Below are 288,358 nucleotides of genomic sequence, written 5' to 3' on the forward strand. Positions count from 1 at the left end.
GGGTCGTGCTCTATTTCCCTTCACCACCTGAGATGGTCAAGGGTGCCAAGGACCGAGGTGTGTGCCAAAACTTAGCTCTTGCCTTTCAAGCAAATACTATCTTTCAGGCATTTGTTGAAGGTCATCCTTGACTTAAGCCACCCAACAAAAAGCTGGGCTTAGTAACACTTCTAGACCCACACTCTCTGGGGGCATGAGTTGCAAATATCATCATATTGAACTTGATCTCTTCTTCTTGGACACATGCTTATTAGGTTCATTCAGATGATCCTGGGTCTTCGAGCTGAAAAATCAGAGAATATGGTGAAAGTTGGGGGCCCTAAAAGAATAAGAAAGCCTTGGATCTCCTTTATCTGTCCCTCTCTCCCACCCAAGTTTATAAATCTTTGTAAAGATCCACTTTTCAAAGCAACTATGGAAGGCCGATGCAGAAGTAGAATTGGGATATTTAAGGTGTGCATTTTCCTTCCATTTCTAATTTTGGGGTTTCGGCATAATTTTGCATTTTTTAATGCAAGAAGACCTTGGAGCTCCTGGAAGAAAGGGAATTTAAGTATAAAGGCCATTATAATAGTATTGCTATTAGCCTTAGTGAGTTTGGCATGAAGCCTGACCCACCCGGACTCCAAAGGCCTAAGTGACTAAATGGGAGGCTTGGTGTGACTCAGATAGATCAGATCTTTTAACCAGGGAGGTTCTGGGAAATCTCCCCTAAACACAAAAGGAATTTAGGTAGGAGCAAGGGAGTGAGGCAGTCATGGAGGGTATAACCAGATTCATGGGTCTGTGAAGAGCCCAGAGCAGGTGAAACTTAGGAAGAGAGATTCCTGGGCAGGAAGCCCTCCTACCCACTGGTTACTGTGTCACTCCTCCCAGCTCTGGAATACCTGGATTCCCCCAAGGCAGAGATTTTATTCCTTTGCCTTCCAGACTTGATAGGCTGCAAAAAATTCTGCCACATCCTCCACCGGAGGAGGTCAGATTGGCTGGTCATGGGTGTCTCTGAAATCGTCTTTGCATAAAGGCACTTGGGCATATGGAGGAAGAGAGCATGGGAGCAGTACACAGAGAGGAGAGGGGATGGTTGGGTGGCAAAAATACTTTGCTGGGTCGCCATGTTGGATCTTGGTGGCACCCAGCTGCTCAGCACCTTCCTCCTCCCAAGAATAGCTTGGACAGCCTCCTGTCATGGTGGCTGATGTGCAAAGGCAAGTTTGCATGTGGAGAACCTGTTTGAACTAGAGCACCTGGGGAGAATTCCTAAGATGCTCTGGCTGACCCTTGGGAACCAGGGATTCAGACTTGGTCAGCACTCACTCCTGGGCACATTGGAAGTGGATTCAAGACATGTCATGAATTTCTCATAATGAATCTTGGAATCTGGTTACTTTTGAAACAACACTATCACTTATTGACCTGAGAATGATGTGTGAAGCCAGAAATAAAAAGAGTAGGGAGAAGCATTTTAAGAACACACAATGGCCTAAATTTGTTCTTCCCAACTCCCAGTCCTTCCAGTCAGAGGTCGCTGCTGACTTAGAGCCACAGCTGTCACCCACATGAGTGAGTGCCACAGCCCTGTGTCTCACTTCTGTTGCCAAGCCCTGTGGCACTGTGTGAAAGAGGCTGACAAAGACATGTGGCAAGATTTTCACAACAAACCCTCCCCCTCGCCTGTCACAGCTGACGGAGCCTGTGTGGCACAGTGGTGAAGAGAGGAGGCTTTGCAGTCAGACTGAGATTTGAATTCTGCCTCCACCACTTCCTAGCTGTGTGACCAAGAAAAAGCGTCTGGATCTCAGTGGGCCTCATTTTTCTTACCTGTAAAATGGGCCTAATGGTTGTAACTTAGAGGCTTAAGAAAATGAAGTGAGATATCAAAAGCACAGCACTTGGGACAATGCCAGCACACAGGACTTGATCTACACAGAGGCAACACTTTTCCTCGCTCAAGAAGAAAGTATTGAGGCGAGGCACTGCACCTGAAGGCTCAGCTGCCCTCTGCTATCTCTTTCTCCTTAGAGTTTGTGGAAGGAAGCTTATTGGCACTACCAAGCTAGAAGAGGTCAGCGCTGAGTTCCCTGGAAGCCCCTAGAGCTATGAACTAAGCCTAAATTGGGGCCCCTAATTCAAGGAAAAATGTGCAGATGAAATTTGTGAGCAACAGATGGGAATTTCTGTGTAAGCCACAACTAGAAGACTCCACATGTGACCACAGACTTTGACTCTCAGCTGGGACATACTGCCAATGAGGACAGCAGCAAGGATTTCCAAAGAGCCACAGGTATCCCACATTATGCCAATCCACAGTCCCACACATATTGCCAAGACAGGTCAAGGAGTTCTCTGGCTATTAAATACATTGCAGTAAACTATTAGGCATGACCGGTGAACATCAGACCCAAACCCAGCACAGGAAAGGTCCAGATGTCATGTGCTTACTCTGGGTATCTGTTCTTGGACTTCCCATCCTTTCTAGGTATTAGTAGCCATTCTGAATTCCATCCTCCATGTCTTCTCTCTCTCTCTCTCTCTTTTTTTTTGTACTGGGGATTGAACCCAGGGGCGCTTAGCCACTGAGCCACATTCCAGTCCTTTTTTATGGGGGGCAGGTACTGGGGATTGAACTCAGAGGCACTCAACCACTAACTCACATCCCCAGCTCTTTTTTTAAATTTTAAGACAGGGTCTCACTAAGTTGCTGAGGCTGACCTAGAACTTGTAATCCTCCTGCCTAGACTTCTAAGTAGCTGGGATTATGAGCATGCACCATTATGCCCAGGGACCTTTTTCTTCTTATGGACTTGCTTTCCTCTTCCCCAAAAGATGTTTCAGAAAGGAATTAGCAAGGATGGAGTATGTAAGATAGACTATAGTTCATGAGGAAGCCCATTGTAGAAAACATGATATTGGAGCCAGACAGATCTGGGTTCAAATTCTAGCTCATCACCTCTGGTAGGAAAGGCCTTAGCTACTCAAGCCGAGAGGCTAAACTAGGCTTGTCACTGCATCTGTAAACTGTTCTGGTCCAGTGGTCCTGGAACCTTAACATGGGTCGGAACCACCTGGAGTGCTTGTTAACACGGATCACTGGGCCTATTTCGAAGGTCTGGAGGGTAAAACTCATTTCAGCGTGTTCCCAGGTGATGCCAATGGCATTGGTCTAGAGACGTGAGTACAGTGTAAGAACCGCTGCAGTGTTGAGTCTGTGGCAAGCCTTGTTCACTTTGAGAAAGGCAGATAGCAGAAGGGCATCAGGGCTGGGATTAGGAGTCACCTTCCACTTTGTAGCTGTGCCAGTTTCAATGGTAAAATAAGAACCATAATATCCACCTTCCACGTGAGAATCTAACCAAGAAGATAATGTGAAAGTGCCTCCTAAAGTTAGGAAGTTCTGAACACTTGTAAAGGATTAAACATGAGCATTAAAGGTCATAGCTCATGTGCAGAGTCTGTAGTGGAGTTCCTAGCATATAGTAAGGGGCTCAATAAATATGATAAAAAAGCAATAGCCACCCACCAGTAACTAAAAATAGCCACTAACTCCATGCTGGATATTTAGAGTTCAGTCTTTGTTGTATATTAAAACAAAGAATGGTAATAAAGTTGTAACACATGAAATTCATATTCCAATCGTGGGTGGCAGGGACCTCCTTCTTGGCTTCTGATTCAATTCATTATTCAAATCCTTTTACCATAGAGTGCTCCACTGCTTAATGTGGAACCAACTGCGGATCTTGATAAGAGGAGAAGGCTGGGCTCTGTTTCCACTTTGCTCTTGGCAGTCTTCAGGCCTCCAGGATCACTTTCTTACAAAATGAATAGTTGGCTCCCAGAGAGACCAATCTAATTTCATCTTGTCCACTCGGAAGATCTGTATCAAACATTACAGACTGTCTGACTGTGGGACCACAGCAGGAAGGGGCATCTAATTCCATCTGGATTTGGATCCGTGTTTAAATGATCAAGTAAGGAGCCATTAGTATGGTATTAGAAATAGAGAAGCGAAATAAAACTGGCCAAATTTTAAAACATTGTTCTTGTCTAAAGGTGCTATTTAAAGAGCCACTGTATGAAACCAAGAAACAGAACAAGAATGTGAGACAGAGGAGGGCGGCCTCCACAGCCTGCTTTAAACATGCACGCGAATGAATCAACATCCTGCATTTCACTGTTTATGGGCATGACAGTCTGATCAGATTACCATGCTATGCCAAGAGACCTAATTTATTAATCCTCTGGACAATTTTAAATTACTTTTAAAGGGGATAAAAAATAAGTCTCTGGTTACTCTTGTTTGAATAAAATGCTTATTCCTGTTCAGCCATTTTTAGGAAGGCTCGGCCCACTTTAATGGAAGGAACTACTTGTGAGCTTGGTTACCCAAAAAAGATGTATTTCAGCTAGTCTCTTTTGAGAGATGCTTAAAATCACGGGACAGTATCAAATACGTAAGACTAACAACTCTGTACATTGATTTTTTATGTCCAACCTGGCTGCATTATCAAGGGGGCACCAAGAATCAATCAAATGGATACTAATTAAAAGCCACAAACACTAAATAAATTCTAGGCAAGCTACATGAAATACCAAGGTTTAGGTCAATTGGTTCACATTTGTGAAAGTAAACCAAAGTTCAGAAGCCAGATCACTTGGGAACTGTTAAGTCTAATCTACCAGATTTCAACATTTTTTAGATGCATGTTAAAGCTTTAACTTGGTCCTTTAGGAGGCATGCACTTTAAAAAATCTCAAATTAGGAGTTTAAAGAAGAGTTTCTGTGATGTCAATTTTCTACTAAGAGAGATGGAGTAATTTAAATTGGGGATAAGGAAGGAAGGAGATGGAGAAAGAACTAAACTGAGACCTGGAATCCCAGGATAATCTTTTTGATCTGCTACTCAGGGAGAGAAATTTCTTACCTCTTTTTTTGGGAGGAGTGGGATTTAACCCTGGGGTGCTTTACTTCTGAGCCACATCCCGAGTCCTAATTTTTTATTTTGAAACAGGATCTTAGTAAGTTGCTTAGGGCCTTGCTCAATTGCCAAGGTTGGCCTCCAACTTGCAATCCTGCCCCAGCCTCCTGAGTCACTGGGATAATAGGCATGTGCCACCACACCTGGTTGGCTTAATTTACAGTTCAAAATACTTCTGCTGCCTGTTTCATGGGGACAAGTGTGTTTTGCCACCAAACCTGACCAGGTCAGTTGCCATACTTACAGCTCATCCTGCTCCTTTGCCAGCATCACTTGATAAGACAGGTGAAGACTGGTAATCTAGTGCTCAAACTCTTGACAAGAACCCTGAAATGAAAATTGATCCAACAACTTTCTCTCTGCGTTGCTGTAATCACTTTCAGTGCTCATGATGTCCAACATTTCCAGGCACGACTCTGGTTTTTAAGCTTCAGCTCAGAGAAGTCACAGTGATAGGCAGAGGCCGAGGCTGGTGTTTCATTAGATGCCTCCATCGTCAAACCATGGGGTGGCAGGGGCGTTTCTGGGAGTTTCTCTTAAACCCTATGCCAGATGACAAAACCTGAATGAGCAAAAGAGGCAAAGGAATTAAACATTTGATAGATAGATGTGGAATTGCCTTTGTGATATTAGGTTCTTTGTGTAAACACTAGTCTTTTTGATAAAGTTCGATTTTAAAAATAATCATCATTTCGCAATTGACACAAAGACAAGGTTGTTGAGAATTTGCACTGATGTTGTTACAACCCACATTATCACCTCCACTGCCTATTTACTGGTCATACCCACCTGTTACCAAACATTGAAGTTTCTAGCCCTCAAGTTCATCTTCTTTTCCCCCAGTCTTATTACTCCTCTGGACAAATGCATTTGCCTCCTCAGAGGTTTTGTATTCCTTCCATTTAGCCGGAGGGCCCATTCTTGGTACTGTTGCAAATATCCTTCAGAACTTCAAAAATGACCTCACCCTTTGCCATACAATCTCTGTCACTCACACATTAAAATCCATACTACTCAGCTTGGGATTCAAGACTGAAAAAACCTCCTTTGGGAAAATGGCAACAAACCCACAAGCAGCCCCAGGAAAGAGAGAGCCTTTAGGAAGCTCTGCTCTAGTGAAGGGGTAAATCTATGAATGTCTAAATGGACTGTTGTGTATTTGGCCCACAGGTATAATACTGGTTCTACATAGATTCCAAACAACCAGTTTATAATGAATTCTGAGAACATAAGCCATTTGTAAGATCGGGACTGTGTATATTGCTTTATTTATATTTCTTATTGCTTAAATTACTTTGGAATTGAAATAAAACTAAAAATTCCATCTGTATGTTAGCCGTACCCATTGCAGTAAAGTCTTGCTGTTTAACCCATGAACCCAATTGGGCGTCTGAAGTGAGAGGACAGATATGTTATGAAATTAAGCCTATCACATAGGTGAATATGGAGGTCTACACTTCAGAGCAAATTATTGGGTATGGGAAGTCTACAACTTGATCACCTGGGATAGGCTAATGTTCCTGCTATTTCCAGGTTAAAACTAAAAATTAAATGCATTAAACTAAAAGGTCTAGGGTTTTAGAAAACTTGAACAACAGAAAAGGGAGAAAACTTATGAATAAGAAAGGAATTTGTGTGTGTGGTGTGCTGGGGATGGAACCCAGGGTCCCAGGCATGAGAAGTACATATTCTATCACTGAGTTCCCCAGACCAACAGGGAATTTTGCATGGTGGCTTCTTCTTTACCCATCTCTTCCTGACAAATAGAGGCCATGCCTCTTGTTCACCCTTCATATTCCTCACCCGAGGCAAATGTTAATGAGTGGATATATACCTCAACGGTATGTTCAAATAGATGATTCCTCATTTTTCACATTAAGATAATGCTAACATTTCTTTAGAGCTTACTATGTAAAAGGAACTAAGAACCAAGTCGACACATGTACAACAGTACACTTAATTCTCTTGACATTGATGTTTCTACTTTACAGACCAGAAAACAGCCTTGGGGAGTTAATTTCTTCAAGATCAGATACCAAGTGCCGGAGCTCCAGCGCTCACCTGAAACTTCTGCAAACCGCCTTTTTCTTTCATTGTAGATCTTAACACCTTCCAACTGCACCTTTAAAATGTCACTTCAGTTGCCAAGCTATGAGAATATCCAGAAGCAATAATGCACATGGTAAAGGGCTATAGAGAAAGGGAAGAGGCAAGTACCAAATGCTATGGGAATATTAGAAATCAAATGAAACCTGAGGCTTCAGTTTTCAAGGTAAAAAGTAAGGATATCAAGATTTATCAAGGAATGGGGTACGGCTCAGTGGTAGAGGGTGCTTGCTTAGCATGCTGGCGGCCCTGGTTTAGACCTAAATTGGTCATCTGACTTTGAATAAGTACATGGCCAAAGGGTAGAAAGAAAAAAATAACTAGTTAGCTCTTAGGGATAATCTTTTCATGAATCCCCATTGTTTCAAACAAAAAAATAATCTATCAAGGAACTTTTCTTTTTTTGGAGAATGAAATAAGTGAAAGCAAAAAACATAAAAAAGAAAAGAAAAAGGTCTTCACATTTCCCTGTTGTTTCCCCTCACAAGTCTCCAGTGCTAGAAGGATGCTGTACACTAAATAGGCCCTTGAAATATTTTAAAACTTTCTTATCTGAATAGTCAGTCTCATGCTACTAGAAGAAATACAGTAAACCACAAAGAGAACAGTGGGTTTATAAAATCTTTCCTTGTTTGCTTAGCTGGTTATCCCTGAAACGTAAGGAAGGGGTGAGTGGGGACTTGCATTTTGAAGTGAGTTACTGATGCTGTTTTGTGCCAAGGTGCCACACCTGTGCTCTGTGGCAACAAAGGTGGAAGATTGTAATGAAGACAAAGTACAGGAAGGGCCAAGGGGCTTCCTTCAGAGAAAGAAAACAGGTGGACAGTGATTTGGGATTTGCCTTTCTGTACTCATTACTACCAGAAAAATATTTGGAAAGTTCAACTCCTGTTTTAGAAAGTAGCTGGCAACCAACCATAAGAATACCATTAAAATATGCAAGTTAGGCAAAAATCACTGCATACTAAGTTTGTTTTCCAGTATTCTCAGAACTTGGGAGTTCTAATGTGATCAGTTATTTACAATTATAAGGCAATGTTCTCTTTCTTTGCAGAGATAAAGTGTCCTTTCTGTTAAAAGGGTTCAAATTATTTTACTTAAGGTATTGAGTATTGTATGTGTACTACTTGGTGGTTCATATGTTCAAATACAATAAATTATGGGACAAAGCCACTTCTGGAATAAAGCAAGTTGTGGTCTCCTTTAGAACAATCAGCATTTCCCACCCCAACCCACCCCTACTTTCTCATGAGACTGGGACGTGGAAAGACAGCCAGTGTCAGAATCAAGAATATCTATGCTGCAGGTATATAACTGAGAAGGCATTAAGATGATAGGTTTTAAGAGTTAAAAAATGTATTCAGTTGTATCAAAAAATATTTATGAAACCCTCCTTTATAAAGTGACACAACTAAGATTCTTCAGGGTGAGAAGGGAGGTTGGCTTCCTAACATATTGTAGCACAGCATAGAAATGTTAGTAAGTCTACCCCAGTCAGCACTTTGCATCAATTATGCCCAACCTTTACAACAATCCTGTTATCTCCACTTACTAATGTCACACTGCTAAATGCATTTGTCCAATCCATGCTTTCTGCCCTGCCTCTGTGGTACAGACCAAATTGTTTACAAAATTTACCACTGAATGGTTATTTTATTCACCCTAATGATATAATATTTAAAAAATCAAGCAAATATTTCTTAGAATAATAAGCCAGTGACTAGGAATTGAGATTTTTCAACTTTTGGAGTGAAAAAATAATAATCAGAAATGTTTCTCAAACATTATGCATATGCTCAAACTCTACAATAAATATAACTTTTTTCTTTCAAATTTCATTTTTATCTTAATACCCCTTTTCCATTTTTCTTTTTTCATCTAGTTAAATATATACCCTAAGTATGTCTTGTAAACTATCTATCTGAAATTTCAGTTCTAGTGATTAAAACACAAGCAAAAGCAGCAGAGGCATGTCAGTCTGGATAAAATAGCCACAAAGGAGCCATGAAATCATTACAAATCAACCATGATGCATGCCTTTCTGATGGCAACAATATCTGGGAGTGAACACTGAGTCAGCTTAGAAATGTCGGTTAACATCAAAGCCACAAAAGAAAATATTAAGACAGGACACCAAGTCATGTTCCCCTTCCCATTGAGTGTTTATTTTATAGCTTTTGCATCAGGTAGTCAACTGAAACACTTCAACAACAGAAAGCTGGCAGAGTGTTAAGGAAAAGGAGTGATTATCTCTCCAACAGATGTGACAAAATGGTTTCAAGTTGGAAACGGCTGCATAAATGAATCAACTGGCAGGTGGGGAGGGCAGGAAAAGAAGTAATGAGCATCTTCCAAGAAGACTGCATGTGGTGGGGGGAAGGCACTGCTTAGCTATTTATAAAAGAAAAGTCAAAACAGACAATATGTGTTTCTCTAAATTACATTCAAAACAGTTTTAGAGATGCTCACATACCTGACTCTCAAAAGAAAGCTACAAAAGCGGTCTAAATAAAAAACCAGATGGACAGCACCAGTGTGTCTGTCACAGGTTTATCAAGAATATGTTTTAAAGAGGTCATTATCATCAGAGGCCATTTTATAAATAGTACTGCAAAGGTCGAAAAGCTGTATGAATTTAAATTATAGGATAAATCTGACTAAATGGTCACTCATTTCAATTTCTAAAATTCCCCCTCCAGGGAATCAAAGCAAGCTCTACTCCAGAGGAGCTGAATTGGCAGTGCATTTGAAACAGGGTTGCTTTCTCTTCAGGAGACTGCCTGGAGAGCAGTTCACAAAAACTTTGCGCTGGGTGCATGGATGCAAAAACTTAATGGCAACTGCCCCACTTCCTCTCAGAGTAAATAGCACTAAATTTAAAAAGAGGCAAACATTCAAATCATAAAGCAGAAGCACTTGGGCCTCTTAAAGACAAACTTCATAAAAGGTTACAGTTCCAGGTGCTCCTCATAATAAAGGATTCTGAGACCATAGGTGTGTTTGACAATGACCAATGGGAAAATCCAGCTAGATGATTTACACAGATGTTCTCTGTAGAATTTAAATATAAATTAAAATACCAGCTATGCATTTGGGAACCAGTCTTTAGTTAAATTCTCTAGTGCTTTTAGGATTTTATTTCATTTTATTAAAAAAAGAGAATGTCTACAAACTATTTTCTTTCTAACTATGTAAATACAATGAGCAAATCATCTGCAATATCAAAATACTGTTTGGGAAATTACTCACAGCACTAACAATTTTAGGAATTTCCAATAGGACATATAAAGAGCAAGAACAATGATTTCAAATTATAGGCATTAACTGAATTTTAAGAATAGGGAATAAAATTAAAAATTTAAAAGTCAGCAAGTTTAAGTTCTCTGATTTTCAATAGTTTAAATCCAATCATCAAGAATTCAGATGCACCCAATATATTAGAAGTTGCACAAATGCATATGGATGATAAAAAAGTAATTCCCATGCAATATTTTAAGTGTTGCTATCAGATATATTTAAGTGATACTTTACAGATTAAAGCTGGGTAAAATCAAAATATATCCTCCCCAGTACATTTTAAAACAATCACAATAATTTATCAAGTTGTCATTTCACAGCAATTAGAAAACAAGAGTTGATACAAGTTGAACAAAAAGGTACTTTTAAGGAAATAAACATAGATATAGATATATATACACATACACATATAACATTTTCTTTAAAGTTCAAAGTGGTTAATTTACTTTTGCATTATAAAAAAAATATCTCCCTATGGTCAAAAAGCACGAAGGCTGAAAAAAGAAAACCACGGTTGCCACTTTAAAAAAATACATATTGTCTCAGTGATTCTATTTGTTTGATTATAAAGTTATGTATTATAAGGACTCAGACTCCTAGGACTGTACTGGACCAGATGGAATTCAATCCATCCCTTTCTCAATCTACAGAAAGGACACTCCTAACCCTCTCTAAAAGATGCTAAAATATATGTCCCTATTCTGAACTGTTAACCTGGGAAAGAAAACATGCCCACTAGGAAGCAATATACATAAAAGTTTATGAATCTGTGGGAGAGACTGCATGAATCGAAAGTTATTCTTTGGATATAAACCAGGAGCTTTTGGAAGTATATAAACTTTTAGGCCTCTAGGGTACAGATACAAAAATGGTTTCTCCATAAATATGATTTTTCTAGTGCAGGGGCTAATAGTCCATGGTCCATATCTAGTATGTCATCTGTTTTTGTAAATAAAGTTTTCTCAGAACATAACCATGCTTGTTTGTTTCTGTACTACAGCTGCTTTTTCTTTTTCTTTTGTTCAGCAATGACAGAATCTAATGGCTGTGACAGAGACCTAAATTATTTACTCTCTGGTCCTTCACAGTAAGTAGTTTTCTGACCTCCTGATCTGTGTACTACTAAGTGCTACTCTAGTTATCTAAAAGAGTTAAAGCACCTCAAGAAGACTTTAGCATGTACTCCAAGAACAACTTGGGGTTTGTTCATGAGTGGGAGAACGTCAAACACCCCACCAGAAGTGGTATTTTACTTTTGGGCAAGGGAACAATCTGTGTTTTCAGCAAGTATCTGTAAAGTTAAATTTAAAACAAGAACAAAAAATCCCCCAAACATATGCCTGGCTATGTTCTCTCAATATTTCTCTTTAGTTGGGGGAAAGGGTACTAAAAATGATTCTGTCACTCCGTTAGTGTTTCTTGAGTTGTTTATAACTGTTTGCTGCTAAGTAGTGCTCCTTCCTCCCCTACCACCATTAAGGGAATCTGCCTAAAATGCCGAGTTGGGAGAAGACTTGATCAGCAATATTCTCTTAAACTAAACATATTAAAGATTATTCTTTTAGAATATGTTTCTAATTTCTTCATCTCTGTTACTCCAAGAGGAGGAAGGTAAAAAATGCACAGGGAAATTAAACTCTGCAAAATATATTTTAAAAACCATAAGTATAAAATAGCTACCATTTTTGAATGGTAATATAAAATACAAGCAAAAAAAAAAAAATCTTTGAACTCTGAAGAGCAAGGTTTCCCTATCTCTAGTGAATGAACCAAGTCTATTCCAAAAGGGAATCTCCTGAACTCAAGCAGCTGCTCATGAATCTTCAAGAATTCACAGATGTTTCATATTTCAATAGTTGTTGAAACATGGAAGATAAAACACTGGGAAGATATTTATCAAACACAAATTTATACCAAGATAAACTTCTTTTTTTTCACAAAGCTTAAAAGTGGACTTTTCTTTGTTAAAAAATGAATGGTATGAAACTATATGTTAAAGATGTTTCTATAATAATACCTTACATTTATATATCGCTTTACAGTTTTCAAAGTGCTTTCAGCATGCCATCTCATTTAGTCCTCACAACAGCCCTGTGAGGTAGGTACAGCAGGTATTATTACCCTCATTTCAAGGTGAGGAAATTGAGGCAAAGAGAGGCTGAGTGACTTCTCAAGATCACACAGCTGGAAATTGCAGAGCAAGGACCAGAAATCAAAAAATTTTGACTCCTCGCCTAGTACTCTTTCCACTATTCTGCCTCCTATTATGAATAATGTACTCTATCAAAATTGAAAGGTTATTGAAATTCATTTCAGTGATGTCTTAACAGTAAAGTTAAATGAGAATACAAGAACAGTAGACCTGATGATTTTTACTTGACATAATAAAATTGGTGCAAAATCACTTTGTCTAATTACTTGTAACCTTTTGGTCCAAATACATAAAATATGCAATATTTACAGCATTTTCCTTTTTTTTTGTAAATGCAATGCTTTAAAACACATTATAAAGCACCTTAGTAAAAATAGTCTACAGGAAAAAGTACAGAAGTAGTAGGAAAATCCTACCCATACCACAGCTCACTAATGGAGTCATAATATGGAGTCACTGATATTTCAGTTTACAGCTGTACAAACAACCCATGGAGAAACAAATACTAAACCTGCTTTTTAAAATATTAATGTGCTGAAGTCTTAACTAAAACTTCAGACAATGCCAACATTCTTAGAAGCATCTTCCCAATAATAGATACTGGGGAGACAGGAATGAGAAATACTGCTTTGACTCTAACTTTTTATAGCATCATTCATGGTTTAACTTGGGATTTAACACTAATGATCACCAAAAAAAAAAAAAAAAAATTAAAGCCACCTACATAAATATGAGCAATTCCAACTTCAGCAGTAATATTTCTTAGCAAACATGATCAAACATTCCAATAAATTTCATGAGACATGGTTCACAAAAACAAAGCACACACTGCCAAACAGTTATTAACACTATTCAGTAGAGGTGAAGTGGCAAATAGATTTATCTTCAGTCATGGTTAGGTGAAAAAAATGCTTTATCAAAACAAAAGAATCAGAACCTTTTCTGAAATTGTATTTAGTCTTTTGATTAGACCTGCCATGTGTTTATTTTAGGTGATGCAAGTTTTTCCCCCCAGGTAGGAGGTTATAACTCTCACCAAATTTAAACAGAAAAAAAAAAAATGCCTGAAACTTAAAACTTCTCAGAACTCTGACATAGCAGCCAGTATCTACTTCCTTGACGTTACTGTCTTTTTCCTAACTCAGCTCAATACGAATTGTCTTATACATATGATCAGCGCTCTAGGTTATGAAGCTGGGATCTAAGGTGAAGGCAGGATCAAAGTTCTAATTCAAGAATTTAACAGTCACACCTGTACTCAGTTCGATTTAGGGTAAATCTTTTCATAGAAAAAGTTCTGTGCAAGGATGTAGAGGTCTCCATCTTTTTCTCGAACAGCATGGGCTCTGATGAATTGGAACTGCTCTAGCGCAAATTCATAGAACTCATTCTCCATTTTCCAAATGTCAGACTGCTGCAGTTTTGCAATGGTTTGTTTGGTGGGAAGTTTCTTCTCTGTGGTTTTCCTAAGATGAGATTTCTTTCCTACTTATAAAGGAAAAAAAAAAAAAAAAAAGGAAAGGTAAACAATTAAGAGAACACACAAAAGATCAATGCTTCTTTATCTGAAGAGATGGTTTAAATTAGTATGACACACTGAAGGACAGGCAACCAAATTTACATTAATATAATCCAGTAAAAAATGAAGCCCTGATCATACTAGAACTGTGATTTATTCTTTTAGAATGTAAATCCTTAACACATTGAAGATTTAATGAAATGTCAAACAGTAAGTGTAAGGATTACCATTCAGTAATCTGTAGGCTGTCAACTCATACACTGTATTTTCAAGTGCTTTCACTGTATTTCAAGTGCCTCTAAGACTAGTTTATTTTAAAAAATGATAAAATATCTATTGCCAAACTTAATTCTGCTTTCTCATAACCTATATTTGTTAATAAGACCGTAGAAGCTAGGGCATATGCACACTCTAGGATAGGAGTTCCAATGACTACATCTTATCAAACAGCCAAAAGAAATTTAAAAAAAAATCAGAATTAGATTGGATCTGCATACTTACTTTCAGATATGCCATAGTATCAAGGCTGCTGAAGCAGACTTTTGGCAAACTATAACAGAAGCAGCATATTACATTTGTATTAGCATGTCTCAGTCCCACCATCTTAACCTTCTTTAAAATGGTAGTAAGTAGGTCCCAATGGTTGTTATCTGGCCTTACTGCATGTGACACATTTCTAAGCTAGTTCTGAAGTTTGAAATATTTCACTATTCCTTCAATGCCTTCTAATTTTACCTGATACATGTTCATTCATTTAAAAAATTATTTAATGAACACTGTGTGCCAGGCACTGTTTTGTATTGAAAATAGTGAACAGAAAAAAAAAAACAATATACCGCCTTTCTGGAGCTATTTGTTGTGTTTTACTGAAGTAACTTCAAATAACATATTTTTCAGGTTGCAGACAAACAAACAAAAAAGTTAGGGACAGCTTTACAAAGAAACCCATCATTTATATACCTGTACGATAGAGCTCTGTAGCACCCCTGAAAAACCGGGGCAAAGCTGCCTCCAATAACATGATAAAATCTTCAAGTTCTTCAGTAACTCCCACCAGGAAGTATTCATTAATTAGGTTATATTTGGCTTGATCCATAGCCCACCTGCTTCCCACATTCCTGAAACCAAAGAAAAGGGAGTTAAAAAACTGGCTGTGAAATCTGCTTAAGTATCTGATGCCTCTGATACTGTATATTATGGAAAAAACAGATAAACACATGTATATACAAAGCTTTAATGCCCTTTTATTAACATCCTTTGGGAGGAACACCTGTTTTTCATTTCCTTTGCCTCCATCCAGTTTCTGCTCAAAATGCAGTGCTAATTCAGACTTCACTAGAGAATTCCTAATATGAACAAAGTCTACTTTGAGGTCAATTTTCAAAATGCACATATATAATATATATATTTCTTCCATCTGATTTAGTGTGTCAATATAATTTTTTTAAACCACTGTAAACTTTGTTCAAGAGTTTTTTAGGACAGTCTAAGCAATTTGTGTTTAGTGCTTATCTTTTTTTTTTTTTTAGGTACTGAACATTGAACCCAGGGCCTCATGCATGCTGGGCAAGGGCTCTGCCACAGAGCCACACCCCAGACTTTTTGAAATTTTTATTTTGAGACAGGGCCTCCCTATGTGACCCAGGCAGACCAACTTGTGATCCTCCTGCCTCAGTTTCCTGAGGAGCTGGGATAATGAGTGTGTGCCACCATGCCTGATTTAGCACTCATCTTAATTTGAGTTTAGTATTTTTGGTTTGTGCTGAGCATAGTGTTTCTTTGGGGAAAAAAAATTTCCAGAGATTAAACCAGAGGTACTACATCCCCAGTCCTTTTTAAATTTTTATTTTGAGACAGCATCTGGCTAAGTTAAGTTGCTGAGGCTGGTCTCAAACTTGCAATCCTCCTGCCTCAGTCTCCTGAGTTGCTGGGATTACAGGTGTGTTCCCCTGCACCCAGCTGTGTTTCCTGAAATATTTGAGAAACAGAAAATAGTTAAGAAAAGGCTAAAACTCTTTTATTTTTATTTATATTGTCAGTCAGAGCTGTTAACAGATTTTGCCCTAAAAAGATGGCAGTTTGTGGTTTGTTTTAGCACAAACATTCTTTAATCCTAGTTCCAGCTTTGCTTTTAAGCAACAGTGTGATCGATCTTGAACTGGTGGCTTCCACCTTTGTGATTTTCTTTTCTTGCTTTTATTTTATTAAAAAGCAGGAGAGGGGCAGAAAGGAATTGAATCAGTTATTTCCAAGGTTCCCCCAATTCTGAATATGGAAATTCAATTACAATCTTAGTAATGCCCAGTAGAGCAATAACTGCTTACAGTTTGAAGGCAGAGCTTGGCAAACTTTTTCTAGGTTCAGAGAGCAAATATTTTAGGCTTTGCAGGCTACATGGTTTAGGTCACAATTACTCAACTCTGCTATTGCAACTTGAAAGTAGTCATAGACAATAAATAAACAGTATATGACTGTTCCAATAAAGTTTTATTTATTAAAAAAAACTAGGTGATGTGCTAAATGTGGTCTGTAGGTTTTAATTTGACAATCTGAATTTTAAGGAAATGGTTAAAAATTGAGATGACATTCTTCCTATGCTTCCAAGTATTGTGTTATTATGATGTTTTGAAATAATCTACTGAGTAGGACCTTCGACTTCACAGAAATCAAATAATACACCTCAAATAGTGAAGAAATTTCTTGCATTTTTCAGTATGGTTTTAGGAACTATACTAACTTTGAATATGTTCCTATTTTTTCCCCCTACTTTTGCAATTAAAATGACTGAGTAGAACAAACAAATAATGTACAATTATTCTTAAAAACTGAACACTCAGCATACTCTGAAGAAACAAATTCTTTATTCGAGATAAAATATATTGTCTATATTTTGTTTATTAGTACGCTACACCACAGCTATACCACAACCATAACCTCGGCTCCTCTTAAAGTGAAAATCAGTTTAACAATAAAACTAGGTAAATAATTTGCCCCGTTGATCTAACTCAAATAACTAAAACTGTAAGCTTAGGACAAAATAAGGTTTATGAAGTGACCTGTGATCTCTAAGAATTTTGCTGGAATAGAGCAAAACATCAAAAACAAATAAATAAAATCTAGCTTCTGAGAAAAAGAGTACAAGGATATTTATGTGAGCAATCTTTTAAATGCATTTAAAAATAAACAACAAAGTCAGTTATTATTTAATTACATATTATTTTTAGTCAGTCTTTTACTGACTTCCCCTAAAGCTAGTCCTTGACTAACACATTTACTTGTGAAATGCAGATTAATAGAGATAATAAGGAAGATAATTTAAGCTAACTATTTCCCTACCAGCATTCGGAGCTATGTCCACAGAAGAATGGAATTTGAAGCCAGAGCTTCTCTGGAGCACAGTCTGAGCCGCCCTCAGCTACACATTCATCAAAGGTCTGAAACAAAGACAAAGTGAACACTGGTAAGACATAAATTCAAGTTTCACCTATCAAATTTCTTAATGTGCTAAGTTATTAAATAAATGAATGGGAATAGGTGAGATGAGACAATAAAATGAAAGGAATGGGCAGGTTATAAGAACATACTCAAGATACTGAGGAAAGTTAAACATCGATTTTTTTTCTACAACTTTGTTTTATGCCAATGCTAAGAATTCTTTGCTGCATGAAAGGAAACTCTCCCAGATAATACTTTATTTTTAAAAAGTAAGCACTGATTTATGTTACTTTCTTTGTTAAAGGAAATTATGTATTTGAGGTACCAGAGAACAAACTTGGGAAATTTGGTTGTTACAGTGAAGGATTTACAAATACCATCTGTTATTTCTGGAAAGAAGTTTGAAAGAGTAGTAAGAATATCTGTTTTGAGAGAAGCTTTCAAGGTTCTAGAATCAGGTTTGACCCTACTTTAAGTAACTCTTCAAGGTCTTCAGGTTGCACTTTTCTAACCCATACAATTTAATGAGGGTTCATTTAATCAAAAAATCTATGAGAATAAGGCCCCAAATTTCTTAAACCTGGCAAATCACAACCCACAATTCTCTTACAGGTGACCTTTGCCATGACATAGTGAAACGATCCACAACTTGGTTTAGAAAGCTGAACCCAGAAAACTTAAGTTTTGTGTTAGTTTTCTCACCTAAAAACTGAGCGCATAATCTTACCTTGAGGAATGAATCTACCACAATGACTGGTTCATAGCAGGCATTTAATAAATGAGAGGTCATTATGCCTGTGTCCTGTCTCTCTCCCCACATCTCCTTCCTAGGTCAAACACAATGTTTTGTTGGTTCTTTCCTCCTTGACCTTGGTCCCACCTACTCTTTTCTGAAATAGTTCTTGATCTCTCCTGGCACTAATATAGTCTTTTCTATTTCTTTGAACACCTTTTTTTGGCTTCTTTTGGTGGTTCTTGGTGTCTTTCTAAATGTACTATCATCTTCTTTGAAGGTGTATTTTGGTCCTTCCACTAGGTATTCACCAATTCATCTCAGCTATCTTCTCTCTGCCCACTCCCTCCCTCAGCATAGTTATCAATACTTTCTTGGCTTGATAGATAATTTCTAGACAGAAGACTTCCGAACGAATACCTCCAAATCACCTCTTATCTATCCTCTAATACTTACTGTGCATTTAATTTTTTTCTAGTATTACTTCATATTTACTATTTCTGGAATAGGGTTATATTGTCCTTTACAACTCAGACTCGAGATTTCAGAACACTTCTTATCCTTCTCCATCGCCTCACATCATCTTCACCTTTTCCATCCTTACTTCCATCAGGATCTTACAATATTGTGTATACTGATTCTTGCAACAGTTCTTTTTTTTTTTTTTTTAAGTGGTCAATGGACCTTTATTTATTTATTTTTTTATTTATGTGAGGTGCTGAGAATCAAACCCAGTGCCTCACACGTGCTAGGCAAGTGCTCCATCACTGAGTCACAATCCCAGCCTGCAACAGTCTCTAACTAGGCTCCTTTCCCATCCTTCTTTCTAATCTGCTCTGTACAATAACTAGATTAGGTTAATAGTCATTTCTAACATCTTCTACTTGGAGACCTCATAGCTTCCCTCTACCAACAGAGTCCACATGAAGACTATGTTTCCAGAACAACTTTAACATAAAGCCAATCTTATTTTCTTTCACATTGTATAAATTAGCTAATATTACCTTGTAACAGCCTGCTTAGGATCTAGGTATCTATATGTGTATATATGTACGTCTATATATGTACATCTTGCTTTATGTGCAAGATGTTTTTTTGTTTTAATGTGTGTTATATTCTGTCTCCCCAAAGATCATGAAAACTTGAAAGGAACATCACTATGCATGTCCTTCATAGCATATAACATAATGCTATAAAAACTGCATAATTAGTATTTGTAAGCTACTACTGGAAAGATGGCACTTTGGGGGGCTTATGCTGAGTATTAAAGTGGAGCTAAAGACAAAATAACATTTTTTCATGAAGCATTCTGACAGTCCTTTAGAGTTCTCCTAAATTCTCTGTAATTCTTTTTAAAGTGAAAACGTTTACATTTAAGATCCAATAAACTCATTTCAGTGAAGGTGGTCTGATTTGGATTTACTACCTTAAGCCATTTTTTAAAAAGTGCTTTTTATCATTTATGTCAACTTAGTTCATAAAAAAGTATGTATCTAACAATCACTACCATGTCTCAATTTCCATGAAATCTTTGGCTCAATGAACTGAGTGATGACAGGTTGGAAAAAGTTTTTAATTCCATTTCTATCCAATTTCTAATAGGCTTTGCTTATAATATGTTGTCTCTGAAACTTAACAGAGGTACTCTGCTTCCTTATGGTGTATCTAACTAGAGTACAAGAGAGAAAAGGAGTAAGTTACTAAAGTGATTATGGATGAACTCACATTTACCACTATTTTGTGTGTGTGATTCAAAGGCATTAAAAAGATTTTCCTTAAATACAAGAAAATGGTGTATCCAAAGAGGCTGCAATATGAAGTTTCCATAGAATCACTATGTAGACACTTTGTGAATTTAAAAGTACACTATTAAAATTAAAACTGAATAGGCATGCAGGATGGCTATTTTAAATTAGCCAACTCCTGGTTTCTGTACTTCAAGTTTGTTAGTACGTTAAACAAACAAAATATTTAGAAAATCTTGAAATCTCTTTTTGGTCAGTAGTTTAAAATCTGCTAACCTACTTTAATAGACTAAGAGTTCCATGCCACTAGCAAGAAAGGCAGAAGTGATGTACACAACTTCTGGGTTACTTGCTTATTAACACTTCCTTTCTTTCCATGGGCTAGAAAGCAGATGCAGTAGTGACCCAAATTCAAAAAAGCATGTAACAACCACCCTAAATAATGGCAGAACAACAACATGGTAGGAACCTAGGTCTTTGAAGGACAGTGTAGAGCAAAGCTGCCCAAGAACCTGCACCTCTCACTCTAGGCTTCTATGTGTGAAAGACAGAATCTTATTTTAACCATCTGGGCTTCTTTGTTTTAGCAGGTTGACAGCATCTGCTTAACTCATCTACCAAATATTTAATTACATAATATAAAAGTGAAATAATAGTTTGGGCTTTGTCTTCTTTATTGATCACGATCTTTTGAGGAAGATGTTTCTTTCCTGTCAAATAAAAGAACCCAAAGATGGTCGGTAGAAAGGAAGATGTGAAGAAAAACAGTAACAAAATTTTTAAAAAATTATGAATAATCAAAAATTGTTCATACATGCAGATGTTCCAGATCTTAGCCTATATCAGAACTTATTCCTTTTCTATTTAAATATTTGATGAATAAAGTAAGCCTAAAATTTCCTAGTGAAAGAGATCAAATTAAGGCACATCTTTACTATATGCAGTTTTATGAGTCAATCCTCTGAAATCTCAATCGAGATGAACTGCCTCACTGATTCCAACAATCACATTAGCTCTTGGGCTTCTCTACTCATGCCACAAAAGACTGTCACACAGTGCGTGATCACCAAAGTTTTCTTGGTTACTTGCTAATTCCCATTAACCATCTCTTTAATATTATAGTCATATTTCAGAAATAGGATTTTCTATAAATGAGTAATTTTCTCTTGTTAAACTTCAAGTCCTTAAATAAAAAGGAAAACGATCAGACAAATGCAATGAACAGAAACACTCCAGACTCTTTCAAAAAACCCAGATCGGCATAAAAAGTAACTGAAAAGTTTTTAAGATATGATCAGCTGCTCTTATGCAGATTCATATGAACTCCCGAAAACACACCAGTGTTCATTTTTTAATTATATTTTCCAAACTTCAAAAAAGATTATACACCCCAATTAGAATGGTGATTATCAAGAATATAAGCAACAACAGGTGTTGGAGAGGATGTGGGGAGAAAGGTACACTCATACATTGCTGGTGGGGCTGCAAATTAGTGCAGCCACTCTGGAAAGCAGTGGGGAGATTCCTTAGAAAACTTGGAATGGAACCACCATTTGACCCAGCTATCCCACTCCTTGGCCTATACCCAAAGGACTTAAAATCAGCATACTACAGAGATACAGCCACATCAATGTTCATAGCTGCTCAATTCACAATAGTCAGACTGTGGAACCAACCTAGATGTCCTTCAATTGATGAATGGATAAAGAAACTTTGGTATATATATACAATGGAATATTACTCAGCTATAAAGAATAATAAAATTATGGCATTTGCAGGCAAATGGATGAAATTGGAGAATATCACACTAAGTGAGATAAGCCAATCTCAAAAATCCAAAAGACGAATGATCTCACTGATAAGCGGATGATGGCATATAATGGGGGGTGGGAGGGGGGCAAGAATGGAGGAAGGAGGGACTGTATAGAGAGAAAAGAGGGGTGGGAAGGGTGGGGGGAAGGAAAAAATAAGAGAATGAATCAAACATCATTACCCTATGTAAATGTATGATTACACAAATGGTATGCTGTTACTCCATGTACAAACAGAAACAACCATGTATCCCATTTGTTTACAATAAAAATAAATTAAAAAAAAAAAAACCAAAGATTATAGGGGTAAGAGTTGGGAACAAAATCCATAATCTTATTTAATGGAGTCACCTGGATTGGGACTAAGCCTTTTGTATTTTATGAAATGAAGGAACTGAAAGCTAGACTGGACCTGGAGTCAAAAAAGAATTGAATTCATGGGCTGGGGAGATAGTCAGTTGGTAGAGTGCTTGCCTTGCATGCAGAAGGCCCTGGATTCAATCCCCAGCACCGCAAAAAAAAGAAAATAAGAATTGAATTCAGTCCCAAATCCTACCACCTTCCTAATTGTGTGAGCTGTGGCAACATGCTGGAGGTCTACATGCTGGAGGTCTTGGGGTCTAGAGTGTACAGTAGGAATAACCCTGACCTCGCAGGATTGTTGTGAGGTGTAATATGACTGCAAGCACCCCCACACAGTGCCTGCTCAGCAGTTGACAATAAATGCTAAAACTGGGGGTGAGGGTGAGGAGGTGGTTTTTTATGAACCAGGTACAAATGATTTTTTTAAAGCCATAAAACATTAAATTGTTCTTTAGACCATTTAGATTACTCATTTAGGTATCTAACTCCTAAAATTAAAGTTGAAAAATTAAAGTTTGATGTTTGACAATGATGAACACTATATTTACATTCTAATTCCTTTCTGCAAATGATCTGCTTCATATTTTACATAGACAATGGAAGCTAAGCGTGAGCTCTCTTGATTTTCTGCTTAGATAAAAGCTTACTACCACCTATAGCCTCTGACTGCTCCCATCTTTAACATGGGAATACCATCCTCTCCCCTTCTGAGACCCTGTTCTATCAGTTTTTCTAGTTTCTTAATTATTCATTTTGCTTTCTTTAGATGTATGAATACATACGTCCAAATGCCTGTCACGTAAGAAATATTTCCGATGTTTTCTGTTCCTTTCAAAGCCAAACTTCTATTTCCAGAGTAGTTTTACCTCTCAGTTCCAACTTCTTCATTTCTTAGTTACTCCTTAACCTTTTGGATTCCATTTAAACTCCTTCCTCTGAAGTCCCTAATAATTTCCCAATTGACGAATCTAAGGGTCAGTTTTCAATTGTCATTTCACTGACCTCTTTGAAATCAAACTCTTTCCTATCCATTTCAGGACCTCATTTGTCTTCTGATTCCCTTCTCTTAGCTTCCTTGACATGCTCTACTCTCTCTGCCTACTCCTTAAGTGTTAGTTTTCCCCAGACATACGTACTCGCCCTTCTGGCTTTTCCTTCTTTTTTCATTTGGTCCTTTTTTATACTATATTTTCCAAGTGCAATCTCATTCAGTCTCATGGTTTCAACTTCTATTTAATGTTGACATCTCCCAATTTAGTGTGAGAACTATTTCTTTTTCAATTAGTGTATTATAGTTATTCATAATTGTGGGGTTAGTTTTGACATTCTTAAATGCACATATTTGTTTTGTTTCAATCATCCGTTGTTATGGTTTAGATATAAGGTGTCCCCCAAAAGCTCATGTGTGAGACAATGCAAGAGAGTTTAGAGGTAAAGTGATGGAGTTATGAGCACCTTAACCTAATCAGTGAATCAATCCTCTGATAGGGATTAACTGAGTGGTAACTATAGGCAGGTAGGGTGTGGGAGGAGGAGGTAGGTCACTGGGGTCCTGTCTTTGGGGTATATATTTGTCTGGGGTGAAGGGAGTTCTCTGTTTCGTGGTGCCACATCCCTGGCTGTTCTCCTTCTCCTTTGCCATATACTTTCGCCATGATGTTCTGCTTCACTTCTGGCCCTAAGGAATGGAGTTGGCTATCTATGGCCTGAGACTTCTGAAATCAAGAGCCCCAAAACAAACTTTTCCTCTTTAAAATTGTTCTTTCCAGGTCTGGTCACAGCAGCAAAAAAGCTGACTAAAGCACCAGTACTATCTCCTTCCCTACCTCCTCCCTCCCTCAATCCCTTTCTCCTCTACTGATTTGCCTTTCTTCTATAAATATATTTTTAATTAGTACATTATAGACATACATAAAAGTGTAATTCATTGTTATACTTATACATGCACATGATGAAGTTTGGTCAACTTCATTCATAGTTCTCCCCCTTTCCTATCCTTCCTTCTTCCCCCTGAATTCCCTTTCTCTACCTCACTGTTCCACTGTTCTCCCTTCTATTTTCATGAGAACCCCCGCTATCACCATTTTAAATTCTTGTTTCTCTCTAGCTTCTGCAAATGAAAGAAAACATCTGACTCTTGACTTTCTGAGTCTAGCTTATTTCACTCAGCATGATGTTCTCCAATTTCATCCATTTAACAGCAAATGGCATAATTTGATTCTTCTTTATTGCTGACTAAACCTCTGATGTATATATTTACCACATTTTCTTTATTCAGTCTTATATTGAGGGATACCTAGGCTGGTTCCATAACTTGTCTATTGTGAATTGCACTGCTATGAACACTGGTATTCACATATCTCTACAATGTGCTGATTTTAGTTCTTTTGGATAAACACCAAGAACATTAAAGGGATACAAATAGGAAAAGTCTGTTTGTTGATGACATGATCCTATACTTAATAAACCCAAAATACTCTACCAGAAGACTTCTGTAGCTGATAAAAAAAATTCAATAAAGTATCAGGATACAAAATCAACATAAAAATTCAATAGCTTTCCTATTCCAATAATGAATCTCCTGGGGAAAAAAATCAGGAAAACAATTCCATTCACAGTAAAATAAAAAAATAAAAAATAAAATAATTGGAAATAATTCTAATCAAGGAGGTGAAAGACTTCTATAGTGAAAATTATAGAATACTGAAGAAAGAAACTGAAGAAGACCTTAGAAGATGGAAAGACCTATCCATCTTATTTTTGGATAGGCAGAATTAACATGGTCAAAATGGCCATATTACTAAAGCAATATACAGATTCTTCATAGAACTAAAAAAAAAAAAAAAAATCCTAAAACTCATGGAAAACTGAAAGAACCAGAATAACCAAAGCAATATTGAGCAATAAGTGATGCTGAAGGCACCATGATACCTGATCTCAAATGATACTACACAGCTATCCTATCAAAATCAGCATCATGGCATTGGCATTGGAATAAACATGCATTCTTGATCTATGTCTGAGGTCAAGAGATTTCTAGTGAATATCTCTCCCAATTTATGGATGACTCAAAGCCAAGTCCAAACAGAACTCATCATCTCTTCCTTAACTCCCTTATAATTTACTCTTCTTGTTTTTCTCTTTCATGAAAAGAACTACCTTAGTCCAATCAGAAACCTAGGAAGAAGAGATGTCACGTTTGACTCTTGAGATGTACATTGTGTGGATACTGGTACCTCTGACTGAGATGAACAGTAATTCACAAAGAGAAGTTATAAAACCTTTAAATATGCCACCTACTAAGCTATTATATTGATTTTTCTGTGGTGTTTTACACATAAAATACTTTCTAAACAGCAATAACATATTTCTTTTTCTCTTTTCTCCACTGAAGGTACAGGGGGTTGATCCCAGAGGTGCTCTACCACAGAACTATATCCACAGTCCTTTTTAATTTTTAAATTCGGAGACAGGATTTCCCTAAACTGGCCAAGCTTAACCTCACTTATGATCTTCCTGCCTCAGTTTCCCAAATTCCCAAAGATGTGTGCCACTGTGCCCAGGAATAATGATTTTCAAATGCTTCTGTGACACAAAATAGTAAAATTCACATTCCATAAGCAAAACATATTCAGAGAATAGGGCATTGCTAAGTACTACGGAGACAACATTTTGTAAGCCCATGGTTAGGATCAGGTAGGACTAAGTCTGGACTTCTAACCTTGTTATCTTTTGCAAATTAATATCTATTTTTAAGTAGAATATACTAAATTCACTATAATTCCTAGCTATCTTAATTTACTTTAGATAATTTAAATAAAGAAATAGAAAAGGTTTATTGGGGGAGAAATTGTGATCTCTGGAGCTGTTAAATACTTCCTTTTTTTTCTTTTTTTTTTCTTTTTCTTTTTTTTTTTTTGTGGTGCTGGGGATCGAACCCAGGGCCTTGTGTTTGTGAGGCAAGCACTCTACCAACTGAGCTACATCCCCAGCCCTAATACTTCCTAATACACAAACTAATTCTCTTTGGATTTCTATTTAAAGCACATACATGTTTACTCTTTCTATAAGTATAAACTCCTTTTGGTTAAAAAAAAAAGTTAACAAAAATATTTAATAATCTACTAGGAAGCTAAAATTATAACAAGCTGTTATGCTATACAGATGGCATCTGGCAATGTCTGGAGACATATTTGGTTCTTAGAATTGAGGTACGGGAGCCTAAAGTAGAGGCCAGAGGATTTGTGTGTGTGTGTGTGTGTGTGTGAGAGAGAGAGAGAGAGAGAGAGAGAGACAGAGTGTGTGTGTGTGTGTGTGTGTGTGTGTGTGTGTGTTTGTGTGTGTGTGTGTGTGTACTGGAGATTGAATGTACGGCTGTTTTACTACCAAGCTACATCCCCAGTCTTTTAAAATAATTTTTATTTTGAAACAGAGTTCTGCAAAGTTGCTTGGGTCCTCATCAAGTTGCTGAGACTAGCTTCAAACTTACTATCCTCCTGCCTCAGCCTCTCCAACTGCTGAGATCACAGATGTGTGCCATTGCACTTAAAGCCACAGATGCTTTCAAACATCCTCTAATAAATAGGAAGTCCCTCATGACAAAAATGATCTGGCTTGAAAGAATACCAGTGTCCAGATTGAGAAATTCTTGCATATTCAGTGATATAAAAGATATAGCCAAAGCAATACTGAACAACAAGAGTGATGCTGAAGGTACCATAATAGCTTTTATCTAAGTATAGTGGCACATGCCTATAATCCCAGCAGTTTGGGAGGCTGAGGCAGGAGGATTGCAAGTTTGAAGCCAGCCTGAGTAACTTAGCAAGAACCTGTCTCAAAGAAAAAGAAAAGGAAAGAAAAGAGAAAAGGAGGGCTGGAGATGTAGTTTAGTGGTACAGCACCCTGGATTCAATCCCTTGTGTACACACACACACATACACACAGAGTTAACTTTTAAGCAAAGAAATAAAATTTTGGAAAATTCACATTTACCAACATACGCCTAACAATTTCTCAATACTTAGACTTTTCTAGTTGGGTGCAGTGGTGCATGACCATAATTCCAGCTACCTGGGAGGCTAACGCAGGAGGACTGCAAGTTCAAGTCCAGCTTGGGTACTTAGTTAAGACCCTGTCTCAAAATAAAATTTTAAAAAGGGCTGGTACTATATTTAAGCAGTAGAGCACTTGCCTAGTATGCACAAGGCTCTGGCTTCACCCCCACTGCTCTCACACACACAATGTTTTTGATGGTAACTGTAGTGATAAATACTGCTCCCCTACACACATTCATTTTTTGCAGTGCTGGGGACTGAGCCCAGGTACTTGTACGTGCTAAGGAAGTACTCTACAACTGAAGTATATCCCCAGTCACACTATGATATTAATGAATGAGAATTTCTGATACTGTATAATAAAATGCTAACATTTGAAAGGTTCACATAACTCAGTAAATCAACGTATTCCAAATGACCAACGTGTGATGTCTCAAAATTGTGCTCGGTTAATAATTCAAAGTGTAACATATATCACTGAATATTAATGTAGCAGAATATAAAAAGTTCATTGATGTGGTTTCAGATTTCACAACTACCACTTAAGTTTTTTGTATTAAAATATTAAAAATAGCCACAATTTTCTGAAAAGGTTATTAAAATTCTTTTCCAATGACACCTGTATGAAGAAAAGAATGTAACAACAGACTGAATTCAGAAACATAAAAATCAGGCTGGTTAAGCCAGATACTAAAAGATTTGTAAATGTAAAATGATACTAGTCTTTTTACTTTTTTAAGGTGGGATATGGTTATTTGAATTGAAATTATTTATGTTAACATAAGATGGGTTTCCCATTGTTATTTTAAAATTAACATCTAAAAATTTCTCAAAAAAATGGGAAATTTATTGCTATTGGAAAATTACAATAGATTTAGCCCACACAAACCAAAGTTCTTTGTGTTTCATCATACTTTTATTCGAGAGTATAAAAGGAATTCTGAATTTAAAAAGTTTGAGAACTACCAATTTAATCTATATGGTTATTCAATAAAAACCTTCAAATCTCTCTATATATCTACTTTCCAGGTAATTAAGTAAAAATCTAGATCTAAAATATAGAACACAGAGCATTTAAAATCTTCCAAATAAAACAAAAAGATTTTGGGGGGATTGGCAGTACTGGGAATTGAACTTAGAGGTGCTCTATCCCTGAACTATATCCCAGCCCTTTTTACTTTTTAGTTTTAAGACAGGGTCTGGCTAAGTTGCTGGGGCTGGGCTTCAACTTGTAATCCTTCTGCCTCAGCCTCCCAAGTAGCTGGAAGTACAGGCGTGCACCACTTTGCGCAGCAAAACAAATCTGTTCCTTGTAAGACCAACTGAAACCTATCCTAAGTATAAATAGATCTGAAATGTGTTTCAAATTACTGTTTGACAGTACAACCAGAGAGCAGTTCAGATTATTAGAGTGCTAGTTTATAACATAATAATTGCTATGAGTAATGAATTGAATATTGCCTAACAGTGCTTTGAATATCATTTGAGGTGCAAATATACAATTTCATGGGAATGAAGCAATCCAAACTTTTTTGAAAATAGGGTCTTTGTATTTTCAATGTAATTATGGCCACAGTTTAATCTCCATTATCTTCAAGTATGTCTCCATTTTCAGAAATGTTTTATATATATGCAGTCTCATCAACTTTTTAGTTTCATGAAAACTCTTGCTGGTTAAAGATATTAAAAAAAAATATTGTTTAACTCTATAGGTCACAGAACATTACCAATATTTATATCATGAGAAACAAGATGAATTATTTAAAATACCTAACTATAAATATGTTTCAAAACTTAACAAATTCATTCTATCACAAAACAAGTAATATTATCCTTTAATAAAGTACTGGTCCTATCCTCAATAGACTTCAGACAATGAGATAGTATATTGCTCATGTTACTAATACTGCATCTAAACTAACAGGTGTAATATATAGTTTTATAACAAAATATTAAAAAAAACTAAGTCCTATCATCAGATGCAAAATGGTTCCACAGGATGGCATATCTACCTAAAAGTTCATATATACAAAAGGAAGATGATGTTAAAATATCTTCCTGGACATTTCCATGAGTATTAAAAGTATTTCTGGCACATCTCACATAAAAATGTTTTTAAGGACAAAAAGAGGGGTTACAACTATGGGCTATGGAATTAGAGTGGTTGGATTTAAATTGTAGCTTATGACACTAGGCAAGGTATAAAACTTTTCTGTATCAAAGCTTCCTTACTGTAACATGAGGACAATAACAGCAATTACCTCATAGAATTGTGCAAGTTACGTGAAAACCCAATAACCTAAAATAGTACTTGGTATACAATAAACAATAAATGTGAGTTAATTGTTAATTTCATTAAGCATTGTTATTGTTCAATCCCCTAACCTACATAGGATAGCAACCACAAAACCATGCTATCCAGGGCTGATAGTGACAAATGGGGCATATGGGAACTACATGTCTTACTCCTTTCATCAATGGAGATAGATGGGTACTAACGTTTATTGAGTAATAGACTGAACGGTAACAACTAAAATGAGCAAAATCAATAATTTCTAAAAAGTGAATTTAGAAATAAATACCAAAATAATTCTATAAAGCATTAGGCCACAAAATAATTATATTAATAGATTTCACAAAATTCTGTAGAAAATAGTAATAATATTTTTATAAATTAATGCTAAAATATTGGTGTACTCTGGAAAAAGATTTGGTTAGTTATTTATGTTTGAATCAGTACATTCTGCCTAATGTTTTGAGACTAAGCAAAGAATAGCAATTTCTAGAAAATATAATAAAAGAAACAAAAAATTACTGCCCCATCATGTGACAAAGAAGAAACACCTAACTTCAAAAAATTATTGCATATTTATTACTATTATTTACCACATATCTAGCATCACTCCTGTATAACACTTTAAAGTTTAAAATTTGCAAAATTTACACATTTATTTATTAATAAGCACTTACAGATAAAGTAGGTACCATGTTAAGTACTAGGGATTCAAAGATAAATGCATGCTTCAGGAGGTTCACTATATTTTGGGAAAGACAATATGTAAACATAATCCAAATATCACAAAATAAATGTTTAAAAGCAGAAATGGCATGCTCTGGGAACTTTAAAAGAGATATGACTAATTCTGCTTGGGTACAATAGAAGAGACTCTGGAAGAGGGAACATGAAGGAATCTGAAAGGTAAATAAGAGTTTTCGGAGTAAAGGAAAGGCAAACTGAATATGAGGAATAGCATGTGCAAAGAGTATGAATCAATAGTAAGTTTGGAGGATGGTGATATTTCATGAGGTTGAAACAGCTGGCTGGGTATCTGGTGCAAAAACAGACAGGAGAGGTAGGTCTCAGATCCTGTCAGACTGTGTTTCCCATGCCTTGGGTAATTCTGTGAGCACTGAGTTCCCCAAAAAGGTGCTCCACCAGAAAAGGGAAAAATGACTATAGTTCATAGAAATATAAATCTGGTGATATTCTATAGGATATACTGAAATGAAAGACAACTCGAATTTGAACCTGATACAAACATTGTCCAGCCATTATTCTCTCTTTGCCTGAAAAAAACAAAAATAGCTGCTTTAGCAGATCAGTAGCCCTAACTGATGATTACAAGTAAATATAAATTGCCATAATTAAGACTAAGAGAACCCAAATATATATGAAGATACATCTTATTAATCAATAATTATAAAAGTCTTAATGGTCTCCTGGTTTTTTTTTTTTTTTCAGTGCTGGGCATCAAGACAAGGACCTCACACATTCACACATCCTAGGTAAGAACTCTAGCACTGAGCTATATCCCAACCCTGAAAAATTAATAGGACAAGTAAAATGGATATTCAGTCCTACAACAAGAAAAATATTTTTAAAAATCACAAAAGTTATGGATATTTCAAGGGATTAGCTACACAGTTTACTTTCTATATACTTCAGAGTTCCTTCCAAAATTTCCAAAATAGCAAGCAGTACATTTATTATTAGTAACAACAACAAATTTAAAAAGAGGATTAGTCATTGCATTTAATAAACAATTATCTGTATGACAATATCTTAAAAACTAAAGTATTACCTTTTTGTCTCCTTGTTTTCGTCTCCTTAATCCTGGTCTATAATCATCTCCAAATCTCAGAAAGTAATAGTAAGAAACAAGCCTCTCAATAGGATCCCTAATGACATTAATATAAATTGGCTTCTTCTTCACACCAAATCTGAAATAGAACAAAATTAAAAGTGTTGAAATCAACATTTTATTCTCTTTAATAAAGTCCAGAAATTGTACATAGTATTTTTAAGTATTGATCCTATATGAAAAGAAGAAAATGAATTTAAGGAAAATAGAATTATGTAAAGATTGGGAAATATTTCATCATTATTTACATCATGAGAAAGCAAATGTGAAATAAGAATTTACAAAATCATGGGGCAACAACTGGGCAATCCTCCCAGAGGTTTGGCCTGTAGATGCCTAGGTAGAAACACTCATATGTGTCTTGCCAACCCACCCACTACCCAGGAAGCAGTCAAGTATCCTGCCTTGAGTAGTTCAGCAGGTCAAGGAACCTGGGAAGCAGCTGAGTAGGCTGTTCCCAGAAGCTTGCACAGTGACTCTGAGAAGCAGACCCCAGAGACCTTGTGAGGTGGCCTGATTAGTACCTCATCTGGCCTACTGGTGTGGCTTGGCCTCCAAGTGGCCCTCAGACACTGAAAGGCCACTCCTGGATACACTGTGTCACAACCACCTGGGTACACTATAGCACCCTTAACCTCCCAGAGCCCTTGGAAACTGATGGATAGCATGCCTCTGCTGCCACACCAGTTGTGCCTCACTTGCGCAGGCCTGGCAAAGTGGTTCCCCCATGAAACACTTGAAAACTGGTGTTCTATACCTGCAGCTGTGTGTGCTACACCCAGAACTGCCAGTAAACCAACCACATCTATGAAAGTTGCATCCCAGCTGATAGTACAATTCTACAACCTCTGTAGCCTAGGCCATTGAGGTACAGATATCACCAATGTTGATTATAACTGGAGCAGAAACATAGACCTACACTAAAGCAGTCACCTAGAACCAAAGATAACACAGTTTATCAAACCAACAACCCAGAACACATAACCAGGAGAAAGTTTCTTACTATGAAAGCCACCCTGTAAAATTGGTAGAGGCAAATGATTGCCAACGGACAAGTTATCAACATAGGGATACAAGAAGTCTGAACCAAACTCTTCGGCAACAAACCCCAAAAAAAGGAAACTGAAGAACTGCCTGACCAAGAATTAGAGCAAACCAAAAAAAAAAAAAAAAAAAAAAAAAATGAAGAAAGCCTGAGACTGATGAGACTCTATTAAGCCAGTAAATTTTGCTTTTGGGGTGCTCCAGGAAAGAGTACAAAAGGGGAAAGGCAAATAAAATCTATTCAATAATGTAACTCCTAAAAACTTGCAAAATCTTGGGAAAGATATTAACATCCAGGTCCAGGAAGATCCAAAAACCCTTATAAGTTCAATCAACAAAAATTTTCTCTGAGGCATATTATAGTTAAACTGTTGGAAGCATTAGATAAAGAGAAACACTCTTAAAAACAAAAAAAGTATCAAGTCACATATAAGGGAATCCCCATGAAAACTAATAGCAGACTTCTCAATAGAAATCTTAAGGGCCAGGAGAAAATGGGATGAAATAAATATTCAAATTCCTGTAAGGAAAACAAAACAAAACAAAACCTGCCAACCAAGAATACTATGACCAGAAAAGCTATCATAAAGAAATTAATAAGAAATAAAGTGTTTCCAAGACAAGCAAAAACTGAGGAAATTCATCACCACTAGACATAAAATATTTGAGTCCTATCCTAGAAGCAAAAGGATGATAACTACCATCATAATAACATAAGAAAACAACAAAAATCACTAGTAGAGCAGATAAATGAAGGAAAATCAAAACTTATCACTACAGAAAACCACCAAACAGAAAGATGAAGAAAAGAGGAAAGAAGAAAGGAACAAACAACATTCACAATCAGAAAAAAAAAAAAAATTGGCAAAATGATAGGAGTATGTCTTTACTTATCAGTAATAACCTTGAATGGAAATGGGTTCCTTGAAAAATTAGAAACATAACTATCATATGATTCAGCAATCCAACTAACTACTGGGTCAATAGCCAAGGGAAATGAAATAAGTATGCTGAAGAGATATCTGTGCTGATGTGTTTACTGCAACATTATTCACAACAGCCAAGATATGGATTCAACCTAGGTGTCCATATGAATGGATTAAAAAAAAAAACAACATCAGTATGTGCATATGTTTGTGTGTGCATGTGCATGCAAACAGGAATATTATTCAGTCATACCAAAAGAGAAATTCTGTCATTTACAACAACATGAAGAGAACATTCAGGCATGGAAAGACAAATACTGCTTGCTCTCACATATACGTGAATCTCAAAAACAGAACAGTGGTTACCAGAATGTAGGAAGGGTGTTGGAGTAGGAGATGAAGAGAGGTTGGTTAACAGGTACAGGAGTTGGACAGCAGGAAGAACATTTAACAAAACAGGATAACTATGGTTGATAATAATTAATCAAATATTTCAAAATAGCTAGTAAAGAGGATTTAAGTGTTCCCAATCCAAACAAATGATAAATGTCTGAGGTGATAGTCCTGTCAATTATTCTGATCTGATCATTATACATTGTATACATGTATTGAAATATCACAGTATACCCCATAACTATATAGAATTACTACGTCAATTTAAAATAAGCATATATTTAAAATTATGGCTGAAGATAAAGAAGGGAAAATGAATGAAAAATAATTTTAAACTTTACTGGAAAGAATTATACAGAAAGTGTGAATGCCATAGCCTTCTGGAGTTCCAAGTTCAAGTAGACAAGTCCCTCATGAATTAGCACATACCTATGCAGCAAGGAGTTTTCATTTCTAGTTCATTAAATGAGGTAAACATTATCCAGTGCTACAGCATTAGTTAACTCAAGGGTGACTATTTGAATCTACTTTCTACTTTTGCTGATTTTAAAGACATTAATTCCTTAAAGAATGAAAAAGTTAACAGATTACAGATGATTTTTACTGTAGCAACACCTGCAGACCCTAGAATTAATTGGCTCCTTGTCCTAACATCCTGCTCTGTTCCAGTCTTGAAATGTTGTCTTGACTCTTCCCTTTCCTTCATTTTTTATTTAATACAGTTACCAAGGCATTTTGATTTGTCCTTTGTAGGTTTTCTCACAGGTTTGACCTATCTTCATCATTCTTTTTCTCTTCACCACCGCCCTCTTGATGGGCCTTTTGCTTAGATTACTGAAATAATCTAGTTGGTTTTCTTATATGCAGTCTCTTTCCCTTTCAATTTACCTTCCACACCAATTTCCAACTAATGGTCTTAAAACATCATTTGCTAGATTACTCTTCTTAGGAATCTGAAACAGTTTTGCTGATTAGATAACATTAAACCTAAACTCCTGGAGCTTGGGGGTGTAACTCAGTGGTAGAACAACTTGCCTCACATGTGTGAGGCAGTGGGATTGATCCCCGCCGCCCCCAACAATAATGAAAAACCCACCTAAACTCCTTTGCTTGGTTATCTTACATTTGTTTTGACTTGTCTCAATTACTGCCTTCTTGGTCCTTTTCTTTAACTCAGGGCTGCTTCTTTTACCTCCTCCCATGTATCATACTTATTTATTCCTCCTTATATGCCTTTGTTCATCCTGTCTTCCTTAACGAGAATGCTACTCTCATTTTTCCATTCTTTCTTCCTCTATAGTAATTCACTCAAAAACCTTATGTGTACCCAATGTATGCCAAACTGTATCCTAAATACTAGGGAAATAGAAGTGTGGGTGTGTGTGCAGGAGGTGGGGGGAGACAAAATTCCTCGCCTCTTTGGAGCTAACATTTTACCTGGAGGAGACAGACAATAAACACATAAATAAGTGAATATGTCTCAGATGGTAAAACATACTAAGGAGAAAAAAAATGCAACAAAAGGGAATATGAGGGCAGGTAAAGGAGAACACCATTCAAATGGTGTGTTTTTAGGAAGACATCATAGATTTATGTAATGAGGAGGAAGCCATGCAGATATCTGGGATCCCTGGGAGAAATCATGTAGGGAAGAGGGAAGTATGAAGGCTCTAAAGCTTCTCAGTGCCAGGCATTCTGAGGAACAGCAAAATCAATCTGGTTGCAAAATCAGAGGGGCTAGTAACCGAGGATGAAAGAAAAGAGGCAGAAATGGAAGTGAAGTAATGCAGATTGTGCATGCAGATTGTGTTCGTCTTGTAGACCATTATAACCATAACTTTTGCAGAGTTGGATGAGGGCACTGGAAGATTTAAGCAGACAAATGTGATGATATGATTTATTTTAAAAGGCTGAAGGAATAAATAGAGGAGTTATAAGAAAATCTTGTGACCTTTCTTCCTGATGTCTATACACATAATGCTATCTGCTTTCATTGGATACCTCCGTTACTTGGAGCTGGTGCCATTAAGCAATTTAACTCAGCTTGTCCTACTAGTGTTTCTCCTGCTCCTCTTTTCTCCCCAACAGCATTATAAATCAGTAGAGACTATTAATAATGTTGTGAAAGTTTATTTCACAAATTTTTAGAACAAACTGTACTGTTGCAGATCGGCAGCACTGGTATACAAGGTTATTAGACTAGTAGCTCCATGAGGGTAAAGTCTGTTTTCCTCTTATTCATGGCTTTATCTAGTGCTTAGCACCACATCCAACAAATGGGTGAAGAACAGATTGTTATGAATTTGCCACTTACAAAGACCTTTCTGTGGGAGAGTGTACCCAGCAGTGAGAAGAGTAGGGAGGCATTGAAAAACATTCTTGTTACCTTAGCTGACAAAGCTGAGAGTCTTGTGATAGGAAGCTACAAGAAGGGAAGAACACTGAATAATGGAATAATGATTTCATTCTTAAAACTGCGGGATTCCGTGGGAACCCTTTCTATACTCTCCATTGGTCACTGCTCCACTCATTCCCTTGGGAATAACCTCTCCTAGAACACAAATGCTTCCTTTTTTCCCTTTCCCCTTATCCCTGACATGTAGAGTAGGTAGCAGTTCTTACCAGGCACTAGTGAAAAGGGGGTATGACACATTACAAAACCTTCCTTACTGTCTAGCAAATGGTATCTGTGGATTGGCTTTGTGGAGCATTTATTATGTATGAAGTATGATTTTAATGAGATCATCAGTGAATTCATTCTGAAAATGGATAAGAATTATTTGTAAGTTATGAAGTGGTTATATTGGCATGAAGGGATGTGAGCAAGGAATTATAACACAAGGTGGGCATGATAAAAATGGCATCTGAAAAAAAAATCTGGGCTGCACAGCTTCGCTGGTTAGAAAACAAAGCTAACATGATTTGTTGATTTAAAATTTTTTCCAAGTAGGTAGTTTACATATTGGAAAAGGTAAGTTCTGCAGTCATGGATTTCACCTTTAAACCTGACCAGTGATTTGAACTGTAGATGACTCAGGTGGAAGAATTTTTTAAAAATTATTTATTTAAGGAAAATAAACTATTTCACGCTAGTTGCCTATTAGAATGTTCTACATGGAAAGAAGAGTATATATTTGGCAGAATTCTGCAGATAGCTATCAAAAAAGAAGAAAAAAAAAAGTCCATAATATTATCAGCAGGTTGGTTAAAAGATGGTTTAAGAAACTCATTCTTGCCCTGTCAACATAAGTGGTATTTAAAAGAGAAACTAAAACTAGGATCATTTCTTTATAATTATGTTCTGTAGATAGCATGGCCAGGAGAGTGAACAACAGTAGAGAGAACAAGTGCAGACTCAGAACATTTGTAATGAACCTTGTCTACTGGCCAAAGTCTGAAAGGGAGATGATGAAGCTGTAAGAGGGCTAAATAGCCTTTGGAAAGGGCTATGATTTGAGATTTCTGCTTCACACCAGATTTAACATCTCTATTTATGCATCAGTCTCAACAGGGACATTTATGCCTTGTATTGTACACATTTATTCTGAACTCTCTAAGCCCTAAAGGGTCACAGAAGCTTTTAAATTCTAGTGGGAAGTTCCCATTGTCTTATTTTTTTTAAAAGTGAATGATTTATTGGTATTTGTTTTTTATTTACATATTTTAAAAGGGGCATCTACTACATATTTATTAGAATGGCAGAAATCTAAAATTTTCACTGTTTATAATGAAACATTATAAACTAGTAAATCTAGAAAAAAGTTGGGTTTCAATGGTTCATTAGAGTCAAGAATTGCAACTTTACTATATTTTCTACATAACAGGAAATTTTGAAAATGTCCAACCTACACAGTTTTTAAACTATAAAATACCTCAATTTATGGCATTAATTTATTATCTCTACATTATTTTTAAATTGTCCAGTACTAAAAACAAAACAAAGTGAGCACTTGAGGGAAAAATGGGAAGAACTAGGAAATATGCTAAAAAAGAACAGGATTAAAATAAAAAGGAAGCAAGACAGGACAGGAATGTAAAATGTGAAAAACAAATATATACATTTTTGTTATTATCCTAAAGAACTGGGGGGAAAAATCTGGCCTATGGCTTGAGCAGACATAAGCTTGCAAATAGAATGTGTGTTCTTAGTAATGAGTATAACTAAAGATGACTTTTTTTTTTTTTTTTGGCCTATCTTATTTCCTGGGGTTCACACTCTTCAATGTCTCTGCTAAAGCAACTGAAAAATTACATGACTAAATAGTTCTTTTACCAAATTCATTATTTTCATCAGAAAGCAAATATTTTAATGGACTCTACAAAGTACCATGTCAGTCAAGAAAATATCCTGAAGAATAAAGCATTTTAAAAATTTTAAGTGATGCTTCTTTCTTTTTCCTTATACATTCATGGAGTGTATGGCTATGAAGCTAAAAGATAATGAAAAAAGATATAGTTAGCTCTAGAATAGTTCTTTACCATTAAAATACATTAAATACATTTCCTCTAATTTTTTTTAGATTTTCAAATTTTGTAAAAGTCTATTAAAATTTTCACAGTATTTTTTTACTTCCAGTAACATCAGACCCATTATGAAAATATTCAAACTCTTAAACATTTATGTCAGTATTTAATAAATAAGATTATTCCTTTCAAAAAGCTTTATAGACTTTTCAAATACAAGAACCTCAGCATATACCAGAGTTTTGTTCTAAGTACAAGACTTTGCCCAAAGCAAAAGCACTCAATACATAATTTTAATAATGAAAACCTGAAGTATTAGAAACCAAGCTGTGTGTGGAAAAAATAAATCATTTAGGTGAAAGGGTAACAAACATTCAATTCAAGGATAATGCAGCCCTAAGGGAAAATATGCATATGAATGAAGTTTATGAAATTGGTTCAATGCCTCTGCAAAGAAAAAATAATTAGTTTATTTTAAAGCTGCCTATAAAATGTTTTCAATATTGCAGTATGAATTATTTATAGAAAAATGTACATCTAACTTTAAAGTCACCATTTTATTGAAAGATCTTGAGTACTATGTGAACAAATTAGAAATACAAATTTATCATTTATGTATGTACTATTTGGGTGATTCCTTTTTTTAAAATTATATAATTTCCAAGAAAGTTAAGATTTATTATTTATCTGAATCAGTAATATTTCATTCTTTTCAAATTTAAGGAGAGCAAGATACCATTTTCATTTCAAATTTTATACAGAATGCCTTTTAAAGCTGACAAACACATAAAGGTGTATTACTTTATATTTTAAAACAATATTCAAGTTTATTAAAAATATTTTTTAAAGTATTATAAAATATTTAACTTTCATTAACTTCAAAGTTTATGTCGCTGCCAAAATTTGCATATAATTGAACTTTCAAATGGGCTAACAACCACTGAATTGATTCCACTCTGGATTCTATGGTGACAATTTCTTCTTGCAAATTTTTCTTTGTTTCCTCTAACATTTCCTATATTTCTTCTAGACAATGACTAATGATAACATCTCCAATATGATAATGTATCACTGAGAGTCATCATCTGCAAGCATGATGTCATCGCAAGTATCTATTAAATTTTGGAGTTGTTTCTTGCTTACTTCTATTTCTTCCTTTAGTTCTGTCATTGTACTTGTATTCCATGCAAATCTGTCTATCTTGTTAATCTTCAAAAGTGATAGTGACATCTCCTGCAGCTGCATTCTTCATGGTGGCTACCATCTTGGGTGAAGGTATATTTCTTTATTATGATTACTAAATTAAAAACCTGAACAGGTCTAAGATTAAATAAAACTTTTTTTGGTGTTTCTGAAGGTAATGCGGAATATTATTAGGGGAAACATTTGAATTTGAGGCTTTACTCTAATGGCACTATGTGCACAATATAAAAAGTTGAAATGGATCCATGAGACTCCATATGTTTAGATCATTCCCTTTAACCCAGTTTCTGATTAGAACTTATTGTGGCACAAATTCTAGAGAAGGCCACATAATGCTTTAATATTTTAAGCAGGTCTGTAGTTTTTTGAACTTATCCTTGAAAGAATCATGACAGAAATATTCTGACCTCATTCCTCCCAAAAATATGGGATATGAGACTTTATCTCCAATCACATCTTAATTTAAAAATAAAAGAAAATCATTATTTTTTAAAAGTAATTCTTATAGTTTTGAAACTAAAGCAAGGTAGTCAACGTAAAGTGTATCTGGATAAGAAGCAGAATCCCTGGGACATTAATAACAAAGTGAGTTTCTTTGCTTTTGCCATTCTCAATGTGTTAAGTCATAATCTGATTGATTAGGTTAGATGCTATTCTTCTGGAATAGCTTCATCCTGTCTGGACAAGAAACATACACATAAAAATAATGACAAATAACTTTAAAGATCATTACCTAAATTTAACTTAAATTTCTATAATTAACATGAGAACTGCCAATTTACGAACACTAGAGGGCAGTAAAACACTAGAAGGAATATTTATAATCTGAAAGTGGCCAAGTTGTGAATATATTCCTTTTTTGGCGGGGAAGGGAATGATACTCAGAATAATTTAATAAGGTTATTTCTTTTTAGGTTGCTGAATTACATAACATTCTTTGGTTTGTCACTTTAGGTACAACTTACTTGGCAAAATCCAAATAAGAAATGTGTCCATGATAAAAACCTGGTTTCATCTCTTTCCAGGAAGTTATATTCTTCACAAAGCGTACCTAAAAAGGGAAAACATACTCATTACTGAAGTAAAATTTAAGGAAAATGAAATTTGATGGAAGTAAATTTGAAACCAGTCACACTGACAATTACAGAGCTAGAAACATAGGTTTGACCTAAATTGTAATCTGTAACGATTAATTCATCATAGGGTTACTTTCACCATACTCAGAAAAAAGTGATGATTCTGGAAACAAAATTGTACAGTGCAACAATATACAACACTGACTAGGGTGTACATTCACATGGGATGAAAGAAGTGTATTCAATCCTTAAATACATATGGAAGCAAGCAACACTAGCAGCACAGGAACATTCTATCAAATAGTTTGTTATTAAAAAATAATTTTTATTTGCAATTCATCAAGTAAGAAGTAATTCTTAAGCCAACCATTAAAGAAAATATAATTGAGGTTTTAAGAGTTAAGAGCAGGTATCACAAGCTTGTCAATAAAAAAGATTAATAAAATTAGAGATATAACTTAGGTCAAATAAAAAAATTTAAAACATCTAAATATTTCCTAATTTACTAGAATTGAAAGTATGCAATGGTAATTATGAAAAATTGGATAAGTGTAAATACATTAATATTTTTAAAGAATTAATATAGAATTTGATAAAACTAAGTATCACCAGTCACCAAGCAATGATATATAATTTCTCAAAGAAAAATGGCAGATTTTTATAAGCAAATATCTGTATGATGAACACCAAATAGTTGAGATATTTTAAGACTAGATACAGTACAGAGAACTGGGGTGGTGAGGCCCACCTTTCCATACTACACGAAAGGCATCTGCAAAAGCTATGACATCAGCCTGGAAAGAATAGGTCTGTCAATCACATACTTATGATGATTTAGCAATCCTTCATTTATATTTTAGTATAGTGTTAGTCACATGAAAAGATTCTGGAGCACTTTATACTGGATTAGTGTCATCGAGTTAATAACAATGAATGAAAATGGCTGCTTTTAGATAAGGACTATTGGTAGGATAAGGAGGGGAAAATGCAGATGTAATCATACGTCAGAGAATGTGAACTGGGGAAAACGGAGGGTTCTGCAAGAATTTGTTTTTTACACGAAGTATTAATAACCCCTATACTAAAAGAAATAATGAGGCTTTTAGGATGGAAATGAAGTAAGCCTTACTTAATATCTTCTCCATATACATACATACTCTTAAAATAAAATATGAAAATCAAATGTATATAAATTTAGGTTCCATTAGAAAATACACAATTTCATTTTGGCACATATTTTTAACTTTTTATGCACTGAAACAAAGAGCCACATAAATGTGTGATTTGAGGTTGTCATGTTCTTTCCTATTCATTCTTCAAATAAGAAACCAAGTAGAATGAAAATACCAAATGGCAAATGAAAAAAAATATTAAATTAATTAATCTAAAACCTGCATCCTTCAAAACAATTACACGTTGAACATGAAAAGTCCCACCACTTAATGGTCAGTTACTTCATATAAACTTCTGGTTCTATGAAAATGAGTTTCAGTATTTCAAACAAAAATGAAAAAAATAGAGAAGGCAAAAAGAATAAGAAATTGGAAGTGGTGATTAAAGAAAGTTTAAGACATATTTAGTAACTCAGCTCTGTTTTCTAGAAGCTGAGATTTAATATGGACATTGTGGTGTGGGAGGGAAATGAAAGGAGAAGTGAGACTGAAGTCTGAGAAAATGTTATTATATAAGCCAAATGTTAGAGAAGACCATAGTACAAACTTGGAGTATACTGTGATGAAAGATTCTGGCAGAAATAAGATGGATATAAACTTCAAGTATTTTTTTCCTCCAAACTTCTTAACCTTAAATTTAACTTCTCAGGATGAATGACACCTCATCCAATGTGTGTCCTTCAATTTGAGGTAAAGAGTCCAGAAAGCTGTGGAATACCTGGACTACAGTCAGGTATCTCAGTTTGAATGTAAAATCACTTGGGACTCTTGTTAAAATGCAGATTCTGATGCTGAAAGTTTAATGTAGAACATTCTGTACTTCTAACAAGTTCCCAGGGGATGGCTTTGCAGCTAGTCCATTGGCCACATTGAGAAGCAAGGCTTTAGCATGTGTGAGAACTAACTCTTGATTTTATTCATATGAGACATGGTTTTTTTTCCTTTTTTTTAAAAAATTTTGATTCACTGTACACAAATGGGGTACAACTATCATTTCTCTGATTGTATACAAAGTAGAGTCATACCACTTGTGTAATCATACATGTACATAGGGTAATGATGTTTGTCTCATTCTATTATATTTCCTTCCCCCCGGCCCCTCCCCACCCCTCATTTCCCTCTACACAATCCATCCTTACTCCATTCTTCCCTTACCTCCCCTCCCCACTGCCCATTATGTATCATTATTCACTTATCAGAGAAATCATTCAGCCTTTGGTTTTTTGGGATTGGCTTATTTCACTTAGCATGATATTCTCCAACTCCATCCATTTACCTGTAAATGCCAAAATTTTATTCTTCTTTACAGTTGAATAATATTCCATTGTGCATATATACCACAGTTTCTTTATCCATTCATCTACTGAAGGGCAGCTAGGTTGTTTTCACAATCTAGCTATTGTGAATTGAGCAGCTATGAACACTGATGTGGCTGCGTCACTGTAGTATGCTGATTTTAAGTCCTTTGGGTACAGGCCAAGGAATGGGATAGCTGGGTCAAATGGTGGTTCCATTCCAAGATTTCTAAGGAATCTCCATACTGCTTTCCAGAATGGTTGTACCAATTTGCAACTCCACCAACGATGTGCGAGTGTACCTTTTTCCTCACATCCTCGCCAACACCTAGTGTTGCTCATATTCTTTGATAACGGACATTCTAATTGGGGTAAGATGAAATTTTAGGGTAGTTTTGATTTGCATTTCTCTTATTACTAGAGATGTTAAACATTTAGTTTGAATCTATCCCAATTATGGATTCCTGCTTTTATTTCTTATGCTCTGGGAAGCATGTTAAGGAAGTCTGTCTAAGTCAACATGATGAAGATCTGGACCTACTTTTTGTACCCAACTAGGTGCAGGGTATCTGGTTTAATTCCTAGGTCCTTGATCTATTTTGAGTTGAGTTTTGAGCAGGATGAGAGTTAGGGCTTTGGTTTCATTTTATTGCATATGGATTTCCAGTTTTTTCAGCACCATTTGTTGAAGAAGCTATCTTTTCTCCATTGTATGCTTTTGGCACCTTTGTCTAGTATGAGATAACTTTATTTATGTGGGTTTGTCTCTGTGTCCTCCATTCTGTACCACTGGTCTACCTGTCTATTTTAGTGCCAATACCATACAAGGCATGTTTTTATTGTGCTTGCAAGGAAGGCCTGAGGCCTATAGAAGCGTCTGAATAAGGTTACCCTTATTATACTGTTTCAATAAAAATATACTAAAATTCATCAGATGTTTTTGATAATCTTATAAACCACCACGATAAATAAAACAGAAAGGGGAGGACAGAAGCAGAGTGAATCCTGTGTGACTGGTCTCATCTTCCTAAATTCCCACTCCTCCAGTGATGCCTAAAGCATACTGGAACCAAATACTCTAAGAAACATAGTTCAAATGTTAATAAAATAAGAAAAAGGTCTGTGAAAGAGGTCTGTGCTTCCATTTGGAGTCAGGGAAGAATTTACTGAAAGCGGAGAACAGAAGAGGGCATGAATTGTCCAGTGTAATAACCAATCTCAAACTCTTGTTTACAGAATCAGAAATTAAAAGGATAAAAGGATATTGAAGCCCAATAACTATATACCTTAGATTATGTTCTAATCCAAAAAAAGTGTTTAAAAAAGTTCTCTTTTTAGTTTTTTTATTCACTTTTTTATTTTTTACTTATTTATTTTTTTTTTGTGGTGCTGGGGATTGAACGCAGGGCCTTGTGCTTGCGTTGCAAGCACTCGGTTACCAACTGAGCTATCTCCCCAGCACTTTTTAAACACTTTTTAACACTTTTTAAAGTGTTAATTTAGTTACTTCCCCTATTAGCCATGTTTAATATAGTTCTCTAAAATTTTCCCTGTCTTTACTCTTGCACCTACATTTCTCCCTTTCCTCATCTCAGTCCCAGTTCCTCCTCCATTTTCTGCCCCCTCACTTCCCTTGCACCACTTGCTTTGTCTTTCAGTTTGTGTTCTTCTGGTGTTCCTCTACAATTGGGGCATTCTGCTAAGACCACAAGCCTGTGGAATGCAGAGGGGTAAGAGGAGGCTACAGAAGATTAGGTGAGCACACTTCAGTTTATTTTACGGATTCTTGCTGAATTTGGTACTAATGAAGTGGCAGGCAAAATGGTAACATAGAACAAAAAATAATAGTTATCAAGTGAAGTTTGGGGGATTGAAACAATGAGACCCTTTGATATGGGGACAAGAAATAAAGTCACCAGAGTTACTTTATTCAGAAAGAATTCTCAGTTTGATTGAAATAATCTACCAATAAGAGGTTTTCAGAGGTAGTAGACAAAGTACATTAAAAAAAAAAAAAAAAGGTTTTATGGCTAGCCTGGAGCAGATGCTAAACTCTGATTTTTGTCAGATTTTATAACTTCAGCAAAGTCAGGCTAGCAAGTAATCAAAAGATACCTTTAGGGAAAACACAAGCAATGTAGGTAGTGGTGTTATAATTTATTTGCTTGTTAAGATCTGAAACAATACTACAAGAAAATACTATAACACTAACAACAGTATCTAGACATACATTCTTTTTTAAAAAAAATTTTTAGTTGTAGATGGACACAATACCTTTATTTATTTATATTTATGTGGAACAAAGGATTGAACTCAGTGCCTCACACATGCTAGGAAAGCGCTCTACTACTGAGCTACAAGCCCAGCTAGACATACATTCTTAATAGGTTAACCTCAACATTATGATTATCTGTGATCACAAAAGAACCTGTTTTTACTATATAAAAGAACAGGAATGTCATCCTGAACACTTGGGCCAAATTCCAACTTTGCAATTACTACCTACTGAATGAATACTACTACTAATTTGAGTAATTATTATATCCCCAAATCCTACTGAGGCATTTACTTAAACATTTCTTGCATACTTTTATGCAACAAAGCCAGAAGTTTTCTACACTAAAGGGAAAATTGAGTGGTGGGTGGATAAAAATACAAGAAAAGTTGCACCGTAACAGATTATTGTCCCAAGTTCAGAGCTGTGTTGCTCAACTCCCCCACACCCCATGGAGGAGGTGGAGGTTTCCAAATCACACACCTGTGTCAATTACAGTGGTTCAACTCTCCCAGTAAATACCATCATGATGTCATGCTTAGTAAAAAACTACTATCAGAAGCTAAGTTGGCTTATTCAGAATCATTCATAATGCGAAAACATTTATGGAGTATCTACTATGACTGGGGTACTATTCTAAGTACAAGGGACAGAGTGCTGAAGAAGACAAAGTTCCTGCCCTTAAAGAGCTTATAACAGAGAAAAAGCAGACAGCAAACAAACCAAAACATAAGATAATTTTATAAGCTGACTTGCTACTAGGAAAGGGTGAGTGACACGGTACTCAGTAACTTAGAAGACAAATTTAATATATAGGATGGTCAGGTGAAGTTTTTCTAGGAGAATGGCATTTAATTTGTTTGAAACTTTAAACGGATAATATAAAGGCAACTAAGGAAGAAGACAGGAAAAGTATAATCTAAAAGAAAATTCTAAGTGCAGAGGACTTGAAAGTGGGAAAGGTCAATGAACCAAGAGGCTAAGGTGGTTAGTAGATAACAGGTTGGAGCAATGGACAAGGGCCAGATTTAATAGGGCCTCTGGGCCTAGGTAAGAAATTTGGTTTTTGTAGAGAAGGAGGTGTATGAATTTAAAGGCAAGTAAAGTTTTTTGGGAAAATTATAATGTGCATCTCTTCACAGTTTCACTGAAAACTGTGTTCTAGATCATTGCTACTTAAATTGTTGTTTAATGACCAGCACCATCAATTTTGGGAATCAAGTAGAAGCATTTTAGAATTTCAGAATATTAGGCTCCATCCTGGTCCTTCCGAACCAAAAATTGCATTTTAGTCAGTGATTAGCATGCATTTTATAGGTTTTGCTCTGAAAAGGATCTGCAACTCATAGCAAACTGTGGACTCTAACTCAAATGACTGGAAATTACCTTGGGAGTGAATTAAAGGAATGTGTGTGTATGTGTATGTTACTGTATTGTTCCATAGGAAGTACAAATCCTAGATATTTCCAATGTTTTAATAGAAAGGGGCTAAATATGGCCTAAACAAATGAGAGAATAGATTTAAGAAAAATCATAAAAGATGCTACCAATCAAACCTATTTAGCATATCTACTTTAAAAATAAGATGCTTTCTATGTAAAAGATATTTTCATAATAACAGAGCAAATTGAACTTTCAACTAGAAAGCTGATTGATGACTTGTCTCTCATCAATTTCTGTTAAATGAGTAAAGCCCAACTCAAAAATGTAACTCTCAACCTGGCATGGTGATGCACATCTGAAATCCCAGCAATGTGGGAGGCTGAGGCAGGAGGATTTCAAGCCTGAGGCCAGCCTGCGCAACTTAGTGAGACTCTGCCTCAAAATAAAAAATAAAAATGGTTGGGGGCTATCACTCAGTGGTAGAATACCCCGAGGTTAAATCACCAGTACTGGAGGTGGGGCTGGGTGAGTGGATGGATAGATGTGGATGGGTGGGTGGATGGATGGATACACACACACACACACACACATGCATGCAAACTCTGATAGAGTGTACTCTTTCTTATATTATGCCTTATATTCTCAAATGTTTATCTTTTAATCTCATTTTTACTTCTCCTTTTTTTAAAATCAACTTTTAATTTAAAAAATTTCTGAACTACAGAAAAGTAGAAAGAATTGTGTGGTCAATATCCATATACTCTTTACCTAGATACATTACTTGTTGACATTTTGCTACTCTTTTTCCTCCTTCAAAAACAGAAGACAGTAATACTTCACCCTTAGCCTCAGCATCTATTATTTATGAACAAGGACATTATCATTTTCTTTTTTATACTAGTACATTGTAGTTGTACATAATTTTTTTTTCGGGCTGTGGATTAAACCCAGGGCCTTGTACTTGCGAGGCAAGTACTCTACCAACTGAGCTAACTCCCAGTCCTAGTTGTACATAACTGTGGGATTTGTTATTACATGGTTTTACATGAACATAAAATAACAATATAATTTGGCAAATAATCCTTCCCCAGTGTTTCTCTATTCCTCCCATTTTCCCTCCCTAGTGCCCTTTCCTGGTTTCCACTGATTGCCCTTAAGTTTTCATGAGATTCTTGCCCCCTACTTTCTTTTCCTTTATCCTCTCTAGCTTTCAGATGAAAGAAAACAGACCCTTGACTTTCTGAGTTTGTCATCTTTTGCTTAACATCGTGTTCTCAAGTTCCATCCACTCCTGCAAATGACATAATTTTATTCTTCTTTATGGTGGAATAAAACTCTGTTGTGTGTATCTACATTTTCTTTACCCATTTACCCAGTGATGGACACCTATGCTTGTTCCATGGTTTGGCTATTGTGAATTGTGCTGCTGTACACACAGGTATGCACATATCATTATAGTATGGTGATTTTAAGTCTTTAGAATAAATAGCAAGGAGTGGTATAGCTGGGTCATATATGTGGTGGTTCTATTCCTTGTCTTTTTGAGAAACCTCCATACTGATTTCCACAGTAGTTACACTAATCTACAATCTTACCAACAGTGTAAAAGTGTTACTTTTTCTCCACATCCCCTTCAGCACTTAATATTTTTATTCCTTACTTATTTATTTTTTTTAACCACAGATTGAACCCAGGGGCAATTTACCACTGAGCTACATCCCCAGCCCTTTTTATTTTTTATTTTGAGACGAGGTCTCACTAAGTTGCTTAGGGCCTCACTAAATTGCTAACACTGGCCTTGACTCCCAAGTCACTGAGATTACAGGTAATATGGACACAGTAAATTTTAAAGTAAATTATATATAAGCTCCTTGAATGATGTGCGCTTGCATTTTCTTTCTTTGGTATTTCCCCAAAGAATGTAGTACAATCTCTCTATATATTACATACTGAATAAATAAATGAAAAACTTGACAGCAAATATGACAACTATTTTCAAGGATAGCAGAATATGTATTGCTATATACACTGAAAATATTTGGGCTTTGCTTCTAAGATTTTTGAAAGAAAAAAATCAAGCATGGGTAAACAATTTTGCAGTGTCTAGTAGAGCATGTACAAAATATGTCTAGGAAAGAGTTGGGGCTGAAGCAAATACTGAGCAGACTGTACTTCTAAGATTGATATATGAGGATCTGAATAGGGTATAGTCAACTATTAAATCCCAAAGTATTTTTATGAGTAAACTTGGTCTTTAAAAGGAGCTTTGCACAATAGCAGATTTAATTAAAAATAAAACTTTCTCCTTTAAGTCTCACTTGCATCAGATAATATTTCTCAAGAAGAGGGGCAAATAAATAATTTAATTCTTATATAAGCTGCTGAGGATAGTATACAAGCACAACAAAAATATGGTCATAAAATAAAGTACAGTATATAAAATATGGTTTAGAAAATATTTTTAAAAATACTTTCAAGGAGCACAGTATAATTTTAAAGGTTCACATTCAGATGAAGGTTAGATTGAAACTGAAATAAAAATGCTATCTAATGTGTTATATGAAGGAAAGGGAAGCAGTAAATATGACTTGTTTTGAAAAATTGCTGCTATACAGAACAAAAGACCAGTAGATTTTGTATTTTAGAAAATATTTGTCACAAGTCATTCTAATCAAGACCATGCTTTGAACTACCAGCTGACATTTAGAAGTCAGCTAATGATTAAGACTATTCTTCTACTCTCCCCTACAAAACATGTTTTAAGTGTCACTTATCATGTAATTCAATTGCTGAAGATACCATTAATGCTTCTTCTTTTCCCCTATATATATCTAACAAGCTACTGAAAGAAAAACAGAAGCTTTATCTCATCCAAATGCAACTAGGAGGGCTAGGGTTGTGGCTCAGTGGTAGAGTGCTTGCTTAGCATGTGGGAGGCACTGGGTTCGATTCTCAGCACTGCATATAAATAAATAAAATAAAGGTCCATTGACAACTAAAAAAGTATTTTTAAAAAAATGCAGCTGGGAGAATGTACTACTACATCAGGTCATAAATGTCATATACGATAAGCTTCTCCAGATTTCTATTTAATGAAAAAAATGGTTCATGTCATTGCCAGATATCTTGTAGCTATAGGACATGAAATAACTAACAACCAAATAAACAAGTTATCATTACTTTTCGAAAAAATTTTACTGAGAGTTGGGCATGGTGGTACATGCCTGTATGCCTGTAAACCCAGCGACTTAGGATTCTAAGGTAGGACAATCTAAAGTTTGAGGTCAGTGTCAGCAACTTAGTAAGAACCTGTTTCAAAATAAAAAATAAAAAGAACTGGGGATGTAGCTCAGTGTTAGTACTACAAAAAAAAAAAAAAAAAAAAAAAAAAGGTGGGGGTGAGGGGATGTATTTATTACTACGGAAATCAAATTATTATGTATTAAGACATGTTCCTTTTAAATGAAGGTATAGTCTAAGAAGCAGTAAACAGATTTAAAACCTACTACATGCTGTATAAAAACTGAATATTTAAAATCATTGCCCTTGAGATATACATTATTACATAATGAACAGTTTTTATGACCCACTTAGCTGAAAAAAAATCTTGTTTCTTCTCAGAAGGATTATTTGGTTTGGCTGACAGGTGTATATTTTTGGTTCCATAAAAAAGAGTAATCAAAGATCCTGCAGACAGTCAAGAATGATATGGACAGATGATATTACCTATACCATAAGCCTTTACAAATAACTCTCTAGCAGGAAGGCCAACCTTAACTTCATACATCAATGTCATTCTCTGGTTTCAGTATAAAAATTATAATTATGCTTAATAGCGGGAAAACAGTCAATTCTGTAACAATAAAACAAGTTCAGCTGAGTACAGTGGTGCGTGCCTGCAATTCCAGTGACTTAGGAGGATGAGGCAATAGGATAGTAAGTTGAAGGACAGCCAGAGCAGCTCAGAGAAATAAAAACAAAAAATAAAACAAAACAAAAAATAAAAAGGGCTGGGGATGTAGTTCAGTGGCAGAGTGCCCCTGGGCTCAATTCCTGGTGCTGCAAAACAAACAACTTAGGTTGCTTTCAGATAAATATTTAACTATAATAGGATTATAACAAATACCCTGTTAATAGTCTAATAAGGTCACTCCAATATGGCAGTTGATCCTAAACCATATTCTCAAATTTTCTTTTCTTTTCTCCTTATGGGCCAAACTCCCATCCTCTTCAATATTTATATAGAGAACATTATTTATAATTATAGTCAAAGCTCCAGGTGTGAGGAATTGTGTGCTATTGTTGCTAAAGAGATAAGTAAACATGATTTCATAACTTCCTCTATTTTGCTTAAAATAATTTCATAAAATTTTTTCCTTTATTTATTTTTGTACTGAGGATGGAGTGCAGGGTCTTTACCACTGAGCTAAATCCCTATCCCTTTTAATTATTTGTTAATTAAAAGAAAATTTTTAGTTATAGACAGACAGAATACCTTTATTTATTTGTTTTATGCAGTGCTAAGAATGGAGCCCAGTGTCTCACATGTGCTAGGCAAGTACTCTGCCACCAAGTTATAGCCCTAGTATCTCCCTTTTTACTTCGATACAGGGTCTTGCTAAGTTGCTGAGGCTTCTCTTTAATTTGCATTCCTCCCATCTCAGTCTCCCGTTTCTGGTTATTATAGGAGTACACCAGTGCACCTAGCTCATTTCACAACATTATTTATCCAAGTGTTTATCTAAAATTTATTGAGAATTTAAAGGTAAAATTACGTTAAAGATATAAGCTACGATCCCCATCCTCCAGGAGTTTATAATTAATATTTATATAAATTATTAAAGATAAGATGAAATTCAGGAGGCTAATCATAAAATCAAGTACAAGTACTCAACAAATATTTCTCAATAAGTTGAAACAATACAATAATTTTTATTGCAGGGTATCTTGCCAAAAATATTTCATATTTTTAAAATGATGTTATACTGAAGATTATCAATATTTTCTTCAAAAATTCAAATTATTCATTAATTCATCTATATCACAAATATATTACTACGTACTGTAGGCAAGGAAGTGTGCAAAACACTATGAAGATGTAAAAGTATAGAGAAGTTGATAAAAGGCTTACGATTCATTGATATTAGTACACACAGCTCTTTAATAAAATACTTTATCTTCTTGAAATACAAATTTGTGGATGTACCAGAAAACACTAGTATAATGCTTAAGTGTTAATTACCTGATCTTGCAATGACATCACTGGGTTATTTTTGGTAGTATTGATGTGAAGAACATGGTATTTATTCTTTGCACACAGGTCATAGGCGATATTGGTAAATGAGGTACTTGCTGTTTTGGGAACTCTGTTATAAATTATCACCATGTCCTCTTCCTCATCTAGAGATGCATCTTGTCGAGGTCCATCCATTGTATGTCGTTGCTCAATTTCTCGAACTTCATGTCTTGCAATAGCTCTTTCTAAAAAAAAGAAATATAAACTAAGTTTTTAATGATACAATAGGAAGTTATGAACAGTGAACTCTAGACCATAATAAGGAAAGACAAAAATGTAAATAAACACAAGAAAAATACAAGTAAAGGACCAAGGTATATGGGAAATATGGGAAAACTGCTTGGGTTTTTAGGAGAATCAATCCAGTTGAGTCTAAAAGTGCTTTAGCTTAGAACATAATTTTCCTATTAAAAAACAGGGTAAGAGCAGTTAAATGTATGTTAAGAGGACCAATTCTTCAGAATTACTTTGTAAGGTTAATACATATGCATATCAAAAAGAGAATAATAAACCATCATTAACATTAAAATAGCATAGCTTAGAGAGTATTGCAGGGTAGTTCAAAAGTTACTTTACATTCTAACAGTACTATAGTCTGAATGAATTTTCAAACACACAAAAACAGATTCCCAGTGAAAAACACTTAGAAATCACTTATAATGTAAGTAAAGATTTTCAAATTTATTACTTAGGATCTAGTTACACTCCTGGGTTTATCAAAATTTATCAGAGCAGTGATTATAAATGCTAATACGACTTAAGGTAACCAGATTAGAAATACCACCATTGCAAAACTTTCTGCAGTATGGGGGATTGAACCCAGGGACCTTCTACCACTGAGCTATATCCCTGGCCCTTGTCTTTTCTTTGAAGACAGGGTCTCCCTAAGTTAGCAATCTTTCCAAGTCTGGCAATCTTTCTATGTGGCAGAATCAAAAAAATCAAGTCTTTTAAAAGATCATTACTAACAGCAATATTTACCTATTTCTGCATTAGCAGGGCCTTAAGAGCCTTCTCTAGTATACAAACCTATGGCCTAGGTAAGTATAAAATATTGCATTAAAAACACCAAACTAGCCAGGCGTGGTGGTGCAAGTCTGTAATCCCAGCAGCTCAGGAGGCTGAGGCAGGAGGATCACAAGTTCAAAACCAGCCTCAGCAAAAGCAAGGTACTAAGCAACTCAGTGAGACACTGTCTTTAAATAAAATACAAAAAATTGGGCTGGGGATGTGACTCAATGGTCAAGTGGCAGTGAGTTCAATCCCCAGTACCAGAAAGAAAAAACAAAACAAAACAAAAACAAAAAAACCTAAATTCTGTATAGCATTTTGTTCACAAAAATGTATACATCAGACTACAGAGAACTGAAAATGTGTAATATTTCTGTATTGTGAGTATATGTTTTAGGATTAAAGGAATAAAAAAGACAGCAAAGGAAAAGAGCAATAAATTGCTTTGCCTTCAAATACTGAAACATATCCATTGCCAAGTAAACAAAAACAAAAATAGTGATAGGTAAATAATAAAAACCAAAGAACATTAAGAAAAATGTGTATTTTTAATATCTTTGTTGGAAAAAATACAGAAACTGGAAATAACAATATTAAGATTCCAGTAGATAAAAAGCTAAAGTGGTTACTGGAGATTAAACCATATACATATAACCGACCAGAGCAAAAATATACAATAGAGGCTCATAATTTTTTGGGTCATGGATCCTTTAAAGATAATAATGAGAAACTATAAATGGCTCTAGAAAGGTTGCCTTATGCATTTTATGCTTCCTCTTAGAGACCAACTAACTATCCCTAAAATGAAAATGGCTTTTATGACTCTGAGGCCTGTTAGTAACTTCTCTAAAGGTATTGGAAGTACAGAGAATAAAAGGTTAGTCACAAGTAAAGATTAAAGGCAAAGAGAAATTAAAGAGAAAACCAGCAGTCCTTATCCAAGAAATGTTTATGGTTGAAGGTGCCTTGGGACATTGACTTGACTTGTCAGGACGTCTCTGCAAGTATGTATTAGATAAGCTAGCTCTAAAGGCTGGTGCCATTAAATATTAGAAATAAAGTGGATCCTTTGCATTTTCTAGGGATAAATCTTGAACTGTGTGCATCTCCATGCTGCTCTGAAGTGCAAATTTCTTCCTGGTAAAACGTATGTGCAATGCCAACTAGGAAGCAACAAAGCTGCAGTACAAGAAAACTGTTCTGAGGCTATTTAATTGGATGTCTGATTGTATACATGATTTTAAGAGTTGTTTTTCTAAATCAAGTTCTTTGAATTCTGACATATTATACCTACATGGAGTATAACATACTCTAATTAGGATCCCATTCTTGTGGTTATACATGATATGGAGTTTCACTGGTCATGTTTTCATATACAAACATAGGAAAGTTATGTCCAATTCATTCTATTGTCTTTCCTATTCCCATTCCCCTGCCTTCCCTTCATTCCCCTTTGTGTAATCCAGTGAACTTCTATTCTTCCTTTCTCCTCCATTATTATGTCTGAGCATCCACATATCAGAGAGAACTTTCTGCCTTTGGTGTTTTGGGATTTCACTTAACATGATAGTATCCAGTTCCATACATTTACTGGCAAATGCCATAATATACTCTATTGTCATACATATCTAAAAAGAACAAATAAAAAATTTTTAAATGATTATCTTATAAAAGTTTTAACCTAATCATCACATTAATCCCCTGACAGGGATTAATTTGATGGTAACTGTAGGCAGGGAAATTTTTTTTTCCTTGAATTCTATCACTATGGGGGACACAGAAAATATCTTTATAAATGTAAGGTGGAGGGATAGAACTTGAACATTGGTAAGTGCTTCCTTTTGTGGTTTCCAGAGAGTCAACAAGAGATATAAGTATTATTATTAAAACTTGTAGGTTACTGCTGTGGGAATCATCCTATATAAAACAGTTGATGATGATTTTTTAAAAAAATTATTGAATTATATTTATACGTTAACAGTGGAATTCACTGTGACATATTCACACGTGCTCATAATTTGGTCACTTTGATTGCCTAGTACTCCCTCTTCTCCTCATCCTAATCCTCATTCCCTACTAGTCTCCCTTCTGTTTTCATGAGATTACTATCTTTACATTTTTCTCTCTACCTTCCACATATGAGAGAAAATATCTGAGCCTTGATTTTTTTGAGTCTGGTTTATTTTACTTAATATGATGTTCCACATTTCCATCCATTTTCCTGCAAATGACAGAATTTCATTCTTCTTTATGGTTGAATGAAACTCCATTGTGTATACATCACATTTTTCTTATCCATTCATCTACTGACAGATACCTAGGTTGGTACCTTAACTTGGCTATTGTGCATTGTGCTACATGGATGTACATGTATTGCTATAGTGTGCTTTTATTTTCTTTTCCATAAATAAAGATGAATGGAATTGCTAGGTCATAGGATGGTTCCATTTTTAATTTTTAAATGAACCTCCATATCAGTTCTCATTTTGGTTGTATTTACAATCCCACCAACTGTCTTAAGTGTTCCTTTTTCCATACACCCTTGGAGTATTTACTTATTTGAATTCTTAATGACTGCCATGCTAAAGGAATATGACACTCAGTATAGTTTTGATTTGCATTTGCATGATTGCTAAATATGTTGAACATTTTTTCATTTATTTGTTGGCCATCTGTATTTCTTCTTTTGTGAAAAATCTGTTTAGTTCACTTGCCCATTTACTGACTGGGTGTTTTCTTTTTGTTTTGGTGGTAAATATTTTTGAGTTCTTTGTATTTTTGGAATATTAATAGTCTGTTGGAAGAGTAGCTGGCAAAGATTTTCTTCCATTCTGTAGGATCTCTGCTCACACTCTGTTGCTATGCAGAAGCTTTCTCATTTGATGTTGTCCCATTTATTAATTCTTGGTACCATTTCCTAAGCTTTAGGAATCCTACTGAGGAAGTCATTGCCTGTACTTATATCTTGGATTGTTGATCCTATGGTGTCTTCTAGCAATTGCAGTTTGATTTAATTCCAAGCTGACTTTTGTAGAGGGTGAGAGACAGGGATCTGGTTTCATTCTTTTAGAGACATTTTTCCCAGCACCATTGGTCAAGAATCATCTGTGTTTGTGGGTTTGTCTCAGTGATCTCTATATCATTGATCTATGTGTCTGTCTTTATGCCAGTACCATGCAGTTTTTGTTACTAGAGCTTTGTAGTATAATGTGAATTTGGTATTATCTCTAGCATTGCTCTTATGCTTAGGATTGCTTTGGCTATTCTAGGTCTTTTATTCTTCCAGATGAATTTGAGGACTTTTTTTCCCCCCTAGTTCTGTGAAGAATGTCATTTGTATTTTGAGGTGACTGCATTGATTGCTTTTGGTACTATGATCATTTTAACAATATGAATTCTGCCTATCCATGGACATAGGCGGTCTTTCCATATTCTAGTGTTTTCTTTTTTTTTTTTTTTTTCAGTACTCTGATTTTCATTGTAGAGGTCCTTCACCTCTTTAATTAGATTTATTTATTCCTAGGGCTTGTTTTTGAGGCTATTGTGAATGGAAACTTCTTTCCTGCTTTCTTTTTCAGTAGATTCATTACTGGTGTATAGGAAAGCTACTGAGTTTCGTATGTTGATTTTGTATTCTGCTACTTTGCTGCATTTCTTTTTCAGCTCTAGAAGTATTCAGGTAGAACATTTTGGATCTTCTAAGAATAGGATCATATTACCTGAGTGATACTTTGACTTCTTCTTATTTGTATCCCTTTTATTTCCTTCTCTTACCTCATTGTTCTGGCTAAAATTTCAAGTACTATATTGAATAGGAGTGGTAAGAGTAGGCATCATTGAGTCGTTCCTAACCTTTGAGGATATGTTTTCAGTTTTTCCCCAATCAGTATGATGTTGTCTTTGGGTTTGTCATATATAGCCCTTATGATGTTGAAGATCCTTCTATCCCTAGTTTCTTCAGTGTTTTTAACATTAATGGATGCTAACTTTTGTTGAAGGCTATTTCTGCATCAATTGAGATGATCATATTTTGTCTTTTATTCTACTTATGTAGTCAATTTTATATATTGATTGGTGCATGCTGAACCATCCTTAAATCCCTAAAATGAAACCAACTGGATCGTGATGTAAAATTTTGTTAATATGTTGTTGAATATAGTATGCTAATATTTTATTAAGGATTTCTGTATCTATATTCATCAAAGATATTTGTCTGCAGTTTCCCTTGACATGTCTTTATCTGGTTTAGGAAGCAGGGTGATATTGGTTTCATAGAATGAATTTGGAATTTCTCCTGCCTTTCTATTTCATGGAATAATCTGAAAAGCACTGACATCAGTTCTTTAAAGGTCTTCTATAATTCAGCTGAGGATCCATCTGGTTCTAGGCTTTTCTTTGTTAAGAGTCTTTATTACTTCTTCAATCTCATTGCATGTTATTGGTCTGTTAAAGTTTTCTATATCCTCTTGGTTCAATTTTGGTAACATATATATCTCTGGAAATTTGTTAATTTCTTCTACATTTCCCAACTTATTAAAATAAAAGTTTTAAAAATAATTTTTTGAATTTTAGTGATGTTTATGGAGATACTTCCTTCTTCATCTCTAATTTTATTAATTTGGGCCTTTTCTTTCTTTTGGTTTGGCTAAGGGTTTACTCAATCTTCTTTGCATTTTCAAAGAACCAACTCTTTGTTACATTAGTTCTTCATTTTAAAAATTATTCTGTATATTTCATTAATTCTGGCTCTGATTTTAATTATTTCCTTTCTCCTATTGGTTCTAGAATTGATTTGTTCTTATTTTTCTAGGGTCTTAAGATGCATCATTAGGTTGTTTCTTTGGGATCTTCTTGATTTTACAATGTTAGCACTTGTAGCTTTCCCTAGATCTTCCTTTATATTGCCCCAGAGATTGTGGTTATCCATTCTTAGATTCTAAGAATTCTTAAATTTCTCCCCTGAATTCTTCTATGATCTGTTCATCATTCAAAAGTATGTCATTCAGTTTTCATGTGTTCATATAGTTTTTGTTGTCTTACTTCCTATTGGTTTCTAATTTCATTATGATGTAATAAGATGCAAAAAATTATACTGAATTTTTTCTATTTGCTGAGACTTGCTTTGTGGTCTAAAATATAATGTATTTTGAAGAGGGTTCCATGAACATCTAAGAAGAAAATGTATTTAGCTGTTATTGTTGCTTCTGTAGATGTCCATTAGGTTCATTTGATCTACAATAATTTTAGGTCTAAGGTGTCTTTGCTGATTTTATGTCTGGATAAGCCTATTTATCAGTGAGAGAGATGTGTTGAAATCACTCAATATTACTGCACTGGGATTTAACTGAGGCTTTATGTCAAGAAGTGTTTGTTTTATGAAATTTGGTATGTTGACATTTGGGACATATTATTTTTGCTATATTATCTTGCTGAATTATTCCCTTTACCAGGATGTAATGACCTTCTTTGTCCCTTCTGATTAATTCTGGTTTGAAATCTGCTTTGTCAAAAAAGAGAGTAGCTATCTCTGCTTGCTTTCAGGTTTAATGTGCATGAAGCATCACTTTGCATCCTTTCACTTTCAGCCTGTGGGTTTCTTCACCTGTGAGGCGTACCTCTGGCAAGCAACATATAGTTGGGTGTTGCTTTTTGAGCCAATCTGCCAGGCTATGTCTTTTTATTGGAGAGTTGAGACCATTTACATTAAGTGTTATTATACAGACATGTTTATTTTCCCTGCCATTTTGATTTATTTATAATGTTTAATTCAACTCTAATTCTCATTTGCTTAACTATTCTAATGAAATTCATTCTTTCGTGAGCCTTGGTGTTTGTTTTTATCTTCTGTGTATAGAATTTCTTTAAGTATCTTTTGCAGTGCTGGCTTAGATAACTCTTATTTTATGCTTATCTTGGAAGGTTTACATTTCCTCTTTGATCGGAAGGATAATGTTGTGGAGTAAAATAAAAAAAACTGGTGGGGAGGCGTACTAGGGATTTGACTCAGAAGTGCTTTACCACTGAGCTACATCCTCAGCCCTTTATTTACTTATTTATTTAATTACTTACTTACTTACTTGAAACAGGGGCTCACTAAGTTGCTGAGGCTGGTCTCAGGCTTGCAATAGTCTTGCCTCAGTCTCCTGAGTTGTAACTTTGAACTTGAGATCCTACTGCCTTAGCCTCCTGAGCTGCTAGGATTACAGGCATGCATCACTGTACCTGGCCTAAATTTTCTTTATGTCTCATATATTCCAGACATGAACATATAGTAACTGGCAACCTAGAAACAGGCACAAAAATCTGCTCTTTCTAGCCAAAGGGTCGGAAGAGGAACAGCATAAGAAGATAGAGAACTTTTAGATAATAACCACTGTACTTTAGCCAAATACCTAAATTTGAGAAACTGGCTCCACCTCCACTGCTATAGGCAAGTGGGGAAGCAAAACTCACAAAGCTATAACAAGGTACTCAACACTCCTGGTAGAGTGGTGTCAGAGAAGGACGTTCAACACAGGAAGCCAGTAATGAGGTAGTTCCACAGTGTCAGTGAAGAACAATTAAGGAGTCTGGACTTCTACTTTCACATGACAGTAGTAAGAGGACTCTTCCCTTCTCCATTTGGTGGTATCAGAAGAGGCTTATGAGATTCTGGATTTTCGCCATCATCCAGTTAACAGGTCACCTATTCCCTGGTCTAGTAGTAAGAATGAATCCACCAGGTGTTGACTGAGGCCAAATGGAGAACTTGAACTCCACTTGGCAGTAATAAAGCAGTACCACCTTTCCTTGCAAGAGTAGAATCAGACAAAATAATAATAATAATAATAATTAAAGTAGAAGACTTAAATAATAAACTCAGAATAAAATGTTCAGGTTACAATCAAATACTATTTATCAAGAACCAGGAAGATTTCATATTCAGTGAATAAAGAAAATTAAGAAAGACAACACTAAGATGACATCTCAAAGGATTATTGATGATTTAAAAGAGCCATAAAAATGCTTTAATGAGCAATTATCAACATGATTGAACCAAATGAAAAGACGGCCTCAGCAAATGAAGTTTCAGTAAAGAAATAGAACACATAAGAACCAAATGCAAATTTTAGAACTCAAAAACATAATCAGTAAAATAAAGAGTTCAGTGAATGTTCTATAGCAGAATGAAAAGGATGAAGAATGGTTTAGTGAACTAGAAGACAAAAACAAAAGGAATTACCAATCTGAACAGCAGCAGTAGGAATATAAGCTGAGAAAAGGAAAGCAGTAGCAGTAACAACAGCAAGTACTAAGACATTCTCAAGGAACTTGTGGGCTGCAATGGAAGATTCTACTTTGGTGTTAAGGGTCTTAGAAGGAGAGGAGAAAGAAGACAGAGCTAAAAATGGTTTCAAATGAATTATGGCTGAAAACTACATATTTTGCAAGAGATATAACATACAATTCAGAAAACTGAATGAACTCCAAATAAGATAAAATCTTAAGATATCTATGTAGGTTAAGATACATAATTAACATATGAAAAAGAATCATGAAAGCAATGAGAGAAAACAAAGTTTCATCTATAGAAATCTGGAATAACAACATATTTCTCATTAGAAACCATGGAGTCAGAGGATGTAGCATGTTTTTCAAGTGCTGAAGTAAAAGAATCCTACACCTACAGAAAAATAATCATCAGGAATTAAGAGAAAATAACCCTCATCTGCAAGAAAATTAAGAAAATGTATTGCCAGTAGAACAACCCTAAAAGACTAACTAGAGAAAGTTCTCTAAACAGAAAATAAAGAATAAAAGATGGAAACTTACAACACCAGAAAGAACAAAAAACTTGAAGGGTAAAAATATGGATAAACTCAATGAAATTTCTTTCCCATTTGAGTTTTTAAAAAATATGTCTACAAGGAAAGCAAAACTATAACCCTGTGTGTTATGGTTCTAAATGTATGTAGAACAAATATTTAGGGTAATTATAAGTGGAAGAGAATAAAAGGACATACATAAAAAACTGTTAAATAAGATCCCCAATTAAAAATATATATATATATATATATATAGAGAGAGAGAGAGAGAGGAGGCCTGACTCCAAGGAACTGGCAGCCCTGAGACTGTTCCAGATGGCGGGGAGTAGGTGGCCCTGTATGGGAGTGGCTTAGCGCCTGATATAGTTCCCTAAGCAAATGGCTTCCCTAACTCCAACCCATCCTGTTCGTCACAGAAGCAGCCCCCACTGGTCTTGGCCCCCTTTACCTATGCAAATATAAATAAAAGGGAGGTGGGCTACTCCATTTGTTGGAGTATCTGGTATGGCCCAATATGAACGCCCCCTCCCATTTGAAAAGAGTATTGGCTCTTGTATTTATTGACTAGATAAGTTTATTGATAATTGATTTATAGCCAGCATAGTGCTCCAACAGTTAATCCTTCCCTCATCCACGCTGGACATGGCTGAACCCCCACATATATACACAATGCAATATTACTCAGTCATTAAAAAAGAATGACTAAGAGTTTTGGCAATAAATGGATGGATCTGGAGTCGATCATGCGGAACAAAATAAGTCAATTCCCAAAAACCAAAGGTCAAATGTTCTCTATGATAGGCAGATGCTAACTCACAACAGGAGGAGATGGAAGAATAGAAAAGTTCAGTGGATTCAACAATGGGGAATGAAGGGAAGGGAGGGGGGATGAGACTAGCAAAGAGAGTAGAGTGAATTGGACATAACTTTCCTATGTTTACTTATGAATACACAATCAGTGTAACTCCACATCATAAAAAAATGAACATAAATGGAGGTAAGGTTTCTATACTTTACTTGACTTTGTAAAATAATGCTAGTTAACTGACAAATTATATTTACATAATGAAATACATAAAATAACCATGGAAAAGATTGCTGGTGGGATGGTACATTGTTGAAGGAAAACAGTTTAGAGGTTTATCAAAAAGATATAGAATTGTCAGCAATTTCACTCCTAGGTATATATCCCCAAAACTGAAAATAGTTACTTAAACAAGTACTCATAAATGTTCATAGCATATTATAGTCAAAAGGTGAGAATAATCCAAATGTCCATCAACTTATAAATGAATAAAGAAACTGTGGTACATAAACACAGTGAAATACTAGTCAGCCTTAAAAAGGAATAAAGTAGTAATGTCTGTTAATGATAACAATGAATCTCAAAAATAAATATGCTAAGTGAAAGAAACAAGATACTAATTAATCACATATTATATGAAATATCCATAATAGGTAAATCCATAGAAACAGAACATGGATTGGTGGTTGTCAGGGGATGATGAAGGAAGCACCTGTTTCATGGTTATAGGGTTTCCTTCAGTGATGAAACTTTGGAACTAGATAGAGGTGGTGGTTGTACAATACCATGAAATAACAGCAAACAGTTCACATTTTTTATTTTTTGTGGTACTGGAAATTGAATTCAGAGGTACTCTACCACTGACCTACAGCCCTTTCCCATCCATTTTTTTTGGAGATAGGTTCTCCCTGGGTTGTCAAGGAAGGCCTCAAACTTGCAATCCTCCTGCCTCAGCTTCCTGAATCACTGATTTCACAGCCATGCACCATGCCCAGTTTTGAACTTTAAAATGGCTTATGCTGATAAATTTTGCTTCAAAGAATTATCAAAAACAAGAAAGTACTAAAAAAATAGTTCTTATAATATGGGTTCACTTTAATAACTATTAAAAACAAAAATGCTTATAAAACATTCAATAGTTTATAAAATTCAAATATTAATTGAACACCTCCATGTTAAGGACTTTTTCTAGACCCTTGTACATACATATTTTATACATACTTCATGCTTTCACATTAACTATACATTGATCTTAACATTTATGAAAACCTATTACAAAATAGAAACCAAATTTTCCTTCCAAACTGCATCTGACATCATTAAAAACACATTGATTAATGTTCCTAAGATGATCTACAAATATTAAAATAGTCGTTAAATATCCTATCAATCCAAGAACCACCAGTTCTTTCTGTTGCTAAGGTTACTAAGTTACAGAAAGAGTAATATTTTATTTTATTTTATATACTTGCCAAACTTGATTACAAATTTTGTTTTGCTTTGATGGTATTGAAGATTGAATGCAAGACCTGGTACATGTTAGGCAAGTACTCTACCACTGAGTTACATCTCCAGCCTTTAATTATTTTATTTTAAAGACAAAATTTTACTAAGTTGCCCAGGCTGGCCTCAAATTTGTGTCCTTTAGCCTTAGCCTCCCAAAGTAGCTGGAATTACAGGCATGCCACCACACCCAGTCCTTGATTACAGATTTTTAATTACTTCTAGTTTAGAAATGTGAGATTCTTATACCATTTACAAATTTATTATCAATTTGAAAATATACTAATAATCTATATGAATAATACCAGAAATAGGTAAAAAGTGAACTCTATGTTTTGTGTTTTATATGCATCATATGTCACAGGCATATTCTATTCAAGTGTTTTATCTGCATCATCTCAGGGGTTTTTTTTTTGTGTGTGGTAATGGAGATTGAACTCAGGGGTATTTTATTTACATCTCCAGGCCTTTTGTTTTTTATTTTGAGAATGGGTCTTAAGTTGCCCAAGCTGGCCTTAAACTTGTGATCCTCCTTTCAGCCTCCTGAGTTTTATTATAGACACTGCACCAGGCTTAGGCACTGATTTCTAAAACAACTAACGCTAAGAGGCACTAGTTATTATCTTCATTTAGATTAGCAAAGTGAGTGTCAAAGAAGTTGTGATCACTATCTGATTACTAATGTCAGTATACCATTCAGTCAATATGACTCCAGGGTCTGTCCTCTACATTATATTAATTGTCTGAGATTTAGTATTTTTCTATGCTGTATTAGGAAGGAGTAGAGCCTCACACTTACATATCCTATGATAATATTATAGAAGTACCTAATTTTCTGTAAGCATCTTTGAAAAAAATTTAAGTATTTTATTTTGGAATTGCAAAAGCATTTTGCAGCTTGTTCCTGTAATGTTCCTATGCAAAAGGCATGGTAAATAATATGCTATAGTTAGTAAAGAGAAGGACAGAAGATGACTGCCTTGTAGGTGTTAAAAAACAAAACGTGCTATATTATCTTTGCAACTTTCTGAGAACATGTAGTTCAAAATTTAAAAGGTTAATAAAACCAAAACAATTCTTGAAATCATCATCCCCACAATTCATAGTTATATGGTAGTCTTAAGTGTCATTCATGAACAACAGGGAAAAAATTCAAGTTTTCTTCAATTGTGGGTTACTATGTGGATAAAAAGAAAGTCTGAAGTGGGTCCATTTAGTTTTTCTCTAAATGTACCAGTAGAGATATGGGACCTACTATTAAAATTATAAAATGAAACCTCTCCCAAATAATATTTCAGAAAAAATGCCAATCTGCCTTCAGTTATTGTATCAATGGAACACAGGTGGACAGACCAGAGCCAGACTGACAACATCCATGTTTTGGGGACAGCATTCCTGGGAAAAGAGTCTTCACATTCACCTGGTCATTTACCTTTGTCTCTTAGCTGTCAATAATGTTTGGACCAAATACCTGTTTTTGAAATACAAAATATTATTAAAAGTTACAGGTGCTAACTTTGAGGTTTCAACCTTCACATCTCTCAATCACTTGAAATGAATACTATGATACAAAATGGGGAGTCCAACTAATTTGTTATTTCTTTTTCTTTTTCCTTTTGTTTTATTGAGACATTGTATCTCAAATTACCATTCATCTTTATATAAATTTTTCAAGTACACCATTTCTATTTTCAATTTCCATTTTGTACAAAATTGAAAAACTGCCATTGAAACAAATGTCATGAGAACAAAATACTTCTTGATCCAAGAACTGTGCAAAAAATTTCTGGAAAATATACTGGATAACTAAGCCTTGAATGAATGGGGCTGACTTTCAAAATGTGGAAATGATGGGGGAAGACATAAAAGCCTAAGTAGTAGCACAAGTTGGTAAATAATAAATATACTAGTATAATGATTATAAAATTATTTAACAGTAATGTGAAGCAGCTGCAACCTATTTCATTTTAGGCTACACTGATAAACCTAATAATCAGAATAGCAAATGCCCACTATTGACCTTTAACATGAACCAGGGACAATCCTACTGTTTAAATGTATATTAATTATTTAATTATTAGAATAATCCTATATATGGTAATGGAGTCTAAAGTTAGACTCAGAGAGATTAATTACAGAGTTGTCAGGAATAAGGTCTGAATTCAAACCTTCATCTGATACCAAAGCGTACATTACTAACTAAAATGCAAATTATTGTCTTAAATCACAGAAACGAGTTTCTAAAAACAATTTTATTCCAACACACAGAATATTATGTGTCATTTTAGGCACACACTAAAAACCACAGCACATCCAGAATGCAAATGAATTGGATGAATCTATCCATCCATGCCATACAAAAAACTGTTTAGAAAATCCATAAAAGGACCAAATATCTTAGGATATCTAAAAAGTTATTCTGAAAAGTAAGAAGTATCCTTTCTGAAGTATTACTCTAGAAGGCGAAGTAGACGGTGGCTCAAAATAAAATGGGCTTTCAAATAATTATAGAGGCATAAGCAGTTTAGGAGGTGACAGTAAGTTATGAGTCCCTGAGGTTATTCACAGAGAGGCAGTATGAGGACTTGCCATAGGATGAAAAAAACAAAAGGACTTCTGCATCGATGAAATTTGAAACCAGGGAACCTCTGAGGTACATTACCATTAAATTCCATAAAGCTATGATATTAACTTCTCCTTTAATATAACAGATGTGTTTTTGGAGGATTCCCTTTGCTCACTTACTTCCAAGCTCAAAGCAGGAAGAAGCAGAAATACAGACAGAAGCAATTCAATGACAACTGAGCAAGAAGAAAGGAATGGAATTACTATCCCCCAATCTTTTTTCTTTTTAAAATGCCATTGGAATTCTCTTTTTTAAATATTTTTTTCTAGTTGTTGATGGACCTTTATTTTATTTTTATGTGGTGCTGAGGATCAAACCCAGTGCCTTATGTATGCTAGGCAAGCACTCTACCACTGAGCTACAACTCTAGCCCCCTATCCCCCGATCTTATTTAGTAATACCCAGATATATTTTTGTCTATCTTGAGAAAGATAAAGAATTTATCTTTAATGATTGCTGTTGTGATTTAAATATTAGGTGTCCCCCAAAAAGCTCACGTGTGAAACAATGCAAGAAAGATATGAGGTAAAATGACTGGTTTAGGAGAACCTTAATCTGGTCAATAATTAGTCCAATTGAATGGATTAACTGGGCGGTTAACTATGGCAGGTAGGGTGTGGCTGGAGGAGGTGGGTCCATGGCGGTGTGCCTTTGGGGTTTATATTTTGTCTGTGGTGAGGGGAGTTTGCTCTTTCTCTGTGCTTCCTGATGTCATGTTCCCAGGTGCGTTCCTACACCACACACTTCCACCTGACCTTCTGCCTCACCTAAGGCACCAAGTAATGGAGTAGGTCACCTATGGACTGAGACCTCTAAGCTGTGAGCCCCAAATAAACTTTTCTTTATTAAAGTTGTTCTTGTCAGGGCCTTTGGTCACAGCAGCAAAAAAACTGACTAAAATAATTACTATAAGAATTCAAGTAACTGAGTATTGTCATACTATACTATATAGCTTTGATTAATAATGTGAATATTGAGATCATTTATGACCAAGTTTTTGTACTGGATTCATTAATTCCACAAACATTTGCTGAGAATTATTAATTTTGGGTACTGCATCCATCAGGTTCTAAAGATAAACCTACTCTTGGGAAGTTTGATAGTACAGTGTCAAAATAAAAATTTACACAAACTGGGTGTGGTTGTGCACATCTATTATCCCAGCATGTTGGAGGCTGAGGCAAGAGGTTCATTTGAGCCCCAGAGTTTGGTTCCTGTCTAAGAAACATAGTGACAACCTGTTCCCCCTCTCCAAAAAATTTACACAAAAATTTTATTTAAAATTTAAAAAGTTTAAAAAGTTTAAGAAATTTAAAGTTTACACAAGATACAACAGAGATTCCAAAAATAGGATGGTTCTTAAAGGATTCATAGGAAGTGACTGAGAAAGGTAAGAAAGCATTTCCTGAATAGATCAAAAAGAAAAAAAGGGGGAAAAAATTCTGAGCATAGGGGAAATCATGCCTAGGAAGCACATCACTGAATGGTATAGTTAGGCCCTAAAACTGGTTCTTAAGAAGCTTAGAAAATGGATAAGGAGACAAGTAAAGGTAAAACATGAGGTAGACAAATGGGCAGAGGCTAACACATGATATCTTAATCACCGTATTGGGAAACTGATACATATCCTATAAACTAGTAATTTTCAAACACTGTTCTCAGAACATCTTTATATTCATAAAATTTATTAAGGCCCTCCCAACAGATTTTGTTCATGTGGGTTATATTTATCAATATCACTTTAGAAATCAAAACTGAGAATCTTAGAAAATAATAACTTATTAAAAAATAAGACAGCATAAATGTTGTTTCGTGAAAAAAAATTCCCAAAAAACATAATTAGCAACATATTTTTACAAATCTTTGTAAATGTCTAGCTTGACAGAAAACAGAGTCTCAAACCTGCCTCTCCATTCAAAATAATAACATTTATTATTTGGGTTGAAGTCTATGAAGAATATTGGACTCACACAGATACAATTGGAAAAATCAGTATTTTAGTAGCCTTTTCAGATAATTGAAAATATTCTTTTTTGATGCTACTATAAAATTTGAAATGTGTTAATTTCTTAAAGGTTAGCTACAATGTGATACTGCCATATTAATGAATACTCATTTTCATAATCATGTTAATGAACATACACTAAATACTAGTTCTTGGAGTTATGCAGATCCTCCAAATGTTAACATAGTTACTGAAAGAATTAACTATCCTACAGGGATAGGAACATAGCTTAGTGGTAAAGCACTTGCCTAGCATGTATTTGATACCACACATGAATAAAACCACAATTATTATGTCACCATCAAGCTCATGAGAAAAAAAAATTTTAGTGCTGGGAAGCTATAATGCTTATGGTGGCAGGTACAAGTTTGTTTGTTTTTTAAATAACTGGAAACTAATAATGTTTTTTTCTATTTAAAGTAATAATTTCGCTTTGTTCATTTTTGAGAAAATATCTGCCACCTATCCAAAAGAGTCTGAATAAACAGTCTTTTTGTTGGTTGTTCTTTCAAGTTAAAAATAGTGCTTTATGAAAAAAGTGACTTGGTGAGTTTGCAACTCAATCACAAAAGGGCTTTATCTCAAGATGACCATCATACTTTGGTATGAATAAGTACCTAATATGCTTCCCATTTTGTGACAATATTAAGAACATATACTCAATACTCAAGATTTAATAAAGTTCATTACTTTTACTCTTTATGAAGGACACTTAAAAAAATGGCTTGGTGGGAGGACTGTGAGAGGTGGGCCATTAAGAACAGAATTGTTACAGGAAACAGACTGGTTGAAAAGCAGCAAGCAGCACTGGAAGAGAACTTTATTTTGGAGGACCTAGAGGAAAACGAAAACCCCAAATTCTGAGCCCTGATTCACAGGTTCTCATGATATTTATAGGTTATTTGACATCATCTTAGACCCATTCTATCATTGGGGCTTTTACTTCTTCTTCTTTTTTTTTTTTTTTTTAAATCCCTAGTCTATGTGGCTGAAGGCCTTGTGCAAGGTCTCTAACATAAAGCATGCTCACAGAATAGTTAAGAAGAAACAGCTCTTAACAGGCATCTATTAACATTTCAGGAGGAAGTAGTCAGATGCTTAGAGCAGTTAGAGCAGTTATTGACAATGCAAAAGGTAGGAACCAATGGTCAATTGGGCTTCCTGGAGAAAGGCGGGGGGGGGGGGGGGGGGGGGGGGGGGAATTGACCCGCCTTCCCTAGCCACTGGTCTCTTACCATAACATTTTCGTAATTTCACTTCACAACCAGGTTTGGTTTTGCCATCACACCATGATTATTAATACAGTTTGGTACCACTGTTACCTCAGTACCATGAAAACAAATGCTAACAACCAGTGAAAAGTGCAAAACTAAAATCTCAGATTTATTATGAAAACAGCTGTGAATTGTTTTAGTCAGGTTTTTTGTTTTGTTTTGTTTTGTTTTGTTTTTTCTGCTGTGATCAAAAGACCTAAGAAGAACAATCAGAGGAGGACAAGTTTATTTGGGGGCTCACAGATTCAGAGATCTCAATCCATATATAGCTGGCTCCATTCCTTGAGGTTCAAGATAAGGCAGAACACCATGGTGGAAGATGTGGTAGAGGAAAGCAGGTCAGGACAAGGCCACCACCTTGCTCAACAAGGACAAAATATAATACCCTCAGGGACCACGCCCCACCTGCCTACAATTACAAAGTTAATCCCTATTAAGGGATTAATGCACTGATTTGGTTAAGGCTCTCAGAACCCAATCATTTCACCCAATCATTGTAGCACTGTTTCAAACATGAGCTTCTGAGGGATACCTAGTATCTAAACCATAACATGAATTATTTTGTGAACCCCCTGAAAAAGTACTGAGGACACCTGGGGTTGTGGGACTACACTTTGAGAACTTTTTCTATAAGCAATAAAGAACCCTTTTTCAAGAGTTTTAAGTAACAGTTCATGTTAGGACTTCCATGATGAAAGACTCTGTAAGGCACCACTTCATAGAGTGATAACTCTTAGGAACTGAGTATCAATGGCCCGAAGACATTAGGATCAAGACCCGAAAGAAGGCAACTATGATAAGGAAGCAGATGGGTTCATAGGACAGAGGTTTAGGTGAAAAGAGTAGATGAAAAAAACTGGAAGAGGTTGTCTCTAAGCTTCTTTACTAAGGAGGAGAATAGTGCTATTCACTGAGTTTGAGAATTGGGGAAAGATTAGGGCAAGAGAAGAAAAATTCAGGGTAGTTGGTACTCTAAAGTTCAAATACATAGATGGTCTGTTGAAGAGTCTATTTTTATAATGGCTTTTATTGTTAGTTTGTTTGAGAGTGGTATTCAGGAAGTTCTGGAAGATTAAGTACAGAAAGCATAATCACAGAACAAGTCTAGATTAGACAGTAAAATATGGCATTTGTTCCTTCCCAGCTCCATGGATATTCAGATACCAATGTATTTTAATTTTTAGAGAAAAGGAAAGCAGGGAGATGATGATTTAACAAAGGGCTCTATAATACACAGGGGCACCATATTAACTAGGAAAACATCAGCTGCCATAAGAAACAAAATTTCAATCGTTTACTACAAAGGTGGTTTAGTTCTTGTTCAGGTACCAATGTGAGTGTTCTTGGCTGGCAGATGGCTTTTATGCAATGAGTCAGGAAATAGGGCTCCTTCTCTTTTGACTTTGCCATTTACCCCAGGACTTCATTGGGCAAATAGAGGAGAACAGAGTAGAAAAAGCATACTAGTTTATTAGTGTTGGCAAATACCAGTCTGCTGGACCTATCTAGATACAGGGTTCATGATGAGAAATTTAATTCTTGGTTGGGCAGCTGTTTCCTAGCAATAAATACATAGTATGAGAAGGAATGCATTAATAGTAGGTATATGGTCAGCCATCTCTTCACAAAACAAAGGCACACAAAACAGATTCACAAGTGATAAGAGTATTATTATATCATCTCTTTCTACATGGATTCTTGTAGAATCATCTCTATTCCTACATCAATCTCGGTACCATGAGGGCTATAATATTTACTGGCTTTTCCTCTTGGGGCAGCAGCAGAGATGATGATGCTTGATTAGAAATGGTTACCCTTGTGGAAAAACAGGTGACCAAGAAGATGTGTAGAGGTAGAGGGAATTCTGCTTTTCCTTTTTTAAAAACACATATGAGGTATCTCTGAAAGATTTCCATAAATATTAGACATTTTAATGGATAATGAGGTCCTATACAAATATCTGGGCTGGAGATCAAATGAAAAATAGGCTGTTAATGTAATTCTGACTCTGTACATCACAGGGCTAGTGAGAGGGAAACTTGGATTATCAATTTTAGGAACCCATGGAATATCCAGATTATGTGTAGATTGCTGAAAATATACATCTCAGTAAAATTCTGAACTAAAGATAGAAATTTAGTAGTCACAAATAGTTGATGTCAAAAGAATGAATTCAAAAAGGTATAAAGTTAAAAACAAAGAGTTTAAAAGCAGGACTTTGAGACCACCAGTTTTTGATCTAAAGATGTTTATTACTAACAGTCTCTATGACATATGTAATATAATCAAAAACAACCCTGCAATATTGACCATGCATTTATCTACTAATGAATATTGTGGGGTTTTGTTTTTGTATTTTGATACCAGGGATTGAACTCAAGAGTGCTTAACCTCTAAGCCACATCCCAAGTCCTTTTTGATATTTTATTTAGAGACAGGGTCTTGTTGAGTTGCTCAGGACCTTGCTAAGTTGCTGAGGGTGGCTTTGAACTCACCATCCTCCTGCCTCAGCCTCCTGGCCATTGGGATTATAGGTGTGTGCCACAGCACTCAAAATGAATGTTTTTTTGAAGGTTTGATGAGTTTTGTAACTCACATAGCACATAGTTGGGCCTTATTTTTTTTTTTTTTTAACTGCCATTCTCACCCCTAGGTTTTACTATTATAAAATGTATTTAACTAAAATAAATCTCTACTGGCACTATTTCCCAAGGTAAAAACAAAGATGTGATAAAGTGGAAGATGTGAAGAGAGTGAAGAGTAAATTATTCTGGGAAGACATTTAAAATTGTTCTTGAAATGAAAACACTGGCAGAAAAGCACAATTGAAAGGATTCAATTACATGTAAGCTTTGTAAGACAGCTAAAATATTAATTTTGATGTTAAACAGGCAGGAATATTCAAAGATTTCTTCAATTCTTAGCAGAGGTCCAAACTACCATTAAAATATATGTGCTTTGATTGTTGAAATAAATACCATACCAAGAAGATTAAAGCATTTTCAAAATCAAGAAAGAAATGCCAGCAGTGTCTACAAAGCCGAATTATTTTCACACTTCGACAACTGCACCTGGTGCTCCATTCACTAGTAAGTAAAAGGAATAATGAGTAACTAGGACTCAGCTCCAGCTGGATTTAGAGATCATTATCTAAAACCTAATGCAGCAGCTGTCTGAAAATTAGAATTAGCGATGCTGAAAGCTTGCTGTTATTTTACTAGAGTTTGATGTGCATCATATTCTAGAGCAGGGGTACTCAATATAAGTGTGCATTAGAATCACTTGGAGAGTTTGTCAAAAAACAGATACCTGCCTTCCTACTGTCAATAGATACTAATTCAGGTCTAAGAATTTGCATATCAAGTTCCTAGGTGACACTGATATGATGGCCCAGGAATACTTTGAAAATCAATGTTCTAGAAAGTATTTCTGTTGGCTAATTAAGAAGACAGATGCAGAATATGCTTTCTTCCATATAACTAATTGATACTCCCATTAACTTGGCATTTGTGATAAATTTAAATCTAGCTTACATCAGTGAAAAACAAGGCTATTCCACTTAATGGTATAAACTAGTTGTGAGAATATTCTCCTGAGGTGATACAAGAGTGAGCTAAAACCTATGCCAAATAGAAGCCATTACAAAGGACACAAGAGCAACACTGGAACCTGTTTTACACATTTCTGCTGACTAGTTTGTGACTCTCTGGTTATAACTCTCCATTTCACCCATTCATACCTAATGTATTAAGTAAGAACTCTCTGCAGCATAACTTCTCATCTTTAGAAGCCATATGATTTTTAATATAGCCCCTGATTATTTCTTTTAATTTTTTTTGGTGGGGGGGGTGACCTAGATAGCCTAGATAATCTTCTACATAACCTAGAAACAGTGTAAATAAAACAAATTGGTTTTAAAGAAAAGTAAATGTTAGGAGTGAGGTTTTTTGATGGAAACCATCAAGTTACACAGACTCTTAAACCCTTATTAATAACTACTAAACTTGATATTTGTAAGTTAAAATAAATGATCCATATACCCCAAAGAAAAGGTAGAGACTGTTGGACTGGATGAAAAAAATAAGGATTGTTAAAAAGAATGGAAAATGATACATTATGATACCACAAATCAAAAGAAGGCTAGAGAGGTCACATTAATAACAAAACGAATTTCAGAGCAAAATATACTGACAGGGAAAAGAGGGCTAAATTCATAATGCTAAAGGGGTAAATTTATCACAAGGACACAACAACCTTAAATAAATGTACATTGTGGTAAGCGACTCTTAAAACATCAGTGAAAAACTAGGAGGAAAAAGACAAGTTCATAAGTATAATAAGAGATTTCACCATGATTTCATCAATAATTTTAAAAAATTGATAGAAATCCCATAAAGATGTATGGAACTTGAATAATACTATCAACTAATTGGAATTTATGAAAAACTCCAATCAGGATACAGATACTTTTTTTTTTTGCACATGGAACATTTAATAAGATAAACCATATTGTGAATCATAAAATGGGTTCAATAAACTCAAAAGGATTCAAGTCATACAAAGCAAGTTATCTGACTTTGACAGAATAAAACTAAAAATTAGCAGCAGAAAAAAATTTGATATCATATATATTTTGTCTATAAAACAGGCTTCAAGGGCTGGGGTTATAACTCAGTGGTAGAGCACTTGCCTAGCATGTACGAGGCACTGGTTTCAATTCTCAGCACCACATAAGAATAAATAAAAATAAAACAACTTAAAAAATGTATATTAGAAAAAGAACATACTTCAAGTAACCCAGGAGCTATAGAAAGGAAAAAAATTTAAAAAGTATTTTGAATATAACAAAACTGATAACACATCAAAATTGTGAAATGTAATGAAAGCAGTGCTTATAGGGAAACTTGCAGCTCTACATAATCATAACAGATAAGAACACAGGTCTACGAATGATCTAAGTGTCACCCTCAGAAAACAGAAAAAGGAAAGCAAATAAAAGCACAAATCAATGAAATGGAAAAACAGAAAACCAATACAGAAAACTCAGTAAAACTGAATTCTTTTCTGTATGTTAAAACAATACCAAAATGAATTAACATAAAACCAATAACCCCCTTGCCAGACTAGGAAGGAAGTACACAAATTAGATGAGGCAGGGCACTACAGATAATAAGGGAATATTATGATTCTATAACAATAAACTTGATAACAAATGAAACTGATAAATTCCTTAAAAAGCAAAAATTAACAGAGCTCAATTAATGATAGCTAAATAGAACAAACTTATCTATTAAGGAAAATGAATTTATTGATAAAAATCATCCCACATAAACAAACAAAAAAACCAACAAACAAAACCTTCCCACAGCTACAGATAGTTTTACCAGAAAAACCTACCAAATGCTTAAGAAAAATATCAATTCAAGGGCTGGGGAGATAGCTCAGTTGGTAAAGTGCTTGCCTTATAAGCACAGGCCCTGGGTTCCATCCCTAGCACCGCAAAAAAAAAAAAGAAAAAAAAAATCAATTCAAAACAAATTCTTGAAAACTGAATAAGAAAGAATACTTGTCTTCTAATTATTTGAACTTAGCACTACTCTGATGCTCAAATCAGACAGACATTACAGGAAACTGGAAAACAAATTCCACATGAACACAAAGGCAAAATCATCAAAAATTTAGTGAAGTAAATACAACAATGTATGCAAGGCTAATGATCATACTACAAATAGTTTATTTACACCAGGAGTACAAGCCTGCTTTAACATGTAGATGAACAAAATCTGAATCCCATTCACAATTTAAAAAAAAATCACAGAAAACTAGGAATAGAAGAGAAAGTCCTCAAAGACATTCTCCTCAAAGAATATTTTTTGAAAATGTACAAATAACATCGTATTTTACTTAAAAATTGGATGTTTTTACCCTAAAACTGTGAATAAGCTAAGGATATCCATCTCACCATTTTCATGCAACCTTGTCATGGAGGTTCTAGCCCATGAAAATAGGCAAGAAAAAGTAGGAAAGAGAGGCACACAGATTTAGACAGCAAGAAATAAAACTGTTTTCTGTCCAAGGACAGCATGACTATGTAAAAATTCTTAAGAAATCTACCAAAAAAAAAAAAAAAAAAAAAAAGAGAGATGGTAATTTATAAGAGAGTTAATGTCCCTCATGGGACACAAAAATCAATACACATAGGTCTACTGTATTTTTATATATTAAAAACAGCAGATAATAGTAATTAACATTTAAAATACCATAAAAAATAATATGAAGATATATAATATAGTAAAAATGATGAAAGTACTGAAAAATCTAAGACATAGACAAAGAAGTCATGTTCATGGTTAAATACTATTATTAAGATGTTAATTCTTTCCAAACTTACACATAAATGCTAATCTCTATGAAAATCCCAATAAGCTTTCTGGTATAAATTGACGATCTGAGTCTAAAGTTTAACACTGACATACGCAAAAGATCTAGAATAGGCAAAACATTTTCGAAGTAAAAAGACAAAATTGGAAGACTTACTCCACGTTATCTCAAGACATTATTAAGATATAGTACTCAAGATAATGCGATACTGGCAATAAAGACCACCTAGACCCAATGGAAACACACTAGTGAATACAGAAACACACTACACACGTGATCAATTTAGACAGTGCTGATAAGACCATCAATGGAAGACATGATAGTCCTTTCAACAAAAGTGTAGAAACTAGATAGCCATGTTTTTTTTTTCTTAATCTTTAAGAGGAATTTTCAGTCTTAATTCCCACTACATAAAAAAAAAACACCTGAATTCAAAATTAATTATGGACATAAATTTAGGGCTAAAATTTTAAACTTTTAGAAGAAACGATCTTGGTAACCTTGAGTTTGGCAAAGGCATCATGAACACAATAAAACAATTACGATAAAAGTAAACATCACAGACTTCCCTGCCAGGGAAGTAGCACCGAGAGCAAGGACCAGACCACTGGACCCAGCGACCAGTGTAGTGTCCCTGCGCTGATCATGTCAAATACATTGAAGTGCCTCTGCCCACTAGCATGGGAATATACCCCACCCGGAGTCCACCATTCCTCGAGGGCAGCATACTTTGGGGTCACTGCATTATCAAGTTCCTCCAAGACTTCAGGCTACTGAAGACTAGGAGAGGGAAGATACATGAGGCAGTATGAGAAAACAAGGGAAGAAAGTGTCCCAACAACAAACCTAGATGCTACATCAATAAAATCCAATGACAGTATGACAGGAAGAAATGTCTGAAAGGGAGTTCAGAATGTCATAGTTAAAATCATCAGAGAAGCAAACGATGAGATAATACACAAATGCACGCATTGAATAATCACACAATCAACAGTTAAAAGAGCAAATGCAGGAAGCAAAGGATTATTCAATAGAGATAGAGATTCTGAAAAAAAAAAAATTCCTGAAATGAAGGAAACAATAAACCAAATTAAAACTCCATAGAAAGCATGACCAATAGGACAGAACACCTGGAAGACAGAACCATTGACATTTAAGGCAAAATATTTAATCTTGAAACAAAGTTGACCAAATAGAGAAGATGGAAAGAATCATGAACAGAATCTACAAGAATTATGGATATCACGAAAAGACCAAACTTAAGAATTATTGGGATTGAGGAAGGCACAGAGAAACAACCAAAGGAATGAACAATCTATTCAATGAAATAATATCAGAAAATTTCCCAAATCTGAAGAATGAAATGGAAAAACAACTACAAGAGGCATATAGGACACCAAATGTACAAAATTACAACAGATCCACACTAAGGCACATTATAATGAAATACCTCACATACAAAATAAAGATAGAATTTTAAAGGCTATGAGAGAACAAAATCAAATTACATTCAGGGGGGAACCAATACGGATATCAGCACATTCTCAACCCAATATAGCACATTTCTCAACTGAGACCCTAAAAGATAAAAGGGCGTGAAACAGTATTTTTCAAACTCTGAAAGAAAATGGATGCCAACCAAGAATCTAATACCCAGCAAAACTTACATTCAGATTTGACAACAAAATAAATCCTTCCATGATAAACAAAAGCTAAAGAATTTACAAATAGAAAGCCGGCACTACAGAATATTCTCAGCAAAATATTCCATGAGGAAGAGAAGAAAAACAATGATGTAAATCAGCACAGAGAGGAACTACCATAAAGGAATAGCCAAATAAAGGAGAAACCAAGTCATGTTAAAAAACAAAAATAAGCTAAAATGATGGGAATATAACCGTATCTCAATAATAACCCTGACTGTTAATGGCCTGACTCATCAATCAAAAGACACAGACTGGCAGATTGGATTAAAAAGAAAGATCCAACAATATGCTGCCTTCAAGAGACTCATCTCATAGAAAGAGATGCCCACAGACTAAAGGTGAAAGGATGGGAAAAAACATACCAGGCACATGGACTCAGCAAAAAAGTTGGGATATCCATCCTCATATCAGAAAATGTGGACTTCAAGCCAAAGTTAGTCAGAAGGGATAAAGAAGGACATTTCATACTGCTTAAGGGAAGCATAAAACAGCAGGACATAACAATCATAAATATCCATGCCCCAAACAGTAACTCATTCGTGTATGTCAAACAAATCCTTCTCAATTCCAGAAACCAAACAGACCACAACCAACAACAATACTAGGTGACTTGTAACCACAACCTCTCCTCACCACACTGGACAGATCTTCCAAACAAAATCGACAAAGAAACCACAGATCTCAATACACAAATTGTAAATTTAGACTTAATCAGACATATATAGAATATTCCATCCAACAATAAGCGAATCAACCTTTCCTTCCTCAGCAGCACATGAATCCCTTCTCTAAATAGACCATGTTATGCCACCAAAGCAAAAACAAAAAGACAGAGATAACTACCTTGTATTCTATCAGATCATAATGGAATGAAATTAGAAATCAATGACAAAATAAAAAGCAGAAACTACTCCAACACCTGAGATTAAATAATACGCTGCTGAATGAGGCATGGATAACAGATGACATCAGGGAGGAATAAAAAAAATTCTTAGAGGTAAACAAGAACAAAGATTCAACACATCAAAATCTCTGGGACACTAAGAAAGCAGTAGTAAGAGGAAACTTCATTTCATGGAGCACATTCAATAAAGAAGAAAAGGTCAACAAATAAACGACCTAACATTACAGCTAAAGGTCCTAGAAAAAGAAGAAGAGAGCAACACCAAAAGTAGTAGAAGACAGGAAAATAGTCAAAATCAGAGTTGAAATCAATGAAATTGAAACAAAAAGGAAAAAATTGAAAAAAACAGAATAAAAAGGTGGTTCTTTGAAAAAAAAAAAACAAAATTGATAAACCCTTAGCCACACTAACAAAGAAAAGGAGAGAGAACTTGGATTACTAAAATTCGTGATGAAAAAAGAAATATCACAACAGACAGGATTGAAATACAAACATAATTAGAAGCTATTTTGAAAATCTGTACTCCAACAAAATAGAAAATCTCGAAGACATCAACAGATTTCTAGAGACATATAATCCACACAAATTGAATCAGGAGGACATATACAACTTAAATAGATCAATTTCAAGCAATGAAAGAGAAGTCATCAAAACCCCACCAACAAAGAAAAGTCTGGAACCAGATGGGTTCTCAGCCGAGTTCTACAAGACCTTCAAATAAGAGCTCATTCCAATACTCCTCAAACTATTTCATGAAATAGAAGAGGAGGGAACCCTTCCAAACTCATTCTATGAAGCTAATATCACCCTGACACCTAAACCAGACAGAGACACATCAAGAAAGAAAATTTCAGACCAATATCCCTAATGAACATAGATGCAAAAATTCTCAACAAAATTTTAGCAAATCGCATACAAAAACATATTTAAAAGATAGTGCACCACAATCAAGTGGGTTTCATCCCAGGGATGCAAGGTTGGTTCAATATCTGGAAAACAATAATGTAATTTACCATATCAACAGACTTAAAGTTAAGAATCACAAGATTATTTCAATAGATGCAGAAAAAGCATTTGATAAAATACAGCACCCCTTCATGCTCAAAACTCTAGAAAAAATAGGGATTGTAGGAACATTCCTCAACATTGGAAAGGCTATCTATGCTAAGCTTACGGCCAATATCATTCTAAATGGAGAAAAACTAAAAGCATTCCCCCTAAAAACTGAACAAGGCAGGGATGCCCTGTTTCCCCACTTCTATTCAACATTGTCCTTGAAATTCTAGCCAGAGCAATTAGATAGACCAAGACCAAAGAAATTAAAGGAATATGAATAGGAAAAGAAGAACTTGAACTATTCCTATTGCCAAATGACATGACTCTATATTTAGAGAAGCCAAAAATTCCACCAGAAAACTACTAGAACTCATAAATGAATTCGGTAAAGTAGCAGGATATAAAATCAATGCTCATAAATCTAATGTATTTTTATTCATAAGTTATGAATCCTCTGAAAGAGAATTTAGGAAAACTACCCCATTCACAATAGCCTCAAAAAAAAAATAAATAAAATACTTGGGAATCAATGTAACAAAAGAGGTGAAAGACCTTTACAATGAGAACTACAGAAAACTAAAGAAAGAAATTAAAGAAAATCTTAGAAGATGGAAAGATCTCCCATGTTCTTGGATAGACAGAATTAATATTCTCAAAATGACCACACTATCAAAATGCTATACAAATTCAATGCAATTCCAATTAAAATCCCAATGACGTACCTCACAGAAATAAGCAAGCAATCATGAAATTCATTGGAAAATAAGAGACCCAGAATAACTAAAGTAATCTTTAGCAGGAAGAGTGAAGCAGGGGGTATCACAATACCAGAACTCCAACTATACTAGAGCAATAGTAACAAAAACAGCATTGTATTAGCACCAAAATAGACAGGCAGACCAATGGTGCAGAATAGAAGACACAGAGACAAAACCACATAAATGTAGTCATCTCATACTAGACAAAGGAGCCAAAAACATACAATGGAGAAAAGATAGCCTGTTCAACAAATGGTGCTGGTAAAACTGGAAATCCATATGCAGTAAAGTGAAATTAAACCCCTATCTCTCACCCTGCACAAAACTCAACTCAAAATGGATCAAGGACCCTGGAATCAGACCAGAGACCCTGCACCTTATAGATTAAAAAGTAGGTCCAAATCTTCAACATGTCAGCTTATGATCAGACTTCCTTAACAGGACTCCCAAAGCTCAAGAAATAAAAGCAGAAATCAATAATTGGGATAGATTCAAACTAAAAAGCTTTTCCTCAGCAAAGGAAACTATCAGGAACGTGAAGAGAGAGCCTACAGAGTAGGAGAAAATATTTGCCACACATACTTAGAGCGCCAATCTCCAGAATCTATAAAGAACTCAAAAAACTTTACAACCAACAATACAAATAACCCAATCACAAAATGGGCTAAGGAAATGAGCAGACACTTCACAGAGAAGATCTACAAGCATCAAACAGATATATGAAAAAATGTTCAACATCTCTAGTAATAAGGAGAAATGCAAATCAAAACTACCCTAAGATTTCATCTCACCCCAATTAGAATGGCCATTATCAAAAATACAAGCAACAATAGGTGTTGACAAGGAGGTGGGGAAAAATGTATACTCATACATTGCTGGTGGGGTTGCAAATTAGTGCAGCCACTCTGGAAAGCAGTGTGAGATTCCTTAGAAAATTTAGAATGGAACCACCATTTAACCCAGCTATTCCACTCCTTGGCCTATACCCAAAGGATTTAATATCAGCATACTACCGTGATGCAGCCACATCAATGTTCATAGCTGCTCAATTCACAATAGCCAGATTGTGGAACCAACCTAGATGCCCTTCAACTGATGAATGGATAAAAAAAACTGTGGAATATTACTCAGCCATAAAGAATAAAATTATGGCATTTGCAGGCAAATGGATGAAATTGGAGAATATCATGCTAAGTGAGATAAGCCAATCTCAGAAAACCAAAGGATGAATGATCTCTCTGATAAGCGGATGATGATATATAATGGGGGGTGGGAGGGTGGCAAGAATGGAGGAAGGATGAATTGTATAGAGGAAAGAGGGGTGGGAGGGGTGAGGGAAGGTAAAATAACAGATTGAGACAAACATCATTACCCTATGTGCATGTGTGATTACACAAATGGTATGACTCTTCTTCATGTACAACCAGAGAAAGTTGTACCCCATTTGTTTACAATGAATCAAAATAAATAATTTTTTTTAAAAAAGTAAACATTAGTACACTGCAGTGCACCAAAATTAAAAGATAAAAATGAAAAGAAAATCCCAGACTGGGAGAAAATTTGCAAAATGTATAATCAACAAAAGATTTGTATAACATCAAAAGAACATTTGTATTTTACAATTAAATAATAAGAAAACCACCAATTCAATTTTTTTTTCTTTTTTAAGAGGATGAAAGTTTATTTTGGCTCATAGTTCAGAGTCAGCCTACAGTCAGTCAACTCTATTGCTCTGGGTACAAAGTGAAGAAGAACATCATGACAGAAGGGCATGGTGGAAGAAAACAGCTCAGAATATGGCAACCAAGAAGGAGAAAGCTCAGCTCACCAAAGACAAAATACAAGCCCCAAAGTGAGACCATCAATGATCTACTTCCTCCAGCTACATCCTACCTACCTACCTACAGTTACTGCCCACTTAATCCATGTAAGTTGATTAATCTACTGATTAACTTACACCTCTCCTAATCTAAGCATTTCACCTCTGAAAATTTTTGCATTATCTCACACATTAACTTCTGGGAGACACCTCACATCTAAACCATAACATTCTTCCTCTTGCCCCCTATATCTCATATGCATCTCACAATGCAAAACACATTTTCAAGAATACTCTTAACATTTCCAGGAATTCCCAGAAGTCCGAATCCAAAATCTCATCTAAGACTCAAGGCAAACTTTTAGCTATGAGAGTAAAGATCAAAAGCAAGTTACATATATCAAAAATATAATGGCACAGAGTAAACATTCCATTCCAAGAGGGAGAGATAGGGGCATAGAAAGAAGGGATGAGACCAAAGCAAGATGGAAATCCAGCTGGGCAAACAAGTCCTATAGCTCCACATCCAGCATCTGGGTACAGGGCATTGTGATTTTCTCTCTAAAGGGTTTGTTTAGCTCTGCTCCTATGGCCTTGCTCGGTGCAGTACACATGGTCTCTTCTCTTGACTTGTTTTGGCTTGATTCCATAGCTTTCCAAAGAAGATGCCCCACTTTCTTGGCATCTCTTAACCTCACGGTTCACCACTGCAGCTTTAGCTTCCTTCTCACATCTTCATGTATCACCTCCTCAGAAGCAGCTTACAGGGACTCTGACCCTGCTATACTTGGCCTGGTTTCACCCAGGCCTTCCTTTGAAATCTCTGTGGAAGCCTCCATGACCCCTTAACTCTAGCTTCCTACATTCCTGTAGAACCACCATTAAAGAATTGATGTCAAGGTCTGCTACTATCTCAAACCAAGCCTCCTGGGACCTCAGCTGCAGCAGCTCTAAGTGCCTGGGTGGCTGAGCATGCTGAAAAACTTCCTAGGTTCCACTGGCAATCACGGTGCTCCCATGGCCTCTCTCAAAGGAATTTTTTTACATCCTTGACCCTGAGGTGTGTGTGTTCTGCTGGTCCCTGAGATGCCCTCAAACTATCTCTCCTTGCCCAGAGCCAGCCCCAGCACCAGCAACTCGTGGGTTCCCCAAGGATAGGTGAAGTCGGCGCACAGGAACCCCTAGAGAAATTTGAAGCAAGTGCTGCTCAGAATTATTTTATAGTATTATAGTATTAAGTAAAGCAGGATTAAACAAGATAGATGTTATAGAGAAATTACCACAAGATTTGTCATTAACCACACTTTCCAGTAGTTGTCTAACACATAGCGGTTACATTAAGGCCAACTTTTTATTTTTACTTAAAGTTACTCACAAAAGCATATTACAGTGAAAGAGTTTCCTCTTTTCATCCTACTGGACTTTGTTTACCCTTTGGTGTCAGACCTGTTGTCAGCATAATGACTCTATTTTGTTTTAAGCTAATTTTACTGAACTGCTAAGCAAAACATGCACTAATCTTTAGCTCAAATCATTATATTTTTTATTTAACCTTAAGGTCTGCTACTTTATTACCTAAACAAGCTCAGTTAAAACTAAGTTAGGGAGGGTTTTCAAGATGGCGGACTAGAGGGCGGCTGCATTTCATGTTGCTCCAGGACTCAGGATTCAAAAGAAGAGATAGTGAGTGACTTGGGACCAACTCAAAGCCGCCAGGTAAGTCTCTCCCGTTGGGGAGGCAACCCAGATGGGGCTGTAGCCCCTGAACGCAGGGAACTTTGTGAAGTAGAGTTGCCCGGCGAGACACCCCTCCCCCGCTGGAGCGGTAAACACGGACCACTGGGAACTTTGCAGAGGAAGATGCTCAGCACAGCGCTTGGAGTAAACCGCTGGCTTCGGCGGCTGCCCAGAGGACGGCCTGCATAGGCAGGTGATTAGGTGCAGAACAGGGTCCCAGGTCCTAGGCGGCTTTTCGGTGGAAGAGCTGCAGAGTCAAGCTGAGGGGCGGAGCGAAGGTTCCAGGACTGGGGGCAGATTCTCTGGGAGAGGCAGCCTAAGGAGACTCATCTGCGAAGGGTGAGGCTCCCAGGCCCAGGAGGTAGGTCCGGGCCGCTGGGAACGTTGCCTGGGAAGGTTGCCCTGCCCAGGCAGCAAGATACCCTTCTCCCCGCTGGAGCAGTGAACACAGACAGTGGGGAACTTTGCAGAGGAGGCCGCGCAGCACAAGCTTGGTTTCAGAGCAACCCGCCGGGGCTCCGGCAGCTGCCAGAGGAAGAGCTGGGCGGCGAGGTGTTTGGACCCAGAGCAACCTCCTGAACAACGGGGGGAGGAGGTGGAGGTGCGCAGTGAGTTGCTTGATCTCCAAGTGCCCACACAGAACACCGGGTGGCTGCCTGGAGGAAGAGGCGAGCGGCGGGTCACTGGAGCTCGGCGCATATGTATGAGGCTCCAGGTGGCTGCTCAGAGGAGGGATCACATCCTTTTTATCTGACTCTCCGGCCTCCCTCTTAAAAAGACCCCATATGATTACACTGAGATTGCCTACATAATCCAGGACAATCTCCGCATCTCAACGTATTTAATTTAATTACATCTGCAAAATTTCTTTTGCCATGTAAAGTAACATACTCACATGTTTTGGAAATTAGGATGTGGACATATTTGGAGACATATTTGGAATTCAGTCTATCACAATGGGTATATCTGCGTTGTTAAGTAAGAATCACTGACCCTTTTACTTTTTGATCCAATTTTCAATAGTCTTTTAAAAGGATGCTGAGTACATACACATATTAATACTGCAAAAGTTTTTCAACTGACAAAATTTGAAGGATTTTGAAACCTTAAGATTCTTTCAAAATGTGATTCCGACTTCTAAGAGATTCATTTCTACCAGGTGACAAAGTACATTTGCATTTTTGAAAATGTACCATTTATTAGCACATTTCTAACAGAATTTTAGTGAATAATTTAAATCTAATGAAAAGAGTCACTATAGCCTGAACGATAAATTATCAATCCATTGTTAATTTTCTCCCCTTTGGAATTTAGGAAAATCATTCATAGTTGTTATTCTAGTGGCCACCAGCAATAAATAAATAAATATATAAACAAGCAAACACAAAAAACCTCAGGTGCTGTAGAATAAAAATTCTCCAAGTATTTACTGCATATTTACTATTCTCTTATAATATTAGCATTTTCAACATAAAAGTTTACCTTTTCATTTATTATGGAATAATTTACTGTGCCCTTCCTCATTGGTGTCTCAAAGCCATTCTGAACACTAATTCATTTTTGTTTAATACACTTCAACAAATTTAAGGGGCAAATGGTCTACTCATTTTTAAGATACACCTAAAATTCATAACTACTACTTCTTTATGGTTGAAAATTAATAATCTTTGCATATTTGCCAACCATCTCTATTAGATAATACAATCTGTTACAGGTTGTGTCTCAACTGATAAACCCATAAAACTTATTTTTTTTCCATTTGTCTCTTATTATTAAGTTCATAACACACTTAACACAAATCAAAGCATTATACAAGCTAAACAATTAACATTTAAATAAGAATTTGCATTGTAGAGTAAGAGAAACGATACTTTCAGAGTCTTACTATGGAGCTGCCATGAGGGCATTCATATACTGCACAGAATACTAGTAATATAGTTACCATATGATATAATCTTTGTATTCCAACAGAAATTCTGAACTCCTTTTTAGCAAAGATTTTCCATTACCCAGAATCCCATGGGGTTCTTTGACATCATCCATTCTAGTTATCAACTATGTTCACTGTTTTATTTTTTAAAAAGTTGTAAAAGGAAAAGAAAAATGCATTCTTATTAACAAGAACTCAATGAAGATAAGCAAGCAGGAACGTGGATAAAAAGAATTCAGATGACTTTGAGTAAACCTCTGATACTAAAGAGCTGTCACTACCAATCCAGAATAATCTATAAATACTTGCCCTGAGATAAATAATTTCTTATAATAATCTACAAACTAATCATAATAACCAAAGAAGAAAGTTTCAAGATGACCTTGAATTTATTCTAAAAGTTAGTGGGAGGTTTAGAATGAACTTTCATTAAATTAGCATTTTAATATTCAAGTCCATTTCGACCTTTAACAAATAAAATTACAGTTTTGGAAAAGAGTTAACATATTACAATTTCAAAATAGATCATTTTTCACCCAATACTACTTTTGATACTACTAATTTCAAATATAAAGAGTTTACAAACTAAAACTTTCACGATATATTACCAATTTAAAATTTTTTCTATCACAGGCAAAACTTCTCATGAGCTTGGTATTCTCTGTCTGTTCATGTATAATCCTTTTGCCAAGAATTACTTGCAGTATAATGTCTGTTGATAATATATTTGAGAACAATTATTTTCGTAATTGTCTTCAGCTATCATTATTGAAATTGTATTAAATATCAGAGTATTCTACATTTAAAAACTACTTTGCAATCATTGTTAATAATTAATGATGTGCAATTCAAGTATCTCCTTCAACAATGAAGAAAAAGTGATAACACTGGTCAGTAAATTAGACCATAAAATACTACTCATAATTTGGTGGTAGCATGGAATATGCTCCATATTAGAAACTATTCATTTGTTCATTAAAAAATAATCATCCCGCAGGTTCTCTTACATTGACCGCTTAAGAGTTGTTCTGTAAGAAGCAAAAACCTCTCCTCTCCACCCATCTACTCTGCAGCCTTGAAGCAGCAACAATGTGTGAGTGTCTCTATCCACATGGGCCAGGCTGATATCCAGATTGGCAACACCTGCTGGGAGTTCTACTGTTTTACTTGACCATGACATCCAGCATGATGGCCAGATGTCAAGTGACAAGATCATTTGGAGAAGAGATGACTTCCTCAACACCTTCTTTAGTGAGACAGGCACTGGCAAGCACACGCCCAGGGCAGTGTTTGTAGACCTGGAACCCATAGTAATTGATGAAGTTCACACTGGGACCTACTGTCAGCTTTTCCAAACTGAGCAGCTCATCACAGGCAAGGAAGATGCTGCCAATAACTCTGCCCAAGGTCACTACACCATTGGTAAGGAGATCACTGACCTTGTCTTGGACTGAATTCATAAACTGGCTGACCAGTGCACAGGTCTTCAGGGTATCTTGGTTTTCCACAGCTTTGGTGGGGGAACCAGCTCTGGGTTTAACTCTTTGCTGATTACAACAAGAAGTCCAAGCTGGTTTCCACAGATGTAGGTGAGTCCTACAACTCCATCCTCACGACTCACTCTACCCTGGAGCACTCTGATTGTGCCTTCATGGTAAATAATGAGGCCATCTATGGTATCTATCACAGGAACCGTGACATAGAGTGCCCAATCTACACTAACCTGAATAGGATGATAGATCAAACCACGTCATCCCTCACTGCTTCCCTCAGATTTCATGGAGCCCTGAACGCTGACCTGATAGAATTCCACACCAACCTCGTGCCCTATCCCTGCATTCACTTCCCTTGGCCACATATGCCCATCATCTCTGCTGAGAAAGCCTATCATGAACAGCTTTCTGTAGCAGAGATCAACAATGCTTGCTTTGAGCCAGTCAATAAGACGGTAAAGTATGACCCCCGCCATGATAAATACATGACTTGCAGCCTATTGTACCGTGGTGATGTACCAAAGATGTTAATGCTGCCATTACCACCAGCAAGACCAAGTGTACTATCCAGTTTGTGGATTACTGTCCCACTAGTTTCAAGACTGGCATTAATTACCAGCTTCCCACTGTGGTGCCTGGTAGAGACTTGGCCAAGGTATAGCATGCTGAGTGCATGCTGAGTGACACCCCAGTTGGTATAGATTCCGTTGAAGGAGAGGGTAAGGAAGGAGAGGAATACTAAAGTTAAAATGTCACAAAGGTGCTGCTTTTACAGGGAAGCTTATTCTGATTTGAACACTGAAAAGTTTTGGTCTGATCAGTTAATCTGTATATAGCACTGTATGCTCTCACATACAATTACTGACCTATGCTTTAAAATATGAATGCTTTGTCACAGACCCAAGTTGTCCATTTCTTTGATAGGTTTTGAAAAGGTACTCCCTGTCTTAAAAAACAGAAATCAACCACCATTTTTAACCTTTCATTTTCTTTTTTTTGCCAATTTCATTACCTAAACAACATTCTTTCATTGTAATGCTAATTACTACTGCAAGAGTGCTCTAGATCATCAAGTTTTAAACAACCATATATTAAGTATCCACACATAGAATTTAAGAATTTAAAATCCAGGAAATAATCTTAAAGAAGTACTACTCCAAGTTCTGGTCTGAAACCAACTAAAGATTTTGCCAGAATGTAAGTTAAATTCATCACTTCCTTAACCCATTATGTCCCAGCATCTCATATATAGGACACTTGCAAAACTTAAAACCTAAATTGAGTTGGACGTGGTGGCATCCCAGTGACATGTGAGGCTGAGGCAGGATGATCACAGGTTTGAGGCCAGTCTCAGCAACTTAGCGTGATCCTGTCTCAAAATAAAAAGGATGAGGAATGGGAATTTGGCTCAATAGTTAAGTGCCCATGGGTTCAATCCCCATTAACAAAACAAAACAAAAACAAATTAAGCAACGATGATGGGACACAATTAATCAATGGTCTTACTAAGAGTGGGGGGAGTCATCCAAATTAATTAGTACACTAGTGCTTCGATTTACATTCTGCCACAATATACACATGTACTTGTGGTCTAATAATAAGCAGTTTTTGTAGACTGGCAGGGAGTTCATAGTCAACACTCTGGGTAGCACTATTTTTAGATCCTATAATTTAGTGGTTCCAACCTTTGCTTCCCACATGAGAACCACCTGTAAAACTTTAGAATATATGAACATCTGGACTTCACCTCCAGAAAATCAGGTTTAATTGGTTTGGGGTTGGATTGGGACATAAGTATTTCCACTGATCTTGTCCTATCTCATTTCATAAGTAGGAACACTGAGTCTTAGGGAACCAAACAATTTATTTTCAGTTTACAGGGTCTAAGAATAAAATAACAGACTCAATTCACTTTCAATTATACTGTTTACATAAGATTAGTTTCCTTCTTCATGATTTCAGACAGAAAACTGTTCTTAGTGTAGATCTTGGCAATCTTAGCATACAGGTTTTCTTTTTCTCTTTTTCTTTCCTTATTGAGAACTTTCAGCTTTTTATTTAAAATAAATATTTTAGGGCTTCTCTCTGGCATATCTGAACCACCAGAATCACTAATGTTGAACTTTGGGGTCATTATTAAGTAAAATATGGGTTACTTGAACACAAGTATTTCAATATCAAGACAGCTGATGCCATAATCAAGATGGCTGCCAAATGACTGATGGCTAGGTAGCATATACCACACAGATCAGTCACACCTGAGTGGGATGGGATGGAACAATGTGAGATTTTGTAATGCTACTCTGAACAATTTGAAAATCAAAATTTATAAAATGTCTATTCCTGGAATTTTCTATTAACATTTTGGACAGAGGCAGAGGGTAACTGAAACCTAAGAAAGCAAAACCTTAGATAAGGGGAGAGTACTGTATTAGCAAATTAATTTCAGTGTTTTAATTCCAAGTGGAAAGCAATTTTTTTCCATTTGAAAAGATTCTGCAAACATAAATGCCAAATGGACTTTTATATCTTTCTCTCGTAATTTAATGCTCACCATCAAACAATTTATCAGAACACCCTGGTCAGTGACAATGATGCATTGGTTATATAAGGACCTCTGCTAGGGCTTTGTAATTTTGTTCTGCAAGCCTTAAAAACCAGCAAAAACATAGATGGAGCAAGTTGAAATGATTTCTTGTAACAGCTTAAGTGCACTGCTTCTTATTCTTATGCATCTGAAAGGAAAACTGCACTAATTTGCTTTCATTTTTACTGAAATGCTTTTCTTCTTGGGCATGAAACCAAAAAAGTAGTATGCCCCCAACACAGAGTCTAACTCAATTCTACTTAGAAGACCATTACCTTTAAACCTTGTCTTTAACCATTAGTGTATGTATATAGTTATTTATTTTTATTTTATTATTACTTTTTTTTTTTTTTTTTTTTTTGGTACCAGAGACTGAACTCGGGGCATTTGACCACTGAGTCACATCCCCAGCACTTTTTGATATTTTATTTAGAGACAGAGTTTCACTGAGTTGCCTAGGGCCTAAGAAGCTGAGGCTGGCTTTGAACTCACAATCCTCCTGGCTCAGTCTCTCAGGTCACTGGGATTACAGGTCTATGCACCACTTTAGTATATGTTCTTGAATATTTTCTTCATCATTTGGAGCTTCAGCTTCCTTCACTGGAATAAATCTCTAGTCACTTTCCCAAATATCATTTTCCTGTCCTGCCCCAGCTGAATTAGGGGCTGATACCCCCTTACCCTGCCTTTTTCGTAGTTAAGACCACTGACTATGTTCCAAAGTTGTTACTCAACTAAGTTTTTACAGGTGTTATATATATGGGATGCCAGGACATAATGAGTTCACAAAGTGGTATGTTTAATTGGAGGGATGTTCTTTTACGCTCTAATATACAGGAGAATGTCTCATTTTAATAAACATTTGTTTCTGAAGTTCTTACGTTAGTAAACATTCAATGTTGAATATTAATTTTCCCATAAGAAATAGAAAGTCTAGGTGACATAGTGTGGGAGCCCATAAATCTACAATCACTGAAACATTTTTGCGTTCATGCTGCTTTTTGTTTTTTTAGTCTTATCGCTAATACTTTGGAAAGTTTTCTCTCTGAAGTGAATAGCATATTGATCAGATCTTCATGCATTTTACCATACAAATAACTTATTTCTCAAAGTTCCTAGTTTCTGGGAGTGTGCTTTTCAGTTGTACTACTGACAACAGTACTAGATGGTCTTGTTAAAAGATAAAAAAGATTTTTAAAAATGAAGTTAAAAAAAAAAGAAAAAAGAAAAAGACTTTAAAAAATCATAACATGTTTTAAAAGTATGTTTAAAATAATAACAGCAAAGATCAGTGCAGAAATTCTAATGCAAAAATAATAAGTTATATGACACTGTCAAAGAAGACAACTGTTTCTATTTAACTGTTAAAACACTGTAACTGTGTGGCTAAACCGCCCAAACAAGCTTTATGATTCACATGACAATATTTTCTTTAATCTTCTTCAATACACTGAATTACTTTGAGTAGAATTCCTAATGCTAAACCATCCCTGCCTTCCAGGGATAAGTGCTACTTGGTCCTGATTTATTCTTTACAAATACTACTAGATTTGGTTTGCTAATACTTTCAATATTTTAGCATTTATTTTCATAAGTGACTTCTGAAGTAACAGGAGTTCTGTAAGGCAAATTATAGCAAATATTTTAAAGCAAAATATTTTCTTTAAGAAAAAAGTTCCATACTCAATCCAATTTGTTTTTCAAAGGACCATCTGGCCATTGTGTGGTAAATGAATGTAGGAGAAAGAAGGGAAATACATAGTATCACACTGCAGCAAATTAAGTAAAAGACAATAGTGACTTGGATTAGGGTTATGTCCTTACTATTTCTCAAACCTGAGTAATATATGATGAACCTACTTTTAAGGAAAATATATTTTTTTAAAACTTCCAGTGTTGACTTATACTATTCTGTTTCTTAAACACACAAAAAGTTATAAAAACACATAAAAAGTAAGTATAGGATTTCTTACACACTGTTAAAACAAAAATTTTTAATTCAAATACTGATCTGCCTATAACATTAGTATGTTTTAAAGCAAAATTATTTAATGCTATATTCTTTCATTTTACTGAAAAAATTTGGTGCTCAAAATACAAATGTGGTACTTAAATATATAGTACAGGAGTCTAGCCTGTATTCTATGTAATAATAATTCTCTTAACACTATTTGAACTTCTGTACAACCTGAATAACATGCCATTGTAAAAGCAAATTTTTAATAACTTTCAAATAAATACAGATACTGAACTCATGAACAAGTTCATGTTAGGTAAATTGAGAGCAAATTTATACATATTTTTAAGATTATCACAAAAATTAAAACACAAAATTATTTTGGAGAGAACTCTCAGATTATTAAATTCAAGATCTGACCTGAAATATTTGCTTCCCTGATCAGTAATACATGAGCTTTGAAATGGATTGGCAGTATTAATAAAGGATTTTTTTCCTGGTTTTCTTTTTGATGGATGTTATCTATGTAAGACACAGTTAAGGTTAAAAATTCATTACTTCAGAAGAAGAAATAAAATGATCTGCATGAGAACTGATTCATGGTCTTGGCCTTGTTTAATTAACTAAATCAATTAGCCAATGGAAGTAAACACTCATCTTGCAATTTTTTTTTTTTTTTAAAGCTGTGGAGGTATTACAGATTGTTGCTGAGAATCCAAACAGTAAAATATGTAGTTGAATGAAATTTTAGAGGTTATTACATTTTCTTCATCACAATACAGATAAAAAATCAAAACTATGACTCAATGAAGTTGAATAAGTTTGCCAAGTTCACACAACAAATCACTGACTGGCACAACCAAAAAAAAAAAAAAAGAATCTATCCTATACGTTCTTACCAACATTACACGTAGCAATTCCTTAAAAACAGCAAAATTCAGCTAGGACACTTGGAACCACTAAAGAAAAATACAGTGTAGCATACATAACTAATTACTCAACTGTGTGGCTCAGATAATTACGGGAAATAAATGAGACCTGAGATTGCTTTATAAAAGAGATGGGATCTGAGCTGAACTTTGAAAAACAAGTAAAATTTTAAGACAAAGGTAAACAAGCAGGGTTTATTAGTCTAGTTGGGTTGTTATAACAAAATAGCATAGATGGGTGACTTAAACAATCTAACAGTGTCAGAAGTTGAAAACACAAGTTAAAGGTACCAACCAATCCAATTCCTGATAAAGGTTCCCTTTCTTGGTTTACAGATGGCTACATTCTCACTGTGTCCTCATATGATAGATGGAGAGCTGTCTGTAGTCTCCTTCCTTTAAGGGCTCCAATGCCTTCAGGAGGACCCCACCATCAAGACATATCTAAGCTTAATTATTTCCCCAAAGCCCCATATTTCCAAATACCATCATATTGGGGGTTAAGGTCTCAAGATATACATTTTGGGGAACACAGTACAGTCTATGTACATGGTATTCCTGGAGAGAGATAACAATAGCAAAAACACTGAGGTGGTAAAGAATATGGCCTGTTAATGGAACTGGTGAAAGACCTACTTTTTTAGCTTCAATGAGTCTTCAAGTACAGTAGAAAATGCCAGTGGATAAAAAGAAAGGGTAAGATCATAGAAGATCTAGAAAGCTAGCTTAAGATTTAATTAGACAGAAATTAAGACAACAAATGAAAGAAGCAGTGCGATGACAAAAAGAATATTCTTTAAGACTAGTGTGGCAGAACAGCAGCATGGTTTGCAGGAAGAGTGATGAAAGAAACTCCCCAAATAACAAACAACTTTTAAACCAACGCAAGCCCATAACTAACTCTCTACACAGGGATAATAAAGAAAAAGCTTAAAGGACCTTCTGGCAGGTATGAACAGAAATCTGAAGCACACTGTAATGCACATTTCTGTGTCAAATGTCTAGAAAGGCATATAACTTCAAAGCAGAAAATCTGAGTCATGAACTCCTTGAATGATTTATCATTTCAGAATGGAGCTTTGATTTTAATGGATTCCTCTATCATCATCATCATCTCATCACTAAGAGAATAAAACTCAAATAAAAATAATCAAGTATCCTCAATTCTGCCTCCCACCCCTGATGACACATTAATCTCCTTTATCTGCAGGGGACATGTTCTAAGACCTTCCATGGATGCCTGCAGCTACAGACAGTACGTTACCCTATATAGTCTCCATTATTTTTACCTTTACACACATACCTATGATAAAGTTTAGTCTAATTTACAAGTCAGGCACAGTAAGAGATTAACAACAACTAAAATGTAATAAAATAGAACAATAATACTTTAATAAGTTATTTAGAAACTTATTAATTATTTATTTCTGGAATCTTCCATTTATTATTTGGTCCAAGGTTGACTAAAGGTTACTGAAGCTGTGGGTAAGGGAACTATTATAAATTCAATATAAAAAACACTCGTGAAAGTTTCTTCCTCATGTCCAAACTAAGGACATGCAGTTATAGGGCAGTAGGACAAACTTTGTTTTGCTACTTCTGTATGAAACAGGATCACACTTCAGTAGAGGTTAAAACCAAACCGACAAAACCACAAACTATACCTTTTAGAGAAAACCTATTTTCAGTACAAAAATTTTAAAAATGGTGACAGTAAACTTAAGAAATACCACATTTCCTGATTTATACTGGTCTTTTCATATAATCCTTTTCAACTATCCTGTCTGAAAATGATGGGCCAATATTACCTTTACCTCTGGGGAAAGAATGGCAACATCTCAGTCATGTTCTGTGTCACTTAAACAGATGCAGTATATATTCTTCAGAAACTCCTTTAAGAATATGTTGCTGCTCTCTCAAAATCAAGAGTTGCAAGTGTGTGCAGGTATTTATGTATCCAATATTTGGTATATATTCACTGTTAAAATATCCAAAATGAGGTTTTACTACAATTTTGCAATTTTCCACAATTTAGTCATAGCATGGTAAATACGGTTGTCAGTTTCATGTGAAAAAATTACAAAGAAAGTTCTTTAGAAAAATAAAAATTTCACATTGGTTATGCCAACCATAACAGAGAAAATGGTGTTATCTGTGAGCATGCTCATCAATGGTTATCTACATAATTTTTGAAAAATTACTTTCTTCTCCCAGTGAAGTCTTTTGCAAATAAACGAATTAAACAAAAATGTGGAAGCACTCTGATTTGAAGGGTAATAGTATCCCAGGAAGCTTCTCCCTTGACTCTCAGAATTTCTTTGTAGGGCTCTGAGGTCCTGTGCAAAAAATAGAAAGTTTGGTGGTCCATTTCCAGAATATAGTATTTAGCCTTAATTGAGATATATGATCCAATCGTAGCCATTTTGAGGTCAAATTATAGTCCTTTTTACTATAGCCCTTCCATTGGCCTTCCCCGATTTTACAATTAGACAATTGCACAGACTGTAACCCTGAGCTATTCCTATCAGAGCAAGGGGCACTGCTGTGTTAGGGATAAAAATAGGTGGACAAGCCACTGAAGTATGCTTGCTTGCCAAACTTTGTTCGATAGCACACCCTTCCACAGAAGTAAGATTTGCCTTTCCTTGCCAAGCTACTTCTGGAGGTCATAGTTGATTCCGTGAGGCATCCTGGCATTTCTAACACCTAGTACACTGTTGAGTAATTAGGACCAAAATGGACCTAAGATGGTATTTTCAATATTGAGTTCTTCTGACATGAAAATTTCTTGCCTGGTAAAAAGCATGTGAATGGTCTACTTACTGTTACCCTCTATTGTTAGCCTAGAACTTGGTTTGGCCTTCAAAAGAATCTTACTAGACCTGGGGAGCATGGAAACAAGGTAACAGTTAATTCCAGAAGACATACAGATTAAATTAAAGGCAGTACTTTTTAAGATTTTTAAAGCCTATGTCTTATTTTGATAAACACGAAAAGCTTTATTTTTGCCATCCTTCTCAGTTGAGAATCTATAATGGCTCATCCCACCAGTTATCAAAACTCTTATTGTTCACTATATTCTCAAATTATATTTTAAATTTTCATTTTCCCAGTATAAAATTATGCTACAGAGTTAAATATGCTTTTTCAAATCTATCATCACCTATTTTGATCTACCTCCAGGACATGCCTCCAGCTGGGAAAGAATGACCTGAGTTCTAAATGCTGAGTTCTCATTCACATAACTCAAATTATGCCTCTTTCCTAACATTTTCAAGCATGTCCCCTGTATGCTTCCCTCCGACCAACAGGTGGTAAAATGACTTAATTGTAGTGCTTATCTTATGACTCTCCAGCACATTAAGCTAGGGCATAAATCAAAATAGTTTACACAAATGATAGAAGAATGTGGACACTAAACTAAGGATGTAGAAGCAACTAACAAGAATAAATACAACTGGACAGAAGAAAGGGTTAACAAAGGGAGCTGTAGTGTTTGAAAACTGACACTGGTATACCATCTTTTTTCCAAAACAAAAAACCTACACCGCTCTCAAATAGTGTTAGGTAACTGACCAATTACCATCTTCATGGCTGGTTAAAAAAGATGAAGAAAATTACTTCTACACGTTGAGCTCTGTTTCAGATATTTATATAATAAATACATATATTATATAAAATGTAAATACAAATATAAATATGAAGGGTTCATGGTTAATATAAATCAGAAAAACAAGATGACTTTAAATTTTACTAACATTTACTTAACAATTCTATAAATTGCTGCAGTGTTTGTGTGACATAATTCACCAAAGTATGGTCCTACCATACTTGTACAAAAGTTACATGCATGCTTTGTGAACAAATTCAAGAGTTCCTTGTTAGAACACACAAACATAACTCAGTGAAAGCAAGAACCAAATAAGCAATGTATGTTCACTGGAAACTGTGTAATTAACAGTCGTAACAGAGTTGTGGGTCTGTCTTAGTTAACATTAGTACATTTGCTGTGAATACCAGTATTTGAAAAAAAAAATTACTTCCTTCGAAAAGACCAAACTATTTCTAATCAAAAAAATGTGATTGCAATCTATTGACTCACTTTCACAGGAAAACACGAACATATCTTTTTTAACACATTATCTTTTAAATCACAGATAAAGCCTTATCTCTACAAGTCCACCCTGCTCTAAATTCAAGAAACTAAAAATCACACTAGTAATTTTACTCAGATGATAAACTTGTGATTGCAAAACTGACGTCATATTTCAGGTTTAATTTTTAATTCACATTATATTGTATAAATCATAATTCCTGGAAGAATCACATACAATAGAGAAGGAAAGGGATTCCTAGAGATTCATGAAGCTTTAAAACAAATTTTTAAGTTTCAGCATGGGGAGCAAATTATGTGGAATTCTTAATGAATTCAGTCATCCTTTATAAAAGGAATGCATCTTAAATCATTAATAGAAAGTATATGTACAGGTAAGTTCCTCCTAGAGAAAGAAGGATTTCAAAACAAACTGTCTACATGAAAAAATATATATAAATTAGGTCTTGAAAATGCAATATATTCCATACAAAGGTCTCTATTCCATTTCTTAAACAATTATGTCTTAATTTCAAACTCACCTTTCCATACTCTACTTTGTGATCCTGGGGCTGGGTATCTGCAAACTAGATTTCTTGTCACCTAACTTTATGTTAGATTCTGCCAGCAAGGAATAGTAGGTGGAGACTAGAAAGCATGACAAACTCCCTGTTGCTTCCTATCAAAGCAAAACAATGCACTAGGTTCGGTTGTGCAGGTCTGTAACCCCAGCAGCTCGGGAGGCTGAGACAGGAGGATCACAAGTTCAAAGTCAGCCTCAGCAACCATGAGGCACTAAGCAACTCAGTGAGACCCTGTCTCTAAATAAAATACAAAATAGGGCTGGGGATGTGGCTCAGTGGTTGAACACCCCTGAGTTCAATTCCTGGTACCAGCCCCTCGCCCCCACAAAAAAAGCAAGACAATGCTTTGCTGGTAGCAGCAAATGTTGGTTCATCCCAAATTTTTACACATAGCAACAGCAGCCAGATAGCACCATCCCCTCAGTTCACTGGGCCCTAGTTCTGTAGTCCCTGCTCCTCTTTGTTTCTCCAGTTCAGAAGGGGTAGCTGCTTTCAGCAATTATTATCACTCAATTACCTTAGTGCTCCCACTTTGCTAATTCACCTCTCCAACATTTATGCAACCAACTCTCTATATAATATTCCCTTGATGAAACACATAGTAAATTTGTTTTACTGACTTAAACCTGGTCATCTCTCCTGTGACACTGGTAGTTATTTAACCTTAGATAATTAGCTACAAAATACATCTTTAATTACTAAAATATACATTAGGTTTGATTAGTACATTGTAGGGGCACTTACTAAATAATTTCTCACAATTCACAATTACATTTTAATTACAATCCAGTTCAAACATGGTCACATATAAGTGCATCTTACTGAAAAAACTAGGTAAAATAAAACATAAGCAATATCAGCTTTAGAATGGATCTTAGAAATCAAATACTATAAACTTCTATCTAAATATCTCAAAAGCAATTGTCACCATTTATTGAGGGCCTGCTATAATATGGTGTTGGTAAGAAAAGGTACTTCACCTTTTTTAAATCCTTGCAGCAATCCTGTAAGATACATTTAATTATTCCTATTTCTCGGTTAAAAAAATTAAAAAGGCTAAGTTTCTTGTCAAAGTTTACAATAGTTTCCAAGAGACACAACTTAAAAATTGAGATGTTTGATTCTAAAAATAAAAAAAAGACTACTAATCTCTCCATTATGCCAAGTTTCTTCCTTTGATTAATCTGATATACAAATGCTATCAAGTTTTTATGACACTGCTCTTTCAATTAATAGCTACTAACATGTCCTTATATTAAGCCGAAATCTATCTCCTTGTAATTTTTATATTCATTAGTTCTATTTTTGCCCTTTAATGCTTCCTAATGACAACTCTTCAACTGTTAAAAACTTAACATGTCTATTCATTGTCCTGTTTACTCCTTTTTCCATTTATTCAATGGCTTTTTATCGTTACTTGTTATGCATATGTTCCAGTAGCACAACTCAAGAAAAGTTTAAATCAAAATCCAGAGAATATAATCAAGTGCTAAATAGGGGGAAAATTGGGAAAAAACAAACACAGATGAATACCTTACTGACTCAGTTATTCTCCAAAGCCCTTTTGGCTTGAAGACTGTTTTCTCACTCTGTCTTCAAATGGTCTGTGGTCTCAGTAGATATGATATTACGTTATCATAATATAATATAGTGATACCATGGGTTCATCAACTCTGTATATTTCAACCAAAGTCTTGTTATTTTGCATCAAATTAGAAAGAAGTGTCCTGCTTCTTAAGTGGCATGAAATTATCACAGAATAGGAAGGTAACAGATTTTTACTTTGAGATAATTTATATGTATGGAGGGAACAGGTATACTATTTTGTCACAAGATTCTCAAAATTCTTTTGAGAGTTTAGAAAGACAAATTAGTAGAATGGTTCAAGTCAGTAGGTCTATATTTTAATCCAAAAAAACAACTGGTTGGTTTTGTTAAGTAGGAAGAATGTAGATACTTTCTTTTTTTAAAGATAATGTTCTTCATGTTAAAATTACAATTAAAATTCAAGGTGATCTTAATAAGTTACTTTCCTTACCTATCATACTAATAAAATTTTTAAAATTGCCAACACACTGTTTTCATGGTTAAGAGAAAACAGACATTCTCATTGTTTTGAGAGAGTACAGCTAGTTCTGCCATCAGCATATGTGTTATTAAAATCACTGTGCTAGAAAACTGTAGAATAAAAAACATGGGACTCGTGAGAAAAATGAGATTAAGGGTACAATGCTCAAAAACACACAAATTCAAGAGCCTAATAAAAATTGTATAGTACAGTTTTACGCATTTTAAAATGTTTAAGTATGTGAATATTTTAATAAGTACGGTACTTTATCTTGAAAAAGACCTGAAGTTTGCTTTTGTAAGTGGGCCTTAAAAAGACTGCACCTTGCTAGTTATTGTGAAGCAATGGAATAAGGGACCTGAAGTGGATGGTGACATTAAATGTGAATGTGTGTGATATACAGCCTAGGAAGAAAGCTGAGGTAGGTGTTTAAGCTATGTGTGTTTTGTATATTCCTACCCTGGTCAATTTAGCTGGGTGCAGTTTTCTACATTTATCTAATTTCTTGGGGATAAAACCAAACATAAACAATCACAAAATTTGTGTTAAGTTCAAATTGTTTTCAATGTATCAAATGTGTTGTAACAAGTTCACAATTCAAAGTTAGTGTTATAGCAAAACTTATTAAATTGGTATAACTTTTATGGAGAGTAATCTGGGAATACATATAAAATTTTAAATGTACATGCCCTTTTACCTACAAATTCAAGTTATTCTAAAAATAAATACTTATGCAAAGGGATATATTTACAAAGATATTCACTGCAATCATAAACATCCTAAATATCTATCAATAGATAGTTATTTAAGTTTGGTTCATGTATTTTGAAGAAAAGGTTTCAGAAGAAATCAACTCTGCTGACACCTTGTTCTCTGGCTTTTAGCCTTCAGAACCGAGAACATAAAATTCTGTTGTGTAAGGCACCTGGTACTATTTACAGCAGCCCTAGTGAACTGAAATAGAACTAAAGAGAGTGGGCTATACAAATGCTTAAATTAAGAACTATACCTAAAATCCATTTGAAACTCTGGAAACAGTGCTAATTTGTAAACTGAGTGCAGTAGAGCATTGATGGTAAGAAACACGGTCTTCCCCATTCACTTCCTTTCATATTGCATCTAATAGAGTGGAGGCAGAAAAGTAATAGCATGTGATCAGATATGAGAATGAGATGCATCTGTAACAGTCTAATAGAGGCAGATGTACTTTGTTGAAACTAAAACCCTGGAATTACTCAATACTCTATGACACTCCAGGGGACTTCGTTTGTATCTTTTTTCATTCTACTCCTCAAGTTCAGAGCAAACAAGATTTGAAATGACCAGCATATCTCATGATAAGGAGAATTTTTTTTTTTTTTTTTTTTTTTGGGTGCTGGGGATCGAACCCAGGGCCTTGTGCTTATAAGGCAAGCACTCTACCAACTGAGCTATCTCCCCAGCCCAGGAGAATATTTTTTAACAGCAAATGGGAACTTACTCTCTGAATAAAATTTAGCAAACATTGTACTGTCACATATAATAAAAAGGCCAAAATAACATCTCCAACTCTACCCTTGAAGTCACACCCAACAAAATAACAGAAGATATTCTGAAAAATTTTAAAAGGTTATCCAAACTGACTTTTACAATAATCTCCCTGCCTGCCCAGCTTCCATTATTGGTTCACATTTGAGAAAGCTGGTAAGATTTCTATGGAGTCAGAAAAAGTTTTTATTGTTGACAGCACAAATACACTCTGAAGAGCAGATGCTGTCATCAAATTGTAGTATTCAGTTACTCTGCTTTGAAATTAAGTGAAGTACTTGTTTAAAAATGTTTTCTCATTAGAATGTACAATGATCATTTTAAATTCTATCTGCTATAATAGGATATTTCTATAACACTGCAATCTGGACTATGCCATAAACACTATTGTACTTGAACAGATGGAAATCATAAAGTGATATTTAGCTACAGATTTCCTGTCATATAGTTTTGCAAACTGAAAAAGAAGAAATCAACATTTGTAACCACTAAAAACAAAATACTCTCTAGTAAGCTAAAGTGATGGTAATGTGACATGGGAATATAAATGCCTTCAATTTAATGTACTGTGGCTTTCAGGGAAAAAAAAGAAAACATGAAAATGATACTTCACTAAGTTAGTCAAGACTGCAATGAAGCAAGGATAGGATAAGAGGTGATATGTAAGACATCCTCAACAGACACAGTCTGGCATTGCACATAATAGTTTTAGCTGAACACAGAATAAATGTTCTAGTGAACTTAATATCTGATGGTCAAGAAGATATTAAAGAATACTCTTTGAACTTTAGAGCTGCAATTTCTGCTCACAGAACCTGCTTCATAAAATTAAACTGAAGGGCTTTTTAACTCAGTAGATGGATATCTAATTTATTAACCACATAATATAAAACCATGTCATTGATTGCATACATCTGAAATTCCAACTTCTGAACTTATATTATTGTGAAGTATTTTCCAGACTTGTGCCACTCTAAAGAAAAACTGGTCTGGGGGGTGGCCGGGGCCTGAACTTAGTGCTACCACATGCTCTACCACTAAGCTACACTCCCTAGCCTCAAAAAAAAAAAAAATCTTACTTAATAATGTACATCGTTAAGATTCCACATATTTAATGAATTCACAATATACCACTCAAGGTCTGATAAGGAATGAGAATACACAGCAATTTAAGCATTTTAAACAGATAAAGTTAACATAAAGAATTATTAAACAGATTACTAGAATAACAAGATATTAACTCCTAAGAATTAAAGAGAACTCTAAAGAACATGAAAATAGCAGATAAAAGAAGTAGCCACAATCCCTACGACTGAAATAAAGTCAGCAAGAAAGAACACCTACCTGGCTAAGATCCAGATTGCTGAAATGGCCATTTCTATGGCTCTCTGAATGGTACAGAAGTTGCTATGGTTCTGTGCCAGTAGAACTTGCCAGAAATCTGCCCTCTCTGGTATCAAGGAAAACTATTCATGCAAGGTGTGTCACCAGAAGCACTCCACAAAAACCCCACTCAACCCAGAAGCTGTTAGTTGCTAGGTGTTGCTGGTTGTCATGCACTGCAGGAGCCAGGCACTATACAAGTGCTGCAGGCAGCAGAGGTACTCTGCTGCAAACCGTCTGGTGGCTGGGTGGGAGAGTACAAGCTATAGCAGGAAGCTACTTGGTCCTGCTCACCACTGTGTACTGAAGGAGCAAGCACTCCAGAATCAGGAAAGAAGCTCCCTCCCTCCTTCAACAGCACTGTGGTAATCCTTACCTGATAAAACTTAATGCCAGCGGGGTACATTATCTAAAGGGTTCATCTCCATTTTCCTACAGCAGGCAATGAAGGGTGAATATGGAGATGATAGATGAGGGGCAAATTCAACTAGAATAGCACACTGCTACACATTTTACCTTGGGAAACAAAAGAGAAGCTGTTAATCAATGAATCAAGAATGGGAAAACCTTAGATAAAATTTATTCCTTGGACTTACATTTCCCTATTTTATAATGAAGAAATAACCATTCATGTTTAAGACAACTTTGTGGGAGAAGAAATCTTTAAATTAAATTCAAAGATTCTGGGTTGGGGTTGTAGCTCAGTGGTAGAGCACTCACCTAACATTTGTGAGACACCACAGCACCATCCTCAGCACCACATAAAAATAAATAAATAAAATAAAGGTTTTGTGTCTGTCTACAACTAAAAACATTTTTTTTTTTAATTTAAAGATTCTGATTTGGGGTTTGTTTTCCCTCTGAAACTTAGGTTAAGTCTGGGGTAAAGATACACCTGTCAGAGAGAGAGAGAGAGAGAGAGAGAGAGAGAGAGAGAGAGAGAGAGAGAGAGGGAGGGAGAGAGAGACAGACACACACAAAGAAAAGAAAAGAAAAAGAAAATGCTCCTGACACCTAGCTACTTTACAAATATGCATTATTTTTTTTAAGTGAGGAGAGCTTTGCAGAAGCGAAGTGAACAAAAACTAAAGCACAGGGAATAAACATTCTGAGACAGATCATGTTGCCAAATAGAACCAAAAGGTAGAATTGGGGTGAGGTGTGTTTGTGTGTACTGTAGGCATTCCGTTGCAACATTCTGCTAGTGTATCTTGCATATATCTGTTGCAACTTAGAGGTTCTGGGAAATACCATTATAAACCAATTCCACTTTACATATTATGCTGACATTATTCTCTTATTTACCAATTGTGTACAAGTTAAATTATTTTATAACATGCGCAATGTAGCCTGGCATGGTAGCACATGCCTTGTAATCCCAGGAACTCTAATTGGGAGCCTGAGGCAAGAGGATCACAGGTTTGAGTTCTGTCATTGTCCCCCCACTCCCACATCCCAGCAACTTAGCAAGACCTTGTCTCAAAACAAAAAATTAAAAAGGCTGGGATGCAGCTCTGTGGTAGAATGCACATGGGTGTAATCCCCAGAAGAAGCGAAGCGAAGGGAAGGAGAGGGGAGGGGAGGGGAGAGAAGGGAGAGACAGAAAGAAAGAAAGGACAATGTAATAGAACTGATTCTGCTACATTTCTGTAAATTTTTACTTAGAAAAAAAATTCTGCTGAAAGAAGAGAAGAGGGAAGAAAGGGAGAAAAGATGTGGAAGAGACAAATGAAGAAAGCAAGCAAGAAGGGTGAAGAATTAAACAACTAATTAATTGATCAAATAATTTGGACAACAGATTGCATTAGACTATCTTCTTTCCTTAAAGCTGACTTCTCCCATCCAGGTTGCTAATGGAAGGTGAAGGAGTAATGATCTCAAGATTGAATATCACTAAAGATAAACTAAGATTCCTGGAAGCTATGCCATTCTGTTTTTAAGTGGGTCTATCCAGTGGGCTGACACATCTGGTTTTGAATTCTGAGATAAATGAAGATATAATAACTAAGGGGAGAAAACCCTTCATTCTCATTGAGAAAAAGGGCTAAATTACTTTTCACTGATTTTAACTTTCAACATCAAAGCAGAAATTCAAAATTTTAATCACTCCAAACCAGTAATTTTAACTTAGTATAAGATGTCCAACTTTAAGGCATTTCCTTCAAAACATCCTTCCAGGAGAGAGAGAAAAGGGAAAGAGAAAAGAGAGACAGACAGATAGACAGACAGACACTCACCAGGAACAAAATCTAAAACCCCAAAGGCATGCACTCAAGTTGCCTGCTTCCTTCAGTCACACCCTACTTGTCTACCGTTACCACCCCCAGTTAATTCTTACAGTGGATTAATCCAATATTAGGTTACAGCTCTTATAATCTAATCATTTTACCTTTGAATGTTCTTGCACTGTCTTACACATGAGCTTTTGGAGGATACCATATATCCAAACCATAACAACTCTGGTGAGAGGAATCAACTAGTTATGAATCAATGCACTGCAAACAGACTGAAGAAGCACTGACAATTGTTACCATGCAGATTTTAAAAATAAATTGAGCAAGATTTCAAGTTAACACTCCTTGGCCATTAAAAAATAGAAATAAATTCATGTGTACTAGGTATGCAACTTGCATCTCCAAAATCATAAAGAAGAAAGTTACAATTCCTCAAAGTACATATCTTAGACCTAAATCTGTCATCTGTCAAACTACCTCTGGTTTTGGACTACAGTGCTACCATACAAGAAAAATTCATATCTACCCTGATAAAAGTGCTCAATAGATGTAAGTTAGGATAACAATATATAATATACCAATTCAATTATTGATAAGTAAAATCAAGAATGAAAAGCGAACATGTTTATAGAATAAACATTTCAAAGGGTATTAAGAATACTGGGGCAATGGGCTGGGGTTGTGGCTCATGTGGGGTTTGATCCTTAGCACCACATAAAAATAAATAAATAAAATAAAGGTATTGTGTCCCTCCACAATTAAAAAAAATAATAATAAAAAATAAAAAAAAAATACTGGTGACAAAATTTTGGTAAAAAGTAAATGCTAACTAAACAAAAACAATAAAACCGAGAGCTTGTTAATTTGTCATGAAGGAAATTCAGAATCTGTTTTATGTTCAGAATTGATTTGCTGTTCATCAATGGGAATATTTTTCCACAACGATTCTTAAGACTGAACAAGTTTTGGATGCCAGAACTGTAACTATTCCTATAGCCCTAATTTTTTTTCCTGTACAGAATAATTTTTTAAACCTAATATTCTCATCCCCAAGACACTACTTTGCCTAAAATTTTCCACATAAATCTTAACAACTATCCTACAGGGTAAGTACAATTTTTATCCTTTTTGAACAGTTGAAGTTTAAGGATTTGTTCAATATCAACAGCTGGTAAGGGGCAGAACAGAGAGAGAAATGGCAGTCAGTTTTCTCGGTAAGTTGATACTGTTAATCACAGGAAAGCAGATTTTGATCAAAAGTAACAAAATTTTCAAAATTTTTTTGTGTAATTTGGGAATTCTTTCTGTATTTGGTCAGATCTACTACAAGATGCAATAATGTTGTAGGACACAAAACCCAGGTAGATGTTCTTGTAGAAACTTTAACGAGCAGAGTCAGGCAGGGTGGCACTATAGTGAAATAAATGCTTTTGAGTTTACCTGGCATATAATTCAAATCACTTTGGACGCATATTTAAATAACTGTCTATTTTATTCTCTGCTTTCTTTCATTTTGAAGTCTCCACAAAACTTGGAAATTAGAGCAAGCGCAGAAATAAAAGTTTTATTTCATAATACTTCTACTTCTGATATCTTAAAATACCTACTTGTTAGAGTTTCCTGCTATCTTCCATGTCCATGCCTCTAGTAATCTCCTGTGGTCCTGTAAACTACTTTTCAATCTTTTATTTCCTATTTTCTTTTTATTACTTTTTAGTTGTAGATGAACTCAACTTATTTATTTATTTATTTTTACGTGGTGCTGAGGATTGAACCCAGTGCCTCGCATGTGCGGGGCAAGCGCTCTACCACTGAGCCACAGCCACAGCCCTTACTTCCTATTTTCATTTGGTTAGCAATTCTTGGCTTCATCCCAGAAATCTTTGTCAAGTCCTGTCTTTCCATCTATAAGGTCACTGTCAGTTTCACTTCTCTTTTTCAAATCCCAATGTAGACTTTGCAACTGGTTCCCCTAAAAGCATGTTCACACTACATGAGAGCGATAGGATTTTTATGCATAAGAAATAGTTGATTTTGATCCTGTTAAAACAACAATGAAAACTTTGTGCCACAAGTTAAAAAACGAAATTCCTTGGCAAATGAACACCTCAGTACTCTTGCCCTAATCTACTATTCTAAGTTTATCTGTCCGTTTCCTTCTCCTCAGTAGACTTCTCCCTATCTCCTATTTAACACATTTACATTGTTCCCTGTGGTTCTAAATATTTTCCCCTTTTCTTGAATGCCCTTCTAAATTTTCTACTCCATCTTCAAGGTCCAGCTCAAATCCCACCTCCTTGAAGATATCCTTCCTCTATACATTGTTACAATAATTTGTTTCCATCTTTCTCATTTATTTACAATTTATAAATCTGTCTTCCAAACCATAGAAGGTCCTAGGGACACAAGCATACTGACTTACCTTTGTAACCCAAAGTTTCTAGTCCAGAGCCCAGTACATAGTAGTACTTCATTAGTGTTCATTGCTTAGAGGATTAAGAGTGTAATGCTGGAGTAACATCAGTAACAGTATACAGTAAAAATTCAGTCTTTCTTCCCTCAGAGAAACACCAACTTAGCAATGTAAATGAAAACAACTTCATCAGAATTCTAGAATCCAGTTAAAAAGTTGTAATACCCTCGGTGGGCAAAACCAAGAAAAGTTACAGTGAAATAAGAAGAGCAATTTCACATTACACTCACTATGGAAAACTATATGGAGATTCTTCTAAAAAAATAGACACAAAACTCTCATATGATCTAGCAATCCTACTTGCAGGTATGCAAGGAAAATAAAATCACCACCTCAAGAGATATTTATATTCCCATATTCACTGCATCATTATTCACAATAACCAAGACAAAGAAGCCACCTAATTGTCTAACAATGGGCAAATGGATAAAGAAAATGTGGTAAATATGTACAATGGAATATTATTCAGCCTTTAAAAAGAAGGAAATTCTGCCATTTTTGATAACATGGCTAAACTTACAGAACATTATGCTAAATGACATAAGGCAGATGCAGAAAGATAAAAATATGAATACCAATTACATAGGAAATTTAAAATAGTCAAGCTCATAGAAGCAGAGTAGAAGGGTGGTTGCTGGGAGCTGGCAGAAGGAGGAAAGAAGGTAGATGTTATTCAATGAGGACAGAGTTTCAGGCACACAAGATGATAAAATTCTAGAGATCTATATAGCATTGTGCTTACAGTTAATAATACTGTACACTTAAAAAGTTTATTAATAAAACAAAGAGAGCTCATGTGTTCTCTAATTTAATTCCGAATACCCCCTCCAAAAAATACAATGTTGACCATGTGTTTAGGGGGGATATCTACAAATTAAGCATGAAAAAAGGATAAGAACTTTTCACTTTATAGACACTATGGAAACAGTATGTACGTTCTGACTGTTAAGAACTTCTACACATAGGTTGGCCAGTATTAGACGGGTTCAGGTTGCTGGGAGTGAAACATAACATTACAAAACAGAAAAATTACAAGCAGAGACTAACTTCCAAAGAAGGGATACTAAACAGGTAAAGACTGTCAACATGTTATTAAGGATAAGTTAGAATATGTAAGTACAAGGAAGCTTACATACAATTTGAGAAGAGAAGAACTGGAAAGGAAAATCTATTCTGACTGATAGGGTTGTCATTTGAGGGGTATGAAGCTCATTTCCACTGTGCAGGTAACCACAAATGAGGCAGAGGCAAGGGACAATGGACATAGGAACTCATATTCCAGATCCTTGATGGTAATATTCATGAGGAAAATCTTTCTTTCTGCGAAATTCCTAGAAGAAAACATTACTTCTGAATTTAAGCCAAGAATTAGTAAAGAATTTGATTTACTCAGAACAGTATAACTTATCATTCAGCTTAATAGCATGAACTCTTAAGTACTGTCATGGGTTCTCTAAGAGAGAAAAATAACTAACTTGGAACCACACACACAAACTCTCAAATTCTTCCCTAAATGTAACATTTTCTTAAGTGAGGTAATGCATTTAAAACTGTATTGTAAACAGTAAAGCCAGATTCTATTTATAATCATAAAGAATTATAGATGTATACTACCAAAAGTTTGGTAATATTCATATATTGCTAATTTCTGATGTAATCTGTAAGTTCCATTATTTTATGACCCAGAGAAACCTGGCCATCTGCATATCTTTAGTATTAGACATAAAATATTAATATCATTACACTTTGTTTACTAAATAGTAAAACTAATTACTTACCAATATTTGCTATATTGTGTTCTACTTGAATTATCATTTTATTTATCTATTTCATCATTTTTTTCCTACTTAGCACATGAATACATCTCCCCACAAAAACGTAGCAAAAGTATCACTAGGCACATGACAGGCACTAAGAAAAACATTCTATCATTATATCATTTATAGACTACCTCACATCATTTTATAATTTTATATCCTAGAAGCAAAAGTCCCTTGCATTCATCATTCATATTTGTTAATAATGTTTCTATTCTAACCAGAAAAGTTGCATTCTTAATAAGACAGTACATAACACAAAAATACAAAAGTCATTTAAAAAATTTTTAGACATGTTTTTGCTTTCTTAAAGCCATCTGCAATAAATGAGGAATTTATGATTTATTATGTACAGGTTTTTTTTTCTTTCATCTTTATATTTTTTCTAACTGTTTTTGTAGCCTGGACTCCTTTCCCCTCACCACGAGCTGCTTCAAATTCTTTGCATATAAGTTAAAAATTTTTAAAAATAGAATTTAAAAAGTAAGTCAATTAAAATTCAATTATTTGAAAAAATTTTTCCCTTTCTACAAATATTTTGGATAAACAGGATGCAATTCTGCAGTGACACAAAATGAGTGCTGGAATTTAGTGATTTCAGAGAAAGGACTGCATCAAGTGAACCAATAATTCTGTTTCAATTAGTCTAGAACCAAATCCAGCATTTATTATTACAATCACAGTATCTGAAATGTGTTAACAACTTTTTAACAAAAATCATCAGGAATTTAAGAAAACAAAACCTCTAAACAAAAACAAATTTTAAAAGCTATCTTGTTAAGCCAGGCACAGTACCGCACACTCATAATCCTAGCAACCCAGGAGGCTGAGGCAGGAGGATCTGAAGTTCAAGACCAGTCACAATAACGCAGGGAGACCTTGTATCAAAATAAAAGGAGCTGAGGATGCAGCTTGGTGGTAAGCATCCCTGTGTTTAATTCCCAGTACCAAAAATAAAAATAAAAAAAAGCTAAAGTTAACTACTTAAAATGTGACTTATTATGTATTTTTTTCCGATGACCCCACCAACAACTTTGTTTTTTGTCTGTTCCTAGTATCTTCAGACCAATTTTTTTTTTCTAATCTGAAGAAACTGCCTAGAAGACTAATCAAGAAGCATGAACACAATTTTCTATTTAATGAAAGAAGGGCAAGAGAGAAGCCTGAAAAATCTGAACCACATCAAGTCCCCAGTCACTGTACATGGAGGGGTACCCATTAAACCTTGCTGCAATGACTTTGTTAGGATAAGTTGAGTACGTCAATCTCACTACTCTGTGCACCTAAGAATTTCCCTCTTTACATGGAGAAATTTAATAAATTTAATAAAAACTTGTTTTATATAGTAATAGTGTCTCAACCTGGTATTGTCAAGTTCTTAATGAAGAAGTTTGAAGAATCCCACATGGAGGTATGAGGTCATAATAATATTACCAAATCCCAAAAATAGTTTATAACTGAAATGGAACCTGATTTTATAATATACAAAGTCATTACAAACCTCCATCATAACACTTATATATTTACTATCTGATTTTCTTGTGAGGCTGAATTTTTTCATAGGTGGGACAACCCATGACCTAAAACATTATAAGCAGTTAAGAGACTGCTCAGTGAATGAATGGTTGCAATTGCTGAAGCACTTTTAAAAGTTTCTACCTTCCCAAACACACCAGTTGATTATAAAACAAATAAACCCAAACTAAGCAAATTCAAAAATAACTTTCCAAATTTAAAGTAAATTCAAGTTATCCAAAACAGACAAGGGAAAATGATCAAAGAATGCAGAGAACTATTTTGGTGCTAAAAAAGCAAAAGTTCACAATCTACAAAACCAAGTAGGGCCCCTACATTAAGATGTATTAAGAGGTATGCTTTTCTCATAATAAAACACTTAAGATTATCTTTGATAATTTCCTGGGTACAATGGTTTGTATTTTAAGCAGTTGATTACTAAATTTATGTGACAGATACCCACTAAAATTATAAGTAATGCCCTTTCACAAGTGCTAAGAACAAATGTTTGACTAACATTATGTAAACATATCATCCATTCTGATCAGGACCAACAGAATATTTTGTTATGATATAAACACAATAAACCAAAGTTAGTTTACATTATCATAATAATGTTTCTACAGTAATTATGAAGAATTAAATGCAGAATTCAGGTTAGCTTTTGGAAGGCAATACAAAAAACAATATGTAACAGTAAAAATAATTAGATATATTGTGTATTACTTTTTTCAGAGTGAAGGTATGGAAGTCTTTTTATGTGGTTTCATTGAATGTTAAATAAGAACTCTTACTTTAAAAATCTTTGGTAGTTCAGATGATTTCATATTTATAGACATATGAATACAAAAGCAGACCTCTAATGTTAGTCCACTTATGAAAATACCAAACACAAGATATAAACATGTACAATATGTTTTTCTAAGTTTCTCTGTTTCCCTAATCATCAGAAAGGTACTCTATACAAGAGGAGATGACAGATTATTTTTTTACAAGTCACACTGCTGTTAACTAGACGTAGCCATCAGCTAGATACGAATGGCATGGTAAACTCTGCAAATTAATTTCTCCACATTTGCCAGTCTACATTTACCATCATATTTTTTAATATGTAAATAGTAATTAATAAGAAAATCAAGAATCATGTACAACTAAAAAATATTCTATACTTCTTCACCATAAACAGTAAGAGTACGGGCAACGTTTGATGGAAGATAGGAGATAGAAATGTTAACGCCTATGCAATAGATTATATTACAGTCCTAATGTTTGTGGTCCCTCTCTTAGTGAGCCTATCCTACAGAAGAATTACATTTGACCTCCTTTACCAATGAAATGTGAAAGTTCCACGTGCCAATTCCAAGCAGAAGCTTTAAGAGTCATCATACAAGTTCTACCAACATTCTCCCCGCTCTCCTGCAATTTAGGTCTCAGAATGGAGAGGGCACAGAACAGAGTTACAGCAGAACCACAAAATACTGTATAATAATATAAAAAGAAATAAGCCACTGCAATTTTGGAGTTGTCTGCTATCACAATTTAGGGAAAGCTAACTAATACACCCTGATTTAAAGGGAACAAGAAAAAATGCCCAGTATTATAAATATGAAGACATTTAAAATATTAAGTGGTATATGTATATCCACTGTACAAAATGAAGTACATTTTCTATGTTCACATGTACTAGCCCACTGACTATCAGGAGGCTACTATAATAGCAAGGCCACTTACTCCCATTTTCTTAGCTTCTTCCCTGATGTCTGAGATTGCATTTAATTTGAGCTCACTTACCTTTCCTTCCTACTTTCCAAAGATTATAGTATGTCAATAATCACACTCATTATACCATATAGTTTAAGGGGATGGGAAAACAGTACATATGTGTATAACATAGGTAGTGGCAACCAGTTGAACACTAGCAATACACAGTAATTTTTTTTTAACCGTTAACATTTTTTATTCTAATTTATTCTTATTGTAAACAAATGGGATACATGTTGTTTCTGTTTGTACATGGAGTAACAGCATACCATTTGCATAATCATACATTTACATAGGGTAATGATGTTTGACTCATTCAGTTATTTTTCCCTTCCCCCCTACCCCTCTTTTCCCTCTATACAGTCCTTCCTTCCTCCATTCTTGCCCCCCTCCCACCCCCCATTATGTGTCATCATCTGCTTATCGAGATAATTCGTCCTTTGGTTTTCTGAGATTGGCTTATCTCACTTAGCATGATATTCTCCAATTTCATCCATTTGCCTGCAAATGCCATAATTTTATTATTCTTTATAGCTGAGTAATATTCCATTGTATATATATACCACAGTTTCTTTATCCATTCATCAATTGTAGGACATCTAGGTTAGTTCCACAATCTGGCTATTGTGAATTGAGCAGCTATGAACATTGATGTGGTTGTATCTATGGAGTATGCTGATTTTAAGTCCTTTGGGTACGGGCCGAGGAGTGGGATAGCTGGGTCAAATGGTGGTTCCATTCCAAGTTTTCTAAGGAATCTCCCCACTGCTTTCCAGAGTGGCTGCACTAATTTGCAGCCCCACCAGCAATGGATGAGTGTACCTTTTCCCCACATCCTCGCCAACACAAATTGTTGCTTGTATTCTTGATAATCGCCATTCTAATTGGGGTGAGATGGAATCTTAGGGTGGTTTTGATTTGCATTTCTCTTATTACTAGAGATGTGGAACATTTTTTCATATGTTTGTTGATTGCTTGTAGATCTTCTGTGAAGTGTCTGTTCATATCCTTAGCCCATTTGTTGATTGGGTTATTTGTATTCTTCGTGTAGTTTTTTGAGTTCTTTATGTATTCTGGAAATTAGTGCTCTATCTGAAGTATGAATGGCAAAGATTTTCTCCCACTCTGTAGGTTCTCTCTTCGCATTGCTGATAGTTTCCTTTGCTGAGAGAACGCTATTTAGATTGAATCTGTCCCAGTTATTGATTCTTGCTTTTATTTCTTGTGCTATGAGAGTCCTGTTAAGGAAGTCTGATCCTAAGCCAACAAGGTGAAGATTTGGACCTACTTTTTCTTCTATAAGATGCAGGGTCTCTGGTCTGATTCTGAGGTCCTTGATCCATTTTGAGTTGAGTTTTTTGCAGGGTGAGAGATAGGGGTTTAATTTCATTCTGTTGCATATGGATTTCCAGTTTTCTCAGCACCATTTGTTGAAGAGGCTGTCTTTTCTCCATTGCATATTTTTGTCCCCTTTGTCTAGTATGAGAAAATTATATTTATTTGGGTTTGTGTCCGTGTCCTCTATTCTGTACCATTGATCTACCTGTCTATTTTGGTGCCAATACCATGCCATTTTTGTTACTATTGCTTTGTAGTATAGCTGAAGTTCTGGTATTGCGATACCCCCTGTTTCATTCTTCCTGCTAAGGATTGCTTCAGTTATTCTGGGTTTCTTATTCTTCCAGATGAATTTCATAAATGCTTGCTCTATTTCTGTAAGGTATGTCACTGGGATTTTAATTGGAATTGCATTGAATCTGTATAGCACTTTTGGTAGTATGGCCATTTTGACACTATTAATTCTGCCTATCCAAGAACATGGGAGATCTTTCCATCTTCTAAGGTCTTCCCCAATTTCTTTCTTCAATGTTTTGTAGTTTTCATTGTAGAGATCTTTTACCTCTTTGGTTAGATTGATTCTCAAGTTTTTTTTTTGTTTGTTTGTTTTTTGAGACTACTGCAAATGGAGTTGTTTTCCTCATTTCCCTTTCAGATGTTTCGTTGCTTGCGTATAAAAATGCTTTAGATTTATGCGTGTTGATTTTATAGCCTACTATTTTGCTGAATTCATTGATGAGGTCTAAAAGTTTTCTGGAGCAGTTTTTTGGATCCTCTAAATAGAGAATCGTATCATCAGCAAATAGTGACAGCTTAAGTTCCTCTTTTCCTATTCGTATCCCTTTAATTTCTTTGGTCTGTCTAATTGCTCTGGTTCTGGCTAGAGTTTTGAGGACAATGTTGAATAGAAGTGGTGAAAGAGGACATCCCTGTCTTGCTTCCATTTTTAAAGGGAATGGTTTCAGTTTTTCTCCATTAAGAATGATGTTGGCATGGGCTTAGCATAAATAGTCTTTACAATTTTCAGGTATGTTTCTACTATCCCTATTTTTTCTAGTGTTTTGAGCATGAAGGGGTGTTGTATTTTGTTGAATGCTTTTTCTGCGTCAATAGAAATAACCATATGATTCTTATCCTTAAGTCTGTTGACATGATGGATTACGTTTATTGATTTACGGATGTTAAACCGTCCTTGCATTCCAGGGATGAATCCCACTTGATTGTGATGCACGATTATCTTAATATGTTTTTGGATACAGTTTGCCAATATTTTGTTCAGGATCTTTGCATCTATATTCATCAAGGATATTGGTCTAAATTTTTCTTTCCTTGATGTGTCTTTTCCTGGTTTGGGTATGAGGGTAATATTAGCTTCATAGAATGAGTTTGGTAGGGTACCCTCCTTTTCTATTTCCTGGAATACTTTGAGAAGTATTGGAATGAGTTCTTTGAAGGTCTTGTAGAACTCAGCTGAGAATCCATCTGGTCCTGGGCTTTTCTTGGATGGTAGGTTTTTAATGGCTTCTTCTATTTCATTGCTTGATATTGATCTGTTTAAATTGTGTACACAGTAATTTTCTAATCCCTGATGCCATCTAGCTTGATGCCTTGTGTGTGTGTGTGTGTGAGAGAGAGAGAAAGAGTGAGAGAGAAAGAGAGAGAGAGAGAGAGAGAGAGAGAGAGTGTGTGTGTGTGTGTCTTGCTTGGATTGTTATAATCTAAGGCCTCATGCATGCTAGGTAAGCACTCTACTACTGAGTTACATCCCTAGTAACATCCGTAGTACTTTGAAAGAATTCAATTCCTCTTCCTATTGTAAAAGACAGCATCATCCAATTACTTTAAAAGCACCAGTGTAACACTTTCTCATAAGATTGCTATTTCACTCAATCCATACTGCAGAGGAAAAAGGTACTAGCAACCATATAATGAAAGGTCTAGAATTATATACAAAATGCCAATAATACATACTAATAAAGGGATTAAGCTAGTATCTTATATTAGCACATATTTGAAGATTAACTTTAGATTAATCATAATGCTAATAAGAATCAACTGAATAGATGCAAATGTTAGTAGTCAGAATACTCACAGCACAACTTACCTTTAAGTAGCAATCTTAAGTTTTAATAATTCCATGTAGAATGAAACAATATAAAGAAATGATTCAATCTACTTCATTCAGAATTTTCACTTTGGCCATTCTACTTAACTAGAATCTATAACGATTTGGGCTATTGTATTTGCATATAATTACTGAAATATTCCTCTTAATAAATACAATCTCAAAGTAACAGGCCTCATCAATCAGTTGGCAGGCACTGCCTATGTATGCAAACCAGGTCCCTTTGACTACTAAAAGCTCTGTGTGCATTATTTACTTTAATGCCTTTTATAAAGGATTCCCTGAATATCTGGCTTGTGTTATAATAGTGAACTAACTCAGCAACTCTTGCAGCTCACAGCATTGCTAAATGTCTTCTAAATATCATGGTAGCAGAAAATAAGCTGAGTGGAACATGTCAATGCTAAAATTTTTCATTAATTCACTACAATCCCTAGGCATCAGTAATGCATATTAAGGTAATAGAAAACACTATAAAAAAGGGTAAACATTTCCTTAAATTTCAATGGGACGCTAGATAGCCTATTATAAAACCTACCCATTGTATTACAAGAATTTCACTAAAATGTTTATATAAAATTTAGTTTTCATGACAAGTTTAAAATATCTGCTGTTCTACTTAGTATTTAAGATATGAAATCTCAAATTTTTACACAAAATCCAATAATAGGGTAGTCCTTATGTGGAAAAATAGAGGCAAAGGTAATATAATCTCCATTGCTCAAAAAGTTGCTAATAGAAATCCACTTTATTCTGAAGTTATACTCCTAGGAAAAAGTTATTTCATGGCAGAATTCTTCCAAATACACCAAATTTTGGTAACATGATTAAAGGAGAATAAGAAATGGCATGTAAGGTCTAATTACTTTTTTAAGAACATCTCAGTTCACCTAGTAAAAGGGAATCTTTTAAACATACTACTAAAGTCATCTTAATACTCACATATCCAAAAAATAATTATTTACAATGAAAGAGAATTAAAAATTATCTTACAATTGTATGATTTATGAGTAAGTAGTCAAAAAAAATTAGAGGTAAATGTTCAAAACTTTGTTTTAATGCTTATATGCAATTGCTACTGTCTTTTTCTTAAGATTTTTCTCTTTCTAGCTACTATGCATCTTCCCAGAATCCTTTTCCCTAGTTCTCTTTATTTTACTAATGGAGGCTAACAAAAATATACACTAATTAATTCTTTAATTATTGAATCCACAACAGAACTATAATCCCAAGGTGCCAATCACTGGCATCTATTTAATCACTGAACTTCTAATATTATTCAATTTGTTTTACTGTAGTTAGTATTTTCAGTGGCAATATCTTAATATTTGCTTTATCATTAAATATTAAGAACCAATTCTTTAAAAGTACAAAAGACAGACTGAAGTAATATCTTTGCTTAAAAAGGTATCATAATTGACTTATTTGAACATTTAGGGAAATCACAGGTTCAGGTGCCCCAGAGTAGTTCTCAAGCTATCAAAATATAAAACATGAAAAGCTAAAATAAAATGACAAAACTAACGTATACAGGAGTCTACCTCTAAGTGGGTAAAAGGGAATTCACACTATGATAATCATTTTGAATTTGAAATTTAGTTTTAAAAAATCAACTTAAAAAAATATTGGTGTAAAGGAAAAAAAAGTACACTAAAGGAACATGATAAATATCTTTAAACATACCAACTGACATCCTGTGGAGACCAGATTAGATTAGGCTTAAATTTTTAATTCCAGAGGTCACAACTAGGACCGCAGAATGGAAATAAGAAGCACCTTTAGTTCAACTAATTATTTCCAATAATGAGAGATATTTAAAAACTGAAATACATTACCTTTACTAAAATCACCATTTCTAGAAATTTTAGAGAACTGATGCCTGTCTGTCAAAAACAATATGGAATGGATTTCTATACTATGTGACTTCTAAATCTCTTTGTAACTCTTAATATTCTTTGAAATTCTTATAGTTCTATAGCACCTTTGCTATTCACCATGAGTCCACTGCCAATACCACAAGAAAGGATACTTTTTATATTCTATTGTTTTACCACACTATGTATTGAAATGGTTCAGGGAACACACTCAAACTGGCACACAAAATTTTATTTAGTCATTCTTCAGATACAAAGTAATATTCCTTTTATAAAACCTTATAAATAATACTTGCTGTGTGATATATTCCTCTGACAAATATCTCTTTAGTAAATAATGACATGTAACTATATAAATTTACATCTTTCAGTCAGTTTTCCATTGCTATGACCAAAATCCTGACAAGAATAACTCAGAGGAAGAAAAGTTTATTTGGGACTCAGTTTCAAAGGTGTCAGTCCATGGTCCTTGGACTGCATTGCTCTGGGACCTAGATGAAGTAGAAGGCCATGGTGGAGAAAAGCTGTTCAGCTCATAGTGGGCAGGAAGCAGAAAGAGGAAGGTACTTGGGACAAAATATAAACCCCAAAGGCACACCCCCAGTAACTTACTTCTTTCAGTCATACCCTACTTGTCTATAGGTTATCACCCAGTATAACAGCCTTTTCAAATCATTAATCCATCAAACAGACTAATCCACTGATTATATTACAGTTCTCATAATCATTTAACCTCTGAACATTCCTTCATAACACATAAACTTTTTTTTGGTGGGGGTAGAAGGACACCACATATCCAAATCATAACAAAGTTTCTAAAGTTAAATGTTATGATGTGTATAACTGGTATTCAATCTTTTTGCATCTATAAGGAATTATGTCTAGTGGCATAATAGTACATTTGCCTTAACCACACTGCTAAAAAACACAAAACACTGGCTGCTGACTAAAAATCAATTACATATTTGACAGTGTCTAAAGGTAATGGTATCAAACAAAATTCAACAGACAAGTATAGAAATAACTACAAAATTGGACTATTTTTGTTCTAATGCAAACCAGAATATGCACACTTGAACACATTTGATAAAATGGGTCAATGGTGATACACTTAACTTTATAATGTTATTCCATAAAAAGGAGAAAACAATCTCAATTTCTTTTGTTTGTGAATACTATATATAATCAAAAAGTATTTTTTTATTTACTTATTTATTCATTTATTTTGTAGTGCCCTGGGCTAGAACTCAGGCCATCTCCAAAGCTAGGTAAGCACTCTATCACTAAGCTGTACCTTCAGCCCCTCAAAAGTTATTTTTCAAATTTGGTTTACTGCATATAAAATCTCATCTAGTATGAATATTAAAGACAAGCTTCCATCCAACTTCAAGACTCTATAAATATTATTCCATTTTTTTCTTCCTTTGCCCCAACTAATTTCATACCTAACACAAAACAGACAAAAATTCTAAACAGCTTTTGGTTTAATCCTGTCTCTAAGAAATCAGTTATAACCATTCAAATATTCTTAAAACTTATGAAGTACTAAGCCTATGCTTTTTCCCTTTTCAAAGATCCTTCTTCACCTAACACAGTACCAACTAAAGACCCATTCCTTTAGTCTGCACTGGGATCCATAAAGCCCTTGGGGCTTGGGCCAAACACATGTCTTGCTCACAAAAGTAGCACTACCTCTGCTTTAAAAGAACAGTAAATTTGCCAGGCCTGGTGGCACACATCTATAATCCCAGTAGCTCGGGAAGCTGAGACAGAAGGATCACAAGTTCAAAGTCAGCCTCAGCAAAATAAAGGCACTAAGCAACTCAGCGAGACACTTTCTCTAAATAAAACATAAAATAGGGCTGGGGATGTGGTTCAGTGGTCAAATGACCCTGAGTTCAACCCTCAGTTGAAAAAGAATAGTAAGTTTATGTGTCTTACATTTATACATACCAAGTTTTGTGGATGATTTTAATTAAGGAGTTTCATTAGTAAACTAAAAAGTCGAAGAGCTACACTATCTACATTCCATACTAAATATTAATTCTCAAATGACCTCAGATGACCCCCAAACAAGGATTCTCTGGGTTGTTAGTGACCAAAAAGTGAACTACACAAGGTATTCAGTGGTAAAAGGAAAAGAGATTGATAATTTTTTCCTTAAAAGGACAAAGAAAACAAGAAGACGTGTAGAAAAATAATAAAAATTTTATGTAGAAAAACTGAACTACATAGAGATTGAGGCAGGTTTAACATTGTGGAGTCTAAGTAGATACAAAGCTTTCTCATCTACCAAAATTAGAAGCAAAAGTTATTTAAAAATATTAACAGAAACTGATATAATAAAACTGTTACCCAGTTTCTTTTTTATTATACTTTATTTTTAAAGTACTTTAAATCTTGAGCTCTAGCGTTCCAGCAGGCTCTTTCAATTAATTTTCAGAGCAAATATTTTGGATCATTTAAAAGAAAATATTTGAAGTTACATTAAATACAGATTTCATATTTTCTCCTTTGCAAAGAGCCCATATAGTAGAGGTCAAGGCAAGGAAAATTTGGAAAACAATCACTAAACCAAACTTTTTTCCTCAAAAGCAAATAAAAATTTGAATCTCATAATATTAACACAAGTTAGCCCAGAAATTATATGCATATGTTCTGGAGATAGGAACTTCATTCAGAGAGATAAACAACGGATATGAAGAATTGTTTGTGTACAGCAAATTCAAAAATATTTGCATATAGCACTTCTTCTCTACTAACTGTCCCCACCAAACAAGTACTTGAGTTTAGGAAAATAACTTTAAAAAATTTTTTTCTTTGTACCAGGAATTGAACCCAGGGGTGCTTAACAACTTAGCCACATCTCCAGTCCTTTTCTTTTTAATATATATATTTTATTTAGAGACAGGGTCTCCTAAGTTGCTTAGGGTTTCACTAAGTTGCTGAGGCTAACCTTGAACTTGAGATCCTCCTGCTTCAGCCTCTGGAGCCTGGGATTACAGGCATGCATCACCACACCCAGTTGCTATTTTAAAATATTTTTGCTCTAACTTTTTGTTTATACATTTTACTTCCCAAAGTAATATAAGATTATCAAAGTTATATTCATTTGAATAAATATACTTTCCCCCATGGGTAAATAAGGCTTTTGGTACCTAACGAAAACAAGGGAACAAACACTGAAACTAATGTTGCAGACAGCAATTTGGATGAGTGACTGATATCTCAAATAATTTTAAAATGGTAGGAGTGTTTGGCTACTCTGCAACGGAAACTGTGGACAAATTTGTTAAAATTGTTTTAATAGTTAACAACATAGCAAAAGGGGTAGTAGTTTCCGAAGTTCAAAATTGAGTACGTTGCCATTGTGCTACATAGCTGAAGTACACAAGAGTTATAAAAGGTAAAATGTCTGCAATGCTTTACAAAGAAAATATACAAAAAATGCACAGAAACATGAAAAACTCTTAAAAGCTTTTAAGTGTACAATTCTAGACATCCCCAACAATCTACTTCAGTGAAAGACCAAGTACATTCCACTTTTTGAATCATTTTGGAAACATTAAATCTTTTCATGTTAAAGCTACTCATTTGATGTCTGATGCCAAATGCTATTAAATGCAAAGGCTAACCTTTTATTCCAAATTGGAATTAAGCATAATTTGGAAATTTTTCATGAAGTTTTTGGGGTTTAGACTAAAAATCAAAAGTTGGAAGATATGCCATGCATAGTATTTGGGAAGAAATACAAAAAGACATTTAATTGCTTAGTTTCTGTTATAATTATGGACAATATGATCTTTAACATTCCTTAGTTCTAAAATTGCTTTTTTTAAAGTTAGCATTCATTAACATCTAATCCAATGCCGCCCTAGTAAATAACTACCTGTATATCTGATGTTAAGCCATCCAATGTAAATGCTAATTCCATTTCTTTTGTACCTAAAGATGAGGGCACCCATAATTTGCTTTATAAGAACTGTTCTATTGTTGGCATTTTCATTTAGCTTTTGTTTTTTAACAAGTTAAAATTTGTTAAAAGTTAGTTACTGGGGTGGAAGTGATAGCTGAGTGTCGGCGGCTGCTGATTGTGTTCTAAGGAGACGGAGTGGGGTAAGACATTTGCTCTCCCGGAACAGCCCATCTCACTCCTTCCCTTCAATTAGAACAGCCTATCTCATCCCTTCCCTTCAATTACCCGTGGCACGGAGAGTCAGGGCAGCGGCAGTGGCAGCTGCAGTGGCATGTCCAGCATGAATCCCAAATATGATTATTTATTCAAGTTACTTCTGATTGGCGACTCTAGGGTTGGAAAGTCTTGCCTCCTCCTTAGGTTTGCAGATAACACATACACAGAAAGTTACATCAGCACAATTGGTGTGTATTTCAAAATAAGAACTATAGAATTAGATGGGAAAACAATCAAGCTTCAAATATGGGACACAGCAGGCCAAGAAATATTTCTAACCATCACCTCCAGTTATTACAGAGGAGCCCATGGCATCACAGTTGTGTATGATATGACAGATCCTGAGTCAGTAATGTCAAACAGGGGCTGCAGGAAACAGATCGTTATGACAGTGAAAATGTCAACAAGTTGTTGGTAGGGTACAAATGTGATCTGACCCCAAAGGAAGTAGTACACTACACAACAGCAAAGGAATTTGCTGATTCCCTTGGAATTCCATTTTTGGAAACCAGTGCTACGCAAGGAATGTAGAACAGTCTTTCATGACGATGGCAGCTGAGATTAAATAGCGAATGGGCCCTGGAGCGACACCTGGTGGCGCAGAGAAGTCCATTGTTAAAATTCAGAGCACTCCAATCAAACAGTCAGGTGGAGGTTGCTGCTAAAATTTGCCTCCATTTTTTTTCTCACAGCAATGAATTTGCAATCTGAACCCAAGTGAAAAAACAAAATTGCCTGAATTGTATTGTATGTAGCTGCACTACCGTCTCCGCAAAGGTCAGAGATTGTAAATGGTCAATACTCACTTTTTTTTATTCCCTTGACTCATGACAGCTAACTTCATTTTCAGAACTGTTTTAAACTTTTGTGTGCTGGTTTATAAAATAATGTGTGTAATCCTTGTTGTTTTCCTGATACCAGACTGTTCCCCATGGTTGGTTAGAATACATTTTGTTTTGATGTTTATGTTGGCATTCAGATTTCGGGTTTAGTCTTCTGATGAAGTTCAGTCATTTTGTATCAAACAGTATAACCAGTGTCTGTCACTTTACATGCATCAAGTTTAGTGAGATATTCTATGTAAGATCTGATTTGCTAGTTCTTCCTTGTAGAGTTATAAATGGAAAGATTACACTATCTGATTAATAGTTTCTTCATACTCTGCATATAATTTGTGGCTGCAGAATACTGTAATTTGTTGCACACTATGTAACAAAACAACTGAAGATACATTTAATAAATATTGTGCTTATTGGGGAAAAAAAAGTTGGTTTCTATTACAGAGTGGAACACCTGTTAACTGTAAAACACAGAAAGTTTACAAACTATTATGGCATACTTGCTAGCATAACTGTTTTAAACTGAATAATTTAGAGTAGTACTGGAATTTTAAAAGAGGCCAAAATTCCAAAGACACATTTTATTGTCAAAAACTATACTAGAAGTAGAAGTAGATAAAACAGTGGAAACAGAGAGTTGTGTTGAAGACATGAATTCCACTTCCATCTCATACAGAAAATGTTTTAAAAAGGATACAGGAGTAAGCGAAGAGGAAATCAACGTATACTAGAAATTTTTAAAAGACACTTGGAGAATGAGACTCTACTAGGCCTAGAAAGATATATGATTAACAAGAGGAAGCTGGGGGAGAACACAGTTTGAAAAGCAAGATGATATATTCTATCTGAGGCATGAAGAATGTTGTAAATATAAGATAAAAGCTCAAGTGGAAAAGTTGGAGCTAATGGTTTAAAAAAGTCTGGAACTAGATTAGACAAACCAAATAAAAGGAAATGGGTGTAACAACAGACATGGTAAACCCCCTAAAAATAAACTTTATTTTCCAAAAAGTACAGATTACATGAGTTTGAGATATTTCATAAGAGGTTTAAAAATACCTTCATCTTTGATTATGTGCTACATATTTTCTAAAACATAGAACTCTTTTCCTTTAAAGTTAGTAAAGATATGTACTAGACAAGTTTTTAGATCAAATGCTTCTCAAATTTTAATGTGTACACTGAGTCACTTGAGTTTATTAAAATGTAGATTGTGAGTCAGTAATTCTATGGGGGAGGCCAAGATTCTGTTTTCCTAATAATTTCCCAGGTAATGGTCATAGAATGTATAGTTCATGAACCAGTCCAAGTAACTAGATTTTAGATAATTTTCTAGCCTTGAGATTAAATTAGATTTTGGTAAAGAAGTGGCAAAATATTACATTTTGGGAATTTCACTGAAAAGTTACAAAAAAAAAGTCATTATAAACATGGTGAAAGTAAAGGTAAATAATAAATAAAAGGCATTAACTTTTAAAAAGCTGTATTAAATATGTGTATATATGTACCGAAAGAAAAGTCTTAATAAAATTCAAGATTTTGAACCTAATAAAATCTTATTAAAAACAAAATTAGTAATTTTCTCTTAGAGAACAGGAATGACTTTTTACAGTATAACTACTGTGAACATTAAGAAACAGACATGTCATTTGAGACAATTTGTTTAGTGTTTTGTTTTATTGCCTGTAAACTTTCTAGTGCAACAGACTTATTGACTTAGACAAGTGTACTTGAGAACTATATTCTTTAGCAATAGCTCTGAAGAAAATTCATTAACCTGTAAAAAATATGCTCCTGAGTCCTTATGTACCTATGGATGCATTTGGTTATGCACTAACTGTGCTGGTCAATCCTTAGGGCATTTCATTACTTACAGCAAATTTCTTTTTTTTTTTTTTTGGCGGTGCTGGGGATTTGAACCCAGGGCCATGTGATTGTGAGATAAGCACTCTACCAACTGAGCTACATCCCCAGCCCCTACAGCAAATTTCTCTAACCACTTAAAAGTCAGATGTATATGAAAGCAAAGATATGATGAAATCCTGTAGCAAGATAAAAACACAAAGACCACTTAAAGGAATTATGTACAGACCAACAACACAAGGATATCCTTAATCTCAAAATAAGTTGTTCTTACCTCCTGTACCAATCTGGTACAACAAATAAAAAGTAAGGATCATCCACTGCTTCATTCTAATAATGGATGCAGAATGCATCTGTTTTCACAGTTTAAAACCTCACACAGTATTTGCCTTTGGAATACAATCTATCTCTTCCACATATTTATAAGACAAAAGATAAGTATCTTTAAACAGATTCTCTTTCATCTTTAGCTCTCATAAGCAATGTAATCATACACAGGTGAAAACACTCTGGAGGTAAGTACTTTTTAAGATAATGGCTTTAGTGTGCTACACACTACTGCCTGATGGACTTCAACTTTAATCTGCATCCTCCTAAGTTTGTTGGAATTTTGTCTGGGCCTGGAATTCTACCATTCTTGAGGTAGAATTTTTTTATGCAGATGTTATAAAGAGAATATTCAATGCTCTACTGTTCTCTCCCCTCCAGCATTTGGTCTCTTTGGATTTCTTAGTCATATAATTTTTTTTTTTTCTGCTTTAGCTCCACCCACCCAGCACTAAGAATTGGAAAATGTCCTCAAGGAAAAAACCAAAATGAATAGGGATTCATTTTATAAGCCTCTTTTTTCTCAAAAACCATAGGCAATCAAGTCCAGGCTACACTCTACAGTTCTCCAAGGCCTTCATAGAGCTGTATTTATATATGGCCCAACTTTTTAAATGCTTTAGTAGCAGAGTCCATTTGATACAAAGTTATGAACAAAAGGCAGAAGAATGGGGCTGGGGCTGTAGCTCAGTGGTAAAGCACTTACCTAGCATGCATGAGGCACTGGGTTTGATCCTCAGCACCACATAAAAATAAATAAAGGCATGTGCCCATTTACAACTAAAAAAATAAAAATAAAATATTTTTAAAGGCAGAAGAACCAGCAGGCTCATTTAACTTCTGTTATTGGGGTTCTCATTTCTAAAACATGTGTATGGTTCCTAAATCTATGTTGTTTTTTATGATTTCCTGGTAGATATTTTCAGAGGTGTCATAATTCATAAGCACAGCTGTCTTAAATCTATATTTAATAATTTCAATATCTCAAGTCTATGGAGTTCTGCTTCTGCTGTCCTCACTGGTTCTTATTCAGTTGTCTGTTTCTTCATATGCCTTGCTGTCTCAAAACTACTTGCTTGAAAATGTCTTTGTAGGGGTTCACTGAAGTCTAGGATAACATACTTCATCTATAGAGTATTACATCTGCTTTAAGGGTTACTAAAGATTGGAATATCACCAAATTGTGCTATATACCTATGATGCGAATGTGTATCTAAGTCAGTCTGTGACCATATTTCTGTTAATTTCTTTTCTTTCCATCTTATTTTCCTCTTTTGATCAGCATTAATCCATACCTCTAGTTATGGGCTATCAAGCAAAAAGTGACTATCTTTTCATTTATCCAGTATGTTTCATTAATTTCTGTGGAAAAGTTGATTTGAGTAATTTACCTTACCATTTGTGTGTTGGAGGGGGTACCAGGAATTGAATTCAGGGACACTCAACTATGGGGGGTTCTGCCACATTCCGTGTGGATGAAGTGAAGAATCTCTGTCTGAGGACTATGGTGCTATCAATTAATTACTAATAAACTTTTCTAATCAATAAAAACAAGAGCCAATAATCTTTTCAAATGGAAGGGGGTGTAGCAGACTGGGCCATGCCAGATCTGGCCTCCAACAAGATGGAGAAGCCCACCTTCACCTCTATTTATACTCGCACAGGAAGAGGGACCAGGAGAGGCTTCTATGAGGAACATGATGGGGTGAAGTTAGGGAAGCCATTTGCTTAGAGAATTAGCATTCCCTCAGGCAGTGAGCCACCTCTGTACAGTGCCCCTGAAACAGTCTCTCATGATTGCCAGTTCGTGGGAGTCAGACCTCTGTATCCCATGGCTCAACCAAGCCTGATTCTGCTAAACGTGGATGGCTTCCCACACTCAACCACTGAGCCACATCCTCCTGTCTCACCTGAGCTGCTGGGATTATAGGCATGTACAATGGCACTCGGCTTACCTTACCATTTTAAGAAACCATGTACTACTGGCACGGTACCTTATCATCAGTTTATGATCACATTTTCAGAGACCTTTTCTGCTCACCAAATCTAAAATAGCCTCCCTACTCTTTATCACTCTACCCTATTGTTTCCTTCACAGCACAATTACTCTATGAAATTATCTTGTTTACTGTTTGTTTGCTATCCCTGAATGTAAACTCCAATGAAGCACTAAGTCTATCTATCCTGTTTAGCAAATATATCCCCAGAATTTATCTAGCAGCTGTTTCCACAGCATAACTGTTCCAATAGATATTAAAGGAATCCATTAAATCAATAAACAGGATTATAAATCTGAGGTTTCCATAAACTAGTATGCTCTCAAAAACCTCTCATTCATTTTCTCTTTAGAAAAACCTACCATTTCTAACAGCTCAATCTCATCCTAGTGGCCAAATCTAATACCCTCTTATTCATGTCATCTATATGTTGCCCAAGAAATGCTATATGAAGAGAAATAAAATATGCTGGTTATTTTGTACTGCATTCAGGAAAGCAATGGTAGGGTTACATTTGGGTTTCCCTCTAGCTCAACCATTACATGACCTCGATCTTCTAATACAGGGGAAGGAGGACCCTAGACAGGCTGCCCCCACCTCACCACTGCATTCTCTCATAAGTTCCTTTGAAATTTTGCAAATGAGTTGGGTACTGTCCATAGGCTCAGTCAAAAAAATTTGGTGTAACTAACAAACTGCAGGTCTGTTCCTGCTCTGTGTACCTTTTGTGTGTTCTAAAACTACCTCCTTATACTCATAAGGGGTCCTATAGATCCAGATTGTAACACAGGAAAAAATGTGGGTTCCATTTTAACCAGTTTCTTTTCTGAGTCTATGAGAAATTCTCCCTGCAGAATACCTTGAGCCAGGGGGTTGAGACAGTCCCTCTTGTGCCACAATTCCAGTAAAAGAGTTTGCTATTTATCAGTCTCTAACCCCTGTGTGGCCTTACCTCCCAGAAAGGGAGCTGGATCTCAAAGGGACATAGCTGATGCTTCACCAGGAGGAGAGTGGCTGGGCCAGACAGTAGAGGACTCATGGGATTAATGTGTTCTTCATGGCTACTAGATGCAGAGAAGGTCTCATAGTACCAGGCCACTCCCACCCCAACTTCAATTTTAGGACTGGCATAGTCAAGGGTGGGCTCTCTATCATCTCAGCCTATGGCTGCAACAAGGTGGGAAATATCCAAAATGCACATATCATTGACTTTAAATAGTATTTGGCTCAGGATGACACTGATAATCCTCTTGAGCTGACCTAAGCTACAGGTAGGGAGTGTCAAGGGAAGTTTTACACTTCTCAAGTAATCTGATCTTTCTGCTTAGAGGTCAGATTAAAGGCATTTATGCCTATTTAAGCCCTTCAGGATATCCCTCCTTCCTCCTTGCTTCCTGCCTCCAATCATTTCTCTCTATCCAGAAGGCTGAAAACCACAGTTATTACCTAAGAGGACTTGACTTCAGACAGAGGTGACATGACATTGGCTCATGTTTTTAGTCAGTGATAAACTCTTACTTATGACAGCCTCAAATTCCTTGGCAGCTTTTTCTGTATGTTTTCTCAGTATTAAGGAACAAGCTGGGGAATGACCCTCAATGAATAGGCCAGTCGTTCATTTATTGACTCATGTAATCTACTGAATAGCTGTGACACACCACACACTATGTTAGGTTCTGCAGATAATGAAGGAACACAATAGAGTGAGGAAAATTGCTCCTTCCAGTTTTTCTCTCTTGAGGACTTTGATGGGTTGACACACCTGGCTCGGTGGGAATGTTATAGGCCAGACTATTGGGGACATGACTGGACAACCATGTTATGTAGGAAATAAACTTCTTCCATGGGAACACCCCGCCTCTGTGCCCATCGGTTACTTAGCATGACATGTTTAGCAATACAAAATGACAATTCTTATGTAATGAAAAATTGCTTTTAATTCCTATTGTTCCTAAACAGTGCACCATGTGAATGATGATTGTGTTGATGTTAGTAACTATTCTTTAGTTTGTGCCTAGGTAAGGGTCATTTTGTCTCACTTCCCCCTCTGTTGATGATCTCATGATATTAGTTTGTAATTTCAAATCATAGTAACAGACACTTATGATTGATGTGATTTTTGGTATAAAAATCCCTACAACCCTATGGTCAGAGCTGTTCTCCCAATAGCCATTTTTGGGGCATTGTGTGAGACAGTCAGCTGGCCGGCTTAATAAAGACTTTCAAATTCGGACTTCTCAGTGGTGATCGATCTGTTCTTAAGTTGCGCACCGTAACAAGGACCATAGGCATCAGTGACCCCATTCAGCTCAACTAAGCAGTGACTGCATCCTGATCCAGCGTCCCTTTGATTTCAGTTCCTAGGATCCTTAAAGTATGAATCCCTTTAGCTGGGCACTAGCCGTCACAGCCACCCCTGGGTAACATTTACCAAAGTGCAGATGCCGGATCTTAGGTTACAGGCAGACAACATCCCAGGTCCATCTGGAACTTTTCATGGGTAGCTGGCTTCAGATCAGCATCTTTATGGACTATGTAACACTAGTTTGAAATCCATCTTAAAGAATAGGAGTCTGCAACTTTGCTATCATGCATCTAGGGTTCTTAAGTCATTACCTCTTGCCCATTTATCACATGGAATTCTACCACCACCACCACTGGATAATGGAAGAAAAGTTACTTTTCCTTTTAAGTTGTAGATGGACACAATACCTCTATTTATTTATTTCTATGTGGTGCTGAGGATTGAACCCAGTGCCTCACACATGTAAGGCAAGTGCTCTACCACTGAGCTACAACTGCAGCTCTGCTTTTCCTTTTTAACATCAATGCCTTTTCCCAGTTAATCTGCTTCTCTTCATGGCAGGTTGGATCAAGGAGCTGGGAGGTTCCTGGTAAGGATGACCAGATGCCGAGCTACAGCTACTCAGTTCTGATGGTCATTCCCAACAGATTAAAGGAGATCATTTTTAAAGCAGATGTGACTCAGCTCACTGTTAGCTCTGGCTTTTACTCCCACTCTATTCCCCCAAACAACTGAGAATTAGTGGCTATAACCAGATTTTAAGTTTCTGGCCAGGAGCTCTGGCAAATGGAATGAATTCTAGGCCCAGGCCTACCAAAAGATTTCAGAGTATAATTCTCTATGTCAAATATGCAGCATTAATAAAACTTCTCTATACTGGTTGATCAATTTCAAGGGGTTTAGAAAAGTTAAAAAGTGTGGCCTATCCTGGCCACTGCACTTTGCTGGTTTTGTAACATGAGTTTTGGTTCTTGATAATCAGATACCTTTTTGATTCTGAACTCTGTCTCCCATATGCTCTACTGGAGCAGGATACTAAGGTACTTCCCAGAAGGACCCCAGTATTTAACTTTTGCTATTTGACCCTAGGGATATAGCTTCTCCTCCTCCAGGGCACATTAAGATCAAAAGACTATGTGGTTAATGGATGACTATAGAATAGGTCAGTAGTGATTCCCTTTTCCAAAAGCTATCTTGATAGCAGTCTATGTTGGTTAGAGGGCCTGAAATTACCACCATGAAGGTAGGGGCTGGCTATGCACATGCAGGAAGTGTGCAGATTTTCAAAACTTCACAATTAATTCACTAGTCCAGAAGCCACCAATACACAGACAATGCTTAAGAAAAATATTTTTTACCAATACACAGACAATGCTTAAGAAAAATATTTTTGAGCATAAAAGCTAAAACTCTTATATGTGTGTATATATAATATTTTGGTGTTTTTGAGAGCTTTCAAATATTAAGATTGTGAATGATTCCAGACCATATCCTGACAAATAGATTAGTACTTAGCAGAGTCCTTAAATGCCAAAATGATCATACATGCTTTAAAGTAGATATTTTTACATAACCATGTATGTTTAGAGTAAAATGATACACATTAGAGTTTTTACATTTATGTGCATACTTCTGAAAACAAATCAGTCAATTATTAAATCACCTGAAGATATTTAATTCCAACATTTAAATAACCATATAGTTTGGACTCTTTCAAATAGCAGTGATAAGACAGCAGAGATGAGAAAGGGAAAGAAATTTCTTACAACTTTTTTTTCTTCTTTTTTGAGATGGATTCTCACTATATTGCCCAGGCTGGCCTCAGTCTCCCAAACAGCTGGTATTAAATACCTTCGTATCCATCTCCTACAACTTTGTTTTTGATATCTACAACACTTTTTAAACAAGCATTAACTATTCTTTATTCTGCAGCAGCTGAGTTAGCACTATAAAGGAAAGTTTTTTCAAAAGCATGATTAGAAATTTGAAATATTTTTTCCTATTCTAAGTATCTTCAGTTAACTGAATTCCAGAAAACTTCATTTTTTCACAAAACTATGTAGGTTATTATTTGAAGATATACGATTGAAATACTGAAAATCAGAGTGTTAAGCAAAATGCATATATTTTTGAATTTATTAATTACTTAAGAAACAATACAGCTTCCATTCTGTAATAAAAGGGTCTAAAATTGCTTTATTTGTACCAGAATTAAGCATAACTATTGCCACTATACCATAAAGTGTCACATCTCACTCTTAAAAGATTAAAATATACTCTTATACTTTCCTTTTGAAACCACCATTATTGTTTGTTTATTTATTTCTAAGGAAACTGAATTCCCAGAAGGGGGACATGTTTGTGTTACAAGTTTCAATCTTACCTTACAGCGTCATCACAAGTTCTTTCAGATTCTCGAATTAGCCAACAGTCAACTAGAAGGGGCTTTCACTGTGGAACTTTGTAAGCCAGGTCTGTGAAAGGGAATTTTGTTGCTTACAACAAGGTTAACAGAAACCTCATCAAATTTCTATACACATCACAGACAAAAATGTGTCATAGATATAGGGGCACTCCTTCCCTCAACTTCTGTTGGGTTTTAGATTTCTAAATATGGTTGCATAAATTTAAAATGAAAGCTGTATCAGAGTATTAAAAAGCTTCTGAAATGAAAGCCAGTTGAAAATATGGCACCTGATGCAAATATGCACTAAAGTACTCTGAAAAAAGTGTAAAACTGTATTATCTGTGGAACATTACTGTGTACCAGTACAAACACCAGTCTTCCAACCTGAATCAAGAAAAAATGCAATCACATAGAATAGATTATGTAATTGTGAAATAATTTTTTGAAATTAAAGTCAGTTGAAAATATGGCACCTGACACTGAATATTTAAGGTGAAGAAATTTGAGAAACAGAAGATTTTCTGACCTTCCCCTGACAGAAACCATAGACTCTTCTGTGAGAGGTACTCTCCCTACGCCTTAAGGACAGGGGTATCATTATATCCACAGACAGAAGGATGCAGAGGAATCTGAACCAATAGGCCTTGCCACACCTCCAGTTTATTATATGTAGCTCACACTTGTTCTTTATTCTATGACAATTTCCACTACCTTTCGCTTCAACACACCTAGCATAAAAACACAAGGTTCAGCTGTTTGTTCCAGTCTTGATTTGTTTATGAAAGCTCCTGTGTTATGTTAAACTTGTATTAAATAAATTTGTATGCTTTTTCCTGTTAATCTGTATTTTAAGGGACCCCATTCAATGAACCTAGGTTGGCAAAAAGAAAGGATATTTTTTCTCCTCTATGCAGTACATAAAAGAAACAAAATTAAAATATTACAAAATTCTAGATAACCTGAATTTTCAAAAGTTAACTCAAGACAGGAAAGTTTTCCAGATAGTTAAAACCTAATATCTTTAAGGCTCAAGGTATACTTAATCATTTTGATTACTAAAATCTATCTTTTATTAAAAAGTGTTTTAGACATACTTTATCCTATTCTACTGATACATTAACGTATCAAAAGTCCAAACTATACATTTTCTTACTTAATTCATATAACAACTCTGTGAGACAAATCTTATCTCCCTTTTGCAGTTGAAAGGGAAGAAAAAATTAAACCACATTGTCTTTAATGTAATGAATCCATACCTTCTGAATCTGGTACCCCAAGAGAACTGTGATCAATCTGTTAACTGAATTAAAGTACAAAATAAGAAGAGTATAATTCACATTTGGGTATACTGGGAGGAGGGGATACTAATCGTAGGATAAAAGATAAGAGAGAACAAAATCAAAGCAGTAGCAAAATTAATTAAGATTTATTTAAAGGATGCTTTTTTGAGTACTAGAAAACAGAATAAGAAAACCCTCTTGTGAGGAAATAAAGGCCTCCAGATTTAGGGCAAAAAACACTACAAACAAGATCCTATACAGAGGGGAGGATAGAGTCAGAGAGAAAGATCTGCTAGTTCCTGTTGTCTGGCCTTCTAAGATGCTGCTTTGCAGTTGTCCTACAATTTCCTTTTCCATAGCAGAAGGTAAGACAGGAAAAGTCCTGAACAACAGTCACAATGACATCTCCTACCAAGCCTGCACTGCACCTTCCCATCGCTTTTGCTTCTAATCTCAGTCACCAGGAAAACTTGGAAGACTTTTTTTTTAAATCTTACTTTCCATCTTCTTTATGTGACCTTAAAAATATTTTATTTTCTCTTATATCTACAGCCCCATTACAAGTGGAACTGAGGTGACAAAGACTGGCAACCCTTCATTGGATCAGCATGGTAAGTTATAATTATAAAAGAATTATAAAAGAAAACTAATTATAAAAGTTAAGTGGCTGCAGATTCAAAAAGGCATAAGAAGGTGGTAGAGGTTAGTCAAAGGAGAATAATAATGCTATAAATTTGAAAGACATGGTTGTGTCTTCTAAGTCAAATGATCACATCATTTCTCAAATACTGAGCAAATGGATTTCTTGTTACTATATGACAGCCACAAGAATATATTCTTGAGCACAATCTTAAGACTCAGTAGAAGAGTATTATAAATAGCATGAAAATATACCTGGGAAAAAGAAAGGCATGCTAGGTCTCAAAAGAGAGGAGGAAAGAATACATACAGATAAAAGCAGGCATGTAAATGTAAACATGAATATCCGCTTCATCATGAAATGTCTCAAAGATCTGCCTGAAAATGACTATCTGGGAAAACAGAGTAAGAAGAGTGAAGTTGTTTTATGGACTTCAAGTAGTTTGAGCTGGGATTATTAATTTTGAAAATTTACTGTATGAATGCCTGAGACCCACTGTGGCCCCTCACAGGGGCCCTGATACTCAATACAGTCAAATCCTGGTTCAAATTTCTTAATAATATATCCACATAAGCCACATTTATAAAGGAAATAAGGTTTTTTTTTTTTTATTGTAAACAAATGGGATACATGTTTTTTATCTGTCTGTACATGGCGTAAAGGCATACCATTTATGTAATCATAAATTTACATAGGGTAATGTTGTTTGATTCATTCTGCCATTTTTTCCCTTCCCCCCCTCCCCTCCCACCCTTCCCCTCCATCTATACAGTCCTTCCTTCCTCCATTCCTGCCCCCCTCCCTAAACCCAACTCCAACCCCAACACTAACCCTTCCCACCCCCCATTATGTGTCATCATCCACTTATTAGCGATATCATTCTTCCTTTGTTTTTTTGAGATTGGCTTATCTCACTTAGCATGATATTCTCCAGTTTCCTCCATTTGCCTGCAAATGCCATAATTTTGTCATTCTTTATGGCTGAGTAATATTCCATTGTATATATATACCACATTTTCTTTATCCATTCATCAATTGAAGGACATCTAGGTTGGTTCCACAATCTGGCTATTGTGAATTGAGCAGCTATGAACATTGATGTGGCTGTATCTCTGTAATATGCTGATTTTAAGTCCTTTGGGTATAGGCCAAGGAGTGGGATAGCTGGGTCAAATGGTGTTTCCATTCCAAGTTTTCTAAGGAATCTCCACACTGCTTTCCAGAGTGGCTGCACTAATTTGCAACCCCACCAGCAATGTAAGAGTGTACCTTTCTCCCCACATCCTCGCCAACACCTGTTGTTGCTTGTATTCTTGATAATCGCCATTCTAATTGGGGTGAGATGGAATCTTAGGGTGGTTTTGATTTGCATTTCTCTTATTACTAGAGATGTTGAACATTTTTCCATATGTTTGTTGATTGCTTGTATATCTTCTTCTGTGAAGTGTCTATTCATTTCCTTAGCCCATTTTTCAGTTGGATTATTTACATTCTTGGTGTAGAGTTTTTTGAGTTCTTTATAGATTCTGGAGATTAGCGCTCTATCTGAAGTATGATTGGCAAAGATTTTCTCCCACTCTGTAGGCTCTTTCTTTGCATTGCTGATAGTTTCCTTTGCTGAGAGAAAGCTTTTTAGGAAATAAGGTTAAAGTTAATGTTAACTAGTCTTGAAAACAGGGATGGGAACAAGAGGAAGAACAGTTGGCACTCATTCCTTTTCTAATTAGTATGTGAAATAAATAGTTCTCAGTGTTTAATATGTTTAATTATTTGGTGCACATGCTAGTTTAGGTTGATTTGGAATAAATCTGCTTCCTACCATTACTTTTCCTGGAATACAGAGATAACACCACTTACAAGGAAAGCAACATTTAGGAAAACAAATAGGATAGAGTGTTCCTTCAACCACAAAAAATGGGCAAAGAGTTAAAAGAATTTTAATAAGAAACTAAGAAGACAGAGAGAGAAGGAGTTCTTACAGTCAGTTTAATTATCCATAATAGAGAAAAATACAATTTAAAAATTGTATATAAACAAAACCTTCTATTATCTTCTAATTTAGCAATCACAAATTTTAATCACAAAAGATTTTGCAAAAATCTGATGAAAGCGTCAGAGTTGCTAAGAAAATTTAAGACTGATTTTTCACTACCATTCATTTTTAACCTCTGAAATATTAAGCATAAGGCAGAAAACAAGAATAAGAAACAGGTCAGGCACAGTGGTGCATTCTTATAATCCCAGCTACTTGAGAGGCTGATGTAAGAAGACAGTAATTTAAAGGCCAGCCTGGGCAAGTTAATGAGACTAGATTCAAAAATAAAAAAATAAAAAGAACTGGGGATGTGGCTCAGGGTACAACACTCTTCAATTCAATCCCTAATATTGACACCCCCCAAAAAAAAAAAGAAAAAATAAACACAGATTCTATTTTTTTAATCTACAATTTGGATAATTAGTATTTGAATTAAAAATAGCACACTTTATAATTTCTACTATAAAATCACAGTATTGTATATTTTTACTCCACGGTAAGCACTTTTTTAAAAATATCAGCATCTAATAATTGTCTTTTTGAAAAATCAAAAATGAAGGCATGTTTTCAAATTTATGTTCAAGTGCTATATCATATTTTGGACAAAGCCATGTCAGTTAAAAAAAATTTCTATTCCACCACAAATGAATAGAAAAATGTATACACTATCAGTGAATATGAATGGGAAAGAATAATAAATGAGCCCACTCTGTTTAATATATGTATAGCATGAGGACAAAAAATATAGTAGTAGAAATAAAATTAAAAACAATTCTCCTAGCACAAAAAAATCTGCTATGCTGCTTATATTTTACATTAATAATCATTTAATCTAGAAATTAAAAAGCATTAAATTCACATTTGATGGAAATCTTAATTTTATACAAGGAATCTCAGGAGATTAAAAAAGGACATAATGGACCATCTGGTCTTTCTAATTCTTGGAAACCAAAGCACTTTCAGGAATACATACTCATTCCTTGAGCAAATTTTTATTAACCATATGTAATGTCCTGGCATTGTTCTGAAGCATTAAAAACTGCATCAACAAATAAAAATAATTGCTCTAGTGAAATGAGAGATTTTTTTTAAAGATCCAGATGATTAAACTGTATGCTATTAAAAGATTCTAAATACTAAAAATAAAAATAAAACTGAGTATTAAGTGTACTCAGATGGGTCAGCATTGCAATTTTATTTTATTTTTTTACTTACAAAGGAAAAAACTTTATTTGGCTCATGGTTCCAGAGTCTGAAAGTCTAAGATCAGGTAGCCCTATTTGCCAGGCTTTCTGGATACATCACAACATGATAGATGGCATCATGCAGGATTCGTGCAAAAGAAAGAGATCACGTTGAGATAGAAAGCAAGAGAGATTCAAGGGTGGGTGCTATGGTTTGGATGTAGTTTGTCCCCCAAGAGTTCATGTGTTAAGAGGCTTGGTCCCCAGGATAGTGGCAATAGGATAGGATGAAGCCTTTAAGAGGTAGGGCCTATTAGAAAATGGGGCCCTCAGAAAAGATTATATAACCTGTCTCTCTGTTCCCATTCCTGCTCATGCTCCACAAGGGACCCTCACCAGAGCCAGCACTATGCTGTTTGGATTTTTTTTTTTTATTTCATTGGTTCTTTTTAGTTATACATGATAGTAGAATTCATTTTGATATAATTATACAAGCATGGAATATGTCTTATTCTAATTAGGACCCCATTCTTATAGATGTAAATAATGGTGGGGTTTCACTATGGTGTATTCATATGTATACACAGAAAAATTATTCTGAATTCATTCCATATATTTCCTTTTCCTAACTCCCTTCCTTTCCCTTCATTCCCATTTGTCTAAACTACTGAATATCTATTCTTCCCTTTTCCTTGCTTATTTTGGGTTAGCTCCCACATAACAGCAAAAACACTCTACCTTTGACTTTTTGGAACTGGCTTATTTCATTTAGTCTTCAGATCCATTTACTGGCAAATGTCATGAAGTCATTCTTCTTTATGGCTGAGTAATACTCCATGGTTTACATATACAGTCATATCCAGTCATCTGCTAAAGAGTACCCAGATTGGTTCCATAGCTCTGCTATTGTGAATTAAGCTACTATGAACACTGATGTGGTTGCATCAATGTAGTATGCTGATTTTAAATCCTTTGGATATATACCAAGGAATGGGATAGCTGGGTCAAATGGTGGTTCCATTCCAAGTCTGAGGAATATCCATACTGCTTTCCACAGCGGTTGCACTAATCTTCAGTCCCACAAGCAAAATACGAGTGTACCTCTTCCCCCACATCCTCGCCAACATTTATTACTTGTATTCTTGATAATTGCCATTCTGACTGGAGTGAAATGAAATATCAGTGTAATTTTAATTTGTACTTCTCTAATTGCTAGAGATGTTGAACATTTTTTCATATTTGTTGATCATTCATTTCCAGATCTTAGGTCCACTATGGAAGAGAAGCAGAAATAAATCCACAAAAATACTATTACCTCATATTAGACAAAGGTGCCAAAAACATACATTGGAGAAAAGGTAGCCTCTTCAACAAATGGTGCTGGGAAAACTGGAAATCCATATGTAATAGAATGAAATTTATCCCCTATCTCTCACCCTGCACAAAGCACTAGCGTTTTAAACAGGAAAGGCAGAGGTCTCACTAAAATAGTGTTATTTAACCAGAGTTGAAAGTGAGGAAGTAAACCATTTAGCTCATCTAAGGAAAGGGTTCTAGGTAGACAGAACAAGTCAAATGTTTGTAGAAGAAGCATACCTAATACATTTAATATCAGCAAGAAGGTAATGTTCCTAGACCAAAGTGAACTGGCACAAAATAACAAGAGATAAGGTCAGAAGGTAATGGCAGGGCCAGAGAGGGTATGTGAACCATGGTAAGACTTAGGTTGTAGTAGAGGCAAAATGATGTGGAGCAGTTCCCTGATTCTGAGGCTTTCAGATCAAAGCAAAAGTAGCAGCTGCTCCTTAAGCTGCCTAATTCTGCAGTACAGTTTTGAGAGCCCTTCCTGGAAGCTTACCCCATTGTTCCCAACCCTTCCAACAATTCCCTATGCTACAAAACATTTTTTAAAAATCCTTCTGTGCTAAAACTAACTACAGTGGATTCGTTTGTCTAAGGACTAAGAACTTTGGCCAATGTAACCCTAATAATGGAGAAAAGCCTATGGGCTGTACCCATGAAGCTGCGGGAAAATAGCAGTGCTAAGAAAACAGGGCATATCTTATCTAGGCTTAGGGTGAGTAATGAAAACAGCAAAGGTCATATGAGTTACATGGTATATTATATGTCCATGGATATCATAACAAATTACCATAAACTTGGAAACTTAACACATTTATTATCTTACATCTGGAGAAGAGAAGACCTAACTGGATCTCTCTCAGAGAATCCATTTTCTTGCCTTCTGCTTTTAGAGTTTGTCTACATTCCTTGATTCAGTTCCCTCTTCCATCTTCAAAGTCAGCAAAAGCTAGTAAAGTCTTTCTCACATAGTGCTTCTTCCTTCTTCCATAATTTAGGGATCCTAAATAATTACATTGGGCAATTACATGTATAATCCAAAATAATCTTCCTATCTTAAAGAGAGCTATCAACCTTAATCTCATCTGCTATTACCAATTTCCTTTTGTCATATGACATAACCTCTTGTGGGAGGCATTATTCCACCTATCAAGGCTAAGAGAATTAGAAGACAGGATGTTGATAAAAGGATGCTTAGGATGCAAAAATTGTTTAGCAATAAGATACTAACCTAGCCAAACTAATGCAGCCTTGAAATGGACAAAGTATAACAAAGATAACTGTAATAAATAATGTCCAAGAAAAGTCTTTTGTAAATCTACATAAACATTCATATAAAAATTCTTTTTCAAACCCCTCACTAAATGATATAAGCCCTAAGTTACATATTTAAAGAAATCACATTTTTTTCTTTCTTCTTTTTTTTGGGCAGGAAGCATTGGGAATGGGCTTCATGCATGCTAGACAACTGCTCTGCCACTGAGCTACATTCCCAGCCCATGGAATCATTTTAATAAAACAAATTTTTAAAAAATTTGTAGTAAATACAGAGAAAATTGTCCTTGACAATAAGAAATTAGGCCTGTTCTAGAAAATCTGTGAGGTGGGTTTTTGTTTTTTGGTACTCAGAATTGAACCCAGGGGCACTTTATCACTGAGCTATATCCCCAGTCCTTTCTATTTTGAGACAGGGTCTCACTAAGTTGCTAAAGCTGGTCTCAAACTTGCAATCCTCCTGCTTCAGCCTTTCGAGATGCTGGGATTGCAGGCGTGAACCACCAAGCCCAGTAATTTTTTTTTTTAAAGAAATAAAGCATTAATGCTTTACAAACAGGTGATCACCTTAACATGCCAGGCAAAGCTTGTAAACTTAAGTTGACTTTATAAAATAACTGTGTTACTTTTTAAAAACAACAGATGGCACTTCCTACCTTCTAAATGAATAGAATGGTTGGTTTCCTTTGCATGATTGCTGTCTATCAAAACTATAAATATACGAATTAAGGTGAAGTAATGGGGCGAAAGCATGTAGTAAAATATCATAAAAGGCTTTAAGTTTTAGCCCTTGAAAATATGTTCTTTCTACAGATAAAATCTTCCTAAACTAATGAGATTGAGAGTGCTTTACACTCTTGGCCAGATATTTTGTGAAGCAAACAATATAGGTTGTTAATTTTTTTTTAAGAAAATTTAACCTCAAACACATTCTAAAAACCAATTATAAATGTGTACCAAGATTATAACTGGGATTATTCTGTTAGAAATGCATATACTTTCAAAAACTAATTGACCACAAATATCAGGAGCTACAGTGTAGAAAACGTTTAAATGAAAAAAAAATCCCAACACTTTCATGGAAAGAAAAATAGTTACAAAATAGGTTTAAAATTAAATAAGGAATGACTTTACAACATTTATAAAAAAAAAACCTTGAGAAACTAATTCACATTAAATACACAAATGAAACTGATACCAATATTGAGAATAATGAGGTTTTACCTATCTTTTAATTTCCTGCAATAACAGAATACTTTATAAAAGAATTTATTATATTAAACTGAATGAAGCTATGTAAGAAATATCATATTTTTATTTCTCTTTAGAATTTGATTCAAATGAACTACTTCAATCCCAGACTCAGCATATCTTCAATCTCTAACTTTCCTTCCTTTTATTACACTCTTACACATTTAAACTCAAATTAGTCATTTGCTTTCATTTTCTTATTTCATGGTGAGAGGAGCACTCTTGAGAAAAACATTCTCCTAAAAAATGGTGTTGGGACAAAATGAATTAAAAGATAGTATCTTGTGAACCAAGCAAGACAGGTCAATATATAGGTAGCAATTTGGAATGAGACATTAGAATTCTACGAAAGCATCCATTTTTAGGCCTTTCTTGAAATACCTTTCTTAGTAACATTTTTTTTTTTTTAAATCTCAACCACAGATCTTAACTATGACTTTGGAAAAATTAACATTTCTCATCTATGACATCTACTTTTACAGGGTTAGAGAGAGATTACCTACTGGATGGATGGATGGATAAACAATATAACACATATATACAAGACTATTACTCAGCCTTAAAAGAGGATAAATTCTGATACACGTTACAACATGTATGAACTTGAAGACATTATGCTAAATGAAAAGTCAGGAACAAAAAGGTAAATATTTCATAATTCCACTTACACAACATACCTGAAATAGTCAAATCCATAGAAAAACTGAATTCTGGTTATTAGGTGTTGGGAGGATGGGAAAATGGGCAGAGTTTCAGTCTGGCATGATGAAAACTAGAGATAGTAATAATGGCTGCACAACTATATGAATGTACTTAACGTACAGAACTGTAAACTAAAACATGGCTGTAAATGGTAAATTTTATGTATAATTTATCATAATTTTTAAAAAGCAAAAATAAAGATTTGTAAGGAAAACAAACCCAAGAATCAGTATTTCCCAATTAACAGATTTCACCTTGTAGACAAAGGACTCTCAAAATGCAATGAGATACCGTCCTTTATTTTATCTGATTTGGGGCCATATATGGAAAAAAGAATGAAAGAAAAAGAACCTTTCTCAAGGATTTCAAAATTGGATTCTAGACTTAAAGAATATAAACTGCCTTTAAAAAAAAAACCTCTAACTTATCTTTTAAAGTAAACTTGCCCACTACATATACTTTCTAAAATATTTTAATTGGCATAATATTTATACATATTTATGAGTTACAGAGGACAGTCTGATACATGTATACAATGTGTAATGGACATGACTCCCTGGCTGGCAAGCCGTGCAGCCAGTCCATTGGTCCCTGCCAAGAGTGGCAAGCGAGTAGTCAAGTGATGAAGTAGTATAGTGGCAATCGAGTGGGCTGAAGAACAAGCAGCAAATAGGGGCTGAGTGCAAAGCCCACCAAGTCGGCACCAAGCCAGAGCCAAGGTGATCCGAGGCAAGCTGACCTGTCACTCTACAGTAGCCTGGCCTGAGCATGGAGTGGATGCCAAAGAAAAAAGCCAGCTCCATATAGTACTGCAGCTCCAGAAACCCCCACTGAGCATGCACAATTCAATAAGTTCAGCCGACCACTTCCCAAAGCTGGGAGAAAATGGAAGTACGGCAAACCTGAATGGGATTCAGGACTAACCAATAGTGTTATTACTTTTCCAAACCCTGATTAGCATAAGTTTGGACTAATAGCATTAGTAGTTTTCCAAACTCTAATTAGCCTAAGTTTGGACCAACAGTGTTGTCTCAAATGCTACCTAAACCCCTAGACTAGCACACTCAGCTGTCAACCCCGTAGGTTCCCTCTTGTCCTGTGGGAATTCTGTTTCTATGCACACTTGAATAAATCTTACTCTTGGGGCTGGGGAGATAGCTCAGTTGGCAAAGTGCCTGCCTTGTAAGCACAAGGCCATGGGTTCGATTCCCAGCACCACCAAAAAAAAAAAAATCTTACTCTTATCTTACACTTATCCTGGTCTCTGGATTTCATTCTTTGAATTAATGAAAGAAGAACCCAGAAAGAAGAAATTGATGGTGAGCTGCTGGGGTCTGCTGAAACACTGGAGAGCATAGCCCACCTTTAAGAGCTGCAACACCTCCTGGCTGCAGAGGCCTTCAGCTTGAACACACCACACTGGTCAGCAGAAGCACTGATACTGAGTTTCATCTCAAAACTTTGCTTTCATAATGATCAAATTAACATTTCCATCTCTACAAACACTAATCATTTCTATGCACTGGGAACCTTAGTACTCTTCTAATTACTTCAAAATGTCCCAAATTATTGCAGTTATAATCACCCTTCTAGGCTATACGAGACTAGAACTAATTCTTCCTAACTCTGTTTTGGTGACCCTTATCTAAACTTTTTCTGTCCCCCATGTCCATTATATGTTGTGACCACTATACCACTCTCATTTTCTTTGAGATTAATTTTTTAGTTTCCACACATAACCAAGAACCCAATGATATTTTGTCCTGTGCCTCGCTTATTTCACTTAACATGATATTCTCTAGTTTCATCCATTTTGGCACAAATGACAGCATTTTATTCTTTTTTTTTTTAATGTCTGAATAATACTGCACTATGTATATATACCATGCTTTCTTTATCCACTCAAAGCCAATGGACACCCTGGATAATTCCATCCATATCTTAGTAATTGTGAATAATGTTGCAACAAATACACATGTGCAGGTATCTATGATGATCTCATTTTGTTTGGCTATATACCCAATAGTGAGATTGCTGGATCATATGGTAATTAGTACAGTTACATTTGAATTTGTTCTATCTTATGATAATGATCAATATTTAAAATGAGTAAAATATACACAATGAATAATTATTGATAAATTCTCTAAAAACAAATACTTTGGGTTTTGATTAACTTTTATATATGTATTAATACACAAAAATCAGTGCCCTGAAATTTCCTTGAGTTACCTTGTCATTTCTGATGTTATTTACACTTCCGTTATAGTTTAGATATTAGGTGTCACCCAAAAGTTCATGGGTGAGACAATGTGAGAACCTTCAGAGGTGAAAGGACTGGGCTATGAAAGCCTTAACCCAACCAGTAAATTAATCCCTTAATGGGATTAACTGAACGGTAATGAAGGCATGTAGGGTGTGGCTGGAGATGGTGGATCAGTCGGGGCATGCCTTTGGAGTATATATTTTGTATCTAGCAAGTAGAGTCTCTATCTGCTTTCTGATCATCATGAGAGCTGCTTCCCTCTGCCACATATCCACATGCCGTGATATTCTGCCTCAGCTCCAGACCCCAGGAATGGAAACTGCTGTCTATGAACTAAGACCTCTGAAACTGTGTGTCCTCACATAAGCTCTTCCTCCTCTAATATTGTTCTTGTTAGGTCTTTTAAGTCACAGCACTATAAAAGCTAACACACCTCTACATTTCTGCATCAATCAAAACCAGGCTATAAGGGCTGTAGATATAGTTGAATGGTAGAATGTTTCCCTAGAAAATAATCTTTAGTTAATATATATTTAATTCTCTCAAGTAATTAGCTATAAAAACAAACTATCAGTAGAACCGAAAGATGAAACTTGAAAATTTATGACAATAAATTAACCTCATCTTGGAAAGAGATGAGGTTAAAAGGTTCTTCCTATTTGAAGGGCTGTTTAAGTATCAAAACAGTATTCTTATTTTAAAATAAAAATTTTTAATATGTTTAGATTATTTTTCACATGCTCAGGTGACAAAGCAAGCATAATTCTGTCTCAGTAAATGCCATTACAATAGCTATAACATTTCAAGATATGACATTACAAATCTGCAGTATGACTTAAAGCTGCCAAGCTAGTGATACAAAATACCTCAAATTAATCAGACATGTCTATTAGTTTAACAATATACCAGATATTGCACATAACTCAATGTACACATTAATAAGCAAAGACATACAAATTAAGAATAAATGGCAAATAGGCATTTACTAACAAAGGCCTCCCAAATTAAAAAAAAAAAAAAAAAAAAAAAACTTACAAAGGTACCCACAAGGAAGTGAAAAGATTCCCTCTAGTAGTTCTACATTTACACTAATGACAAAATCAAGTAAATTAAAAGACTAGGCTTTACTTTGGGGTTAACATCCACTACAATTATGGGTCTGACAAGAGCTGAATTACCATTTTTCCTGTAAAGAAATTTGATGCAATAAAAATAAAGTTAATGTGACACAAACTAATCTTTAAAAACCACTTAAACCAACCAGATTATGATGCCATGGTTTTCAAGAGAACAAGCAAGAAAATGAGCAGCAAGTGGCATTGGGATGTTCTTTCTTTAAAAAACACAAATATACAATTTAATAAAGAAAGGATCGATTTACACATTGCAGAAACAGGCACATTCAAATAAAATCCTTTTCATAGTGTATAATTTGAATGTTATTCATTGAATTTGTCAGAAGGACTGTTAAATTAGGCTCATATTTTTCTTCTTTAAAAATGTTGTAGCTTTATCTTGTCTGTTTTTAATGGAGAAGAATCAATTCTAATTATACCTAACCAAAGCCAATGGTTTCAGAAAGATTCAGCCTCTCCAACTTATATCCCATTAGGAAGCATTCAGCATTGTCCTAATAAAAGCTTCCCAACAGTACAGTTCATCTTCTCCACTCCTGGGAATAAGCAGAGAGACAGAGCACTTCAATGGCAAAGATAAAAAGATGAGACAGGAAGGTACTTTGCCATGGCAACAACTTTTAAAATTCTAAACAGATCACTTTTTCCTATTTAAATATAAATGTGGTCTAAAGCAGCTGTTACAAAGACTGACAAGTTCTCAGTCAAAATCTATGACCAGGAGGTTTTCCAACTTAGAATGTGTAACAATATCCACCACTAAAGAGAAACAGAATCTTTATGTAATTCCAAACTATGTTTCAGCTACAGATACCTAAAATGCAGTGTTCAGAGATAATCTTATTAATGTGTTTAATAAATGTGTACTTTGGTTTTACTCTAGAGAATTAAGACAAAGAAAAAAATTCCAAAGAGAAATCTGGTGTAGCATTTTGAGTTCCAGTTTATAAAGCAGGATCTCACAAGAACTATAAATCCTCCCAAGTATTTGATCAAATTTATAACATAGTCAACAGGATGGTGATTTTGTTAATATCCCCTGTATCACACTCTAATAGAGTTAGATTCTCACATTAATAAACCCTGAGAACAAAATTTGCTTTTTCAAAAGTAATGCTTATAAATACATATTAAGATTCGTTAAATGCCATTTTTACATTTAAAAGAACAGCACAATATTTGGCACAAGGTATAAATAAAACCTTAAGTTGGAATCTAAATCTTATCTCAAATTTAAATTAAAACAATCTGTAATTTATTCAGCACAGTTCCAAGTCATCTTGATATCTTCAACACAATTTTATTGAACACTAACTAAATGTTTGTCAAAGTTCGGTCTTTGGCTTTAAGTGGTCTCATTTAATAGCTTATCTACAGGTTCAGAATTACTGTTTAAATATATTACTATCCAAACAACTATATGCTATTGTTTGTGTACAGCTACCAATCAACATTACCTTGATCAGGAAAAAAAAAAAAAAAAAGAGTTGCTTTTTTATGTGGCCAATTAGCATTTTAGGGCCTACAAATTTCAGTAGCACTCCTTCCTTTGTCTCCCACCAAAGCAGGAAAAGCTTAAAAAAATAAAAAAGGTCTACAATTTTTAAAAACTGATGTCATTTCCAAAGAATGACTTTTAAAATCATATAAAAAGTAACATCATTTTAAAATATGCATATAAAACTAATTTTTCTACTAACTTCCTTAAGTCCTTGGAAAAGAATAAGTGTAGGCTTCTAAAAATACACCTGAGTATGCCAATGAAGTAAATCTTAACTCTCAATTACCAAATAATAACTTTCAAGAGCTTGTCAGATTCCAGAAAGTTCAGAGGGTACAAAGGAAAGTATAAAATTCAGAGCCTCAATAAGTTGACTTCAGTCAATAGAACCTTAAGATAATCTAACTAAAAGTTTCTAGAGACAACAAAAGAGATCAGGAAGATCCTAAGTGTTTGGAATTCACTTTAAAAAAAAAAAAAAAAAGAGTAACTTCAGAGTCCTGGACCCAAGAACTTGCCAACATGTTATGAGCACCAAAGGAAAATATATTGCTACTACTGAGTAATAACACAGGATTTGGGACTTGTTCATTTGATCACTCTTAACAATGAAATGAATTCAAGAAAACTAAGCTGAACTGAGACTCAATAAAAAGAATGTTCATTTTGAATAATAAATCAGTAGATCTTAATAAAGGAACAAAGAAAAATAAAAAGATTCTTAGGTTTCATTTGCATAGTCTCTTAAGTATCTCCCAAGTAATTTATTTACTACAAAGGGAAAGATAGTAACTTTACAGTACAGAAACGCAGCAGAAACTACCTTAACGAAGTGATCAAGGTCTGTATCACTAGTAAAATAAAACATGACATTATGAGCCCCATAAAAGACATACATCATTTCCACAGAATTCTTATCAAATTCACTGATTCAGTTCAATCAAGAGAAAATAATGAACAAACTCAAAGTCATGAAAAAGGTGGTCTGAGGAACTACTACAGACTCCAGGAGAATTAAAAGAAAATAACAAATGAAACCTATGTAGGATTCTGGGCTGGATCCTGACTACCCCCCCCCCCCAAAAAAAAAGGGCACTAGTAGAAAAATAAGAATGAAATTCAAATTAGGCCTGCATTTAGTTTAATAATAGTGTATCAATGTTAACTTCCTAGGTTTTGGATAACTGTCCAATGTTAGATGCTAAAAGCAGATGAAGTTTGTTAAGGGACATATGTAAACTCCACTATTTATACAACTTCTCTAAGTCTAAAATGAGTTTTTTAAGTTGAAATCAATTTTTAAACTAATAATTAAAAAGTTATATATATTAATTTTTGTTAAATGTAACGTTTTGATGTATGTGTACAATAATGTTTAAAACAGGTTAAACTCTCCTCAATCATTTATCATTTCTTTATGATGAAAACTCCTAATATGCTTTCTTTCTGCTTTTTAAAATAAATGCTTCACTGCTGTTATCTACAGTCATGGCACATTAGAAATTCTTGTTCCAACCTCACTGTAACTAAACACCTATTCATCAATCTTTCCCCATTCTTCCCTCCCCCTTACTCTCCTCAGCTGCTGATAATCACCATTCTACTCTCAACTTCTTTAGATTCCACAGTTGAGTTAGATCATACAGCACTTGTTTTCCTGTGCCTGGCTTATTTCACATAACGATCTCCAGTTCTATCCATGTTGTCACAAATAACAGGATTTCATTCCTTTTTATGGCTGAAAAGTATTCTATGATGTATATGCACCATGTTTTCTTACCCATTTCATCAGTTGATGAAAAACTTAAGTCGTTTCCATTTCTTAGCTACTGTGAATAGTGCTGCAATAAAAAACAGGAGCATACATGTTTCTTCAACATACTAATTTCATTTCACATCAGCAATGAAGGAGCAGACCTATTATTCCACATCACTGTGAGCATTTGGTGTCAGTGTTTAAGATTTCTGCCATTCTAACAGGTGTGTAGTGATATTCACTTTAATTTCACTAAAGATAGATGTTGAACATCTTTTCATATGCTTATTTGCTATATGTATACCTTCAATAGTAAGGAATCTGTTCAAACTTTTTACCCATTTTTCAATGAGTTGTTCATTTTCTTATTGTTGAATTTTAAGGATTTTTATATGCTTTTAATACAAGCCTTTAATAGGTATATTTTTTAAAAAATTTTCTCCCAGTCCAGCCCTTTTGTGTCTGTGTGTGTGTGTGTTCTTACCTGGTTTTGGTATCAGGGTAATGATAACCTAATAGAATATGTTTGGAAGATTTTCATCCTCTTCTATTTTTGAAATGGATTAAGGAGGGCTGGTATTCTTTAAACATGTGGTAGTTCAAACATTTAAATTAGTTCAAAACTAAAAAGTTTTTAAAAGGTGGTTCTTGAATATTTTTCTGAATCAAACATAATTCATAATATTGCAATAATGAATGCACATAAACCAATCCTATGATGAAATTCTGTAGGGCTAATTTTTGTTAAATTCAAATCACATAAACAGTGATTGAACAACTTCGGTGTAAGCTAGGACAGATTGGACACTATGATTGCCTTCATGTTAATTATGATTTAATAAATGAGTTATGACAAACTCAAAGTTGAAAGTCAAACTACTAAAAGAGCTACTTCGAAATACGAAACCAATATTCTGAAAAGTAATAGTTTTTCACATCTTCCAAAGTCATATTTTCTTTGTTTTTTTTAAAGAAGAGTTCAATTTCAGAGATTTTTTACTAAATATTAAGTACTAACTCCTCTCCTTGCACAAAATTTCTACAAATTCTTGGTAAAAACATGAGATACACAGGAATAAAATATCAAAGTTCTAATGAAAAACAATTTATATAGTAGGTATATACTCTAGTGGACACTGTTTTCTCTGTCCAGAACAAAACTTTCTATTCTGAAATGCTAATTTCACTACTAAGATTGGAAGTTAACACTGGTATTCGTTTTCCACATCTTCCTGACCACACTGTTACAATAGTGTAGGAGGAGATATATGACTTAAGCCTCCACTCCAGGTTCAAATTTTATATTAAGGTTTTTAGGCTTAAAACAAATTGAAGAAATTAAAATAAGAGTGGAAAGGAGGCAGGCAGCTGTACGGCAAAGATTGAAAGGATACTTGATACTAGATCTAAGAATCAAATAAAGAACTAAATCACCAGGATTTTCAAGGACGGCAGGAGTAAGGAGAGTTCTATGGACACTGATGGCATAAATCTATGTGCCTTACCTCTTAGATGTCAATATTTTCATGTCTAATCACCACTTAAGAGAGTAGGAACTTTAACCTGTCTCTTCTATCACTGCATCTCTATAGCAACTAAATGTCTACATTATAACAGGCCCTCGATACATTATTTCTGACCAAATGAACTAATAAAATTAGTTAATACAGTAACCTGGGTGAGAAAATCTGATCGGTTCAGCTTGTTTCAAGTATCTACCCCAGGATCAATCAATTGATCTAACAACACTGGAAGTCATTTTGAACCTTTCACAAAAAGAGAAATTTGTTGGGGCTGGGGCTGTAGCTCAGTGGTAGAGCACCTGCCCAGCACATGTGAGGCACTGGGTTCGGGGTCAGCATTATATAAAAATAAATAAATAAAATATTGTGTCCATCTACAACTAAAACATTTTTTTTAAAAGAGAGAAACTTGTCAATGGTGTCAATTAATATCTATTTAATATATAAATAGTTAGATATTTAACCCACAAATCATTGTTACATCAAAGATGTTTTATATATATTTTAAAGTTCATAAATTTGCATGCTTGTATCATCCCTTAATTTACTTGTATAATTTTATTTCTCATAAATAATAGACAAATGCCATATGTGAACCAAAATAACTTTAAACACAGCACTACTTATGCTATCCCTGGTGAAACGGAATAGAAAGCATAAATTAAAATCAGACTTAAAACATTTGGAGTTTCCTTAAGTAGTCTGGGTCACTCAGTTATTTTCTTTCTTTTTGTGTACTCATTTTATTTTTATTGCATTCTGGTTATACATAATAGTGGGACTTATTCATAAAGACCTAAAACATAGCTTTCTCAATTTCAATTCCCAGTACCATACCCTTCCCTTCCCTCCTCCCTCTTCCTAATTCCTTCTTCTACTCTATTGGTCTTCTTTCTGTTTATTATTTTTTTAATTCTCCATTATAGTTACACATACAATTGGAGTGCATTGTGATATACTGTACATGCATATGGCATAATTTGGTCAGCTTCATTCCCGAGTTCTTCCTCTTTGCCTCCCCTCCTCCCTCACACTCAGTACCCTGTTTCTATACTGATGTTCTCCCTTCTATTTTCACGAGAGCCACCTTTTCTAATTCCTTTTTTCTCTTTAGCTTCCACATGTGAGAAAAAAAAAAAATTACACCCTCAACTTTCTAAGTCTGGCTTATTTCACTTACTATGATGTTCTCCAGTTCCATCCTCTTTCAGTTTATTGCCTCACAACTGATCTACATTCCTTTCGTGTTCTTAACAGTATTGTTAGATTGCTTACACAGGAAATTGTTTTAATCATGTTTATTTACATTAATATGTTAATTGTAAAATGTACATTTGTGGAAAGAATAACCTAAGTGATATTTAATCATTCTGGTTATGAGATATTAAAGTTGTCTTTTTAACCAAATATTTTTTCTTTGCTGTACTGAAAACTGAACGCAGGGATGCTCTACCACTAAGTTACATCCCCCAGTGCTTTTTATTTTTTATTTTGCAACAGGGTCTCACTAAATTGCTAAAGCTGGTCTCAAATTTGCAATCCTCCTGCCTCTGCTTTCCCAATAGCTGGGATTACAGGAATGCACCACCATGCCCAGCCTAAATATTCAATTAAAAGATTTTATATGACTCACTCTTGTCAGTAAATAAATTTAATCATTACAACTAAAAATAAAAAGCTAATTAAACAGAACAATTTATCAGACTGTTTATACAAATTTGTAAAAATGACAACTTTGCTTCTTATAATCAGAATTCTAAATTTTAATAATACCTATAACAAGTATCTGTTTTTTTTTATTGTAAACAAATGGGATACATGTTGTTTCTCTGTTTGTACATGGCGTAAAGGCATACCATTTGTGTAATCATAAATTTACATAGGGTAATGTTGTTTGATTCATTGTTATTTTTTCCCTTCCCCCCCACCCCTCCCAAGTATCTGTTTTAATATACAATTTCTTTGTAAAAGTGTACCCTTAGAAAAGAATACCACTAAGTCATTCCAATCTTCAAAATGAGAAGAATTACATGAAATTAGCTAGGAAGGAATGATTTATAGCTATCAACTACCCACAAATTATACATCATTTCTATACACATATAATTGTTTATAAAGAAATTCCAGCAAGTTAGAAGTGTAGAAAAGAACTTAATAGGCAAGATGTCCTCTTCAAAGAAAAGATTAAAAAAAAAAAATTACCCTTAAAAGAAATCCTAATAGAAGTTTCAGAAGAACAAAACCAGTGACACGTAATCAAGCATAGAACTAAAAAATAAAATTTTAAACTTGGAAGGCAATTTTAAACTTGAAAGATGAATGTAAACCTAAGAATAGACTTTTAAAAAAGAGAACCTCTATACATAAGCCAAAATAAACTGTTGTAAGTCAAGTAAGGAAAGCACCACTTTATATTTAGGATTTCAGAACACAAAATGTGAAATCAAATTTTCTTCAGATGGTTCTTCAATCATCTATATATGACCTTGAGTGAATTACTTAGCTTTGCTCTACCTCAGTTTTCTCAACTGCCAAAACCTAATAGGTTTGTTGTAAATATCAATGTAAAGATAAATGTAAAAGGTTTAGAACTGTATTTGGCAAGTAGTATTTAAAATGCATGCTAGTGATTTTTTTTAATTGGTTAATAAAGTAAGGAGTTTGTTATTGTTGTTTAAACACATTAAAATAAACACACTGTTGTGGCACTTTTCAGAGGACATTATTATTCCTGGATTAACAGTAACCGTACCAATCTAACAAGACAACTTTAACAGCAGAGATTTCTAAGAAGTTTCTTTTAACACTAACTCCCAATCCTGATTTTTCAAACATGTTTGAAACTAATACTACCTGTAGGAATTGAATAGAGACACACATACGTATGTAAGTGGTTCTTTAACACAGTATTACTTACAATACTAAAAAAATTAAAAATAAACAGGAAAAAGGAAATAATATAAATGTGCAATAAGAGTCCTGGTTAAAAAAGCCACCAATCTAGATGAATATCAGTACCACCAACAGCAACACTGTAAAACCATGGTATCTAAGTTTTGAATGTTTACAAGGTCTTTGTTTTCTTGTTTTTTAAGCTGTTTTTTTGAATGCTTACTAAGCTCTAAGCACTATTCCAAGTGCTTTACATATGTTATTTAATCCAAAATTCTGTAAGAGAAGTAATTTTATTCCTCCATTTTAGAAATAAAATAAAATAGCTTACACAAAGTCAAATGGCTAGAGAATGAAGGAAATAAGATTTGGGCCCATGTAGCTCTAGAATCAATGATCTTAACCATTATACTATGCAGGCAAATATTGCAAAATATTATTTGGACTAGGCTATAGCTTCAATATCTTTCAAAAGTTTTTGTTTTGTTTTTAATGTTTCCTTGTAGTGCCTATTCCATATGTTCATTCAAATCAAAGACAAATAATATTCTGATGTTTTTTCACAGAACTTTGGAGTGGTTATAAATATAACCTTTAAGTCAATGGTTCTTAACCTTGGCTGAATATTTAAAAATCATTTGAAAAGCTTTTAAAATACACCTATTGCCCAGGACCCAACCCCAGAGTTTTGGTTTAAGGGGTTCAATTAAATCAAAATCTCTGAAAATGGGGATTGGGCATAGGTTTTTTAGTTTCCTTCCTTTTTTTCTTTCTTCCTTCCTTCCCTCCCTCCCTCTCTCCTTTCCTCCCTTCCTTTCTTTTTAAATTCCCCAAGTAATCTTAGGTGGAGGGCTGAGAGCCTCAGGTTTATTAAGGATATAGAGGAAGGCCTAACTTGAGATTTTCTACAGTTTCTGTCATCAAATAAGAACTGTATTAGATAAGGAGAATACGAACAAGAATGACTGGGGGGTTCAAGTGTCAGAATCAGCCAAGGCCATGAAACTAAAAATAGTATTGGGGGGGTGTCATAAAACAGCTACTTACAATGTTCAAGGTCAGAGATTTATTCTTTGAATTAGAGTAGGCTGAGATGCCAGTTGTCCTTTTTAGAATACTGACTGATAGTTGGAGGAATGTTAATGTAGAATACCCCACAATATAACCTCAAAAAACCTGGATTATGTGAAAGAGAACTTCGGAAACATCATCAGTGTTTTAGGCTGGTACTCCAAAAGGCTGCATCTAAAGAGTACATACAAGTGAACCAGAAATGAAAACAGTCCTTGGACAAACTGTAGCAGACTGACTTCAAATCTCCTATAAGGTCTACAAAAATCTCATGTCCCCAAACAGATGATGATTCTGAAAACTAGTACTCTCAAGGAACTAGCAGAAGCACAGGAAAATCCTCTCTGAAGGAAAATGGACCAAGACTCCAAATTAATTCTACAAATAATTTTTAAAATGCAAAACCCAAAATACAAATATATGACACACAGAAAACAAGACTTCCCTAATAAGAAGCAAGAGCAGACAAGAAAGATTATGGAACTAAGAAACTAACAAAGCAAATTTGTGAAGAACCAACTAGAATTCTACCACAGAAAAACACAGTGATTATAATTAGGAATTCAAAGGAAGAGTTGAAAGGCAAATTTGACATATCTAAAGAGTTACAAACACAAAGGTTAAAAACAACAACAACCCTGCAGAAAGAGGAGAAGGAAATGGAAACTATACATAAAGATATAAAGACAACAATGAGACACTGTAATACACATTAAGGAGGCAATTAGAAATCAAACAAGAATATGAGGCAGAGGCAAAATGTGAAGAGATGATGGCTACATATCTTCCAAAAGTAGTAAAACATATCCAAAAGCTCAACAAACAGCAAGCAAGCTAAAACCTTAATGTAACAACAATAACACAAAAAAGTAAACAACTCCTCAGGCAAAAGAAAAAACAGTCCACAAGTTAGAGAAGTGAAAAGGTAAAACCAAATAAATATACAAAGAAATCTGACTGGGGTATACAAATAGAAGATTGGAAGGAGTGGATAGGGAAATGCACATCATTTTCAGAAGTGAAAAAAATCTTAAGCCCTATCATCTTGATTCATACCAACCACATAGAAAAAAGTCAAAATATTAAAAATCCCAATTAAACCAAACTCTAAGGAGCTCCCAAGGCACAATATAAGAATACAAACTCCATCTCTCCACCCCTAACCTGATACCAGAATACTTTCAACAGAAACTTGAAAGCATGCGAAATTCATCTTCAAAAAAAAAAAAAAAAATTAAAACCTCATTTATAAAATTGCTGTTTGTATCTTGAAATACATTTTCCCCCAAAGAAATGAAATTTAAAAGGTAGTTAAGTCGGATTCCCCAATCATCCTGTAAAAACATCACTTGAAATTTATTTATGGCTGCAATGATATTTATACACTACAGGTTGAGCATTCCTAATACGTACAGCTAAAACCCCAAATGCTCCAAAATCACACTTCAAAGCATTCTGGATTTTAGATTTTTTGGATTAGGGATGTTCAACTGGTAAAGTCTATTCTAAGACTTCAAAATCTAAAAAACTCTAAAAATCTGAAACATTTTTGGTTCCAAGCATATTGAATAATAAATACTCAATCTGTACTATTTATTTAATTTTTAAATTGTCAGGAAACCTTTCACTCAGTTGCTGAGATAGCAACACAGTGTCTTTTCTCATTTTCCTTATTTCATACATCCTTATCTAGCACAAGAACCATCTTAACAAATGGAATACAAAATGGGGGTAGGAGCTGTTGCTATTACAGAGCAAAACACAGCTAAGTGGTTGAAGGAGACAAGTCTAAGGGAAGTAGAATAATGAAGTAAAAGGAAAAATAAGGAGGCAAAGTAGAATAAAAAAAAAATTGTATGAGTTTTCCAAAAAGAAATAAGAAACAACTGTTCCTACCTAAATAATACACATATCAAAACATCATATATTTGGAACATTTTTATTTAAAATAAATTAATACAAAAAAGAATGAGAAAATATATATTTTTTTAAATCCAATACTCTACACCACTCCCTGGAATGATACTAGTGATATCATATTTATATCTCCACACATATAAAGAGAATTAGCTTACAACATTCATATTTAAGAAGGTTCAAATTCAGTTTCCAAATATATCTTGAATCTTACAATCTAGTCACATGAAGTTATTTGTTTCAAACAATAAAAGCAATGACAATTAAACAGTCTACAGAAAGAGGGTAGAAGAACAACTTATGCTTCAGATTAAAGAAATAAGTAATCCCAAAATTGAAAAAAATAAATAATCCTAAGCCAAAACCACACAACACCCATTATGTTTTTATCAGGCCTTCAAAAACTCTGTACCAAATACATAAAAACACTTTGGATATGATGCGAAGCTTACTACATCTAAATTAATACATCCCACACTAATAAGAGCAAAATGATTATATATTAATCAACTAGTTACTATGCCACTTGAAAAAACTAAGTATCTTAAAACTCCTTCAAAGGTTAAATAAGGATCTATAATTACAATGATAAACTTGGCAGATGTCTGAAATATTAGCTGGTTTAATATTGTATTTCCAAATTCCCCAGTGGATTAAAAAAAAATAAGCAAGAGACAATCAACTAGATAAATTCTCAAGAATATGCTAACACACCAATACAATTTGCTACAATCTTCTTTTCAAAAGGAAAACAGAGGGTTCTTGTTTAAGTACTCTTCTTGTATATTAGTTCTATTCCCAAATCCCTGAAGAATAAAATGCACTAGGGTTTAGAGTATATATAGCTCTATAAGTGTTTTCCCAGCACACATGAAGCCCTGGGTTCAATCCCTAGTGCTCCCACCCCCAACACAAACACAAAAAGAATGAATGCACTCTATTTTAATTACCCAAATTGAAGTTAAGAGAGATTTGTACCATGGGTTAAAATATTAAAAATAAAATTAGTGCAAAATTATTAAGAAAATAGTTAATGGGATCATGATGGCTATAAAGAGTAATTTAACAATGAACTGTATTCAAGAAGTTCATGTAAAAATATATTTCCATCAGGTTTCTTACCCAACTAAGAAATAACATTAGTATAAATGTTTTATGAATTTTGGAAAGGAAAATGGAGATGGGGAAAGAATATTCCATAAAAGTGGAACCTACACATACTGGTAGCTTCAAAAAATATTCTCCTAAATGACCTTTGTAGTCAGAGTTGGACACCACTGGTTACTCCAGACACCGATGGAATTCTAAATATTAAAAATGAAAATTTGCTCAACGACACCCTAAGTCTCAGCCAGAAGAGGGCAGCAGGGAGCTATTCTGGAACCCTAAATATGAAAAAACAAGGTACTGAGGAAGCTATTCTCAGGGAAAGATCCCACTAAGATTCATGTACTCTGGGAAAAATGCCATGCCTCAAATGGGAACTAATGAATGAATGGTAAGGAACCAAGCAGAAATAAGCCAGCAAGCAGTGAACTGAAGGTACATTTCCTGAAGCCAGGAAATGTCAGAAAAGTGCCTGGCACAAAAAGTCACTCAACGGATGAAGAGGCCAAGTATAACACTCACTAGCAAACAAATTAGAACCATTTCCTGAAACCTCAATATTCCATAACAATCTGAGCATAAGTAGAAAAACTATTTGAACCTCAAGAAGTGATTCTGAAATTGACAAAAAAGGAATAACTTCAGTATGAAACACGTAGTTAATAATGTTGGACAGAACAATATAAAGAACCAATGTGAGATGTCAGAGTGATCCACAATAAAGAATATTCCCATTTAAAAATCAAGATTATAGAACATTATTTTCAGCAATAGAAATATGACTTCATATTCTTTTTAAGAATTATTGGGGGAAAAGAAAACCCTAGATGTTCTACTTCTACAGCCATCCATAACCATTATATACTGACATGCCCCCCCAAAAAAGATAAATGTCTCTTACCACACAGAATAGTTTCTTTTCATTGGCCATTAGGAACCTCTAACGGGTAAATGTTATGATATGCATTTTTCTGTGCTAATATTATCCTTAAATCTATCTTCCCTGTGCTTGTTTACCTGTCATCTTGTTTTCCTTAGTTATTTGCTATCTTCTTGCACTACTGATATAATTATTTTTTAAATGAGGCTGAGATTAAGGGAATCAACTAAAATATTACCCAGACTCATCTAATCTTTGCTATCAGATTGCTTAGTATTTTACAAGCACCATCATAAGATACAAAGATGGGATGTTCAAAGGGGTTTAATGCAAGTAAACCAATGCTAATCCATCATGACCAAAACAGCTATACACTCATAAGACGTCCTCTATATACACAAAGTATTTACCACTACTGTTGCTGCTAGCCACAGAACAATAAAAACCAATAAATTAAACTCTATAATTACACCTTTACACTCTGACTACCACTGAACCATCTGTTACTTGCTCATTATACAGAGATATGGAAGGAAGGGAGGAGAGGTGAGAGAAAGAGTGTGTGTGCACATATGGAAAAATATTTTGAAAAATAACTTTGCATTAAAATTTAGTGAGCACAATTTATTTGTACTTTTTGAGAGAAAAAGAAACGTGGAAAAGCATTTCAAATTTCTCAAGAATGTTTTTAGGTACAAATCTAGCCTCTAGCCTTTATTCAAAAAGAAATAATACAGAAGTACTATCTTTTTCCATAGCAACACCTTTTTCTAGGATTGATGATTACAAGTGAATCACACCTTTAGAAGAGAAGAAATCAAGTGGAGTTTTTTTATTTGTATATTACAGGCTTTCAACTAACCACAGAATTCAGGTAAGCCTACTATTCTAACTAATCATCTGTATGTAAATTTCATATTTAAAACTGTCTCCATCAAATTAACTTGTATACATTTAGGGTTATTTCAGGAGGTGCCCAGTTCTAATGGAACTCCTTAAAATGTGCACTGCTTACTGATTAATTCCATAATAACATTTAATATTCTGTATTATGTTTAAGTCTCTTGGAGATAAGGACCATACTTAATTTATTTTTGTATTTTCAATATCCAGCACAGTGCCACTGGTGGTAATGCAGAAGATCCCAACAAGATCTTTTCCTTGAGTTTTTATGATATATATTTTAGTGCATAAAACTAGATGCACAGAATGATCATACTCAAAAGTTGCAAACAACCAAGATGTCCAGCAATAGATAACTGGATAAACTGTTATAATTTATATATAAAATATATATATAAATATATATATAAAATATAAAGTATAAATAATTTAACCACCAAAAGGAACAAAGTAGTGATACATGCCACAACTTGGATGAATCTGGACATTATACTAAATGAAAGAAGGTACACACAAAAAGTCACATTGAATGACTCCTATCTGATATCTTCAGAATAGGAAAATCCACTGAAACAAATAGCAGATCAAAAGTAAGTAATTTAGTGGTGGGGAGGAGTTGCAATTTGATTATCAGATTAAGACACATGATGGATTAATAATTTGAATGGACTAACTGGGTGGTAACTGAAGACAGGTAAGATGTGGTTGGAGGAAGCACATCACTGGGGGAGTCACTTGGGGTTTACAATGCCCTATAAACCCCCATTTACTTACCTCACTTACTCCCTCTCTGCTTTCTGGCGACCAACAGGTGACCAGTTTTCCTCCAACATAGCCTTCTGCCACGATGCTCTGCCTCATCTTGGGCCCAGAGCAATAGAGTTGGCTGACCATATACTGAACCACTGAAACTGTGAGCTCAAAATAAAACTTTTCAACCTCCAAGTTGTTCTGTTCAGGTATTTTGGTCACTGTGATGAAAACCTAACACAGAAGGGGATGTGCGGTGCTTGTATGGGGTAAGGAGAAAGTTAAAAACTAGAGTACGACTGGTTGCACATCAATGCAAATACACTGGATAATGGTATGATTTAAATGATTAATTGTATTCTATGTGACTCTCGCTCAACAAAAACATAAGTTTGAAGAAAAACTGCATAGAAGTTAGAAGACTTATAAAATGAGTACCTTTGTAACCTATCACAATAGCACTGAACATTAATTTGTTACATTCATTCATATTGTTGGATACCTGTAGTTCATTTTATTGCTTGTATATTTCAAGATATTTTTAATTAATAGACTTTATGTGTGTATATTTATGGCTTGATAGCTCATTTGTTTTTATTTTTGGGTAATAGTCCATTGTATCAATGTATCAAAATTGTTTAGCCTTTCACCTAGGAAGAGTCACCTCCCAGATTTGGCAATCATAAATAAAGTTGCTACAAACATTTGCATACAGGTTTTCATGTAGAGGAAAGTTTTCACCTCATCTGAATGAAGACCAAGTACCATGATTGCTGAATCATACAGTAAAAATATGTTTAGTACTGCACATGGCTGAAAAAGTATGGACATGTATTTTACAAAGATCTTTTTCCCCCAATCTGTAGTTTGTCTTTTCATGCTCTTAACAGTATCTTTCACAGAATAGGGTTTTTTGTTGTTGTTGTGTTTGTTTTTGAGACAGGGTGTCACTAAATTGCTGAGGTTGGCCTCAAACTTGCTATCCTCCAGCTTTAGCCTCCCAAATCTTTGGGATTACAAATATGTGCCACTGCACCCAGCAGTGTTTAATTTTAATAATTCCAACTTATTAACTTGTTTCTTTCATTAATTGTACTTTCGGTGTTTTGTCCAAAGGATCACCAGCAAACCTAAGATTACCAGATTTTTTTATTGTTACCTTTTAGGAGTTTTATAGTTTTGTGTTTATCATAAAGGTCTATGATTCACTTTAAGGTAAGTTTTATAAAAGGCATGGTAAGGTCTGTGTCTAGATTCTTCCTTACCTCCTTTTGGCATATGGGTGTCCTGTTATTCTAGCACCATTTGTTTAAAACAACCACCAAGAAAAACAAACAAACAAAAAAAACTATCCTTTTTCCATTTAATTGGCTGAGAAATTTTTATCAGATTTATTAGACTTCGTCAAATGCTTGTTTAGCATCTATTGAGGTGATGTGATCATACAATTTTTATTATTTGTCCTATTACTTTGATTATACTGATTTTTTAATAATGAACCAGTCTTTCATACTTAGAATAAATCCCACTTCAGTATGGCATATGATTCTTTTTATTTATCTTTTGATTCAATTTGCTAACATTTGTTGAGGATTTTGCATCTACATTCATAAGAGATAATAGTCTATAATATCCCTTTCTTATAATAGGTTTGATTCCCATACTAAGATAATTATTCCCTGCTTCTACTTTCTCAAAGAGATTACAAAGAACTGGTATAATTTCTTCCTATTTGGTAGAATCAGGAAAATCTTAAAACATTCAGCTTTTCAAATGGAAATGTGAATAATACATAAAATACTGTTGTATAAAATAATTGTTATTTTTAAACCCATAATATCATTTGGGCATGGTGGCACATGCCTGTAATCCCAGCAACTCAGGAGACTGACACCAAGATCCCAAGTTCAAGTGTAGCCTCACCAACTTAAGGAGACCCTCAGCAACGTAGGAGACTCTGTCTTGAAAAATAAAAAGGCCTGAGCATGTAGCTCAATGGTAAAGTGCCTCTGGGTTAATCCAAGTATCAAAAAATAAATAAAAATTAAAAAATTAAAAATAAACCCATAATATCTTCCAGTACTTTTAAAATAGTGTCTGTGTGATCTTTTCAACAAACCTATAAGTTATGAACTCCCTTTGTAGTCCCTTATTACAGATATTTTTAAAGCAAGCTCAAATAAAGTAAGCAACTTCTTTGTGGTGACATAGCTACAACAAACAGAAGTAAAATGAATGAAATAGCAGGTAACTTGGAAATTCGATCTTAGGATAGAGATTGGGGCATAAAATGCTGCAATAGTGTTTATTCAACATATTCTGAGCAACAGCATAGTGGTTAAGAATACCAAAGTTTGAATCTTGATTCCATCACTTATTAGATGATATGACTGGGGGCCATTTCTCATATGGGAATCATGTTTCTTTCTCTATAAAATGAGGTGATTAATTAATACCCTTCCAAGGTTTTGTAAGGATGAAGTTATCAAATTAAGTAATATATTCCATATAAAGAAATAAAAGGCAGGCATTTTTCCTTCAATAATTACTTCCTTTAATAATTTGCCATTGCTGTCTGGTAATTACTCCTGTAATCCCAACAGTTTGGTAGGCTGAGGTAGGAGGATTCCAAGTTCAAAGTCAGCCTCAGCAACTTAGCAAGGCTCTAAGCAACTTGTCAAGATCGTGTCTTGAAATAAAAAGGGCTGAGGATGTGGCTCAATGGTTAAGCACCCCTAGGTTCAATTCCCAGTACCAATAATAACAAAAACAACAACAATAACAATTCACCATTGCTTTCTCTCACCTGTGGTGCTAGGGATTGAACCCAGGGCCTTGCACATTTTAGGCAATCACACTACCACTGAGTTATATCCCCAGATCTACCACTGCCCTTTAAAGTGACAAAATTTATTTGAGAAACTTCAAACTCTAGACATTGAGCAATTTGCTCATTACCTAAAAATTCACTTTGCACATATAGACAATTTGAAGCCCACAACTCACTTGGTAATTTAGGTTAATATAGCCCCCTTCATAACATAAAGAGCAAAATTTGGCAGCTCTTTTCACAACATTACCATCTGGAATTTCAAATAACAAAATTGTGAATGACTTCAATGTTAAATACAACGTATTTTTATGGTTCAAAGATTCAAGGATGAGTTCTATTTTACAGTTTCTGAATATATCCCCCCTAATTCCATAAATTTAACTAGCAAGGATCTGAGAAACTAGCAATAACATGTTATTCAAAGTCTAAAGACACAAAGCACATGTCAGGATAATTTATAATGGAAATGTATCACACACCATGGAGTATAGTGGTATTTTTCATGATGGTAAAGTCTTCTTGGGGAAACTAAAAAAAAAAAAAAGAGCTAATCCTTCCTAAATAGACTAAGGTTATCTTTGACTTACAATGATTTGACATAGGATTTTTTACTTTTACAATGGTGCAAAATCAATAAACATTCAATAGAAATCATATTTCAAATTTTAAGACATTCCCAGGTTAAACAATATGCAGTACAATAACTCTATTTAGAGGCTATACAGCAGATCTGCAGCTCTAGATCAGCCACACAAGCACAAAAGGTAAATAATACTCTACAGTGCACTGGGTTGCTAAACTATAACACCCAGTAAAGTACATTAAATGCATTTTTGATTTATGATATTTTCAACTTAAAAGTGGATTTGTCAGGACATTACCCATCATGATAAGCTTCTACATGATTTTTACTAAAGATTATAAAATCAAGATAGCAGAGAAAGAAAAAGGTCACAAAAGTGATTGAGAGTGAACACTGCAAGGAGATCATTTGAAGGGGGAAAAAATACCTTTCGTTATCAATTCTGTCTGGGCAAGTTCACACTGCACAAAACCAAATTTTCATGGAAGTAGTACTGATAGTTTTCTATGGTCAATGTAGTCAGCTGGAAACGTGTTTTAAACTATTTTCCCAGCTTCAAGTATCTAGGCCATGGTATGTTTTTAAAGAACTCTGAGACTTTGTCAGCACTGATTCCTTTTCAGACACTAAATCAGACACACAATTGTTTCTTCTGAAAAACTGGGAAGCACAGTGTTAGAGCATGGGTTCAATTCCTAGCACAGAAAGAAGGAAGAGAGAGAGAGGGAAGGAAAGAAAGAACACAAGAAAATCCTTTTAAATCCCAAATTTTCAGAAAAGGAGTAAATATTATCACTTGTTTGTTCATTCCTTAAAACAGTGGATTCACCTATAGTCAATAATCCCAAAGCATTGTTACTGAAGCCCTCTGGTTGTTCAATTTTTAACAGTACATTCAAAGAAATATATGTGTGTATACATATGTGCATATGTAATATGTACATATAATAGTGTATATATATATATATAAATGTATGGACAGTTATTTTATTTCAATATGCAGATCAACCATTTCTTGATGTACTCAAGGTTTTCTTTTTGGATAGGTATTAGTTACCTTCCCACCTTTTACCTCCATTAAAAACTGCACCTTATGACTTCAACTTCACTTAGGATGTTATAGGTAAACAGCTTTGTGAAACCCACTACATCATTTAATACTCCCTAAATTGAGGCCCCATTCAAGAAATAAGGGGCTGGGGAGATAGCTCAGTCGGTAGAGTGCTTGCCTTGAAAGCACGAGGCCCTGGGTTCGATCCCCAGTACCACTAAGGACCAAGAAAGGTTTGGGTCACTTCAGAAACTACTATATTTCATTTTGTGTTTTATAGAAACAGAAACTCAGAATCAAGTTCACAGTTCAAATTTATCAAGCTGTAGGCTTGACTATACATTTTCCTATAGGTGAATTATAACTCAATTTTTTAAATAACAAAGTCCAGTTCAATTTTAGAAAATTATTTAGGATTCTGCAACAATATATGTATTTTAACTGTTCCTATAGTCTTGACTTTGTATTCGAATATATATTTTATCCTAATCCTTAAAACTCTATCCCTTTTCACCTAATATATATTTTATCCTGATCTTATTTTATACCATTGAGCTGCAGAGAAAACCTGACAAGGTTTTAAAACACATCAGAAAATGGAACAAAACAGACAGGAACAATGTCTTAACTAATCCTGACAGAAGAACTATCAATTTCCTAGAAAAAAGAAATTAGTAGTTCAAATAAAATTGATATTGGCTACTTACAGTGTATAGACTACAGTAAGTAGTCCCACTTTTGTATAGTTTCACTTTTGTATGATTTCTTAACTACAATCAAACCTAGTATGAATATATCAAAAGGAAAATTCTAGAAATAAACAAGTTTAAAATTTCTGAGAATATGACTTCTGAGGTAGAGTGGGAGGTAAATGTGAGTAGCAATATCAGAAAATGAAATGTTAAATAGAATAAAAATTTTTGACTTAGTAATTTAAAAATAAACATCAGTAAAAACTGACATCTTTTTAAATAAATGGTGTCTTGATATTTTAGAAACTTTTTTTTTTTAAATAAGAAAGTATACTGCTTCAAGGTTATAAGTGTATGGTGAGCCTTTTTTTTCTAACATAGCCATGCTACTTCCTGAATCTGCATAGAACCATGAAAAATAGCATTTTTAACTTCCCACGTTTTTGTTTTGCTTATAATCATTAATTCAACTGGTGTTTACTGAACACTCTACTATCTTTGTCCTCTTTTGTTGTAAGTTTAGCTTCTAACTGAAGATTTATTCCTTTGGCTTATTTCTAATATTCTAACTCTTTTTTCCCAAACAATGCCAGCATCACCATCTCTTATAGCTCCCTAAATTGTAGTGGGGCATCACACTATGTTTCCCTTTGAGTACTCCCAGCAAAACAAGCACCAACAATCACACTACCTGAAGAGATCAGTTATGTGACATTCTCTTGAAGGAGAATGGAATTTGATTAAAGATTTTTAAGAATACATAAAAATTTGACATGGAAAATTCAGGCAGAGAAAATAGCATGGTCAAAAGTATGAAAATGAAGAAACAAAGTATACTCAACATAAGAGATGTGATATGCTATTAGTAGAAATATAGAATATTGCTAGGATTATAGTAATGATTACCATTACTATAAAGATACAGATCATGAAATTCAATTCCAGGTCATTTAAGTAATATTATTTATCATTTACTGAATGCTCACACCACATATTCAACTCTTAAACCCTTAATGGAAAGATCTCATTTAATTTTTACAACTAACAGTCAAGTATGGTAGGTATTATCCTCTGAAGAAATTAGGTTTAGGGAAATTAAGTAAGTTAACAAGACTAAACAGCTAATAAGTTAGATTTGAATCCACACCTCTTTAAAAATATGCTGCCCTCACAGGTCCCCTCTTATCTAATGAAGACTGCTTTCAGTGACCTCTAGATTTTATACAAGAAGAAATTTGCAATGACTTGTGCTCACAGGTGAGTACTACTACACTGGACAAAGAAAGAACCATGATTACTAGTATGGCAGACTTCAGAAAAACTTCAAATATAAATCATTATAGGAACATGAGATGACAGCCTGAAAAAGACTACATTTAAAACAAAAGGGGTGTGGAAGAGAGCATGCTAAGGGTAAGCTTAGTATGTTCAAGGCCCTGGGTTCAATCGCTAGCACCAAAACCATAAAACAAAACTGGGAATATAACTCCACCAAACTGTACTGCTTCCAGTGTTTAAAACAGGGTGTATATATATATATATATATATATATATATATATATATATATATACACACACACACACACACACACACACACACACACATCAATGACTGTCATTAACACTACAGGACTTTTTCATTGGTTATGAGGTTGGTTTGCCTGAAACAGTATCCACATATGCTGATACCTCTTTGAAAACCATTTAGCTAAGGAGGCCATCATATCAAAAGCATCTTTAATTAATAACCATAAGCCCTGCAATGAAAAAACATGCAAAATATTCTTGTGTTTTGAAGACAAATTGTATAGAAAATGTGCTGCCTAATAACTAATGATAGCATTGGATATGAATACCATAATTTGCCTTTCCAGTGTTCACTAACAAAAGACGATATGTGTTCTGAAAAACATTTAGTAAAAATCCATTAGTAAAAAAAATTAGCTATGGAAATACTCAGGAATCACTGACCAAAGTAAAGCTCACACAGGAAGCTAATTTGGGGGCAGAAAGAATTGAACAGTGGTTATGCTGCTGTTTTTAAGTAAACTAAGTATGAAGTTACCTTCACCTTATCAATGAAGAAAAGTATATTGCTTCTTAGAGGATGAAGAGGACAAATGTTACTCATTGCCTTAATTTTAAAGAACTCTCTGCCTCTACTCCAATACATGGGTTCTTTTCATTTGCCACAGATAAATGGCTAAAGAGTACTCTAGGATAAACAGGACCCCACAAAACAGATTATTCCTACAAATAATACAAAATAATTTCATTATTTCTGAAATAAATTCTTGTGTTTTAGAACTCTGAAAATGTTTATGTTTTCTTCTACTCCCCTTCAGGATTACTTCAGTCCTTTTCTTCACTAACAAAGAGAAAAACATAAAAACCATGACAATCTAGTGATCAACTATTTTAACTGTCCACCATAAATTAAAGCCTAAATGAATTCTATTCACTATCTAAAATTTAAAGAAATTGATCTCGAGGAGGATCCAAGATGGCAGAGTAGAGGGTGATTGCATTCCATGTCGCTCCAGGACTCAGGATTCAAAAAGAAGAAATATTGAGAGAGCCGGGACCAGCTCAGAGTAGCCAAGTGAAACTTCCCCACCAGGGAGGCAGAACCAGACAGCTGCCCTTTTTGGGTCACTACATTATCACGTTGCTCCAAGACTTCAGGCTACTGAAGACTACGAGGTGAGTTATTGGAAACCTGCAGGGACACTGTAAGTCAATAGGGGGGAAACTGCAATATCTCAAATGTTCACTCCTAGAGGGGAAGATACTTGAGCAATATGAGAAAACAAGGGAAGAAAATGTCCCAAACAAACCTGGATGCACAATCAATAAAATCCAATGACAGCATGGCAGAAGAAATGTCTGAAAGGTAGTTCAGAATGTACATAATTAAAATGATAAAGAGAAGCAAACGATGAGATAAGAGAGCAAAAGCAGGCTTTCAATGATTGCACCAATCAAAGGTAAAAGAGCAAATGCAGAAAGCAAAGGATCATTTCAATAAAAAGAGATTTTGAAAAAAAAAAAAAAACAGGATTCTTGAAATGAAGGAAACAATAAACCAAATTAAAAACTCCATAGAAAGCATAACCAATAGGATACAACACCTGGAAGACAGAACCTCAGATATTGAAGAGAAAATATTTAATCTTGAAAACAAAGTTGACCAAATAGAGAAGATGGTAAGAAATCATGAAGAGAATCTACAAGAATTACGGGATATCATGAAAAGGCGAAATTAAAGAATTACTGGGATTGAAGAAGGCACAGAGAAACAATGCAAAGGAAAGAACAATCTATTCAATGAAATAATACCAGAAAATTTCCCAAATCTGAAGAATGAAATGGAAAATCAAGTACAAGAGGCATATAAGACACCAAATGTACAAAATTACAACAGACCTACACCAAGGCACATTATAACGAAAATACCTCACATACAAAATAAAGATAGAATTTTAAAGTCTGCGAGAGAAAGTAATCAAATTACATTCAGGGGGAAACCAATACGGATATCAGCAGATTTCTCAACCCAGACCCTAAAAGCTAGAAGGGCGTGGAACAGCATTTCTCAAGCTCTGAAAGAAAATGGATGCCAACCAAGAATCTTATACCCAGCAAAACTTACATTCAGATTTGACAACAAAATACAATCCTTCCATGATAAACAAAAGCTAAAAGAATTTACAAATAGAAAGCCGGCACTACAGAATATTCTCAGCAAAATATTCCATGAGGAAGGGAAGAAAAACAATGATATAAATCAGCAAAGAGAGGAACTACCATAAAGGAATAGCCAAATAAAGGAGAAACCAAGTCATGTTAAAAAACAAAAATAAGCTAAAATGACTGGGAATACAAACCGTATCTCAATAATAACCCTGAATGTTAATGGCCTGACTCATCAATCAAAAGACACAGACTGGCAGATTGGATTAAAAAGAAAGATCCAACAATATGCTGCCTTCAAGAAACTCATCTCATAGAAAGAGATACCCACAGACTAAAGGTGAAAGGATGGGAAAAAACATACCAGGCACATGGACTCAGCAAAAAAGTCGGGATATCCATCCTCATATCAGAAAATGTGGACTTCAAGCCAAAGTTAGTCAGAAGGGATAAAGAAGGACATTTCATACTGCTTAAGAGAAGCATAAAACAGCAAGACATAACAATCATAAATATCTATGCCCCAAACAGTGACTCATCCATGTATGTCAAACAAATCCTTCTCAATTCCAGAAACCAAACAGACCACAACACAACAATACTAGGTGACTTTAACACACCTCTCTCACCACTGGACAGATCTTCCAAACAAAAATCGAACAAAGAAACCACAGATCTCAATAACACAATTGATAATTTAGACTTAACAGACATATATAGAATATTCCATCCAACAATAAGCGAATACACTTTCTTCTCAGCAGCACATGAATCCTTCTCTAAAATAGACCATGTTATGCCACAAAGCAAAAACAAAAAGACAGAGATACTACCTTGTATTCTATCAGATCATAATGGAATGAAATTAGAAATCAACGACAAAATAAAAAGCAGAAACTACTCCAACACCTGGAGATTAAATAATACGCTGCTGAATGATGCATGGATAACAGATGACATCAGGGAGGAAATAAAAAAATTCTTAGAAGTAAACAAGAACAAAGATACAACACATCAAAATCTCCGGGACACTAAGAAAGCAGTAGTAAGAGGAAACTTCATTTCATGGAGCACATTCAATAAAAGAAGAAAAGGTCAACAAATAAACGATCTAACATTACAGCTCAAGGCCCTAGAAAAAGAAGAAGAGAGCAACACCAAAAGTAAAAGACAGGAAATAGTCAAAATCAGAGCTGAAATCAATGAAATTCAAACAAAGAAAACAACTGAAAAACTTGACAAAATATGTGATGGGCTGACAGATCTGACTCCATGAGAATGTTATAGGCCAGACTCTAAGGGAAATGACTAAAGAGACTCCATTTTGCTCTGAGACTCCATCTCCATGTTATGTAGAAAATAAGCTTCTCCCATGGGAACACCCCGCCTCTGTGCCCATCATCAGTTACGTGGTGTGACATGTTTAATAATATATAATGGCAATTCCTATGTACTAAAGAATTGCTCTCTTTTGATTCCTATTGTTCCTAAACAATGTACCATGTGAACCATAATTGTGTGGATGCTAGCAACCATTCTTTAGTTTGTATCTAGGTAAGGGTCATTTTGACCCACTTTCCCCTCTGTCAATGATCTCATGATGTTAATGTGTAATTTCGAATCATAGCAACAGACACTTAATTAATGTGATTTTTGGTATAAGAACCCCTACAACCCTGTGGTCGGGGCTGTTCTCCCAATAGCCATTTTTTGGGGCACTGTGTGAGACAGTCAGCTGGCCAGCTTAATAAAGACTCTCAAATTTGGACTTCTCAGTGGTGATCGGTCTGTTCTTAAGTTGCACCCCATAACAAATAAATAGTTGGTTCTTTGAAAAAAATAAACAAAATTGATAAACCCTTAGCCACACTAACAAAGAGAAAGAGAAAACTCAAATTACCAAAATTCAGGAATGAAAAAGGAAATACCACAACAGACACAACTGAAATACAAAACATAATTAAGCTATTTTGAAAACCTATACTCCAATAAAATAGAAAATCTCGAAGACATCAACAGGTTTCTAGACACATATGATCCACACAAACTGAATCCGGAGGACACGCACAACTTAAATAGATCAATTTCAAGCAATGAAATAGAAGAAGTCATCAAAAGCGTACCAACAATGAAAAGTCTGGGACCAGATGGATGCTTGGCCGAGTTCTACAAAACCTTCAAAGGAGTTCATTTCAATACTCCTCAAAGTATTCCATGAAATAAAAGAGGCGGGAACCCTTCCAAACTCATTCTATGAAGCTAATATCACCCGGATACCTAAACCAGACAGAGACACATCAAGAAAGAAAATTTCAGACCAATATCCCTAATGAACATAGATGCAAAAATTCTCAACAAAATTTTAGCAAATTGCATACCAAAACATCTTAAAAAGATAGTGCACCACTATCAAGTGGGTTTCATCCCAGGGATGTGATGCAAGGTTGGTTCAACATCCGGAAATCAATAAATGTCATTCACCATATCAACAGACTTAAAGTTAAGAATCGCATGGTTATCTCAAAAGATGCAGAAAAAGCATCTGATAAAATACAGCACCCCTTCATGCTCAAAACACTAGAAAAAACAGGATAGTAGGAACATTCCTCAACATTGGAAGGCTATGCCAATAAATGGAGTTAAAACTGAAAGCAGTCCCCCTAAAAAATGGAACAAGGCAGTGATGCCCTCTTTCACCACTTCTATTCAACATCATCCTTGAAACTCTAGCCATAGCAATTAGACAGAACAAAAACATTAAAGGGATATGAACAGGAAAAGAAGAACTCAAACTATCCCTATTTGCAGATGACATGGTTCTATATTTAGTGGAGTCGGAAAATTCCACCAGAAAACTTCTAGAACTCATAAATCAATTCACTAAAGTAGCAGGATATAAAAAATCAATACTCATAAATCTAATGCATTTTTATTCATAAGTGATGAATCCTCAGAAAGAGAATTTAGGAAAACTACCCCATTCACAATAGCCTCAAAAAAAATAAAATACTTGGGAATCAATCTAACAAAAGAGGTGAAAGACCTCTACAATGAGAACTACAGAACACTAAAGAAAGAAATTAAAGAAAACCTTAGAAGATGGAACAATCTCCCATGTTCTTGGGCAGGCAGAATTGTGGAAATGGTCATACTACCAAAAGTGCCATACAGATTCAATGCAATTCCAATTAAAATCCCAATGACATACCTCACGGAAATAGAGCAAGCAATCATGAAATTCATTTGGAAAAATAAGAGACCCAGAATAACTAAAGCAATCCTTAGCAGGAAGAGTAAAGCAGAGGGTATTGCAATACCAGAACTTCAACTATGCTGCAGAACAATAGTAACAAAAACGGCATGGTATTGGCACCAAAATAGACAGATCAATGGTACAGAATAGAGGACACAGAGACAAACCCAAATAAATACAGTTTTCTCATACTAGACAAAGGTGCCAAAAACATGCAATGGAGAAAAGACAGCCTGTTCAACAAATGGTGCTGACAAAACTGGAAATCCATATGCAGCAGAATGAAACTAAACCCCTATCTCTCACCATGCACAAAACTCAACTCAAAATGGATCAAGGACCTTGGAATGAGACCAGACCCCGTGCACCTTATAAAAGAAAAATTACGCCCAAATCTTCATGATGTCAGTTTAGGATCAGACTTCCTTAATATGATTCCCAAAGCACAAGAAATAAAAGCAGAAATCAATAATTTGGATATATTCAAACCTAAAAGCTTTTTCTCAGCAAAGGAAACTATCAGCAATGTGACGAGAGCCTACAGAGTGGGAGAAAATCTTTGCCACTCATACTTCAGATAGAGCACTAATCTCCAGAATCTATAAAGAACTCAAAAAACTCTACACCAAGAATGCAAATAATCCAATCAACAAATGGGCTAAGGATATGAACAGACGCTTCACAGAAGATCTACAAGCAATCAACAGATACATGAAAAAATGTTCAACATCTCTAGTAATAAGAGAAATGCAAATGAAAACTACCCTAAGATTCCATCATCCCAATTAGAATGGCGATCATCAAGAATACAGGCAACAATAGGTGTTGGTGAGGATGTGGGAAAAAGGTACACTCATCCTTTGCTGTTGGGGTTTCAAATTAGTGCAGCCACTCAATACTACAGTGATGCAGCCACATCAATCAATGTTCATAGCTGCTCAATTCACAATAGCCAGATTGTAGAACCAACCCAGATGACCTTCAATTGATGAATGGATTAAGAAACTGTGGTGTCTGTGTGTGTGTGTGTGTATATATATGTATATATAATGGAATATTACTCAGTTATAAAGAGGAATAAAATTATGGCATTTGCAGGCAAATGGATGAAGTTGGAGAATATCACACCAAGTGAGATAAGCCAATCCCAAAAAACTAAAGGACAAATGATCTCACTGATAATCGGATGATGATACATAATGAGGGGTGGGAGGGAGGCAAGAATGGAGGAAGGATGGATTATACAGAAGAAAAAGATGGGTGGGAGGGGCAGGGGTAAGGAAAAACAATAGCATGAGTGGAACATCATTGCCCTATGTAAATGTATGATTACACAAATGGTGTGCCTCTACTTCATGTACAACCAGAGAAAGATGTTGTACCCCATTTGTTTATAATGAATCAAAATAAATAAATTAAAAAAAAAGAAATTGATCTCTTATTTGTCAGAGTATTTACTACAGATAAGTACTACAGATAAAAAAGCAGTTGGTTTAAGAGATGCTGGTGGTATTAATTGTGCCTGCCAACATCCTAGTTCTATCAACACTGAATTTTGTTCATCCAATGGTTCCGTGTTAATAAGCCATAATCATATTTCACCACATTACATTTTAACAAAGTAGAATTAATCCTCCCTGTCCCCCTATGGCCTAGGTTTGCAAGCGTTTACAATTTTTTAATGGGAATTCTTTAAAACAACCAGTATTAAACATTCACACACAGAAAGATGAAAAAATCCAGACACAGAATTAGTTTTATCAACTGTGTAATTCTAAGGTATGAAGTTTCTGCTCATATTCCCTCCCAAATCTCACTCCGTTCAATTTATTACTTTAGAGACTGATTTTTAAACTCCACACACTGGTTACCTGTGAGAAGGGAGAGCAACTGGTTCAGTATGAAGTAACGGGATTTCATATATCTGTGTTTTATGACAAATACGACAAACACTAATAAAGCTAAATGACAGGTACACAGGCTTATGTAAGTATATAATTGGGGGGAAATGGTATAATTTACTTTGTCTTTCAACTCACCAAATATTTCCCTAGAATAAAAAACTTCATAGCTAATAAAAATTTTAGACCGAAGGAAGAGAAAAAATATTTGGGAATATTACATATTTCACAAAAAGACAAACCCAGGTAAGTTTATATAAAGTGAATGAGATGGAGAGTATCAAAGTACTAAAGACTAGAGTAGAAGGGATTCTAGAATACAAGGCAAGCACCAAATATGAACCAATGACAAAATTTTGCCAAAAATTAGCATTTATGAAAATGCCTCTAAATTTACCCTTAATCATTTTTTCCAGTTATATGGAATATTACAAATATTACATACATCTTTATTTAAATTGTGAGCAGCTTTTCTACTTTCCAAAGTTTTCCATAGTCATCATTTTCCCAAATCATGTGAGAATTTTGATTTAGTTTTCCATGACCCAATATATTGCTAAAATAAGAAGACTGCCATGAGCCTCTTTCCAAGTGACATCAATGATTCTGAGTAGAACATTAAATATCAGCTTAAATCTAACTGGACTTCCTACTATGAATCACTGAATTTAAAAATAATGTGAAGTCACCCAAAGAAACTCTTGAACAGGCAGTTTTAATAAACAGGAATTATTGGAATGATTAATCTATTTTAATAACATTTGCACATGCAACTGCAAAAATGTTTCAGTTTTGAGAATGTGAGCAAAATATTAGAAGGCAGAAGGTAGATTTCCAAAGCTTATAGAAATAGATTGGGATTTTATGAACCCCCCCGAAACATCTGTTATTGAGCTATGAAAACAGTTTTCTTTACCTATGTTATTTCTCCTTATATTTGGAAGGAAATAATAGCTCAATATTAATGGTAATTAACTATTGAGGCTTTTGGCCTTGGGGCAAATGTGGTAAACAATTTTCAAAATTAATGTACCATTAATAATGTTTATTTCAACATGACTAAAGTAACCCCAATAATATAATTTGAATATAAAACATATGCTATTTTAGTCTTATAAATGTAAGACTTTTAGGAATAAAACAAATCATAGAACATGAAAAGTGAGTAGGTTCAATGTAAGTATACAGAACAAAGGTTCTCAACCATAAGTTCACAAAACCAATTAAGTGAATCTCTAGAGATTGAGACCCAGGCACCAGCATATTTTAAATCTTCTGACATCATTCTAACATGTAACAAAGGTTGAGAAACACCACTCTAAGATCCTAACAGTCTGAAGTAAATTAAGTATTCCACAAAGAGAAAATACAAACACATCCATGATATGAAGTAAAAAACAAACAAGAAGTTAAGTAATGCCTGCATTTTTTGTGGAACAACTAAGTTTTTTCTAAGCAATCCTGACACACTCAGCTCAAACTAATCTTCCCACCACAGAAAAAAACCTGGAGCAAATTGATCAAAGAGAGATAAGCCACAAGAACTGGGAAGGAATAGAAATACCTTTTCACAAGTGATTATTTTACTTGGTTGCAACTAGTCTTGAATTAAGTGTGCGATGAAAATTTCATTTTTCCTCAGGACTAACATTTAACCCTTACCCTTACTAAAAATAAAAGTCCAAATGACAATGATGAAATGGTTCATCGTTATCAATGACAAAATACCAAATCTGAAAGCAAACCTCAAGAAGTGCTCCTACACGTTTTACATGGCAATAAATTTAAATTGAATATATTTGCATAAATACTTCACAACTGTATTTTTAAAAAAAATAACACTTTAGTTTTACATATGTTCAAGTACTAATTAGTATTCAGAATGAAAGACCATAACAGAAACTTAAATCCTCTCCCTTAAACAAGTTTTTTCCACCAGTTTGTTTTTTTCAAAATAGCACTTACTTTATAATAGTTTGCTTTTTCATACAGTTTGATACTTTCTAAGCTAAGAATCAATTAATCCATACAACACTCTGCCGAGTGGATACTAATCAGTTACTCATACTTATTTCAACTCTATTTTCAAGGAGATTGTGTGAAAAACTTACTTATACCCAACAGTGCCAAGGTGACTGGCACAAGAGAAGAAATATCTGAACAACTGCCAACATTCACTGGTTTACTTATCTTTTACTAATCTACCCCAGTATATCCCAAAAATTACGTTATAACGTGAACATTTATCCCACTACTTTTTATAACTGGGCTCACAAGGCCTATGTAGGGAGTCCTTGCCTTCTGAAAGAAAGGAGCAAAAATGAGAAACTCAATTGGAAAGAGAATAAAAAATATGAAGAGAAGGACAAGAATACTTATTCACAAAATAAGCTGCAAAGTGACTAATTTTTTTTAAGTGTTGGGAAAGAATTTCCTCATTAAATAAGCAAAAGAAGATTTAGTGAAGTCTAGAAATTTTCCCTATTCCCATACAGAAAAGCCTGTATACACCATACTTTCAAAACTTCAACCTGCTTGCCTCTACAAGAAAATAAGCTCACTTAACTTCCCATTAACTTAGAACAAAACTTCTGCAGGGAGATGCCCTTTCACAAGAAACAACATGTCATCTTATCATTTCCCTCCAGAGGATTTCAGAGCACCAATGTTACAAGGTATGCAAGCTACACACACTGAACAAGTGATCTAGTTAGATTTCCAAGAATGATTATTGTGAGTACACATGTAATGATTATTAACTGATACACATTTTGTCAATGAGAAAATATATACTACATTTTAAAGGGTTTATTATATAGTTAAGCTCTAAAAGGACAGTGTGGTTTTAAAGATTTCACCTAACCTAAATTATTGATGTAAGAATAGGACAAGCATAAGAGAATGTACCAATAGATGTCAATGCAGAAGATAAAGGTACCCAAAGAAACCAATGTATCTACCAAAAAATTGTTTTTCATAATTAATTTTGATAGTGCCTTATAGTTCACAGAACACACATCAATTAAGCATTTAATTTTTTAAAAAAGCTTTACTGATATACATAATTCACATATACAATTCACCCAATAAAAGTATCCAATGATTTTTAGTATGTTCACTGAGTTGTATAACCATCATCACAATCAGTTTTAGAGCACTGATCACCAAAAAAAGAAACTCCAAATCATTATGTCATTCCCAATTTCTCCTTCTCCCCAACTCCCACCTATCTTCCCCTCTACACTCTCTGCTTTAAGGAAAACACTTACTAGTTTGTTTCTATACATTTGGCTATTCTGTCTCTAAATGTCTACCTATTATGGACTTTGTTTTTCCCTTACTATAATAAGATATCCTTTGACCAACATCTCCCCATTTTCTTCTTCCTCCTAGTAACCCAAGCCTCTGGTAACTACCATTCTACTCTTGTCTTCCATGAAATCCACTTTTTAAGATTTCACATGTGAGTAGGATCATGCAGTGGTTTGGACACGTGGTATCCCCCCAAAGCTGCTATAAGAGACAATCCAAGGAAATTCGGAGGTGAAATGATTAGATTAAGAGCTGTGGCCTAACCTACGTGGATTACTCTACTGATATGAATTAACTGGAGGCAAGTAGGATGTGGCTGGAGGAAGTATGTCATTGGAGGCATGCCTCTGAGGTTTATATTTTGTCCCTGGTGAGCAGAGCTAGCTCTCTCTCTGCTTTCTAGCTATCCATAAACTGAGCATCTTTCCTCTACCATGCCCTTCCACCATGATGTTCTGCCTCATATTGGGCCCAAAGGAACCAAGTCAACCAACCAAGGATTGAATTTCTGAGACCAAGAGCTAAAATAAACTTTTCCTCTTCTAAGTAGTTCTTGTCAAGTATATTGGTCACATCAATGCAAAGCTGATTAAAACATGCAGTATTTGTCTTTCTATGCCTGGCTTATTGCACTTAAATATAATGTTCTCCAGGTTCATCAACATTGTCACAAATGACAGGATTTTGTGTTTTGTTTGCTAGAATGATATTCTACTGTGCATATATACTATATTTTCTTTATTCATTCACTGATGGGTACACCTAGGTTGATTCCATTTCTTACCTATCATGAATAGTGTTACAATGAACATTGGAATTCAGTATCTTTTCAAAATACTGATCTCATTTCCCCTGGATATACATCAATACTGGGATTGCAAGATCATATGGTAGCTGCATGTTTAATATCCTGAGAAACCTCCATACTGTCTCCTATAAAGGCTGTACTAACATACATTCCCACGAACAGTGTATAAGCATTCCCTTTTCTCTACATCCTTGCTTAGTTTAGTTTTGGAAATGATATACACAAGACAAAATAAAAGGCAATATGACAAGAACAAATACATGAGTAACACATCATTTTAAGAAAACTGTTGGGTTGTAGCTAGTAATAAAAAACAAAACACAGTCCCTCAAAACATGCTAAAACATGTCAGAGAGGAACACATTCCCACAATGGGAAGGAAGCTTAGTGAAATGTGTTCAAGGACTCTTGGAAATAAAATTCTCTTAAGATGCATTCAATCTATTCACAGTAAAACCTCAACATCATCTTAAAGTTATCAGAAATACAAAAATGCATGCTAAATTTACATACTACAGAAAAATTAATATTTGATGTCCCTCAAAAGCTAACTATATGATGTCCTTAACTTTTAAACATAAAGTATTAATTTCTTTGTACTTCCACATTTAATTCCATATTCACTTAAATAAAATTTTAACAGGTCTAGGTTCTCAATCGTGGTTTTACTTTCCAACAGATAGCTCTGAAAGGAAAGGAAACAGAGGGAAAGGAAGGAAAAAGGGAGTTAAGAGAGAGAGAAGGGCTGAGAAGGGCTAAGCTTATTACAGCAATCTTTTAAAAAACACAAACATTTTTGATAAGCTCATTTAAAACACTGGAGTATCTGCAAACAGTGCTTAACCTAAATTTTATTTTTTAAACTAATCTATTCAATTCTAGAATGTCACTTCCATAATAGAAATGCATGCCCTAGAATCAAATTTATCTAAATAACTTACTTTCATGGTTTGAGTATGAAGTGTCCCACAATAGCTAATCTCTGAGACAAAGCAGGAAATGTTCAGAGGTGAAATGATTAAATTATGAGAGTTATGACCTAATGCACAGATCAATCCATTTTGTGCATTAATGATCTAAATGGATTATTGGGTAGTAGCTGTAGGCAGTAGGGTGTGGCAGGAGGAAGTAAATCACTGGGGGGTTACTTGGGCTATTTTATCCCTGGCTCCTTGCTCATGCATGGGTACACTCATTCTTTCAACTTTCCCAACTGCCATGACTGAGCAGTTTTCTCCTGCCATGGCCTTCCACCATGATGTTCTGTTTCTCTCCTCTGCTCCAGAGCAATGGCATGGGCCAATCATGGACTGAACCTCTAAAACCATTAGTCTAAAATAAACTTTTCTAAGTAGTAACAGTTTTAACAGAAAACTGTTTTTTCCTGCTGTTAAAGACAATAAAAGAATGGTTAAATGAAAAAATGAATAACATTCACGTTTGACCTATTTCCTAAACCAGGTGACTTTTAAGCAAATAAATTATTTAACCTAACCAATTTTATTCATCTGCAAACAAGGATAATACTGACACTTTGGAAGGTTGAGAAGATTAATGCTATCATTCAAAGTAATTAGGGTTACTGAAACATGATAAAAACACTCATTACATCAATGATTAATCTGAATATCAGCTACCAGAAAAGTCAACAATAATGTACACAGTAGCCAATTTTTCTCTTAAATGGAGCCCAGAATTATGTATGTACTGTGCACAAATAAGTATAATTTAGAAATAAAGACAAAGCAATATGACATACCACAGAAAGAGACAAGAACTATTATTAGTAAATAAGATTACATGACTAAAAAATTCAATGAAAGCAACTGAAAAATTTTTAGGCCTTAATATTCATTAGCACAACACCTTCCTAAAAATTAACCGTAATTTGATTATTAAGCACAGGGGTGAGGAGTAAGAGACAGGGAGGAAGGAAAGAGAGAAAGTGGGATAAAAGGAAGGAGGGACAAAGAAGAGATGGGGGAGAGACAAAGGAAGGGAGGGGAAGCTATTAAGATATAGAAAAGGAATGTAGTGAAAGGGCTATTCCAGGAACAGAAGTAAAAATATTCAAAACATAACAAGTACATATATAAACTGATGAAATTCAAATAAAGGCTATAGTTTATAGTATTAAACTAACATCAATTTCCTATGTTTGATTATACTATGCTCTGACAAAATGTTATCAAGGGAAACTGGGTAAAGGATACACAGGAAATCTGGACTATTTGTAAACCTTCTATGTTACTTATTCCAAAATAAAAAGGTTTTTAAAATGCAGAAAATAAACCTCATAAAAAAACCTGTGTAACTGAGACAAAGTTATAAAACCTCCAAAAGGTAAAAGGGGACCTGAATAAACATAGAGAAATAAATGTTTCCAAAGTTCAATTATGAAAACACTATCATTCTAATCATACTAAACACTTTTATTTACATGTCTTTTTTTTTAATTTGACAATAATTCTGAGGTTGATTTGGAATGATAAATAGGCAAGAAAGCAAAGAAACATGCAGAAGAGATTAGCCTACGTACTAACAAAAACAAAGCTGTAAGAATTAAAAATAGTACAACTCTAACATGAAAAACACAGAAGCAGTATAGGAGAATGGCCCATATATAAACCCTATTCCCTATATTCCTACACAGCTAAATTCCAGATAGAGCAAACAAAAGAGTCAACAAATAAAAAGTAACAAAAAAATTGTATGGCTATAAAATATCATCATATGGATTTCTGGTCTGACACTAAAGAGTTTGGAAGTCATCATTCCATTCTCACAAGAAAACTGAAAACACAATACAATCAGTAACTCTTCTTAGCCTCAAGACAGAACTGAAGTACAGAGAAAACTGATAAACCCCAAAGTGGAGAGAGGTGAATCCAGAAAAACACACCTTAAAATAATCACAAAGTACAAGAACAGAAACCCTAGCTAGAGCCAGCACCCATAGGAACACCTGAATTGTTATGTAGGGACTTGATACACACTAGCTTGTGAAGTAAAACTCAGGGGATGGGAGGTGGGTTGCAAATTTTCAGAGGTCTTACCAGGTAGGTTCATGCTGTGAAGATCTGAGAAGAGTCCCCTCATGTTTCCAGCAGAGGGAGAAAAAAAGTAACTACTCTGCAACTGCCCACAAATCTCTGGGCTCAATCACAAAGACCTATCTTCAAAGGAAACTATTTTACCAGAGTGAAATCGAACTTGTGAGGAGGGAAACAGCAAACTCCAGGCTTCACTAGCCTTTCTATCTGGCCTAAGTTTGGAGAGGCACAAGTGGAGGGAGCTAAAAAGCACCTACAAATAAAAAGCACTCATTAAAAGCACAGGCCAGAGACAGACCCACTAAAAGACAATTAATCATAAAACACTTCCCTTCCCCCACATCAACAGGGTTCTTATATTAATTAAGGGAATTATAGCTTAAATAACAACCCCAGACACTATTTAAGAATTAGGGAAACCCAAGACAAGGGAGACAAATACAAGTACGCTGGGGGATTTTCTTTTTTTTATTAAGCATGTACACGGAGTGTTTATTTTTAAAAACACTGGGGGATATTTTAACCTCTGACATCAAAGTTACAGCAAACAGTGAACACAACCTAACTCACAGTTAAATAACCCAACACTAAAGTATACCTAAATTCCTTTTACCCCATACATTATGTCCAGCTCTTAACAACAAAGCAAGACATGTTAAAAGGCAAATCCACAGTCTGAAGAGACAAGCAGGCATTAAAATCAGACTCAGACATGACAGACATTTTGTAATTCTCACACCAAGAATTTTTAAACTAAAAAGGGCAACTGTTGCACTTCTCTTAACCCCAGTGACTCTGGAGGCTGCAGCAAGAGGATCACAAGTTCAAAGTCAGCCTCAGTAACTTAGCAAGACACTGTCTCAAATTTTTAATAATTATAAAAAAGGACTGGGGATGTAGCTCAATGGTAAAAGTGCCCCTACGTTTAATCCCCAGTACCCAAGTGGGGTGGGGGGTGGGGGGAAGCATTATAATTAAGATTAGTATGCTGAAAGCTCTAATGCAAAAAAAAGTATACACCATCTAAAAACAAATGGAATCTAAGCATAAACAAGGAAGCACGGAGAATCAGGAGAATGGGAAATTTTAAAAAATAATGGCTATCAGCAACACAATCTCAGAAATCGAGAATATCTCTAATGTACTGGTTCATTAGTAAGATTAGACACAGCAAAAAAAAAAAAAAAAAAAAAAACAGTGAACTTCAAGTATGTCAACTGAAACTTCCCAAACTGAAAAGCAAAAAAAGAAGATCTGGAAGCAGTGGTGCACGTCTCTAATCCCAGTGATTTGGGAGGCTGAGGTAGAAAAATAGCAAATTAACAAACCGGCCTCATCAATTTAGTGAGATCTTGCCTCCAAAAAATTAAAAAGGACTGGAATGTAGCTCAGTGATAAAGCAACCCTAGATTTAATTCCCAGTACCAAAAAAGAGAAAAAAAGAATTTTTTAAATGGAACAGAATATTCAAGAACTACAGGACAGATAGGCACAGAGGTGCACACCTGTAATCCCAACAACTCTGATGGCTGAAGTAGGAGGATTCCAAGTTTGAGCCCAGCCTAAACAACTTAGTAACATTTTTCTCCCAAGAAAAGGGGGGGTGAGATGGGGTTGGGGATATAGCTCAGTGGCAGAGCACTTGCCTAGCATAGCATGCACAGGTCTTGAGTTCCGTGCTCAGTACTGAAGGGTGGCAGGGGAGTGCTGGACAATTGCAGGTGTACCTGTGCATAATGAGAATATCAGAAGAAAAAGAAATGAACTAAAGAAACATTTCAAGTAAAAATGGTGGAGAATTCTCCAAAATTGAATGGTACCAAACCACAGATCCAGAAGCTCAGAAAACAGCAAATAAGATAAACAGAAAAATTTGTATCTTAGCATATAAAAATAACTTCCAAGTAATCCATATGAAACAACTTTGCAAAGAATAACAGTATTAGTATGTAAAACAATAAAGGCTATCTTCCTTTTCCTTTTATTCAAAATGTTCTATAATTACTTTTATGATTTCTAACTCCATTTTAGCTGTTACTATAGAAAAATTAAAATGATCTTGTATAATTTTAAAAGATACTAACATCAATTCCATGAAAAATTTCAAAATATTTACATATATTTCTTAATATAAAACTTATTCAAGGTAACTACTTTGAAAAATGCTAATTATTCTTTATCCTGTTGTTTTAGAAGCACACCATGATTACGTTACCTTCTTCAGCACTGTGCTTAGAAACTTCTGAAGAAGATAGGTTCACTTTTCTAAGCTAACCTACATTGTATTTTTCCTGTCTTCTTTTGTCTCCTCCCTTGAAGAAAGTTCCCACTTATGTCTGAAAATGTGTATGCTTTTAGCGACTATCCTGCTTATATCCTTATGCTATTCTAATATACAAAGAGTAAAACAGGTTTTACTATTTAATAAACCAGTAAATTTAATTTTTTGAATCACCAATCAATATATTTGATCATAATCATAGCCTAAAATGAAAACTACATGCATTTTGTGCATCATTTCCTTTATTTGGAAATATTTTTATCATCAGGCAAGATTTCAAGTATTACTTGGATTCTAAGTGGATAGATTGTCTTAATTACATAAATTTTATATAGCATACCATGAAAAATTTTTTAAAAAGTAAACACTGAACAGCCCTTCCCAAATTTGTCTGTTTCAGTACTCTAATTTTAGCCTTTAATAGTAATCTAATACTTATGTTAAATCATATTTGAAAATTGTATTTTAGAATAACCAACTTAATCCATAACTGTCTCACTTATCATGCTACATAAAATTATAAACTATCAAATTAAATTTAAACAAAAAATAACACTGCAGTGTACTGTTAATTTTAAACTCATTAAATACAGCTGATAGAAAAAAAGGAGTACTTGCCTATAAATTTTTTCTAAGTAACCAATAATATGTTCTTCTGTCAAAATGTACTCAGTAATCACATAAGGTTCAACACTGAAAATGACTCTTAACTCCAAAGTCTTCAGTATCATAGTTAAGAACAGCACTGGCATAAATCAGTTATGCTACAATGTCCTAATTCAACTCATGATTACATGCCTGATTTTCCCAAACTATCCTCTTATTACTGAATTAATAAGACTAATTATTTTTATTCTATGACCAAATGCCAAGTACGAAATCCGCTTTCCTGACTCCTTAAAGAAAAGGATACATATGCTATCACTCCAGAATCTACCTGAAAATTGGAGATATTTTGGGAGTTTAAGGATCTCAAAGCCCACAAAGAAAATGAACAAAAAACAGTTAATTAACATCTATGCAAAGAGTTTAACATTGACTTCTTTTCCTACATAAATCTGCACTTTTCAACCATTCTGTATCACATATACATCTATAAATCTCAACTCATTTTCAGGACAAGATAATGATTAAAATGAATAATAGACGTGAAAGAATAAAAAAATGTAATTCAAATTAGAAATTAAATTGAAAATTTGTAACTACATTTAATAACATTTAAGTCAAAAATCTCCGAACTTTCTGTGTACCTCACATCACATATAACAACTCCATTTTGTGAGACAACTAAAATAAACTACTATTCTAATTTACTAGTTGTTTAAACTACCTTTCATCTCGAGGTGAATCTTTTTGGAGATAAAAATATTATTTTCTAGTAGAATGAATCAGATTCTACTACCCTATGTGCATATATGATTATACAACTGGTATAAATTCACACCAGGTACACCAGAAGAATAAGTTATACTATACTTATGTATGATGTGGCAAAATGCATTCTATTGTCATGTAAAATTAATTAGAACAAATTAAAAAATCTTATTTTCCCCATTAATTGGTCAATTTCAAAAAGTCTTCATTCAGTATATATTATAATGCCCCAGAATTCAGAATTATCATTTATCTTAAAATTTGAAAAAACTTTTTCCTCAACTCTGTCTCATCTTTCATTTCTCCTATAAGTGCCAATACTACTATAAGCACCTAGATGAATAAAACATATCACAAGGACTCAATTTCTAGTGCTTGAGAGACTGTTAAATCATGTTAGAACACAAAATCTTGCATACTTGGTTAGGCAGAAAAGTGAAAGTTTTCAAATTAAAGTGGCAATTCAGCATGGGGGTGAATGAGGAATATGGTGTCCCAAGACACTATATAGAAAGAAAATCAAAGAAAAAAGCCTACTCTTCAAAAACAACTAAAAATTTAGGATAAATTCTAGGGTCCCTTCATTCTAGAAGATAATTTCCCAAAGCCCAGACTAACACATGCTTAAGATTTTAGAGCTGAAATGAAAATTAGATACAGTTTCTACTCACAGGGTGTTACATTTCATATAGGAATAGGGAAACGTTCAGTGAAATGTAAAAGGTTCATGTTGTTCTTTTCAATTTTGTCATCCTTAATTCTAGATTAGTAAAGTCACTAAGAAATGAATTAAGTCTTAAAAGCTAAAATGCAAGAAAATGGAATTCATAACAAATCCAGCATCTCTCTCAGAGTGTTTTCACTACTAATTAGTAAAATTTAAAAAGATACCAATAAGCATAAAACTATCAAAATACACAAAACAAACCATGGCTCTAGTACTCATGAAACTATGTTTAGTTATTGATGTTAAACTTTTAGTAAAGTGTTGACCTGTTCTTAAATAATGCTATAACAACTGAAAAACAAATTGCAACAATAATGAGAGCTGATCAGAATATAGTTTGTCTCTCCCAGTATCTAGGATTCTGGTCTCCCACAATTTCTTTTCTTTCTTTTTTAAGAGACAGAGTCTCACTACCTTGTCCAGGTTGGCCACAAACTCCTGGGCTGAAGTGATCCTTCTGCTTCAGCCTGCCATTACATCCAGTCAGTCTTCCAAATTTTTTGACTGCAGAATGGCAAGTAACTGTTCACCTGAGTTAATAGCTTTTAAAACTCTGTAAGATTCAAGAATTTTTTGCCTTAAAAAAATTTTATATGAATAAAACATATCACAAGGACTCAATTTCATAATCTCAGCAATAAATGTACCAGTACAACCTATGCTAGTCAGGATGAGTTTAAAAAAAAAAAAAAAAGGAGGAGGAGGAAAACTGAACTTCCTAAATTAAAATAAAGCCTTCAAAACACATTTGGATGTTTTCCTCTATTTAGGATTATGACAATGAATCACTATGGAGAAACTGGGAGCATAATAGGGAAACTATCACATAAAACTTTTTTTCTGAAGTGGAGCTGGCCACTGTGGTGCATGCTTGTAATCCTTGAGACTTAGAAGGCCAAGACAGAAGAACTGAAGGTTCAAGGCCAATCTCAGCAACATAAGAGGGACCCTCAAAATGAATAAATAAAATGAGCTGGGGATGTAGCTTATTGGTATGTCACACCTGGGTTCAGTCCCTGGTTGGGGGGGTGCTTTCTCTAAAGAAAAAAGGCTTGCATTCTTTTGTCTTTTACTAATTTGGTTACCCCTTACGATTTAAAAAATTAAGCCAAGAAGTTAAACATTATACATACACACATGCAGAAATTCCCATCACACTCAAATTTAATTTGTATTTTATAAAAATCTGTCCTTAAACTGTCAGCACGACATGTATGAGTAAGAAACAAAGAAAAGAGTTCAGTAATCTTAAGAAAGGGCTTTTCTAGAATTAATATAAAAACAAATAGAATGACATATATAGGGACAAATAATATAAATTACCTGTGATTATTACTTCTTCTAAGAGAGGAAAGAAATACATGATCTGAATGTCAAATTTGTAATTCATGTAACATCAATTTATCTAAACACTTATTCAAGTGTTACCCTGTAGATAGGTACTGGCAAAGTCTACAGCAAGAAATGTAACTATGGACCAAATTAAACCACAAGATATAACAGCAAAGAGAAATTATGTTATGCCTAAATAAATAACAATGTTTTCAAGCATTTTCACATTCATTATCTCATCTGAAGATCACGTATCCTCATAGCAACTCTGAAGAAGTGTATTCTTTCTATTACATTCAATTATAATATATTAAACACTTAAAATATGCTTAGTACACAGTATCCACCAATTGGATGAAATTCAAAGATCATGATAGCTTGGCTTGGGGAGGAAAATCCAAAAACCATTTGAAAAAAATGGGTCCAATGTCATAGAACACAGACCAAACAAGTAAAAAGATACCAAAGGGAAGTCAGAGTAGTCATGAGGAAGCCTACAATTGTAATCAGTCAGAGTTGGTTAATCAGAGTAAGATCTAGGATGCAAGAAAAAGGGTACACAATATCATCTCATTTATTAGAAACCCATATTCAGGTTTACTCCTAAATCAGAGACTCACTTCCATGTTCCAAGTTCAAGAGCAAAGGTCACAAGTTCCTCTAATTTCCCTCACTAAAACCTATTCCAAAACTAAAATATCACCCCATGTTTGTCTGCTTCTGTTTTATTTTGTTTTAACCTTCAAAATGAAGACATTTAACAGTGAATGGTTTTTATTCTAGTCTATGTATAACAAAACATAAGGGGAATACACACCAGGAATATATCAACAAACCACTAACATTTCTAAATTATATTCATTAAGCCCAACCCAAACATAATTTATAATTAAAAATTAATGTCAAGAATTAGTTTGTACCTGCATAGTCACATAACCTCAAATTCATAACCACACCGAGCAACACTTTAAGGTGTTTTCCAACAGAGTTCCCCTTTCCCAACTGATATCTTGTGAGTCAGTAAAGTCACTTCTGAATGCTTTGCTGCAAAAAAAAAAATCACTTATTTCTAGCTTAGTCATAAGTAACGGAAAAACATATGGCAATACTAATAGATGACTCCTAAGTTGTAACAGAATTTAAGAAGTGGACATTATTGTCCCTCTATATCCAATTTTAAGTTGCTACATAAGTATCAAATCAATTTGCAATTTTCAAAACCATCAACTTTCAACAGAACACAACAGTGCCATGTAAAAAATAGTCTCTAACACTTTATTGTTCCAACTGCAGTGCAACCTTCATTTAGCTAGAATTATGTCATCCAAAGTTGAATATATGTGAACTATAATAACCATGTTGACCTTAAGGTAAACCAGATACACTTTCTGTAAATACAACATAATGACTATAATTACAACTAGTGCCACCATCTCTGATGTTTCCTTTTCCCATACTTAGTCTGAAACTGGGGTATTACACAAGGAACACAGAAAAGTCTCTGAAGAGGATTATCTACTCACCTAATCCCAGCAAACTGTGATCAATCAACAATCAAACTAACAGCAAAAGCACACACCTCTTCTGGGGCCAAAGGTTTGACTAGCCAGTTTGAAAGGGCCTTTGAAGCCAATTGCATCTAAAGGGGTGCAATAAAGTGTGGTTTCCTGAAATCAGGGGGCAGAAAATGGAAGAACCAAAGAATTAACTGTTATCCACTTGAAATTCTCAAGGGTAAAGAGGGAGGAGGGGTTACCATGAGTAAGTCTTGCCTCTAACTTCAATTAACAACTTACAAGGGTCTACATCCAACAGAGTAAAGATTATTAAGAAATAAACAAACCTGAAACAAATATTTCCAAGTTTACAATATTAGTTTTAATCATCAATTATAATCTAAATAAACAAATTTCACTCCTTTCCCCCTAATTCAACCTAGAAATACACAAAGATCTACCCAGCTTTCACTGCTGAGATAGAATAATGGGGGCTGGATTTAACACTCCCATCTTAAATAAAACAGAATGAATAAAATATATAACAACAGTTTCTGGACACTAAATATCAAACAGGAAATCAGCACAGAATGGTGATCCCTTAGATGAAGGAAATAAGGTAGGTCCTATGACTGCCTGAAGAGTTTCCAGGTTGCAGTACAGGGAGAATTCAGTTTAATTCAGGATTCCCACAGTTTCCCTGAATTAAAAGAGCTAGAATCAGGAGTTCAGGAAAGCCAAAAGAGCTTAAGTTTGCTAGGTACTGAAGAGGATAGAGCTGCAAACAGAATTTTCAGCTGACTACCAATTAGTACATGCATGCGAAAACATTAACTGAGGTCTTAAAAAAAATCGTTCAAAAGATACAGGTGGAAAAATCTTTGGAGTTCACTAAACCAGTGTTCTCATCAGTCAGAGTGGGAAAACCTAGAAATATAGGGCACTGAGAAGAGTACTCTGAAGGGAACTACAAAAAATCAGACCTATACCACATCAAAAGAAAGCAACTCGGAAATGACAGAGGTTACAAATGATAGACAAAGATATCAAAATAATAATTTAACAATATTCCATTTGCTCAAGAAAATACAGGAAAATAAGAATATATTAAGGGCAGAAATGGAAGATAATTTTTTTAAAAGATACAAAATGAACTTCTGGAAATGGGTGGGGAGTAAGATTTTTTTTTTTTTTAAAATACACTGAGATTAAAAGCAGATTACAGGGGCTGGGGTTATAGCTCAGGGATAGAGGACTTGCCTAGCATGTATGAGGCACTGGTTTTGATCCTCAGCACTGCATAAAAATAAATAAATAATATAATATAATATAATATGATATAATCATATTGTGTCCACCTACAACTAAAAAAAAAAATTTTTGAAGCAGATTACACACCGCTGAAAAAAGGGACTAGTGAACTGAAGACACAGCAACTATCTAAAATAACATAAAAAAAAATTTTAAAAACTGGGAAAAAATGAAGAGTATCACTATTCTGTGGAATGGGTTCATGTGGCCTGATATGTTTGCGATCTGATTTCCTGAAGAGGGAAACAAGCACAGAAAAACTATTTGAAGAAATAATGGTCCTAAACTTCTCAAAGTTAAACAAACAAAAAATAAAAACACTATGAACCCAGAGGTTCAAGAAGCCCAACGAACCCCAAACAAAAAAAAAACATAATGGCAAAGGCCATACTAATCAAATTACTTAAAACCTACTGAAAAATCATAAGAACAGTCAAAAGAAAAAAAGCTATATTACAGAAATAGCAGAACAAAAATAAAAACAAAGACAGTCCAAGTCAGAAGACAATGAAGCAAAACAGTGATGTTAAAGAAAAGCATCAACCTAGAATTCTGTAACCAGGAAAATTTCTTTCAAACACTATGGCTTAAAAAAAGAAAGACTTTTTTAGAAACACAAAACTGAAAAGAATTCAGGACCAGATTTTTCAGTATGAATCATGTTAAAAGAAATTCTTAAAGATGAGGGGAAAAAGTACCAAATGAAAAACTGCATCAACACAAAGGAATGAAGAACACTGAATAAATATATACATAAGTAAACAAAAGTTGAAAAAACAATTTTTGACCTCCTTAAAAGAGCACTGATTACTTAAAGCAAAAATAACAACATACTATAAGACACATATATAGAAGTAAAGTGTGTAAGAACAATAGCAAGAAGCCAGGAAAGAGGAAATAAAAATATGTGGACTAAGGTTCCTATATCTTACATGAAGTGGTATAACATGTACCATAAACCCTAAAGCAACTACTTTAAACACACACACACACACACACACACACACACAACAAAGAGCATAGATAGTACCTCATCAAATGAGATAAAATCTAATAAAAACAAACAAAAAAAATCCCTCTGTTAATCCTAAAGACAGAAAAAGAGAAACAGGGAAACAGAATAAATGAGGTGAATAGAACATGAACAGCAGCTCAAAAATTTAAACCCAATCACATCAATAATTACCTTAAAAGCAAATGTTTAAATATCTCATTCACAAAGGAAATTATGAAATTAGAAACAAGACTTAATTACACGCTGCCTAAGAAATACAGTTTAAATGTAAAGACAAATAGGTTAATATTAAAAGGATAGGGAAAGATATATCGTACACTAATTGAAAGAAAACTAAAATATCTAGAGTAACATTAAAGTAGGCCATTTTGTGCTGATGTAACAAAATACCAGACACTGGGTAATTTATAAAGAAAAATTTATTCCCTCACAGTACTAAGACTGGGAAGTTCAAAATCAAGGCACCAGTATCTGGTGAGAGTCACGGCAGAATGTAGAAGCCATCTCAAAATATTGTTGCACTGGGAATTAAGTTTCCAGCACATGAACTTGGTTTCAGACCAAAGAATATTATCATGAATAAAGGTGATCATCTCATATGAAAAAGGGGGTTAGTCAAGAAGACATTACTGTCCTAACCTCAGCACCTAATTACAGTATGTCAAAATAAATGAGACAAAAAGTGACAGAACTTAAAGGAGAAACAGACAAACACAATTATCATGATAGACTTCAAAATCATGCCATAACTGATAGAATACATAGGCAGAAAGAAAATCAAGGCTATTGACTAGAACAAAACTATCATCTAACTTGAACTAATTGACCTTTACAGCACACTCCACCCAGTAACTATAGAACATACGTTTTTCACATTCACTTGGAATATTAACTAAGTTTATAGCCTTTAAAATAGATATTATAAAAAATATAAAATGGAAGAAAATAATTACCCCCCCACACACACTCACATATACATATTTTCTTCCTGTTTTAAAGACACAGTATTGCCTTGTTGTCCAGGATAGCTCTGAATACCTGTACTCAAACTTTCAAGATACTAGAGGCTTGTACCACCACACATGGCTTAAAATGTATTTTTAATACATTAGTCAAAATCTACTCCCTCAGCAACTTTTAAGAATAACATTGAGCTGCCCAGGGTGGCACATGCCTGTAAACCCAAGGACCTGGGAAGCTGAGAAGAAGTACAAGTTTTGGAATACAGCCTCAGCAACTTAGCATGACTGTCTAAAAACAAAAAATAAAAAGGACTAAGGATATAGCTCAGTGGCAAAGCACCTCTGGGTTCAAGACCCAGTACAAAAAAATAAAATAAAAAGAATTAGGGATGTACTCAGTGGTAATGTAGCCTGGGTTCCATCCCCAGAGCAACAAAAACTTTAATAGAATACAATATACTGTTGTTATTAACTATAGCCAGCCTGTGGTACAAAAGCTCTCTTGATTTTTAATCTTTATACCAAAGTAAAATTTTGTGTTCCTTAACTAAACATCTCCCCAGCTCCCAGACCTTTCTATTCTGCTTCTCAGACTTCAACGTTTTTAGATTCCACATGTATGTGAATAACACTGTAATAAATATGAGTACAGAAACCTCTTTGATGTACAACCAGTAGCAGAACTGTTGGATCAAATGGCAATTCTATTTTATAATTTTTGAGGAAAACCATCATACAATGTTTTTCATAACAGTGAAACTAAATTAACTTCCAACCAACAATGTGCAAGAATTTCCTCTTCTCCACATTTTCTCCAACATAGGTTAGCTTCCATTCCTTTTGATAAGCCATTCTCACAGGTGTGAGGTAGTATCTCATTGTAGTTTTAATTTGTATTGTTCTGATTAGGGATGTTGAGCATTTTCATATACTTGTTAGAAATTTGTATGTCTTCTTTGGGGAAATGTCTATTCGGATCATTTTCTCATTTTTAAAATCAGGTTAATTTCCTACTTTGAGCTGAATTCCTTTGACATCTTGGACATTAACCCATTATCAGATACATGGTTTGTAGATATCCTGATATTTTCTCCTATTCCATGGGTAATTTATATTGAGTCATAAAACAAGTCTAAGTAAATTTCAGGATTTATTCCAAAGAAATCGAAAAGTTCAAATGCAATAAGTGATTGCCAGTTTAAAACCCCATTCCCAGCTTCATCCTTAAAGGTAGATAGTACCTAGTCCTCATTAACAGAGCAAGAGTAAAGGAAGACAAAAAGTTTAGAAAGGGACACTTACTCAGCCTTCTCTTCCATCCTTCCCAGAAGAACAGACAACTCCAAGACCAGAGGAGATGGCAGAACCACAGATAATAGGTACCCAAGACCCTGAATCATCCACGTAGATAAAAACCACTTACCTAATATCTTGGTCATATGCTAATGAGAAAAATCCAGCAGAATGGGGAGGTATGATCGTAAGAGAATGAGGGAACCAGGTGTGGTGGTGCATGCCTGTAGTTCCAATGATTTGGCAGGCAGAGGCAGGAGAATCTCAAGTTCAAGGCCAGTCTAGGCAACTTAATGACAGCCTGTCTCAAAATGAAAATTAAAAGAAGTAGGGATGTAGTTCAACAGTAGAGTGCCCAGGTTCAATCTCCAATACAAAACAAAACAAAACAAAATTCTTTATAGTTAATCTATAGTTAGCAGGCAGACAGAACACACAAGTGCAAGTACCAGTAGGTGGGTGGATACTTGTAAATAATCTATCATGAACCACAATTAAGAAGTTTATCTATAAATATTTTCTGCTGAAGTAGTTCAGAAGAGCAATATTTGAATATTCATTATTATTTCAATTTTACTAAATGCCAAAAATCTATTAGAAAGCTTAACAATGGTGGATAGACATTCTGGAATTATACTAATTGAAATCACCAGCTTCAGGTGACCCCTCCATGGCACTAGGTATCCCCATTCAAGACTGTAAGTGAGGCACCAATTAGCAATTCTAGAGTAACCGCATTCCAATTAACCGAAGATCTTATAACAGAATCTACTGTGAAATTTTCCTGTATTGTTTGCATGGTTTCAAGCACTTGTAAAAATTCTAAAAATCCAAAGAGCAGTTTCAACTTTGGCCCTGGAGTTAGTTCTTTAGAAAAGTCTTGAGAACATAATAACATAATTCTCATCAGTGGAGATGATTACATAACCCATTTGGAATTACTTTCTTCATTTAAAAAAGTTGTATCCTGCCATGTGTGGTAGTACACACTTGTTATCCCAGTTACTCAGGAGTCTAAAGCAGAATAAGCACAAGTTCAAGGCCAGCCTGAGCAACAGTCAAACCCTGTCTTAAAATAAAAAATAAAAAGAACTAAGGAAGCAGCTCAGTGGCAGGTCACCCTGGGTTCAATTCCTAGTAGTGCACAAAAATTAAAAAAGATTATACCTAATGCATTAATAAATTTACACAGTGGTGTTACAAGCATGTGTTTGACAATTATTTAAAATGCTCAGCCCCTACACAAAATAAAATTATCAAGCACATAATTCTAATATTTATATAAGAAAAGCAGCTTTCATTGTATTCTCTGTCAACTTCAGCAACAGGCATCCTCCCAAGATTTCTAAAGAATTATTTTTTCAAGTAAAATTCACAGTTCTACATGGTTTTCATTTTGACTCCCTATTCTTTTCCATTTCTCATTAGAAAATTAAGAATACAGTCGAATAAAATGAAGTTTTAGTAATAAAACTTCCAAGAGAAACTTTTTCATAACCAATGTTACTTGTCTTCTAAATGTTGGGCTGCATGTTGTAACACACTTCATTAAATACGAAATATCTACAAGCTGAATATCCCTTATCCCAACCAGAAGTATTTCAGATTTTTCTGGATTTAGAAATATTTACAAATACATAATAAGATATCTTGGGTATGGGACCCAAGTCAAAACACAAAATTCATTTATGTTTCACATACACCTTATATACGGAGCCTACAGTTAATACTATTTTTAGTGTGCCTGAATTTTAAAAGTAACCCATCGTATGAGGTCAAGTATGAAATTTTTCATTTGTGGCATCGCACTAGAGTTCATCATTAGGATACTCAATCTGTACTTAAATCTGTGATCCTTACTTACCATTAAGGATATCAGAAACTCCTTTACAAATCTGATGAGAGTTATGCAAATAATTTTAGGGAATTCATGCCTTAAAACTGGGTTGCTGGTTAGTGGGGAAAAAATGAAGTCTGTTCTAAGAACATATGAAAACCATACATGAGAAAAGAAGGAATAAAACATAATGGGAAAAATGGATTCTTTGATAGTACGATCTTTACCAAAAATGACTATTCATTTAGAAAAATTATAATAAACCTCTATAAACATATGGCTTAAAGAGCTAAATGTAAAGAATAAATGTAAAATACTATAATCAAATACAGAGAATATATACATCTTGGTTCAGGAATGTCTTCTTAAGCAACCTAAAAATATTACTTGCTTAAACTGATAATTTGTGGAAATTTTAAACCTTCTGTACCAGCAAAACATACCATAATATAGAGACCAACGACAGAATTAAAAGAAAAACAGATGTAAAACAAACAACATTAGTAATTTTAGCATTATAAAAAAATTCAAACTAAAAAGTAGTAATTGATAGAAAAATTGACAAATGAAAATGAGCAAGTAAAAAGGTAATGAACATAAAATGTTCAACCTAATTACAAAGTAAGGACATGCAAGTTAAATTAACGACGTACTTCACAGCCTCTAATAAAATTGAAAGCTGACAGCTTACAATGTTTGTGGGTGTGTGCTGGCAGTATAGATTACTGTAACCTTTTGAAAAATAAAAATTTTAGAAAGTAACAGTTGTGTGCATACATGTGGTAGTGGGATTAAATCCAGGGATTCTCTACCATTAAGTTATATCCCCAGCCCTTCTGATTTTTGAGACAGGGGCTCACCAAGTTGCCTAGGTTGGACCCAAACTTGAGATCCTCATATCTCCCAAAACAGCTGGATCACAGGTATGTGCCACCCACCTCAAACAAAATCACATTTCCTTTGTTTTAGCAAGCCCACATACAGAATTTATCCTAGTTTAAAAAAAAAAAAATGACATCAATGCAGGAAAAGCTAAACAGACATATAAGGATAGTTCTTATAATACCGTTTGTAATACTAAGAAAAGGAAACAAAGGTGGGGAGGGTTGGAGACAATATGAATATCTACTACTGATAAAATAGCTTAATTTATGACACATTGATATATGCATACGCCAACTGAAATACTATACAGCTATTAGACTATGTCAAATTTATACATACTGACCTAGAAAGATGTCTACAATATTAAATGAAAATAAGTAAAATGCAGGATAATATGTATATCATAATCTATTTGTTTAAAAAAAAGAAAATAAAAAGGAAAAGGAAACTAATAGTGAATTTTTTAGCAAGTCCTATTTATATGCCTAGTTTCCCAAAAAGTTAATGAATACTCCTTTGTTTCAAATATACCTATTGCTCCATTAGAGGTCTCACCAACAAGATGTTATTGTCTGAAAATGTCTTTAATCAAGGTGCATTAAAGGCTTTATCAGATATCAGATAATATAACCCTTTGGAATATTCTACAATGAAAAGATAATACAAAAAAAACTATTTTTAAGGGCAAAATGTTCAACAGGTTTTTTTTTATGCCGAAATAAACATACTCTTTTTAAAAAATATATTTTTTAGATGTAGATGGACACAATACCTTATTTATTTATCTTTATATGGTGTTGAGGATTGAACCTAGTGCTTTACATATGCTAGGTGAGCACTCTTACCACTGAGTCACAACCCCAGCCCTAAAAATATTTTTAATGTTGCAATTTCACACATAGAAAACAACCAAAGATTATCTTCTCTAATAGTAGAAATAAGGTATTTCAGTCATTTCATTGGGTAATGATTATGTTCATTATATGAACACAAAAAAGGGGAGACATTAAACCAATTCCTTGTATAAGACATTGAATTTTCTCAGAATGATACTCATTCTTAGCAATAAATGCATTGATATTACAATTTAAAAATTCTACTCAACTGTATCTCAGTATAATATGAATATAAAGTTTCAAGCAGCCTGGCTTAGTTAAAGGAGCACTTGATTTGAAATCAGACATACTGAGTCCCAATCCTGGTTCTGCCACTTACTAATGATATGGTCTTGGGGAAGTTACATAATCTCACAACCTATTCCTGGGGCAGGGCTGCAAAAATAGTTTTCTAAGGTGTTCTTGGAAAATAAAGAGTAACACAGATGAAAAGTGTCCAGTGACAAAGTCTATCAAAATATGCCACCTTCTTGCCTTTCTTTCCAAAGAGGTCAGATTACTAACTGGCAATTTCTTTTTCAGTATTGCCTTTTAGAAGACTCCAAAAACAAAAATGAAAAAAAGAAAAAAGCAGGCAAAGCAGAACACACTTGTAGTTTATTGAGGAGGCTGAAGGCTGAGGCAGGAGGATCACTTGAGCCCAGGAGTTTGGGGTCAGTCTGGGAAATACAGATGTCTTTTTCTTTAAAATTAAAAAAAAAAAAAAAAAAAAAAAAAAAAATCAAGAGACTGCTAAGCTTTTATAAAGTTCTACATTTTATTTGCCATGTGTTTGAATTTTCCTTTAAGTGTTTTGTATTTGAGACTCCTTTCCTTAGATTGTTTTTGAGATTTATTCTGATGAATGCTTACTGTTTTTGATATTATTTATTTTGATACATGCTTACATATTTCTGGTGGAATTTCTTTAAGAAAATCATAAGAAAGCACATTATGTTCTACCTGTTGCAGTCTACATCTACAGATAACTTTCTTTTTAAAATCATTCACTGTTGAGTCTGTGGAAACCACTTCCAAGTCTTATGGGGAAATAAAATGTTAGGTAAGGAAGAATATCAAAATCTTCAATCATTCTAAACCACTATAACATGTCTAAGAAATTAACTCCACAGAATTCTAAATAAAAAAAAAGTAAAATTTTGATTTTAATATAACTTTAAGTACTTCTAAGAGAAGTCAATTTTTTTTGTAAATGTAGATCATTAATAAGGCCAGAATATGACTGAATGCCACTAAATGGATTCAAATACAAAGAAAAGCATACTGTCCAATTTCCAATATTTAAAGTGAAGACTTTTCATGATACAAGACACATATTAATAAGATCAAAAGAATCAACTCACATTAACCTATTAACTAATTTTGCTTTATTAAATAAATAAACTGAATAACTTCAAATTATACTATAGAATTGAGGACTCAGAGTATTTTAGCTTCTCTTTCATAGTTAGTTGCACTTCAAATTTATTTGATGCTCCTTTAAATGTCTTCAAGTCTTTTGCAAAGTCTACCAAAATTGTAAACAGCTACTGTATGGAAAATTACAATTATTTTCTGGTACATTTTTCCTAAAAAAATTAATCATCACCCACAACAGCTTCCAGTTGTTCCCCACATTTACTCCTTAGTTTAAATTACACTGAAGGTACTTTTTTGCTTGCTTTTTAAAATGTGTTTAAGATGATGAAGTGAAAGCTTATGCAAAAACCACTTCGTTATTTTTCCATATTCAAATTACAACCTCTTGAGCTGATTTTAAGTGCCATGTATATTTTCAAATCAAAATTCATCACTGTCATTCTTAAAAACTCCTCTCCATCCTGAGGTCTTCCAAACGTCAAAGCTCTCTACTAATCGAGAGTACCCATTATTCGTTCTTTCTACTGTCTCACAATTTCACACTCCAGCTTTTTGTATTTCAGAGCCCTTCGCTCACAAAAGCACCATTAACTGTTTAAGGCACTTAACTGTATGGTTCTTTCCGCATTACCTTACTTTTTCTTTCATAAACTTCACTATAATTCCCCTTCAGCGTGCCTTCATCTTCTAAATGCACATCCACACTACCGCTAAGCAACGTATATATACATACAGCCTATCCGGAAGCCCAAATTAATCAGTTTAGCACAACTAATAATTTAAATCCCCGGATGCCTCGTTCAGGTACTTCATGGAAGCTTTTTACGTGCGTTCCTGTCCTACCGGGCCAGCCTACCTCTAAGATTAATTGTAAAGTCCCTTGGTGCCCACAGCACAAGTGCAATTCGCTATAGTGTCTTTCTTTTTACTCCCCACCTTTCCTGGCGTCTCCTTCCATTTCTGCGCATCTCAATGTACCTCCCCCAACCCCCGCTGTCCCCCAGATTCTGTACCTAGGTGTCCATATCTCAAATTAGAATACCCTCGCCTGATATCGCCGGGGCTTGGCTGTACTACTTCTAAGAGAACGCGCGAGCTTTTCTTTCTCCTTCAGAAGCACCCGCTCCCCACTGAGTTCGGTTCTCTCGCTCTCTCTCCATGGAATGCCTACTTTTGGGCAACCCCCAAGCTCCGGGAAGCCCAATCTTGCAACCTCTGCCCCAAGACCTAGAGCCCAGCCTGCTACTCAAGCTAATTCACCCAGTTCTTGGAGCTTGTGCTCTGATGCCCCCCGTCCCAGCTCTCTTAGAAACCTCTCAGCCCCGAAGACAGACCCCAGGTTAGATGAACGCCCGTTGCTCCAATTGCAGTGCCTCCCCGGCCGGCCCCTTCCACACCACTCAGCCCCTAGTGGCTCGGCTCCTCACCTAGCTTCGACCGGGACTCCTCCAGTTTCTGAATCTGGTTCTCCAAGAAGAGCATCGCTACCGCGAAGGCCACCACCGCCAGCAGCTGCAACTTGGGCGGCATCATAATCCTGAGGAGCCCCATGAAACCCGCTGCTCGGGATCAAGACATACCGCGGGGGGCGGGGAGCGGGGCCCCGGAGGCGAGGGAGACGCCGGGAGGAGTCCACCAGCCGGGAGACAGGCGAGGAGCGCGCCACAGGGAGAACCACCGCAGCGACCCCCCCTTCCCAGCGCTCGGGTCCCCCGCCCCCAGGCGCCAAGCACCAGCGCTGCCGGTGCCCGCTTCTCCACAGCCGACTCAACGGCCGCCCCCTCCAAAAGCCCGCGCAGCAAACAGCGCGAAGCGGCTGCCGGGCTCTCTACAGTCTCAGTTCCCGACCCCCGCGCCCGCCCGCCTGCCTGCTCGCCTCCCGCTCTTCCTTCCTTCCCTCCCTCTTTTGCTCCCGGCCGCGCGTTCCTCCACCAGCGCTGCGGCTGCGGCTGCGCTGCCCTCGGCACCGCCCCCTCCCATCCCCCTCAGCTGCCTCGCGCACGCATCTACGTACGCTGCTCGGCAACCAGAGACCCCGCCCCCTCCTCCCATTCGGTTGTATTCATTGGCGGGAAGAACCCTGGTGTTTCGCTGTTGATTCGGTTTACGGTTGGATTCTTCTGCCACGGGGCTCAACCCAGGCGGCATTCGATTGGGTAAACCTGGAGAAGGAGGTAGAACTGAAACTAGCGAAGGCGGGGTTTCTTGGCTGCTGGACGAAATGTCGTGAATGAAAGGAAGGAGCCCGGAGAAGCACAGAAGTGGGGAGTTTAGGAAAGTGCCTGATTTGGATAATGGAAAGCAGCCAATGACTGTCTTTATACTCGATTACCTTTAAGCTTTCATATGTCCTTAGTTAATATTTGTCTATTCAGAATAAGAGATTTGATGGCAGCGGCCTTTCTTGGCCTTTTTTTGATCAGGCTCTGAAGTGGAATGCCCCTAGCCGAGGGGTCCTCTGGCTAGCCAGAGATTTACGATAGATGATAGCGATGGCGGCTGAGCGAGGTGGGTGGTTTGGTCCAGCGTTTGGGCTACGGTTGCTGTTGGCGACTGTGCTTCAAGCGGTAAGTGTAGGTCACTTGCGCGGCTGCCTCAGGGCAAGGAGGAGGGATTGCAGATGAGAAGGACAACGTTCGGTCAGGTTTGGGAGCCTCACATGAAAAGGAGGGGGAGGGTTGGGCTTCCTTAGTACTGTGGCCGGAACGCGACGTGGCTTAATTCCTGGTTGTCTTCTCCCGACTGTCTTGGGTAGTGTTCTCTTACACGGCTCTAACTAAAAACGATTTGTAAATCAAGGTGGGAAGGGGAAGCAGTAAAGTTTGGACAGGAGTGCTTTTGTTTTTGTTCTTTAAGCGGGCACACCTTTCTGCGAGCCTCCCAAATCTTAAACGGAAAACCATGAGATTTGTTTTTCTTCATTAACAAAGTACATGTGTTCTTAATCTTTGACAAAGAAAAATCCCAATTTTTACTTATTTTATTGTTTACAAAACAACTAGATATTGGTTAATTCCCTAAAGAAGTGTACAAATCCTGTTTTGCTATATGAATAATAAAACGTTAGGCACTGTTCTGGGAGCTTTGATATTTATTAATTCAGTTTAATTCTTCAAGTATTCTCTACTGAGGCTGCTGAAAAGTTTTTCCTAGGATACCTGCTTTAATTGTGTTATCCAAGGTTTGTGCAAGTTGGGCACCACTTTCTTTCACCCAGGAATTTGGAAGCAACTTACCCGTTGATTTAGCCACCTTGAGGAAAAGGTGGATTCTTCTCTAACTAACATTTTATTATAGTACTTCCATTCAGATATTTTGTGCTGCAGAAATTACTAAACTTTGTATTCCTCAAGGTTTTTTCCCCATCTTAGATCATTTGAATTCATTACCGCTACAGAAGGATAAAAATGAATATTTCAAGCTTCCTTCTCCCAATTCACTATTTCTGGCTTTCAGTTATCTATGACTGTGTAATTATCCTCCAAATCTCAGTGGCTTAAAAACAATGGTTTCTCACCATTCTGAGGCCCGGAGAGCAGTTCCTCTGTTAATTGCCTTTGGCCTCATTTATACAGTTTTGAACTAGTAGGTTAGCAGAACTGATCAGTTAGAGGGTGTCACCATCATTCACAGTTGGTGCTGGCAATCAGGACCTCTTTGTTCTCTACTGAGCTGTCATCCTCCAAAGGCTTGACCAATTTTTTTCCCCCTTTCATTCTTGTGGCAGTGCTCCAAAATAGCAAAACCTTACAGTGCCTCCTTACCTTGTCTTGGAAATCATATTATCATTTGCACCATGTAATACTTGTTGAAGTAAGTCACAAGACTTTCAGGAAAAGTAAACTGTCTATGTAGGAAGAGTGACAGAGTCACATTTCAAAGAAGAATACATATTTATACAGGAATTTATGGCCATTGAAGGGTGTACAACAGTGACCATTCACAGAATCCCAGCCAAAACCTTGAATAACATCCTTGATTTCTTATCCTTACATATCCCACATTTAGGAATTACCAAATCCTACTGGTTTTTATTTCCTAAATATCTATGAAATTAGTCCACTTAATCCCTTAGTTAGTCCATAGATATCTCTCCTTAGAATTAACAACTTCCTACCAGGTGTGGTGGTACACACCTGTAATCCCAGCAACTCAGGAGGCTGAGGCTGAAGGATTGCAAGTTCAACACCAGCCTCAGAAATTAGTGAGGCCTTAAGCAACTTACTGAGACCTTGTCTCAAAATTAAAAAATGAAAAGGGCTGGGGATGTGGCTAGTGGTAAGCACCTACAGGTTCAATTCTCAGTGCCAAAAAGAAAGTAAGAACAGCTTCCTGTTTTCCCTTTGAATTTTTATTTCTATGTTCAAAACAAAACGGTTGGCTTTGCCATCTTTCAAGTTCTCAGGACAAAAATTGGTCCATTTGAATTCTCTTTCCTTTCACTCTCTGAATCCAGTTAGTAATTAAGCCCTTAAATCTTCAGCTCACTTAATTCTATTTCTGCAGATAATACTTAAATTTGAGCCACTATCTTTGCTTGCTTGTACTCATAACAAAATCTCCATTAACCAATTTCTCCATATAACTTTCTCCCTATCTAATTCAGTCTCTATAGTACATCCAGATCGATCTTTCTAGCTGGGCATGGTGGCCCACATCTGTAAACTAGCTGCCTAGGCTGCTTAGACAGGAGTACTGCAAATTTGTAGCCAACCTGTGCAACTTAGTGAGACTCTCAGCAACTTAGCAAGACCCTGTCTCAAAACTAAAAAATAAATAAATAAATAAAACTGGAAATGTAGCTGAGTGATAAAGTACCCCTGGGTTCAATCCCCAGTACCAAAAATAAAGTTTAGGAAAGGCTTTGAGTTTCCTCAAAGTTACCAGTGAAGAGACTTTGTGTGTATGTGTGTAGGTATGTATGTATGAATAAGTATAATATAACAATAAGTAATGCACAAACAATCTCTTAGATTTTCAACTGTACTTTCAAATGGAGAAGGTTAAGTCAGGACCCTGTCCCTAGAATCTTATTTTTCTAAGATTGTTCTATGCTACTTTTGAGTCAAGTTGTCTTCAGACTTCAAAATACTTATGCTGCTTATCAGTTATTCATCAAATGCCAGAATAAAACCAAATAGCACAATTACATAATTGTTTGAGATTCTTGTTTTGTTAATCATGGTTGGTTACAGTTTCTTAAATTTCTTAAATGATTCATTGCTTTCAAAATGAGTTCACTTTTCTTTTTTCTTTTTTTTTTTTTTTTTTTTTTTTTTTTTTTTGGTGGTGCTGGGGATTGAACCCAGGGCCTTGGACATGCAAGGCAAGCACTCTACCAATGGAGCTATACCCCCAACCCATGAATTCACTTTTATTGTGTGTTTTAGTTCCATGACTACAAATTACCCTATAACTTAGTAGTATAAAATAATTGTTTATATTGCCTTGAGGTAAAGTGAGTCAGTAATTCAGACAGGGCACAGCAGGAATCTCAGACCTCAGCTGAAAGGCTAAGATCCGAAATCCAAAGGCTCTTCCCATCTGTCTGTTAGTTGGTGCTGGTGTCAGCTGGAGGGGATCTCAGTTGTTCTCTACATGGGCCTATCCTAGTTGTTTCTCTAGTTTAGTCTTTGTAACATGGTGACTAAGCTCCAAAGTTTGATATTGAGAAGGAGAGAAAGAGTCTGTTTCTTTTTTTTATGGTGTAACCTCAGAATCACATAGTATCACTTCTTTTATACACTTGGTCAGAACAGTCATAGACTTTCCCCAGATTTAAGAATAGGGAATATAGATCCCTCATCTCAGTGGAAGACCAGTCATAAGAAGAACCTGTGAGATAATATGTACATATTGAAGCAGCCATCTTTGAAAAATATAATCTACCACATTGTCATACTTAGTTTTCAAATTAACCTATGCAGTAGATCTCGCAGATAACTTTGCTAATGGAGAAATTACCAAAATGCTAGTATAATAGCAAGTGTCTCCTAGTTAAACAGAGGGATCAACCACACAAAATGACCTGTAAACTCAGGTACCTTCCACCTGGCTAAGATAAATTCTCTATCTGAAAGATGATATACACTGTTGTTCTTTACATAGATAGGGGTGGATGAGGTAGAGGATTGGTATTTTGAGTTAACAGTAGTTTCATTGGGAAATGCCCCTGGATTTTAATCTACCCAGTCAATTTAGGAAAGTGCTAATAAACTATAGTTAGTGGACCAAATCTAGCCAACCTTGTTTTTGTAAATGAAGATTTATTAGAACACACGCATACCCATTTGTTTATATATTGTTTATGACTGCTTTTGTTCTGCCATAGTTTAGTTGAGTGTTTGCAACTGAAACCATATTGCCACCAAAGCCTAAAGTTTTCTGACTCTTTGTTTAAAGTTTATAGATATTTAGTCTGGAATATCAATCAGATTATTGAAAGCAATCTGAAGTTCCCCACTTTGAAACTGAGGTTTTGGCCAGTTCATTTATTCATCAAACATGTAAGAATTGTCGTAAGTGCTAGAAATAGAGCAACAACTTAATGCTTGTCTTCAGAATAGTTTATGGTAGTTTTGGAAGGTCTTAGATTTACATAGTCAGGTGTTACAAATGACACTATTTTCTAGCTATGCATAAATTTCTTTCTCAGAAAAGTACTGTGGTTAAAGATTGAGATTCAGAGAAGGATTCCCGGAAGACATTTACTGCTTGGGTTCTTTGAAATAAGTAGGAATTGCCATCATGGTGGCACACACCTGAAATCCCAGCGACTCAGGAGATTGAAGCAGGAGGATTGAGAGTTCAAAACCATCTTCAACTTAGTGAAGCCTTAAGCAACTTAGTTGAGACCCTGTCTCAAAATAAAAAATAAAGGGCTGAGGATGTGGCTCAATGGTAAAGGTCAATTTCTGGTATCAAAAAAAAAAGAAGAAGAGGAAGTAGGAATTTAAAATGTGAAAACATGATGAAAGAGCCTTTAGATACAGGAAAAAGTCAGAACAAATTTGTGTAGCGTAAGAGTTTTACACTTCAAGTACCATAGGAATTCATTATAGCTAGATGTTGGATCCAATTGGGAAAGTAATGGAGGTAGGGCTAGCAGTGTTCATTTAAACCACTGAGGCAAGATGAGATTTGAGAACTCTTTAAGAGACAGAATTGTGAAAATGTTAATTGATTGTTGTGAGGATAAAGTAGAATGTAGGATTACTAACCCTGAGAAACTAGGTGGTCAGGAAAATGCTAAGTTACCAAATACATTAAAAAAGCTAGACTTAAACTATTGGAGAGACTTTGAATTTGCAATGTATATGTAGAATCTAAATGAGACCTCCAGTGGGCTGTTGGCTTTAGAAACTTGGTACTCAAGAAAAAGATTTGGGAGTTTTCAGTAAATGGTTTTGAAACCATGGATAAAGATGCAATTGTCCATAAAAGTCTGTAAAATGAAAATTGAACCAAAAACTGAACTGTGGGAAGCAACAGTGTTTAGAGATGCAGAGGAAAAAGAAGAAAAGCTGGAGATGTCAGTGAAAGGAATAGCCAAAGCAGAATAGGTCTGGGTGTCTGCATTTGATGATTTTTGGCAAATTTAGTGGAATGGTAGAAACCAGAAACCAGACTGTAGTAACAATTCCAAAATAATAATGTGATGAAAGCAATTAGAACCCTAGAGTTTGCATATACTGTAAGATTGGGTTATCAATGAAATGAAAACCCTGTGAATTTGAGAGAAGATAGAATACAAAGGACAAGTAGAGGGTTGGCCTTGAACAAATGGAGATATATACCACATTCACTCAGAAATGAAAGTAGAATGGATGAGGGAATTGTCAGTCATTCTAATTGGTTATTTTACATAAGTCATTTTGTTTGATCTTTATAGCAATCTGTTTTGTGTAGAAAATATTGCTCATTGCTTTATCAATGAAGAAATTAACGCTTAGGGAGGATAGCTTGCCAGCCACACATCTTGTAAATGGTGAAGCTGGTACCTAAAACCAAAAGGTTTGATTTCTGATGTGCTCCTGCTTCTCCCACCCCATCCCTTTTTTTTTTTTTTTTTAATCCTTTTTGCTGAATGTGTCTGTAGATAAGATAATGTTATTCCATAGACTCCATATAAACAAATCCTAAGTTCTGAAACATGGATTTTTTTCCTTACAAGGAAATTCTTTTTTAAAAACTACTGAATATTTATTAAAGGATATGTGGTACATGTATTATGAAAATGACGTATCTTGCTGGACACAGTGGTACACACCCTGTAATCCCAGTGACTCTGGAGGCTGAGGCAGGATAGTGGCAAATCCAAAACCAAGCTCTGATTTAGCAAGACCTTGTCAGAATTTTTAAAAAGGGCTGGAGATACAGCTCAGTGGTAAAGTGCTCCTGGGTTCAGTCCCCAGTACCTGCCCCCTCAAAAAATATGTAAGTATCTTTTTTGTTAGTTCTTAGTTGAACCAAAAACTCATGTAGAGTTATAGAGTTCAAAAACACTGAAGAAGTTGACTCCAGTTAACATTTCAGTAACTCACATCCAGTGTATTAGATCTTGACAATACCATTAACCTCTTTTTGGAAGTTTTATAATGTAAATATGGAATTGTGGCCTATTTTTCATTTGTACTTTCAGGTGTCTGCTTTCAGGGCAGAATTTTCATCAGAGGCATGCAGAGAGTTAGGCTTCTCTAGCAACTTGCTGTGCAGCTCATGTGATCTTCTTGGACAGTTCAACCTACTTCAGCTGGATCCTGATTGCAGAGGATGCTGTCAGGAAGAAGCGCAATTTGAAACCAAAAAGGTACTACTTTCTGTTATATCTCTTCCATTAGACGGTTTAGTTGGGATAATTTGACTAAATTGCTTAATCAGCTTAAGCACAAAGAATTTTCTTACCTTTACGTTTTTTATTAAAACTCAACTGATTTCTTGCCTGGCTCTCTAGCACAAACAAAGCCATTATGAAAGAAACGTATGGTTATTGGGTTCCCATTCCACCATGGTTGTTCAGCAAAGTGGGGAACAGAGTCACAATAGCATGCCTGGATCCCATACCTCTCCAGTGAACTTCTGACCAATTGAAGGCAAAAGAATAATCAGTTAACTATTTTGGTGCATTTATAGCAAGAAATCAGTTTTATGATGAAGTTTGAGGTGAAAGCAAGGCACATAATAGCTGACATATAAGTGTAGCCAATAAATGTGGTTAACAGGGCTGAGAATATAGCTCAGTGGTAGAGCACTTACCTAGCATTTGTGAGGCCCTATATTCAATCCTCAGTACCAAAAAAAAGAAAAAGGTGGTTCACAATTTTTGACTTACACACCTATTATTAATCATTCTGGATACCCAAACTCACCTTTAATTTTTGAAAATTGAGTCAAGGATAGGTCATTCTACTCAATAAAATCTTTTTGAGTGTTCTGTTCAAACAAATAGTGAACTTGCTCAAGTTTTAAATCTTTTCATTAAAACCCTTAGATTCCAGATCCCAGCAGGTGGAAGAAGATGCAAAACACAGGATAGTAGATGTGCTTTTTTCAGAGGTGGCTCCACCCTCTAACTTCACCTTTAGCCCCCATCCTGTTCCGTTTTGTCGACATTAGTCGCTAAGCCCTTTTTATATCCAGTCCCAACTAAAGAAGGCACACTGGCAAATTTACATAAGGGGGCACGTTTACAAGTTAATGTTATGACCTTGAGTATATATGCTGAATCAGAGTGTTTCTGGCCTTGAATAACCATAACAGTCAGTTCCTAGCCCTGGCTACACACTAAAAGTATAATAACCTGCTGGACATCTCAGTGAGGGATGCCTAAAACTATAGCCATTTTGAGCCTGACCCAACATTACTGAAAAAAAATTTTTGAGTGATCATCACCTTCTTGTTCTAAGAAACCATTGACTATTCATCGAAACCCCACATTTGAAAGGTTCTGTGGACTATACTAGTCATTGAACAATGATTATTCATCAGGACCCCACATTGAGTAACAAAGACTATTTTACAACAAACCATCTTTATCCCACACACTTCCTTAAACTACCCTTTGACATACAGTGTGCTAAACTGTAAAACAAGTACATATAGAAACTAATTTTATTTACTGTCTTTTCTCCGGGTTTTATGGGGTAATTTTAATGAAACCAAATTTGATCACATGCTTTTAAAACTAATTCTTATTCAATTTTCATGATTAATTGAGCTATGTGTTGTATCTAGATACCTTTCAACAATAATAAGAGGCAAGTAGTCTGCTAGTTAATATATGTCAAACTAATTAACAAGCTAAAGTATTTCATGTCTAAGAACAAGTGGATCTGTAACCTAATAATCTTTTGTGTTAAACCCAGTAGGGTTTTTTCTCTTTATCCCTAACCCTAGTTTCCAAGACATTTTTTTTTTTTTTATTAAGCATCTACTAGCACCTTTTGTACAAAATCAGTGAAAAAAAAAAAAAAGTGTTTTTTTAATAAACCTAGTGGAATCAAAACAGAAAAAAAACACTAGGACTGTATGGCATGTTGGACCAGCTTCCATTTAAATGCAAACCACATTCAGGTATAATCATACTTGATTTCATATGTGTAGTACTACTCTCAGTTATTGACATTTGTTCATGGGTAACAGGTTACATTTAATAAATACTCTTCCATCTCTTAGTCTTAGTCTCCTCCCCATTTTGATCATAAAGGACCTGCATCTCAGTACTACTTAGAATGAGGTTTTGGTTTTGGTTTTGGTTTTTTTGTTACCTGGGATGGAACCCAGGGGCTCTTAACCACTGAGCCACATTCCAAGCCCTTTTTATTTGAGACAGCGTCTCACAAAGTTGCTGAGGCTGGCTTTGAACTTGCAATCCTCCTGCCTCAGCCTCCCAAGCTGCTGGAATTACATGTGTGGACCACCACACCTGGCTAGAATGAGATTTTTGTTAAGCTGTTTTACTATTGTTTTAACTAGCTTTGCTCACAAGTACATCTCTAGGTATGGTTTGTAAACATTAATAAGCATATTAATTGTAAAAAAAAAAATACCAATTTGTGGCTTAAAGAAAAAATATAAACTAATAAAAAGTATTTGAATTTTAGTGCTGTTTTTTTATACAGTTAGTGTTGTGGTTTGGATGTGAGGTATCTCCCAAAAGCTCATGTGTGAGGCAATGCAAGAAGATTTCAAGGAGAGATGATTGGATTGTGTGAATCAATCAGTGAATTAATCTCTTGGTAATTTTAAGTGAATGGTAACTGAAAACTGGTAGGTTGTGGCTGGAGGAGTTGTGTGGGTCATTAGGGGCTTGCCTTTAGGGTATATATTTGGTATCTGGCAAGTGGAGTCTCTCTCTGCTTTCTGATGATCATGTGAGCCACTTCCTCCACTATACTCCTCCATGATGTTCAGCCTCACCTTAAGCCCTGAGGAATGGAGTTGGCTATCTGTGGATTGAGACCTCTGAAACCATGAACCCCCAAGTAAACTTTTCCTCCTCTAAAATTGTTCTCGTCAGGTCTTTTACTCACAGCTTTGTAAATGCTATCTAAAACAATATTTACTAAGAATAAATGAATTTAGCTTTCTATAAAGAATCTGAAGATGTCAAGGAAGGTACCAAAAAGATACCCAGTCCCACTGAATAGAGTTCTTCCCATTGATCTTTTATTTGAACTTCTTTGACCAACAATCTTAGCTGCCTGCTTTAGAGAAAGTAGTGAATGTTTTGACACATGAGCTCCACATTCGAGCAGCAATACTTGGGAGAGGAGACAGCTAGAAATCAGAAACTTGACTATATCTTGCAGTCTCTCTCTTTGTTTTTGCTTTTACATGTTTTTACTTCATTAATGTCTGGATTTTTCCTTGAGGAGTAAGAAAAAGAAGTGGCATCGTACAGCTTCTTTTCCACTGGAAAAGGACTACCCCTTGTTTACATTTTTAAAATATTTTCTGCAAGAACCAGTTATTACCTGAGTTATTTGTTAGGGTCGTGGAATAATGGAAGAAGCTATTAACTTCTCCAATAATTGAATGAATGGATTGGTGCACTAGAAAACAACATATGAAGCAGTTCTCAGGTATGGAAGTATTGTAGTAGAAGATACCATGTAAACAATCCCATAGACATGTTGTATTTTTATTGCTCAGTTACTACTACTCAGTTACAACTTACTTGAATTGTTTTTAAAGATTGAGCTCAAGTGTTTCCCTTTTCTGAGAAATCTAATTTCCTCCACTTTACCCACCACCACTACCACTCCCAAATTGTTAGCTGTACCTCCATACTATATCTTTTGTTTTACTTTACTTTCCTTCCCCATAAATTATACTCTTTGAAGTCTTCAGACTGTTTTTTGATGTGTTCCTGAATTCCCAGCCTTTAGCACACATAATTTCATAAGGTTTTGTCTTGGAATAGACTGTTTTTTACTAAAAACAAGTTAGAAAAGGTGATTTTTAAACTTAAGATATACTAGAATTTTATAACTTCTTCATAAACACCTTTTTCATATGTTTCATTTACATATCCTGAAAGGTATTTAAAATCTTGAAAGAATAAGAAAATTTGTCTACATGTTGGTGTTATGCATTGGAAACATTCTTTGGTAATAATTATCTATCTACAAATATAGGTCCCTCATTTATACATTTTATTTAAAGGGATATCATAAGCACCCCCGATCTACCTAAAAAGAGATACGTTGATTTTTTAGCACAACTTTTTAGTGATTCTAGTCTGACCATTAACCTTAATTGATTTTTTTTTGAAAGTATATATGATTTTCAATTAAAATAGTTTCCTGGGATTTTCCTGAAAATAAACATAAATCAGATGTTTTTCTGTTAAGAATTTTTAAGCTTTTGTTTTTTTAAGATTTATAAAATTAAAACATAGAATTTCAATAGATGCTATATTTTTCTCATCTTTTTGTAATCTTGCTAATTCTGTGACCTTTACTATGGCATCTAGGTCCTTTTTTTCTCTCTCCATTCATTTAATGTTTTCATATCTTAAAGATTTTGTCTTCTTTCAGACACTGTTACTATAGAACTTTTGCATCTCTCCTTAATTACATGCCCCTAATTCTTTAGCTAACTCCTGTTCTGGTTTTGTTTTCGTTTGGGGTTTTTGTTGTTGTTTTACTTTGGTTAACCAAGATCCTGGTAGTATTACTGTTTCTTGGGTTTTTTTCTTCTTGTTTGTTTGAGGAGGGATTGGGCCAGGAGTCGGAGGACAGTCTCACTATGTTCCCAAGGCTGTCCTCAACCTTGGGACTGGATCCTCCTGCTTCACCCTCCCAAAGTAGCTGGAATTACAGGCATGTGCCACCACATCCAACCAAAATAAAGTTTTAGCACTTTTACTCTTGCATTTATGTATACCTAGTTTTAGGACTGTTATTCTAAAGGTCAAGCTTGTTACCAAATCAGAGCACCCTCTAGAAATTAGAATATGTTTAGCTAAATTACTTATCAGTATAACTCAGTAAGCAAATTATTTCAGCTTAACTTGCTATTCATTCTGTCTTGATTGAATTAGGGAGTTTAGAATAGTGGTCAAGACACTGGTTCTACAACCAGACTACTTCAATCCAAATCCTCTCTGCTACTCAACTGGTATTCTTGGAAAGGTTAATTGATCACTGTGACTATTTCCTTATCTATAAATTGGGGATTAATAATAGTTCCTATTGAGGATGAAATGAGTTAAAACACATATCCTGTTTAGAATTATGCCTGGCATATACAGGCATTAGGTAAATACATTTGCTGCTGGTGTTGATGACCATTTGTAATATCTATACTCGTAGTATCCATCTGGTTTACTGGTGAAAAAGGCAAAGAAAAAGTGAAAAAATTGAAGAACTCAGAAAATATCATCATAATGATGATTATTAAACCAAGAAACAGTAATACTACAAGGATCTTGGTTAACCAAAGTAAAAAAAACAAAACAAAAACACAACAACAGATAGGATAAAAGAAAATAGGTAAAAAATATAACATGAACTATTGTATTTGCCAGTGATACAAATTTGGAACAAAGATTTGTATTCTGCTTTCCAGCTTCAGCATCAGTTGAAATAAGAGGAAATATTTTATGACAGCAGAATTAGTAGCATGAAAACTTACTATTTGCAACTGCATATTCATATGAAACAAATACAGATATAAATTTTGTCAAGCATAATTCTAGATTTTAATTGACATTTTAATAAGGAAAATACTATAAATTTGAACCTTAAAAATTTGTGCCATCTTGATCATTTTTAAGTATATGAAAGATTGCATTTTGAAAAAAAAGTTTACTACTAAACATTTCTTTCAAAGCTATTCCTAAAGTGAAGCTTTTTTCCCTCAGTGCAGAAGATTCAACCCAGCACCTTTGTACATGCTAGGCAAATAATGACACTAAGCACCTCAAATTTCTTAGAATAAAACCTATTGTGAAATTGAAAGAGACTATATTTTTAAAGCAAATTTAGAATAAAATAAAATATACACTGTTGATTTTCAGACTCAGGTGGCAGACTGGTGGAAAGTGTTGTATTTTTAATTTTTCTATGAATAGTCCTCTGCTACTTATTTATATTGCTAATCTATCTGCTAACAGATTTCAAAGGTTCAAGATAATTTTGATAGGAAAAATATTTAAAGTGACATTTTTTCTTCTTCATAAAGCAAACCCTGCAAATTGAAATTTTTTTTTGTTTGAGTCTTGGAGTATCATGATCTCATTCACAGTACCAGTCAAAGCCTAGGCTACCTATCATACCACTACTTACTCTGCAACACAGCTTAACAAACAGTTAAGGTTTTTTATAAAGGACTTTTATTTTCATTCAAAAATCTACTTTCAGAAATAGAAAAGTAATAAAAAATCTTAAATTGTTATTATAATAAATTTGAATAAATGGAGATAAGCAATTTAAATTTAAGAATATTGTAGATCCCCTCTACTTTCCATTCAGCTGTCTAGTTCTTACTGGAATCATTTTAACTCACCAGCTTAATATAGTAGCATTATCATTTTCAGTGTGTACTATACTCTGCCTTGAGATTTAAATGCACTCTGAGCAGACCAGAGACAATTACAAAGGTAATATTACAAAGATAATATTAACATGTGTATAGTTGATTAGAAGTTTATCCCCTTCTTTTGGTAAGAATTTTTAAGAGTTGAATTTTCATCTCTGCTTCATTGCTTACTAACTTTTAGTGACTTTGAGCTAGCAGATACTCCAGAATCTTTAGTTTTGTTCATAGTTACTTTGGCTCACCTTTGAGTGTTTATTTTAAAATGATTATATGCTGAGTATTTTACCCACACTGTTTAATCCTCATAACAATCCTATAATGTAAATACTTCTGTGCTTTTGACATAAAAAACTAGGACATAATCTGCCCAAAGTTATATGGCAATTAGATGCCAGAACTTTGTTGCATTTCATTTTGACTCTGGAGCCCCGTTTTTAAACCTCTACACTATTTTTCCTGTCATCTTGAAAATGTGAATAGTAATACCTACTTCACAGAGTTTCTGTAAGAATCCAAGTGAGTTAAATATAAAACACTGGTCTGGCCTTGTAAAGTTTGCATTTATAGTTAACTAGATTATGAGCAAAATCGTATTACTAGTTTTTATCTAGAAATATCAAGTCTTTATTTCTCAATTTATCACAGATCATAATGGTTCCTGTTACCTGGTATTTTCAAGAATATATCTAATTTGGGCTGAGGTTGTGACTCAGTGGTAGAGCGTTGGTTTCGATACTCAGCACCACATAAAAGTAAAATAAAGATATTGTATCCACCTACAACTAATACAAAATATTTTTTTAAAAAAGAATTTATGTAATTTGGCTTTAGTTAAGGCCCATATAAACAAACCTTTAAATAAGTGATATAATTTTCTTAATTTTGGTAAAAGTGTAAAATATTTCATTGTTTTCAATTTTACATGGAAATTCTGTAGCGAACTTCAGAGTAATTCAGAAGTCAGCCTAAACAACATTATTCAAGACAGTAGCAAATTTTAAGCTTTAACCTGTCAGAAACTGATTCCTACTGCTGTGTAAAACATAGAAGGATGAAATGGAGGTTAAGCTAACTGTGCGTGAAATTGTAGTCACTAAAGAAATTTCACAGTTGCTTAAAATAGCTTCATTTCTGTAGTGTTGGTATCATGAATACCTGAATTGATTTCTTCAAAGAAAACAATATAAATACCTTCATCAGATTATTCTAATTATAATATAAAAACATTCACAAAGTAGGGATTTTATCCAATATAATGTTTGTCATTATATTAACAAATTCTGTGTTAAGTATTACTAAGGTACTTGAGTTGCTACGATATTAAATAATGACACAAATATTCACTTCATAATAAAGGCCACTAACATTCATGAAGTTATTACTATAGGAAGGCTCTATTCCAGGTCCTTTTCAGTAAATTCATTTATATGATACTTAACAATGGCATGGTGTCACATGCCTGTAATCCCAGCTACTCAGGTGGCTAAGGCAGGAGGATCACAAGTTTGAGGCCAGCCTGGGCAACTAGCAAGAGACTGTCTCAGAATAAATTTTTTTTAAGAAAACTAGGGCTGTAGCTCATTGATAGCATACTTGACTATCATACACAAGGCCCTCATGTATGAGGCCCTGGGTTCAATTTCCAGTAGTGCAAAAATAATAATAGTAATGATCATAATCGCTGAGTATGTCAATAGTTGAGAAGTGAGTATGTTCATAGTTGAGAAGTCAAAGAGATCTTGCCTGAGTCATATAGCTAATAAGTGGCTATAAATATATGTATCATGCATTTGTACAACAAGGGGTTTTGTTTGTTTGTTTGTTTGCTTGTTTGTTTTTTGGTGCCAGGGATTGAACTCAGGTGTTAATTGCCCCTGAGTCACATCCCCAGCCCTATTTTGTATTTTATTTAGAGACAGGGTCTCACAAAGTTGTTTTTGCTGAGGCCAGCTTTGAGCTCATAATTCTCCTGCCTCAGCCTCTCAAACTGCTGGGATTATATAAGCACGCACTACTGTACCCAGCTTTGTGTAAAAAAGTTTTAAAGTTTATTTTGTGAAGTTATTAATTTCAACTGAAAGTATTTAAATTTATTTTTACATCTGCACTTAATGTGGAAAATAAATGTAGTCTTTAAGTATTTACAAATTAGGATCAGCCTCTAAATATATTAAAACATTTTGTCACATTTGCCTTTTTTTTTTTTTTTTTTTTTTTTTTTTTTAATATTGGCAATTGAATCCAGGGGTGCTTAACCACTGGATTCAACCCTTTTTTAGTTTTTATTTTGAGACAGGGGCTTGCTGTATTGCTTAGAACCTTGCTAAGTTGCTGAGGCTGACTTTAAACTTGGCAGTCTTCCTGCTTCAGCCTCCCAGGCAGCTGGAATTACAGGCATCCACTGCACCCAGCCTAATTTAAGTTTTTATAGGTGTCATATAACAATGGGACATAATGGGATTAATAGTTGCTTTGTGGAGAGTGGGAGGCAGAGGAAGATTTTTTTTCTTAAGATGTTATACCTTTTTTGTACTTTTTTTTGTTTGTTTCCAGGTACATGATTTCTTTAAAGAATTCAGTGAGATATATGCTGTAAACAAAATACACACATGTGCCACATGTCTTGTGCAGTATTTTTTTAAATAACCGTGTAACCTTTCTTAAATATGATAATTGATGACTTTATATGGCAAATGAGCATAGAGAATTAAAAAGCAGCTTTTGCTGCCATATATAACACCTTTATGTTCCATTTTTGAAGCTACTGGAAATGCTGAGCCATATTTTCACTGGATCTTAGTTTTTCAAATTAACAGGAATATAGGTTGTATTTTTCATTTAGGAACCAAAAAACATTTTATTTTTTTCCCTTATTGCATACTATATAGAAAATCATTCATTTTCTAAAATATTTTAATCTACTATCTAGGGGTTCTTTTATTTCTTTGAAAAATACTGATATGATATTCAAACTTAGAGTTATTTTTACCAGTTCTTTAAAGATTTGAACCTCAAGAAATGTGGCGATCATGTTTTCATTTTTTCAAGTTATTTCCTTTCATTGTGTAATATTTCTTAAGTATCAGAAAATTGAATGCATGTTCCAATGATAACCTGAGTCATTTATACTTATAGCGGAAGCCTTGGGAAGCAGGCAGGAGTAGACGTGGTGGTATTGGGTACATCAGTATTATATTGATTTCCAAGAGAAAATCTTAATGTAGTCTTACACCCTTGTTGTAGGTATGTATACAAGTCCTAGTCATCATCACTGTATTGAATGAAACCTAGGCCCTTTTCCCCTTATATTTTATAGTTCAAATGGTCTGATCTAGAAAGGCAGTGAGGTCAAAGGAGTATTTTCATTTTCCATTTGTTTTGTTTTTACACATTTTCATTGAACTTTTTAACAGAATGTTGATTTTATCTTTGTAGAAATATTCCCCCAGTGTATTCTTAGCTTTTTTATAATCTAATTTAAATTAAGGTAAATGTTACTGTTATATTTGGGATCTGAAGTATTCCCTAAAATGTTGTGTGTTAGGTAACGCAGCAGTGTTCAGAGGTGGAAAGAATTAATTATGAGAGCTCTAACCTCATCAGTGGATTAATATTTTGAATGAATGGATGGTAAAAGTAGGCAGGTGGGCATGACTAAAGGAAGTAGGCCGCTAGGAACTATATTTGTCCCTGGTCCCTTCCTGTCCCTCTGTGTTCCCAGACTGCCCTGAGCTGAGCAGCATTCCTGTGCCATGCTCTTCCACCATGATGTTTGAGCAATGGAGTATGCCACACATGGATCAAAATCTCTGAAATTGTGAGCCAAAATAAATCTTTCCTCTTATGAATTGTTCTTCTCAGGTATTTGGGTCACAATCATGTAAAGCTGGGTAACACAGTTACTTTTGTATGTTTTGTAACTTGCATGTTTCGTAACTTTTTTCTTCTCAAACTCAAAGCAAAAACAAAGATACAAAAATAAATGGCATTTTAATAGTATCATAGCCAGGCACAGGTTGGTGCACACCCATAATCCCAGTGGTTAGGGAAACTGAGGTAGGAGGATCGAGAGTTCAAAGCCAGCCTTAGCAACTTAGCGAGGCCCTGAGCAACTCAGTGAAACGCTGTCTCTAAATAAAATACAAAATAGGACTGGGGATGTGGCTCAGTGGTCACTTGCCCCTGGGTTCAATTCCTGGTGTAAAAAAAACAAATAGTATCATAGAAATTGAGTGGGTGCAGTGGTTTGAGCCTATAATCTCTTCTGTTTTACATAGCCAAGGCAGGAGTTTCACCAGCTCAAAACAAGGCTAGAACTTAGCAAGACCATCTGAAAATAAAAATTAAAAATGACTGAGGATAAAGTATTGTACAAGTTTTGGCCTTCAAAGAGTTTCCTTAGGCATAAAGTCATTGCTTTATGTTTTTTGAGAATTTAATAGGAGACATCCAAAAATGAGTAGTTTAACTCAAGGGTGTAGTAGTAGAGAAGTATATCTGCCAGCTTGCAAAACATTTAACCAAATTTTTTACCCTAATCCTCAGTCTGTATCCTTGATTTCTAAACAATAATGGCTTGAGTCAGCATGGATATGGAAGTGTCAACACATATGGTTGCCCTATACATGATAAAAAATCTGCACTGTGACTTAAACTGTGAGATCTTAACAAGTTTACTACTAGATCACTAAAATTTTGGTGCCCTCATTATGTGTAATTATAGCTTATTTATAGCATCAGACATTTTTAAAATATCAGAAAATATGGGAATGATCTAATCGCAGTGGGGCACACCTGTAATCCCAGCTACCGGGGAGTCTGAGGCAGGAAGATCACAAGTTCAAGGCCTGCCCCAGCAACTTAGTGAGGCCCTAAGCAACTTAGCCTGACTTTCTCAGAATCAAAAGAACAGAGGATATAGTTCAGTGGCAGAGCACCCCTGGGTTCAAATCCCAGTTTAAAAAGAAAAGAAAATATGGGAATTAACAATATATTAAAGTTTGAGACAACAGATCCCTAGACATGGTTTAGGTGAAAATATTTTAGGTGAGTATTAGTTGACCAAATTTTGCTAAAAATACTTTCCATGTGATATGTTTTTCCATTATATGGAAAGAGTAAAGTTGATTTTAAGAAATAACACTGGATATAAGTAATATTTGTATGTATTTGAGTATATCATAATTTTTTAAATGGGGACATCAAAGTGATATAATGCTCAGCTTTTTTCATATGTAGCCATTCTTTGTTTTAAATCTTGTCATTTTATTTAAGGGCAGTCCTTCAGTAGATCTATAAAAATTATAGTTACTCCCCAGATCCAGAATTTTTTCAGTAGTTAAAATTTTTGCTTTTATTCACCTAATAGCACTTTATTCATATTAGTACTTAAGATGCATAATTACATTAATAGTTATATTGAATTGGGATTTTTTGTTATTTAAATGTAAATAAAATTAGCAAATAAAAACCACATTTAATTAGATTTTTTAAAATATTTCATTGTTAACTGTTGAATGAATGTCTTTAATACTAAAGTTTTGCTTTTAATCAAATAGAGGGTTTATTTTCACCAGAAAGAAATCATAAGTATACAGAAATAGATGTGCTTACCCTTATTTGACTATTAATACGTGTATTTAAATATTATGTGATACCTCACAAATATGTACAATTTTAAAATGTCAATTTAAAAAATAACATACAACATATATAAATTCACTTGGTTTATATATATATATATATATATATATATTTTTTTTTTTTTTTTTTTTTTTTTTTTTTTTTTTTTTTTTTTTTAGTTGGTGGTGGACATAATACCTTTATTTTATTTTTATGTGGTGCTGAGAATCAAACCCAGGGCCTCACACATGCTAGGAGAGTGGCCTACCACTGAGCCACAACCCCAGTCCTCAGTTGTTTTTTTGTTTTTGTTTTTGTTTTTGTTTAAGCAAAGTATTTCTAATGTAAGAATGAATTGGCTACAAGCCATACTTAATAAAAGATAAACACGGCAACATTTACCTTGCTTTAGTCAGTAATTACTTGGTTTACCTTTTAGGATCAGTTTGGTTAGTATGTTGAACAAAAGCCTCGTATTTCATCATTTTGCATGTTTTGCCCTAGTTTAAAACAAGGCAGCATTTCTCACCCCTGGCTGTATATTAACAATCATTTGGGGAGTTGGTGGTGGTAGTTATAGCACTAGTAGTAGTAGTAGTAGTGATTAAAATCCTGATTCCTAAATCTTACTTTCAAATACCCTAATTTAGTTGATCTGGGATGGGTTCCATGGCTCAGTAATTTGAATTTTAAAGCTTGAGAAATTTTGGAGTGGCCATTCTGATTCCAGGAGAACATGAATATACAGTCTTAAATAGTCCCTTCACAGAACACTCTATTAACTGATCTGAAAATGGGTTTCAAGTACACAACTTGAATTTTGCCAATAGTGTGAAAGAAAGCCCTATAGTAAGCTATTGTTACTTATTGAGCATGTAAACAATCCACACCTTATCACAACTCTAAAGTGTAGTTAATATCCCATTCGTTCAAACGTAAATGAGAACTCAGAGAATGATACCCATGGGGTACATGCTGCTTTATAAGGGCAAAGCCAAATGGGACCACATATGTTTAATGTTGTAACTTGAGTTATTTTTTCCATGCCATGTTGTGTGAAATTTTAATATTTAATATGATTTTAACATAAATAATTTGTTTATTCAAGTTTTCTTATTGTCATGTTTCTTTAGTGCCATAGTTATCACCACCAGGAAAAATATCTTAAGTGCTTAGGGTGAAAAGTAGCAGAAGGTGACTTAGACCAGGTTTATAGATTTGCTATGTAGGTAGTGGCATGATATGGCAGCAAAAGTTACCAAATGCAGCTTTTTTTTTTTTTTTTTTTTTTTTTTTCCCGGTGCTGGGGATTGAACCCAGGGCCTTGTGCTTGCAAGGCAAGCACTCTACCAACTGAGCTATATCCCCAGCCCCCCAAATGCAGCTTTTAAAAAAATTCAGTTAAGTTTATATAATTCACATATTTTGTCTTTGTTGAGTGTTATAAGTTAGCTTATTTTAGAATTTAGCTATATGATAAGAAAATAGCATTTTTTTTTCGTTCGCTATAAATCTGAACCAGTTTGTAGGAACTAGTTGAATTTAATCACAGCACAGTTATCATCACAAAATAAAGATTCTAACCTTTTACTATGTGTGAAATCCTAAGTAAACTTTTAAACCATTACTAAAATATTATAGCATGAGATTAGTCAGGTGGGAATGGGTGATGAAATTGTATTACAGTAGTAATTTGTTTTTGCAGAAATCTTTCTACAAGAAAAGGAACACCTTGTCCCAAAATCTTGGTAGAAATATGAAACATATACTCTAAAATTGAGATACATAAAGACAGCCTTATAATCCTTAAAATTTATTTAAACTGAGGTAAAAATCAGCAAACCAGAAAACCGTAATTTATCTTGAATGAGGCATTTAAATAGAAGAAAATTGGCAGATTCAAAAATCCTGCTTTGAAAAAGGTATATTGGTGGTATAACCAAAGTAGTTAGATAATCATACTTTCCACCCAGCGGACCCTATAAGAAGTTTAGGAATATCTGGCAATCATAAGTAACATGGAAGTGCATAAAGACTCCAAAGGAAAAGTTTTATGAAGCACTCTTCTGTATTTCTAAAGATTTCCATATATTTCCCTTTAAATCATTTGGCCTAGTGTAATAAAATCCTAATTAAATAATGACTTACTACTACCTAGATTAGATTAGATAATTCTTCCTTAATGAATATAAAAAAATCAATTTGATATAAGAAGTTAGATAAAGTGCTTTTTTTCTTCTGTTTATATTTTCCCCTCAATTTTAGAAAGTTATTTTTGTTTGCCAGTCACTTTTTCAAAAAGTAAAAATACTAAGATTGAAACTCAGTTAATGTCAAGGAATTACAGGTTTTAGCCTGTTATCCGTTCTTTTATACATTATGCCATGGAGAATTCATTTATAAGTAGCATATATTTCATTGTTATGAATTTGGGGTTCTAATGCCAAAGATGCTTATGATTACTTTATAAGGCATTTGAAGTTTACTACAATCTAGGTAATTTAAAATTTTTGTATTTGCCATGAAAAACAGATTTCCTATGAGCACTATAAATTCATAAGCAAAATGTCAACTAGCATCACAAATTAATGCTTTTAAAATGACTTTAATAGCAGTATACAGCTTGTAGTCATATTTTCTTTTGTGTACCTCAAAATATTTTTAAAGTTACGTGACAAAATAAAAGACTTTTAATTTTGTTAGATGAGTAATTTTCCACATCCAGTGCACATATATTGTGCAGATTTGTGTCTGGATCTGGAGGAAATTACCATAAGACAGTTTTCCACTCACCATCAAGTTAATTGAATATTTTGTTGGGTGTTGTGAGGTGAGCAGAATCTGTGGAAGTTTATTGAGAAAATTCATAGCTCAGTATAAGAAATGAACATGTTTTCCTGGATCAAGTCATATCTAAATTTGAAGGATATGTTTCTACTATTTTTAATTCATCAATGGGTATTTTATGGTACAGAAAAGACTTTCTGCGTACGGGCTATTTTACTAGTATAGAGTCCTTTAACCCTTGAGACGACCAAGTGGGACCTAAGTAAACAGCCTCCCAAAGTTATCATCCCGAGTTAGAAGAAGCTTCCTTCTTTTGCCCCATACATAATTTCCATTGTCCACATGTGTCATGACATGAAGAATATCGATAAATAATGGTGTAGGAAAATGCCTTTACATAACACAGTGGAATCTCCACCAAGAATTTCTAGGACATCACAAGTCAAAAATAAAATCTAATAGCTAAATTTTATATGGCCTTGTATTTTTACAATTGTGGTAAAATATACATACATGAAGTTCATCATTTTAGCCATTCTTAAGTGTACAGTTCAGGCATTAAGTATATTCACTTTGATGTACAGCCAGTAGTACCATCTTTCTCAGACACTCTGCATATCCATTAAATTATAAATACCCGTTCTTTTCTTCCCTGGCTTGATAGCCACCATTTTACTTTCTGTATCTGAATTTTACTACTCTGGTTGCCTCCTTGAAGTGAAATCATGTAGTATTGGATCATTTGACTGACTTATTAAAATATCTTTGAGGTTCATCTTGAGCAACCTTTTGCCTTTAAGGTTCATCTGTGTTGTAACATGTATCAGAATTTCTTTTTAAAACTGAAAAACATGGTACAGAATAGAAGACATGGAGACAGAACCACATAAATACAGTTACCTCATACTAGACAAAGGTGTCAAAAACATACAGTGCAGAAAAGAGCCTCATCAACAAATGGTGCTGGGAAAACTGGAAATCCATATGCCGCAAAATGAAATTAAACCCCTGTCTCTCACCCTGCACAAAACTAAACTCAAAATGGATCAAAGACCTAGGAATTAGACCGAGACCCTGCACCAAATAGAAGAAAAAATAGGCCTAAGTCTTCATTATGTCAGCTAGGTAGAATTCCTTAAGACTCCCAAAGCGCAAGAAATAAAAACAAGAATCAATAAATGGGATGAATTCAAACTAAAAAGCTTTTTCTCAGCAAAGGAAACAATAATGTGAAGAGAAAGCCTACAGAGCAGGAGAAAATCTTTACCACATGCACTTCAGATAAAGCATTAATCCCCAGGATATTTAAAGAACTCAAAAAAACTTAACACCAAAAAGACAACTCAATCAATAAATGAACTAAGGAACTGAGCAAACCCTTCACAGAAGATATACAATTGATCAACAAATACATGAATTAGAAATCAACGATAAAATAACAAAAAACTACTCATACACCTGGAGACTAAATAATATGCTATTGAATGCTGCAGTGATAACAGAAGACATCAGGGAAGAAATAAAAAAAAATTCTTAGAGGTAAATGAGAACAGTGACACAACATATCAAAATCTCTGGGACACTCTGAAAGCAGTACTAAGAGGAAAGTTCATTGCATTGAGCTCATACATTAAAAAAATAAAAAGTCAAGGAGTGGGATAGCTGGGTCAAATGGTGGGTCCATTCCAAGTTTTCTAAGGAATCTCCACACTGCTTTCCAGAGTGGCTGCACTAATTTGCACCCCACCAGCAGTGTATGAGTGTACCTTTTTCCCCACATCCTTGCCAACACCTGTTGTTGCCTAAGGACTTAAATCAGCATACTACAGTGGTGCAGCCACCTCAGTGTTCATAGCTGCTCAATTCACAATAGCCAGATTATGGAACTAACCTAGATGCCCTTGAACAGATGAATGGATAAAGAAACTGTGGTATATATACACAATGGAATATTATTCATTCATAAAGAATAATAATAATATGGCATTTGAAAATAACTGGATGGAATTGGAGAATATCATGCTAAGTGAAATAAGCCAATCCCCCCCCAAAAAAAAACAAAGGCCAGATGTTTTCCCTGATAAGTGCAGAATGATATATAATGGGGGTGAAGGGTGTGGGGAGTAAGAGAAGAATGGAGGAACTTTGGATTATGTAGAAAGAAATGAGAAGGAGAGAAGTATGAAAAATGGTGGAATGAGAGATCATTACCCTATGTATATGAAAGATTACACAAATGGTATGAATCTACATTGTGTACAAGCATGGAAACAAAGCGATGTACCCCATTTGCGTACAATGAATCAAAATGTAATCTGTAAAAAATTTTAAAATAAATAATAATAAAACATATATATGGGACTGGGGTTGTAGCTCAGTGTTAACAGCACTTGCCTGTCGTGTGAGGCAATGAGTTCAATCCTCAGCACCGCATATAAATAAAAGAATAAAAATAAAGGTCTATCAGCATCTAAAAACAATATGTATATATATATATATATATGAAAAATGTTCAATATCTCTAGTAATTCGAGAAATGCAAATCAAAACTATCCAAAAGTTTCATCTCACTCCAATCAGAATGGCTATTATCAAGAATACAAGCAACAGTAGGTGTTGGCAAGAATATGGGGGAAAAAGTACACTTACACATTGCTGTTGGGACTGCAGATTGGTGCAGCCACTCTGGAAAGCAGTTATGGAGATTCCTTAGAAAACTTTAAATGGAACCACCATTTGACCCAGCTGTCCCACTCCTCAGTTTATACTTAAAGGACTTAAAATCAGAATACTACAGTGACTCAGCTGCATCAGTGTTTATAGCAGCTCAATTCACAATAGCTAGATTGTGGAACCAACCTAGATGCCTTTTAATAGATGAATGGATAAAGAAAAAGTAGTATATATACACAGTGGAATATTACTCAGCCATAAAGAAGAATAAAATTATGGCGTTTGCAGGTAAATGGATGGAATTGGAGAATATCATGCTAAGTGAGATAAGCTAAACCCCCAAAACCAAAGGCTGAATGTTTTTTCTGTTAAGTGGATGCCGATACATAATGGGGGAGCTGGGGATTAAGGAACAAATGGGGGAACTTGGGTTTGTGTAGAGGGAAATGAGGGGAGGGGAGTAGGTGTGGGGTAGGAAAGATGGTGGAATGAGACAGACATCATGTATGATTACACAAATGGTGTGAATCTACATCTTGTACAACCAGAGAAACGAAAAGTTGTACTCCATTTGTGTACAGTGAATCAAAATGCATTCTGCCATCTTGCATAAGTAAATAGAACAAATAATAAGAAAATAAATAAATAAAATTAAAAGGGCTGGGGATGTGGTTCAGTGGTTAAGTGCCCTGGGTTCAATCCCTAGTACCCAAAAAAAAAACCGGAAAACTTTCGATTGTATGTATGTGCAACATTTTTCTAATGTTTTAACCTGTGAGGTGGTTGGTTTGCTTAGACCTTTTGACTTTCGAATAAGGCAGCTATGCGTGGCATACAAATATTCATTTGAGTTTGCATGTATTTTCTTTGCTCTGAGTCACCTTAGATTCCAAGTCACATCTGTGGTGAAAGGAAACTATTCTCCAGTCATTAGTAACTCTGTTATCACCACCTAACCAATCCTGAGATAATCATTAAACAGACCGTAGTTTGACCAAGACCGTTGGACTATGTATAATATTTCTGGTCTCCCTTATCTACATAATTTGAAAGCTCATGTCATTACCCTGAGTACAGGGCTAAGATACTTGATCTCACTTTTCCTTCCAAGTATGACCATATTTATTACAGTTCCTTCCCTGCTTTTCATTATTGTTTTTTCTGTTTGCTCTTTGGAACCGGTGGCCAGACATGATGTGTTAGTAAATTCCAGAGTAAGACCTCGTGACCTAGGACTCCACTAACACATTCCTTTTGATTATATATTCAGAAGCAGAATCTCAGGTCATATGGTAATTTGATTTTTAATTTTTTTAAGCGGGAAGTGCTATCTCATTGTCATTTTGATTTGTATTTCCCTAAATGTTAGTGATATTGAGCATTTCTTTATTAGATTATTGGTTATATGACCCATATTTCTTGTTCAAAAACAATTTGTCATATAGTTAGGTCAATTTAATCTTAAAATTTTATGGCTGCAAACGGCCTTAGAGATCATCAGAATTCTAAATCTAAAACACATCAGTGGTTTCAGAGAGTACATGAACAGTCCACATTAAAGCAAAATTCTATCAGATTCTCAAAAGGACCTATGATACCCCAAAACTTAAGAACTCTTGATGTAACCCAGAATCACTAAAATGTTAAAAATCATTATCTTTTGTTAGGTCAAACTAAGGTAATTTTTAAATTTCTTCTTTGTCCTTTTCTGTGTTTTCCAAGTTATTTTATATAAACATATATGGCACATGTGGTCTCTTTTTTTGGTTAATTAAATAAATGCTATTTTAGAACTTTAAAATCCAACGAAGCACAGAGGCCATTCACATCTGTAATCCTGGCTACTCTGGAGGAAGATCACAAGTTAAAGGCCAACCAGGGAAACTTAGCAAGACCTTGTCTCAAAGTAAAAAGTAAAAGGTATAGGAATGTAACTCAGAGGTAGAACTCTTGCCTTGCATGTGTGAGTTTAATCATAAGTATCGCAAAAAAAAATAAATAAATAATTTATGTTTAGCTCTTGGACCTCCCTAAAAAACAAATCTAAGAACTAACAGAAAATAAAATGAATGTGTTATGTTCATAAAATTGTTAACCTTCTCTCAGGGCCATGGCATTTCCTAGTATATCCCTACCTAAAAAACGAATGGGCAACACATAAATACAGTTTTCTCATACTAGACAAAGGCGCCAAAAACATTTTTTGGAGAAGGGATTGCCTATTCAACAAATGGTGCTGGGGAAACTGGAAATCCCTATGTAACAAAATGAAATTAAACCACTTTATCACCCCACACAAAACTCAAAGAGTGAATCAAAGACTTAGGCATTAGAACAGAGACCCTGCACCTAATAGAAGAAAAAGTAGACCCCAGGACTGGGGTCGTGGCTCAGTGGTAGAGCTCTTGCCTAGCATGTATGAGGTACTGGGTTCAATTCTCAGCACCACATATAAATAAATGAATAAAATAAATGTCTATCAACATCTAAAAAAATATTTTAAAAAGAGAAAGAAAAGAAAAAGTAGACCCAAATCTTCACCATGGGAGCTTAGGATCTGACTTCCTGAACAAGACTCCTAAATCCAAAGAAGTAAAGTCAAGAATCAGTAAATAAAATGGATTCAAACTAAAAAACTTCTTCTCAGCAAAAGAAATAATAACCTAAAGAGAGAGCCTACAGAATGGGAGAAAATCTTTACCACATGCACCACAGGTAGAGTATTAATCTATAAGATATTTAAAAAGCTCAAAACACTAACACCAAAAAAGAAAAAACCCAATCAACAAATGGGCTAAGGAATTAAACAGACACTTCAGAGAAGAAGAAATACAATTGATCAACAAATATAAGAAAAAAATGTTCAACATCTCTAGTAATTAGAGAAATGCAAATCAAAACTACTCTTAAGATTTCATCTCACTCCAGTCAGAATGGCAGTTATCAAGAACACAAGCAACAATAAATGTTGGTGAGGATGTGGAAGAAAGGTAGCCTCATACCTTGCTGTTGAGACTTCACCTTGGTGCAAGCATTCTTAAAATCAGCATACTATAGTGACTCAGCCACATCTATGTTTATAGTAACTCAACTCACAACAGCTAAAATATGGAACCAGCCTAGGTACCCTTCAATAGATGAATGTATAAAGAAAATGTATATATACACAATGAAATCTTACTCAGCTTTAAAGAAGAATGAAAGGCATTTGCTGGTAAATGGATGGAGCTAGAGAATATCATGCAGAGCAAAGTAAGCCAGTTCCAAAAAACCAAAGGTCAGATGTTTTCTCTGATATTGTGAATAATTCACAATATATGGCTGGGGAGAGGGGGTCCTAGGGAAAAATACAGGTACTTTGGATTAGGCAGAGGGTAGTGAAGGGAAGGGAGGTGGGGTATGGGGATAGTAGAACGAATCAGACTTTACCCTGTTTGCATATATGATTACACAGCCGACCGGTATGATTCTACATCATATACAACCAGAAGAATGAGAAGTTATACTCTATGTGTGATGTATCAAAATGCATTCTACTATCATGTATAACTAATTAGAACAAAATTTTTTAAAAATGGGCAGACTTTACAGCTACAAAAAAAAAGTGATATTTACCTTTGAATCCATTTGTTCTGAATTCTCACAATAAAATATTTGCATTTGAGTTCTTTATTATAAACTTATACTATAAAGAAAATGTACAGGTTCTGTAACTAGAAAAAACAATGTATTATTGAATTCATTTCAACTGAGTTTCTGTAAAGGAAAATATTTGCATAAGTCCTTTATAAAGAGATTGTACTGATTTTCCTGTAATATCTTTACACAGTACTTTCTCTGTTGATCCTTCTTTTGAAAAAGTGTTAGACTTTTTAAATTTTAAGTCATTGATCACATAATATTAAAAGCAACCTGAAAAATTTCTCATTAAATATTTCTCTCACTTAGGTGGATATATACCTGTGTTATATTTATCAGCTGAAAAAATCTTTAGGAAATCATAAGGATTTCATAAAAATCTTCCCAGGGCATCTTACTTATTAAAACTCATTGTCATCTCCTAATGTCCTTCACTTTTTGGATACATATAAGAATACTCCAGGTAAGGTTTAAATTCCCCTCCATTTAACATATGGGGGATATATTCCAAGGCTGCCAATAGGACAGGTGTAGCAATGTGCAGGCATGTGAATTGCCACCATCATTACTCTTTGGGACCATTATTAAGTCAAATAAGGGTTGCTTGAACACAAGCACAGTGATAGCACAAGAAGTCTATCTTTTGACAGGTGCTAAGTGTCTAATGGGCACGTACCATATATAGCCTGGATAAACTAGCATGGAACAAAGAATGATTTCATGTCCCAGGCACGATGGAGTGAGATTTCATCACACTGTTCAGAACATTGCATAATTTAAAACCTAAGAATTAGCTGATTGCATTGGCACACACCTATAAACCAACTAACTGTTTGAGAAGCTGAGGCAAGAGGTTTGCAAGTTTGAGACCAAGCTGGGAAACAGTCACTTAGTGAAACCTTGTCTCAAAAAATAAAAATAAAAAGGACTGGGGAGCTAACTGAGTGGTAGAGTGACACTGGATTCAATCCTTAATACCACCCAAAAATAAAAAGTAAAAAATCTTACAAATTATTTCTAAAATTTTCCATTTAATATTTCAGTCTACAGTTAGCCATGAGTAACAGAAACCACAGATACAGATAAGGGAGTACTTCTATTGTATCTGGGCCTCCATTTCCTCTTTTGTTAGACTGAAACTATATTGTCTTACTGTGCTCTGACACTGTTTTGATCTATCTGCTGAACTATAATGTTCTTGTTGTAAACATTCGTATTCTTTTTTCTTTTTCTTTTTTTTTTTGTTTTGTTTTGTTTTATTTAGTAGTGGAGGTGAAACTCAAGGCCTCTTGCATGTTGGGCAAGCACAATGTATTGCTGAGCTATACCCCCAGACCATATTTTAAAATTTATACCAATTTTTAAAATGTTTTTCTTTTGTAGCTATATGCAGGCGCTATTCTGGAAGTCTGTGGATGAAAATTGGGGCGGTTCCCTCAAGTCCAAGGTAGGTAGTAAACTAATCATTTAAAATCAATATTTCGGAAAAAGTTTCATTAAATAATCCCACGAATAAGAATTTTCAGGATTATACTTTGTCAATAATGTATGAAGTTTCTTCATATTTGTTTTTATGGAGGTGGAGTTTTATCATAATTGGTGAATACCAAGTTATTTTCCTGTGAATGAGCACAGCATATAAAATTTAGATATAAAACAACGTGTAAAGTGGTTATAGTTTTAAAAGGACACTGCATTTCTTTTAACAAGTACAAATCTTATGACAGCCTTTCCTTTACTGGATATAAATGTATTTACTTTGAATAACATACCATTCTAGTGTATTTTAAATGTGAATTGATTTACATAGAACTAAGGAACAATTTCATGAAGTGAGAGTAGACTGGCACAACTTGACAAATCACCAAGAGAATTAAGAATTTGGAATTTATAATAAGAGAAAGCCATAATGCATAATGTGTTTATAGAGAGTTTAATGGTAAATATATTAAAGGGTAGTTATGAAAATATGTTCTTTTGGTTAATATCAAACAGTAATGGAGCTTTTTATCTCCAGAATGTCTTGAACTAAGACTTTCTTATTCTATCCTTATATGTCATTTGAAAATCAGTTTTATGAAACTGAACTTAACTGAAGATAATGAAATTCTTTCTGTTCTAATTATGTGCCTAATTCTATTTTGATTTTTGTCGATTTCCCCATGATTTTTTTTTGCTTTATTTACTTAATGACAAAAGAATTTTTTAGATTCAGTGTTTTACAAAATTGCCTATGTTAGCATGTGCCTTTGATTGCTGCCTTGGAATGGTTTATAACAAAATATTGCTTATTTTGGCACAGAAATGTAATGTAGTATTTTGGGGGGACATTTTTTATGAGGCCCCAAACAGATATACATCTAATTAAATACATTCTTTGTTAGAATAATCACATATTCTGATGTAGCACATAATACGTTTCCCAGCAAAATTCTGCTTATTCTAAATTTTCAACCTGATTTTTAACAGAAATTTTCACTCTTTATGTTCTCACATAATACTGTGCTATATTCAGCATACCAGTCTTTTGCCTCAACCAAACTAGAAAATCCTTAAATTCCAGAATTTTTTTCTAATATTAATACACCCAGAATCTGCCAAACACTATTCCAAGAGAAATTCAATTATTTATTGAATTATTGCATTGATTCACTGAATTTTTCTAATTCAAGGGAAGTCCCCACTTTTGACAAATCGGAATCTAACAAAAAGTCTGTCTTAACATTGTGTATTTACTCTTGATGAATTTATAGACTTCAAGCATTCCTTTTTCTGATTTTGTTATTCTGTAACTAAGAAGTCAGATTTTCTAGTTAGTCTTGCCTTTGTTTTTATCTCAGAAACCTCCCCAAATTCTCTTAAATATTTAGATTGCCTTTCTCTGGATATTTTTAAGTGCTTGTAAATTGTCTTTTTGGGATTGACTCAAATGACTCATAATTTTGCACTCTAGGAGGTTCACATACAATACTAAATTTTCTCCGTTTAGATTTTTTGGAGGTGGAAGGGGATACCCAGTAACTTTCAATGAGCTCAGGTGAAAATTCAGTTGTAGTTAGTTATGCTGATATTGTATTCTTTTTTCTGGGAATGGTATGGCATTTTTATTTAGAATTTATTCTAATTCACAAGTACTCATCTAGTCAATAGGAAAACATCTATCCATCTATTTTATATGATGGTTCACAAGTCTTAATTATACCTGCCATAAGCTCTTATAATCAAATTAAATCTTAAAATCAATATAATATCATTAGATCTAACCAAGTGTATTATCTCTTTTTTCATTTGTATTTTCACTTGTATGTGATTTTGAAAATAGCATAGTTCAAACATTTTTCTTTAACCTCAAGATACACACTTTCTGTTATCCTGCATTTCCTCTTGAACACTCTTTGTAGGTTTGGAGGGTTTTTTTCAATACTCTTTGAAGTTAGCTCTGAAGAACCTCTGAATCTTGAGAAGAGTTCCTTGACTTCCCAAGCAATGTGTATATCAGAACTTGGCTTTTAGGGAACAGCATAAATGATATGCTAAGAATTATAAGGAAAAAGCTTAAACATAATTCATTTTTTAATCACTTCTGTGTATTATTTACAAAATAGCCTTTATAATTGACAATTAAATTGACCTAAGAACATTTTCTATATAGAGATAGTATTAATTGTAAAATCTCCAAATTGATGTTATTAAGCTATTTTTAAAACAACAGAAAATAAACTAGAAAATAAATTATCTTCATGAGGTCAGTTTGCAAGTTTGTATATTTTAACCCTGATATACTAGTGGAGTTCAGTGAGTTCGGTTTTCTTTGAATTTCTTTTTTTGGACTGTTCTTTTATTTGCAAGGATTACGATTATTTCATGAATTTTTTTCTTAGAAATCCTTAAAAATAAGGAGAAATTATACTTACTTTTTTAATATAACATTCTATTTTGCAGTTACTGTTAGTCTGTTGATTCATATGTTTAAGAATTGTGAGATCATTAAACATCTGTTATTTACAACTGTGCTAAAAATGACCGAAGATATAATAAGGATGATGGAATAATAAATGAATCATCAATATTATATCATTTTTCAAGTTTGTTATTATGTGGCCTACATAGTATGACACCATCTTTGTAGTGTGTTTTTGTTTTGTTTCTTTTTTTAGTTTTCATTGAACTCATTTGGGTACTTAAAGTCTGCCATAATGGTATATAGGAAAATCGACAAAAATATTTTATAATGATCAAATAGATCAGAATATGAATGCAAAGATATAAATAGCACTTTAAACTTCTTCTGTTCATTTAGGTAGCCACTAATCAACATGACTGTTCCATTTAAATTAAATATAGAATTAATTTCCTCACAGTAGCCACATTTCAGAAGCTTAGTAATCACCATATGAAACAAATCAGACATAGAATATTTTCATTAATGTAAGTTCTATTGGATAATACTGCTACAGACTAAAAATGATATAAAAGTAATTATATAAGCAAAATCTCAGACTGTGAATGAAACTTTATATGATATCTTGAATAAGTGGGCTGAGGGTGCAGCTCAGTGATAAGAGTGCCATCCTAACATGCATGAGGCTCTGGGTTTGATCACCAGTACTGCAGAAATAAAACTAAAAAAGTAAAAATAAATTTAAAAAAAATATTGACTGAATTTTCTCACAATCAGGAATCAGTAAGTAAACAATATATATTACCTAAGACATAAAGGAAATATATTTTTATCTCAAACCTTGAACCTACTAGAATTATATTTGAATTGTGGAATCATTATTACAAGATGGCTTTGTTCCAAGTTCATATATGAGTTGGTGAACACATAGTTAAAGACAAACCACATTGTCTGTTTTGTTACTTTTACCTTCAAAACCAGGAAAATACACAGTAAATACTTGACTTTATTGTGTTTAAATTTGTATTAAAATTTCTAATAGATTTGCTTTTCACTTTCCCTACATTTCTTTTGGAAAAGAAATCATTTAAAAATAGATTTGAAAAGCAGGATCCACTGAACTCAGGTGGTAAATGGTGATGATTATTTTTTTAAATATATTAGTTTTCTTGAAAGAGTGCCACAGCCTCATATTTGTTTTCCTGGACTTCATTTACCATTTGCATATCTAACAACTCATGTAGCTTTAGAGCACATGAAATTTGACTATAATGTGTGATCATTAAACTGGAACATTACAACAAGTAACAATTTTACATATTCAAATACCAGTCTTTTTCTAAAATGTTAAAAATTCACTGTCATCCTGTTACATATTATTTGTAAAGCATCATCAGAATTTTTCCTCTTTCAAACTGTGCCATGCTGTGTATTTACCTGAGAAAATAAATACATTGCTACATTCAAAATTTAAATGAATTCATAAGTATTGGATCTAAGGGAGCTGTTTTGTTTTTTGGTTTTTTTTTCCCTAACTAGATGAAGATCCAAAAATACTGTTGCCTTTCGTACCATATATTTTTACCATTTGTTTTCAGTTTACTTTCTCCAGCAAAGCATTTGGCAGGTATTTTGACTATTATGAAATGTCAGTTTTTAGGAATAAATTGTTTGAAGTACTAAGAGGTGAAATTCTTTTGGATCCTTTAGATTGTGTTGAAGAAAGGACATCATCTTATATTCATGTGAATTTTTACATTTTCAGTTCTCTAGTTCCATTTTTGTTGCCCATTTTTTTAGCACTCCTACATGGTAAAGCCTCCTTTCTCTAAACTCAGTTTGCTTATTAACTCTCATTAAATTACCAGCATTTGGACTGAGTGATAGAATCCTTGCCTAGCATGCCTATAGTCCTGCCCAGGATTGAACCCACAGCTTTAAACATTTCTAAAACATATTCTCTACCTCTGAGCTGGATATCCCCCATCTATAGCTGTTGTTTTTATGACCACCTTTTATCCTTTTTATTTCTTGCATATCTGTTTAAATAAATCATAGTTTTCTTCCTCATTCCCATATCCTGTAGGTGTCTTGAGATGAAAGAATTATTTATATTCTCATAGTCTGTCCAATGCCATATGTATATAAGTCCTGAAATTTTTTTTTATTTTTTTTTTTAGTTGTCAGTGGACCTTTATTTTATTTATTTATTTATATGCCATGTTGGGGATTGAACCCAAGGCCTCACACATGCCAGGCAAGTGCTCTGCCACTGAGCCACAACCCCAGTCCTAAGTTCTGAAATATTAAAAAAATTCATTTACTACCTGTAGGATGTGATTTGCCTGCTACAGGTACTTAACCTATATTCCCCTCATTCAAAATTAGTATGCTATGGATCTATGTTTAGCAGAGAAAAAAGAAAGGAACTGATGAAGATGGTCATTTGACTCGGTATTCCTTTTACATTTGTTCACTTACTCCAGCTTATTAAAAGTCTATTGAACAAATAAAAAATTATTAAATGTGCTAAGCTGTTTTTTGGAAAAAGGACCTCTCTTAAATCTTTTTTTTATTCCCCAGAGAGGTTTCTTATATTTGTAGGAAAGGTGTTTTGACACAAGTTAAAAGTGTTGTTACGTTATGTTTTACACAGGCATGCATGTAGCAGTTGCCAGTCAGTCTAAAATGCAATAGAATATCATAAGATCATTTTCATTCAGAAATACTTGTATTTGAACAAATTCTATAGGATAAAGTTAATAGAAAAGATATGCTAATCAGCCAGAGTAATAGTTTTGTTTTGAACTAGATTTTGTAGGGAAAATTACATGGGATATCTGTCTACCAACAAGTCCTCAAAACCTTAAAAAAAAATACCAAATACCATTTACTACTCTTTGTTTTGTTGTCCTAAATGCCAATATGTAAATACATTCATAATAACACATCTGTACTATTGCTATCTTATTCTAAGTTTGAAAAATTAATTTCTCAAAAGTTTGTGTTACCTTAAAATCTTAAGAAGAGATTTAAATGATGAAGAACTGGTATTAAGAACCAGTTATCTAGTCAGGCACAGTGGTACACTCCTGGAATCCCAGAAATATGGAAGGCTGAGACAGGAAGGTCACATGTTCAAGATCAGCCTCAGCAACTTAGAACCTTAGCAATTTAACAACATCCTGTCTCAAAATAAAAAGGGATGGGAATGTAACTCAGTGGTAAAGTGCTCCTAGATTCAGTCCCCAGTCCTAGGAGGGGGAAAAAAAAAGCAGGCATCTAAATGAAACAAGTATTTATTTTAGAAAAAAATATTGTAAACTTTTTAATTTGAATAATTAGAAATTATTGTTATTGAAAAGTTGATAAAAAATAAATTAGTGACAACCAAAAGAGAGGGAAACATTCCTTTAAAATTTCCCCAAATCTGTACCGCCAAGTGAAACCTTTTAAAATAATAACAACATTATTTTGTTTCGTTCTTCTGGGCTTTTTTATTTTGAAATGAAACTATTTATGGATAAATATTTACCTTTTTTTTTTTTTTTTTTTTTTTTTTTTTTTTAACAACCATAAGAAACTTTCATTTCTTTCTTTACAGTACTAGGGATCAAACCCAGGGCATCACACATGGTAGGCAAGCACTTTACTGTTTAATTACATCCTTTTATTTTTAAACGGGTTCTCACTTAATTACCCAAACTGGCCTCAAACTTGGAACCCTCTTGCCTCAACCTCCTGAATACCTGTGGTTAACAAGCAAACACCACCAGGCTCAGCTTTGTAACCTGCTTTTTATATATCATAGGAGCTTGCTTCTATGTCACTAAATATGGTTCAGTGGTTGTGCATTTATTGATTGGTGAGTGTTAATTTATTTGACCAGTATTGTTTCATACATTTAGATTATTTCCAGATTTCCAGAGTTTGTTATAAGGACCTTACATATTATATCAGTTGTTTCATCTGCTTGAAGAAAGTTCTAGGAATAGACTTGCAGTTTTAAAGGATATATGCTTTTCATTTTTGATTCATTTTGCTAAGTACCCTTTAGGAAGATGTTTGTATTTCCTCCCAAACTCACCTCCACCAAAATCTCTCCCTGCTCCCTCTTTAACCTCTCATATCCTAGAATCTTTTGTCATTCCAAATGTAGGTACCTTACCTGTTCTTTGGTCTTTTTTTTTTTTCCACTAATAGTAAAGGTGAATATTTATTCATTTATTTATTCATTTATTCCATTCTTTTCATCAGTCTATAAATCTCGTAAGGGCAGAAGGTGCATGTTTTATATAACTTTATCGCTTTATCTCTGCTGTCAGGCATTTAATAAATATTCAGTTTTAATTTAAATTTTTAATCCATCTAGAATGTATTTAAATATAAGATACGATGTGGGTACCTATTTTTACTGTTTTTTCCCAAATAGTTTGGCTGTTTTCTCAAAAGGATTGAATAATTCACACATACCAGTCCATACATATCTCCTTCCCCCACTCTGATTTGATAGCTGTACCATATTTTAAAATTCTTAAGATATTTATCTCTCTCTAAATTCCCTAATCTGTTTGTTTAAAGTATTTTGGTATAACAACTAAGCACATTCTCCCTTCATATTTTACTTTTTTAAAATAACCTGACTGTTCTCATATATTTTTTTGTTGTTTGTGTTTATTTGTTTGCAGTATGGGGATTGAACTCATATGTAGTAGGAAAGCATTCTACCACTGAGCTACATTCCCAGCCCTTTTATTTTTTTTTTTTTCTTTTGAGACAGGGTCTCACTAAGTATCCTAGGCTGACCACAAACTTCAACTCCTGCCTTGACCTAGTAGTTGGGATTACAGGCATGGACCACCACACCTGGCTCATACATTTACTCTTATAGCCAAGCTGCACTATAATGTAATAATAATGTAGTGTATATACGTAAGACTTTTGTCACTTCCTAAAACTTCCATTGGAATTTGGGATTTTAATTAATTTGAAACACTTAAAAATGTCTTAAAATATTAGTCTTCCTTTAGGATAAGATGTGTCTCTCCCTTTATTCATTATTTAAATTTCTTTAGTTTCTTTAATATAGAACATAATGTTTCATTTGTTAAGTTTCTACTCTTTTTTCCCTCAGGTTCATAATTTATTGCATAAATTAAATCTTACATGATAAGTTGATACTAGTTTCTCCAGGATTGGGAACTTAACAGATGAGGTCATCATTTTGAATCCATTTATGTTGCTTTTTACAGCTGGAGTTTTAGACCTTAGCTTGAAGTTTAAGACAGCCAAAGCAGTGCCTCCATATATAGCCAGTACACAATTCATTCTACCAGTGAGAGTATGAGAGTTGAAATATTTTTTAATACCAGTGAACTGGAATTGGACATCAGTTTCCAGACCTGCCGATTCAATCTTGTCAAAGCCACAAATTTAGCAACCTATATTCTTCATTGTATACTATTTCCACCCTTTATATTGATATATATAGCCAGTTTGGATTTGGACATGAAGAATTTAAATCTTTTTTTTTTTTTAGCTTTCGTCAGAAGTGATAAACCCAAACTATTCAGAGGACTACAAATCAAGGTAAGGTGATTTTAATGCAGTCTCTTTTTATCCCCAGTATTCAAATTTATTTCTTTTTATATTAAAATCAATACTTGGATAAATAATTTTTAAACTAGTAAGCTTTATTTTTTACAGAAAAAGTGAGCAGAAAGTCAAGTGTTTCCATGTACTCTGTGACCCCCACACTTACCCTCAGTTTCCCCTGTTAAAACTTTGCATTATGTGGTATACTTGTTACAGTTATTGAACCAATATTGATATATTAGTGTTAAGTAAATTTCATAGTTTTCTTTTAGGGTTTGTTTTAGTCAGTGTTTTCACCACCATGACTCAAAGACTTGACAAGAAAATTTTAGAGGAAGAAAAGTTTATTTGATGCTCACAGTTTCCAAGGTTTTCGTCCAAAGATGGCCAACTCCATTCCTTGAACCAAAATGAGATAGAACATCTTGGCAGAAGAGTGTGGTGGATGAAAGCAGCTCAGGAAACATAGAGGGAGAGTGCTTAAGCATGAACGTGAAATATCTTTCTTTAGGCTGAAGGGACAGGGATGGAGGTTGGATATCATAAATATGTAGGGCAGATCAGTGGAGTAGGAGACAGGGAGGAAAGACGAGAAAGGGGAGGAAATTTGGAATGAATCAACAAAATTACATAAAATGCATACATACCCACAGGTAACTTCACCTTTATGTATATGTAGAAAGCATAAAGAATGAATAAATAAATAAATAAATGAGCAAAGAAGATTATTGCCAGGCATGGTGACACACGCCTATGATCCCAGAGGCTTGGGAAGCTGAGGCAGGAGGATCACGGGTTCATAGCCAACTTCAACAACTTAGAGAGGCAACTCAGCAAGACCCTGTCTCTAAATAAAATATAAAAAAGGGCTGGGGATGTGGATCAATGGTTGAACACCCCTAAGTTTAATCCTTAGTACCAGAAAAAAAAGAAAAAAAAAAAAAAAAGGAAGATTAGGGGAGTAAAGGAAAGAGAATAGGGGGAGGGAGAAGAGGAAGGAAAGTAGGGGAACGAATTGAAATCAAATTCCATACATGTATCATGATGTCAAAATTCTATGCATGTATCATAATGTATAACTAATGCTCTAATAAAAAATATATTTTTAGATCTTTGATTATTTTTATCAGTTTTATCATTTTTCTTATGTAGTTCATATACATATTTGTTAGATTTATACCTGAGGATTTTTCTTCTTTTGGTACTGTGCTAGTCAGCTTTCTATTACTGTAATATACCTGACATAAATCAGTTTATGAAGAGATAGTTTAATTTCACCTCACAATTTTGGAGATTTCAGTCTATGACTAAATTGGCCCTGTTGCTTTGGGTTTGTGACAACACATCATGGCAGGAGCACATGGCAGAGCAAAACTGTTTACCTCATGACTAGGAACAAAAGAGAAGGAGAAAGAGATTGGAGTTCCACAATATTCCTCAAGCTTATACCCCAGTGAATGGAAAAACTTCCTCCAGACTCCATCTCTTAAAAGATGTTACCACTTCTCACTAGTGCCAAGCTGGGGACTCAGGATTTAACACATGAGCCTTGGAGGATATTTAAAAGATACAAACTATAGGAGGTGCTAATTAAATGATATTATATTGTTAATATCAAACTCCACCTATTCATTACTGGTTCATAGGAAGTCAGTTGAATTTTGTAACCTTGTATTTTGAACCTTGCTGTAATCCCTAGTTTCATTATTATTTTTGTTGATTCTTTGGGATACTCTACAGATAGTCATGTTATCTATGAACAAAAACAGTTTTATTTTTTCCTTCTCAATCTGAACACCTCATACCTTGTTTATTTCCTTTTGATTTATTGCATTAGTTAGGACTTCAAGTGTAACATTGAATAGGAATCTTGAAAGGAGACATCCTTGACTTGTTCTAAATAAAGGGGGAAAACATCTAGGTTTTCACCATTTTGATTTTAGTTGTAGAGTTATTTTGCCGAGGGGTGGGGGGCAATTGGTGCCAATTGACCCAGGTCATTGAGCTATACTGTGAGCCACAGTTGCTTTTTATAATTATTTTTATCGAGTTGATGAATTCCCCTCTATTCATAGTATGCTGAGAGTTTTTATCATGAATAGATGTTGATGGATTTTCTTTTCATGTGCTTTTTTTCTGCATCTGTTAATATTACATGATGATTCTTATTTAACCTTTTAATAGTAATGGATTACATTAATTAATTTTCAAATGTTACAGCAGCCTTGCATACCTGGAATGAATCCCAATTGATCATAGTGTATAATTCCTTTTTCATATTGTTGGATTTGATTTGCTGATATTTTGTTGAGGATTTTTGTAGTTATATTCTATCTAACTTTTTATTTCTTTTTGGATTAAAATATACTTGAATAATCAAAATTTTTAAACAGAAATTATATAGTATTGTTATTATTGATTCATTAGTTCAAAGAACCCATATTTCCTCTTCCCACATTTTTATTGATACATTGTTTCTGTACATAATGATGGGATTTGTTATTACATATTCATACATGCACACAATATAACAATATAATTTGGCCAGTATCAATCCCCAGCATTTCCCCCCTCCCTTGCCCTCTCCTACCTCCTGATCCCTTTCCTCTATTGATCTCCCTTGAATTTTCATGAGATTCTCCACTCCCTTTATCTTTCTCCTCTGTAGCTTCCACATATGAGAGAAAACACATGACCCTCAGATTTTGACTTATTTCACTTCACATAATGGTCTCAAGTTCCATCCATTTTCCTGCAAATAACATAATTTCACGTTTTGTTATAACTCAATAAAATCCCATTGTGTATATATACCACATTTTCTTTATCCATTCATTGGTCAATGTACACCGAGACTGGTTCCATAGTTTGGCTCTTGTAAATTGTGCTGCTATAAACATGGGTATGCATGTATCACTGTAGTATGATGACTTAAATTCTTTAGGGTAAATACCAAGGTGTGGTATAGCTGGGTCATATGGTGATCCCATGCCTAATCTTTTGAGGAACCTCCATAATGATTTCCATAATGTTTATAATAATTTACAGTGCCACCAACAGTGTAAAAATGAGAGCCCATATTTCTAAACTCTACAGATGGGTTGGGAATCTACCTAGTGCTAATAATCATGTCAGAGCTTCTCTCTAAGTTCACAGCACCAGAGTATCTTTAAAAAAAAAAACAGAATCAGCAGCAGCAGCAGTTGCTGAAAAAAGTCCTAAGAGCTCCATTACTCATCAACTGCTACATTTTTAGTTACAAATGGGTTCATGTTTATTGTTACAGCCTTGCCTTGTCCAGAGTAAAAATGTCTCAGAACTCTCTTCATTATTGGACCTAACTAATGGATCTGACATTTGAAGAATCCAGCCTGATTCTAAACTGATCACTGCAAAATCATTATAGATTTCTTAAACTGAGGAAAATTTATGACCCAGTGTGGAATTCTGTGTCTTCTGTTTTATCCACAGTCTAATTTAAAGCATTGGTTGCCCAATGGGGGCCTGGCAATAGAATCCAGGGCCTCAAACTTACTCTGCAAACATTCTACCACTGAGCTAAAAATCACAAGCCCAAAAACGTCTCATATAAAATCATTGTGTCTCATTAATTATTTTGAATTTCCTTGCCTCCACCATTAGATTTTAGCTCATTTGAGTTTGAGAGTTCTGTATGTAAGAAACATTTGTTAAATTTAATAATAAATCTGTCTTACTGGGCATGATGGTACATGCCTGAAATCTCAGTAACTCATTAAGATGAGTAGAAGGGGGGGGGCTGGGGAGATAGCTTAGTTGGTAGAATGCTTGCCTTGTAAGCATAAGGCCCTGGGTTCAATCCCCAGCACCCAAAAAAAAAGAAAGATGAGTAGAAGGATCACAAGTTCAAGGCCCAGGCTTGACATCTTTACAAGATCCTGTCTCTAACTAAAAAGGACTGGGAGGGGCTATAGCTCAGAGGCAGAGCCTTTGCCTAGCCCGTGTGAGGCACTGGGTTTGATCCTCAGCATGGCATAAAAATAAAATAAAGGTACCTTTTCTCTTGAGAATTAAAATGTAAATTTTTTAAATTCTCATTTTTTATGAAATTATATTTAATTATTTTTAAAGACTTCTTTAAGATCTATTGATTATGATATTATTTCTAAAAGCTTTTTTAATTACTATTTTAATTAAGCTGTTCTGATGTTGGTTGAGGCTTAGATGCTGTTTGTGAGGAGAAAATAATGGTGATGTCCCTCTGTTTTGTAGTATGTTCGTGGTTCAGACCCTGTACTAAAGCTTTTGGACGACAATGGGAACATTGCTGAAGAACTAAGCATCCTCAAATGGAACACAGACAGTGTAGAAGAATTCCTGAGTGAAAAGTTGGAACGTATATAAATGTTGCTTAAGTTTTGTCCTATCCTTTTTGTTACCTTATCAAATGAAATATTACAGCACCTAGTTTTGCTTGCTTCCATTGATCAGTCTCTTTCGGTGAGGCATTAAACATCTAATTAGGAGTTGAAGTGGCAGCACAGCTCAGGATAGCTAAGGAATTGGCAAGCGTCACAAAACCATTTTTTTTTTAATAAATTTATGTCCTGCATTTGTTGACACCACTGACAAAATGCTTTGTAATAGTCTTCTGGTTAATTATGCAAATGATAGTTTGTGATAATTGGTCCGGTTTTATGTACAACCCATTTTTAAATGAGGGAGGTTAATAAGAGATGATTGCTATGCCTCATGTGCTGTGCGCTACTTTGAAAGTAATGACAGAAAACTACAAAGAAAATAAGTTATGCCAAGCCTCAACCACCTGATCCTCAGAGCCTCTCATATTTTTGTATTACCCTATTTTCTTTTTAATACATATGTTATTTATAGCTTGTAACGAATGTACTGCTTAAAAACTTGGTAACCTAATTATTGTAAAACAGATTCGAGATCTGCAGTGAGAGTGAAACATTACAAAGATTTGTGTTAATGAAGACTACACAGAAAACCTTTCTGAGGATTTGTGTAGATCCGATATTTAGCAAATTTTTTTGTTTTACATTCTTACTGAAAAGTTCCATTTAAAAATGACCACTTATAAGACCAAAATATAAATAAAAACTTTAAAAATCTGTCAGAATTTGGAATTATTCTGGTTTGTCCTCTCATGTTTAAAAATGATTAAGCTTCTCAGTGCATTCTTATTTTTCATATATGCTTTTCTAAGCTGTAATGTGAGAATGACTATATTGTTTAAAACTTTATCATAATTTCTTTTTCTTGACAATAGAGGTTGATTACTAATCTTTCCCACCAGTTTGCATTATATAACTTTTTTTATGTTCCTATTGCAATATTATTATACAAAGTTGTAAGGTTCATTATGACATATTCATATATGTGCATAATTTTCCTTAATGTATTCCCAGTACTTCCCTTTTCCCTCTCCTCTACTCTTGACATTCCTTCCATTTATTTACATATTTTTTCCATTGTCACATTATAATTTTACATAAAAGTGGAATTCATTGTGATGTATGTTCATACATGCATATAGCTTAATTTGGTCAGTTTTTTTCCCCATTCATGTAATATTGTAAATTATATCTACTTTTAAAGCTAGCAAGAGAATGAATATAAATCTCTGTAATTTGACTAATCAAAAGAATATAAGAAATCCTGACAAATGGATGGTTCACTTTTTGGTCATGAATAGCAATGGAGAGGGCTGTCATTTTGATAGTTCTAAGCCCTGGTTAATTTGCCACTAGTCCTTAATGGTTGTTGCTACTTCCAAATAAGGGGGAGATTAAGCCTATTGTGGACAGTGATAAAAAGAGGAAAAAAAAAAGTTGTCACCACACACAGAAGAATAGTAGTATTGAAGGGTGAAACTTCAAAACTTCTGGGATTGGCATAGAAAATTAATTTGGCCTGGTTTCTGGACAGGAAGAGCCAGTTAAATGAGTATCTGGCATTGGGGGTGGGATGACTAAAGAAAGGCCTAAAAAGTCTATTATATTCAAGTTATTATGAGAGATCAAAGAAGCTGAAGTACCCTGCTGTATCTTAGAGCTTCAGGTTCTCAAATTGATGAATAAAAAAAGGGTGTTTTTCTATCAAGCCCTGCTATTTTAATTTAGAGATTCAAATTTGGAGATTCAAAACTAATCGGCCAATTCCAAGTGTTTTTTGCCCATTGCAATCAAAGAACAGTTTTTTAAAGAAACAAAACCACTGATTACCAAGAAAAGGGGTATAAATACTAATCCAAAAAGTACCATTTTATAGCCATATTCTGACATTTGATTAAGCTTATTCAAATTCAGAAACGTGGATATGTGGTAGTCATTTGATATTTATGACTTCACTCCCCCTGCCAGAATTATGTTACTTCTAATTCCAAACAGTTAATTTATCTCTAAATTTCTAAATTTAGCAAAGACTCTTATAAGGAGCTATAAGCAAAAACTGACGCATCCTGTTTTAAGAGGATTTGAGACATTAAAGCTATTTTAAAATTAAAGTACAGAAAATACCTTTGAAAGCAAATACTGCAAAATTTGAGTCAAGGGCTAGAGTACAGCTCAGTGGTAGAGCACTTGCCTAGCATGTACAAGGCCCTGAGTTTGATGCCTAGCACCACAAAAAAAAAAAAATTAAAAAGAATATTCAAAGTTAAAACTGTCAATCGCTAGGGTTTAAAACATGTTTACAAATATCTGGGAAGCAGTACAGATTGTATATATGAGCACAACTACATAAGTATTTTGTTCAAAAATTAAAATAGTTTTCATTGTATCTCATGGTGGCAGAATATTCTTTCTGGGGGAAAGAGGGTCTGCAATTGTGATCAAAAGTTCAGAATAAATCTTTGTTAATGAAAAGTAAACATTTTATCTTTGGACTGGCTCAGCCCAGGAATCGGCATGAAACAGTTATTCAGAAACACCAAAGGAATAAAACTAAGGATAATTGCCTAGAGTCTCTAACACTAGACTTTATCTAAAACAGATCTGAAATACTGTATTTTATCCATCCAGCATCAAGAAGAAATTGAAGGTTAGACTTTGAAATGCAAAATCTTTTTTATAAATGGTAGAAAAGCTAAACTACATTTTATCTTCCCCTTTCAGAGCCTGCTTTTGAATTTGCCTCTTGTGGCAATTTAATTTGTAACCCCACAATACTCAACAATACTTTCAGTTACTCATAAAATTCACAGAACAGCAAAAAAAAAAAAATTTAATCACCCAAAGCACAGGTTTCCAGCCAAGATCAAACAAGGCAACACTTGGCCTTGTTTCAGCCCTTAGTAAAGAAGTGTCCTTCACAGTATATTTAGTCCCACAGGTTTGCACAGTTTGTTGTTGACTTTACTTTAAAATGGACCTTAAAAGTGGTATTGAGTGCTATCCAGTACTCCTGAGTACAAGAAGACTGTAAGTTACATTACAGAAAAAAATACTGAATGTGTTTTATGTCCTTTGTTCAGGCCTGAGTTACAGTGCTGTTGGCTGTGAGTTTAATGTTATTACATTAACACTGCTAAAAAGGATATCTAAATAGAAACACATAAAACAAGGTTATGTGTTGATAGATTGATAAGTTCCCATGATCCTAATTCTGTTTCTCCTGGGAGCAATGGTTGAGTGTTCACTAATTCAGTGATGTTATAAAATATCATAAGTACCATGAATAACAAATCAGTCAACTCTTGTTAAGACAGGTCTTGCTAAGTAGACCAGGCTAGCCTTGAATTTGTGCTCCTCCTGCCTCAGCCTCCCAAGTTGTCTCCCAAGTGGGATTACAGACTTACACCACATCACACTCACCATCAACTAACTTAACATTTTTATTGAGCTATAATTTACATCTTAAAATTTAGAGTACACAACTCATTGGAGTTTTTTAGTATATTCAGAGTTGTACAACTATTAACCACAATCTAAATTTACAACATTTTATCACTCCAAAAAGAAATCTTGTACCTATTAGTGGTCACTCCCCACACCTACTCCACCAGACCTGGGCAACCACTAATCTGTTTTCTGTGTCTGTGGATTTGCTATTCTGGATATCCCATATAAATTATATCATTTATGGCCTTTTATGTCTTGCATCTTTCACTTAGTATATCATCAGGATTCATCTATAATATAGTATGTACTTTAGTTGTTCTTATGGTCAAATAATATCCCTTTGTATGGATATATCACCCATTATTTGGTAGACATTTGGGTTTCTATTTCGAGGTTATTATGAATATTGCAACTATATATCCCCCTACAAGTGTTTTCATTTCTTGTAGACTTAAGAGTGAAATTGCTGAGTCATGTACCGTGTTTATCACCCCCCCACCCCCGTGGGTCTGGGGATTGAACCCAGTGCTTTCCATACGCTAAATGAGCATCCTACCACCAAGCTACATCTCAGCCCCATTATGTTTAACTTTTTGAGGAACTGCCATTCTTTTCCAAAGTGGCCATACCATTTTGCATTTCCATGAGCAATGTGTAAAGGCTCAAATCTCTGCATATCCTAGAGTTTCATGGTTTATCTTTAAGAGGATACTCATTATTTTATGATCTTATCATTAAGAGCCATTTAGGTACACTAACACTCTGTCCCCCACTAAAGGGTCTCTAGATTCTTTAAATGTATCTATAATTCCTTCAGATTTACCTGCTGCTTTGTATCATTTTCCACTTCCCCAGCTTCAGTCATGGGAAAAGAAAAAATAATGTCTCCATATATAGTAGAGGCCACATTCTAATCAGAGAGGCAATCTTTAAACAGTTTAAAAGCATAAATACATTATTGGAATTATGGCAAAGAAGTTGCTAAGAGAATTACAAAGGAAACGTAAATGAGTATAGGAGTCTTTGAATATATGACATTTAAACTGAGACCTAAAAGATGAAGAGAAGTTATACAGGAAAAGAGTGAAAACACCTTCCAGTCAAGGAAGAGCATGTGCAACCACCCTGGCCTAGGAGAAAAGTCTTGCGTCACCTAAAAAAGGGCAACTAGAACCCAGTGGGACGGGAGAATAGAAGGAAGGGAGATTGGGAAGACAGACAAAGAGGACATGGTTCATACCATCTTAAGAATTTAGCTGTATATTAAGTTACTTTTAGAATAAAACCAGAAAAGGAAAAACCCTTAGCAGGGGAATGACAAAATCCAACAAGAACGCTCTAAAGTTTGTTGAACAATCAGCAAATATTCATTTATGCCTATCTAAACACTTTAGTGCTTTCACTAATGACTAATCACCTTTTTGGGAGTTGTAATTAAACAATTTGCTTTTTTAAATTTGCTTTTTAAAACTGTTCTTCAACTTGCTTTGAAGAAAAGTAAAAAAGCCCAAGCATAATTTTTAAATTGCTCGTGATTGTGATGTTCATTCACATATACTCAAAAGGACCCTTAGATCATCTAGGGGGAGTAGTTATCCTCTACTCTAAGGGGAAATTCTGTTGGTTCACACCATACTTGGGCATCCTTCCTTTGCCCATCTTTGTTGTTCTTGTAGTGGTAATGGCAGTGGTAGTGACTGGGTCTCACTGTTTGCCAGACTGGTCTCCAATTCCTGGGCTCAAGTGATTTCCCACCTCAGCCTTCCAGGGTACTACAGGTGTTTACCACCAAGTCCAGCAGTTCTTTTCCCATCTTTGACCTGAATACTAATCCCAATTATAGCCGTAATGAATGCTGATGAAGCTCAAGCCTTGGAACAATGTAACTCAGTATCTATGACATTGTTTCTGTTCCTACCCCATCATAAGTGATACCAAGGGTTATTGGGACTGGTTTTACCTCTTCGTATACTCAAACTGTTGACCTAAGCTTCTGGTTCTTGTTGCCTGTTCTCTCAGAGCATGAGTGACTATGACCCAAATAGACCACCCTATTTACCATTCCAGATTTGTAAATCTATTCTGCCCTGAAATACGTTCCTAACTTTTCCTTCTTGGCTTAAACATATGTATACAGACCTGTTGCCATACTCTCTAATCTGATTTCTGTATTTTCCTGCCTAACCTAATTCTAGAACAGCAACTCTAATAGCCACACGTCTTCTGGTCTAGTGTCTACTGCTGCATAACCACCCCAAAACTTAAGGGTTTGAAACAATGATTATTTCTTTTGCTTATGAATCTGTAATTTAGGCAGGACTCCATGAGGACAGCTCATCTGTGTTTTACAAGGTATCAGCCGGAGCAGCCCAACTGAAGCTAGAGGTTTTACTTCCAAGATGGATCATTTAAACAGCTGGCAAACAAGGGCTATCAGTTCCTTTCTATTAAGCAGATTGGGCTTCCTCACAGCATGTAACTTGGGTTCCAAAAATAAGCATCCTAAGAATAGAAAATGCCAGTTTCTTAAGGCCTGAACCCAGGAATGGCAGTATCACTTCTACCATCTTCTATGTGTTAAGAAGTCATAAATCCCTGATTTAGGGGAACGAGCAAAAACTCCTTGGAGGGATGCTGTGTTAATCAGCTTTCTGTTTCTATAACAAAATACCTGAGATATTCAACTTAAAAAGAGGAAAGGTTTACTTTGCCTCACAGTCTCAAAGGTCTCAGTCCATGGTCACTTGGTTGCTTTTGGGACTATAGGGGACTATAGGGAAGTAGTACATCATGGCAGGGAGTATAGCAGAGGAAGACGCCCACCTAGTGGCTGCCAGGAAGCAAAAATATTTTTTTTTTTTTTAAAGGAAAGGCCTGGGATCCTGGGATCCCAACATTCCTTTTCAGGTTGCCTCCAATGACCTAACTTCCTTTCACAAGACCCCTTCTCCATGATGTTCCGACTCACCTTGAGTCCAAAGCAATGGACTGGCCTGTCTATGGCCTGAGACCTCTGAAACTGTGAACCCCATATAAACTTTTCCTCCTCTAAGTTGTTCTTATCACATATTTTTGTTACAGTGACACAAACCTAACTAAAACACCCAGCTACATGGGAGGCTGAGGCAGGAGAATTGAAAGCTCAGGACCAGCCTGGGCAAATTAGTAAGACCCTGTCTCAAAAATAAAATAAAAAATGGCTGGAGATGTAGCTCAGTAGTAGAGCATCCCTGGGTTCAACCTCAGTACTACCAAAAATAAAAACAATTGCAGCGTAGAAACCCTGCCTAAATTTCCAACCTGCTGGCCTTCCCTGCAGATGTCTCTCAAGACTGCAATAGCAACTCCTACCTGAATTTCTAGCCTGCTAGACTGCACTACAGATTTTAGATTCCCCAGCCCATACAATTGCATAAGCCAATTCCTTAAAATAGAAAAAAACATTCCTTAGAATTTATATAGACAGATTCTACTGGTTCTGTTTTTCCAGAGAGCACTGACTAATTCACCTCTTAGAATATCTGTTGCATTAATGATAAACCTTCATTTATAAAGATTTGCAAGGAAAAGATCAACAAGGCTAAACTCTTGTAGGCTCCATATACAACCTGTCTTCTGATATTGTCAGTGTATGATATTGAACAGATTTGTCAGGCTCCTCCTCACAGCCACCTCAACAAAGTGCCTTTACCAAGGTGGTGGTGTTTTCTCATTAGCAGTAACACATGGGATTGTGTTTATGTTTGGCTATGCTTAGGATATACCATCAAAGTTAACTAAATGAGTCACTTAAAACTGTTTAAAGGTAGGACTTAACAGATGTTAAAAAAAAAAGTCATCTTTTAAGTGTAAACAATGATGTTGGTTGATTCAACAACCAACAACATTGGTTTCAGAAGTTTCTGAAAGGCAGAAGAGTGTGAAAAATGTGTTTCGTAATTGATTTGGAAACATAAGTAGAAAAAAAGTTACAGGGTAATAAACTAGCTCTGGAAGAAATGCTTCTTGTCAAATTAATGTAATCATTTTTGACAGAGATATTGGCCCGTTAGAACAGGAGGAAGTGATGAATGTATTCTGTCCTCAATGTCACTACGTATTTTATCCTGTCTAACATTACATAAATATTTGTAAACTAGAAAAAATATGATTTAACAGTTCTGTTCTTAAGCAGGTGCATGTGGGAGTGCTGAAGGATTTGTTCTCAGTTACTTTCAACAGATCACTATCAACACAGGACAAAGCAAGTGACTTCTTCAGCTTTCCATTATGATTTGACTATTAATAGAATCATGACCCTTAGCAATGAGCAGCCCGAAGGGAGAGAAAAGGGTATCAATGGCTGAGAATTCTGACTCCCTGTCATTCTTTTCTAGGCACGTGACTCTTCTTATTTCCCCTCCCTATAACTTCTCCTAGAATAGACTAGTTTGCTTCTGTGTCTCAGTTCTTGTTGCCAGTTGTCCATACAAGTAGTTCTGCCCTCTCTTTTTAGTACCTGGCATCATGTCAATTTTTGTCATGACCACGGAATGCATGGGACCTTTGTCTTCTCTGAGCTCTAAGATTTCTACAAGTTGAAGTCAAAAGCTTTCTTTGACCTTTTCAATGGTTCTTTCTTCCACCAATTCCAACTGTGGAATTGTTGGCATTAGAGTCTGTCCCACACTGAGATCATGTTACCCATGCTTTCTAATAAATTTGAAAGGAATTACATTCATAAGGGATTCTTTTATTTTTCACTTCTTCTTTTTAGTTATACTTGACAGTAGACTGTATTTTGACATATACATACATGGAGTATAACTTTCCATTCTTGTGGGTGAACATGATGTGAGTTATGCCAGTCGTGTATTCATACATGAACATAGGAAAGTTACATCCATTCTACTGTCTTTCCTATTCCCCTCCCCCATCCCTTCTTCATTCCCCTTTGTCTAATCCAATGTACTTCTATTCTCCAACACACACCTTATTAGATGTTAGCATCCACATAACAGAGAGAACATCTAGCCTTTGGTTTTTTGGGATTGGGGATTCTTTATAGAGTAACATCACATATTTTCCTTACACACTAAAATGTTTTTAAATTATGGCTTAATTTACCAAAGTTCAGTTTCATAAGCAAGTTTCTAGGAACTCATTAATGCATATCAAAATCTTGGACTTTACACTTTATAGATTAGTGGTTCTCAGAATTTAAAGTAACTTAGAATTAGAATTCCAAGTGAAAGTTGCTTAAAAAAAACAGAAGTCCAAAACTCAGTCCCAGAGCTTTTGGTTCAGTAATATCTGGGTCAGGACATCTCTTTTTTTAAATTTATTTTTATTTTTATTTTTTTCCATTTTTTATTGGTACATTATAATTATACATAATGTAATTCATTGTAACATATTCATGCACACAGTAATCCTTAGACCACACTTTTATAAACAACTGTAGGAATAGAAGTACTAAAGGATCTTAAGTGTTTGGCATGTTTGCATTGTCAGATATGTGTTTTAAATACATTCTGAGGCAGATGAATTGGGAGAAATACCAGTTTGCAAGCCATTTCAGTAACCTAAGAAAGCAATGTTGGGGATAGAATAGAGTATTAGTAAAAACTGAAATTTGAAAATATATTAGAAGTCCCAAATTAAAATGCTAATAGAAGCCCTCAGGTAAATTAGTGCAGAGACTTGAAGACTGCAAGCAGTGATAGATGTATACAGCATGTTCCATCGGAAGAAAACAGCTGCTTCTCTGTTCTAGCTAATCTTGGCCATGCTGGAATATAAGTCCAGAGCTATCAAATACTCTGTTTTCTCAACAGAATTGGAAATTGGGATTTAAAATATGAAACTTCCTCATTTTTTAAAGAGTGACACCAAATTGAATTTTTTCCCAAACTCAATGAAAACCAAACTGATTTTAGGCCCACAGGTCAAATCAATACATTTTCCTCCTCCTCCTCCTCATCTTCCTCCTTTTCCTTCTCTTCCTCTTCTTCTATTCTTGTTGTTGTTGTTGTTGTAATTGTTGGATGAGATAAAATAGTGAACATTAAGGGAGACTTGATCAACTCACAGATGCTGAGACTAAAAGTTCAGAACAAAGAGCTAGTTAAAGGGAAAATGAAGGCATTCATTTTGGATTTGAGTTTAAGAAGTCTGTGAGATTTCCAAGAGGAGATGTTCAGATGGAAGTTGTTGTATGCATCTGAATCTCAGAAGAAAGTCTTTAGAGAGATTTGGAAATCCTTAGCAAATATGCAGGTACAATAAGATTCATTGTATGTACATCTAACCTGTACAAATTCAATCAAGCACATTTGGCACAATAAGAACAGAAAGAGAGAGAGAAATAACAATTTATATAGAATGATTTCACCAGGTGCAGTGGCTAACGTATATAATCCCAGCAAGTTGGGAGGATGAGTAGGATCACAAACTCAAGGCCAGCCTCAGCAGCCTAGCAAGACCCCATCTCAGAATAAAAAATGGAAAGGGCTGGGGATGTGGTTCAGTGGTAGAGCACTGCTGGGTTCAATCCCCAGGACCAAAAAATAAAAATAAAATAAATAAAGAGGATGATTTCTGTACTCAACGTATGCTCTAAAGTGAGTTCCAAATGGAAAATGTGAGTCTCTCCCATCACTTTGTCTCAGTTTTCTTCTTAAAATAAACACTTTTGGGGGCTGGAGTTGTGGCTCAGTGGTAGAGCATTTGCCTGGCATGTGTGAGGCCCTGGGTTCGATATTCAGCACCACATATAAATAAATAAAATTAAAAATCCATTGACAGCTAAAACTGTATTTAAAAAAAAAAAAGAAGTAAGCACCCCTATCTCTCACCCTGCACAAAAATCAGCTCACAATGGATCAAGGACCTCGAAATCAGACCAGAGACCTTGCATCTTATAGAAGAAAAGGTAAGTCCAAATCTTCACCTTGTAGGCTTAGGATCAGACTTCCTTAACAGGACTCCCATAGCACAAGAAATAAAAGCAACAATCAACAACTGGGATAAATTCAAACTAAATAGCTTTCTCTCAGCAAAGGAAACTATCAGCAATGAAAAGAAAGAGCCTACAGAGTGGGAGAAAATCTTTGCCACTCATACTTCAAATAGAGCACTAATTTCCAGAATATATAAAGAACTCAAAAAACTCTACACCAAGAATACAAATAATCCAATCAACAAATGGGCTAAGGAAATGAACAGATGCTTCACAGAAGATCTACAAGCAATCAACAGATATATGAAAAAATGTTCAACATCTCTAGTAATAAGAGAAATGCAAATCAAAACTACCTTAAGATTCCATCTCATCCCAATTAGAATGGCTATTATCAAGAACACAAGCAACAATAGGTGTTGGCGAGGATGTGGGGAAAAAGGTACATTCATACATTGCTGTTGGGGTTGCGAATTGGTGCAGCCACTCTGGAAAGCAGTGTGGAGATTCCTTAGAAAACTTGGAATGGACCCACCATTTGACCCAGCTATCCCACTCCTCAACCTATACTCAAAGGACTTAAAATCAGCATACTAGAGAGATACAGCCACATCAATGTTCATAGCTGCTCAATTCACAATAGCCAGATTGTGGAACCAACCTAGATGTCCTTCAATTGATGAATGGATAAAGAAACTGTGAGATATATATATATATATATATATATATATATATATATATATATATATATCCATTGTATATATATACAATGGAATATTACTCAGCCATAAAGAATGATAAAATTATGGCATTTGCAGGCAAATGAATGAAAGTGGAGAATATCATGCTAAGTAAGATAAGCCAATCTCAAAAATCCAAAAGATGAATGATCTCACTGATAAGTGGATGATGACACATAACGGGTGGGGTGGGAGGGGGACAAGAATGGAGGAAGGAGGGACTGTATAGAGGGAAAAGAGGGGTGGGAGGGGTGTGGGGGAAGGAAAAAATAACAGAATGAATCAAACATCATTACCCTATGTAAATGTATGATTACGCAAATGGTATGCTGTTACTCCATGTACAAACAGAAATAACAGGGATCTCATTTGTTTACAATAAAAATAAATTAAAAGAAAAAAAAAATAAAGACCCAGATTTCACCGTCTGTGATAGAAGAGCAGCTGATTACCCACCTTGAGTAGCAATGGGGATCCAGGGGTGGGGACTTGGTTGGAGGGAGAATGTAAATGCTGACAGCATGGGGTGGCAGATGAACTCTCTCCTACTTATGCATGATGCTTGGATCCATGTACTTTTCTTCTAGTTGAGTTCTCTCCTTGGAAAGTGTGAATGACTGATTTGAAATATGCTATGGACAAAAGTGAAGAGAAGAAAACCCAGTAAATTTTGCAGTGGATTCTTGTTAGAAGTCAGATTTCATGGTTTGTCTCTTCTGCTTAATAGTCCCTCCTCCTCAGGTCAACAGAAGATCAATGTGAGCTAATTTAGAACATCAATTCCACATTTTTATAAGGAGTTTCCTTTATATGTGTGCTCTGTCTTTTATTGTTGGAAATTTGGAGTGGAATTTGCAATTTGTGTTAGAAATAAAATTTTTTCCTTTGTTAGGAATTAACAAATGATGACTTAGCTTACTTCCAGTCAATAACATTTCTTTTTATTTGTTAAAATATTGACAATTTTTTGAAGACAATCCAACCAATATATAAGCAATGCCAACAGAGAGCCTACCATTAGATGTTAAAGATAACAGGAAAACCCCAACTATGAAATGGAAATTTGAGTCTTTCTGGAAATCCATTGTGTAGAAAGTCATCCATATGTAGCAGAATCAGATTTGGTTGAGCCATGGGATACAGAGGCCTGACTCCCAGGAACTGGCAGCCATGATAGACTGTTTCAGATAGCCTGGAAGTAAATGGCCCTGTGTGGTAGTGGCTTACCATTTGATGATATGCTAGTTCCCTGAGCAAATGGCTTTCCAGCTCCATCCCTCAACTCAAGTTGAGTTCTTTCCTTGGAAAGTGTGACTGAAAAATAAAGTTGAGGTGGGCTACTCCGTCTTATTAGAGGCCAGATCTGGTATGACCCAATCCATCATGCCCCTCCCATTTGAAAAGAGTATTGGCTCTTGTGTGTTTATTGATAAATTTATGGGTAATTAATTGATTTATAGCCAGCATCATCATCTGGCAGTTAACCCTTCCCTTATCCATGCTGGGAAAAAAAAAAAAAAAGTAAGCACTTTGTTATCCTGTGTCTAATTCTGGGTGCTTCTCTGAGGGATACACAATATTTTTGCCTTACACACTGATTTTATTTTATTTTTCTAATATTTTCAGGTGCTGGGAATTGAACCCAGGATTTCATGCATGCTAATCTCACACTCTACACTGAGCTATACCTATAACCCCGACACTGATTTTATAGTATCCCATTTAATCTCTGAATCCACTATATGAAAACCCTAAGGAAAGATGAGGTCATCCTAAAAAGGAACCTAATGAAAAGTGCAGTAGTGCATCACTGGGTCCAGAAGAGTGAAAGAGAAGGAAAGCAGAGAAAGGAGCCCATGGAAAAAGCAAAGAAACAAAGGACGTGAAGAGGCCCCAGAGAGTACCATGGAGACCAAGGCAGTGGTCAGTCATGTCACATACAGAAGAAAGTTCTAGCAAAAAAGGACTTAAAATTATCAATTTTGCAGTCAAAATTCACTGGTGGAACCCTTCCATCGACCTGGATTTGTTTGCTGCAGTTGCCATAACAAAGTAGCACAGCTCAAACAATAAAAATGTATATTCTCACCATTCTGAAATTTAGAAATCAGAGATCACGGGTGTTGGCATGGTTGGCTTCTTCAGAGGTCTTTCCTCTTGACTTGTAGATGGCTATCTACTTCCTTACTTGGTCTTCTCTCTGTGCATATATTTGTGTCCTAATCCTTTCTTTTTAAAACACTGGTCATATTGGTTTAGGGTCCACCCTGGTGACCTCATTTTAATTTAAGTCCTTCTTTAAGGACCCTGTCTCCAGTTGGGAGGCAGCACATGCCTATAATCCCACCTATTCCAGAGGCTGAGGCAGAATGGCAAGTTCAAGGCCAGCTTGGGCAAATTACTGAGACCTGGTTTCAAAATAAAAAGGACTGAGGATGTAGTTCAGTGGTAGGCATGCCCAGGTTCAATCCCCAGTACTGAAAAGAAAATTTTAAAAAGACCCTATCTCCAACCACAGATGAATTGTGAGATACTGGAGATTAGAATTTAAACATATTAATGGGGGCAGGACAGGGCACAATGAATGCAGCCCAAAACACTGTCGGAGAACAGATTTCAGGGAGGTAGGGGAGAGAAGTGAGTTGAAGAGAAATAGAGAGATGGAAAGTGGAGACAATTGTTTGGAGAAATTTGAATAACAGAAAAAAACTAGATTAGATTTGAGCATCAGAGGAGTGTTTCAGCCTGAGAAAAATTTGAGACTGCATAGACTGGGGAGGAAATACCAGAGAAGGAAAAACAAAAGGGTCTGGAGAGGCAACAGGTCAAATATATAAATGAGAGGGGTGCTTCAACAGAACTGAGACTGGAGAGAGGTGAGGATGGACGAGAGCACACAACATGGTGGGAGGGTGACATGGAAAACTGCTGTCTCAGTGATGCAGAAGGGAAAGTCATTCTCTAAGCCTCAAGAGAACAGAGTCAGGGTCGAGCAATGGATTTATAAAGAAGATTTGGAATAGTTCCTAGGGAAAAGTAGAAGAGGGAGTAAGGATAGATCTGGAGGAGACAGATCTTGCTGTTTGGAGTGTAACTGGATCTTCCCTGATGGTCTATGTAACTTTGACTAAATTATCCACTTATTCTTTGTCATGTTATCTTCCTATGTAAAACAGAGTTAATAATAGCCATTGTGCACATACCACACTATTGTGAGCATTAGATAGGAAAATGGTTAAATTTCCAGTAACATTATTAGTAATATTCCACTTTTTGCATCACCCAACACTAGCACTCTGGTTTATCAAAGTGTTTCTAACTTCTTTCTCATTTTTCTTTATTCTAGCTTTACTTGGCCTGTTTTTCAAGGGCTCAATGGTCTCTATAGACCTAATAATGATACCATTTCCTTTTCAAAAGTTAAGCCAGGAAGTATTGACTTCACCATTTAATCTTAACTATTTCCAGAATATCTCAAGTAAATTGCCTGTTTTTCTTTCCTCAAAGGAAAAAAAAACAAAAACAAAAACATAACATATACATACCAGTATATTTTCAAATTAAAATAGGCAATAAGCAAAAATACAAAGAACCCAATCAATAAATAGACTGAGGAAATACACAGACATTTCACAGAAGAAGATATACAGGTGATCAACAAATATATGAAAAAGTGCTCATCATCCCTAGTAGTTAGAGAACTGCAAATTAAAACCACCCTGAGATTTCATCTAACTCCAATTAGAATGGCTATTACCTAGAACACAAGCAATACTCTAAGTGTTGATGTGGATGTGGAGAAAAAGGCACACTCATACATTGCTGGTGGAGTTGCAAATTGGTGCAGCCACTTTGGAAAGCAGTATGGAGATTCCTCAGAAAACTTGAAATGGACCCACCATTTTACCCAGCTATCCCACCCCTCAGTTTATACCCAAAGGACTTAAAATCAGCATACTACAGTGATGCAGCCACATCAATGTTCATAGCAGCTCAATTCACAATAGCTAGATTGTGGAACCAACCTAGATGCCCTTCAATTGATGAATGGATAAGAAACTGTGGTATATATACACAATGGAATATTACTCAGTCATAAAGAAGAATAAAATTATGGCATTTGCTGGTAAATGGAAGAAATGAAATAGGCCAAGCCCAAAAAACCAAAGACCAAATGTTTTCTCTGATAAGTGCATGACAATATATAATGAGGGGGTATGGCAGGAGAAAGAGAAGAATGAAGGAACTTTGGATGGTGTAGAGGAAAATGGGGGGGGGGGGACAGAAAGATTGTAGAATGAAACAGTATTACCCTATATATATGTATGATTACATGCATGGTGTGAATCTACATTGTGTACAACCATAGAAATGAAAAGTTGTACCCCATTTGTGTACAATGAATCAAAATGCAGTCTGTAAAAATAAAAAAGATTTTAATAAAAAAAATTACTGTAAAATAAAATAGGCACTAAGCAGACACATTTCTGCCAGGAATAATCTCTGCTGTGCTCAAAACTGGTTTGCAGGACTGTAAATTGAGACCAGTATTTGCTTCTTACCCTATAGGGACATGAGTCAGGATTTCCTGAAATTAAGCAATCTTATAGAATGCATTAACCACTTCTAGAACACCTCTAGCTTCCTTGTCCCAAGAAATTAACATGTTTTCTTCTTGACATCTCTTTCACATTCCCCAGTGACCTTAGTTAAGGTTCTTTCTTCAGCTTCAGAGTCAGTATGATGATGTAGCTATGATTCATCACTGAAATTTTATTTTTCTGGAAATGTATAAGTCTGGTGATGATTGCTACATGTCATTAGGAGGGCTGGAGTCCAAGTCTGAATCGTGATTTTAAAGTGAAAGCTACACTAGCTGTTAGTCCCCTTTCAACTCCTTGCATTGCTTAACCCAATGATATTCTGATATCTGTCCCTGAAAGACATGGAAAATGACAGCCCCCAGGAATAAAGGAGGACAGTGTAGGGGGGGTGCAGGAGAGGCAAATATCAATACTTCCCAGTAACAATGGGTCCTGAAGGGAGGAGGCAAATACTGAGTACTGGGTCCTGGACTTTCACCCTTTCCCACTGCCGATGAGTCCTGGATAGAGAAAAGCAAATAGTGAAGCTCTGGATCAACAGTGGATCCTGGTGGAAGAAGATAAGCAAAGAATGCTGGGCTCTGAGCGTTCATCCCTTCCCAGTAACAATGAGTTTCAGATTTGTTTACAACTTTTTTCCTGACTGCCCAAACCAACACATTCTGCTTCAGTCTCCAGTGATTAAGCCACCCTCACTGTAATCTATAAAACACATGTAGCTGGCGGCTATTTTCCACCTAGAAAATAAGCCCCTCCAATGTCTGACTGACTGACTGCAGCTTAACAAAGCATCACTGACTCCATTGAGGTCTGCTCCCATCTTGGTCATTTGTGCTTACTATCCCAACTCTCCTGACTATCAGTAATCCCCTGAACTTTCAGTACCAATTTCACCTTTATATGGAAAAAACTTTTGTTTCCAAAACACAATTTTTTCCTAGTACTCTTCTATCTACCCCAGTGATCCTGCAGTTGTCTCAAGGTTACCTTGTTATCCCTCCTTTCTGTCAAGTTTCAGAGATCAAATGGCAGCAGGGACCAGCTCAGGCAGGTGACACAAAAGCCAATGAAATTAATAGGGAGTAGTGGGAACTTCAGCAAACAGATAACATATTTATATTCCCTATATAAAGAAACCTACAATTGAGCCAGGTACAGTGGCGCATGCCCGAATTCCCAGTGACTGGGGAGCCTTAGGCAGGAGGATGGCAAGTTTGACGTTAGTCTCAGCAACCTTCCCTGGAGGCTCACACGCATCATACAAACTATATTTTACCAATTGACATCAATTTATCTTCAAAGTTTTCCAGAGGGTCTTTTCTGTTTCTCTTAGAATGCCACCTCCATACCTCCAGAGGGCCTCTCCTATCTGTGACCCATCCAGAGGATGCTACATCTATCATTTGTACAGAAATTGCAAGGGAATATCAGAGCTCATAAGAATGGAATAATTAACTTTCTTCACTCAGAAATCTAGTTTTTATACTCTGCCTGTGCAGTATTGGCAGACTCTATTGTGGTTTAGCAACCACAAATATGTATTTGTCTAACATCCTTCTTCACTGAAGTTCAATTTTCTATGGGAAAATTTGTTCCAAAGAAGAACTGAATGAAAACCTTATATTTGAATGTACTTTTTCCTCACACAGAGTAGACTTATTTTAAAATAATAGAAGTGTATTTTCTTAAGAAAGTTCTCGAAACGATGTAGAGGCTCACAGCGTGGTTTTCATGTTTGCTGAGGTTGCTCTCAAGACACCAGAGGAATTACTATTGTGGCAAAGACTAACAAGATATGGCTCTTCCCCATGATGTGTTGTCACCAGCTCAGCATGGCCAATACAGTTTGGCTCAGGAATCATTTGTTCTCATTTTTCAGGGTTCTAGACACATGAAACAGTCACTTTCCTGGGCTTGAAATAAATGAGGACTCAGGTTGCTGGAGTATCAGGCCAAAAGAGACACAGGGTAAAACCCAAGGCCTGAGTACAGCCTTTCCCTCATGCAGCTGGCCTCTGCTTCTCCATGACCCCCACCTCAATCCACTCTGTATACCATAGACAGAACATCACACATCCCTTCAAGTCTTGTAGCAATCATCATTTCCATTTGCCTTAGCTCCGTGACCTGCCCTTTCCCTCCAGGTGATACAAATAAATTCTTCCTCCTCAAACTGGCATCCCCTGCCTCCCCCATTAGACTGCAAGTGCCACAAGAGCAGGGGACCCCATTCCTCTCACTGCCATTGTAGTCACAGGGCTCAGTCCAGTGCCTGGCAAAAAGGAGCGTCATAAATACTTGTTAAATTAAATGAGATACTCATTCACAGTGCCAGGTCCTGGTCCCAATGATTCTCTCCACCTTCAATGTCCTCACTCTTCATCCCTCCAAGAGGCTATCTCAAATTCTCTAGCCCACATTAATCTCACTCCTCTAATTGGGAGAGCATTTCAATTTTGTGCTATAAAATTGAGTGTTTGATTATTCCACACTGGTGATGTTCTTGCACCCTTTAGGTAAAGGTGCCGTGGCCTGTTGAGTTCTTTGCTGCTCCTAGCACATTTGGTTTTTAACTGAACATTGAAAACTCCTTTTAAGTAGATACTTTACATATAATATCTGTGACTTGCCAGCAGGAGCTCCACTGTGTTTCAGAGATCAGGACTGCAGGGTTCAGCTTTCAAATAAATCAACTTAATTCCAGGAAAGTCTGAGTAACTGCAAGAAATTAGTCAGTAAGGATAGAACAAGCAGGCTTGATCCAAGGAACATGAGATCTTCCATACAGCAAAGTCATCTCCTGAGAAGGGCGATAAATTCCCTTGACAGGAACATTTGGACCTGTCTTTTCTAAAGATCCCATCCCTCCCCTGTACATAACACACCCTCGCCCCCTTTTCCGAGAACTGAATAAGAAACCTTCTGCAGGGTTCTTAAATATTTAAGGATGACAGCTCTGGGATCCTTTTTGTCTGCAGTAATTCATTTTGGTCTCTTGTTGAACTGCTTGCTCTAAAGCAAAGACTCATGGGAGTACTTGTTTGATTTGTGACAGGAAGGGGGAAAATGTCAGTTAAAATTCAGCTTCTGTGGCATCAACTCATGACCTCAAACAACTAGCAATTGCAGAATGGGCTTAGACAGAAAGGGATTTTTTTTTCTTCCAAAAGTTCCCATTTGAATATAGGAATGACCAATTTCTCTTCCATTTGGCAATCTGTGACACACTAGATTAATTAAGGTCATATTTTTATCAAATAGAAGCTTGTATCAAGAGTCTTTCCAATATAATGATAAAAATCTAATTCAAATTAGCAGAAAACAAAAAACCCAATCAAGTAGCAAACTTAACTGAAAAGTCTCAGGGTTGTCTGGCTTTAGGCATGACCTGAAGCAGGACCTGGCAAAACATAGATAATTGCCTGATTTTGTAAATAAAGTTTTATTGGCACACAGCCTCACTTATTCTTTTACCTATTATCTAGGGCTGCTTTAATGCCACAATGCAATATTGAGTCCTTACAGGAAAGGCTTATAACTAACAATACCTAAAATATTTACTGTTTGTCCCTTTCCAGAAAATGTTTGCCAGTCCCTGGTTCCAAGTCTGAGATGATGTCATCAGGACTGTCTTGCCATCTCTTGGCTATGATCTTTCTCCAAGGTGACTTGACTCTTGGGTCTCATTCCATGCTGATATTTGTGCTAATAGACCCAGTAGGAAAAAAAAATATTTTCTGGTAACTCTTTTTTAATAGTCCTTGAATTTACTCAACTGACAACTTAAGTGAGGTACCTATCCTTGGACTGATGTTTTCTAGTGAGAAGGAAATCACACTGCGGGCATGGCCTGGGTCATACCAGCAGTCCTGGTGCTGGGGCTGGGTCAGCCACAGCCAAGAGACATGGACAGAGAACAAGAGAGAGATTCTCTGAGCGAAAGATGCTAGGGAGGCAAAACAACAAAGGTCCATTTTAAAACTTCTTCCTGCACCCCAGGGTTGTGCACATTCTGATCTCACACATGTCTCAAAGCATGTAAATGAGACTTTTGTGTGATCTCAGAGACACTTAAGGAAATAAATATTATTAAAAATGACCAGTTATTGATGAGCTTTGGTGCCAGACACTAAAGGTAAGCACTTAATGAACTTACCTTGTTTACCCTCCAAATGACTTTATAAACTAGGCATTTTAAATTTCCATTAATGAAATGACTGTGGATGAGAGGTTTAATAAAAATTTGCCCTAAGAGGCTGGGGATATAGCACAAAGGTAGAGTATTTGCTTAGCATGAGTGAAGTCCAGGGATTGATCCCCAGCACCACAAAAAAACAAAAATAAAAACTTGCCTAAAAATCCCAGAGTCAGGATTGGAACCTAGACATCTGTCTAACTTCAAATTTGAATTATGCTGTCCCCAGCCTAACAGATCCTCACATTCTGTGATGGCCTTACCATACCCCTCCTGCCTGGGCAATGACAGAGCTCTTACCCGGACCAGCAAGCCTCGTCAATCCTAGTAATCAACTCTGCTACTAACTTACGAGGTAACTTTTAGCAAGTTACTCAATTTTTAGAATCTCAACTTCCTCATCTATAAAATGAACAGATTAAACATCAGTGATTTTCAAACTATGTTCTGTAGAAAATAGGAAATTTCATAGTAGTATTTGAGTTTGTGCAGAGAGAAAAAGACATCCCAAAAATGTTTCCCCTATACTCATTCTTTCATGTCATTTCTATTGCTTTCTATTGGACTTCTTAAGACATTTAAAATATAAAGAATAAAAGTGCCTGCCAAATAAAAGTTTTTTTTTTTTTTCAAAGCTATGGAACTAAAGACCTCAAAGATCTGTTATTATTCTTTGCTTGCTCTTGTAAAACCCCTTTTCACCTTCTTCATCCTGTTCTGTGCCTTTGTGACCTGTATAGACAATATCAACATGTCCCCTATGCCATGGCTTCCCACTGGGTTTGGCCAATAGGAGAGAGTAGCAGGTAAACAAAGAATGAAAGAAAGGAAAGATTAGGGCATTATTTTCCTTGGTTCTATGATGGCTAAGTTCAAAGACCACAGCACCTGTGGAGGGGTCCTCCTCTTCATCTCTTTCTGGGTTTGGAGAACTGCTCCATTCTCTGGCCCCAATTTAATGATGTTAATGTCTCACCGCTGTTGCTAGCCCTGGGATGCATTGCCATCCTTTGTCACCTTATTGCAAGGAAAATGCACCTGGTTTCTGTCCAGACTTTATCAATACTCTCTTTCTTAAATGCTGCTCATTTACCCATTTTCAGTAGGATCCCAGAATCTGACTGTATAACCTGCTAGAATGTTGAGATCTATGATTCTATGCATAGCAAACTATCCCTATTCATTCATAGACCCCTTGAATGCCTGCTACCTACCAGACACAGTTGACAGTGGATAGTTCCTTTATCCTATGGCCCAAAGCTGTCATCAAATATTATTTTAGAGTTGACTTTCTTTCTTTCTTTCTTTCTTTCTTTCTTTCTTTCTTTCTTTCTTTCTTTCTTTCTTTCTTTCTTTCTTTCTTTCTTTTTCTTCTTTTTCGTTTTTCTCTTAGGAAATATAGGGAATAGACAGCAAAATAAATTCTCTGGGGATTTTTTTCCCCTCAAAACATTTAAAAAGATGAACACATTTCCCCCAATCATTTTTGCTTTTCTTCTTTCATTTCACTTCTCCATTTCATAAACATTTATGGAATGCCTGTAATCTTCTAGGCACTGAGCTTGGCCCTGAAGATACTGGCCAAGCACAACTGCAAGAATTTCAAAGATTCATGAAGGAAAGACAAGAAAACGAGGAATTCATTTATTGCATTCAATCAAAGGGAAATACCCACTCCCTGAATGATTCCCTTTCAGACACAGAGATATCATACAGCATTAAAGATGACTCAGTATTAATTTTTCAGTAAGGGTTGCAAAAGAAATGTATTGGTTACCAATTACTCCGAAAGTAAATTTTACTGATGAAAAGTAATCTCTCTCCAAATATAGTAAATTCTCATTACTTGAATTTTACTGATTGAGACTTAAGTAGTTCACTAAGGTATTAATCTTTGTTATTGGTTAAAATTTCTAAATGTGATCATTCCTTCCTCTTGTAGATTATCAGAGTTTTCTTCATTAACATAAGAAATCCAACTCAAAATTAAGAATTGGTTGAGTTAAGACAAATATATAAGCAACTAAAATATAATGGGAAGATGTGAGAACAAAGGGAGATATGGATGCTTGGAGAAAGATGTCATTACATCCAGGGGCAATAAGAAGACTGCATTTGAATGGTAAGGGCCATGGAGGATTGGTTGGGAGAGCTTGGAAGGGAGAAGTAAGGGTTCCATATCAATGGAAGAGCATGACCACAGGACTGCCAGCAGGAAAGTAGAGAATGAGTTCCAGATACTACAAACAGTTCAGTTGGGCTAAAAGGCAGGTATGAGAGACATTCAACAACCACAACCATTCATCCTTCTTGTAGAAGTGATACCCCAAATTGTGCTCCCTTCTCTTATCCTGTAGGGCAAGAGAGAGGTTGATAGCCTTCAGCTCCAAAGGAGGGCCCAAGTTGGTCTCAGCATATTTTATGGCTGCTGGCCCAAGTGATTGGTTCAGTGATGGGCATGTGACACCATTTAAGCCAATGAGAATCAGAACCAGGACTTTTGTTTGAATGTGGCAGAGATGTAGTCAGAACTCAACTGTGAGAGCTCTCTTTCCACTGGATTTGGAGTTAAGAGGATGCAGATGCTGAAGGTACTATAGCCAGTTTGTAACCATGAGGGGAAAGCCTGACTACAAATGGGGTCAGCACAGAGGAAGGGCATTCATGTTCCTTTTTTTTTTTAAATGTGGTGCTGGGGATCGAACCCAGGGCCTTGTACACGCAAGGCAAGCACTCTACCAACTGAGCTACATCTCCAGCCCAAGGAAGGGCATTCAAAAGACAGACAGAAATTGTTTTCTGATTAAGACACTCTTGAAACTGAAATTTTACTTGAGTATTCATTCATCAATTCAAAGTTTGATTAGTCTAAAAAAAGACTATATATGTATATACACCATATATATAAAGACAATATGTGTGTGTGTGTCTGAAATTTTGTTTTATTTATTTATTTTGCCATGCTGGGTATTGAACCTAGGGCCTTACACATACTAGACAAGTGCTCTACTACTGAGCCACATCCCGAGCTGCATGCCTAAAATTTTAAAATTGAGATAATAAAATATATTTGAAAGAATAGGGTAAGTAATAAATAATACAACACATAAAAGGCACTTAGCCCAATGCTAGTTGTTATTTTACTGGTCATGCTTAGTAAATAATAATTGCAGCTAATTTTTATTGAGTACTTAACCAAACTCTACATATATTGACTCATCTGAATCTCAAAACCCTTGCTCCATTTTACAGGTAAATAAACTGAGTCTCTATTATTATTATTATTTTTAGGGCCACTTTATGCTCCCTGACTTGTGAGTCCAGCTCTTTCTCTTCTTAACATGTGTGGCTCTCGAGGCATCTGATTCAGGTTCCATTAAATTGTGTTATTTCTTCTTATATCATTAAGAAGAAATAAAAACTTTTTTCTTAAAAAAAAAAACAAAAACAAAAAACACAATGAAGACTTTTCTCTCAGTCCTCCTCCTTCTCCCATTCCTTCCAGAGAGTGAGGTTGGACTGCCAGAGGTTTTGTTGCCTGGCGGGAGCCCTTTAATTTACCGAGGGCCAACCAGGGCTGGGAGCCAGCCAGGCCTTTGCCCTTTCCTGGCCAAGGTGCAAGCAGCAGCAGCAGGGCAGGCCTCCCAGCTCCTTGTCCTCTTTCCTCCTTTCCCTGAATTGCCTGCTGCCATCTGCTGGCCATATCAAATTAAAATAATCATCACACTAATGTTTTTCAAGTTTCTAAATGAGGCTCCACGTGTGCCTCAGCTGGCTTCCTGGTTTTCTGGGGCTGCCTGGGGGTTGGGGACAGTGTTAGCAGACAGGCCTGGTGGTAGGTCTCAAAGCCAGGCCCTCAGGCAAAGACTAATGGTGCCTAATTTTTGTTCAGGAACAAGGCCCTCGTCTGTCATAGGGAACTCTTAAACCATTATCCCTAAGTTAATTCTCTTCCCATCCTACAAACATGCCATCTTGCCCAGAGCCACCTGTTTCATATCCCCCACCTGTCTCCCATCCACCATCCTGACGTTCTTTCATCCACACTAACAGCTTGCACAAGACTCATGTTACCTTGACAATCATCTACTTAGAAAAAAATTTGGGACATGTTTCCCTATGGAAAAGTTACAAGAATACTTCAAAGAATTCCCCTGTAGCCTTCTCCTAATGACCCCACTTAACTTTTTCCAGTTGTCTCAGTAGCTCCCTCACAGCAGAGGATTTGACTCAGGATCACGTTGTTCCAGGCATCATGTGTGTTTTAGTGTTTTCCAATTTGGAACATTCCTGGCACTTTTCTTGACTTTCAGAATGTTGACATTTTAAAGAATTTCAGACCATTTTGTAGAACGTTTCTCATTTGGGATCTGTCTGATGTTGACTTATAAAACTCAGTTTATGTGTTTGGGACTGAAATATAGCATGCTGTGTCTTTTTTTTTTCTTTCTTTTTCTTTTCTTTTTTTTTTTTTTTGGTCTGTGGGAGGCAGGGGTGGAGGGAGAGAGAGATGAGGGAGTGAACCCAGGCATTCACACATTAGGCAAGTACTCTACCACTGAGCTACACCCCCAACTCTTTAAAAAAATTTTTTTCTATTGTGAGTCAGTGTCTTATTGCCCAGGCTAGCCCTGAACTTGGGATCCTTCTTCCACAGCCTCCTGAGGAAGCCACCTGAGATTACAGGTGCACATCAAGGCACTGGATTGCTGTGTCTTTTCACTGCATCCTATCTGGTGATGCACACTGTCTCTGATGGTGTTAATTCTGAGAACTTTTAAGATAATTTCTGTCAGATTTCTCTACTGGGAAGTTACTTCTTTCCCTTAATTGTATTAGTTTCTTTTTGCTTCTTTAACGAATTATCCCAAGCTTAAAACAATGCAATTTATTATTTTTTTAATCTTGTAGTTCTAAAGGTCAGAAGTCTAAAGTGGATCTCACTGGGTTAATATCAAGGTGCCAGCAGGGCTGGTTCCTTCAGGAAGTTTTAGAGGAGAATCTGTTCCCTTGCCTTGGTTCCAGCTTCTGGAGGCACCTGCATTGCTTGCCTCTTATCTCCTTCTCCATGTTCAAAGTCAGCAGGTAGCATCTTTGAGTCATCCTGATTCTGATCCCTGCTTTCACCAGAAATCTTGCTTCCTTCTTTGATTCTTTTGCTGCCCTCTTTCACTTATAAGGACCCTTGCAATTACATCAGACCCACCGAATATTCTCTGTTTCAAGATCTTCAAAGGAATCACACCATTGTCAAAGTCCCTTTTGCCATGTAAGATGACATTATCACCAGGACAGGTGTCCTGAAAAGGTTCAACAAAAGGGAGGGGGACTTCAACTCAAATGAGGGTCCTTGAAGTCATCACAGAAAGGAATTTAAGGATGGGTCAAATGGAGGCACAGATCGATCTTATTGAGAGAAAGAAAGTACACTCTCTTAGAGATGGGGTAGGGTGTGAGTGTTGGACAGGAACTCTCAAACCACATCTAAACTAGGCATATTTATACATGAAAAATCTGTAGAGCAAAGACACGGTTTAAGAGTATTTTTTAGTTTCCCTTTGTGTTGGTAAATGGACATGTTTAGCATTACTGGGATGGAAGTCATTTTTTTCTTCTTTGTGTTTGATGCATTCTGTTTTGTGAATTTAAGCAGTACTACATTGGTGTACCTGTGGATAAGGTCAAATAGTTGATTGATTTAATAGTGCTGTTTGTGATCAAGGTATGCAAAAGTGACCTTTAAATCTTCACTTTAAATTATGGCTACTCTTGTGTGTCTCCTTTCTGCTTATCCCTATGTCTTCTATCCTACCTCGACATGTTCACAGGTTCAAGGGAATGTGGGGGTCTATTTTGCACCTGCACCATAGTTAATAAATATTTTATGAGAGATACTTTAAGACTATAGAAATTCCTATTCCTTATCCCACTTTCACATGTGAGTTTTAGCATCCACTGATGCTCCTTGCCCCATTACCACTATTATTAATACTAAAGCCAAATGGTGATTTTCTAATTCTGTCCTACATTTATTAGTTGACTTTTTGCTATGAAAAGGAACTTTCTCCTCTCCCCATTTATTCATTTATTTATGACTGATGGGCTCTTTATTTTGTTCAATAGATTATGATCCATTACTATTGGCTTTACTTTGATGCTTGAATGGAGCAGTTTGGCTCAGTGGGAGCTCCTTCAAGCATTTGTGTCTTTTCACTGTGTTCTGGCCTTTCCTGAGCACTTCCTTGCTTTCAGCTATAAAAAGATAAGTGATCCAGGCTCATCTTGTCCTTTCGTTGCTCCAGTACTAGAAGCAGCCTTCTCTAAGGAGCCCTGGTTCCTTTTAGTGGAGAGAAGTGGGTAGACCATGGTGCCAAGTCCTGAGCAGTAGTGTGCTCTTTACTCATTGGGCATCACTGATCTTAGTTAGTTCCTTTCAGTTGACAGAACTAGGAAATATGTGTAGGTGTACACACACATTCACAGCTTTATTTATTCCCCTATTTGTATGTATTGCAAACCAAGAACAATATTTTGATACCAATTCAACATTTAAGGATTTTTTTTCTGTACATATGCCTTCCTGCAGACATAACTGACTCTGAATTGCCCTCAATATAACGACTTGGTTGTTCAGTCTTCCTGTATCTCTTGACCCTGCTGGAAAGCTGTCCCTTCTTGTGCAGGTTGCAGTTCCTGGTCAGTCCTGTCTTCTCCACTTAGTCTGCCTGCTCTGCTTCTCCCTTCCTAGTGGCTTTTTGAAGAAGAAAGGAAGGAAGGAAGGAAGGAAGAAAGGAAGGAAGGAAGGAAGGAAGGAAGGAAGGAAGGCAATATATTTTTTAAGGGAAAGAAAGGAAAGGAAAAAGATGATCATGTATGTTTTTAATGGACCTCTTCCTACAATTAAATGGATTATTTAACAGTTATATTCTCCACTAAAATTTAAACTCCAAGAAGATAATGACCATGTCTGCCTTGCTCATTGTGTCTCAAATCCCCAGGACCTAATGCAGTACCTAGAACATAATAGACAATAAATAATATTTATTTTTTAAAAATAAACATTTAAAAATAAATTATGTAAAGCAATGATAGTAAAAATTAGAACTATTGAAGAGTTAATAACACAACACACCTACACAATTACATCTTAATCACTCCTTTTCTACCAGAAACCAAATATTGACACCTTTTTTAGCTCTATAGCTGAGTCTCTTGGGTAAAGAGATCGTCTCACTTATTGAACTTTGGTTGCTATTAATGATTTCCTTGGCTTTGGAATATAATGTTGTTTAAGACATGCTTCTTAAGATGAGAACTTTGATACAAAACTGTACTTCAGAATAATTGAAAACATCACTGCCCTATATAGCATTTGGTAGAAGTGACGGTGGCCATTGTCTCAGAACCACAGTAGTTAGTCCTCAGCACCATAGCAAAATACCTTAGACCAGGTAATTTATAAAAAACAGAAAATGTTTACATGGTGGTGCTAGGGATTGAAAAATAAAAATGTGTCACTCACAGTTGTCAAGGCTAGGAAGTAAGACCACTGCTCCAGCAGATTGTGTGTCTGGTTAGGGCTCCTTCTCTGCAGTATGGATGGTACCTTGTAGCTGTGTCCTTGCGTAGTGGAAGGGACAAACAGGCTCCCCCTTTCATAAGGGCACTCATCCCCTCATGAGGGCTCTGCTCTTGTGTCCTAATCACCTTCCAGATGCCTCGCCTTTTCATATAACCACATGGGGGGCAGTCAACATAAGCTTTTTTTCTTTTTCTTTTTCTTTCTTTCTTTCTTTTTTTTTTTTTTTTTTGAACCAGGATTGAACTCGGGCACTCAACCACTGAACCACATCCCCAGCCCTATTTTGTATTTTATTTAGAGACAGGGTCTCACTGAGTTGCTTAGCTCCTTGCTATTGCCGAGGCTGGCTTTGAACTCAAGATCCTCCTGTCTCAGTCTCCCAAACTGCTGGGATTACAGGTGTGCGCCACTGCACCCGGCCTCAATAAATGCATTTTAACAAACATTTAGACCATAGCAGTCCCGTAGACAAGACCATAGAGTATTCCAGAGCTTTGTTGTGATAGAGAACTGTTACCATACCTGGCAGTGTGGTAACAAAATGGGTGTATTTAGTTGCTTCTAGGCCTTGTCCTATCACTCTCCTACAAACATTTTTTTTAAATAGCTGCAATTATTTGCCCCCAAATTTTGCTAGCAATTCCAAAGCAAGTCTTACTGTCTCCACCCTCCCCTCTCTTTTTTCCTTGCAGACATCAAGTCCTAATGCATTTGTGCTTTCCTCAAATAAAAGGCATCCTTTTCAACGACTGATGGAAATAAACAGCTGGACTCTTTCAGAGGACGCATTAGGAAGTGATGGAACACGCTGAAACACAGCTGCCACAGGACTGAAAGTGGCTGCTCAGCACAAAGGGCTACAACTTCAGGCACAAAGAGCCATACTTTTTTCCTGTCTCAGAAAACCTGCCTCTCAGGGGTCATGTCGGTTCAGTGAAAAAGAGTGTAAGTGCTGCTGCCTTCTGAAGTTATAGCATCTGCCAGGAGCAGGCAGTGGGGGGCTGGTGCAGGAGTTCACAGGCGGCTTTTGCTGACAGAGCCTCTCAACCTCTCACTGAGCCATGTGGTGGGGCCCAGCATGTCCCCCACTCACCTGCCCCAGCATCCCCAACTACAGCCACGGCTGCCTGGCTCTGTAGGCCCCGAAAAGGTAAAAAAGATTTGCAATACCAAGAGCTACTTCTTTCTCCAGACCCTGGAGAGGGCACTGAATTAACCTGCTCACTTTTAACTGTCCCATCTACAACCGGAATTCCTAAGTCAGTGATTCTCAGCCCTGGTTGCCTTTAGAATGATCTAGAACCATTTTAATTAAAATACCAGTACCTGAGAACCACCACCAAAAGTTTCTGGATAAATTACTTTAGGTGATTTAGGCCTGACTCCACTTAAAATGATCTACTCATTCCTTTCTGTGGCAGGGTCTACCTTCCCTGCCCTTGATCCTCATCAAGGCATGTGAAGATTAAATCAAGAGCACCCAGAGCCCAAGCTTCCTTTCCAGCCACAGTGGTCCTTAACCTTGGCACCATCATAAACCCTGAGGCTTCTTTCCAAAATCCCTGGACGAAACCAGGCGCTGTAGTGCATGCCTGTAATCTCAGTGATTTAGGAGGCTGACCGGAGGGTTGCAAGTTTGAGACCAGCCTCAGCAATTTAGAGAGTCCCTAAGCAACTTAGGAAGACCCTGTCTCAAAATAAAAAAGAAAGAAAGAACTCGGGATATAGCTCAGCTCCGTCGTAAAGTGCCCCTGAGTTAAATTCCCAGTACCAAAAAATTTTTTAAAAAGAAATAATAAAATAAAATCCCTGGGCCAGACTGCTCCCCAGAGTCATTACACCAGAATCTCTGGGGGTGGGCCCCAGGACCTCCCAGGTGATTGAAATCGGTGACCATGTTTGAGAGCCGTGAGCAAGCACATTTCCACAGTGTCTTCTGAGATGGTACTTCTGTAATTCCCTGTGGCGCAGGACTGGCTTTGGATGATTTTTCTCTTCTTAACTACAAATCCTTTGCTGACTGACACATCTATAAAATACAATAAGTAAATAAATCACTAGAAAAATGAGATTAAAAGGCAGACATGCAAAATACAAGCCCAGATATTTTCAATATTAAATTCAAAGACACAAAATTCCTGTTAAGTTTTCTCTAAATAAGCTTTGTTTCTGTACTTGTCATGGACTGTTAACAGTTTTTGAACAAGTGCTGGTCTATGGGCCACACTTGGATTAATGCCGTTCTGAGAAGTGTCTGTATGGGACACATACAGATATATGCAGTGCCGCTGCTGGTGGGAGTCAAATAGATTTCACAAATACAGCAGAATATATGCGAGTTTGGAATAAAGAACCAAAGACTATTCAGGACTCTGAGAAGTTCTGAAGTAACAAAAACTGTTTAGCCTCATCAATTCACTGTTTCCCAATCTTATAGGATGAGGATACCACCCCCAACCCCCCAAAAAAACCCACTACTCTTCACTGGTATCTAAAGTGTAATCTGTTTAACAATTCATTCTCAGTCTTATGAAGCATGCTGACTCACCAAAAAGAGAGACACATCTTTCCAGAATTATTCACTGCATTGTCCTTTGCCCAGCTGGGCCTCATTCATCTGTGGTTTGAAGCACAGTGACTGGTACTAGCAGCCACCCAATGACCAAGCTAGAGTTGTTCCTCTTCCTCTCCCTCTACATCCTGGCAGTCAGAGGTCCTGCCAACTCTTCTCCTAAATGTGTCCAGGGCTCACACTCATGCCCTCTGGCACCACCTGGTTCAGGCATACCTGAAAAACACCATCGGCGTTGTCTTAGAGAATGGAAGCACCCTCCTTACTGGTCTCCCTGACCCTTGATGTGCCCTCTCTCCTGATAGTCTTTTCACAGTGATGCCAGAATAATCTTTCTAAAATTCAAACCTGATTCTGTCACTCTCCTGCTTACAACTCTTCCTTAGCTGCCCATCATCTTCCAGGTCTTCACCCTGATGGAAAATGCCAATTAGGATCTGCTTCTGCCTGCCTCTCCAGCCTCAACTTTTCATTTCTCTTCACCTGGTAACACTGAATTACCATACTAGCAGTCTGTTAAATACATAAAAGCTTCCTCCAGTTGTCCCACCTTCCTGTCTTACCTTGCCATCTTGATCTAATTCAGCATTTAGAGTCAGCATAGACATCGCCTCCCTGGAAAGCTCTTCCTACCCATCCAGTCTAGGATGGGCACCCTTCTGTCATCCCTCAGGACCCCTTATCATATGTACTGTATTGTGATTGACTGTTGACCCTACAAGAGGGCTGAGCTCCTTCAGGACAGGGTTTGTGTCTTCCTTAGCATCTGGTACTCTGACAGTGTAGGCAAAATTACTCATACATACTTACTGAATGAATGAATGAGCAAATAAGTTCCATGCCATCCCATGCCTGAACCATGGGGGCCCTAGAAGAGCCCCAAAGAGCATTTCGGTTTCTCAGGAAGTCCCCAGTTCCAGCCTAGCACTTCCACTCCAAACCTCTTCCTAATCAGTCCAGCCACCCAATAGCTCTTCTTTTCCCCTTTCCCAGAATTCTGACTCTTTAGCTCCTTCAGCCTGACACTTCTGTTGGACCATCTTCCTGGCTTGTAGTTCAGGATTTTGTTTTTTGAAGATGCTTCTTAGGGCATTCTCAGACTCATAGTCTATATTCTAAGGGTCTCCTGGGGGCAGGGTTGGGAGGGTCTCCTTTTTCCAACCCTAGATCAGCAATTTTGGCTCCCAGTTTTCCTGGAAGGACTTAGGGATTGGTCACTGACTCACTGCACCTTCTTAACACACTCCCTGCTCCTCCAGGCCAGGCAGACCTGGCCAGCACAGAGGAGGATTTTCTAACCTGCTAGATTTGGAATTATAGACCTGCTGGGCTGGTTGCTCTCTGTTTGCCCCTCTGTACTTACTCTCCACCCTTCTCAGTTTTGCTTTTTGCAGAACACTATTTCTTGCACTATGATTTCTTGATGAATTTAGCTAGTGAGACACTAAGCAGGGCAACAGAGGTCATGGGGAGAGAGAACTCTAGAATACACTCCCTTTTGTTGGACTGGGGTTTAGGTAATGCCTGAATTCTTCTAGAACCACAGCTTCTGTATGCTGCCTTCTCTTCCAGGGCTCCAACTTTCACCAGACTAGTAACACTATTCCCTACTTTTGCCCTTTTCAGGCAGGGGTGGTGGTGGCATGGCTCCCTGCTGCTGCGAATCCCTGGATGCTTCACAGTCTCTTGGTCATTCCCTTAGTCCTGCCCACAAGTTATGGTTGGAATCTTAAATGTCCTCCAAGAGCCCGTGAACTAAAAGCTTTGTTGCCAGCCTCTAGTGCCACTGGGAGGTGGTGGAACCTTCACGAGGTGGGACCTAGTTGGAGGAAGTTAGGTCATTCAGGGCATGCCCTTGAAGGGAATATTGGGACCCAGGCTCCTTTCTGTCTTTCTTTTTGCCTTTTAGCTGCCACAAGGTGAGCAGTTTTGCTCCACTGTGCACTCCTCCTCATGATGTTCTACGGTAAGCCAAAGCGAAGGGGTCAAGCAAGAATGGGCTGAAAACACTGAAACTGAAAGTCAAAATAAAACTTTTCTTTTTATATTTATTTTCTCAGATACTTTGTCATAATAACAGACGCCTAACCAATACACCACATCTCTGTAAACAATCCCTTGATGAAGCTCTCTTTAGTCACCCCTCAAGTGCACTGTGTCTTGTGGGAACCACATCTGACATAGTACCTTCATTTCCCAACACAGAAGTCAAATAAGAAGAACTGAGGTCTCCAGGACTAGTCTAGGGCTCTTTTCCTTCCCACTATCACCTTTGCCCTTCCTCTAGAATTTAAATATTAAAGGTACAATAATAAGCAGCTACCATCTGAAGGTTTTAAGATGATGAGTGTGCTGGATATTCTACACACATGATCTCAGTTAATCCTTACAGCAAGTCTGTGAGGCTACCCTGTGAAGCAGATTTTATTAATTATTCTTATTTTACAAATGAAAAACCTGGGATTGGGAATGTAGTTCAGGGGTAGAGTGCATGCTTGGTATTCATGAGGTCCTTGGTTCCATCCCAAAAATCACACATGCTGAAACAAAGGAAAGAAAGAAAGAAAGAATAACCCAACACAGAGAAATTAAGTAATCTAATATAAGTCATGTAAACAAGTAAATGGCAGAGCAGAGCAAGAACTTTTATCTCACTACTTGTCTCCAAAGCAAGTATTTTCTTTCTTTTGTCATTCAAAAGTTTGAAAAATTTTGATGTTTTTAATTGACACATAAACACATAATTGTACATATTTATGGGGCACAATGTAATAATTATATATATGTATACACACACACACACACACACACACACACACACACAAACACACCATCAGCATAATCAGCCTTTCTATCTCCTTAAACACGTAATATTTATCATTTCTTTGTGTTGGGAGCCTTTAAACTCTTCTCTTTTAGCTTTTTGCTTGTTTTGTCGCAGTGCTTGGGGTGGAACCAGGGCCTGGCACACTCTAGGCATGCACTTACTATGGAGCTACATCCTCAGCTCTCTTGTAATAAAGTGTCATACACTATGGTCACCCTACTTTGCTGTAGAGCACTAGAAGTTATTCCTCTTATCTAATTTATTTTGGTACCACTATCCAACCTTCCTCTTTTCCCCTTCCCCACATGCCTCTACCCTTCCTAACTTCTAAAATGACTGATATTCTACTCTGCACTTCTCTGAATTCAACTATTTTAGATTCTGCAAATGAGAGAGGACATGCGGTGTTTGTGTTTCTGTGCCTGGCATATTTCACTTCAGGTCCACCCGTGTTGCAGAGCCAATGCTTTGATAACTCCTAGGTTACTTGCCTTGGGGTGGCCCCGACACACTCTTGACTCCTTGAACCGTCAAACCTAACAAGTGATGGATGTGGTCCAGCTGAAAAGTCAGGGTGGGGAAACCAGCCCAGGAAACATCGCTGGGAGATAGTTCTGCTTGAACAAAGGGCTGGCAGAGAGTCAGAGTTTAAGAGGCAATAATAGCGTCTCAGCAAAAGAAAGGGCAGAACAGGCTTCTGTAGAAAATGCTGCAGGTAGTTTACAGCACACCCCCAGGAGAGACCACCCTCAGTGCCCAAAAGGAGTAATGAGATCCCTACAGCCCTCAAAGCGGGTCAGACTCTGTTCTTGGATTTTAAACAGCAGGAGCCCTACTTGGCTGCTGCATCTGCTGGGAGCCTTTGCAAGGCATCAAGGGCAGAGTTAAAACACGCTATTTACCACTGACATCTCCTGGTGAAAGAAATGAAAATATGAGTCTTTGAACACAGAAAGACCAAATTTCTCTCTCCTGCACTTTGCTGTTCCCAAGTGACCCCAAAGTGATCAAAGTAAGTCCTTTGTCACTTATTTGTTCCCCAGTAAGATTCAGAAACCTAAGTTCTGTATAATTTTTGAAGCTTCCTTACATGTGTGTCTTTTTAAAAATTAAATGTTATTTTTTCTCTTTATAAAAACACATTTTGTGGAATACTAAAAATAGAAAATAGAAATAAAAATCACCTTTCTCTCACCATTTATTGATAACCATTAATTGCATTTCAGTGTATTACATGGTTTTCATAAACTGCTGAGAATTTGGAATATGCTAGTGACTAGTCCACAGCACCATGAGAACATGTGAACAGTGTCCCTGGTCTTCCTCTTGGGTTATACCAGATCCATTCCCTTCGATGTCCTCTATGATTTAAGGTTTTCCATAAAAACTTGAAAACTATTTATTGGCATCTTCATTTTTAATGGTTTCATGGATTATAGATAGGCCATCCTTTGTTAAATCATCTACCCCAAATTGGACAAGCTCCAAGATGTATTCAGGGAGCCTCCTGGGAGGGGACAATAAAAGATGATATTGGTTTGAGAGTTTCACTCTCGCAAACACCCTGGCATTAATTTTACAGGAATCCAATTCCAACCCCCCAGTTCCCCAAGACTCCTTCAGACTGTCAGTCCTGTAACACCTGGTTTCCTTTTCCATGAGTAATTTGATTAAATTCACTTCCATGAAGAATAACCACTTGAAAAAAGAAAATGATACTTAATGTACATCTGCAACTTTTGTTCCTCCCAATGAGTTCAGAACTGTGGTTGAACCCCAATGCGTCTTCCAAAAGTGAAAAACATGCCATTCCAAGGTGCTTTCCTATGAAACATGAATCCTTGGGAATTTTTTCTGATCTGCTTACAGAATGACGTTCTTGATGTCAGTAGTTATTTTTTTCATTGTAAGACCAGCTATAAAGAAAACGAACATCCTGTGTTACAACATGCTCCAAAGTCATTTCATTCTGTGTTCTCTGATGGGTGAAGTTATTATCAAATATGTACCATCACTGCTACTTTTCAGTGGAGAAGTATGATTTCAAAAGTGCTACATTTAAGTGGTGATAGTTTGGGAAAACAGTATTAAACATGGTGAAGGAGGCTATGAGAAACAGTAAGCAGAAATACTCTTTTGGAAGGAAGAGAACGGCTGGAGTTAAGGGAAGAAGAGGAAAAGGAGGAGAAGGAGGAGGTCCTAGTGCCTGGAGAGACGCTGCTCTTCCTTCTGCACAATCCACAATGCCCATTTGAGGCTCAGCCGTACAGTCTCTCAATGCCCAATCCTGCCCGAGGTCCCAGCTCCCTACTTCTCAGACCACTTAGAGCGTTTGATTTGTTGGGAGACAACTTGCAGTTCTTTGCTTTTCTGTTTTGAAGTGGCAATTTCCCAATTCATGATTCCAGTTTTGCTTCCACTCATGATTGTGTAGAGACTTTTTAAAGCTTTAATTCATTTTGCAATACTAGTTTCCCTTTAATCTTTCATGTCAAACACCTATTATTATTTCCTTAAAATGTATAAAACAATTCTGAACTGTCAGAAAAAGAACCCGCTCTTTAAAATTCAGATTATTATCTTGCTGCTTGCTCCCCATGTAAATGTGTTTCTGATCAGTCGCTGGTGTCACAAAACTATTTGTACGAGGCTTAATATTCAGAAAGTAATTTTATAGTTTCACATGCGGGAAATGTTTTCCTACACTCTCTGATCTTAAATATGCTGCCTGTCAACCTCTTCCATCTGTTGTTTTCCTTTATCATTGTCCCTTCTTACTGTTGTTTATCCGAAGGGGCTGGGGACCACCACCCATGGGGAGTGGGGTACAGTGTGCATAGGGGTTAAAAGTATGGTTTATGGAATCAGACAGGACTGGGTCTGAGCCTCGGGGTGCCCTCTTCCTAGCTATATGACCTTAAGAAAGTCAACATCTCTTGAGCCTCAGGTTTTATAACTACTAAATGAAGCAAGAATACCTACCTCAGAGGTCAAGATCAAGATGAAGCCCTTACTTAGCATGATCCATAGCATTTGCTCTTTAGTTTCACTACCCACCCATCAAGATTTTTTTATTTTCATTTGTGGCACTGGAAATAGAATAGATTGGTAGAAATCAAGGATATTAAATAAAAGTTCATCAAGACAAGTAAGTGAGTTGCAAGATATCATTAGATATTGTTTTGACTGAACATTCTGATTCTCCCAAATTCATTTTTTGAATCCTAGCCTCCAACGTGTTGGTGTCAGGAGGTAGGGTTTTTTTGGCGGTGGGGGGGCGGGGTAACTGGACCATGTGTGTGGAGCTTCAGGAATGAGATCAGAGCATTGGTAAGAAGAAGCAGGAGGACTCGCCCCCACCCACCTCGGCTGCGGAAGGATACAGTGACAAGACCGTTCTCTGCGGAAGAGGATCCTCCCCAGATGCTGTTTCTGCTTGTCCCTTGCTCTTGGACTTCCCAGCCTCCAGAACTGTGAGATATAAATGTTTGTTGTTTCAGCTGCCCAGTATGTAGGATTCTGTTACTGCAGCTTGAGCTAAGGTTGACACTGCAAAGATTATTCCTCATCTTCTCCATTTGTAACACTCTCAGTTAACTACAAATCAGATTGCAACTAGATATGAGAAATGTGCAGTTAATAAACCATGATTATTTCTCCATATCTAACACATGCTGAGGGGAATATAAAAAATATGAGATAATGTCTGCTGGTGTGGTAGACAGAGAGGCCCGAGGTTGAGTAAATATCCTGGCTCTCTGCCTGTTGGCTCTGGGGTCTTGGATGAACAACCTAAACTTTCCTCATCTGTGAAACAGGGCTAAGAGTAAATCTCTCACAGAGGTGGATGTCAAAGTCCCCAGCTATGCCTGGTCCACAGGAGTGCTCTATAAATATCAGCACTTCCTTCAGAGGGCTTGACAGGGTCTTGTGTGGATAAATAATTAGAAATAGATGATCAGAGGCTAGGATGCTAACTGTAGTCAGGGAAGAGGGAGAAAAAGGCATTACTAGAACGGTGAGTTGGAAGAGGAATTGAACAATGTAAAGTGGTGCTGATGAGAAAAAGATCACCAATAAGCCCAGAAACCCACCCAGTTTTCTAGCCTTACGTGAAGGAGAGGCCTGAATTGGGGCATTAGGACTTCTACAGGAGCACAACTCCACACTGAGTCTGGTCCATGGCCTCCTGCCGGAGTGATTCAGTTATGAATCCTAAGCAGCAGGCTGCCTTCAGTTTCCTTCTTGGAAAACCAATAAGCAAAATAGCTTCAGGGTCTAGAGGGAAGGCCCCAGTCCATTTTTCCCCAGGCTGTGAAACTGGGAGGAGTCCTGCCTGCTCTTGCTCAATTTTTAAACTCGAACCTTTTTCTTGCCTTCAACAGTTATTTTTCAGGTTATGAAAAGCAAGTAAGTTTTGCTTCAAAACAAATCTCTTTTGCTATCCCTTTACTCTGATAAATTCTCCATTCTCTCCTCTTCTTCCCTGCTATGGAACCCAAAATAAGTTCAGTATCCAGCAGGCAAACTCACTAGCAAATCACAGTGTCCCCAAAGTGCAGAACAGAACTGTCCCCTCTCCGGGTAAACTTTGCTTTCCCTGCTCTGCACTGAACTCAAATTCCTTCACTTTCCCCTTCTTTCTAATTGCAGCCAAAGAAAAGCTCATGGGAAGAGGAACAGTACTGAGAAGCAAATTGAGAACCTAGTTGGGCTTTTGAATCTGAGCAAGTGTTTATACCCCTGCCCTCTGCAAAGGGCTTCTGAAACCACAAATGGATTTCTACCCATATATTACTCTCTAACAGCAAGGCACCTCTGTTCTAAGAGTCTAACAAGAGAACTATGGTGACACCTTCCCTTTCCTCCTTCAAATCCTGAGGTTCTCCATCCCTTTTCTCAACAATTCTCAGTTTAGTTTGGACATTCACATGATTTAGGAGCTTATTCTATGTGACTGGGTAGGTGACTTGAGCTAAAGCAATGAATTCATCTCACACACCATCTGCATACACACAAAACTATAGTGATTGGTCCAGTGATTATTTGGGATGTTCTTTTAGAATAAATTATAAGAATTTGCTAATAATATTAAAACCAATATGTCTCTCTTTCCTGCTAGGTATGAATAGGGAAGAAAAAGGTCCTAAATACTGTTGGCAGATATTTTGGGGGGAACCACTACAAAAGCTATCTTTTGGAGAAAGACAGAGATGGGGGAAGGAAAGAAACAGGGACTTTGGGCACATCGTTGAGTCATGTATCAAGTCTTACCTGACACCAGATTTACCTTTGGACCTTTCAGTGCAAGAATTAAGAAAATACTTGTTTGTTTAGACCACTTTTAGTTGGGGTTTCTGATACTTGCTGATAAAAGCATCTTAACCAATGTGAGCAAGATGTGTGTAAGTCTTAGTTCCTGCCCTCAAAGAGCTTCCAAAATGGTTTAGGAGATGGAACATTTTGATTAGGTAAGTAAAACAATGCAGAAGAGGAACCTGGAGATATCAGACATGACCAGAAAATAAAATAGCAAATGGGTATCACCCAAACCATGGCAAACCACAGGAAAGATTAAAATAATTCTGTACTCAAAGACATTCAGTGTCCTGATTCCGTGCTCCCTTACTTCTGTCAGGCATAGTGAGGCCTATGGCTCAGTGTTTAAGAGCATGATCACAGGAACCAGACTGTGGAGACTTGAATCTCATCTTACTTGAAATGACTTTTTTTTTTTTTTTTTTTTTTTTTTTTTTTGGGTGCTGGGGATCGAACCCAGGGCCTTATGCTTGCAAGGCAAGCACTCTACCAACTGAACTATCTCCCCAGCCCCTGAATCTCATCTTTACCACTTACTGGTCTTGGGCTATTAACAGTGTTACACTTCAATTTTCTCATCTATAAAGTAACTATAAAAACTCATAATTGCCTCTAAATGTTGTGAGGATTGAATGAATTAATACAATAGTGCCTGGAACACAATCAGTGGGCAATAAGTATTCACTATGATTTTGTTTCACAAAAAAAAAAAAAAAGTTTAAATACTGATGATATACCAAACACTGTGTGTGAGGTATAATAGCAATGATTAAAACAGTCTTGGCTGTTATGAAGGTTACAGTTTCCATTGAAGAATACAGACTGTTGAAGGAACAGGCAATGAAGTGCATGACACATAAGCACAGGAAGGAAGTGTTAATTAAGATTTTGTTTGACAAAGAAAAAAAATAACTGAACTCTCTTAAGGAAAAGAGAGAATGTGTGTGTGTGTGTGTGTGTGTGTGGATTGAACCCAGGATGTTTTACCACTGAGCTACATTCCAAGTTTTTCTTTCTTTTTTTAATTAAAAAAAATTTTTTTTGAATTGTCTACTTCATTTGTTTGTTTATTTATTTTTATGTGATGCTGAGGGTTGAACCCAGGGCCTCGCACATGCCAGGCAAGTGCTCTCCTACTGAGCCACAAACCCAACCCTCAAGCCCTTCTTATTTTTATTTATTTATTTATTTTTGTGGTGCTGGGGATTGAACCCAGGGTCTTGTGCATGCGAGGCAGGCACTCTACGAACCGAGCTATATCCCCAGCCCCCTTCTTATTTTTTATTTTGAGACAGGACTCACAAAATTGCCCAGGTTGGTCTTAATTTAGAGACTGGGTCTCACTGAGTTGCTTAGGGCCTTGAAAAGTTGCTGAGGATGAATGACTTTGAACTCGTGATTCTCCTGCCTCAGTCTCCTGAGCCACTGGGATTACTGGTGTGTGTCACTGTACGGGCCTTCATCTCCTTTTCATCCTCCTCCCTCCCCCCTCCTTTTAATGAGGATGGAGCAGTGTGTCAGAATGGGACTAGCACCATGATTTGAAAAAACACTGGGAGCCGCAAGAGTACTCTTTCTCTGCTGGTTAGTTGTATTCTTTCTTTTTTTTTTCTGCAGATTTGCCTCCTGCTTCCTTGTTCCCAAAGAGGAATATGGTCATCTCACAGTTCACTCTAGTTTATGGGTTCCAGCCTTCCCAAGAGGCAGAAATGGCTGTCTCTAAGTCCTTATGCCAAATTCCTCGGAAATGGAATCAAATGAGCTCCATGGGTGACAAGTTCAACTGCTGGTCCACTTAGTAGGATCACAGTGGAGACATAACTCCCAGGGACCAGAGTCTAAATTGTGAAAGAATGAGCAAATGGGACTCAGCTGTTAAAGAAGAGAGTGTGACTTCTGGGCTGATTAGACACCCCAGCAGAAATCTAGTTAGATCCTAAGGCAAGCACTTGAATTCAGCCTGGAATCAGAGGACTCTTCCTAGAGAATAGGATGGCTAGCTGAGAATTTGAAAGCTGATGAAAATTAACAGGTGAAAGGAATGGGGAAAAGAAGATTCCTGTTATAGGGATATGTGAGAAGAGAGAGTGTAGCATCTCTGGAGAACATCAGGGAGGCCAGTGACAAGAGATGAACCTGGAAAAAAGAGTTTTACTGGGTTTGGACTTTGCTTTTAAATTTTAATAATGTGTAATCATTATTCTAGCAACAATACAGAGAATGTACTGGAATTGGGAAAGACTGGAGGCTTTTGAGTGGTTTAGGTATAGTGATGATTGGAGGTGTAATATTAAAAAAGGAGAAAAGAATTGTGTTGACCTTGGGACACCCACATTAGCATAGACCTGATTGATATTATCAGCATGTTTTTTGAATGAGAGTAACATGGACATCGGATAAACTGCTATCTGACCCACTGTCTCGAGTTCAGGTATTTCCTATGTCTTGGTAATCAATGGTGTTAGAACAGAACAGATGGGGTAGTAAATTCTGGCTGCAGGTCAGCACTACTGAAAGATCTATGGAAGGCATTTCTCCCATTGCCACTTGAAACTGCATCCCTGTCTGTGCCAGGGAACTTCAGCTTTGTAACGCAGGAAGGAGAGATGAATTGTGATTGAGGACCAACTTGAGAGGAAGAGGTGGAAGAGCAGTGATGGATGGTTATAAATGATGCAGATCTTCCCAACTGGCCCCTCTAATTAAAAACAACAACAACAACAACAACAACAAACACAAACCTACAGAATTGTTTCTTGTGTATCTGTGAAATTTGGGAGGAAAATGAGGGCCACTTAACAGGAAAAGATAAAAGAGAGCCAATCAAGCAGGAAGGGTAGAGCAGGGTCCTGTGGTTGAAACTCTTAGGAATACCTAGGGTGAGAAGCAAGAGACTGAAGGGGAAGGGTGGTTCCTGCTGCAGCATGTGTGTCTCTGTGTATCTGTGTAGCAATGCAAGAGTCGGGTGGACATCCATTGCCTTGTAATTGTGCAGAACTGTAAAGAACTTTCATGTTCTAGTTCAGGTTGGGGGCCTGATCTTTGAAAATCAGACAATCATGTTGAAAATAAATAGAGAATGTAATGGTTAAATATGTAAGTATTTATTATTCTGTGCCCATGTCACTTGGGTGAAGGTGTTTTTATTCACCTTTCTGGATCTGCGGGACAAACTACTAGGCCAGCATGGCCCCAGCCTGGATCTTGCAGACAACTCAGAGCAGCACAGTTGAGCTAGTCCTCTGGTGAATCTCCTCCAAGCTCACAATGTTGTTTTCTGCCCATCAGGCAACATAGAAGGTTTTCCTTTTGTAAATCTCATGGTGTGATTCATAGTCTTCCTTTATTTTTGGTATCTAGAAGTTCTCTTTTAAGGTTAAAAAGAAAAGTTAGTTTTTGTTGTTGTTTTGTTTGTTTGCTTTGAAGTGCTAGGAGTTGAACCCAGGGCCTCTTTCATGCCAGGCAAATGGTCTACATTTGGAGCTACACCCCAAGTCCTGTTAGTTTGTTTTTTTTTTTTTAAGTCACACAAATCAATAATTTTAAAAAAGTAATTTAGTTAAACATTTTGCAAAGTACCGTTTAATTGTAAAAAGTTTTAAATATACTTTATAAAAAATCAATAATGAAATACATGAACAGAAATTTCCATTCATGTTCAAAAAAGATAATTGCTATCTTTTGTTGTTAATAAACTTACTTTTTTTTTTTTGGCAGTACTGGGGATCAAACCCAGGGCCTTATGCTTGCAAGGCACTCTACCAACTTAGCTATCTCTCCAGCAATAAACTTACTTCTAGTGGCACATGTACTACATAAGAACCCTCAACTATCTGGAAATAGCTGTTTCTTTTAGAAAATCAACTGTATTGTGCTCTAAGTATTTTGCATTGGATGAATATTGAGGAATATTATTTTGGTGAAAAGATTCTAATCTGGATATTTTACCAGAGGAAAAAAGCGTCCCTTTGTTTTACAAGAAAGTTGGTGCATTAAAGTTTTGTTCTGTTACCTTGAGGATAATATTATTTTGTAATATGTGGAAATGTTTTATTTGATTTTTAAAAAATGACTTGAGCATCTCCTGTCCACATCCCTTGAACTCCACATTTCAGTGAACTCCAAGATTTCCTATTGCCTATCTCTTCAAGTCTAAGAATTTCAGCATTGAAACAAATTGCCACTTATCTGGCAGAAGTGCTGGAGAATTAATAGTACTCAGAAGCAGTCTCAAAATATGATTGATAGGAATTGGTGTATAAATATTCCAGCCCTGCCTTCTTTGGGTGGTCTGTGACATGTGGGTTTCATACTGTTTCTTGCAGTCTCCCTGTGACATTGAACTCCATAGTCTCCCAGGATGGCAGTAGGCTCCATGATCCAGCCCATGCTGGCTGCCTTCCATTTCTGTAGCACTTCTTTACTCCCCTTTTACAAGTTTCTGCACTTCCAAAATCAGCTCCTATACTCAAATCCTTGTCTGAGAGTCTACTTCTGGGGAACCCAAACTGAGACTGGTCTGTTTGTTCAAAATGGGATCATTCTGCTATTTCAAGTTATGTTAAATGCTGGTAGTATGTCAATGCATAATGTTCAAACTGTTGGAAAGATAATTCTTGTATAAATAGATAGCATGTGTCAAGGTTTTATTTAATTCATTTATGAGAGAACTGGCAGAATAACAAAGCTGATTCAATGTATATAGTCAGTGTAAAAAGATGCTGAAATAAGATTGCTAAAGTAAATGTAAAACTGGTTAATGTCCTACAAGGCAATAACGACATTGCTATAGTTTGGATCTTAAATTGTTCCCAAAGTTTCACGTGTCGAAGACTTGATCCTCATCTTGCGGAGCTTCTGAGAGGTAGCAGAACCTTTAAAAGGTGGGGCCTAGTGAGAGGTCTTTATGTCATTGGGGACATGCCCTTGAAGTGGATAGGGGGACCCCAGCTCATTCCTTCTCTCTTTTTGGCCATGAGAGGTTTTGCTCTGCCACAAGTCATGCCATGATGTGCTTGCTTCCCACAGGCCCCAAAGTATAGAACCAACCCATCATGGACTGTTATCTCTAAAACTGTGAACCCAGATTAACCTTTTCTCTTTAAAAGTTGATTATCTCAGGTACTTGTTATGGTAATGGAAAACTCACTAGCACATTCATAATTTTGAAGTTATAGAGGCACAAATATCATTACAACTCCTTGGTTTTCTACAAAAGTAAACTTAAATATTATAGACAAAAAAGTTCTGGGTTTATAAGTCAAATAACATTAGACCCTACTCAAATCAGATGACGGGTCCTTGCATGATCAAGTTTACCTAATTATCCGTTTTTAATTTTTCCCAAGTTTGGAATCATTTTTCGGAATGACAAGAATTTTATGGCATTTTATAAGTAACCCCTTGGCTAATAAAAACGCAACTTTCTTAGTGGTGTGTTGATCAGTAAGTTGTGAAAAGTGAGTTTGTGTTTTAAACTCATTTCACTTGTTTGAAACCAAATACATTTTGAAGGCATTGTTTCAAATGAAAAATGCTCCACAAAACGTCCCCTATCGTGTAGGGGTTTTGTTTTTTCTGTTTTAATTTTTATTAAGTGTGTCAGTATTTTAGTGAAATTACCTGGAAATTCTCTGGAAATTGGCCGCAAATATACTGAGTAAGGATTTCCTTTACTTTGAGAAAACTGTATTAGATTTATTTGGATTTTTAAAATTGCTGATTGTCAGTTGTTCTAACAAGTCCTATAGTGGTCTTCAAAAAAGAAAAAGAATAGAATAAAAGAACACAATAGATCACTATCTTCTGAAATTTATACCTTTGGGTTTTATCTTAAAGAAATCTGAATGGACATCTTTAAGACCACAATACCTTTTACTTCCCCATGTCAAATTGTGATCAATGGTGTTAAAAAGATGAAAAAAAAATCAATCTCTTCCTTCCTTTTGTACTTTGATATAGAGCTTGCAGGACTATCTCATTATTAGCTAATAAGACCTATCTACCACTGCCATGTCTTGTTAAACACTCAATTTGAAAATTCAGGAACCGTAAGTGAGAAGCACCCTGCTCTCTGACACCAGCAGGTGGTTTAGAGGGGACAGCTTTGCATATTATCAGGAATTAAGTAGAGGAAGTTTAAGAGATGTCTTCAAAGCCCCAGTTCTAATAGGCTCTTCTTTTCCCTGATAGCTTTGAAAGCCAGCAGCCTCTGCAAGCTGGCAGTAGAAGGGAGCATTCTCTCTTTGTAACTTGAATGACCTGATTTTTATCTCTGCTTGGATTCCAGGAGGAAGCATGATGTCATTTCAACCACTGGCCAGAAAACTTCTTGCTTAATGAGCACTTTGAGCTTACTGGCAGCCAAGAAGGCCTTTGTTTACTGTGCTTAGAAGCAGGGGTCAAAGATCTTCTTTCTCTGGCTCTTAGAACAAAGGGACAAGCTGGCTAACTGGTCCTTGTCTGTAAGTCTCAGACAATGACAGACAGACAAATACAAAGGGCTCCCAAAGGGTTATAAAGCCCAAGAGGTCAGCAGGACAAGATAGAAGAACTGAAATGCCATCAAAGATGCATTTTCTGTCTCCAAGTCGTCCCTATTTGGCCCCGAGTGGGGGCTGTTTCCACTTGCATCCTGTGGCAGGTGTGTGCCACTCTTTCTGCCCATCTGCCCACGGCTCTCACAAACTACCGCTCCCCCAACCCCAAACTTCTCTCAGCTGTTTGGGCAGTTGCTTGGGTGACCTCCACCCACTGGCAGCTGTCAATGTATTTGAGGGTAGAAACAGATCTGTAGACCTCTGGTTACTCAGGGCTGAGGACAAAGGCAGGATGATAAGAAGAGAAAAAGTGCAGTGCCATGACATCTGCTTGTGGTGCGCGGTAAAGGGGCTATGAAGGAAAGCAAAGCGAAGCCTTTCCTTGGTCACGTTTTCTTTTAAACGTAGTTTTATTGAGTTATCGTTGCCATGCAATGAATTGCACATGGTTAAAGCATACACTTTGAGAAGTTTTGATATAGACGTACACTTGTGAAAAACCAGTCACCCCAATGATGTGTCCTTGTGGGTTCGTAAGTTGTAATAACATACTATTCGGTGGGGGGACATTGATAATGGAAGAGACTGTGTGCGTGTGGGAGGGTATACAGGAAACCTCTGTGCCATCCTCTCAGTTTTGCTGCGAACCTAGAACTTTCCCTGCCAATAGAGCCTATTTTTAAAAAGGTTAATAAAAAAATCCATCATCTCAATTAGGATCATCACTCCCAAAAACTTCTTTTGCAAGGAAACGTTGTAATCCCTGCTCGCTCCCCATGGCCAGCGCTTCCCACACTCCCTCTTCCACTCGCAGCTGACCCTGGTCTGCTTTCCTTCACTGAAGATTAGTTTCAATTTCTTAGAATTTCACATAAATGGTATCATATGTTAGGTACTTATTTTGCGGGGAGAAGTCCAGCTTCTTTTACAAAGCACATTATCCATGTTGCTGTGTTTATCAACAGTTTATTCTTTTTATTGCTGAGTACCCTTCCACTCTAGCTGTACCACAATTTATTTGTCTATTTACCTATTGATAGACATTCAGGTTGTTTCAGTTTTTGGTTATTCAAAAAAGTTATAATGAATATTTGGGTGCAAGTCATCCTGTGGACATGTACTTCATCTCTCTTGAGTAAATTCCTAGGAGACGAATGGCTGGGTCAAATGGGAGGGGTGTATTTTACTTTTAAAGAAACTTCCAAACTTTAGAATTTTTAAAAAAATTCTAAAGTATAACCCAAAGGGGTTATTCTATTTTACAATCCCATCTTCAGTAGTAGATGAGGCTTCTGGCTCTTCTACATCCTCACCAACAGTTGATAATGGTCACTTTTTAATTTTGTATTTTCTAATAAATATGTCGTACTATCACACTGTGGTTTTATTTCAAACTTTTCTAATGATAATAAAAAGTATCTTATGCTTGTTTACATTTGTACATCTTTTTGGTGAAGTGATTACTCAGATCATTTGCCCATTTGGTGGTGGTGGTGGTGGTTTGTGTTTTTTTGGTTTGTTTGTTTTTTGGTACTGAGGATCAAACCCAGGGACACTGAACCACCAAGCCACATTCCCAGCTCTTTTTTATTTTTATTTTGAGGCTGGGCCTTACTAAATTGCTGAGGTTGACCTTGAACCTGCAATCCTCCTGCCTCAGGAGACACTGGGATTTTAAATGTGTACCACCATGCCTTACTCATTTGACTATTTTTAAAACTGGATTGTTTATTTTCTTTTTATTGAGTTTTGAGAGTTCTTTGTATATTCCAGATGTAAGTCCTTTATGACATGCTATGCAATATTTCCTCTCAATCTGTGTCTTGTCTTTTAGTCTTTCTCTCTTTTTTTCGGCGGGGGTGGGGAGGGAGTGTGGGTTGAACCCAGGGGCATTTTACCACAGAGCTACATCCCCAATGCTTTTCATTTTTATTTTGAGACAGGGTCTTGCTAAATTGCTGAGTCAGAACTTGAACTTGTGATCCTCCTGCCTCAGCCTCCTGAGTTGCTGGGATGATAGGCGTGTGCCAGCTCTTGTCTTTTGTTTTCTTATTGTCTTTTGAAGAACCAAAATTCCTAATTTTTAAATGCTTCAATTTAACAATTTTCTTGATGATCTTTCTAGAAGAATAGAGTGCAGTCTAGGATTTGGTGCTATGTTAAGGACCTTCTCAGAGCTATCACTTGATTTTTTTAAAATGTGTCCTGGCAAGTTCTTTCTTGGTCTAATCCCATCAACAAAGCATTCAAATAGCTAAAAGATATCCAGGTGCTAGCACATGCCTACTTATTTCACACAAAATTTGATAAAGCAAAATTATGGTGCCACAAGGCAATCTGAACTGAGGAAGAGAGTTATGGTGATGGTATTTTTATAAATGTAATCCAGGAGAGGAAAAAGTCCAAGGATTGGACTTCTGGGGTAAGCAATTTTATCTTCAACCATAAGAGATAATGAGGGCCAGAAAATTAGGCCCAAATCACTCCTGAATCAGGGATAAGAAGATTCAAGTTCACCACTGAGGAAGGAGGGAACCCTGGCTCTCTGTACACAGGTGGTATTGGTCACCTCCACATTTTAGCCAGAAAAATTCTCCTGGTGTCTCCATAGAAAACCAGAACCATACTATTTTAAATTATTTATGATTTAGATAATAAAATGCCATATCCATATCCAAATAATACAACAGCCTTATCATAGCTAGTGTTTATGCCTACCAGAGGTGTTTTATCCTGGTTACCTTAGGTAACCTCCCAATAACCATGTGGGGGGATACTGTTGTCTCATTTCACAGATGAGGAAACTAAAGCCCCGAAAGATTAAGAAAACAGTAATGTCAGACAGTTCTGTCAATCCAGGATCTACGCTCTTCCTCCTTACTGCCTACTGCCACTTTTCCATTTGGCACCTTTGTAATTTAATTCTTTTACCTCTGCCAGTGGCCTTTCAGCTGATGAGATCTTGTTTATTTTAGTCTCTCCCATATTCAAGTCTAGTCACTTGAATAAATAGAGGTCACACGAGGATGAAGATGAGCTCAGTGACTGCCCTAGAAGAGGTGGCTGATGCTTCTTGATTGGAGCCCTTACCCTTCCTGTGTCTTCTCCAGACTACAAGCTCCTGAGGACTAGGTCTTCTTAGTGCCAGCACCTATTTGGTTCTTGGCATATATTAACTGATTGAAGGAATGAAGGAATGAAGGAATCTCCTATTCCAGCCCTGACCAACTATTCAATTCTAAATATAGATGGTTACGGAAGACTGATTGAATAAAGAAAAAAAAAATCACTCAGCATCCAGGTAACTGAGGGCATTACCAAATCAATTATTCCCGTAGGGAAGTGGTCAGGCTAACTCCAAAGATAGCTCAGAGAGTTTTATTCTGGGAACATGCTGTTATCTTGTTACCAGAATGATTCAGAGCCTTTATGTGTAGGCTAAAATCTACAGGCTTTGAAAAATACAACCACAAGATTATGGGCAGTCCTCTTGAGGAGCCTGTACTATAGCTATAGAAGAAAAGATATTGGGAGTTTCACTCAGGGAAGGCCCTTCAAAAGAACTATCACCATTATCACTGCTGTCCCTTATTGTATGCTTGCCCTCCACCATGTTCTTTTCCTTCATTAATTCACTTTATCCTAAAGCAAGGTAAATAACACTGGATCACCAATAAGAGGACAAACT

At 35.6% G+C, this 288,358-nt stretch overlaps 2 protein-coding genes, 1 non-coding gene and 3 pseudogenes across 5 annotated transcripts; 4 read left to right on the plus strand and 2 right to left on the minus strand.

The window, feature by feature from the left end:
• Nucleotides 1-9,220: 9,220 nt before the first annotated feature.
• Hs2st1 (heparan sulfate 2-O-sulfotransferase 1) lies at nucleotides 9,221-198,133 on the minus strand. 2 transcript variants are annotated; one of them, XM_047550755.1, is made up of 7 exons: nucleotides 197,674-198,133; nucleotides 51,807-52,045; nucleotides 40,329-40,414; nucleotides 31,274-31,412; nucleotides 17,387-17,484; nucleotides 15,011-15,168; nucleotides 9,221-14,016 (listed from the first exon to the last, which is right to left on the minus strand). In XM_047550755.1, the coding sequence occupies exons 1-7, from the start codon at nucleotides 197,795-197,797 to the stop codon at nucleotides 13,790-13,792; spliced, it is 1,071 nt and encodes a 356-aa protein (XP_047406711.1). In that variant the 5' UTR covers nucleotides 197,798-198,133; the 3' UTR covers nucleotides 9,221-13,789. The 2 variants fall into 2 exon arrangements, with proteins under 2 accessions (XP_047406711.1, XP_047406702.1); XM_047550746.1 differs by having other exon boundaries at nucleotides 9,221-14,019.
• LOC124983473 (prefoldin subunit 4-like) lies at nucleotides 39,023-39,424 on the minus strand (annotated as a pseudogene).
• On the plus strand, nucleotides 86,262-87,415 carry LOC124989418 (tubulin alpha-1A chain-like; annotated as a pseudogene).
• On the plus strand, nucleotides 121,186-121,795 carry LOC124983465 (ras-related protein Rab-1A-like; annotated as a pseudogene).
• Trnas-uga (transfer RNA serine (anticodon UGA)) lies at nucleotides 162,915-162,983 on the plus strand. The gene has a single exon. It is a non-coding gene; the product is annotated as a tRNA-Ser (tRNA).
• Nucleotides 198,134-198,484: 351 nt separating the features above from the next.
• Nucleotides 198,485-242,211, plus strand: Selenof (selenoprotein F). Of its 2 annotated transcripts, XM_053743296.1 has the most exons (5): nucleotides 198,504-198,813; nucleotides 204,888-205,055; nucleotides 227,396-227,459; nucleotides 235,453-235,502; nucleotides 239,760-242,211. In XM_053743296.1, the coding sequence occupies exons 1-5, from the start codon at nucleotides 198,730-198,732 to the stop codon at nucleotides 239,889-239,891; spliced, it is 498 nt and encodes a 165-aa protein (XP_053599271.1). In that variant the 5' UTR covers nucleotides 198,504-198,729; the 3' UTR covers nucleotides 239,892-242,211. The 2 variants fall into 2 exon arrangements, with proteins under 2 accessions (XP_053599272.1, XP_053599271.1); XM_053743297.1 differs by lacking the exon at nucleotides 235,453-235,502 and having other exon boundaries at nucleotides 198,485-198,813.
• The last annotated feature ends 46,147 nt before the right edge of the window (nucleotides 242,212-288,358 follow it).

This window comes from Sciurus carolinensis, chromosome 1 (assembly GCF_902686445.1).
Source record: "Sciurus carolinensis chromosome 1, mSciCar1.2, whole genome shotgun sequence".
NCBI classification, from domain to species: Eukaryota; Metazoa; Chordata; class Mammalia; order Rodentia; family Sciuridae; genus Sciurus; species Sciurus carolinensis.

Excerpts from the sequence above, each read along its gene's own strand:
- Hs2st1 (XM_047550746.1), bottom strand. The coding sequence starts at position 197,797 with ATGGGGCTCCTCAGGATTATGATGCCGCCCAAGTTGCAGCTGCTGGCG. Across the intron at positions 31,413-40,328 it reads TCTTATTTGGATTTTGCCAA|ATTTGGTGTGAAGAAGAAGC; the intron begins GTAAGTTGTACC and ends GTTCTATTTCAG. Across the intron at positions 15,169-17,386 it reads GGACATAGCTCCGAATGCTG|GAATGTGGGAAGCAGGTGGG; the intron begins GTAGGGAAATAG and ends CTTTGGTTTCAG.